Genomic DNA, 285960 nt, shown 5'->3' with positions numbered 1-285960 from the left:
TGGTAAATTAAAAAGCAAAGGTCTATGTCAAGAGAAGCAAGAAAGCAAAAAAAAGAAAAGTGTATAGGAGGCCTAAATCAAAAGTGCTCAGAAGGCCAATGTGAAGCATCTAATAATAAGTGGCCAGGCTCTCACACCTGAGGGAAACCCCCATGTAAGTGGCTATTGATATAAAAACAGCCTGAAAGCCTAAGCAAAGCAGGAGCTCCAGTGGATTAATCCCAAGGAAATGACTGCAGAATGGGGTATATGCTGTTTTCTATTGTAGCCTGTGGGAAATCCAGAGCCACAGTATCTCATGGTTAATCTAGGGAGAGCACTTAATTTATACTTAAGTATTAGTGCTTTCATTTTTCTTTAAAAATGTACACAAATATTAATAAGCCTTATTTTAAATTTTTTTAATGTTTATTTTTGAGAGAGAAAGAGTGTGAGTGGAGGAGGTGCAGAGAGAGGGAGACACAGAATCTGAAGCAGGCTCCAGGCTCTGAGCTGTCGTTAGGTACAGAGCCCGACACAGGGCTCAAACCCACAAGTGGGGAGATAATGACCTGAGTCAAAGTTGGATGTTTAACCAACTGGGCCCCCCAGGCACCCCAATAAGCATTATTTTAATATAGACTTTTTCCCCACTACGAAAGATTAACATGTTGGGATGGGCTCTGAGATTGGTTATACATGCCTACAGGAAACCTGGATAGTTCAAAGAGCTGTCTAGCAGTGAGGCACCCTTGCAGGCTGTTGCTAATACTCAAGTTATAAGAAGATATAGGGGTGCCTGGGTGGCTCAGTCAGTTGAGTGTCTGACTCTTGATTTTGGCTCAGGTCATGATCTTCTGGTTCGTGAGTTTGAGCCCCACATTGTGGGGCTCTGTGCTGATAGCATGGAGCTTTGCTTGGGATTCTCTCACTCTCCCTCTCTCTCTGCCCCTCCCCCGTTTGCTCTCTATCTCTCTCTCAAAATAAATAAAAACAAATTTAAAAAAAAAATTAAGAAGAAATAAGTCACCCCTGCATACACAGCTTTGCAAAACCACACACACTGAACGCCACTAATGACCGCCCATGCTGCTTGCTAAAGAGCCACATGGAAACTGCTGTTCCTACCTCTATTCATCTGGCCGGGGTGACCATAAATACTTACTGCTTGGGCATAGGCACTGAGGGCTTGCTGGGAGATCTTAGGGTTCTGGCCAGTATTGAAGTAAAGAGAAAGATATGCATTCCCCAGAATATCTGAAAGAGAAACAAAGGGTTTCCGGCTCCTTGTGTAAGGGGCTTGGAAGTTACCACTCCATCCTGACAGACTGAAAAACCCTCAACTCTTCTTGGATCCAGAAGACAGGGAACAACACAGGGCAAACCACTGCCCCTAAAACTGGAGAGAGTCAGGCGAACACAGGGAGTGACCAGGGCAGACACTCACGAGCTGCAGGACCCGGTGCTGAGGTAGGCACACCTGAACTGTAAATGACAAAGTGCTGGAGGTTCAGCGTGGACAAGTCTGGGAGCAAGAAACTCCAGGGGTCCCTGTGGGGCAATAAACTTAGAGATTCCCCGGGCTTACACCAATGGGTTAACAAGGCGTAAAGAATTACAAAGCCATAGGATGTTCACACCCAAGTTTCGGTAAACAAGATTAGATAAATAAGTATAGAGAGGGCGGGAAGAAGGCCCCAATACAGAACACAGGTATATGAAATAACCAAGATTAGATATTCAGGGCAGAAGGGCCCCCCAATTTAGTACTACAGCAGAAAGCTGCTTTCACAGGAGGGAAGGATCAAGTTAGATAAACAGGTAACTACAGCTATCGACTGCTGCCTGCCTGTGGGTGAAGCTGCCCAGAGCGGAGGTGATTAGCAAAAGAAAAAGGTGCCTTGTTAACCCTGAGGTTACTTGCTCTATCTGTCTCATCCCCTAGGCTACCTAAGATAAACAGAGGTGCTGCCTCCCGTCTGCTGTATACAACCTTCCATTCGGTGCCAGGATTTTGTTTTATATTAACCCAAACCCCTAACCCCGAATATCTTCAAGACCCCCTTTCCCTCACGTCCATGAGTTAATGTTCACACACAGACTGTCTCTTTGTGCACGTCCATCACCATGTTTGTAAGCCTTCTGATCCTAATAAAAACGGGGCAAAGACCCTTATACTGGGCTATTGTCTTTTCCCAGACATTAGCCATCTCTCACTTTTCATCCTGCGTCCCATTTTCTCGCCAGACAAAAAAGAATTTCAGACTTAAGAGTCTATGACAGGTCCAGGTCATAAGGAGGCCCCCACAATACTGTGAGATTTACCTCCAGAAGCTTCAACCAGCCAGATTCCCCCAGCAAGTATCAGAGAAAAATCCCCTCATACTTCCAGCAAGGGGAAGGGGAGAAAGACCTGTTCTGAACTACGCCAGAGATCCCTGTTCTTAACAAGGTCTGCCCTCGGCAGAAACTATCTAACCAGAGCCTAACTGATCTGAGGAAGGAAAATATCCACCTGGCTCTATCCTTGTACCTAGGAGAGGCGAAACACCCACTTCCAGCCCACCCCAGCCATCCTGCCCCTCCTAAGCAGAGAAAAAACTGAGATGCATAGTGATGAATCATCTCAGAGCCCAGGTTCAAGATATAACTTATTCTGGTCACCCTCAAGGGTCTATTTGAAAGGTCCCACATCTGACAAAATCCAGTGATAACACTATATTTAGTATACCCCAAATTCCACTGAGATAAAGAGGCAAACATAGACCCAAAGGAGAAACTTGAACAGACTGCACAAAAGTCCTGCCTTGCTTATGTGCAAATAAGCGTCCTCTCTTGGATGAAACGATCCAAGAGTTCCTAGAATAGTGGCTCATCAAAATACCTTTCCGGCTTCTTCAAAACAAAGACACTTAGAACCAGACTCAACAGTTGGGCTCCAGATGATTGTGGAGTGCAGCCATACTGAGAACCACTGCTCTAGAAAATTGGAGACCTTTTTCTTTTGAGAGCACTCACACCAGGAACGGCCATCATGGACATCCATCTGCACGGCCAACTTAGCCTGTCGGACACTGTCCATTACATGACGAGAATGTTCATCTCCAGTGTCAGTCCGCAGCTGGCGAAGCACCATGGACAGGTTTTGAAGGGAGACTTTGTTCTTGCACTGCAAATGGAGAAGACATATACTCACCCTTCCTGATTCTATTTCCCCTTTCTTATGCATCTTAATCTTCTAAATCTAATTTTTCATCTTAATTCTTACTGCGTCTATATCTTAGACCTCTATCTACAAGGATCAACTTGGTTGTTAATCTTTCTTCACCTCTCATCTATCCCTGAACCTGATCCCATCATCTTCTTCCTTTCTCAGTCCCTTGGCCCTATTTTCCTCATCCAGGTCTGCTCCGACTCTCCCTCCCCTCTGATTTCATTCTCCTAGTTCCAGTATAGTTCTATTCTGGTATTCATATCCTAGGGAAATTCATAGAACCAAAACAATCTCATCTTTCCCATCTGTGTTTTCCAAGAGTATAATAGACGGCTCACATGGGTGAGGGCTCCAGAGAAGCAGGTGTGGGCAGACGCAATATCCCCTTTTTTCCAGTACACCTCACCCAGCTGGTTCCAGGCTTCCACCAGCTTGGGCTCCAGCTTCACAGCCTTGGACAGAAGTTCCTCAGCCTTAGGGCTATAGTCAGGAGTCACATTCAGTGCCTTCCCAGTCAGCATCAGAACCTGGGCCTTGCCCTGGGCAGAACCTAGGTGGAAGGGGAAAAAGATAAAGGCAATTGGAAAAACTGAGGCAATCTTACAGATAAGACCAGGACACTTTCTCTCAAGAAATAACCTCAGGTCAGCCCTAGGAATGAAACAGTTGAAGAAAATCTGTATGAACAAACCACTTATTGAAAGCCTACCATATGCAGAGTACTGTGTTAGGTTATGGGGTAACAAAGAAAGCATTATCCCTACCCTGGAGGGGCTTATTGCCCCTCTGGTAGAGAGAGAGAACAAAGCATATTCGTGGAAAATTAAAACAACAATGAAAAGGGGCATATGGCATATCCCAATGAATAAGCTTTAAAAAGTGAAAAGGAGAAAACTATGTAAACCAAGACAGAGAGGCAGAAACCCCTGTGGCATGTTCAAGGAAGAATTGATAGTCCAACCCAAAAGAAACAGAAAGTTCCTCTGTAAGTAAGTAGGCAGAGAGAAGAGTAGAAGAAAACAAACAGAAATGGTCAGACAATAGAGACTTGAATACCATTTTAATTCATACCAAATTAAGGTGTTGAGACTTTAACCAGTCAGCAGCAGGAATCTTTGAATACACTTGAGCAAAGAGGCAAACAAAAGGGTAAGACTAAATGCAGGAAGAAATATTTAGAAAGATAATGGCATGATCATTATATAAAAAATTTGGAAGTAAAAAAAATTAGAAGCAGAAAGGTCAATTAAGAAGAACAGTCTCAGAAAAAAATATGTTCTTTTATTTTATGGCATTCGCTATAATCAAACTTTGGAAAACATTGTCTAGAGGACCGGTAGGCTGCCATCCTACACAGTGGCCCTTAGAAGAAATATTCTGTTGGGGCGCCTGGGTGGCTCAGTCGGTTAGGCATCCGACTTCGGCTCAAGTCATGATCTCATAGTTCATGGGTTTGAGCCCCGCCTTGGGCTCTGTGCTGACAGCTCAGAGCCTGGAGCCTGCTTCAGATTCTGTGTCTCCCCCTCTCTCTGCCCCTCACCTGCTTGCTCACTTGCTCTTTCTCTCAAAAAAAAAAATTTTTTTTGAAAAAAAAATTTTTTTAAAAAAGAAGAAATATTCTGTTGTACCATCCTGCAATGGCCACAAACAATATAGCAGAGTTTAGAAAGAGAGAGCAAAACTCTGCAGCACGTTAGTTAGCCTCCCGCAGGGGGCTCCATGCTCTTTTGCGACTCGTACCCACTACTTCCTCCATCTGCTGCAGGGTCTTCTCCATCTCTTCCCGCACATCCTGTTGCTTCCTTCCAGCATCCTCCACACCATGTGTCTCGAAATAGCACTCTCGAAACGAATAGAGCTGATCCACCAGTTCCTAAGAAGTGTAAAAAGGGTACCATTAAGAGGAGAGAACATCATACTCTGGTTTCTCTTCAGATCGTGTAAATCTTTCACCTTTTACTCAAGATTTCTGTGGAAAAGAGGAGCGAACGGCAGACAAGGAAATTTGAGACTGGCTGGCCATACCAGTTGGGGCCTAGAATTACTGATTCTCTATCTCACTAGGAATGACACAAGAGGCAGGCGGACAGGTCTACCAAAATGCACAGGTCATGAAGAAAAGTAGCCACTGTCCCAGGACCACTCTGGTGAAATTCCGTGCCAGTCTGTGCACCATGATGACAGCTGTCTCTGTCCCAGCCCCAGCAGGGCTTTCAGTATGGCTAAGCACTTCATATACCATAGTCAAGAGGAGGGAAACACTTTGAAACTTGAGATAAAACAAAAAGTTAATAAGATAATCCAATATGTGACTGCCCTCCAGAATATATAAAACTTTGAAATTTCCCCTGAAAACTGGACTTCCTGACAAAAATAACCTACTCTCTGATTTTTCCTATGCTGGTATCTGAAAATATATGACCTTTGTGAATATGATAAACATGTGAGAGCCACTGTTTTCCACAACAAACAGACCGATTTAAGTTTGAGAACCTTGGTGTTTTTCCAGGATTTTGTTTCTTCAAATACTCCTATTTTTGTTTGTTTGTTTTGTTCTGTTTTGTTTTTGTCAAGTCACCTTCTGGCTCTCTTGTATTCTTCCCAAGTAAATGTTCCCTTTCCTATTTTAAATACCTCTGTCTCTGAGTCTTCCTGGGACACCAAAGCTTTTCCATTACCTGTTCTTTCCTGAAAATGAACAGCAGCAGAAATATATAACACAACTCACAACACATCTGTCACATCTTAACTACCTCCACAACTAAATCCATCTACCTATCTCCATCCCACTAGTAATATCCTGGACTAAATCAGCACCATTACTTGCCTGGACTATTGCAATAGTTTCTTACCTGGTCATCTTGTTTCTATTCTCTCCTATTCTCCTCATTATAGTCGGAATGACCTTACAAATATATACATCATTTCACAAACTCTCAGTTTTCCACTGTAGAATAAAATCGAACTCCTAACCACAGCTGAGAAGACTGTACGATCTGACCTCACACTACTCACCCTGCTACAAACTTCACTTCTCACTCTCCCCTCTACAATACTCAAGCCACATTGGCTTTCATGGAGTTCTTCAGATTCAGCAAGCTCAGTCCCACGATGGGAGCCTTATACATGTTGTTCCCCCTGCCTGGACATTCTTCCACCATATCTCTGCGTGACTCATTCTTCATCATCATTTAGATCTCAGTTCAATATCAACTTCTCAGAGAGGCTTTCCATGACTCCCCAAACTAAAGTAACCACTTCCACTTTTGCCCACTGTTAAATCACACTCTTATTTTTCTCCATTGTACTTATCACTTGAAATTATGTGGCCTATACATTAGCGGTCTATGTCTGTCTCCACCACTAGAATGTAAGCTCCTGGGGCGCCTGGGTGGCGTAGTCGGTTAAGCGTCCGACTTCAGCCAGGTCACGATCTCGCGGTCCGTGAGTTCGAGCCCCGCGTCGGGCTCTGGGCTGATGGCTCGGAGCCTGGAGCCTGTTTCCGGTTCTGTGTCTCCCTCTCTCTCTGCCCCTCCCCCGTTCATGCTCTGTCTCTCTCTGTCCCAAAAATAAATAAATGTTAAAAAAAAAAAAAAAAAATTTAGAATGTAAGCTCCATGATGGGAGGGTCTTAATCTCCTGTCTCCCATGTTCAGAACTATACATAAGCACTACAACAGGATTTGGGACATGATAGGCCCTCATTAAAAATGTTGACTGAGGGGCGCCTGGGTGGCGCAGTCGGTTAAGCGTCCGACTTCAGCCAGGTCACGATCTCGCGGTCCGTGAGTTCGAGCCCCGCGTCAGGCTCTGGGCTGACGGCTCAGAGCCTGGAGCCTGTTTCCGATTCTGTGTCTCCCTCTCTCTCTGCCCCTCCCCCGTTCATGCTCTGTCTCTCTCTGTACCAAAAATAAATAAACGTTGAAAAAAAAAATTTTTTTTAAATAAAAAAAAAAAAATGTTGACTGAGGTGCGCCTGGGTGGCTCAGCTGGTTAAGTGTCTGATTTTGGCTCAGGTCATGATCTCATGGTTCATGAGTTCGAGCCCCATATTGGATTCTCTGCTGTCAGCACAGAGCGTGCTTCGAATCCTCTGTCCCCTTCTGTCTGCCCCTCTCCCACTTGTGCTCTCTCTCAAAAATAAACACTTTTAAAAAAAATGTTGACTTAATGGTTTAATGAATCATCCCTGTCTCTAACCAACAGGTTATGTGCTGTACTTAATTTAAAACCCCACCCAGAGCAAAGAGAATGGACAGTATCCTCTGTAGTAGCAATATTTTTCAAATTTTATTGTGTGCACTATTTTCAGGACACAGCCCACAGATTCTGGTTTTAGAAGTTTTCACAGAACTCAAATCACCTATTAACAAGCACTTTAGATGGCTGAAATGAAAATGGTCTATAAAACACACTTTGAAAAATATCCTTTTGTTACATTCCTTTTTCCCTTTTTAGGCAGAAATCAAAATGTACCACCATTCCCATAAATAGTAACATCACTATCTTTTTCCTCTCCTCTACTCCATTCCCCCCCATTCCATTCCTGCACCACTCCTGCCCACCTACCCCAAGGTACTCCCAGCATACATGCTTAGTCCATCTACGACAAATGAGCCCAGGAAAAGACAGTTCTCAGCAAAACTTACAATACAATTCCTTTTGTCCTGCAATCAGCATGGCTGCCAATTAGGAATTTTGATTAGAGAGGGTCTCATTGTCTCATTCTAGCTGTGAAAGCAAATATGCATGAAATTGTTTAGTTTTGTTGTTTTGTTTTGCTGCAGTAAACACTTTTTTAATGTTTATTTATTCATTTTGAGAGACAGAGAGCACATGCAAGCAGGGGAGGGGCAGAGAGAGGGAGACAGAGAGAATCCCAAGCAGGATCTGTGCTGTCAGCCCAGAGCTCAACGCGGGGCTCGATCTCACCAACTGTGAGATCATGACCTGAGCCAAAATCAAGAGTCGGTCGCTAAACCAACTAAGCCACTCAGCTGCCCCACTGCAGTGAACTTTTAATAACTTTTTGTCTCGTGGAAAAATCAATATATGTAAGGTGCTAAAATTCAAGTATGTACATGTAAAAAATACAAAGTAAGAAATTCCTCATAATCACTCCGAACAACCTCAGGGATAACTACTGTTTAGTATACCTCTTCAGACTTTTTTCTAGACGTATCCAAATACATATATACAACGTCTCTAATATGGAGCCAGTATTGATAATCTCTGATTTCAGCGAGTCACGACAGGAAATGAAAATAAATTAATCCAAGTCAACTGGAAGTAAAATAAAGCTCACACTCTAAAAAATGTTATTTTAATAGGCTCAAGAAACAAATAAATGTCACCAATGTTTAAACTTTTTTGCATTACAAGCCTTTAGTCAGGGTATAAGCCTGTCACAGGTCTAATGTTTAAATTTCAGGCTGTCTTAGAACACAAAGAACTGAGTTTCTGAGTTTTAAGGAAAATATTGGGTCATGGAAATAAGGTAAAGAAGTAACCAGTTAGCTCATACCTACCAAGTACAAAAGACTAGCCCTCCTCACAACTGCAGTCAACTGTGAACTGGGTGGAGTATGGGCCCTCTGCATCAGACCCCAAACTGGAACAGCAAGTGTGCAAAAGAATCAAAACCGTGCAGTCCTGAGAGGAGTAACCAGGATACAAGGGGTGCAAGCTATTACTGTGCTTGTTGCCAATTTCAAAGCAGAGAAGTAGTAAAGAAATGGCCTTTGTGGGAATGAAAACATTACATGATAATAGCTCCTGCAGATCTGCTACATACATGTGTATACTATCTGTTATGGGTGAATCGGAAAAACAAAACAAAACAAAACAAAACTCCGTAAGAACGTTGAAGAATAAATTTAGAAGCGCAAGAATAAACTTAGGAGCAACAAATCCTCTTCCAAACAGGAGTGAAGTTGAGTGCAGGCAGGTCAGCAGCAGAAGGTCCCAACACCCCGCTGCGCCCCTTCCGTAACAGGGGAGGCTCCCCTCTCCGCCAGCGGGCGAACCCTCAGGAGTTGTTATAGTAACCTCACTAACACATGCAGCGTCCTGCATGCGCCAAGTAATTCGCTGGTAATATATAGACTGGACTCCCCCCTTCTTCCCGAGTAACAAAAGCACATATAGATTTTAACCTATGACTCCCACCTGCAATTTCTGCAAGATCTGCTTGACTTCCTCGTCTTCATCAGCCATCATTTCCCAGCCAGTCTCGGCTTCTCCGCCCCCAACTTTGTAACCACAGAGACTCAGGCCCACCCCCATCGTGGAGCCAGAGCGACATCTAGGGCACTGGAGGCTTACCTGCACCTGAGTAGAGGAGCTGGTTGGTTTGGGTTTTACATGTATCCAAACATTATTTTTAATTTTAAAAAAAATGGACAAATTATACATTTGACAAATCACAATGGTAATTTACGATTTCAGGGAAAAACACAAAAATTCTCCAGTTTTCTTATGAGAATCACTATAAAGTTATAATGTAAACACATTTCTCAATGTGAAAAGGCATAAAATTTCCTTTATAGATAACGTGTCACTTATCTATCATGTAATATCAAATGCACGTGTAATGCCTTAAAGTAAATATGATTCTTTTGAGCAAAAGGAGCCAAATCAAAGACATCATTAAGGAAAAACATGCATACGAGACTGAATTCTATGGAGGACAGAGGCCATTATTTTTAATTTTTTTATGTTTATTTATCTTTGAGAGAGAGGTGGGGGAGGGGCAGAGAGACAGACAGAATCTGAAGCAGGCTCCAGGCTCTGAGCTGTGAGCACAGGGCCCCATGCGGGGCTGGAACTCACAAACCCCAAGATCATGCCCTGAGCCACCCAGGTGCCCCTATTTTACATATTTTTAAACTCGATAGTTCTGACAGAGCTCTCAGAACATAGTTTTTCAGTTAATGGGCAGCAAACTGACTTACAGGTTAAATTAGCAACCATGCAGCTGCCTGACAACAATTGGATAATTTAGGAGTAACTGGCTTCTGGACATTAATTTTAATTACTTTGAAAAGCCATAATTTAGTACCAAATGTTTAAACACCCACTATAATTGCTAAGCTGTGAAGTCAGCTTTATAACAGATCAGCTATACAAAAGTCATCAATTTTCTTCAAAAAAAAAAAAAAGCTAGTAGAAATCCCAAAGAATAAAGAAAAAATTACTAAAGGTCACATTTATTTTTTTTTTTATTTTTTTTTTCAACGTTTATTTATTTTTGGGACAGAGAGAGACAGAGCATGAATGGGGGAGGGGCAGAAAGAGAGGGAGACACAGAATCGGAAACAGGCTCCGAGCCATCGGCCCAGAGCCTGACGCGGGGCTCAAACTCACAGACCGCGAGATCGTGACCTGGCTGAAGTCGGACACTTAACCGACTGCGCCACCCAGGCGCCCCAAGGTCACATTTACTAATCTAGTACCATAAGTCCAGTCTTAGGCCATCCCAAGTGGCTGCAAGGAGGAATGGCAGAGGTGATGATGTTGGAAAAGGGTACTTCGTTTATTTATTTATTTATTTGTTTATTTATTTATTAGCTTTTAGGGCATGATCTCACCTCTCCTGAATTTGAGCCCTGCACCTGGGTGGCTTAGTAGGTTAAGGGTCCGACTTCAGCTTAGGGCATGATCTCACCTCTCCTGAGTTTGAGCCCTGCACAGGGACTCTGCTGACATACTGTGTCTCCCTCTCTCTCTGCTCCTCTCCCACTAACGCTCTCTCTGCCTCAAAAGTAAATAAACGTTAACGTTTATTTACTTTTGAGGCAGAGAGAGACAGAGCGTGAGTGGGGGAGGGTCAGAGACGGAGGGAGACACAGAATCCAAACCGAGCTCCAGGCTCCGAGCTGTCAACACAGAACCCAACGCAGGGCTCAAACCCACAGACCAAGAGATCAAGACCTGAGTCGAAGTCCGGTGCTTAACAGACTGAGCCACCCAGGTGCCCCAGAAAAGGGTACTTCTTAACCTGTGGGCCCTTTTGTGCTGTAAGGCAACACAGGATCTAGCAGAGAGGAAAATCGATGAGGCAGGAATTTTAAACAAAAGTTTTTGGTTCAGATGGTAAGGAGGCCCTCAAGAACAGCAGAAATCAGTATATCCAGGAGGCAGGGCTGGAGTCTACTTCGTGAACTAGAGGGTTTCTTCTTGGTATCCAAGTCCTTTTTAAATTTCTTCAAGTTTTTTAGCCAGGTTTGATATGTCATAATTCTGAGCCAGATACATTCCAAACACGTTGCCAAAAGTAAATCCAAGCAGGATCTGGAGCATGGGGTCTGCAAGGAGGGGGAGGAGGGTGCAAAGGGTGGCTAAGAGTTGGTTTTCAAGGAAGGGCACCACGGCAAACCAACTTAACCCAATACCTGTAGCTCAAGAGAGGCTCTATAAATCACTTTGAGTTCAAAAACTTGTTTCTTTCCCAAATCCTGGAAACATACTAGTCTCAACTTAATTGCATGTATATTTTTGTTCTGTATCTTTTTATTTTGGGGGGTAGGGGGGAGAGCACCAGCAGGGAAAGAGCAGAGAGTGGGGACAGAGGATCTGAAGCAGGCTCTGCGCTGACAGGCTGACAGCAACAGATGATGTGGGGCTCCAACTCACAAACCACAAAACCATGACCTTAGCTGATGTATGCCATTCAACCAACTGAGCCACCCAGCAACCTCTGTTCCGTATCTTTGTACTTATACCAAGATTGTATTACCACCTCCCCCTGCCAAAAAAGGACAGGTTAAGACAGTGTATGCCTGTGTTGTAAGTTTAAAATTTTGAAGGAAATTGGTTGAATATTTTCCAAACACTCAGGATGGTATCATGAAAGCCATAACTAATACACTGACAGTATATTGACACACTCTTAATGCCAATATATTGACTACATCTAGAATATATAAGAAACAATATTCTACATCTAGAATATATAAGAAACAATATATAAGAAACAATGACACTGTCTCTGTAAAGGGAAATGGGGACCAAGAGTTGTCAGTGGGCAAACAAAATTCTTTTGCTGTGTACACTTTTGAATTTATTATGTACATGTACTACCTATTCAAAACCAATTGTTTTAAGTTTTTTTTTTTAATGTTTATTTTTGAGGGAGGGGAGGGGCAGCAAGAGAGGGAGAGAGAATCCCAACCTATCAGCGCAGAGCCCAACATGGAGCCCGAACTGATGAACCACGAGATCGTGACCTGAGCCAAAATCAAGGGTCAGATGCTTAATTGACCGAACCACCCAGGCACCCCAGAAATAAATTTAATTTTTAAATAAAATATTAGTTGCTTCTACATAGCCTATCTCAGAGAGAGACACAAGACACTGACAACAGTTGCTTTCAGAAAAGTGAGGTGACTGGGGGACAGGGGTGAAAGGGATTTCACTCTATGCCTTTTTTGTACCCTTGTGCCATGTGAATATATTAAACTCTTCAATAAGAAACTTTTTTAAAAGTGGCATATAATAGTCCTAATAAAGGCTCTCTTTACTTTTTAATTATAGTTTATTTGTATTTCAAACTGATCCTGTGGGGTCTGGGGAAGAAAAAAAAAGAAAAAAACTGATCCTGTGAACCTAACAAAAGAAGCAAAGGTCCAAGGCAGAAATCATGAATATACATAAAATTATTTCCCCAAACCATTTTCCAGCAAAATTTAAAACTGCTTAAGGAAGAAAAATACTTTGCAACATAACCTATGAAATCTGTGTTAACAGCTATGAAATGGGGAGAGGGGTTTTAAAAGATTTTAACCTTTTTCTCAGACACCATTTTAACTTTGGAATACAGAAAAAAAAATTTTTTAAGTGAAGTTATATTCTATACTACTAACGAAGAAAACATTACTTCCTTTCTATCCAATTATATAAAGCAAGGGTATTTAGTATTTACTTGCCTTTCTACAACTAAATATAAAACCTCTTCAAATGCTTTCAGTATGACTTTATTACCCAAATAACAATGGGATTTGACATTTAGGGTAATCCCATTGTATTTCCTCCCAAACCAATAAAAATAAATAATAAAATTCAAGAGGTAAAGAAGGATTACAAGATAATTTAATTCAGTCCTTCATTTTACAGATGTAGAAGCAAATTCCCAGAAAGTTTAAATTCAAACTCACAACCAATAGGAAAAAAACATTAATTGGAACCCAGATGTCCTGCCTCTGCAATCAGTATGCTTTCAAGTCACGCCCCTAATAGGATGTAAGGTAACTGAAAGTGTCATTCAAATTTCTTTCCTGGCTCCACATTTTTCAAAATTTTTTTTTATTGTTTATTTATTTTTGAGAGACAGAGCATGAGCACAGTAAGGACAGAGAGAGAGGAAGACACAGAATCCGAAAGAGGCTCCAAGCTGAGCTGTCAGCACAAAGCCCCACGCGGGGCTCCGACCCATGAACTGTGAGATCGTGACCTGAGCCAAATGAAGTCGGATGTTTAACCAACTGAGCCACCCAGGGCACCCCTTAGCTCCACATTTTAATGTTTATTTATTTTGGGGACAGACAGAGACAGAGCGCGAGTAGGGGAGGGGCAGAGAGAGAGGGAGACACAGAATCTGAAGCGAGCTCCAGGTTCTGAGCTGTTAACACAGAGTCCGATGTGGGGCTCCAACCCACGAACCATGAGATCATGACCTGAGCAGAAGTCGGTAACTTAACCGACTGAGCCACCCAGGTGCCCCCATATTTTAAATAAGTAATCTGTGATAGTAGTCAGAAATGCTATTTAATAAAGGAAAACAAGGAACAAATCTTTAAAAGTATTTTAATTAATATAATCTCTTGAGATCAATAATATATTGTTTAAATTTTCTGCGTAAGTAGGCCCAAGGCAACTGCTGGCAAAGGGGTAAAGAAAAAGTAATTTTATTTTAAAATAAATGCCAAAAATCAACTTTACAAAATAACTTTATCAATATGAATCATTTTAAAAAAGAAATATAAGACTTCATATACATGCATCAAATTGTACTCTCATTCACTGACATGAACACACCTCCACAAACTAACACAAGGGCAAATAAATAAATATATACAAATAGATATACATAGCCAAATAACGAGCTACAGATTCACCTGCCATTTCCAGAGACCAAAATCTTCTTACAAATACACTGGCAAATACAGCAAAATACCAATATAAAGGAACACATATATACATAGATGCATAAATACCAGAACCCAAAGTGACATGTAGACATATACCACAGTGCTTATATATACATACATCATAAATAAGCATGTAATCCAGAAAGAAAACAAATGGTGATCTACAAAACAGTCAAAAATATTATACCCTTTTCATTGCTGGTGAAAACTTAACAGTTCACAAAATTGAGTTTAATATAATGCTCATGTCTTAAATAATGGAAACAGAAAAAGAAACTAGACTCTAAAGCCATTCCTACAGACACCGAGTCTCTCATAAAAATATAACAGCACAATGATGGGGACTCCTACCCTAACTAGAATAAAGGTAATTTGCTAAATGAGACCACTGAAAGTGATAAGAGAAACATTCTGTAAAATGAGCTAAATTCTTTTCACTTTAAAGGCCCTACTAGAGATTTGCTGCTGCTCTACTTCACGACCTGGGGAAGCAAAACTAAAAAAGCTGTTGCTGGGTTCAGGTGCTGTGGGAGAAGCCACAAAAAATGGTCTGAACTGAAAATCTCCATCTCCACCACCCCGATTTCGAACTGGTGTACTGTCCAAAGGAAACTTGGAGTTGTTCCCTAGGAAAAAAATAAGGGGAAAACTTAAGCATCCATTTGCTTACAGATTTTTAGGTACAAAAAGACAAAATTCATTTAATAAATATTTTAACAGAATCAATTCCTATGAGACAGTAAAATATAAACTTAATATTGGATAGAGAAAAGGGTTTTATGATGGCTCCTACTCCCTCCCCCAACCACAGTATATACTATACCTTCTGCTGTGATGCACTTTCCAGTAGCTATGAACTCATCACCAAAAGTAATTTTACAGTGAAATGTTTTTAGTATAGCCAGAATTTACAATTCATAATTTCATTCATTATCTATGTAATCTACTTCAAAGGAATATTGTGTGTGTGTGTGTGTGTGTGTGTGTGTGTGTGTGTGTACGTGTGTGTATAAAGCCTTTTGTCCCAGGTTCTTTAAGAATAATTTTATTTATTTACTTATTTTATTTTTGAGAGAGAGAGAGTGCACCTCGAGGGGGGGGGTGGGGAGTACATACAGAGGGAGAGAGAGAATCTTCAGCATGCTCATGTGGTGAGGAGCCCAATGCAGGGCTCAATCTCACAACCATGAGATCATGACCTGACCCAAAATCAAGAGTCCGACGCTTAACTGACTGAGCCACCAGGAGCCTCTAGAATAAAATTTTTTTAAAATACTGCCATAAACAGAAAATATATATCAACTATGAAAAACTGGCACATACTCGCAGTTCAAGATTAGAATAACATTAAAAAAAAAAATCAGACAATAGATCTGATTAAATAAACATTTAACAACTTCCACTGTACCATTCTTTGGCTTCTACAAGTTTTAAATGGAGTATGTAACTAAAAGAGAATGCTGACTATAAACATGCTTCAAGCCAACAGCTGTAACGAGATAAAAGTAAAAAGGTTAAGGGGCACCTGGGTGGCTCAGTCAGTGAAGCGTCCAACTTCGGCTCAGGTCATGATCTCACGGCTTGTGAGTTCAAGCCCCACATCGGGCCTGTGCTGACAGCTCAGAGCCTGGAGCCTGCTTCAGACTCTGTGTGTCCCTCTCTCTGCCCCTCCCCTGCTTGCACTCTGTCTCTCACTCTCTTTCTCTCAAAAATAAATTAGAAAAAAAAAAAAAGTTAAAAAAAAGGTTAAGTGTGCATAAAAAGTGGAACAGGAAAGAACTGATGAATATAAAGAAATCAACATAAATGTGGATTGTAACAAGGAAAAAATATCTATAATGTTAATATACAGTAACACTTTGACTATAATTGTGATTAACTGAAATTTAAGCAAAAACTTGTTTTTGCTTCAATTCTTATATCTAATATTCTTCACCTTATTACTTCCTGCCTTTTCTAGGACATCTCTTCCCCTACTAAATGTTTTTCCTCAGGCTGTAATTCAAAAAACATGTATTTAGGAAATTCAGCACATGAAACTTCACTTTTTTACATTCCAAAACTAATTTATACTAATAGCATAGTAAAAATCACTTGGATTCTATTATATCAAGAATAGTATAAAGAGAACTCAGGAAGAGACAGGAGTTTCATTGTATCTGTCAAGGCACCTAACAAGCAGAAAAGAACTGGTATCTTCCGAGATTGTGCACTTCCAGAAAGCAGGAATCCTATCTGCATAATCCTTATATTCTCATTGCCTAGGATTATGTCTAGCAGACTAGTACATGAAGTATGTTTGATAAACACTTGATGAATGAATAAACAAAAGTAAACCAACAATAACTTAAGTACTGTGCAATCAGTATTGCCATGTGAAAGAAAATGAAACATGGACTTCTTGAGGATAGGAAATGGTTGAGTGTGGGCTCTGAAGATAGTTCTGTAACTTGACTAATTTACTTAAACTTTCTGTGCCTCAGTTTTCTCATCTGTAAAATAAGGGTAATAACTACTTCACAAAGTTTTAAAAATAAAATGAATATATGTAATATTATAACAGTATCTAGTCCTTAGTAAGGAATCGAAAACTGGCAACTAATATTACTGCAAGGAAACAGCTTTTCACTTAAAGTATCAATTTGCAAACTATTTTGAAGAGATTTACTGTTTACAATGAAGATGTAACTTAACCACAAGCAAATAAAAATAAATAAAAGCAAAGATGTACATGTTTAGACCTGGATAAGGAATCTGGAACCTATCACCACTCTAGGCCTTTGGAGTCTCCATTGACTTTCTAGAACTGTGCCGAACACAATGTGAAAGATTTAAAGAACAGTTATTGGATATTATATGTCCTTTCTTACCTAATGGAAAGCCAAAAACACCAGATTGTGCAATCATGGATGGTTCCAGCATACTTTCTTGGTTAGCAATAGTGATGTTTCGCAGCCTAAGGCTATCATACAGGCCTTGGAGCTTTTGATACTGACGATTTCGCTCCATAAGTTTCTCAGAGATGTCACTGAACTTTTTCTTATATTCTTCTAGCACTTTCTTCATGGAGGTGACTTCCCCCTTCATAGAGGTCAATTCTACATCCTTACTCTGTATTTGCTGAGTGTATATCTTCTCCATCTGTTTCAGATGGCCCTCAGCCTTGCTGAAATTGTATTCTTGATAGAGACGCTCCTGATGTACCTGCCCCGAGAGAAAAAGAGATTTTTAAGGTAATAAGTACAAAGTTATATATCATAAAACTTTACACAAAAAGATTTACACCAGGACATTACTAATTTAACATTTAGAACCAGATTAAGAAGCAAACTAGATGTACAATTGGATGGTTACTATAGAAAATAATACACCATGTCACTAAACACATAAGAAAAAACTCTGGAGGAATATTCTCAAACTGCTACCATTATACCAACAAAAGTATCTATCTAACCCTGAAAAGTGACATGTAGTCTTAGTATTTTTAAAAAATATGAATGTCGTATTTCAAGTAATCCATAGTATGGAGAACAGATAAGACAGTCTCCAATTATCCCTGTCTCCTCGTACTTAGATTCTCTCCTACAATGTGGGCAGAAGCTGTGACAAGAATACAGGTAAAATGAAAGGATGCTGCTTGATATTACATAAGACTATAAAGTCGGCCTTAGCACACTCTCTTGCTGGCTTTGTAAAAGCAAGTAGCCATGTTGCAAAGGCCAAGGCAAGTAACTGAGTACAGCCTTTGAGCAACAGCCAGCACAATACTGAGGTCATAATGAATCTAAACATAAGACTGTACACAACCTTCACAAAAATTAACTCAAAATGGATCACAGAACTAATGTAAACACAAAACTCTAAGATTCCTATAAGATAACAGAGGAGAAAATCTAAATGATCTTGGGTTTAATGGTGACTTTTTAGATGCAACACAAAAAGGCACAATCTGTGAAAGAAAGAACTGATGAGCTAGATTTCATTAAAGTTGAAAATTTCTGCTCTGCAAAAGACAATGTCAAGAGAATGAAAAGACAAGCCATAGAATGAGAGAAAATATCTGGGGGCACCTAGGTGGCTTGGTCAGTTAAGCATCCAACTTCGGCTCAGGTCATGATCTCATGGTTTATAAGTTTGAGCCCCCTTCAGATCCTGTCTCCCTCTCTCTCTGTCCCCCCACGCTTTCTCTCTCCAAAAAAAAAAAAAAAAAAAAAAAAAAAAGACATGATAAGTCTGTTATCCAAAACATACAAAGAACTCTTAGAACTCAACAATAAATAACCCAACTTAAAAAATCAGTCACAGGGGCGGGCACTTGGGTGGCTCAGTCAGTTGAGCAGCTGACTTAAGTTCATGTCATGATCTTGCAGTTTGTGAGTTCGAGCCCTGCATCAGGCTTTGTGCTGACAGCTTGCAGCCTGGAGCCTGTTACTGATTCTTGTCTCCCTCTGCCCCTCCCCTGCTCACACTCTGTCTCTCTCTGTCTCAAAAATGCATAAACATTAAAAACTTAAAAAAAAAAAAATCAGTCACAAACCTTAATAGACATTTCACCAAAGAAAATAAACAGATGTGAAGTAAGCATATGAAAAGATATCCCGACAAAGCTGTAATCATCAAGACAGTATGGTACTGGCACAAGAACAGACACTCAGATCAATGGAACAGAACAGAGAACCCAGAAATGGACCCACAAACATATCGCCAACTCATCTTTGACAAAGCAGGAAAGAATGTCCAATGGAATAAAGACAGTCTCTTCAGCAAGTGGTGCTGGGAAAACTGGACAGCGACATGCAGAAGAATGAACCTGGATGGACCACTTTCTTACACCATACACAAAAATAAACTCAAAATGGATGAAAGACCTCAATGTAAGACAGGAAGCCATCAAAATCCTTGAGGAGAAAGCAGACACAAACCTCTTTGATCTTGGCCGCAGCAACTTCTTACTCAACACGTCTCCAGAAGCAAGGGAAACAAAAGCAAAAAGGACCTCATCAAAATAAAAAGCTTCTGCACAGTGAAGGAAACAATCAGCAAAACTAAATGACAACCGACAGAATGGGAGAAGCTTTTTGCAAATGACATATCAGATAAAGGGTTAATATCCAAAATCTATAAAGAACTGATCAAACTCAACACTCAAAAATCAAATAATCCAGTGAAGAAATAGGCAAAAGACATGAATAGACACTTCTCCAAGGAAGATATCCAGATGGCCAACCGACACATGAAAAAATGCTCAGCATCACTCATCATCAGGGAAATACAAATCAAAACCACAATGAGATACCACCTTACACCTGTCAGAATGGCTAACATGAACAACTCAGGCAACAACAGATGTTGGTGAGGATGTGGAGAAAGAGGATCTCTTTTGCATTGTTGGTGGCAATGCAAGCTGGTGCAGCCACTCTGGAAAACAGTATGGAGGTACCTCAAAAAACTAAAGGTAGAAATACCTACGACTCAGCAATTGCACTACTAGGCATGTATCCAAGGGATACAGGTGTGCTCTTTCAAAGGGACACATGCACCCCCATGTTTATAGCAGCACTATCAACAATAGCCAAAGTATGGAAAGGCCCAAATGTCCATCGATGGATGAATAAATAAAGAAGATGTGGTATATATATATATATATATATATATATATATATATATATACACAATGGAGTATTACTCAGCAATCAAAAAGAATGAAATCTTACCATTTGCAACTACGTGAATGGAACTGGAGGGTATTATGCTAAGTGAAATTAGTCAGGCAGAGAAAGACAAATATATGACTTCACTCATATGAGGACGCTAAGACACAAAACAGATGAACAGAAGGAAAGAGAAACAAAAATAATATAGAAACAGGGAGGGGGACAAAGCAGAAGAGACTCATAAATATGGAGAACAAACTGAGGGTTACTGGAGGGGTTGTGGGAGGGGGGATGGGCTAAATGGGTAATGGGCATTAAGGAATCTGCTCCTGAAATCATTGTTGCACTATATGCTAACTAATTTGGATGTAAATTTTAAAAAATAAAATTAAAAAAAAGAAAAGATATCCCATATCATGTCATCAGGTAAATGCAAATTAAAACAAGATACTACTACACACCTATTAGAATGGCCCAAATCCAGAACACTGATAACTAGCAAGGATGTGGAGCAAAAGGAACTCTCCTCCATTGATGGTAGGAATGCAAAGTTACAGCCATTTTGGAAGACAGATTTCTTGTAAGACAGATTCCTTATAAAACAGCAGTTTCTTATAAAACCAAACATAGTCTTACTATACAATCCAGAAATCATGCTCTTTGGTATTTATCCAAAGGAACTGAAAACATGTCTTGCACACAAATGTTTATAGCAGCTTTATTCATTATTACCAACACTTGTAAGCAACCAAATTGTCCTTCAGAGGTGAATGGATAAACTGTGTAAAATCTAACAACAGAATAGTATTAACATTAAAAGGATATGAACTATCAAGACATGAAAAAAGAGGAAATTTAAATGAGTATTACTAAGTCAAAGAAGCCAATGGAGTGCCTGGGTGGCTCAGTCGGTTAAGCGTCAGACTTCAGCTCAGGTCATGATCTCATGGTCTGTGAGTTCGAGCCCTGCGTTGGGCTCTGTGCCAACAGCTCAGAGCCCGGAGCCTGCTTCAGCTTCTGTGTCTCCCTCTCTGCCTCTCCCCCCTCACACTCTGCCTCTGTCAATCTATGAAAAATGAATAAACCTTTAAAAAATTAAAAAAAAAAAAGCCAATGAAAAAGACTACAAACTGTAGGATTCCAACTGTGTGACAGTCTGAAAAAGGCAAAACTATGGAAATAGTAAAAAGATCAGTGGTTGCCAGGGGTTAGGGGAAAGGAGGGATAAAGATGGTGCACAGATTTTTAGAGCAGTGAAACTACTGTGGATGATATTATCATGGTGCATATAAGTCATTATACATTTGTCCAAATTCACAGCATATATATACCACAGAGAGAACCCTAATGTAAACTATGGACTTTGTATGACAGTGACATGTCAATGTAGGTCCACCATTTAAAACATATGTACCATCGCGGTGGCAGATGTTGATAATGGAGGACTATACATGTATCGAAGACAACAAATATATGGGAAATCTCTCCATCTTCCTCTTAATTGTGCTATAAACCTAAAACTGCTTTAAAAATAAAGTCCCTTCGGGGCATCTGGGTGACTCAGTCAGGTAGGCGCCCGACTTCAGCTCAGGTCATGATCTCATGGTCTGTGAGTTCGAGCCCCATGTGCTGACAGCTCAGAGCCTGGGGCCTGCTTCAGATTCTGTGTCTCCCTCTCTTTGCCCTTCCCCGACTCAGACCTCTGTCTCTCTTTCTCTCAAAAGCAAATAAACATTAAAAAATTTAAAAAATAAAATAAAGAATAAAATCCTTTTAAAAAAGTAACAAAAAATATGGCCCTCAGTTTCACATTCCACTAGGAAGGGAATGCTGCCAGCATGAGCTTGGAAGCAGATCTTTCCTCAGTTGGCCATACTGTAGCCCCTGTCAACACCTTGATTATAGTTTTGAGAATCTGAGCAGTCTATGCCTGAACTCTTGACCTACACAAACTGAGATAATAAACACATGTTGTTCTAAGCCACTAAATTTGTTGATTAAGCCATTAAGTTTGTTACACATACACAACTACTATATACAGACACAAATTTTAGCTTATCTTTGGATTCACTATCCTTTATATATTGACAAGAATGAAATATGAGCACTCACCTCTAAATTTTTTTTTAATTTGCCCATTCAATATAGCGTGATGTAACTCCACCAAGTCTGGGTTACCAGTCCCTTCTATGTAGTCCCACAGCACTCTGTACTTTCCTTATAATGTACACATTACAAATATATTATAAATGTCTGGGGTTTTTTAATCTTTATCACCACTAAACCGTAGCCTTCTTGAAACTCATACATTTTGTTCATTACTGTATACTCAGTACCTAAGAAGTTGCATGAAATATAAATGTTTCCAGAAAATATTTGTTGAATAACTAAATAGGAAAAAATTATTTCTGACTACCTTACTCATTCACTGCTTTCTACCATATTTGAAAAGATGAAAACAGTAACACATTCATGTTCAATCAGTACTATCCCCCAAATAGGAATCCACTTTAAGATATAGTGTCTATTCATTCAGTCAATAAATATTTACTGAGACTTAAGACCAGTAACTATGATGGTCACTCAAGACCCAGAGATAAAGTATCAAAACTTGACATGAAGAACTCTCCCAACTAGAAGACATGAACAAGTATGCAGATAATTATAATACCATATAAATAATACAATAAAAGTACACATAAGATACAGGAGCATATAAGAGGGATGCCTTACCCAGAAAAATATAATGAAAGGATTAACTTGTTGACAAGCAAAATCTTTAAAAAGCATTATAAATGTATATGCAAGATATACAATATACTCAAGGACACGATTAAAGTTCTCCACAGAAAAGTCTTTCTAAGAAGGTACCAGAAATCATGAGTTAAGGATGTGAACTTGGTATTAAGATGCTCATCACAGTGGTTTTAATAAACTAGAAAAAAATTATGAGACATTTCTATTATATCAAAAAAAAGACTAATAAAAGATAAATAAAAAAAGAGATAATATCTTGCAATATCTGAGTTACGTACATATAAAGAATTCTTGGTAGTACCTGGGTGGCTCAGTCAGTTGGGCATCTGACTTCAGCTCAGGTCATGATCTCACAGTTTGTGAGTTCAAGCCCCACGATGGGCTCTGTGCTGACAGCCCAGAGACTGGAGCCTGCTTCAGATTGTGTCTCCCTCTCTCTGCTCCTACCCCACTCATGCTATGTCTCTCTTTCAAAAATGCATAAACATTAAAAAAGAGAGAGAATTCTACAAATCAATAGGGAAAAAACCTACAGCAAGTGAAATAAGCAAACTAAAACAGGCAATTCATAAAAATACATGAAAACATACAAGAAAATGTTTTCAGCTAACCGTCATCTAAGAAGTGCATATTTAAACAAGATTTTACTCTACTCATTATCTAATTGGTGAGTAGAAATATGAACAATCAGGTACCCTCATACATTTAAAGGACACAAAAGGTCCTAACTGGAAGACAATTTTAAAATACTGCAATTTGGGGAGCACTTGGCTGGTTCAATCGGTAAAGCATGCAACTCTTGACCTCAGGGTTGTGAGTTTAAGCCTCACATTGAGCAGAGAGATTACTTAAAAATAAAATCTTTTAAAAGTTAAATTAATTAACTGCAATTTTTAAAACTTTGAAATATGTATTCATCCACTTTCAGGAATTTAATATTAGCAAATAATTAAATACGTGAATTTGATAAGAATGCTCATCACATTTTTTTTATAACTTGGAAGTAATTTATGATACAACTATTAAAATTATGATTATAAAATAACTAATTTAAAAATACTAAAATATTCTAGTAATCATAATATATTGTCATCTGTAACTGATATTATCCTACTTTGGGACAAAAAAATATATATATGTAAAACATATTTATGTACAAAAAAAGTCCAGTAATACACAAAAATATCAACAATGATCTCCAAGTTATGGAATTATGGGTGATTTTTTTATTTTCTTCCCTTTGGATTTCCAAAAGTAAACATATGACCTTTTCAAATTTTTTTTTTAGTGTTTATTTATTTTTGGGAGAGAGACAGAGACAGAGCGTGAGCAGGGGTGGGGCAGAGAGAGAGGGAGACACAGAAACCCAAGCAGGCTCCAGGCTCCCAGCAGTCAGCACAGAGCTCACGTGAGACTCAAACCAACAAACCACAAAATCATGACCTGTGCCAAAGCTGGATGCTTAACCAACTGAGCCACTCAGGGACCCCTAAACATATTACTTTTGAAAAAAAAAATTATTAAAAAGTTTTCTATATATTCACAAAAAATAAATACAAACACAGTGAAGGAAAAACATTAGAAGCTTCCACATGCCTCCAATCATACTGTCCAGAAAAACTAGCCTAAGCACTAACCTGATACGTCCAGAAGGCCAGTGCACGGGAGCTAATGTCCAACACAATCTCTGGTCGAAGTCCTGCCAGTACCATGGCTTTATATTCCTCTGATGGACTGAGTTCTGTGCGGACAATGTCTAGCTTTCCAGAAAGGGTACTGTTGCAGGCAGGGCAGATAGCTGGTGAACGACTAAACTCACCACTGCCATGCTGATCACAGAAGATGTGAGAGCAGGCAGTGACCCACGCATAACCAGAGAGTTTGAGACGACACTTGCGATAATTACAAAGCAGCATGTCTTCACACAAAGACATAATAGAAAGTGAGGTCTCCAGATGCTGAAAAGAATCCTAATAAGGGGTAAATGAAAAGGCCAAATAAGTCAACTTTTAGTGAAAATGAAATAAATAGTAAATAAACAGACCATGTTTTCATTTAATTACGATAAAATAATGTATTTTATTGTTTTTGTAATTATTATCAATGTTACATTGATTTCACTCAATATTAACTGTGTTCTTTTGTGTAAACCGCTAGAAAGTCCATGAAAAAAAATTTTAAAGAAACAAATTAAAGACACTAGTGGTCCAAATCTTACTAAAGCCAAAAATAGTATGTACGTAGAAAATAAAGTTCAGGAACATTTTGCAAAGTACAAACAAATAAAAGTTAATCACGCCCTTTGCCATTCCTCAATACCTAAATAAAAAAGCCAAATTTATTACTGTCCATAGTTTGCTAGCATATTTTAGTATCAATTCTCACACTTGGCAGACTTAGGTCCAGGCACTGATTTCAACCATTCTTTAGTGCAAAGTGTCTTTTACGTTACATTTTTAGGTTTTTTCATAATACATGGACTTCTCAGATTCTTTACCTGCATTGCCTTAACTAAAAAGCCGGTAGTAATCTGCTAGTATTAAAATAATTTAATTCGTCCAAGCAAATGACTATTATGAAACCTGAACAACTGTATAAAAGCTGCTTTATCATCAAACAATTCCTTGCAAACAAATTGCAAGGATAGCATTCAATATTAACACAAATAATATTGAATGCTATCCTTGCAACTTTTTTTTAATGTAAAACTAAATAAATACTTTTAGGTTACTTTTCAATATAGCGTCCACTCTCACTGGAGTTTTACTAACCGAGACTGGATAGCAATATTGTGGATATATCAAAATCATATACTGTAAGAAATAATTGTGACACATCAATTATACACCCAGGAAAAATGTTCACATTTATCAACCGATAAATTCTGTCAAGAATGTTGCCTCAGTCACAGGGGTCGACGAGGACACTCTGACACCTTTGTCCCCAAAGTACACGCTGAGGTAGGCTCCAAAGGTAAATGGCACCTTGCAGCCAGAGTTATAAGGCTTATTTTACCTCCAGCAGGGTTAATAGGCATGGGGCGAGCAGAAAAGCTGGGACGTTTCGAACCAGAGCCTTCTCGGGCAAAGCGAGGGGAGCGGCTAATTCCCAATTTTCCCTGACTGGGGGAATAAAGCCAATTTAGTGAGCTGTCCAAGTTAACTGAGGGCCAAGTTTTTGAGAATTAGGACTCACAGAAACTTCACTCTGGAGTTGTTGGCCTGCTTCCTGCGGTCTACGGAGAAAATAATAATACAAATAAAATATCTAACCTGAGGCGCCCAGATAAAGCGCGGGAAAACACCGTTGCCGCCACAATTCCACAACTACTGTAGGGAGGGCTCGCCCTGCGGCTCTTACTACATCTGAGAGCGCATGCGCGGGGTTGCCCCGGAGCCTGCCGGGTACCGGGCACAGGGCTTCGTACCGCTCGGGATCCTGGGACCGGTCAGGCTGTGGCACCCAGACTTGGTTGGGTACGTATTCCCGGCGCAGGCGCATATCAGGCGCTGTGAGGGTGCGAGTCTCACGTAGTGTGGTCTAGGTTTCCCGCTTGGAAGCCCAATGGATACAGCCATTGAGTTCCCTTCACTGCCCTCGACTGGCAGAAGAGTTAACATCCTAGCCCTCCTGGATGTAACAGCTGAGGTCAGAGACTCCCGAGGTAACAGCAGGTAAGGGGGCGAGAGGCAGTTGAGAAGCTAACAGAACCTCTGAGTACACAGGTGTGTTTGTCCTAGAAACACTTGGGGAGGACAGGCTGGGCAGCACATACTTCCTAAGTAGGAAAAAGTCCCGGAAATGTGACGCCTGTAATTGGATAGCTATCACCTCCACATTCTAGTTCTGCCATTTTACTTTTTATCCATCTTGGTACAGGGATCTTTATAGCTTTCACATATCTTCTAGATGCATTTAAAAATAGAACTTTTCCTTAGTTTATGATGTTACCAACATTTATTACAGGGCCTGAAATGAAGGGAGAGGATCAGGGGTCACAGCTTTTTTGAGGTGATCTGCCTGTGTGCTCTCCTGGACCTACTTTTAATTGTTTAAATGTTTGTGCCTGTTTTACCCTAATGCTGTCACCTGCCAATTTCGTTTCTGTTCTGTGTAACCTGCGTGGTCTTCTGCTTAATCTATAGAAGCCTATTGGAATTCATATTAGAAACTCAGCTGAAGAGGGCTTGAGGGGTCCTCAGAATACAAGCCTTAATGCTGTCTTTTGCAGCCACCTCCACATAATGTGTAGTAACAGATACTACACAATGGACACCAAAGCCCTGTAAACCCCTTTATGGGTTGTAAATCTCTAATACTAACCCTTTCTTCTTCAAACAAAACCTATCCTAATTACACAACTTTTGGCTAGTTTTCTACTTCCAACTTGTCCACAGTAATTAGAAAGGGTCCTCTTGGCCTTTGTATACATTTCCTAAAATGTCGTCTGAGAGTTTACAGTGGTAACTTAATTCTGGTGGTACAAACTGGATTCAAACAAAAGTGGGTGTTCATGTGTAAACCCCTAACATCTCTTTTGCATATCTGAGCAGTTTATGCATTTCCTGATTTTAATTATGTCAAATATACTACAAAAGTGTAGAATCTAAAGTTAGAAAACAAAGCATTCAAATTCAACCAGTACCTAACTTTGTGATCTAACTTACCTTTGTACTGCAACATGATCTCTTCCTGCTTCTTCATCAAGACCATTGATTCCCCAAACCTTAGGGTTTCAAAACTAAGTCAGTTTCAAAGTCAGTCTCAAATTTCCTCTAGAGTCCGTTTCACATTTCCAACCCATTTGGCTAAAAGCCTGTAGGAATAATATACATATTATGTGGGTGTGTATGTGTGTGTATGTATACTTTTTTTTGCCAATATTTTGCCGGATAGAATAAAAAGGGGCAGGGGGCTACAAAGACTTAGTATCCCAGTTATCTGGAACACCAGGAACTGAACTAACCTCCTTCTTAGTGGCATTGTGTCCTCTTGTTATGGCAAACCTTTCACTGCCTTCACTGGCTCTTTTCTGGAGTGCTCCTGGGGATGAGATTACTAAAATCAATCAAGGCTGAGATACAGAGACCCATCCACCAAACAGAACTTTTTAAAATACTGGTTTTTGGGGTACCTGGATGGTTCAGTTAAGCATCAGACTTCAGCTCAGGTCATCATCTCCCGGTTTGAGTTTGAGCCCCAGATCAGACTCTCTGCTGACCTCTCAGAGCGTGGCGCCTGCTTTGGATTCTGTGTCCCCCTCTCTTTCTGCCTCTCCCCCACTCATACTCTGTCTCTCTCTCAAAAATAAACATTAAATTTTTTTTTAAATATTGGTTTTTATTATTAAATATCAAGCATACAAAAAATGTGACGAATGACCATCATGCAGCTTTAATAAACTGAAATCTTTCTCACACTTGATTTTCTTTTAAATGAAGTAACATATTATAAATATAACTGAAGCCTCCCCATTTTCTTCTACCTCTCCAGAGGTAAACAAGCCAGATTTTGGTATTTATCATTCTCATGCATGCTTTTATACTTTTAGTATATATGTATATATCAATCTTGTTTTGCATGTCCTTAAACTACTAAAATCTTATTTTGCGTGTCCTAAAACTACTTATCATAGTATGCATCACTTTGCTATTTTATTAACTGTTTTTGACATGTAGTCATGTTAATACACATACCTTGCACTAATTCATTTTAACAGCCAAATTCTAAAAATTTACCACAATGTATCCATTCTTCCAATGGACATTTCTTCCAGGTTTTTAAAATTAAAAACAATACTTCAATAAACTTTCTATACATGTCTTCTTGAATACACATGCCAAGAATTCCTATAGAACATAATACCCAGAGACTGGATTTGTGTATAATCAACTTCAAATAAATTTCACTACCACCAGCAAAAACGAGAGCACACTGCTTCAGACTCAGCAACATATGCAAGTGTCATTTTTCTGGTTTTGTTTTCATTTTTGCCCTTATGATGGCAGTAAAATGGCATCTCAATGTTTTAACATGCCAATTCTTTGATTATTAGTGAGATTAAGCATCTTTTCAGGTGACTGACTACTCAGAGATCCTCATCTGTGAATTACTCATTCATATCCTTTGATCATTTCTATATTTCTATGGAGTCCTTTGTTGATTACATGGTATGTAAACCTAAGTTTTAATTTTACTGTATACAAATTTATCAATCTTTCCTTTTGGTGCTTAAGTCTATTCCAATGTCATCATATTCCTTGTTTTTCTATAGGTTTAAAGTTTTGCTTTTCATTTATAGATGTTTGATCCATTCTTCCTAATATAAGGATCTGGATAAACTCTGTAATTTGTGCTTACGCATCATTTATACCATTTAATTACAGATTATCTTCACGTTTCAAAAATGATTTTTTTATCATAAAGTTTGATATTGATCTTGGGTAGATATTAAGTGTCTATCAGCTATAATGAGTATTTATATACCACATTGCTCTAAAAATTTCAAAATAGTAATTTCTCCTGTTATTATTGAATCTTAGAATGTTAGCATGATCTAAACTAATTTGATACTTATATTCATTTTAATGGAAGAATCTTAATCTAAAAATTAGATTTCAAATTCTAACAGAAGTTATTATAGTGACATACCATTTCTATAATTCTAGTATGAGTATTACATCTCATTTCAAATCACAGGGATAAGTACTAGACTTCCAATACCTGAATTTGTATGTTATATCCCTTGCAAGTAAAATATATCCTCAGGGATATAAATATACTATGTAGGGCAAAAAATTCTTTAAAGTATAATTTAGCCAAAACAATTATAAGTATTTCAACATTAACTATAAAGCAGAAATAATGACTTTTTAACCATACCTGAGTGCTCTGTAAAACTTAAATCAATGATAAATGTCCAATTAAGGCTATAAATAAAATGCTCATAATAAAAGATATCCTATTAAATATCAGTAAGCTTTTGTTGTGCCTGGGTGGCTCAGTCGGTTAAGACTTCAATCGACTTCAGCTCAGGTCATAATCTCATGGTTTGGGGCGCCTGGGTGGCGCAGTCGGTTAAGCATCTGACTTCAGCCAGGTCATGATCTCGCGGTCCGTGAGTTCGAGCCCCGCGTCAGGCTCTGGGCTGATGGCTCAGAGCCTGGAGCCTGTTTCCGATTCTGTGTCTCCCTCTCTCTCTGCCCCTCCCCCGTTCATGCTCTGTCTCTGTCTGTCCCATAAATAAATAAAAAAAAAAAAACGTTGAAAAAAAAATTAAAAAAAAAAAAATAATAATAATCTCATGGTTCATGAGTTCAGGCCCTGCACTGGACTCTACTGTCAGCACAGAGCCCACTTTGGACCTTCTGTCCCCCTCTCTCTGCCCCTTTGCTGCTGGTTCTCTCTCAGAAAAATAAGTAAACATACATACATACATAAATGTAAGCTTTTATATAATTATTCCTCAAACCCAGGTTGTTTTGGCAGCCATTCTTCATTGACCCTTAAAGGATCAAACATCATAATCAAAGTAATCTCTACACCCAGCTTGGGTCTTGAACTCACAACACTAAGATCAAGAGCAGCATGCTCTACCAATAAGCCAGCCAGGCACCCCAAGTATTAAGACTTTTAGGTAGACTCACTGGTACCCAGATGTACCTATATATACAATGTACCTATATATACATTTTTCATCAGAGTCAAAATTTAAGTTCCAATTATTACATGTAAATAAATGTCTTGCCAAAATGCCATTAAAAAGGGTGCCATTTTCCAGGAACTTAAAAAAATATCTAATGGAGGTTTCACTTCACATATTTTTGAGTATCTATTCTAGGCCAGGCATTACAGATAAGGAAGTTTTCCTGCTTTCATGGAGTTTACAATCTAGCAAAGAATCTAAGAATGATGAAAGAAAATATTTTACTCTTCCTGCCTCTTACATTTATGCAAGGTTTTTTTAACTAATTTTCTTGCATTTCTTTAAAAAAATTTTTGTTAATGTGTATTTTTTTTTTAATTTTTTTTTTCAACGTTTATTTATTTTTGGGACAGAGAGAGACAGAGCATGAACGGGGGAGGGGCAGAGAGAGAGGGAGACACAGAATCGGAAACAGGCTCCAGGCTCTGAGCCATCAGCCCAGAGCCTGACGCGGGGCTCGAACTCCCAGACCGCGAGATCGTGACCTGGCTGAAGTCGGACGTTTAACCGACTGCGCCACCCAGGCGCCCCAAGTTAATGTGTATTTTTGAGAGAGAGACAGAGCATGAGTGGGGGAGGGGCAGAGCGAGGGAGACACATAATCCGAAGCAGGTCTCAGGTTCTGAGCTGTTGGCACAGAGCCCAATGCAGGTCTCGAACTCACGGACCTCGAGCTCATGACCTGAGCTGAAATCGGATGCTTAACCAACTGAGCCACCAGACACCCTGCAGGTTGATTCTATAAACCCTTTCTGAGGAGAAAAGTCTGTTTCCATCTTTAATTTCCATCTACTTTCATGCTGTGAAGAAAAATACATTTTTTAAAAATGTTTATTTATTCTTTGAGAGAGAGAGCACAAGCAGGGGAGGAGCAGAGAAAGACACACAGAATCCAAAGCAGGCTCCAGCCTCTGAGCTATCAGCACAGAGCCCAATGCAGGGCTCATAAACCGTGAGATCATGACCTGAGGTGAAGTCGGACGCTTAACCGACTGAGCCACCCAGGCACCCCGAAAAATACATTTTTAATACTAACCTAAAATGTGTAAGCAACCACTCGGTAGAAAATTGATCAGTAGAAACTCATCAGTACAAAATGATTAAACAACTTAAAATGTAAACATGAATGACTTCAGAGTTATTGTTTCAGAAACTCTCAATTTACTAAACCACTTTCTTTCATAGCCCTAGGTCAGTGCTATTCAAATACTATTGCAGTCAAAGGATTGTCAATAAACTTATACATCCTTATATTTTAATGTTAGTTTTGTTTTATTTTTTCAATCACAGGTACATTGTCTTAACCTAGAATCACCACCTGCTTTGTAATTGTTTGACTCCACAAAAATCAGAAGACACTAACGGACGGCCAACCCATCCCCATGGTGCCCTGAGTGAAAACAAGTCAGCTTGGATATATGATGGACTAAAATCTCACTACCTAAGCTCTAAGCAGTGAGAGGAACAGCCATCAAAATTTATCTCCAACCATTTTAATAAATGTTTTAAGAATGTTTTAATGTTTAAGAATGTTTTAAGAAATGTTTTAAGAAACATTTATAAAAATAAAGATATTAAGTATTCTTTTTTTTTCAAGTCAGTCTTAATAGGAATCAATCACTACATCTAAATTTTTAAAAAGTCAATTAAGAGCTAAATGAACCATCAAGTATCATCTGCTCCAGCTAAAAGACAAAATGAGGAATAGGATGATAAATAACTCAGTGCCAAAACAAGATCAATCAACTAAAGAAATGTTATTGGAACAGTCACATAGAGATACACACTAGTCCTGATTATCATACTTATTACCATAATTCTAGAACTTTAAATTAGGTTTTATGTGCTGGAGATGAAGATGTCAGAAACCACCAGGTAGAATAGTTTAAGATAAATATGCACATGGACTTTGATGATAAAACAGCTAATATCTAGGGGCACCTGGGTGGCTCAGTCGGTTAAGTGCCCAGCTTCGGCTCAGGTCATGATCTCATGGTTCATGGGTTGGAGCCCCACATCGGGCTCTATGCTGACAACTCAGAGCCTAGAGCCTGCTTCAGATTATGTGTCTCCTTCCTTCTCTGCCCCTCCCCCACTTGCACTGTCTCTATCTGAATAATAAACATCAATAAAAAAAAAAAAACAGGTAATATCTATTGAACAATCACTATATGCTTAAGCAGTGTTCTAAGCCCACAAATTTATTATCTAATCTTCAAAGTGACGTACTATTCTTTTGAATCTGGCACTATCATTCTCATATTAAGACACTGAGATGTTAAGAAACTTGCCAAGGTTACATAGCTGTTAAGTGACAAAGGATTGGTTTGAACTCAGTCTCACTCCAGAATCTATGCATAATATACTATACTACCTCAACATCTTTGACCTTTTAAAATATTAAATCTGTAGCAACTTAGCAGCTGGCCATGAAGCCACAAAGTTGAATTTTCAAAGATTCATATGTATGTCAAAGCTTCTCAGCTTCAACATAAGCCTTACCACAAAAGAAAAATGTTGTCATCATCTGTTGTATATCCAGGACTTACAACACCCAAGAATTCCAAGCTGGGAAAGAAGTCAGACTCAGATCTAGTTTTGGTCTCCTGAAACGTCATTGCTGCAAAAAGACATAGCCAAAGCTGAAAGCTATTTCAAGTACTAATGTTACTTTGGATTATTTGCATTTCCTGTATTTCTCCCTCAGATGTACCCCATTCTCTGCTGAAGCATGCAGGCACAGATAAAAAGAATAGAAGCCTGTTCTGTGTAGGTTCAATTAATACAATACATGAATATAATAAAGTCAGAAAACACAGGGTAACAGGATCACCCTTAGAATCCAATTCTAGAAACAATAATCCCTAGTATTGAGTATATCCTTTCATAAAATTTCTGAAGTAAACATAAGTATATGAAAATATTTAAGCATAAAAGGGATTAGGCACACTGCTCTATAACTTGTTTTTAACTCAATGTATCTTGAATATCCTTCCATTTCAAAAAAGGTAAACCTGTATCAGAACTTTTAAGTGACTACATAGTGTTGCATTTTATGATCCTGACAAAATTGACTGAACCAACTCTGAAATCCTCTTAATCTTATATATAAATTAATAAAATAGTGATTAGTTAAAAACCGCCAAGTAAAGTGGGTGATAGAATTATACCAGTTATCAGTGCTTTTTCTGTAGTGTTTGAATGTTTACACTGAGGAAGATTCTTGACCCTGGTTCTATCTATCTCAAGAAGATATCACAAAAGGTCAAAGCACACCACAAAGTGTTGTAGTATCAGATCTGTAATTCAAAGATTTAAGATTTACCTGGGACTGGGGGGCTAGATCCCAGTAAGAATTCCAAGAACCAGAATTCAACTCCAGGTGTTTGCCCTAGCTTTAGTCTGCTCAGAGCATGTGTTTAATCAGGGTGATCAGCTGAAACACGGACTTAACATGCATTTCATCATGGCAAACTGTAGGTGACTGATGAAGGGCAAACCACCACAGGCTCCCCGTCTCTAAACTAGGAGGACACTCTTAAGGTTAGAACTAAGGCTTTTTCAAACTACCAAATTCCAGCCACTAAGGACACTGAGCCCCAAAACTTACTAGATGATTAGAAATCCAAATCAAGTAAAAAGACTTTTCTTTTACACTTACCTCTGGTATCAAATCCATCAGCTTCTATCTAGAAATTAGTTGAACCACACGATCTACCAACTACCTGCATATCATCTTTCCAAATGCATCATCTCTGAAAAATAAAGAGTAAATAATAAAGGTTATGTTTACAGGACTTGAATGCATACCAGCCTACTCCCAAGCCACATCTCTATAGCCTCAAGGAAAATTAACCTCAAGGAAAACCATTCTTTGTATCAACCTCCAACCAGTAATATAAATTGACCCATCTATTTGGAGAATGAATGGCATGAAATGCCCAAATGCCCAAACTCAGTGTCACATTAGGACAGGACTTCTTACACAAGCTCAGATTCTTGTATAAATTTAAAAGTTTGGGTAAAACTGTACAATAAGTTTAACCAAACTCCAAAAGTTACAAGTCCAGAGTCTCACAATAAGAGAACAGTATGGAAAAGGAAGGAGCCATGTGCTGGCTGCAACCAGAGCTTTGCAGTTATGGGAACAAATTCAGTGAGATGGGGCATAAATGACATGGGTTACTGCCAACCTTTCCAAGTCCATAGGGTGTTCAACTACAGAAAATACTTGTAACCAGTCATTAGATTCACAAAATCCTTTAAAAAAAAAAAAAAAAGAAAGAAAGAAAGAAAAAATAAGGAAAGGAAAAAAGGGCGCCTGAGTGGCTCAATTAGTTAAGTATCTGACTTCGGCTCAGGTCATGATCTCGTGGTTTGTGGGTTTGAGCCCCGTCAGGCTCTGTGCTGACAGCTCAGAGCCTAGAGCCTGCTTCGGATTCTGTGTCTCCCTCTTTCTCTGCCCTTCCCCTGCTCATGCTCTGTCTGTCTGTCTGTCTCTCTCTCTCTCTCTCTCTCTCTCAAAAATGAACAAATTTTTTTTAATAAAAAGAAAAAAGAAGGAAAGAGCCAGGAACTCATAAAATAAATAAGTAATCTTGGGCCCATGGCTTAGTCAGTAGAACATGGAACTTGATCTCAAGGTTTGAGTTCAAGCCCCACATTGGGCATGGAGCATACTCAAAGAGAGAGAGAGAGAGAGAGAGAGAGAGAGAGAGAAGGTAATCCAAAATAGTTAACTTTTTTTTCAAAGCATGTTTCAATTTCATGAGACAATGCTGATTGTATTTAACGTTTTACTTTTGGTAAAAATTTATCACAACAAACTAAAGAAAACTTTCCTGACGTAGCAAAATTGAATTAGCATCATTTAGAACCCAAGGCAGCCACAAGATGGCAATATAAGAAAGCATAATTTCCTCTTCCAAGGCTTCAGTGTAATCTAACTTTCAGGTGAAAGCCTAGACACAAAGCTCATCACTGCAGGCAATCTTCAGACTATTCCCTATTAACTAGAAAGTTTCTTGTATTATATTTAATGATAATCTAAAACTTACTAAAACTATTATATTTTTATCATGTTCCTTTTCATACAACAATGTGAAGATTTTAAAATCCATAACCTCAGATACAATCTAGTTAGAAATACAAGACTGATGCAGATTAATGTCCATGGGAAGTACCAAAAAGTGGTATAGCAAGGATTGTTAAAAATAAGAATCACTGGTCAGGGTGCCTGGGTGGCTCAGTCAATTGAACGTCTGGCTTCAGCTCAGGTCATGATCTTGCGGTCTGAGTTTGAGCCCTGAGTTGGGCTCTGTGCTGATAGCGCAGAGCCTGGAGTCTACTTTGGATTCTGTGTCTCCCTCTCTCTCTGCCCCTCCCCCACTCATGCTCTGTCTCTCTCTGGGTCAAAAATAAACATTTTAAAAAGTTAAAAAAAAATAAATAAGAATCATTGGTCATAGTAGTCTTCATGAAGAAAAAAGTTATGTATCTTGAATGAGCCTTAAAATAATACCATATTGTATATTTGGAAGTTGCTAAGAGAGATCTTAAAAGTTCTCATCATAGGGTGCCTGGGTGCCTCAGTTAATTAAGTGTCCAACTCTTGATTTGAGCTCAGGTCATGATCACAGTTTGTTGAGTTTGAGCCTAGCATTGGGCTCTGCATTGACAGCACAGACCCTTGCTTGTGAGTCTCCATCTCTCTGCCCCTCCCCCACTCACACTCTCTCTGCCTCTCTCAAAATAGATAAACTTAAAAAAAATTTAAGTCGGGCGCCTGGGTGGCTTAGTTGGTTAAGCACCTGACTTCAGCTCAGGTCATGATACCAAGGTTGGTGAGCTCAAGCCCCACATCAGGGCTCTGTGCTGACAGACAGCTCAGAGCCTGGAGCCTGCTTCAGATTCTGTGTCTCCCTCTCTCTCTCTGACCCTCCCCACGCTCATGTTCTGTCTCTCTCTCTCTCTGTCTCCCAAAAATAAAATAACATTAAAAAAAATTAAATAATTCTCATCACAAGAAAAAAAATTGCACTACCCCACAGATAACACCACATACTGCTGTTAAATTTTAAATTAAATTCCTCAGTCACATTTTAATTGCTCAATAACCACGTGTGGCTAATGGTTACCATGCAGAATACAAATATAGAACACTTCCATCACAGAAAATTCTGTTGGATAGCAGTGCCTTAAAGGATGGGTATGACTAAAATAAGCTGACGGAAAGGGAAGTAGTATCTAACATTCTTAAAAATTCCTATTGTCTGGGGTCACCTGGGTGGCTCAGTAGGTTAAGCATCCAACTCTTGATTTCAGCTCAGGTCTTGATCTGATGGTTCCTGGGTTCAAGACCCATGTGAGGTTCCACACTGATAGTGCAAAGCATGCTTGGCATTCTCACTCTCTACCTACCCATCCCCTTCCCCTCTTGTGCATACACGGGTACACTCTCTCTCTCAAAATAAATTTTTTTAATGTTTATTCATTTATTTTAAGAGAGAGAGAGTGAGAGAGCACAAGTGGGGGAGGGGCGGATGGTGAAAGGAGAGAGAAAATCCCAAGCAAGCTCCCCAATGTCAGCACAGACCCCAACAATGGGCTCGATCCCAAGAACCATGAGCGCATGACCTGAGCTGAAATCAAGAGCCAGATGCTTAACCCAGGCACCCCACAAAATAAGTAAGCTTAAAACAAATTACTATTCTGTCAGAAACTTTAAAAATCATTTCACTCAAACTTTATTATCCCATATTTATTGTTAAATTTGAGGCTTAGAGAAATTAAATTAACTAGCTATTAAGAGCTATTAAGACCTAAGATTTAGGGACACCTGGGTGGCTGTCAGTTAAGCCCCCAGACATTTGATTTCGGCTCCATTCATGATCTCAAGAGTTCTGAGATCGAGCCCCACATCAGGCTCTGCAAGATGATGTGGAGCCTGCTTGCAATTCTCTCTGACCCTCCCCCCCTAAAATAAGTACATAAACATTTTTTTTTTAAGAGGATTTAAATTCAGTTCTGTCCACTTCACCATGCTTCTTCCTACAAGAAATAGGAAGCAGAGTTACAGAAGATGGTTGGTTTTAGCATATAATGAGAATGACATACTGGCTCAGTAGGTCAGAAAGAAACTGAGGTGGTTTAAGTACCTGAGAGATATAATCAAAGTGTTATTTTACTCCCATCTGACAGTTGAATAACACTTTAATTATTTAAGGCTGTTTTCAGATGAGCAGCATATTAGATTAACTAAGGGAACATAAGTAATAAGACATGAAGTGCAAGGTTTCTACAGTTCTACCAATGGCATTCTACCAATGAAGGCCATTTCATAATTACTAAGCATTTAGGGAACTCAAGTAAATATTTTATAAATACCCCATAAACTACCAATGACCCACTCATTTTGTCCCCTGTGAGAAGTAAAAGCTTCTAAGTACTGGTATTCACGGCCAAAACATACATTTTATGTATGGGAACAGATGCTTCATGAAAACCTGATATAAACTACAAACTGATAATACCAAATCTGATGCTTCTAAGATGACAACTGCCTATTCAGTTCCATGCCAATTACTCAATGCCCACTATGTGCCTAGGATTATGGGATACAACAGTAATTTAAAGAACCTATCTTTCTGAGATAGAAAAGATACATATACATGGGACACAGAGAACACTTTAAGGCATTATCTTAGTCAAAGTTCAAGTACTTGCTTTATGGTCCCATCAGCCTTTAACCATTCCTACCGAGAATGTCCAAATCCAAGCCCACTTAATTGATGTTACAGATGCTTTCACAGTGCCACTTCTGGGCTAGCACATAGGCTTTTGAAGACCCAGGCCTGCGTTCCTCCATGGATTCCATCTTCAACCTGAAGCAAAAGGAAAACACAAAATTCTGCATAGGAATTAAATGCTACACTGTCACTTGGCATAGTTCTCTTTTAGAGATAGCTCTATAAGGCACTACTATCAGAAAAGATTGCAAGTTTTGTTTCTCACTCACTGTCAGCTATTTTAGCCCAAAATACCAATGGTTTTAACCTCAGTGCAAGCAGAATCCACTCAGAGTATATATAAAAGTGAGGAGCTCAGAAACACAGACGGGCCATGCAGCTCATACCAAAAGACAACTATTTCACCAGGGTCACAAATGAAATACTACCTGAGGGCTTTGGATCACAACAGCAGGAAAGAATAACTTGAAATCAGAATACAAGAGCCAGTAAAAGTCTACTCTGTTAACTTGATATTTTATCTATTTCATAATACTTTGCCTGTCTCAGAATTTACAAAGCCCTTTCTATATACTGCCTCATTTTGCAAATATAGGTCATCTCCATCTTATAGGTCTGTAAGCATGGTTTGGAGACTAATGGCAGGCACCTTAGTGGTTAACATAATGGATTTTGAAGTCAGACAAAACTGGAGCTTGACTCCCCCCACCTATTTGCAACTTTTCTAAGCCTTGGTTTCCCTTTCTGTAAAATGAGGACAAATACCACCCACCTCTTAGGACTGTTGTGAAGATTAAATGAGGTAAAATAAACATAAAATACTTTGCACAGTAGCTGACATGCAACTAAATTGTTTAACGTGTTGTTTCTATTATTAAGTGTCCAAGCTCAACCAGCTAATGAGTAGGAATGGGGATATTCTGCCTAAAAATTTCACTTTCACAATATCGTGAAGCCCAGAAAGTCACTCCCTAATGGGAGTGACACATCCCTAATAAGTCCACTTTCAAATCCAAGATACTCCTAACTGGAAAACTAGAGGTTTCACAAGACATGATCTTAGCCTTTTATGACTTAAAAAATAAATAAATAAAAAAGCTTTGGTGGAATTCCCAGAAGCTTTTGTTTTGCATATTTTCATCCCAAAAAAACATTTCTGTTTTCCCTAACTTAATGCTAAAATATGAGTTTACTCACTCAACACTGTTATTTCAGGAAGATATCCAGCATGCATTCTGCTAAGTAAACACTGGAAACATGCTCCTTCTGCCCATGTGGTTTCTCTGGTTCATGTTGCCATTCCTTCTCAACATTAAATGTGTTCACAGCAAAATAAACCATCCCTTAAACTGAAGTGGGCAAAGATCCATTCACATAAAAGCCATCAGCGTGGTTTTGCTTTTGATAAAAAATCCTTTATTGCTCAATCAGGACATTTATGGTGTTGGTTGGTTTCCAGTTATCACTGTGTACAAAATAAATATAAGTAACAGGAAGCAGTGCATGTTTAGAGTCCTTATAAACTATATCAAACCCAACTGAACTGTGGCATGTGACAACTGACTTATATACAAGGTTATTCATTTTGGGGTAAACAACAAGACTGTAAACTACCTAAATGTTCACCAATAAAGCTTAAATTATGGTATGCACATACATTAGATTACTGTGTAACCATCATAAAGAATATGGATGTTCTTTATTCATTTGGAAATCTCAAGTGGGAAAAGTAAGATACATGGTAGAGTATGTAAGAGGGGAGGGTAAAATACATATATTTGCCTATACTTACATAAAATATCTCAGAAAGTATACATAAGAAACTGTTAATGCTGTTACTGGGTAGAGAAATTAGGCGACGTAGGAGACTTCATGATACACGCTTTGATCTCTTTTTAATTTAACCATGTAACTATTACTTTCCAAAAAAATAACATTAATTTAACAATAAAGCATAAGAATTATAAGGATTTTGAGAAGTCTACAACATTCTATTACTACATTCCTTCCACTAGTTTATTTCTTTCACATCTTCTGCCTGGAAGAATAATGAACACATACATTGTATTCAAACTAATGTATATCAAGGAGGAAAAAAAATGGGAATCCATTTACACTCAAAGTCACCAGGCAAGACTTTTTATAAGAAAAAATATATCCAAAATAAATTTACTGCTTACTTCTAGAAGGTATATAACATTTATTATAATGCCTGGCCTTCGTATATTTTGATTTTCAACAGCGGGGCCTCATAGTGGTCCACTGAGTTACCCAAGGTCACTGGAGGAGTAAACTGTAGTGCTAGAATTTGATTTGGGCTTGTCCCGAGCTAAGGCCCCTGATTTTTTCTTTAGTAGTTCTTGGGCTTTTTAGGGCACCCTCACTACAGTGGCGACATTAAAATTGGGAGCTCCTCTGAGGGCTCACTAAAATCATCTAACTTCAGAGTTTGCTGCCTAGGCTCACTAAGAAAGCTATAATGAATGCTCTGAGCAAAGACCAGGGAAAAAACGTTCGCTACAGCTCCCACAAACCCAGGGAGGGCCTGGGCTCTACAGACACGAGAGAAAATGTACTAGTCTGAACCTCTTCCCAAGGTCTACCCTCCGGCCAGGGAGATCTAAGTCAAAACAGCATCAGAATAATAACAATACCTGCCCCTCCAAGCAAAAGGAATCCAGGTGTTTTCCAGGAACACGGGGACTCTGTATATGAAGCAGAGTCCGTTGTTTCTGGGTCACCAGGTCTCGGGGAAGGAAGGCAGACCCAGTGCTGCAGAGGCCCACGTGGAAATAAGCCAGGCAGAGCATTTCACTGCCTTCTCCCAATCTCCACACAGCCGAAATTAATCGCCTTGTGACTCACACACACTCTAATGTTTGCTTGAAAAAAAAGGCCTGCCATCAGGATACAGGGCTCAAATGGAAAAGAAATTCAGAATAATCAGGGAGCAAAATTAAGTGCATACTCACCAGCCCACCACCAAATCGGAGAGACTAAGTGGAGAGACAGGAAGTGGCTTTGAGAAGTGGCCTCAGAGTCTGATTGGCTAATGAGTTAAAAGCAGAGTCCCTCCTCCTTTACCTTAAAAGGTACCGAAATGATACAACCGCCCCCCCCCTTCACCTACTTGTGTCTTTATAGAACAGTGATGCTACTTGCACTATTTTTAGAATGACCTTTTTAAACCAAGTTTCCTTTTGAGTTCAAGTACTTAACACAAGCAAACATAGGCTAATTCAAGCTATTTATACACATGCTTGTTTAGATGGCCCTACTGTAAACAATTTTGTTCCTTTAGGATAATTTCCTAACCTTTGGACTTCAATAGGGTTAATTTATGCAAAGTAACAGGTTTCATTATAAACAGTCTAGATCCATTCAAATTAGAACTTACCTTCAGGGTAATATTCCAGTTAACAAGCCGAGTGACTAAAAGATGGGTGTGGTTAAGCGTTTAGGCTTTGAAAATGTAGTTGTATAAACCAACCTTATTAAACTAACCCTTATCTTGGTAGCTCTTTCTTCACCAGTTTCTACTACTAGTTCAAAGCCCTTTGTCTGTTGTCAATTCTTCACAAATTTGTCTCTTTGTCTAAAAGTTTTAAAGTTTCCTACTCTGGTCACTTCTTCATTCTGTGAAGGTTCCCACGTACGTACATGTGAAAATTCAATAAAACTTGTATGTTTTCCTCCTGTTAATTTTTGTCAGTTCAATTTTCAGATCCTGCCAGGGACTCTAAGAAGGTTAAGGAAAACTTTTTCCTCCTTTAGAGTAGCAAATGAAAATCTCTATTTCAAGGTGCGGAACAGGGATATTCTGAGACATTTCACATAAATTGTGATAGTTTCCAAGACATTTTCTAGCTGCACAATCTGGAATAAATTTCTTAAACTCTCTGAGACTCAATTTTCTCCTCTGTACCATGGGGAAAGTAATACCTCCCTCCCTAACATATATACAAATATATGAAAGAGTCTAACAAAATGACTGGTCATAGTACATGGTCAATTCATGTTCTCCTTCCTTCCTTGCTCATCCTTCATTCTTATATAGAGAGGAAATGAAAAAGTAAATAACTGCTTGCATGACTTTACTTATAAACTTCTATTTGTTTACACATCATACAATTCTTTCAAGATATAAGAAATCAATGGAAATTAGTTTTTGCTCCTAAATTCTGTGATTACAGACCTACACTCACTCATAATTTCCTGCTTCTTAAAGTAACAAGATTACATTGCTGATTTTCTTCTTCTCCAGTGAGTGATATTAGCGGATCATTTTGGAACCCCAGAAAGATGAGTATAAGGCTCTCTGAAATCACTGTGGAAAAAAAAAACTACTTTAGTAAAGAACTTTAGAATACCAAGATGACATATAAAGGCAGAGATGCACGGACCCTACGTGTTTCAAGGGTGGATAGTAAAGGCTGCCCAGTCTCTAAAGTGAATTCAGGAGAAGAGAATGCTCCTCCCTGAAGCCCTAAGTATTTTTAGAGAATTCTGGGGAAGAGAGAGGCTTGTTGTTCTTAGTAAGGCACTGGGAAACAACAATCTCCCCATCCTCCACACACACTCTAAATTTGTGGAAGAGTTCATGTCAGTTACATATCTATAGTTACCAAATGATATAAAGATTATACAGTATCACAGATTTAGCCCATTATCCCAATTCCTGCTGTACCATTATAAACAAAAACAAAAGCAAAAGAAAGCAAACAAGTTTCCCCCCAAATCACCCTTTTTCAGAAACCTCCTTTCTCAGCTCCCTCTGTAGTCACCTCTGTGGCAGCTACTCTGTTCATCTCTTTTGCTCCACTTAATATTTCTCTTCGTCTCTTCCCCACTTCCATTCTTCCATAGGATATATTTTACAAGAAGTCCTTGACCATGAGACACTCCCAGGTCCCTTTGCTGTAATCACAATCCTTCACCAGGCTTTTCAGCTGGTTCCTTCCTTCTTCTCTGGACCTATAATTCCTTCCCCTTCCCACTTTATCCCATCAGTAGCCCTGCTGATACGTCTTCTCTTTCTTCCGCATTGGTCAGGCTCTGCGGGTCTTCTGAAACCTTGCTACTATTTCATTTCCCAAAAGTTGAACAAATTTATGATGCCACAGCAATATGAATATTGCTGGCATGTCCATGGAAAGCATACAAAAAATATCTTAACGATTACAAGTCCGAGCAGTAAACTCACACTTACATTGTGCAAATACGACTGTTAAAATTTTTTATCCTTCTTTTTCCACTTTCTTTTCCTCCTTCTCTCTCTTCCTCTTCACTTTTCTTCTGCTCCTGCTATTTCTCCCTATATATTTTATAGATTCTGGGATTTCAGAAATTTTTTTTAGATACTACTTCTATACCTTCTCAGAACCCAAATAAAGAAAATAAAATCATACTTATTTCTAGATTGTTTCAGCCATTTGAGGTTTGCATGATCTTATGTATGAACTAAAAGATTCTTATCTGGACATGGGAACTAGTTACCCAGTCCAGTGGGATGCAAACCTAAACTAGTCATTAGGAAGAGTCCTTTTCTATTTTAAAGAAGTATCTGTTTAATCTTGGGTATCACAAATCCATTTTTCACGCACTTTACTTTTTGAAATATGTAGACTTCCCCCGAAATTATGTATCTTTTATGTCTAGCTTGATTAATCGAATTTTTCCTGTCATTATGACATGATAAAAAATGTAAATACATCTTAGGAATATCACATTATAATCAGTAATACTACCTAAAATATTCACTTACCAGGATATGAAGTCTTGATTTGCAGTTGGCTCTTCTCTTTAATTACAGTTGTCTTGACTAATTCATCCTTTTTTTCCATCATTTTTTCCTTAATGTATCTTCAATGTAATATGACAATTTTAAGTGCACAGAAAACTAGAGAAAAGAATATGATGGACATCTCTACATAGATTACCTACATTTAACAATTGTCTGTTAACAATTGTCTGTTTAACAATTGTACAATATTTGCTTCATTTGATTATTTTGGTTGAAGTATTTCAAAGCAAATCCAGATATCATGACATTTCACCCCTAATTCATTTTTTAAAGGAACTTTTTAAAAATCATAGCTACAATACCATTACCACATCTATATAAATAATCCCCTAAAATCATCTAATATTCAGTTCATATCTGCATACCCTCTTGCTCCCAAAAGGATTTTTATTGTTGGCTTGTTTAAACCAGCATCCAAATACCAAACACTGCCTTTGGTTGTTATGCCTGAAAAGTCTCTTTTAATTTAGAACAGTGCCAATTTTATTCTTTTTTTCTTATAACAATAACTTGAAGAGAACAGGCCGATTGTCCTGTAGAATACTAATACTAATACTTTGCATTTTTATGCCATGTGAGCCTGAAAAATTTTTCCATGTCCTTGCTTTTCATATTTGCAGTTTATTCATTTCTTTTGTTCAGTTATCCACAGAAAATTTTGTTTCTCTTACGACTATTAGATAGCTCTTTATGTGTTAAGTACATTGAATTCAAATTTTAAACACTGTAGCTTCCATTGGGCATTTTCTAAAATTCTTTCATTTTCTTTTTTAAGAATCAATAGGCAAATGTATTATTTTCCTCTGTTTTCTTGTTTTGTTTAAGACCTAAGAAAATTCTCATTCACCACACATTTGTTAAATAGTTTCTTCTAGTTATCAGTGACATGTTTTAATACTGTTTTGGTTATGTTTACTTTGTGTCTGACTATAAAAAGTTATATCTTCAGGGCATCTGGGTGGCTCATTCGGTTGGGCTTCTGACTTCGGCTCAGGTCATGATCTCATGGTTCATGGGTTCAAGCCCCGCAATGGGCTCTGGGCTGACAGCTTGGAGCCTGGAGACTGGGATTCTGTGTCTCTTTCTCTCTCTGTCCTTCCCCTATTCACGCTCTGTTTCTCTCTGTCTCTTAAAAATAAATAAACATTAAAAAAATTTTTTTAAGTTATATCTTCAAAATATATCTCAGTAATTCTCACTGACTACCATAAAAAATAACAACTAAGAGAAGAAAAAATAAAAATAAAAATAAATTTTTAAAAATGTGGGGGGTATGGTAATTACTACCAAGAAACTTGACAAATACAATAGTCTAGTAGATAAAAATAAACTTCGGAGTTACATAGATCTGACCTGCCTCTTATGAACTGGGTGTTACGGGCTGAATTGTGATCCTGCCTCCCAAATGCATATGTTTTAAACCCTCCCACGAGCTCAGAATGTGACTGTATTTGGAGATAGGACCTTTAAAGAAGTAATTAAGGTAAAACAGGTCATATGAGTGGGCCTTCATCCAGTATCACCAGTGTCCTTTTAAGAAGATGAGATTAGCACATAGACACAGAGGGAGGATAGTGATTGGGAAGACAGGGAAGAAAACAGCCATCTACAATCCAAGAAGAAAAGCCTTAGAAGAAACCTACACTGTAGACACCTTTATCTTGGATTTCTAGCTTTCAGAATTCAGAAAATAAATGTCTGTTGTTTGAGCCACCCAGTGTGTGAGCTAGCTATGGCAGCCCTAGCAAACAAATAGACTGTGTGAGCTTGAATAAATTACTTAAAATGTTCTAAAGCTCAAATTCTTTAGCCATAAAATGGGGACAAAAACAATACCTACCCTGTAGGGTTGTTGTAAGAATTAATGTATGTAAAGCTCATACCATAGTAAGCACCAAATAAATTCTAGCTTTTATTATTTTGAAGGTTAAATGAGATTATGCACGTTAAAGCACTTTACTCAGTGTCTAGTACACAAAGAAAGCTCTGCTGAGTATTAGCTAGTTTTAATAAATTTTCCATTTTTAGTACATTTTCCTATCTCCAAACTAATGCCTTTTAGACCAGTCTAGCTTATTTGTGCTATAATTAAGTTAGATGCAACAGATTTTGACCTACCAACGAAAGAAATTAACCAAACCAATCCCATCCAACAAGCATTTGTTGAGCATCTACATTTTGTTAGATTTATTCCCAAATACTTAATACACTTTGATGTTATATTAAATACTATCATTTCTTAAAAATTCTATTTTTATTTGTTTGAAGCTCTGTTATAAAAATGCAATTTATTCTTACAGGTTATTTTCTATCAGCCTTGTTAAACTTTCCTATTGAGTTAAAAATTTTATCCTGTAGTTTCTTCTGGATTGTTTATATTCACAATCAAACCACATGCAAACAATGAGAATTTTGTTTTCTTTTTTCTAAATTTTATGTGTTTTGATGAACAAAATTCTTTAATTTTAATATAATTAAATGCATTAATATTTTCTCTTATACTCAGTGACTTTTGTCTTAAGAAACCCCTTCCTTACCTCAAGATCTAAAAGATATTTGTGTGTATTTTCTGCCTAAGAGTTTTCAAGTTTTATTTTTGAATATTAGTCCTTAACCCATCTGTCGTTCATACACACACACACACACACACACACACACACACACGCAGTAGGACAAAATATAGTTTCTAGCCTAGCTTGCTGTGGAAACTAGCTGCCTCTCCGGCTGATCTCATACCACGCTTCCTTTTGCACTCATTGTTTCAGCCATTTTTCTCCCCTGTTCACTTTGTGATTCTCCAATACAGCTCAACTCCTGTCATGGCCTCAGTGATGAGTTCCGCAGTTTACTCTCCCATTAGAACTACCTTCCATTGTAGCTGTACTTTTGCTTCTGCTTGTGTGATTACTTGATTAATCTCTGCCCGCAGCTACACTGTGAACTCCATGAAGACATGAGTTCTATCTTGGCCAAAATATTCTCTATCTTGACCAAACTATTGTAACCCCCAAACCCAGTAAGGTCCCCAATAAATATTTGTTGAAGTAATGAATATATAAATATCTCTGTATCTATACATATAATGAAAATCACCAATACCAGGGTTGCCGGGTGTTATCGGTAAGAATGAAGACCCTCACATTCAGAGGGTCTGGGATAGGGGGCGGGGATCTGAAGTCTGTTATGCTTGTTAGGTGCACTGCCCTCACCCTCTGTGGGGCGGTGGCACCCAAATATCTGAGAACTCCTAATGTCATCACCAAGTACCTTTGTAAAAGCCAAATGACCAGGTTTCTCTGGTCTTCAAAGTCTCCCTAGATCATTAGCATTCCCATAGCTCCCCTGACCCTTGTATCCCATCCCACTTTCTTCCCCTAGCCAAACTCAACTTTCTGAAGCTTTCACTACTCAAACTTCCACTATTAGAGCTTTCTATTCTAGGATTTCCACTATTAGCTAGGATTTGTAATTGTAACTTTCTCCTTGTCCTGCTTTATTTTTTTCAAAAGGAGGACGGGGGAGAGTAGTCTGAATTGGGTTATGAGGCCCCCCCGTTGGGGGGTACCTCACCTCAGCCATTGAACTCACTTCGCTGGCCGTGAGTCTTTTCCAAGCTCCGGCTAAGGAGGCATCCGCCAGGCCCCTCCTAGAGGGCGGGGTCCATGGCATCTCCTGCCCAGTCTGCCCTCGCGCGGAGCCCCGTTCTCTGGGAACTCACCTCCCCGAAACTCAGGGAGGACCCTGTTAGGGCCGCTTTTGGCCCTAGTCTCAGACCTTCCCAGGGGACATGGGGTAGAGTGACTTAAGGCACTCAGCGCGTAGCCCCACCGATGAGCTTCCCTCCGCCCTATGGGAAAGGGTGGCCCCGCCGAGCATTTATAAGACTCCCATACCTAAAGACATTTCTCAGTTATGGTGATTTCCCACAACACACAGCAACATGCAAATATCGAGGGGTGTACCGCCCCTGTCCTTTGTAGACGTCTTCTCTCCAGGACGCACGCGCGCTGTATTCCCGCCTTGTGACTCTAGGCGGGCGATTCCTGGGAGAGGGTTGATGACGTCCGAGTTCTGGCTTCATGGCGGCCCGGCGGCGGGGGACTCGCAGCGGTAGAGCACGAGGTTCGGAGCACATTGGAGGGGGCTAATGCTGGAGGGGCGAGGAGTCTGAAGGGAACGGTGCCCTCTGCCCTAGCCCCTCCCCTTCCGTCGCCCTTTGACCCGCCCTTAGCTATCAAGCTAGTTTAGGTGTAAAACTTTTAAAATTTCGGTTCTCAGACCTTTTTGTATTACAGAATTATGAGAAGGGCTTGCTTGTAGACATCTAATAACTAACAGTGCCAGCACTATTTTAAACACCTAATGTCCAGTTAAAAAAAATTAATTGTAAGGTGCATCATTATGTATCACTAAGAAAGGAAAAATGCTTCCAACTAAAACGTGATTCATTGCTTATATGTCATCCACTGTAGGATGCATACCAGTTTCAGAGATAGTAAAATTCAGGTTTTAGGACTAATGAGCCATCATACTCTCTGTGTACTATGTTTTTAAGTGCATAAGTCCATCCTACAAATTATATACTATTTTTGTCATCCTCTGGATTTTACAGTGGGGGCAACTAAAGTACAAAGAGATGAAATAACTTCTACAGGGTTTCACAGCCAGAAGAGACAGGGCTAGGCTCTAAGCTAGAGACAAACTCCAGAGCACTCTACTAACCACAATCTCATACCACCTTAGTTTGAGGATAGATGTTGAGAACGTTTGGGGGCATGAGTAAATAGAGATAAGCAGGCTATGAGACTCTTGCCTTAGGCTATGAGCTCACAAGAGCCCGTGGGGCTCCATTTTAATTTAATTTAATTTAAGTTTAGTTTAGTTTATTATTTGGCTAGAATAGCAGTTTAGGAAGTGATTTCTCAGACTATTATCAAGAACAGTGGTATGCAGTTATTATTTGTAAATTTACAAAACCATCTTGAGCCATTTCTTTAAAAAGATGATGTTTTTTCAAAGTAGGATCGTGTTCAGTGGGTACTCATTCTTTCTTTTGGTTCTTTGCCCATTCTTTGTGCCCATAGCTTCTGTAGCATTAAACAAAGCTGGAAGAGTTAATAATAGCAACGTAGCTACAGAAGACTGGCCTCCTGCAAAGAAAACTCGAAGATGTGAAAGGCAGGGGGTAAAGAAGGAGCCTGTGACTGAAGGAAAGGCCAATAATGACAGGACAGAAGATAAGCAAGGTCAGCTTCAAGTGGTAGGCCAGGGAGGCTAGCAAGAATGTCTATGGGAGGCTGCGGGTGAGGGATGTCTTATTCTTTCAACTCTTCTTCCTTTCTCGAAGATATAATTAATATTCTATCCTTTGGGTGTAGTACTCATCTACTTTCTCGGAATCTTCAGTTTCATGTAGTTTAAACCGCTTGAGAACTGGGCAGATCAGGATTACTTGGGAAGGGCAAAGCTAATTATGACATGATAGCTATTTTTGATCCTCATATAAGTAGCTGTAGTCCATATCTGTCTTTCCGCAGAGTCTGTGAAGACTTTGCTGTTAAAGGGAAAAGCTCCTGTGGACCCGGAGTGCACAGCCAAGGTGGGGAAGGTGAGAGACTCCTCTGCCCATTGGTTTCTCAGAAAGCAGTTGTTCATTTGTTACTTGGATTCTTGTCCAGAACACTGCTAGGACTCATTTTAAGAGTCCTTTCCCAAATACTGCTTGTGATTAATTTTCTCCAAGGCTAAGAGATGGAAGTGGTGGAGTTTGGGGATAATAATCGGTATTTCTAACTTCTGGGGTTGTCATCAGCTTCCCACACCTCATTCTCTTTCTCAATTAGAAAATTATACCATTATGAAGGAAGAACCATCTCTGTTCTAATGAGAAACTGCCCTGGTATGGCGTGAGTTACTGATAAATGTGAAAAGGATGTGAAGAATACAGAAAAAAGGCTTCCTTTGGAGCAGGTTTTAACTGTCAGAATCATTTGTTTTTCTGTAATTACAAAAAAAGCAACGTGTTTTCATTATTGGAATAACAGGTTATGGGGAGAAGAACATACTTTGGCATTTCTTTCCTTGGAAGATGGCTGTTGGCAGTGCTGGAGAATGACACCTTGAGGCAGAAGAAAATTTAGTGTCACTTAGGATCTCATTAGGGCTGAGAATATACTGATGTCAATTTTTTCCTTCTCTCTCTAGGCCCATGTGTACTGTGAAGGGAAGGATGTCTATGATGTCATGCTAAATCAGGTAAAGGGAGGAGCCATTCTATTTATGGCAATTTCTTCTTGATAGTTACTGATGACAGTGTCCCAATGCCCAGATCTTTAATTCTGAAGTCCCTTATATTAGCCTTTTCCTTATAGCAATAACTGGTACCGCCGGTGACCAAGGAAGAGTCATTGGTTTATTGGCTTCCATTTGTAAACCTCTCTCTTATGTTCACATTTCTCTCATCATAGACTAATCTTCAGTTCAACAACAACAAGTACTATTTGATTCAGCTCTTAGAAGATGATGCCCAGAGGCACTTCAGTGTTTGGATGAGATGGGGCCGGGGTAATGACTTTTATTATGGATCTTCTGATTGGTCATTCAGAAAGCCTAAAGTGGCTTAGTGAGTAACCAAAAGATCCCCTGGGTTTCAGTTGGTAGAATGGAGGCTCTGTAACCTGGGAGGGGCTTGCAAATGGAATAGCAAGCATCCTCATTGGAAAAACCTAGGGCAGACTGTTGAGGCTGGGAGTGTCCTGCAGTTGGTCTGCTAATGCTGCTCAGGGACTGTGGCAGTTAGCAGGTAACTAGTATCAACAGGATCAGCTTCCTGGATCCATTCACCTTTCCTTCTCCCTTTCCTGCCCATTTGTCACATGCTAAGCAGGGAGACCTTAGAGAGCTGGCTTGTTTCGAGAGAGAACTCTTCTTGGATTGACAGGAAACCATCTTATGTGTGGCATTTACTTTGCAGTGGGGAAAATGGGGCAGCACAGCTTGGTGGCTTGTTCAGGGGACCTCAACAAAGCCAAGGAAATCTTTCAGAAGAAGTGAGTACCAAAAAAATACTATTCTTCTTGGATGTGTCTTCTTTAAGAATTTTATAGGAAGTGTGATTTGGCCTCACTGTTAATGTATTTCCACTGTGACATTCTGTGACTGAAACACCAAACTGCCTCCTTAAGTTAGTGATTATATCACCTAATGTTGAAATTGACTAAAAATAGAAGAATCTAATATAATTAGCACATGACCAACAATTTAGGAAACTTGGGAAACCCAAGTGGGTAGGATGAGAATATTGCAGCTAGAGTTTTAAAAATTCTTTCACTATGATGTGGATGCAGAGCTTTCTGGAGTCTCTGAGAATCTTTCAGAGACAGGGAGCAGATAGGGATCTTTTGTCTAAAATCTCAATGGCTTATGTGGTATTTGGGGCCTTTAAGAAGCTCAAGGACCCCTTTTTCCCATTTTTTTGTTCCCTTTGTCTCCAGAGCTTTTCTTTCTATTCAGGATCCTAATTTAGAGTCCAGATTTGTGGGAAGTTGGGTATAAAAGAGTTCTAAGAAGTTTGGGGGTTGGGGGGAGACATAGTTTGGAGATGTTCTAAGGAAACAATTATAAGCCCATTCCTAGTAGACCCTTATTTGTAAGATATTCTCACCATCATGGATTCTACAGATTCCTTGACAAAACAAAAAACAATTGGGAGGATCGTAAGAAGTTTAAGAAGGTGCCTGGAAAATATGATATGCTAGAAATGGACTATGCCACCAATGCACAGGTAAACTGACTACACATTTGGGGAGAAAACTGCTTCCTCTTAACCAAGGTGAAGTCTAAGAGAATGGCTTAGATCAGGTCCTAGACTAGAACAGACCAGGGTGTCTTGAGTCTTGCTGTTCACCACCTAACTGAAGATAACAGTTACCTCAGGGATAACTTTCACGGATCTTTGTAATCTTAAAGGGACTATAGAATGAAGATAGAAAATGCTGTCTAGTCTCTACTGTCTAGTATGGTTCTTATAAAATCTCAGATCCTGAAGTTTAATGTATGGATCCAGAGAGGAGTAATACATAGTCACAGTGAGGAAACTGCATTTAAAGTTGTCTTCACTTTTGGTTATATACTACCAGTATATACCATACCAATAAAGAAAATAATAATAATTTTGACAAATTGAGTTGCAACCAGGATGCTGAAAACTGTTACATACAGTATCTGAAAAATGTAAAAGTCTTAGTCATTTTAAGATGAGAAGATCTGAGACAGAATAGCTGTCTTTACATACTTACCAGCATATTAGGAGAGCCTTTTAGACTTATTCTGAGTGTTTAACTATGGGAGGCAGATGTAGGAGTCACACTGAGTACTCTAACTAGGTTAATAATGGAATGAACCTGTGGTTTGGCAGAGGCTGATTGATGTTCACCTGCCAGGAATATTGTAGAGCCATCCCTTGCAGGGACCTCAAAATAGATACTTTCATATTTTTCTTTTCTTTTTTTTTTGGCTGTAGAATGAAGAGAAAACAAAAAAGGAATCTCTTAAATCCCCCTTGAAACCAGAATCGCAGCTAGATCTCCGTGTACAGGAGCTGATAGAGTTGATCTGTAATGTCCAGGCCATGGAAGAGATGATGGTAGAAATGAAATATGATACCAAGAAAGCCCCTCTCGGTAGGACTTCAGATGCTATCCTACATTCCCTCTCTATATTTCCTAGTTCCTTTCATGGAATATTTAGTCACCTTCATGATTTAAAGCTTGCTGATAGTATGAATGAAGAACCGGAGATCTGGGGTAAGAGGTAGTATGAGGGGAGAGAAGCTGTTTTGAAAGTTGAGTGGTGAGAGTCTTTGTTGGGTAGGCATGTGAATACAGTTTACAGGGTAAGACTCCACGTGTGGGATCTGATGATCTTTGGCTGGGCCTACAGGGAAGCTGACAGCGGCACAAATCAAGGCAGGCTACCAGTCTCTTAAGAAGATTGAGGATTGTATTCGGGCTGGCCAGCATGGACGAGCTCTCCTGGAAGCATGCAATGAATTCTACACAAGGATCCCACATGACTTTGGGTAAAGCCTGTGCTGTTACTTCTCTTTGGTCTTCTACCTAACCATATCCCCTATATCACTCAGCAGCAACTATAATTTTTTTAATCTTTCATTTCTAATGAAATGATCATCTTGGATAAACACAGAGCCAAAATAATTTAGAGATAGCCTATTTAGTCGGCTTACAAGTTTGGAATGCAAACTCCTGACCTGATTACAACCATATTTTCTGACCAAATGGAAGTTACCCAAGAGAATATGGGTCTAGCTATCTAACCAACAAGTAAAATACCTTCAGACATATAACTCCCTAATTCAAATGATTGTAGGTATAATACATTTTATCTTTGTTGATTCTATATTCTGGTGTCGATTCTGTTTTTATTCCTTTCATTGCTTTTTAGAGCTCTGTGACCTAAAAATAACCCTAAGTGGTCAACAGGTCTACTTCTGCTCCTAGACAGGACTATATCCAAATTATTCTTTATGGATATTGATATAAAGATTCATCTATTATTTAAAAAAATACGGGAAATAACAAGTGTTGGAGAAGATGTGGAGAAAAGGGAATTCTCATACACTGTTGGTAGAATTGTAAATTAGCACAGCCACTATGGAAAACAGTATGGAGATTCCTCAAAATACTAAGAATAGAACTACTATATGGACCAGCTATTCCACCTCTGGATATTTATCTGAAGAGTATGAAAACATCAATTTGAAAAGATATGTGCATCCCTGTGTTCATTGCAGCATTATTTACAATAGCCAAGATATGGAAACAACCTAAGTATCTATTGACAGATAATGGATAACAATGTGGTATATTTATACAATGGAATACTACTCAGCCATAAAAAACAATGAAATCTTGCCATTTGCCACAACATGAATGGATGGATCTTGAGACTGTTATGCTAAGCAAAATAAGTCAACAGAGAAAGACAAATACCATATGATTTCACTTATGTGGAATCTAAAAAAAACAAAACAAAAACTAATTCACAGATACAGAGAACCAGACAGAGGAAGGTGGTTGGGGGTGGGCGAAATGGGTGAAGGAGGTCAACAGTATGGTGAGGGATGGTAACTGGACTTGGGATCACTTTGTAGTGTATACAGATATCAAGGTTATGTACATAACCTCTCTTCATATATTTATATATTTATATATTTGGAACCTCTCTTTATATAGATTCTCCCTCATGTGGAAAACCCCAGTTTTTTATACTTACTTTCTAAAGGACCTATCTTTAGTCTGTTACTTTCAGTCACGTGCCTTCGGTCACACATCAGAGAACTGATTATGAATTATATCTCTGTTCTTAGACTCCGTACCCCTCCATTAATCCGGACAGAAAAAGAGCTATCAGACAAAGTACAACTACTAGAGGTGAGACATGTGTGGATTGGGAAGCATTAATTCTGTTCCCAAGTTCCTACACATTGATCCTGCATCTCATCTTGCCAGGCTTTGGGAGACATTGAAATTGCCATTAAGCTTGTGAAGATGGAGCTGCAAAGCCCAGAACACCCATTGGACCAGCACTATAGGAAACTACATTGTGCCTTGCACCCTCTAGACCATGAAAGTTATGAGTTCAAAGTAAGAAAAACGGTCATATATTTTCCTGCCTTTAAGACCCATCCCCCTAACCCCACTGTTCTCTGAGTGCTTCTGGTTAAGAGCAAACTTTTACATAGAGCAGAGTTTCTGTGTACCAGGAACTGGGGAAAGTACAGCTCTCTCACTGCCTTGTGAGACCATTAGGGAGCAGGAAGTCTGCCAGTTTTTACCAGAAGCCCCAAGGTTCTTCAGCTCAGTCTGGTCTCTTGTACAGTCCGTATCAGCCATTTCTTTCATTTTTTTTCACAGGTGATTTCCCAGTACCTACAATCTACTCATGCTCCCACACACAGGGACTATACCATGACCTTGCTGGATGTTTTTGAAGTAGAGAAGGAGGGTGAAAAAGAAGCCTTCAGAGAGGACCTTCATAACAGGTCTGAGTTTAGCTTTGGGTTTGGGAAAACATTCCCTTGCCTGAAGTGTGGTTATGGGACTTCTGGAAAATGGCAGAAAATGGCTTTTTTGTGTTTATGGCCTATCCCTGCTGGAGAGCAATAGAGGGCAATAATAATAATGGCTTTTCCCTAGGATGCTGTTGTGGCATGGTTCCAGACTTACTAACTGGGTGGGAATCCTGAGCCATGGGCTTCGAATTGCCCCACCTGAGGCTCCCATCACAGGTTACATGGTGAGTAGAAATTGAATCCTGGAAGGAAGCCCAGGGTAAAGGATAACAATAATTTTCGCAGTCCTTTTTTTTTTCTCTTGTATTTCTCGATTAGGATTCTTCCCAAGAATTAAAACAGCTCACTAAAAACCCTAACATTTCTTACCTTTTCCCTCTTCCTTTAAATTCCTAAAGATATCCCATCTACCCCCTCAGAAAGCAGAGACTCACCAATACATCTGCCTTCTCTGGAACAGAACTGCAAGGAGAAACGGAGAAGGGTCTATATAGTGTTTAAGATAATGGAAACATAGGGTCACTGGTATAGGCCTCCTTTCTAACACAGTGAGTTAAGCAGCTGACCTTCATGGCTGTTGATATGTTTCAGTTTGGGAAAGGAATCTACTTTGCCGACATGTCTTCTAAGAGTGCCAATTACTGCTTTGCTTCTCGTGTGAAGGATACTGGACTGCTGCTTTTATCAGAGGTGAGATGAACATATTTATGATCTCTAGTTTGTTATGAGTTCCTATGTTTCCAAAGAGAACAGTTTGACTCCGGAACCAGGAGGTATACCTGGGAGAACCTGAGAGGGGACCAAGGGCAATTTTCATTCTGTTCCTCTGCAGGAGTAGGGGAAGAAAGTACTGATGGGATTTTCTGTTTGGCCTTAGAGCCATCCACTTCTCAGTAGGATGTGGGTGTTAAAAGATCTTTTGCTTTGCAGGTAGCTCTAGGTCAGTGTAATGAGCTACTAGAGGCCAATCCTGAGGCAGAAAGATTACTTCAGGGCAAACATAGCACCAAGGGACTGGGCAAGATGGCTCCCAGTCCTGCCTCCTTCATCACGCTGTAAGTATTCAGTCTAGAGGGCCAGAAGACTCCTTTTGGTCAGATAAGACTCTCTACTTTCTGTGTTCCAACTTTTGACACTGACGCCGATGTTGACACACTTTCTTCCACTTGGCAGGAATGGGAGTACAGTACCCTTAGGACCAGCAAGTGACACAGGAATTCTGAATCCAGAGGGTTATACCCTCAACTACAATGAATTCATTGTCTATAGTCCCAACCAGGTCCGCATGCGATACCTTCTAAAGGTACGGTTTAATTTCCTGCAGCTGTGGTGAATGTCAATAGTAAATAACCCGGGTAAGATGTGATCTTCAAACAAGAAAATGTGTAGTGTTGTACTTTTGACTTTTCTGATATTTTATGTAATAAAAATAGCACAAATCTACCATTGGCTTCTTTGGGCTCAACTTCTCCAAACACCTATTTCTTCTCACATTCGTACTTCTTCATTTTCAGGACAGAAAGTACCCATTGCTCTATGTATCCCACAGCTAGCTACAAATTACTCAGGATCCTGTTTCTTCACAGAAGAATAGCTTCTGTGCATTGACGATGCTAATGGAGAGTGATGTTTTTTCCCCCACTTAATTCAATTTTTATGCAAACTGAAGTTTGTTGGGTATTCTTACAAGAAGGGTAGAGACAACAGAGGCCGAATTGTTCCCTTGTTCCCATCCAAATCTTCTAACGTGACTTTTTCCCCCATTTACCAACTGCAGACCAGGTCTCCCACCACTTATCTTAGGATTCAGCAGATGTCCAAAAATCTGGAAGCACTTAGAGGACTTGTCACTAAGCCTAAATACATCTCAGGGAGGAAAGGAGAGAATAGAATGAATTTTGACGTACCCTGTTCCATTTAAGAAGTACCAAAGTCCAGGTCAGATCCAAAGACTTCCTGATTATTTGTAAACACATGCAACACAGACACACACAAACACAGACAAAACCATACTTCATTAGATAAAAGTGAAGGTTATTTAAATGAAAACAGTAGCCTGTAACTTTTTAGAGATCAGATTACCAATCAAAAAATGTACATACCCGGGGCGCCTGGGTGGCTCAGTCGGTTAAGCAGCCGACTTCGGCTCAGGTCATGATCTCACCGTCCGTGAGTTCGAGGCCCACGTCAGGCTCTGTGCTGACAGCTCAGAGCCTGGAGCCTATTTCAGATTCTGTGTCTCCCTCTCTCTGACCCTCCCCTGTTCATGCTCTGTCTCTCCCTGTCTCAAAAATAAATAAAACGTTAAAAAAAAAAAATGTACATACCCTTTGACCTAAAAACCAGATATGCATGTTTGTACAGATGATGTCAGTGTAGCATTGTTATATGTAAAAAAAGATCCCTAGTTAAATATATTCACTCATTGAAATACTGTGCTGCTATTAAAACTAGACTACACACTTCTCCAAAAAGTAAAAGAGAGTATTTCCCAACTCATTCTATGAGGTAACATGAAACCAAAACCAGATAAAGATATCACCAGGGAAGAAAACTATAGATCAACTTCCCTTAAGAATATAGATGCGCAATAAAATGCTACCAAGACTAAACCAGTAACAAAAAGGATGATACACCATGATGAAGTGAGATTTATCAAAGGAATGCAAGATTGGTTCAACATATGCAAATCTATCAGGGTAGGACAAAAGTCACATGACGATCTCATGAGATACAGAAAAGGCATTTGGCAAAATCCAACACCCTTTCATGATAAACATTCAGCAAAGACTGGAAAGGAATTTAAAAAAAAAATTTTTTTTAATGTTTATTTTTGAGAGAGAGGGAGAGACAGACCATGAGTGGGGGAGGGGCAGAGAGAGAGGGAGACACAGAATCTGAAGCAGGCTCCAGGCTGATCTGACAGCACAGAGCCCAATGTGCGGCTCGAATTCATGAACTGCAAGATCATGACCTGAGCCAGTTGGACACTTAACCAACTAAGCCACCCAGGCGCCCCCTCAAAAACATTTTTTTTTAAGTGATCAAAATTAACATCACCAGTAAGAAGTCATGTTGATAACATGTGCTTCAGATATGATATAACAAGAAGGACATATATCTTTTATTCTTCCCTTAAATCCACAATCTTAGTTCACTCATGAAAAAACATGAGACAAAGCCAAACTGAAAGACATTCTACAAAACACTGAACCAGTATTCTTCAAAAGTGTCAAGGTTATAGAAAGACTGAAAAACTCACAATTGGCGGAGACTAAGGAGACAGGATGAGTAAATGCAATGTATTCTGGACTATAGAAAATGGGAATCTAAATGTGGCTATGTAAGGTGTTAGTGTTAGAGGAAGCTTGGTGAAAAGTATATAGGAATACTCTTCTGGAAATCTTAAATGATTTAAAAAAAAAAAAGGATTAAGAGCCATTTTACTGGAAAAACACCATGCCAAAAACAAATGCCAAAAGGTTCTTTAGGGGTATAACTGTGTATCTGGTTCCTGGATCTCCCTCCCAGTACGAGATAGGATGATACCTCTCCCTTTTGACAGTGGGTAGGGCTATGTGACTTGCTTTGCTCATATTTACAAAATACGAGTGGAAGTGATGTGTTTTATTTCTAGACTGAAGACTTAGAGCCCACAGATTTTGTCTGGTTGGTTTTTGCCACATTTCCTTTTTCCTGCCTTTGCAGTCACTGAAAATGTTAAGCGTGAGCAAAGTAGAGCAGAATCGCTCATGAATCCTTGCTGTGGCATGAGTAAGAAATAAATCTTTGTTATTTTAAGCTGTTGATATTCTGGAGTTGTTACCATAGCATAACCTCACTATCCTAACTGACAGAAAACACATCCATTTTCCTGGATGGAAAGATAAGGTATTTGAAAGAATATCAGTTCCACATATATAAGTTTTTTGAAAACTGAAGAATTTAGCCCAGATTTCATCTGACCAATTAAATAAATACCAGTAATGAAGACATTTTTGAGGAAGAGTAACAAGGTAATACTTGCACTATTGGGTCAGTAAAAGAACAGTCAAGCTAGACTTACTGAACACTTAGCACATCAAATGTTTCACCCACCGCAACTCATCTAATTCTTACAATATCCCCAAGAAGTAGGTCCCATTATTGTTCCTATTTAATAGACAGGGAAAGGGAGGCATGGAGATTTGAACTCAGGCTTTTTCCAAGTTCATGCTTTTAGCCACTTGGTTACAGGGTTTCTCTTAAATAGTGTTTCTCAAACTTTCTGTGATGAAGGACCAATTGTTTGTTTCTTTGTTTTAATTTCTGGTCTGTCATGGAACAATACTTTCATAAAATTTAATAAAAATGAGGAACTAGGAAAATGAAGTCAAAAGCATACAAACTACAAGCTTCAGTTTTTATTATTAAATTTGTCAGATATATAAGATTACTGTTCAAATTTCTATAACAATTTCTAAATGCTTACTCTCAATTTCTGTACCTACTGTGAACCACTAATAATTTGTAGACTGGGGGGGCACCTGGGTGGCTCAGTCAGTTAAGCGCCGGACTTCAGCTCAGGTCATGATCTCATGGTTCGTGAGTTTGAGCCCTGTGTTGGGCTGAGCCTGGAGCCTGCTTCGGATTCTGTCTCTCTCTGCCCCTCCCCCACTCATTCTCTGTCTGTCTCTCTCAAATATAAAAAATAAAACAAAAACTAATAATAATAATTTGTGGACTGGCACTAGTTTACAAACTAAACTTTAAGGAGCTCTGCTCTCGATTTAAAAACAGATTGTGAATAGATAGGTAGAAACGTATAAAAATTTGGTATATGAAAAATATGTTTTTGTGGATGGGTAGGAGAAGACTGCTCTGATGTCCTATGATCCCACAATCCAATGGCTATAATTGTGGAACTCATCCAGATACTAGGAGACACTGAATTTCTTCTTAATGATAAGAACTCAGAAGATGTTTAAACTAAAACCTGAACTCCCTTGGGCACATAGTTACTTTTACCTAGAGTCTCTTCTTATTGTCACTCATAGCAATTATACTCTGACCTTGCCATACGTCTACAAGATAAAAAAGATAGAAAAACCCCTTCAAGGAGGCCTGGCCAACAAGGCTGAGTCTATTGAGCAAAGGTCAAGTTAGCCTTTTAATTTTATCTCCATTCCTCTAGCCTTCGGTGGGGTGCTTTTGTAGAATTTTTATGCATGGAAGACAGACATCTAGGGCTTCCTCCTGTCCTTGGCCCATGCTTTCAGAGGAGGAAAAGGCCAAAGATTGAAATCAGCAACTTTTAGGATGATGCCATGCCATGGATCTCTAGCGTTTCTAGGTAGTATTATAAATGATAAATTTCAAAAAACCTTCATTTGGACTTCTAGTCACAAGGTGTACGGAGGAGGTGGTCTTGAAAGTATTTTTAGAGTCCTTGCATGAGGCACATGAGAAAAGATAGAAGCATGACCTATGATTAAGACATCAGCTGATGGCATTTCTTATGTCTTTATCCTCTGGCTGAGGGAGACCATGAGGCATTGGTAGAGGTAAGGAAAAAGTCCCTCAGGTGATTTCTGCATGTAAAACCTAGAATCAAGGTAAAATGAGAACAAAACTCAGTACCCCTCAACTCCCCAAATCCACAAAACTCATTTCTAGGTCAGAGTGCAGTGGTATTTCTTTAAGAGAACCTTACCAACCAGGACAAAATCTTGGCTTCTCATATACAAGCCCTTGAATTCTTGGGACATAGATCTTTAACCTTTCCCTAACCCTTAGAAAGGGCCTCAGGGAACTTCCTCTCCCATAAGATAGAATTACAGGAAAATAAGGTTCTAGAGCTTAGAAGGATCACAGTCCCTGGTGAGTCCATTGGTATAATTATTCTACCTTTTCATTTGTTTTAATCTGTGTGAACTTCAATTTGAGAGATACACTTTTGTGATTTCTTCCAAGAATGCAAATTACTATATTGACAAATGTATACAAGTCAAATGGCTGCTGCTGCTCTGTCAGAGGGTGTGAAAACCAGAAGTCTCATAGTTTCAGTGCCCTGGCTTTTCATCTCTTAGCTGGGTAGGTAGTTCTGCATAGAAGACACCGTTTCTATGAGTGGAGCCTAATGTTCTCTCTAAATGCCCTAACTGGGCACTTTCAACTCACTCTTCCTTCTCTTATGCTTTCTTCTTTTAGTTTTTTTTAATGTTTTATTTATTTATTTATTTATTTATTTATTTATTTATTTATTTAGGGAGAGAGAGAGAATCCCAAGTACACCCCGCATTATCAGTGCAGAGCCTGACACAGGGCTCGATCTCATGAACCATGAGATCATGACCTCAGCTGAAATCAAGAGTCAGATGCTTACCCAACTGAGCCACTCAGGCACCCCTCTTATTCTTTGTTGACTAAGTGAGAGGTCTTCAGCTCTCTGTTCAAACTAAGTGCTGGCCAACATCACTCATCCCTCCTACTGGCAGGAATGGTATCTTAGGATCCTGGGGTCAGCAAATGATAGAAGATTTCTAAAGCCTCGTTTCAAAGAATGTCTACTATAGATTTGGTTCTTTTTCTTGCAGTTCTAATAAGAATTAATGTTAAATCAGAAAAAAAAAAAAACCATTAGAACTCCCATATTCTTGGTCCACATCCACTTCAGAGCATAGGCAAGACTGCACTTGAGGTTTTCTGACACTTTATTTTTAAAATTTAATCAAGAAAGTAACCACTGGTATCTTCAGGCTTTGCATCTCTAGCACAGTGGTGGTCTCTGCCTTCATTCCCAGGACAGAAAGTACACATTTCCCTGTGTGTCTCCCACTGCGAGCTCCAGGGTGGAGTTAGGGCCCAGCCAAGGTTCCAGGCAGCTCACAGCCCCTTCGCATTGGAACAGGCCCAGCTACAAAGGGGAACAGAAAAGGGGGAGATAAGGGCTACAAGCCTAGGGTCTCCTTACTAACTTGTTTATCTCTCACATTAATGCCTTAAAAAAATTTTTTTTTAATGTTTATTTTTGAGAGAGAGAGAGAGACAGAGTACAAGCAGGGTAGGGGCAGAGAGAGAGGAAGACACAGAATCCAAAGCAGGCTCCAGGCTCTGAGCTGTCAACACAGAGCCTGACGTGGGGCTCAAACTCACAAACAGTGAGATCATGACCTGAGCTGAAGTCAGATGCCTAACTGACTGAGCCACTCAGGTGCCCCTCACATTAATGCCTTTAATCTGGAAACAGGTCAGTTGCACATCATAGCAAAGACAGAAGAAACCAGATTTTTGATCTTTTGCACACTCTTTGCCTAAGTTTGCTCTCTTGTGACATCCTTTAGCCCTTCTTACACATATATGCACTTACCAGTTGCATACTGGGTCTCTCCCACAGCTTAACATCTCTGTCCTTTGAGGCTGTCACCAGCAGCCCCGGCAGCACATGGAGAGCCGTGACAGAGCCCGAGTGAATCTTGGAGGGAAAGGAGAAGCGGTATGGTGAGCTGTTAGGAAGCATCAGTCTGTCAGACATAGAGCCTCCTTCCCTCTATTTGTGATCCTTCCCTCAAACTCACCTTTCTACGCTGCTGCGTCTTTAGCTGTGGGGGCGGTGACCAGCTATCTATGCTGTCATTCATAGATGGCTCTGTCCCTGGAGTTGGAGTTTCAGGCATTTCTGCTTCTTTCTGCCAGATGTCACCTGTGTCCCATTCTCCTTCCTGGGTGCATTTGGCGAGTTTCAATAGCATCCCATCAGAACTGGCACACAAATATGACGACTCTGCCATTTCAAGGGCAGAGGTTAGAGCTAGGTTTCCAGCCTTGAAGGACCTACCATCCCCCACAAGGCATCTCCAGACTCCTTCAGTCCACTCATCACACTCACCAGATTCAGGTTTGGCCTGAGTTACTAACACTAGGGTCCCATTTGGATTCTCCAAGGTCAGATCAAAGTTCAGGCTCTGTTCAAACTCTCCTGATTCCTTTTGCCTCTGTGAAAGGATGGCTCATTTTGTTTAGCCTACTTGCACTTGACCCTATCCAGCCAAAGCAACTCTTTTCAGCTCTGGGCTGTTCAGAACTTTTCTTAACTGTAATTTAGATACAGTAAAGCATATGAATCTTACATGTATGTCTCAATGAACTTTTACACATGTACACATCCATGTAATCACTGCTCAGATCAAACTGCGGAACATTTCCATCACCCTGGAAACTTGCCTTCACGTCCCTTCCCTGTCAATGCCAGAGCACCCCCACCCCCTGTGCTAACAACATTCTGAGTTATCACTGTAAATTTCTTCTGCTTGTTCTTTAACTTCATTTGAATGAAATCATGGAGCATGTACCCTTCTGTGTCTGCCCTCTTTCGCCCCATGTACTGTCTATAAGATATGTCTGTTTTGTTCCAGATATTAGTACTTGCAGTGGCAAGGCAAGAGAGACATGAAAAAAATGCAATTAAGAAAACTCCTATGTTGATGGTTTCCCATGATCTTTTTAAAACTAGAATCCTTTTTTGTATCAAAAAAACCTCATAGGAAAGCCGAAACCCACTATAGAATGCTCCAGTTGAAGGAAGAGAAGGGAATTTAGAACCAATGCCTTTCCCTTCCTCTTATCCTCAAACATGGTCCCAAGGTTTTAAAAATATTGGTCCTGGGGGGCACCTGTTGAGCATCTGACTTTGGCTCAGGTCAGAATCTCGCAGTTCGTGAGTTCAAGCCCCACATCGGACCCTGTCAGCCTGTCAGGGCAGAGCCTGCTTCAGATCCTCTATCCCTCCTCTCTCTGCCCCTCCCTCACTTGCGCCCTCCCCAAAATAAATAAATATTAAAATATATAATATATGTATATATATATTGGCCCTGGACAAATGCTCATTTTAATACATACTCAAATAGGACTTACAATGAAATAAAGAACTCCAGAGTTCCCTAGCTGTAGGACAAACACACCATAGTCTTGATGGGTAGACAACATAATAGGATATTCTGTAAAGCCGCTCCTGGTTTACAAGAAAGAAAGAAGGCAAACCCATGAACATCTCTCTATAAGATCCCAGTATTTTGTTCTAAGTTAGACCAAACTTCAGGGTAACCACTAACCCACTTTTCCTCTTTCTGTAGCCTGAGAGGAAACAGCATTTTGGATCCTACCAGATTACAGAGGGAGCATCCCCTGGCTTCATGTGCAGCAACTCCAAATCTGCTTTGGCCAAGATGAGGGTGTGACCGTCTGGGGCCAGGGCCACACCTGTCAGGAACCCTAAGTCCTCCAGCAGAACTCGGTTCAGGTGAAGACTGGAGCGCAAAAAAGGTACATGAGACAGAAAGTTCCTATTTTAGTCCCCCTCTCTCAGGCTCCTCTGCTCCCCATGAATTCCTTAGGAGTGAAGTACAAACACAGTGCATTACCTTCTCTATGAATTCTCTTCCTCTTTCTGTTTTCCTTCTGTCAGTATTCATTATCACCATCTCCTTACCTGCCCAAACTAAGAATCTCTTACATGCCTGTCTTTTCCTTCCATCCTGATTGATAAGCACTGCGGATTCTACTTGTAACAGATGCCTAAACCTCTCTCCCCCCTTTGCATCCTACTGCCCAGCTCAGGGCCCACATTATTTCTTCCCTGGACTAGAACAACTAATGTAAAGGTGATCTCCCTGCCCTTCACATCTTTCTACAACTATCCATCCTCCATACTGCCACTAGAATCCTCTTCCTCAATTTCAGACCATTATTCTGTTCAAAATTCTTAGCACTGTGCTCTCCACAACCTGGCCCCAGTTTATCTTTTCAATCCAAATTCCCCGACACCCCCACCCCCACTCTCACCAAGAACCCAACACTTGGCTGTGCCCAGAATATACCATGCACTCTCATGCCTCCTTGCTTTCTGTTAATGCTACTTGCTCTTCCTGAAACATCATTCCCTTCCCTTATGGGTCTAGAAAACTCCTGCTCATCCTTTAAGCCCAACATCAAACAGCAACTCTTTTGTACACCATAAATTTCTCAAATTCTGCACCCCCAGGAGTTATATATCTCTCTCTTCATTATAGCACTAACCACTCTGCATGTTGCTGGTGGTTTACTTAAGTGCACATTCTTCCACTGTGCTTCCTTAATTAAAAGGTAATTTCAGGGGTGCCTGGGTGACTCAGTCAGTTAAGTGTCTAACTCTTGATTTCGGCTCAGGTCATGATCTCACGGTTCATGACTTCAAGCCCTGCATTTGGCTCTGCCTGACAGCGTGGAGCCTGCTTGGGATTCTGTCTCCCTCTCTCTTTGCCCCTCCCCTGCTCTCTCTCTCTCTCTCTCTCAAAATAAATAAAAATAAACAACAAAAAAAAAGGATTTTCAATCTGGTTCATACTACCTGGTTCAGAGCTTAGCATAAAGTAGGCACTTGGTAATTATTATTTAAATTGACATGATGAGGAACCAAAAACAATTTCCCAGGGTCTTTTCCCCACTTACTAACATCCTGTTAGTTCCTAGTTCAGAAGTAGAGGTGGAGTGATTTGCTCAAAATCCTGGGTGTGAGGAGACCACCATGGTATCACATTAACCCAACTGCCCCCTTTCACCTGAAATTTGTCTGTGTCGAACCCTTCTGCAATTCCACTTGCCACTCGCTGACCTTTTCATTAGCACTGAGAACAATCAAGGTGTGTGCTGAGTACCAGATCAGAGCACTGATGCTGCCTGGAGCCTTGAGAACACAACAGGTCCATTTCAGTATTCCTGAGGAGCCAGGACTAACCTTCCTTCCACTCCCAGACATCCCCTCTTACCCCAGCACGTGCCACTACATGCACAGCCAGGACAGAACTCACATACACAAGGAAACAAGGTTGCCCCAACACACCTGTGCTGTGGCCACAGCCTTAGCTCCATGCCACAAGGTTAGTTCCCCAGTTTGATTCCCAGACACTGCCATAGAACCATCTGGGGCCCAGGCCACAGCAGTGATGGCTGTAGGACTCCTGGGCATATACCTGTCATCTGGAGAAGGAAGGAAGTGATACATTAGAAGCTGAACCACTATTGAGATGAAAGACGAGATATCAGGCCACCCTGACCTTCATGGTCCCACGAACACACCCCTCTTTCATATGTTGCCTTGTTCCATGACTCACCTGCTTCCTTAGGTACCTGCCAGAGCCGAATGGAACCATCCTCTGAGGTAGTCAACAGGAGGCCTGAGGTCTCTGAAACAGCAGCTGCACTGATTGGACCACTGTGTCCCAGGAGGGTGTGTGTTTGAAACACCTAGGAGGGGGGTGCCTGGGTGGCTCAGTCAGTTAAGCGTCAGACTTCAGCTCAGGTCATGATCTTACAGTTCGTGGGTTCGAGCCCTGCACAGGCTCTGTGCTGACAGCTCAGAGCCTGGAGCCTGTTTTGGATTCTGTGTCTCCCTCTCTCTGCCCCTCCCCAACTCTCTCTCTCTCTCTCTCTCAAAAATAAATAAACATTAAAAAAAAAAAAAATGAAACACCTAGGAGGAAAGGATGGAGGTGGGCCCAGCGGTGGGGGGAGGGGGAGGCACAGGAATGTCAACACAACAAAAGGCTGTTCCACTATACCCCTCCACTCTGCCCACCCCAGTCCTTTCAGGGAACTCACCAAGAGTGGATGCCACAACCGTGTGGCCCCATCCAGTCCAACAGTCACCACTAGAAGCACTGACCCAGGCTGCCCAGCTGATAAGGCACAGACACTAAGTCAAAAGAAGGGAAGAAGCATGGGCGAAAGGGAGGGAAGGGGGCTGACAATCCCTTACCTGGCTGGGGCTCCAAGGCAGCTGCACAGTGGCTGATCGGTCCTGAGTGAGCAGGGATGCTAGTCAGCTCCACGCCCTGATGGTCCCACACTTTCAAGGTCCCATCTCGGCCCACAGACACCACATGTTCTTCCTGCCCCAGAGCACAGGATCAGTACAGAGTCCTATTGAGCAGGATATGGGGAGTGTGACTCCTACCAGGAGGTGAGGGCAGACCACTAAAGGCTTAGGCATTGTCAAAGAGTGAGGAAAACGCAGGGACAGAGTCTGGGTGGCTCAGGACTGCAATCCTGCATGAGGTCCAGATACTAAGCTGCCCTCTTCCTCCCATCACACCAACCCTCAGCCTCAATACCCTAGATCGGTTCTAATCCAGGCCCGAGTATCTCATTCTTTATACTTCTTTTACCTTTGAGATTAGATACCCAAGGCACCCAGTGTCCCAAAGCCTACTTAGCTTTCCTAGAGCCCCCACTGAGCTCTCCACTGCCTTCTCACCACGGCTACCACGGCGCTCACGGCACTCTGATGACCTAGGAACTGGCCAAGCTGCTGTTTCAGTTCTGGGTCCCACAGCCCCACAGAGCCATCACTGGAGCAGGAGACCTGCAGAGTCAGAGGTTGGAGGAATGGGATTATCAGCATGCTTCCAGCATTTTTGTGTGTTTATAATATTGGGGAGGAGCAGTAAGGCTTGTGATTAAGAACATGGGATGTCCTGGGTTCTAGCTCTGCCATACTTTACTTTGTGACCTGGGACAAGTTCATGTCTCTAAGCCTTAGAATTCTTATCTACTCAATAAGGATAATAACAGTGTATCCATCTCATATGGCTGCTGTGGGGCTAATGCACCTGCCTGGACTTAGGACTTAGCACACTGCCTAGCACATACTAAGCACTGAATAAATAGAGGCTATTGTCCTTGTTATTAATATAATGTCAGTCAACAAACCCAGACAAAGGTGAAAAGTCTGCAATGCCAAGAAAAGATCCAGCTGCCTAAAAGGCAAGGATAGGGCAGATATAACAAGTTTATTCAACTGATACTCCTTTCTCATCTCTTCTTGAGAATAATATAGGGACTCTGCATTGGAACACTAGGTTTTACCAACCTTGAGTGCATAATTTGAGTTGGTTTTTTTTGTTTTTTTGTTTTTTGCCTTAGGACTAAAGAAATCATAGCAGTAGCCTTTAACTGCAGGGACAGGGCGTACTAAATCCTTAGAGAGAAAGTGTGTGTTCTTGTTAACAGCATGGGCTTTCTTTTCTTCTTCTTCTTTTTTTTTAATGTTTATTTATTTTGATAGAAACAGAGAGCATGAGCAGGGGAGGGGCAGAGAGGGAGACAGAGAGAATCCCAACCAGGCTCTGCACTGTCAGCACGGAGCCCCACGTGGGGCTCAAACTCACGAACCATGAGATCATGACCTGAGCTGAAATCAAGTCAGATGCTTAACTGACAGAGCCACCCAGGTACCCCAAGTGCATGGGCCTTCTTATGTTTACTGGTTCAGTTCATAACTTACCTGACCTTAGAAATGTTCTTTAATCTATCTGAGCTCTATATCCTTGTCTGTGAAAGAGATAATAGTAGTATCTGTATCTGCCTTACAAGGAGTTGTAAAGAGTAAAAGAGGCAAGACATTCAAAGAGCTTAGTTCAATGCCTGGCACATACTAAGTGCTCAATAAATGTCAGCTATTACTATTATTATAAATGGGTGTTAGAAATAGGATGAGATGGACAGTGTTGTCCTCCCCCAGGAACCCTGCTGAGCTCTGCCCCACCCCCACCTCTTCCCTTACCAATAGGTTGTCTTTGGTCCAGGCACAGCCAGTGACCCAGTCACGGTGACAAGCAGAGAAGGAGTAAATCAGAACAGGGGCTTTGGGCATCCGCACATCCCAGCAGAAGAGACTCTGGATAGGTCCCAAGAGAGGGGGCAGTCAGGACCACAGGAGGGAGGTAGGAATACCAGGGCCATTTGGGGCAAGAAATTTTAAAGGGAAAGGGGATATCAAGGAAGGGATGGTGGGCAGATGTGGCAAAGGAGATATGGCAAAACAAAATGCCTTAGGGAGCAATGGGAAATGGGCTGTTGAGGAATCCAGGGACCAGAGGGGCTGTGGGGCCCAAGGCGGGAGGACCCCTGTGGCTCACCCGGTCCCTGCCCCCAGTGGCCAGCCTGCCTCCATCAGTGTTGAAGCTACAGCAGTTTACAGGCCCGTCGTGTCCCCGGAGCTCAGTGCCACAGGGAAAGTCTTCTGCCTTTTGGGGCAGTGTCAGCAACTGCTTTGGCCAGAGCCGCACTGTGAAATCTTCTGCATTGGAAATAGGCAGAAGGGAAGATTCTCTGAAAGAGGAAGTGTGACAGGACCCCAAAGACAAAGGCAATCATGTGGGGCGAGGGCGATGCCCCATGGCACAGCTCCAGGGAGAAAAGCAGTGAGTCATAGGCTGTGGAAAGCCTGAACAGGGGGTTAGTCATCATATGAGTTCACAGGACAGGAATATCAGGCACTCCCAGCTCTCGCTCTTCAGCTGTCTAACTCCCTGCTACACCTCCAGACCCTCCTCTTCTCAAGTGCCCACTATTACTTGGACCAAGCTTCCTACCTAGAGAGGACTAAGGCCTCTCTCCTCATTTTCACCTCAACATCTCTCCTCATAAGGGAATGTCATTCCTATACAAAGCAAAGTGTCCCACTGGGCAGAAACTCAAAGAATTATAGGGATTACAAAGAGGTCCCAGAATCAGGGCTAGGAAATACGAAGAAATAGTCTAGACTGCTTATGTAAGATAAATGCATTTAAAACCACTTTCAAAGTTGTAAAAAAAAAAAAAAAAAAAGTGTGCGTATTTTCTTGTATGCATACACATATAAATTGAGGGAAACTATTAGCATCTTTAAAAGAAAGCTGCCCACTGCCCACCCAGCAGTACCTGAGGCAGAAGCTAAGAGTTCGTTGGAGGTGGCCAGTCCCAACACGGGTTTCTGGTATCTGGACAAGAGCCAGAGGGACTGAAGGGAACTTTCCGTGAGATGCCAGCCTTGCAGGGACCCATCTTCTGCACCACTCACCAACACCTTAGGGCTGAGCCAGGCCAGTGCCGACACTGCCACATCTAGTGTTTGACACTGAGCCCCCTGGGAACCTAGAGAATGACCAGAAAACATAGAGTAAGACATTCCAAAAGGGAATTCAGGGTGGGGAGGTTCTTTCCAAAGGCCCAAACACCCCATCCTCTCTCTCTTCAGTACCTGAAGCAATTTTATAGATCCTAATGCCATCTGCTCGGTACCCAACAGCCACTCGATCGCCATCTGGGTTGAGAGCCACAGACAGGGCAGGAGAGAGGGGAAGGGAACCAAGGCATCCCCGGGGCCGACCCAGAGATCCGGACCACACCTGAACCTGAGGGCCAAGAACAGGACTTAAAGATACACCACTTCCACCCCCAGAGTGACAGCCACCCCCATGAAAGTCCTCCTTCCAAAGAGTCTTCTCTGGAGAGCTGCTCGCGCACACACCTGCACCCCTCTCCCTGTAGCTTGCACCAGCTAAGCTCCTCCCCTGTCTCCCCGACAAAGGCTCCACCCTTACCCAAATATTCCCTGCCTTTCGTACCCCCTCCTCAGAACCCACCACCAGCCCTCTGCAACCTGACCTTGCCATCCTCTCCGGCTGTCAATAACTGGCACCCAGCACGTAGGAAAAGGGCAGCGGCCACTGTGCCATGGTGGGCAGGGAAGGCAGCAAGCCGTGCCTCCTCATGCCAGGACCACAGCTCCATCATCCCGTCCAGCCGACCCACAGCCACAACCCGCCCAGACACATTGAAAGTCAAGGTACGGATGGAGGCTCCTGGGGCTCCCAGTTCCTACATGAGGGGGTAGAAATGGAAATGTCGGGACCTGCTCTCAACACAAGCCCAAAGTGAAACAGAATGTGGATGTCCGTCACTCCACATCTTCTGCTCCCACCCTCTTGAGCTTCCTCCCCCAGGGCTACACAGGACCATCTCACCTTGATAGCTTTCAGCCCGTCCACATGGAAGAAGCTGAAACTGCCAGCCCAGCTGCCTATGGCTATCACCTGCCCTTCTGGGTGGAAAGTAACGCAGTTCAGGGGCCTGGGACATGTATGTTCGAAGGCCAGCTGCCAGCGGACTGTGTCCCACAGCTGAAGGAGAGAAAAGGAGAGGAATCTAGATGCTGAGTACAGATGCCTGAGCATCACAGTCCCAGAAGCCACCTTATCCAGTCCCCTGCCCTCAGCAGGGAAGGCTTCCCCCAGCTAAGCAGTCAGCAGCTCTGCCTCACAAAGAAAACAACTTCACGGGGCTGACTTGGCAGTTAAGGCCACTTTGACTACCACAGCCCCTTGATCATTACCTTCAGACATCCTCCCAGGCACACAGTGGCCAGCAGTCGGCGGTCTGGGCTGAGGCAGCAGCCGGTGATTTGGTACTGGTGAGCCTTGGTCTGGAGCACCCTATCCCAGGGAGACAAAGTCAGTCTCCTGGGGCCCCTGGCCTCCCTCCTCTTTCTTCTCCCCTGGGGGCTCCCAACAAGCAGGGAAGGCCCTCACTCCCAGACATGAGGGAGGGACCCCTTACCGACAACCTTGCTTCAGGTCCCAGAGCTCCAAAAGCCCATCAAAGGCAGTGAGAAAGAGGGCACTGTCCGAGAGGAATGAGCAAGAGGATACCCCATCACAGCCACTCACCAAAGACTTCTCCTCCTGTGAGAACGAGCAGGAAAGCATGCTCAGGTCATTCCCTTGACCCCCCAATGTCCAGCACTCCAAGCCCCAATCAAAAAGGAGGCCAAGGCAAGAAGGGCTGGAGAAAGTGTGGCCCTCTGTCCCCACACCAGGAATGCTTGTTAAAAGTAAAAAGCGTTGGGCCCAACTCCAGATGTCGGCCAAGCTCAGGTTCAAGTGGGGCCACAAAGTCTCCCCTACTCCAAACCCCATAAGTATCCCCAAGTCACAGAATATTTTGATGGGTCTGAGGAGGGAATGGTGTTACACACATGCATGCTATGGGGGTGGGGGGGTGATATGGTTGGGAAGCAGAGAGAGGCTGTGGCTGTGGCTGTGGGACCCACCTCTGCAGCCTAATTTGCTGTTTCTATCCCTTAAGTACCCTCTACTCATTCCAGCAATTCCCAGGAAACATTCTCCCCTATGCCTTTCACTCAACTGGAATGCCTGCCCTTGTCTGTCCCTGTTCTCTGGTAAGTACCCAACTCATTCAGCTCTTGTCCATGTCACATGGCTATGTTTTGATTCCTTTTCCCCTTGTATGTCATATCTTTCAACAAAACTGACCACTTGGTGGGCAAAGACAATGTCCTACCCCTGTTTTCCTTGTGATGTTTAGTACAGTACAGCCTCAGTACAACCTTGAATGGAAGGTGTGACGCAAATATTTGGAAAGCATGATTGATTTTGTGACCAAGCCTTTGATCTGATGTGAGGAAATAAAAGTTGCTGAATCAAACAGGGTGAAAACAGGTGGGGATGGCTTGCCTAGTCTGTGAGGCTTTTTCTGGAGGCAAACTCTGCCCGCCTTGAGCATCATACCTCCCAGGTTTTCAGGTCCAACAGGTAAACCATCCCACTGGCTGTGCCCACAGCAGCTCTTTGTCCCCTGGGGCACAAGGCCACTGCAGTGGGGGATGAGGAAACTGTCAGAGACAGGCTGGAGCTAGAGAGAGTAGCAAGAAAGGGAGGAAACGAGGAATCAGGGAAGGAAGGCCAATGGAAACTCGTGTTTGCATTTCTGTCCCTGAATCCCCCTCTCCACAGTGACTTTGGTCTGTCCTTTTTTCTCCAGTTTCAGAAAGGACTGTAGCTTGCTCTCTGGTGGGCTTACCAGCATCTGGGGCCAAGGGCCTTACCTCTGCCGGCCCCCCATGGTGTGGGGTTTATTCAACCATCGTAGCATGTGCTGGAGGCGCCAACGCCGCTGGGAAAGCTGGGGTGCCTGGTGGCAAAGAGGCGAGTCCAGAGGCTGGTTGGCTGCCTGCTGGGGCAGAAGCAGGGGGTACTGGTTGAGGATTGGAGCCTGCTGCCTCAGGAATGTGTGAAACACAGCAGTGTCAGTCTCAGGAAGACTTGGTTCCTCTTCGGGGACTGAGGAAGCTGTGGAAAAGCAGCACTGTGTCACTGGGGGGGGCTAGCCTAGACCCCCATTAACCCCATTAGCCAAGTATGTCAGGCAGTGTCTAAAATGTTGTCTCACAAAACATAAGAGACTCTTAAATATAGAGAACAAACAGAGGGTTGCTGGAGGGGTTGTGGGAGTGGGGATGGGCTAAATGGGTAAGGGGCACTGAGGAATCTACTCCTAAAATCATTGTGGCACCATGTGCTAACTAACTTGGATGTAAATTATAAAAAATAAATAAATTTTAGAAAGTAAAAAAGAGAAAAATAAAATAAAATGTCGTCTCAAAGTCTTCTGACCCCACATCAGGAACACCCATTAGACATACAAAGCCATAGGCCCCACTCCAGACCTAGGGAAATGGAATCTGGGGACCTGGAGATCTGCAGTTTGAACAACAATCCTAGGTAATTTTATACCTATTAAATAATGTTTGGAAACCTCTGGTCTAAGAGATCTGGGCAGAAGGTCCCCTGAAAATTACTTGCTTACCCCCTTGGCATTTTTAACCTAGAAGAGAAATTTAACTGTCCTTTGCATTATACCTCCCCCGGAGCAGACCCCCCATGAACACACCCAGGAGGCCCAGATCTCAGAGAAGCCACCTCTCACCATAGAGGGCATGGGCCTCCAAGAGCCGAGAGACCAGACCCAGTTCCAGATGTGCAGCCACCACGTGGAGATTGGTGAGGAATTTTGCAAGAAGGTCACGGTTCCCGCTCTGGAGCTGGGAAGGTCATTGGATTCATTAGGATATGAAGAGGCAGGTGAGGAGGAATAGTCTAGTTTTAGACCTTGTCTGTGCAGCCAGGACCTCAACCTAGGAGCTGGGACAAAGGACCTCAAGGAAGAGGGCAGGAAAACTGAAAGGAGAAAGGTAGAGGGGCATCATGGTAGTGGTGATGGTGCGGTCAAGAGGGAGTGGGGTCTCAGAACAGTCAAAGCAGCTGCTTGGGAGAAGGTGTCTATGGGATCTTGAAACTAACCAGGTGGTGAGGCAAGTCTCCCAGAGCCTCAGGAAGGCAACTTCGGAAGATGCCCGAGGCATCGGGGTCACATGTCTTCCAGAGCTGAGCTGCAGGTGTGGATCACAGAACAGACGTTGAGATGGGCTCAGCCCTAAAGCATCTCCAAAGATCGTATTCCATAGGCTACCGCAAAAGCCATTCGCTCACTGGGGTGGCAGGTGAGGGGCCAGCTGATGGGGAGCACCAGTAGGTGGCCTCCGGGTATAGGCCCCACACTCAGTGCCCCGGGGTCACTTTGGGCTCCAATCACCTGCAATGAGGGTGTGTGCTGTCTTCTCCAGCCCTGGTCTCTTCCCGTATCGACATCTGGCTGCTGTCCTCAGGGGCCCAGCAGGGAGGCAGAGCCGGGCACCGGTGCGCTCCAGGGGGCCCTCCCCTAGCAAACTGTCCTCATGTGAGGGAAACAGAGCAGGAGATGAGGGGAGGGGGCCTGTCAGTGAGTACGTGGCACAGCTGTGGACTCCCGTTCCCAACCCATATAGTGGTAACTTGAGTGGCAACCTATTCAGGGCCTGTGTGTCAGGGCCCATACTGAGGGAAGGGTGGAATGAAGAAAGGACCACATGGGGTTCTGGCTCAAAGATGTGAAGGCACAGGAGGTTGGTGGGAGCTCAGCTGGGGGCAGCTGTACCTGCGCAGACTCTGGACGAGGTAGGCGAATGGGCCCATGGGGAAGGGGTCCCCGCTGTTACCAGCAGCCACTGCTTCGTCCCAGCTCTTGGTTCCCCTGGGAAGTATCCGCCATGCACTCAGCACTCCGTACAGCTGGTCCACAGTGAGACCTGCAAACCCCAGCTCTCTGAAGCCCTCACCAAACCACACAGCATACCCATCCCATGACACCTGGCTCCTCCTCACACTGCTCACGGAGACCCCAACTGAACCAAGGTCATCCAACGCCTGAACTCTCGGTCTCCCAGCCCATCCCAACCACTGACCACTGCGTGTGGCCTCAAGGGTGGCCAAAGCTTGGGGAAGGACATCAGGGCCATGCTCTTGCTCCAGGGTGCCCAGGATGTGCTGCAGCAGCAGGGGGACAGTGGCCGGCAGGGTCCGGAGTCTGTCAGACACCTGGGAGAGGACGGAGACCAGGCTTCAGCCAGTGAGGGGAGGAGGGGAGGAGAAGAGGTGGCTTTCGTTGTGGGGAGGGGAGTGGGCAGCTGGAGAAGTCGTGGGAAAGGATGAGAAAAGGAAGAGAAACAGTGGGAGAGAAGTGAGGGTAGGGGTGAGCCGAGATGGGGAACGGTGATTACAAGATGGCACAGGACACGGTACAAAAAGTAGAGGGATGGGGGTGGAAGAAGCTGAATGAAGAATGGGAAGTGGATTAGGACTTAGAAAATAAGTGGTGAGGGTTTACATCCTCAACCAACCTGCTCATAGAATGTATAGAGCCTCAGGTGATCCGTGACCAAGCGCAGGTAGAGTGGCAGGGATGATCCCCGCTTCACCAGCAGCAGCCGCATCTGACAAGATGAAGGGGACTCAGTGTGGGGAGCAGAGAGCCTGCCGCAGCCAGTCCTCAACCCCCCTGAGCTCCACCCCAAGCACCCAGCCCACTGCAGGGCAGTTCCTCCTCTGAGAGTCCCCAGCAGTGACCTGATGGCATCACCTCACAGCCATCCCTTTGCTACACTGCTCTGCCAGCCAGCCCTACTTTCTGGAAAGCCCCCGTGGCTCAGCCCACCCCACCCAAGAATCACAGCCTTACTCCTCCCCTCACTGGGATGGACCCTGGGAGGCTATTCTCTAGGGGGAAAAGGCTGGCTGGTGTTATAAGGAATCCCAGTTATCTTATTAACAGCATCCCCTGGCACAGAGTTCCTGCAGAAACAAAGCAGTAGGGCCGCACGGGGCAGCTGGCAGCCTCAGCACCCTGGGGCCTCACACACTCCAGCCCTGGCCCACATCCAACCTGGTTGTTAAAAGGTGACTCCTCCAGCCGCTTCCCATACAGGGCCAGCTCCTCTCTCACCAGCCGGGCCCGGGCAGATAGTTCCAGAGGCCCCAGGGCCACCACATGGGCACCTTGGCTCTGCTCCAGGGTCTCCCCCAGGCCGGCGTCAGTAGACACGCTCAGTACCAAGTGCACCCGCTGTGATATTTGGGCATAAAGAGAAGAAGGTAGAAGGAAAAAGAAGAGGAGAAGGCTCAAGAGCCCCCTGTCCCCACTACTGCATCCCACCCCCACCTCCTTCTCACACTCACCGGGGGAAGTGTCTTTGGGATCCAGTCTGAGACCAGCTGCCCATGCTGACCCACCAACCTGTCAGCCCCATCGATGATCAACACCAGGGTTTGGCCACTTTTCAGGGACTGAGCACACTTGGGCAGCAGTTCCTGCTGGAGCTCCCATACCAGGCCCCTGTAAGGACCAGGATCAGTGAGAGAGGGAGATACAGGGTGGCATCATGTGGAATCAACAAGGCTGGACTAATGGGGGATACACACCGGTAGGTGGTGGCGAGGGCACCTGGCTTTTGCAGTTGGCTATGCAGATAGGCACAGAGGCGTCTGAGCAGGGTGAGGGCAAGACCCTGGTCAGGGCGGGCCCCTGAAAAGTGGAAGAAGACTAAGGGGGCCACCTTGGCCACATCAGGAGCCTGCAGTGCTGACACAAGGGATGCCTGCATGGACAGCAAAGAGAAAACATGGTCACATTGTTACATGCACAACTCCCTGTGCCCTGCTTCCTTAGCCCACATGGCCCTCACTTCCTCCTGCCCGGGGCTCTGAGACTATGTACCAGGAAGGCCGTCTTGCCCTGTCCCGACTGCCCGGTCACCAGGCTCAGCCTCCCTCGGTGCAGCATTAGCTGCTTCACTGTGTCCTGAAGAAGGTGCAGTCGGGCAGGACTTGATGGATTCTGCAGCTGCTGGAAGGTGGCCTGGACCAAGTCATCATCTGGGATGGACACTGGCTGTTCCAGCTGGGCCCCAGACTGAGGACACATGGGACAGTGACTGATAATGTTTCCATGCCCCTCAGGAACCCCAGACCTGAAAACTCACAGAGCCCCCACCAAATTACTTCCCATCCAGGACTACCCAGACCACCCTACCTTCTCTCCACTACCCTGGCCATGGGCGCCCCTGCTGACCTGTAGGTAAAGCTTCTGGATCATATTCCACACATCCTGCAGGACCAACTTTCCAAACTCCTCCAGCCCCCCAGCATAGGGCCGGCCGGCTGCCACACCCCCCCATTCACAGGGGTATCTACAGGTGAACCATGCACAAGCAGAGTCAGAGTGGGCCTGGCCCCCCTCCATATATTCCTCCATGCAGGGGCTCTCTACCCACCCCACCCCCACCCCAGCTCACCTACGACAGGTAATCCCTTGCTGTCTGCTCAGGTAGCTCTTCAGTTCTGAGATTCGATGTGCGGCCTCTTCAGACTCAGAAGTAAAGTCAGATTTCCATGCATCTGGGACAGAGCTGACCACCAAAGATACCCCAAAAGTGAGGCTACACTCAGACCCCAGCCTCTCTTCAGCCCCAACCATCAGACCTGGCTGTGGTTCCCTAAAACTCCGCAAGCAGAGATCACCTGGCTTCAGTGGCAAGGCTTATTTGGTGCTGCAAGGCAAGCTTTCTGAGCCTTGTACTCTCTTCTAGCTCCCCCTTCTGTACTCTGAATGCTATGGAGAGAGAAGATCTGGCCCCTGAGTCTGCGAGGTCCAGAGGCAACAGCAGGTACCTGAGGAAGCCAGAATCCCGGAAGTAGATGAGAGCTTGTGCAGAGGGCTGCTGGCGAAGGCCCCGATTCAGGAACTGCATCACCTCCATCTCTGTCACAGAGCGACCTGGAGGGTACTGCTGGGCCTGCAGGGAGAGGGCAGAGAACAGGCTGGTTCAGTCCCAGGTCACACTGACCCCTCCCTTGAGACCTGCCAAGACCCTAGGGTTCCTGCATCTCAGCAATATTCCTCCCTCCCTCCAGACACAAGCCAACAAAACACAGCTAGTAGCTAACATGTACTGAATGCCTGTCACATGTTGAGCATTTTTAAAAATAGATTTCTAATCCTCATAGTAACCCTACAGTATAGACTCCACTGTTCCTCTTTAATACATGGGGAAGTTGAGGCTAGGTTAGGATAAGCTGTTTCCCACAAAGTCACACAATCTATAAATGATAGAAGGGAGATCAGAACCCAGATCCATCTGACAGCAAACCCTAAACAGACCTACCCTCTTACCTCTCACATCCCTTGGCCAACTGGGAGGTACTTGTCAAAGGAATTCCCTCATCTATGACTTGGCCGCTTGTAGAACCTTCTGCCTGGGTTTCACCTTCAAGTCTCAGATCTAGTCCCAAGGTTCCTGACACACTGTGGCTTCTCTCCACACTTGCCCCAACCTTTGTTTCCTCCCCAGACCCCACTCCAACCCCCAACCTGCCTTACCCAGCGGAAGTGAGGATGGTCAGGGAGGTTGTAGTTGGGGGGAACGTAGCCATAGCGGGAGCCCAGAATCCCCACAAACAGCTGCGAGTTCTCCACCTCCCCAAGGCACACTTCCAGTTGTCTGCAGACATGGTTATGGAGGCATCGGATCAGAGAATACAGGTATAAATAGGAAGATAGGGCCCTGGCTCAAAACTGAGCCAAGTAAAGGCAGACTGCTCTTGTTAGCATCCAAATAGCAGCCCCTGCCCTAGGCCCTCAACCTCCCTTGTAGCCTCAACCCTACCCACCTCAGTTCTACCACTCAAGCCCCTCATCTCTGTCCCAGCTCTTCTCTGTGGCCCCCTCACCTGTTCCTCCGGGTCTCCTCCTCAGTAACGCCCCAGCGCAGGTCAATGGCATGAAGGCTGATGTGGTGAGGGGCTGCTCGGGCCTGCAATGCTGGCAGCACAGACCTCAGCAGCAGGTCCCGCTCCCCGTGCATGTCCCGGAAAGTGGAGGAAATGAAAAGCCTGATGCTGCGCCATCTGGGGGTAAGCAGAGGCTTGGGCTCACTCTAGCAATCAGCCCCACAACCCAATTCCACAGATGCGGCTGAGCACATCCTTCAGCACAAGCCAGTACAAGTAAGGTATGACAGATACCAGGGGGAGGTCCAGCAGGCCTCCAGAGAATAACCTGCTTATAGCCTCTCCTGCAGAGCCCTGGAACTTAAACCCTACTTGCCATTTCTCACATATCCCTCTTTGTCAGCTAATTATTATGCACTTACTATTTGCCCATGCTGTGAGGTAAGCACCATCATTATTTCCATTTTACTAATAAAAAACTAAAGTTTTTAAGAAATTAAAAACAACTAGCCCAAGATTCAAGCTACTACTTGGCAAAGCTGTGATGAGAAAGCCAGAGCCTATTCTCCTAAGCCCTCTGCCTGAGCCCTGGCTGTATGTCCACGGTGCATGCTGCTCGCCTCACATCTGACCCCCTGCCCAGGTAGAGAAAGTAGTATGCTCACTATCTGACAACTTCCTCCGTCAGGGAAATCCCTACCTGGGAAAGAGATGAGTTCTACTTAGTGAGTAGAACAAACAGCATCTCCACAGCCAGAACTGCAGCCACCAGAATTTCTGCAGGTTTTGACCACAGTGTCTCCCGATTCACAAAGGCATAGAAACATAGACTAACCCATGCTGGGAAATCAGAGCCAAGGGGCTTAGAGTGACCTCTTCCAGTGGCCGGAGAGACAGGTCCCCAGTCTTTCCTGGGGGTGGTGGAATCTTGAATATTTTGTCCATTTGGCCCACGTGCTCTAGAAGACAGGAGACTCCACGCTCTGCAATGAACCTGACATAAATATAACAAAATAAGTAAGAGTGAATACCAGAGTCAGAATCAGGCAGGTCTTCCAAGGGGGCAGGGGACAAAGATATAGAGAGGTAGGTCACCCAGTTAACTGGAGCCCCTTAAGAAGACAACCACAAGCAGTGAATGTAGACTTAAAATAAACAGGGGTGCAGAACTACAGGGATGAAGGAACAGAGAAGACACCCAGCTCTAGCATGGTCATCATGGGCTTTCTGTTGGGCCAGGGGTAGTTAGGCTGGCAAAGGTTAAGATTAAAGATTAAAGACTAAGGCCATCCCATTCAGAGCTTGATCAGCTTTGTATCAGCTGTGAAAGCTCTCTGGAGGAGGAATGGGCCTGAGGCTTCCTACTAGCAGCTGGGGGGCGATGGAGGCATACAAAGGAAAAGGTAGGAGAGAGAAAACAAGTAAATGAGAAGGCTAAGCATGCAGACAGAGTTAAAAGATTTCTGTAAATTTGGCATCTATAAATAAATTTAGCATGAGATTTACTCTGGATCAAGAATGGAACAGAGGCGGCAAAGAATAGAAATGATATGAGCAACTCTTGCGTTGTTCCCTTAAAAGAGAACAGTGCAACCTTCCCTGTCCCCTTCTCCTCTTTCCTACTAGGTGTAATGCAAAAATGATGACTGGGGCTGGAGCAGCAGTCTTGAACCGTGAGATGAAAGCAGAGTATTTGAGGATGGTGGAACAATAAGATAGAAGGTGTCTGGGTCCCTGTAACATTCTGCTGCTGCTACATCTGGACAGCGGCAAAAGAGGAATAAACTTCTATCTTGCTTAAAAACAGAAGTAAGTGGAGTAGAAGCCACAGGCAATCTCAGAAAGATGTGCTAACAAAGCCCCCAACCCCTTGTGCGTCCATTCTGTACTCACTTCAGGATCCCGTCATTACAGCCTGAGAGTGTCACGTCATTGGGATTTGAATCTGATAATCTGGCAAAGGAAGAAGCAACCATCAAAAACAGTGCCAGGAACACAGAGTCCCTGCGCTCTAGGATGGACACCCCACCTCTGCATGTTTAATTAGGGTCATGTGCTAGGTTGGGGCTGGGATGGACCCCTACAAAGGGGTATGGAGCTAGGCTAAAGACTTCAGAGAAGGTTCTAGTATTTGAAGTGCAATCAAGGTAGGAGGCAGAGATGGAAGGCACCTGGTGAGTGGGAATGCCCCACGCTTCAGTGGGGGCAGAGAGGAAATATGGAAACCTATATTTTGGCACTGGACAAGGAGTTTGAGCGTCCTTACATGTCACATATCCTACTTAGGGGAACACAAACAAAGAGGCACTTGGAATTCACATGCTGCCAGAAACGCTGTTTGGCCTCATTTATCAGTTTCTCATACATATCATTGCCGAAGAGGATGACCCTGTCCACCTGTAAGATGAAAAGGGAGGAGCTGAGAACAGGGAGCACAGGGACAGAAGAGATGCTAATAAGCTTAGGACATCAAGAGAAGAGATCTCTGGGGCTGAGGGGATTAGGAGAGCTCTGAAGGGAATGGAAATTGCCTCTCATGAGAGCCCTTAGGATGGGGGAGCCACTACACCCTGACATGGAGGGGCGAGAAAGTGGGGGAGGGGCAGTGGTGTGCTGTAGCTGGCTCACTCAGGCTCACAAGAGCTAACTGTTACATTTTTAGGAATTTTGTGATCCAGTTGTTAAATACTGCCACTGCTAAACATTGAAGAGTATAAACTTGTAATTAAGTAAATTATATTAGAAACAAAGGTAATAAATACTTGAAACTCATCATTTCCTAGTAATTTTACTACATTTTACCATTATCTAGATCTTATTTACATACTCGATCTACGTTGTATAAATACCATATAATGGTGTGCTACTGAGCATCTCTTCTCACCTCTGTTCACTGATATCATGCTGGCAGCTTGAAATCAGCCATGATTGTAGAAATTTACACCTTAGAAATTAGCAAATGCTATTAACCAAGATTCATTTTTTTCCAGAGCACTGGTTGTTAAACAATTACCAGCACACCACACGGCAGAGGGCTGCAGCCAGCAGGAAGTGGGTGTGGGTACTGCCCCTCATTTGAAAGATGACCTTTGAGAAATTACACACATCAGTTGTGGAGGGAAGGGTGAGGGCGGGGAGGGTTTCTCAAAAACTGGGGACTACTCACAGGGACCCTTTGGGCAGCCAGAGACAACAGGTACTTCCCAAAAGTGTGCAGGGACCATTCATCCTGTCCATCTGGCTCCTGAAGGAAAGAGTCTCATGTTCCTTATTTGCATGGGAGACAATCGGTAAGCAACAAACACCAAATACTGCTTGGGAATCTTCAGCACTGTATATATCCAAGCCTTTCCTGATTTTCCAGCCTGTGTCCAGGGCTGTGACCATTCATGCATTTTTGCATGGTGGGGGCAGGTGTCTGACCTGGACTTGAGCCTGGAGTATGCCGGCCGTCTTCAGGATACCTTCTTCTGCCTTAACTGTGATAGTCTTCACAGTGCCTCCTCCGCACAGTAAGAGATCCACCTGCTCCGCCCGTGCAATTACCATCCCAATCAGCAGCAGCACATAGTTTAGGTGGGGCTGATTGGACAAACATCAGGGTGAAATAAGGATCTCCTATTTTTTTAAGTAGGCTCCATGCGCAACATGGGGCTTGAACTCACCACCCTGAGATCGAAAGTCACATGCTCTACTGACTGAGCTGGCCAAGCGCCCTGGCTCCCCTATTTTGAAACCCACCCTTGCCCATCCAGCCCTGAAGGCCAAACACCTCCATTAGTTGGGGGAAAAGGACAAAATCTCCAGTTAGGAAGGGACAGCTTCAGCAGCTTTCAGGAAGAGCTGGCCAGGGTGGAGAAGAGCCAGCAGTCCTGCCCAAATTCAACACTGGGACATAGGATGTAAAAACGAAACATACTTCGGTGACAGAAATTTAGAGAATTAAGCACCAGCCAAATGTGAAATAGAAGTATTGTAATCCATGAACAGGCTAGAGACCACATTCTAGGAACTGTCCTTAGGAACCAAGGTCTGATACCAAGAAGCAAATGTTTGCCATTTATTTCAGTTCTGAGTGCTTCCTTGGGAGAACCACGTCTGGGAACAGGATAGTTCTCGGGATCCCCAGCATCCTACCAACCCCCCACCTTTTAATTTTTTTTTACCCCTTCTGGGTTGCGCTTGGGACAGAACTGGTCTGCACCGCCATCTGTCAGATAGACCAAGATGGTGCGGCCCGGCAGCGGGGGCACGTTGTGTTTCACGGAGAGGTTCACAGCTGTCTCTAGGGCCTGACGATACCGAACCAGCATCTCACCATCATATTTCCACTGTCTGCAGGCAGAAAAGACACAGAAGGGCTCAGGGGCTTCTCTATTTGCCATTTCGAGACAGACGGGAAGATGAGAACTTGCCACCCCAGAATGAAGTGTTCACACCACTTCCGCAGCCTGCCTCCATTGCCAGTAGAGAAGACTGGGACAGATGTTCCCTTGCCGCCATCCTATAGGACTCTTCTAACCCAGTCTCATGGCTGGAGAGGAGAAGTCATCTCCTGATCCACTCTCTGAAATCGTTTGCCACACTTCCCATATCAATCCATACTTACTTCATAAGGCAAGATTTAACTTACTTTTAAATTGTATTTTAAAGAATATTAACTCCTTATTCCAAAAACTGGAAATTATTTTTTTAATTATTTTTTTTTCTTAACATTTATTTATCATTGAGAGACAAAGCATGAGCATGGGAGGGGCATAGAGAGGAGGAGACACAGAATCCGAAGCAGGCTCCAGGCTCTGAGCTGTCAGCACAGAGCCCGACGTGGGGCTCAAACCCACAAACCGCGAGATCATGACACTCAACCAACTGAGCCAACCAGGCGCCCCCGAAAACTGGCAATTAAAGGGGACAAAAAAAAGAACATTTGTCCCACGTTTCTAGTAGAATCTTTACTTCAGGGTAACTAAACAGCTTTAGTTGATAAGGCAAGTTCTTTTTAGAATTCCAGCTAATGAATACGGGAATGGAGAAAACTCCCATTCTAGAACTGTTAATGAAACAATTGGTTCAGGAAGAGTTCACCAATGGATGAACTATCAACTTCCAGTGAAGAGATCAGGCTATAACCATTTAAACACATGGGTCAATCTTAGTTAACATCACACTGAGTAGGACCACAGATCTTTGGCGCCTCATGATCCTTTATCCTATGAGGAGGTTAAAAAAAAAAAAAAGTCTGCTGGTCTCACTCATAGCATACAAAGGATCTCCTATGAAATATTCTTGCAAGGAAAAAAAAAAAGTGAAATCTGAATCTGTACAAGCCTTTGGAGTTAATGCCCTCAGTACATGAAACAGAAACAAGTTAGAAGACACCATGAGGAAGTTGACAAATCCAGAATGTGGGACATTCTGCAGAGCCCTTGAACCCAATGTCTACAGCAAGTCAATGCTATGAAGACAAAGAAAAGATTAAAAGAGATATGAGAGATTTAATAATCAAATATAATGTGTATGCCTTATTTGGATTCTGATTTGAATAAAATTGTAAAATCATACTTTTGAGATAATTGCGAAATTTGAATATGGACTAGATAATAAATGATAATACCAAGGAATTATTTTCAGTTCTATTAGGTATATTAATGACATTTTAGTTACATAAGACAATATCTGTTTTAATTTCTTTTTCTTAAGTACTTACTTAAGAATAAACAAATTTTGAGAAATTTTGAGAGAGAGCTAGCATGAGCAGGGGAGGGGCAGAGGGAGAGAGGAGAGAATCCCAAGCAGGCCCTGCACTCTCAGCACAGAGCCCAACTTGCGGCTCAAACTCACAAACTATGAGATCATGACCTGAGTCAAAATCAAGAAGCGTACACTCAATCAACTGAGCCACCCAGGAGCCTCAAAAATTCCTGCTTTAAAAGACACACATGAGCGGCGCCTGGGTGGCTCAGTCGCTTAAATGTCTGACTTTGGCTCAGGTCATGATCTCCCTCTCTCTCTGTCCCTCCCCTACTTGTGTTTTCTCTCTCTTTCTCTCAAATATAAACAAACGAAAAAAAATTTTTAAAGAGACACACATGAAATATGAAAGGATGAAATAAAATGTATCATATTATTCAGCATTTGTTCTTAAGAACATCTTCCCCCAAAAAAGAAGGGACCAAAAGAACTATAGTAAAATCTAGATAATCACTGAATATGGCTAATAGTTTTATGAGAGTCCGTTATACTATTCTCATTATTTGTGTTTAAAATTTTTTCATAATAATGTTTTTAATCTAGAAAATTCAATAGTCTCTACCAGTATTATCCAACAGAATTAAATTACAATTAATGGAATGAAATGAAATAAAAATTACACATGTAATTAAAAATTTTTAGTAGCCACATTAAAAAAGTAAAAATAGGAGAAATTAACTTAATATGACATTTGATTTAACATAATATGTTAAAATATTTTCACCTTAACACATAATTAATACAAAAGTTACGAAAGAGATATTTTACGTCCTTTTTCACACTGTCCTCAAAATCCAGCACATCTCAGGCCCAATTAGCCACATGTGGCTAGTGGCCACTATATTGGCCAGCAAAGGCACGTTGTCTGGACTGGATGCCAAGCTTGATTCTTTTTTCTTTTTTTTAAACGTTTATTTATTTTTGAGACAGAGAAAGAGCATGAACGGGGGAGGGTCAGAGAGAGAGGGAGACACAGAATCTGAATCAGGCTCCAGGCTCTGAGCTGTCAGCACAGAGCCCGATGCGGGGCTCGAACTCACGGACCACGAGATTATGACCTGAGCCGAAGTCAGATGCTTAACCAACTGAGCCACCCAGGCATCTCACAAGCGTGATTCTTTTTTTTTTTTTTTTTTCAACGTTTTTTTATTTATTTTTGGGACAGAGAGAGACAGAGCATGAACGGGGGAGGGGCAGAGAGAGAGGGAGACACAGAATCAGAAACAGGCTCCAGGCTCTGAGCCATCAGCCCAGAGCCTGACACAGGGCTCGAACTCATGGACCGCGAGATCGTGACCTGGCTGAAGTCGGACGCTTAACCGACTGTGCCACCCAGGTGCCCCACAAGCTTGATTCTTAAATGGCCCTGTGTTCGGCCACTGATTCACTGATTCAGGAGATAATCAGGCCACTGAGTGGCCAGGAACCTCCTAGTAGGTTAGATGAGCCCTGAGTTTGTCTTGAATGAAAATGAATGAAAATACTACTGAAGCATCTAAAGCAGAGTGCTGGGACTTCATCAAACTTACAGAACAGGGTTTATGTCTGAGTTTGAGCCTGCTTGATGTTAACTATCTTTATGTATATGTAAAGACTATATATCTATATATATATATAAATGAGAAAGTAAATGAGTCAGAAAATAAAGACAGAGAAAGAGAGAGAAACAAAAAGAACAAACAGATATCTTGGAGAAGAAAAAGAAACTGAACCAGAGCAGAAGCAGAGGACACTAGCATACACTAAGAGAAGGGAAATGTTACGCAGATTCACAGAACCCACAGAAACCAATAAAACAATCACATAATAAATAGGAGGCCCAGGGGTGCCTGGGTGGCTCAGTCAGTTGAGCATCCATCTTTGGCTCAGGTCATGATCACACAGTACCTGAGTTCAAGCCCCACATCAGGCTCTCTGCTGTCAGCATAGAGCCTGCTTGGGTTCCTCTCTTTCTCCCTCTTTCTCTGCCCCTCCCCCAACTCAAAAATAAAAAATAAACATTAAAAATAAAATAAATTGGAGTCCTAGGGGCGCCTGGGTGGCTCAGTCGGTTAAGAATCCGACTTCAGCTCATGTCATGATCTCACAGTCTGTGAGTTCAAGTCCCGCGTCGGGCTCTGTGCTGACAGCTCAGAGCCTGGAGCCTGCTTCAGATTCTGTGTCTCCCTCTCTCTCTGCCCCTCCCCTGCTCATGCTCTGTCTCTCTCTGTCTCAAAAATAACTAAAAACATTTTAAAAAAATTTAAAAAATAAAATAAAATAAAATAAATTGGAGGCCCACAGTTTTGGTTTTTTTCATGATCTCACCACAGGACAATGTTAAAGACAAGGTTTGCTATGCAAGAGACAATTGGAACCAGGCAAGTCTGAGCCACTGGGACAAGTATGTCTTACAGAAATAAATTTGGGGTTGTCAGATGACTCCGAAGCCCTGTAAGGGTGCCTCTTGTTGCCCACCCTTTGCTCCCAGATAGCACATGCACATATGCACATTTGTGTATGTGCGCACGCGCGCACACACACACACACACACACACACACACACACACACACACACCTGGCCTTTTGTATTTTCAGCTTTTCCCGCTTAAGCTGCTCATATATCACGGGTATCATCATTGTTGTCCGAAGTTCCCGACGACTTGGGTTGCGAGGATACCTCCGATAGGTCCAATTCTTGTTCTTTCTCGCATTTCTAATCATTATCGAATGTACCAGTTTTGTGTTGGAAGGAAGTGGCAATGCTGTGTGAAGACAGGTAAGCATCTGAGTCAAGCAGCTTCTAGTCCCCCCTCTTGCCCTCCCACCAATACCGGTCCTGAGCCTGGACCCTTGGACTGGCAAGTGTCTGACCTCTGCCCACCCTACACTCTGAGACTAGAAGGCAAGAGGCTGACACATACGAAGGCTCCTGTTTCACCTACTCTCAGACATGAGAAACAAACAGGATTCAGAAGAAGACAGATAATAAATACCTTTATTTCTGAGCTGAGTCTCAAGGTTATTGATGGAATCATGGGCATTAAGGAATCTGAATGGAAACTGCCGACTGTGGATCACCGATTTCTGGAAAGCAAAGGAGGGGTCATCACATTGGGCTCTGTGCTGACAGCTCAGAGCCTGGAGCCTGCTTCAGATTGTGTGCCCTCCCCCCGCCCTGCCCCCGCTCACGCTCTGTCTCGCTCTGTCTCTAAAAATAAATAAATGTGGAAACAAAACAAAACAAACAAACAAAAAAACAAACAAAGGAGGGGTCATGAGCAAAGTATCAGGGAGTATGGGGTGGGGAGGTAATCAGGGGCCTTAGGAGCCAGGAATCTGAGATAACTACTCTATTAGACTTGTGGGCAAGTGAGGAAGTATAAAATGGATATTACAGAAGAGATACACAGAAAGCTGGAGAAGAATAAAGAAAAAAGAAAGTTGTCAAGTGAGAAAATGAGAAGAGGTAAAGGAAAATGGAGAAGTAACAGAAGGAGCCTTGTTTCTTTTCTATCAGACGCCCTCTGAAGTCAGTTACATCACAAAAGTGCTTCTTCTTGGTAAATCAGTGATCCCAGAAAATAAAAAGGAAAAGTTTTTATACTTGAATCTCTGGGGGTTGTCTCCCTAGATCTGTCTCCCCATGTACCTGTATATAGCTCATGTGGAATTAGCTTGGTGGCCATGACCTTCCCCAGCCACAAGGAAGATGTGGCAGCATCTCCACACCCACTAGTCCTCCTGAGCCTCACACATACCTCATGCTGGAGTTTCTGGAGCACAAGCTCATGGTGGCGGGCACTGATTCCAACCCGCAGCAGGTTGCACAGATTCCGAAGCATGGCCATGAAGGGTAGCTTCCCATTCTCTGTGGAGGGTCAGCACAGGGTGAGGAAAGCAAACAAAGGACGAGTAAGAGAGCTCACAGACCAGAGCAAGAAGTCCTGTAGAAATTTCAGGATGGAGAGAGTGAGGTACTATAACATGTGATCTATCCTACTCAAAATGTTTTAGAGGTCTGGAAAGATAAAAACAGGATTGGCCTGAAGTGTGGAGCAAGATGTATACAATACTGTTTATGGAATGTCTGTTTGAATAAACAACGTCTATTATTACTTTGTCTGCTGGCTCCAGCCCTGAGATTGGACTTAACTGGCAAAACATATTCTTTAATCTAGAGTAATGATTTCCAAGGGCGCCTGGGTGACTCAGTCGGTTGAGCATCCATCTTCAGCTCAGGTCATGATCTCACAGTTCGTGAGTTCAACTCCGAGTGGGGCTCTGTGCTGACAGCTCAGATCCTGGAGCCTGTTTCAGACTCTGTGTCTCCCTCTCTCTCTCTGCCCCTCCCCTACTCGCACGCGCATGCACGCGCTCTCTCAAAAATAAACAAACATTAAAAAAATAAATTTGTTAATGATTTCTAAACAGTATAGATGGTGAAATGTGAAATTTCCTAGTGTAAGTTTATTAATAAATACATATGTACTGCAATCAGTAGTTAATATTTCTAGGCACAATATACACCTAAGGTAAGGTTCACCTTCAATTATAGTGAATGTAAATTCATATTTCAAATAATCTTCCTGCTTATTTCTAAGTTCTCTGGCAAACTTCTTATGAAATATGACTAAATAGTCATTGTTTTCATTTAAATGCAGGTGAAAAAGATTTGCACTGAAGCAGAATTTCGCCCCATCCCTTTCTTATCATCCGTTTGTTTTGTAATACTAGTATCATCTTCAAGTCATAGTTTCTTAATAATAATCTTTTTAAGGCTTATGTATATTCTATTTTATTTTAGTTTTGATGTTTATTTTTGAGAGAGATAGAGTGCAAGTAGGGGAGGGATGGAGAAAGAGGGGGACAGAGGAACCGAAGCCAGCTCTGCAGTGACAGCAGTGAGCCCTCATATGGGGCCTGAATTCACAGGAGATCATGACCTGAGCCAAAGTCAGATACTCAACTGACCGAGCCACCCACATGCCCCAAAGCTTATGTCAATTTTAGATGGTTAGTTTGGTTAAGGCTGAATAATAATTCTAAATCCACTTACAATTCAACGATAAATACTGATAAGTCATTATGCAGAAACCAAAAAAGAGTGAGGGGATTTCATGGATGCACATTGTGAAGCCCCTACTCTTCCTCAATAAACTTGAACTCTCATATGGGACATGTACCATAGAACACATGGACTGAGTGACGATAGGGGTTTGATCCATATGGTAAATAGTGGGAAAATTCTTTCTTTTAGATAAGGGTAAACATAAGGAGGAGGTGTGATAGTTCTCCTGGGTACCCCCAGAGGTGTATTCAGACCACTTTAGAGACATGACCTGTCAGCCCCTGCTCCCACCCCAGGCTCTTCCAGCAGCTTTCATCAAGAGAGTGGTGGTGCCTTTTTTTAAGGTGAAGTAAGTCTCCTTTGAATTATAGGGAGAAGCTTTCAGCCTTCTCGAAGTCCTGGGGTTCTCAAGTTCATAATTCTGGTTCACAAACTGTATAGAACAATTAGGTTGATATATACCATGTAAACTATGTGTGACAACTGGTAAACTATTACATCCTTCATCAACTCATAAAGTGTTCTCAACTATTGCTGTGTATGAAAGGCTTTCTAGATCACTTAGATAAGAAATTAAGTCAAATATCATATTTACGATACTAGAAAATAAATTGAACATTTATCCTTTACACTGAGAAATTTACCGATTGCATTCCAAAAAACTGTTAGTGAGTTATTAATGAGCCCTGTGTTCTCCAAAGAGGGGTCTGTCTATGTAATTACATTTAATCTTATATTTTATTCTTATTCTTATAATTATTTACATTTTTTGTATTTTATTTATTTATACTTTCAGATCTGTATTTACATAATTATATTTTATGGATTTCCTAAAGTACATAATTTATTCGAACATATATCAGACTGTTTTAATTATATATACATATATTCTGGTATATTCCAAAACTTTTTGTGTAATATAAGATCAAAAAACTCTGGAGAGAGAAAGAATGAAATATGGCCCTGTGTAGCAACATGGATAGAACTGGAGAGTGTGATGCTAAGTGAAATAAGCCATACAGAGAAAGACAGATACCATATGGTTTCACTCTTATGTGGATCCTGAGAAACTTAACAGAAACCCATGGGGGAGGGGAAGGAAAAAAAAAAAAAAAAAAAAGAGGTTAGAGTGGGAGAGAGCCAAAGCATAAGAAACTCTTAAAAACTGAGAACAAACTGAGGGTTGATGGGGGGTGGGAGGGAGGGGAGGGTGGGGGATGGGTATTGAGGAGGGCACCTTTTGGGATGAGCACTGGGTGTTGTATGGAAACCAATTTGACAATAAATTTCATATATTGAAAAAAAAAATAAATTTTGGTCAAACAGAAAAAAAAAAAAAACTCTGGAGACCACCAGATTAGACTATGGGCATTAGTCTCAGCCTAGATAAATGACAGTTTTAATTTTCAGGGGCAGAGGGAGGAAGTGGAGATGACACATACCAGAATCATCTACACATCCTGGATGCCATCCTTCAGGACAGACTTCATCCTATTCCACTCAAAGTATCAAATGTTGGGGAAGAGGCTATCAGGCATGTGTGTATGCATGTGTGTATTCAATTCCCATGTGATTCTGATGGCTACACCACCACAGTGAGAGCAGGGACAGATAAACAGCTAAGCAATTTGGGCTGCCGTGAGTATAATCTGTACTTGGCAGTTCACTGAGAAACAGGTAAAAACAAATGGGGCTTCTGTACCTCCAAAATATGAAGTCTCCAAAACTCAAGCAGTCAAAAGATCTACAGCAAGATATTTTTCAACAGATAGAAGCTGACTTGAAAATTTCAAAGATGAAAGAGGAAGTAAAAAAAGACAAAATCGCATAGAAAGAGCCTTCTATAGTTAAAAATAGGCTAAAAGAGACAAACAGAAGACTGAAAGTAACTTGGGCCTCACAATTTAAAATGTTTTTTTATCAGTATGGGCAAATGACCTAAATAGTCCATGTCCTAAATATGGGTTTCTGTGGAGATTCCAATATGCCGTGTGCCAGTCCTATCTTGTTTGGACGGCTTACCCAGTATGATGCAAGTGAAATCAGAGAGAAGGTACCACTTTTGTCATGTGTCGGTAGAGGCTGGTGCATCACCTAGCCACATCTGGAAGAATGATCTCCCTTATGATGCCAATGCTACTAAAAGCAGGTACCCCTGGTCCACTTTGGTGCGGTCAGTGGCAAACCTCATAAATCCGATCACTTTCAGTGATGAAACCACCAGGCAAGATAATAACTGTACCATGCCATGGAAATTAAGTCAGGGTCCAAAATGTAGAGGTATGCATGGGGAAGAGAGGAAGGGCATATAGGGTCAAAGTTACTCTACCAATGAGTTCCTCCCAGACAGAAGCTTTGTTTCCCCTCAAGCTCAGCTCCCGCTCCCAGGTCTCCGGCCGAGGGAGCTTCATCCGCTTCCCAGCTCTGCTAGAATCCCATGGCCCAGGGAGGCGACTTCGAGAAAACTTTTGTAGGGTGGATGGGTATCTGCAACAGAGGAAGAAAAGTTTATCATTTCCAGGCCAGCTGAAAATAACTCAGAAATGAAAATGTCAGTCAGTCAAAGTCACATTTACAGACCATATCTGCCTAAACTAATGTTGCCGGGGTCAGAACTACAGACGCTGGGACCATGGATGTTGAAAAAGCCATGGCGTTACCCAGGTGGAAGGTATGCTCAGGGTGTGTCTTCTCACCTGTAGCCCAGCAGAGCTTGGACATGCTGAGCAGGCTCCTGGATATGCAGTCGCCGTACTAACTTCTTCAGGGTGAATCTCGGCTGAATTTTCTTTGGCACTGCATTGTAGGTCTCCTCAAACTGTGGAAATATCCCTCAAGTCACACAGGGGTCATTTAATCTATGACCATAGTCACTTGCTTCAGAAATCAGAACCTCAGACCTCCTATAGCTATGAGGTCATTTCTTTCCCCAAAGTAGATCTAGGTAAAGAGTAGGAATGGGGGCAAAAATCTCCAGCAACAAGAGTTTCTGCAGAGAACACATGATAGTAGCTCTTTGGGGTCACTGTGTTTCATTTATACAAGATTGAGCTATCAGTAGTTACCGTGAAATAATTGCCTTGTGAAAAACAAGACTGGGATAAAATGAACAGAGAACATCTTATTCTTAGGAGGGAAAGGAAAAAAGCAGCTCTTATTTAAATCACTGAGACTTGGAGGAGGAGGTAAATGGAGGTATCAGCACAATGCAAGCTGTGAGGAATGAATAAACTGAAAGAAGTGGCTTCCAGAATCATCTATGGTAGAAAAGCCAAGTTTGGGATGTATTAGGATAAAGAGAAAAAATCAGTTGACCAACTGAAAATGTATTCTCTTATAACACTATCATACATTTTCCTAACAATCAATTTTAATGATGATTGGTGACAGCCAACATTTATTCAGTGCCACGTACTGTTAGTATGTATGTATGTATGTATGTATGTATGTATGTATGTATATATTTAGAGAGGGAGAAACTGCAAGCCGGGGAGAAGGGCATAGGGAAAAAGAATCCCAAGCAGGCTCCACACTCAGCACAAAGCATGATGCGGGACTCGATCTCAAGACCCTGGGATCACAATCTGAGCAGAAATCAAGAGTTGGATGCTCAACCGACGGAGCCACCCAGGTATCCCAGAAATACTTCAAATTCAGTAACTGATTTAATCTTCACAAAACTCCAATGAAGCACCCAATGAGGTGCTATTACTATCCCCATTTTATATCTGAGAAAACTGAGGGAATAGAGGGTAAGTCATTTGGCTAACGTCACATAGCCCACAAGTGGTGGTGGTGGTGGGATTGAAACCCAGGACTAAGTCCTGATTCTGTGATCTTAACCACTAAGTGCAGTGCCTTATTTGTCATTAACGCAAAAAGGTTTTGTTTGGTTTGTTTTTCAAACATCTCATGAAAGGTAGATGTTTCACACATTTTAAAGTCACTTATCCCGCTGGACATGCCACCTGTCAGTAAATACCAAGGGGGGCAAACTGAAAAATAAAAGGAGCCTTTCCCTGTGCTCTCAAAATCTGACCCTATTATCATGACTGAGAAGTGACCAGGTAGGAAATTGATATGTGCCTACCACACCATTAGTATTTCTAAACCAAATGGAATTCCATTTCAAAATATTACTTGAGAAAAAGTTGAACATGCACATATAGAACCCCGGAACAAGGCACTCACCTTCTTCTGTTCATCTTTAAGAGGATTAAGGTACCTTGGCAAACGTTGTGTCTCAGAAAATGGGCGCCCCGTCTTCTGCAGGGACAGAAAAGCAATTTCATTTTATTATTTATTATTTATTTTTTTAATGTTTATTTGAGAGAGAGAGAGAGAGAGAGAACGTGTGCGTGCACAAGTTGGAGAGGGGCAAAGAGAGAAGGACAGAGAAAATCCCAAGCAGGCTCCATGCTTAGTGCAGATCCTGACACGGGGCTTAATCTCACTACTGTGCGCAATCATGACCTAAGCCGATATCAAGAGTCAGATGCTTAACTGACTGAGCCACCCAGGGGCCCCAATTTTTATTTATTTTTTTAATTTGAGAGAAAGAGAGTGAGTGGGGGAGGGAGGAAGAGGGAGAGAGAGAATCTTAAGTAGGCTCCACACTCAGTGTGGAGCCCAATGTGGGGCCTGATCCCATGACCCTACGATCATGACTTGAGCCAAAACCAAGTCAGATGCTCAACTGACTGAACCACCAGGTGCCCCAGAAGAAGCAATTTCAAAAAGGGAAATGGAGCTTGTCCCTAGAGAGGTTCATTCCAATAGTTCCAAAAACCCCTCTACCAAAAAGAAAGCCACTCAGGAAAGAGGTAAGCCCTGCCCTCTCTGCCCCTGAGCTCTGCTCGGCTCCTCTGCCTTTCTCTGACTCCTTTTATTTCTGGTAGTAGGAACATCCCAGATGCTCAGTGTGGGACCTCCCAGAGTCAGCATGTTCCTTCGACCCCCCCACCCCCGCCACCTTCCAGAAAAAAGGGGCCTGGGCTGTGAATGACCAGGTTGACCAGGGACTGACTGGAGGAAGGGGGCGCCGGTGGGGGCGTCTCTTGGCCCGGTGCTTCCAAGGGTTGTACTTAGCCAGCTGGTACTCATCAAACTGGGCAAATTTGTCAGTCATAGCTGCACGCAGGCAGGCAGGCAGGGGCACCAGCTTGTCCTCCTCTCCTTTAGCCAGGTCCTATCAGAGAGGGAGGAGAGGCCATCAGAAGTGAGACACAAACCAACCCTCTAAAACAGGGCAAGACCACTTCATGGGGTTAAGTGAGAGCACATAATACGAAGGTGGTTCCGAGCCCCAGCTCTAAAGTGACAACTTCTATGATACTAGGCCAGTCATAAACACGAAGTCCAGAATGAGACCAATTTTTCTCAAACTGCGGTCCAGCCCTTCTCAATCATCTTCCCCCTGTTGGGCAACCCAACCCAGTCCAGGGAGAAGCTGTCCTGCCTGGGCTGTAGGGTTGAAGACAGCTAAGGGAAGGTAAAACTGGCTGAGAATTTTCTACAGGGATGCAATGAGCAAAGGAGAAGGAACCAGTAAGAGCCAAAGCTCAGGAAACTGAGTGCCATACCTGGTAGAACTCAGCTACCTGGATCCAATCAGAAGGCAGCTGGACAATGGCACAGAAATATCGTCGCAGGTGAGGGCGGCAGACGGGCAAGAAGGCAGCAATGGCTAACATTTTGTTGGCCACATCCCGGATGTTCAGCTGCTGCCTAGTGTACAGACATGCCTAGGGCACAGGGTGGGGAAGGCAGGCATCTTGGCCTCTTGTCCCACAATGTCATGCCCAAAACTAACTTGTGACCCTAATCTGCCTTCATAAAACCTTTCCTGAGCCCTTTACATGGTCTGTAAAATAGAAAGGCCAAGCCTCTGGGCTTGGCATTCTACATCTCCATAATCTAGACCTTACCCACCTTTGCAGCATGGCTTCTTTGGAGTCTACTGATCACCTCCCAAGTCAACCAGGCACTTAGAAGGCTTCCCACCATCAAGTTCTATGGAAATTTTACCCAGGGTTGAAACTGCTGATTAAACCTGATGTCTTCCAAAGCCTCATAGAAAAACACTTTTTCCCCCTCTCCTCTCCTTCTGAAGCATTCACTACCTATTACTCCATTTGCATTTATATAATACTTGGTAGTGTTCGGCTTCCCTAACAATATCATAAGCTCCTTAAGAGCCAGATTCAAGTTTAATTACATCTGTTAGAATGACCCTCAAGGCATAGCACTGTATACTTAGCCTGTGTACTTACTACACAAATGAACCCTAGTATACTCTTTCCCAATCTCATCCTCCCCTGCTCCTCAGAGAACCCCAGGGACTAGCCCGCAGACTCACCCAAAGATCATCTTCCCTTCCCAAGTGAACGTCCTCCTTTCCACCCCTGGTACCAAGCTGGCCACCGACCCATCACACACCACGGCCACAGTTCCCACCTCCCCGCTTCCCGCTCCCATCTTCTCCCTCACAGCACAGTACCTTGAGGATGAACTCAGGCTCCAAGGGGGCAAGTTCACTACAGATTTCGAAGAGGGACACCGAGGTAGGGTCATGTGCATCTTTTATGTTTACATTTGATGCCAGCGTGGAGCACAGCAAGCTCATGAGAACCATCTGAGAATCAGGAAAGAGAGGGGAGAAAGGAAAAAAGAGGGAATGAGGACCAACTCAAGCACCCACACAGGCTAACTTAGGAAATCTAGAACAGAGAAACAACTCCACATTCAGGAAGATGTTTGTCCAACTGAGAGGTTTGGAAAGGGGATTAGGGAGTGAGAAATAAGAGCTGGGCAATGCCCCCTCTCTTTCCCCTTCCATCTGTGGAGGGGATCTGGCTCGGCCTTTGGTCACCACCCCTCCCATGCCACCCCACACCTTCCCCTCCACCATCATCAACTTCTCTCCAGCTCTGGAACTGTTACCTTCTTTTCCTTAATGGCCTGGTCAGTGGGCTCAGAACAGGATCCAGAGTCCCCAGCAGTGAGCTTCAGGACCGGCTCCTCCACCTTCTCCTCCTCTCCCAAGCTTAGATTATAAAAAGGCATTTGAACCTCTGCCTGTTCCTTCTCTTCTGGCATTTTCTCTTCTGAAGAGGAACAATGATCCTGGGGATAGTGGCACTTGTTAATCACAGCATGCACCCACAGTCCCTCAAAGACTGATCTGAAGGCAGCTCCCAGGGACAGGAAGAGTCTACATCTATCTTCTATCATCTAAACTCCTCCCCCTCTCCCTTTACTCCCCAGCACAGATCTGTCTTGGCTGAGGTAGTGACCCCTCACTGTTACACACACCATCTTTCCTGACTCAAGCTTCTGATGCTTTGGGATCTCCCCCTGCTTTCTTCTCCTTGTTGATGCCACAGCTTAGGAGCCTGGGGCCCTTCACAACACACCTCCTAGGATACTATTAAGGTATTTTGCATTCAGAAGAAAAAGGGCCAAGTCCCAGATCAATCCCCCAGCAACCTTGAGCTGCTTGACCTCGGAGCCTCAGCTTTTTCATTCCCTACCACCACCTACCTGATGACGCCATTAGATTAAATGGGATAATATATGTACGGCTCTTTGCAAATTGCAAAGCCTCAAATAAATGTAAGATGGCAACAGTAATCCTGAAAATGACCCTATGAAGTAGATTTTCATTGACCGTATTTTTTAAATAAATTAAGTAATTAATTTTTTGGAGAGAGTGCGTGCAAATGGGGGAGAAGGACAGAGGGAGAGAGTGAGAGAATCCCAAGCAGGCTCCAAGCTCAGTGTGGATCTTCAGGTGGGGCTCTATCCCACGACCCCGATCTCACAACCCAAGCCAAAATCAAGTGTTGGATGCTCAGCTGACTGAGCCACCCAGGAACCCCTCATTGAACGCATTTTAAAGAGGAAGAAATTAAAGCTTCAAAAAGCTAAATCTTGGCCAAGGTTGTATGGCTTGTAATTGGCAGAGATAGTATAGCCTTTGCCTCAGTCTGAATCCCAAGTCCAAACAGAAGGAATATGTGTTTACCTACCGATTCTGCCCTGTATGTTAAATGTGCTTGTATAGACATGCACAAGTGGATGTACCTTTACACATATACATACAGGAAAGTGGACCCCGGTATAGCAGATGTGTCTCATGCCTGATGTAAAATCTCAAAAGCACTTAATTGACTGTTCTTACAATATCACTACCTCCTCCTGAGCAGAGGCTTTCTCAGGACTGAGCCTGTTTTGGCTCTGTTGTCTAGAATATCTGAACCAGATATGCAATAAAACTAATGATGCTGAATAACACAGCCCAAGGGTAAAGGTCACCTCAGGAAGAGGCTCTGAGGGCAGAAGGTACACAGGCACACAGCAGCACAGAGGGAAACTGGCATCAAAATCTAGGGACTGACTACAGCATCCAACAGACATGGGTGGATTCAACATGAGTGCCTAGAGCTATTACCAAAGCTGTTTCAGGAGATCTCTCTGTGGCAGAGATGGATTTAAAGGCCCCGGGACAGGTCAGATGGCCTAGCCCCTCAGAGAGGCACTGGGCCCTCCAGGTTGGAGGCTCAGAGAGCAGGCAGTTGCTGATGTTCAGGCTACGATCAGCTTTCACCAAATCAGCTCTCTGGAGACAGTGGAGCAAGGGGCTGGCATACACAGTACTTTTTAGAATGGGGAGTGTGGCCAGGCACTGATTCTCCAAGGAGAGGACGTCTGGGTGGGCAGACACATGCCCATGTGGTTTCTCCATGGTCTTCAGGTCAGGAAGTGTGGCCAGGCACCGGTTTTCTAAGGAGAGGATGTCTGGGTGGGCAGACACATGCCCACATGGTTTCTCCATGGTCTTCAGGTCAGGAAGTGTGGCCAGGCACCGGTTTTCTAAGGAGAGGATGTCTGGGTGGGCAGACACATGCCCATGTGGTTTCTCCATGGTCTTCAGGTCAGGAAGTGTGGCCAGGCACCGGTTTTCTAAGGAGAGGATGTCTGGGTGGGCAGACACATGCCCATGTGGTTTCTCCATGGGCTGCAGGTCAGGGAGTGTGGCCAGGCACCGGTTCTCCAAGGACAGAATGTCTAGGTGGGTAGACACATGTCGATGGAGTTTCTCCATAGCTGGAGCCCAACCAGTATATGCCTAGAAGGAAAGAAAGACAGGTGATGAGCTCCTAGCTGCACTGGAGTGCATCTGCACTGGGAGTATGTCTTTTCAATAGTCCTCCTGGTAATGCCAGTGATGTGCAGGCAGAGAACAACCAAGGACTGGGTTCATTCTAAGGATGCATTCAGAGAATATTATACAGAGAGAATACAAGGAGTACTCTGAGTGAGAAGAGTAGGAAAAAGGTAAGGCAGTAGCTTAAGAGCAAGGAAGTTTAAAAAAAAAAAATGTCTGGAGATGAAAAGGACGTGTCTTCTCATGAAAGAGCCCCTTACAGCTTGAGTGTGATCCCAGCTAAATATAGGGATCACACTCATAATCTGGACTCTAGATTCTTAGCTCTAGAGGAACAAACGTTTTGATCAAGATGTCTATATATTCACCAACCTCAACTTCCTTGCCTCCTACTCACTGTTCAACCAACTAAATGGGATCCTGTGGTCCCATTCCTCCAAAGCTATGCTATTGGTTAACCAATGGAATCCTTGTTACTACAAGAACAGACACATCTTGGCCCTTATCTTACTTCATCTCTCAAGCAGAATATGACCCTGTTGCTTACTCTGTCATTAAAACTCTCCTTTCCTCTGGCTGCCTTGGTGCTACTGTCCTGGTTGTCTTCTTACATCTCTGATCTCCTCCTTATGAAGATCCTTTCTCTGCCATCCCCTGAATGGTGAAGCTCCTTAGAATTCTATTCTAATCCTTCTATATATTTTCCGAGAGTAGTCTCACCTACTCTGGCTCCATATAACATTTTCATGCTGGCAACTCATAAATTCATTCCTTGATCTAGATCTCATCTGAGTTTCATATCCATTTATCCATTTGCCTGCTGGACATCTCCATTTGGATGACTCAAAGGTACCCAAAACTCCAGACCCCAAATGTATCACCTTTCTCCCACTCATCCCCATATCCAATCCCTCTCCTTTCCGCCCCTCTGCTTACAGGGGTATGGAGTGAAATAGACTTGAGTTTGAATCCTGATGGAACCCTGAATCTACTTGGGCTAGTTACTTAAACTCTCCGTGCCTCAGTCTCCTCATCTACAAAAACTGAGCTAAATGCCTACCTCACAGAGTTATTATGGCAATAAATAAAAAATATTAAGCATTTACAACAGTGTCTGGTAATTAGTAAGTGTTCAATAAATGGAAGCTTTTATTATTTGTTATTATCATCATCCAGTAAGCTACTAAATCCTATTGATTCTACTCCCTCAGTGTCTGTCAAATCTATCTAATTCTCTCCATTCTACCCACCACCACCTTTGCTGAAATCCTCCTAGCTACATGGCACACAATATGTAGATCTGTCTAAAGGAGCTCCTCAGTACATACCCCAGCCACTATTTACTACATCACCTTGTTTATTTTACCATGAATAAAAAGTGCTTTTGTTTGCTTACATGTCTACTTGTACACTGTTTCTCCTTACTAAAATAAAACTCCCTGAGGGTCAAGGAGCTCCTCTTTCTTGTTCACATCTGCATAGCCAGCATCGTACACATAACCTGGCTTCTGATGCTCTCCCAGCCTCATCTCTTACTGCTACTCACATCTAAGCTGCAACCATACAAACTCTTTTAAGCTTATGAATTGCCCAGGTATCTCTTGACCTTGGATCTTTACACAGGCAGACGCCTAAAACACTCTTCCTTGTGCCAAGACCACTCCCTTCCCCAGCCCCTCCTTTACCAGTCCAAATTCTACTTTCCTGTCACTCTGCAGGCCTCAATCTAATAGTTCTTCTAAGGAACCTTTGCTGACAGCCAGCGCCGTCTGATGTCGATAGCTCTATGTTCTCACAACAGCAAACTTTCTCTATCATAGACACATCCTTATATTGTAATTGCCTGTTTGTCTTCCCCCCTACTAGACTATAAGTTCCTGAGGACAGAGACCCCTTTAGCCTTGTTCACCATTGTTTCTACAAGGCCTACTCAGTGGGATTCAGAGGCTTTTGAGAATCTAGTGAAAGCTATGTAGATTTTTCACAGAAAAATATATAGAAAAGTATATTCTATTTTGCACTTAACTGTCAGGGAGACCATTCATGGATCTCCTAGAATCCCCATTAACAGCAATTTTAAAACCTCTGCCTGAGAAAATGCTTGAATTTATACCATTACGCATGTATTTACTTACTTATTTGGACAAGTGCTTATCTCCTATTTACATTTAAGTACTTTAGGAATAAGTATGCTGTTAAGTCTATCACTTAGATCTTAATATACAAGAGCTTAGGGACAGGAATACAGAATACTTCCAAGACTTGAAGGGATTGTCAAACCAGAACTAGAAAAGACAGTGATATCTCACCAGATACCAGTGTGAGCAAATCACATCAAGAATGTCGGCCTCTGTGCCCTGTACACTTCCCTCATGTCTGCATTATATAAGCCCCTAGGGAAAGGAGTGGGGGAATCTCGGAACTGACTCAAGATCCAAAACAAACAAACAAAAAACTTACAATAAAAAGTAAGTTAAAAGAAAAATAGAGTTAAATATTTTTTGCACCCTGGAGTTTGTGACGGGAATTCAGCTGGACTACCAATGAAAAGTAAAATCCCATCTCTAGCTCCGTTCTCCAGAGATCACCACGGCTAACAGTTTGCACGGTTTCAGACACTTTTCTATGCATATACAAATACATGTTTCTCCACCCCACCCCACCCCGCCCCTTTTCTTCTTCCTGTCCACAAACAGGAGCATTTTCCACACTTAGTGTGTCTTGGAGACCTTGCCATGTTAACACATGAATACCCACTTTTAAGTTGGCTGCCAGTCTCTCTTGTTCCAGCACACCTCCTTATTAGAGGCAGTGCTCGCACCACCTACGGTTCACTAGCGGCAGCTACTCTCTCTTCCGAGGAGCACTCGGGGCGGAGGAATGAAGACTCATCTCACCTGGTCTCTTCCCCGGGCCTTCCATCCCCTGCCCCTCCCTCCTCCTCACGGTCCCAGCCGGCTCTCCCACTTCCCTTTCACACCCACAACCCCTCCCCGAGTTCCGGGAGGGCGCGGCGGGCAGACTCCCCGCCCCCCCACCCCCCCCCGTCGGTGCAGGCCCTCCGCGCTCCCGGGCGCTTCCTAAGTGGCGGCGCTGGGCCCTTCCCGCCGGCTTCCGGCGGCCGAGCCCAGCCCCGGGTCCCAGGGCCCGGGCCGGCTTCTACCTGCGCCTGGACCGCCCCCGGAGCCAGTGGGGCCGGAGACCCTGCCTGTCGGACGCGGGGCCTCTCGGTTCTCGGCGGCCGGAAGCGGGAGCTGGGCTCTTGGCTCCACTGTTGGGAGGAGTGGAAGCCGGAGGAGGAGCTGGCGGGGAGCGGGGAGGGAAAGCGTCCGGGCGGGGTGTGGCCGCCCTGGCGCAGGCCTGCGAGCCCTGCGCCGCTGGGAAGTGAGGTGCCCGTAGGGGATCTGAACACGTGAAGGACCCTGCAGCCTCCTCTGGGACCCGCGTTTACCAACCCCACCCCCACCCCCATTTCCTGGTTCTTTTTCTCCTGACCAAATCCCAGTTTCGCTAAATTTCCTCTCCTTTCTCCTGTTACATCTTCAAACTCTGTTTCCTGGGAAGGATTTTGGCATGTTCTCTGCCTATCGGAACTCCTTTTCTCTTGGTATCAAAGAGAGTTGGACTCTTAATTCATCGTAAAGTTACTTGGTGAAAATGGAAATAAAAGGTGAGGGAAAGTCTAAAGGCAATGAATGACCTGTAACCAGATGTAGATATGGAATAATTAAGGCGGAGTGAACTGAGAGCGTGCCAATGTCCATCTGAGAGAGATCCGTGGATTACAAAGAATCTATTTGGAACCATCCTGAAAGGCTAAGCAGAACTCTTCCCAGAAGGTGGGGCCAGGGGGAGGAAAGAGACAGTGACCTCTAGGATGCTAATTCTAGGGCCATTTCATAAAGAGCAGAGCCAAACAGATAATAACAGAAGAAATATGTTTACATTGGGTAAGACAGATTATCTGTCTTCTGGAAGATATCCCCTTCTTTAGGGAGGTACCCTTCATTCTCAGATAAACACCTGAGCTTCAGCTCAGATTTGGGTGCCCCCAAATCCTATCTTCTCAATTTACTGAGCCAGATTCGTTTCTTTCCTTAGATGCTTCCCTTACTATCTACCCTAGCAGTCCCAACACTCCCTTCTTATAACAAATGTTTTTATGCCCCCTTTATAACTCTGAACTACAATTTATAAATAATGTATTATACCTACATAAACAATTTAAAAATTTATAAAATGTCTAAAGAGATATAAAAGGGTAAAAGGAAGATGATTTTTTATATAACACTATGTGTTTATGTATGTAAATGTTTGGGAGGGCCCTGCTTGGCTCAGTCCGTTGAGCATCTGACTCTTGATTTTGGCTCAGGTCATGATCTCGTGGTTCATGAGACAGAACCCTGTGGCAGGCTCTGCACTGTCAGCAAGGAGCCTACTTGGGATTCTCTCTCCCTCTTTCTCTGTCCCACCCCTGCTCATGTGCACACATTCTCTCTCTCTCTCTCTTTTTCTCTCTCAATAAATAAATAAACTTAAAAAATATGTTTGGGCACAATATTCAAGAAGACACAATATAGTCCTCAGATGCATGCAGCTCTATATAGAATCACCTTGAATGTAACAGCCACAACTCTAGCATGATATGGGGATGTTATGATGGTGATTCAAATCCCATGAATAGAGGTGCTGATGTGGCATGATTTTCCAAAATGACAAATGATCTCTGGCAAATTTTTGAACAAAACAAGGCGTGATCATCCCATGATATTTATAGCAGTGGCAGTCCCGGAAAGTTCAGGATATATTAAACCAAATATGAAATGCCTGTGTTTATATTTAAAATAAATTCAGGTCCTAATTTCAATGGCTTTTCAACTACACAAATGACCGGCAAGTCACTCAAAGTTGTCAGTGACGCAGGCATGTTCCTCATTATGTGGGAGGGCCCTGCACAGTTGCTGAATGTCTACCAATCTTGGCTAGATGTTAATCCTACTCATTAAATGTCTATGGATAACTCTAATGATTATGAGAGCAAAAAAAGTTTCCATGAATTCCTGAACCCACCCCCTAGGCACGTTACTGCCCATTGGAGGTCTGCCTATAGGGGAAGGGGAGGAGTTTGGTGAAAGAACACAGATCTAGGGAACCCCCGAGAAAGAGGCTCTGCAAAGAGACAGGAGTGGTGGCGTATCTAGAAGATGGAAGGAAGAAGAGTCTACCCAAGACTTCCTTCTGAAAGCCTAAATCTACAAGACCTCTTCCCCTTGGAATAAGGGAGGTACTGTAGGTAATTGTCCCAACCTCAAGGTGTCCTCCTCTGTAGCTCTCTGTAGGAAATGTCTGCCTGCCCTACCGGTGAAAGAACAGCACATGCAAGCCCTTCCAGCTTAGTCCAATGAGCACTGAAGCCTCAGATCTGAGGACACTAGGGATGCAGGAAGAATAGCAACTGGGGACTACCACTTCCTAATTTACTACAAAGATCTAGAGTTTACTTTCTGATTAGTTGCAGCAGCAAAGGAATTCAAGGCCAGCAAAGCCTAAACACTGGAACCACTGGAGATCTTTTAAAAATTCCCAATCCCAGGCCACACCCTAGACTAATTAAATCACAGTCTCCAGAGTAGGACCCGGGCATCAGTAGTTTTTGAAGCTCCCTCAATGATACTAATGTGCAGACAAGTTTGGGAACCTCTGCCCCAGGGTCTTGCTAATTTAACAGTGGGCTGTGGACCACCAGCAGCAGCAGCACCCTGTTAGAAATGCAAACTCTTGGCCTACATCCCTGATCTGTGAATCACAAACTATAATTTAACAAGATTCCCAGATTATTCCCACTCACATTGAACTTTGAGAAGCACTAATCTTAACAAGAGGAGTGCACCCTTAACAGCATTTCCAAATGCTGGGGACCAAGCCTAGCGACTGGTGTTTTAACAGGTTCTTTGGGCAATTTTGATATATGCTGGAGTTTAATAACCCCTGATTAAAACTAGGATTGTTGCTTACCATCCTCCATTACCCACCCCCCACCTTGAAAATTTCTGATTCAGTAGATCTGGGATAGGACCCCAGAATTTGTATTTCTAACAAGTATTGCTCAGGTAATATTGATTCTGATCTCTGATCCCAGGACCACATTTTGGAAACCACTGGTCTAGAGTGATTCCCCAAAGAGATAGTCACTACCTACCCCAGTGAAGCTTAATAAGGAATGCCTTTTGCCACATCTGAATTTCATATATATATATATATTTCATATATATTGGGCCCAATTTGATTCCATCTCAGTTAGAGAGCCACTGACTGATCCCTAAAGGATATTTCAGCTGGACTTCGAGGGAGCCAGATAAACTCTCTCTGCGTTGCAACAGAGAAAATTTCTCAACTGGCAAAAAGTTTACAAAGTCCAAGTTTAGCTTTTCTTTCAGATGGACAATGCTAAAGTCATCTTGCCAATATTTGTTCTTTTGAGTTCTGCTTTTCTAAATTAGCCACCCTCTTGAGGAGAAGCAACCTTTCTTCAGATTACTATCATTGATTAAAGCAGGGAGTGTTGCCAAACAAATAACTATACCAGAGCTGAGGAGGCATTGTGTTCTCCACTGTGTTAACTCTCATAGACTGATCTTATTTGCCTCATTTCCTAGTTCTTAGAGGATACCACTCCATTTTTCCTTTATATCCAGCCTACACCACTAATTGCTCATCAGTGGCACTGAGCTACATGTCTAAGTGATGAGTGTGGTGTCCAGGCTGATTCCTTTCTGGGGTAAAGGAGCACTATCCTCTCAGCCCTCAGAAGTCCCTTTATTTTTTTTAATGTTTATTTATTTTTGAGAGAGAGAGAGAGAGAGATGGGGGGTGGGGAGGGGCAGAGAGAGAGGAGGACAGAGGATCTGAAGCAGGCTCTGTGCTGACAGCAGTGAGTGGGGCTCAGATTCACAAACCATGGGATCACAACCTGAGCAGAAGTCTGACACTCAACTGACTGAGCCACCCAGGCACTCCTAGAAGCCCCTCTATTTAGGGCCTTACCACCTATGAATATTGCTCATCTCTTCTCATCAGTTTTATTGCACATTTCTTGTCCTCCCTCGTTTTGATTCAACAAACACCTGTTCACTAATATAACATAATAAAGTGTCAACTACACTTCAATTAAAAATATTGTTTAACCTGTTAAGCATCTATCAAGTGCAAATGATAGCATGTAAATTGTATAAAACATGAGTTCTTCTCAAGGCTTCATGGTCTCATGAAGGAGATAGATACATGCAGAAGTCACAAAAATACCAGGCAGATTATGAGAAATGCTATATTCCACTAAGAAACAAACTATAGGGTTATGTGGGGAAGGGACTTTGAGCAATTACCTGGAGGGATGGGACTTTGAACTGGGAAGGGCAGGCCTCCGATAAGAATGTAAAGGCCAGCCTGGGTAGCTCAGTCTGTTAAGTGCACAACTCTTGCTTTGGCTCAGGTCATGATCCACCGAGCCCCTGGTGGAGCCCCAGTCACACTCAGTGTGGAGCCTACTTGGGATTGTATCTCTCCCTCTCTTTCTCTGCCCCTCCCCCACATGTGTGCATGTGCACTTTTTCTCTCTCTCTCTCTCTCAAAATAAATAAACAAACCTTTAAAAAAAAGACTGTAAAGGCCACTGGTTTCAGTGGATTTTTCCTCATTTTAAATAATTGCCTTTAGATTTACAGCTGGTGTTTCTGTTCAGTCTAACCACTGCCAACTTTAAAATATCGCACAAGTTGTGATGTATGTGATATACTACTACAGTAGTACTTGGCATCCCAAAGGAGCCCTTCTGGGCCATCTGAAAGCCACAGAAGCCAATCAGTAGTTTACAAGAACTTCAGGGCCTTCTTCCTTCTGACTCCTCTGACTCAAAACAACCTTGCGACTGGTCTCCAGCCTGTTGACATTTGCCAACACCTCTCTTCATCCTCCTTCAATGAGCATTTCCCACTGTGAGCCCTCTTTCCCTGCCTAGTCTCCTTTACCAGGTATGGCAGATTAAAGTAGACCACATATTTTTGCTTCTCCTGCCACTGAGAAATGGAGTCTGATTTTTCTCTTCTTGATTCTGGGCTGACCTGGTGACTTGCTTGACCGAGATACATGGCAGAAGTGTCAGTCTGTGACTTCCGAGGCCAGGTCAAAGGAACTTCACACCTTCTACCCAGGACTCTTGGAATACTACCTCTGGGGGCTGCCACATAAGTTCAACCACCCTTAGACTGCCACATGGAAGAGCCACATACAGGTGCTTCAGTTAACAATCTCGGCTGAACCTAGTTTTCCAGACCTCATCACCAAACATGTGAACCAAGCTGGCTTGGGCACTCCAGACTAGTCCACTTGCAGCGAATACAACCAAGTAACTTCTATCAATGAAAATAGGACAGAAGAATCATCTAGCTAAACCCTGTCCAAATTTAAGTGAAACCAATGACACATAAAGTCATGAGAAATATAGTACAATAGTTTTTGTTTTAAGTCACTAAAAGTTTTGGGTAGTTTGTTATGTATCATTACATCATTGGAACACTAGACCTGCAACATTTAAGGTTAGTTTACATCAGATTACATTGTAGTGAACTCACTGTCCTAAAATCTTGTTTGTTTTTTTTTTTAAGTTTATTCACTTTGAAAGAGACAGAGAGCACAGGCAGGGGATGGGCAGAACGAGAGGGAGAGAGAGAGAATCCCAAGCAGGCTCCTCAAGATCAGTGTGCAGAGCCCAACGTGGGGCTCGAACTCACAAAACCATGAGATCATGACCTGTGCCGAAATCAAGAGTCGGATGCTCAACTCACTGACCCGCCCAGGAGTCCCTCCTTAAATCTTCTAAATCACTTAATTCCCCATACATTGGTTTGTGCAATAGTTCCTTGTAATAGAATTGCTTATCATGGAGGTAGGTTAGCTAAAGTAGATGCCAATCCATGTGGCAAGCAGATCTGCCTGGACAAGGAGCCTCATGTTTACAGAATAGGTTACACTCCCTCATCATTCATTCAACAAATATTTATTCATTGATATCAAATTAATCAACATTCAAACCAACCTCTGGGATGTATGCAGTGAAGTCATGTTTTTCTAATAGCTGTACGGCCCACAGTTAGAGTCAACAAGTACAAGGAGACACTGGATCTATCAGATCCAGCACTCCTTCCTACCCTTGATCTAGTCTTTGTAGTGAGGGAAGTGGCCCTGTTTCTCAGCTTACAGAGAGGTATTGGGAAGAGGTCTTGACAGAAGACAATGAATAGATTTAATATATTGTTCCCATATATTCTTCTGCCTTTTGCATAAAAATTTAGTATCAATTTCCATACCCTCTTGGGATACTGGTTTTTAAAGAGTATCAGCACTAAGTGATCCCTGTTGTCTAAAACCTAACAAACAGGTAACTTTGCCACCTGCTCCTTGCATATTAGCAAAACACGTGTTTAAACAGACTATGTAAGTAGTCAGAGGCCATTTGGGATAGCCACATTCTAGGTATGTACCACAATAAAAAACTTACCAAGGGGCGCCTGGGTGGCTCAGTCGGTTGAGCGTCCGACTTCGGCTCAGGTCACGATCTCACAGTCCGTGAGTTCGAGCCCCGCGTCGGGCTCTGGGCTGATGGCTCAGAGCCTGGAGCCTGCTTCCGATTCTGTGTCTCCATCTCTCTCTGCCCCTCCCCCGTTCATGCTCTGTCTCTCTCTGTCTCAAAAATAAATAAAATGTTAAAAAAAAAAATAAAAAAAAAAAATAAACTTACCAAAATTCACTTCAGAAGTTACCAGGGCCAGGTACTCTAGCACTTAGCATCATATCCCTTAGCACTACCTCTTGTAAGGACCTGGAAAGAGGAGTCCATGCTGTGGATTAGTGATCCTGGAGGCTGTAAACCGGGCTTGGAGAATCTTACCTCTTGCTTGCTAGCCACATTTTAACAGTTGGAGAAAAACAGCTCTTAACACTTTCCTAACTCTCACTTGACAGTCCAAAGGGTTCAAATGACTTGCCCAGGTTGAAATAGCTGGTCAGAGAAGGAGCTAGGACTAGAACACCAGTCCCTTGATTCACAGTCCAGCCCTTGGCCACAGTAGCACCTGCTTCCTTTGACATGTCTTTAGCATTATTGTTTACAGAAGACCACTGCTAAAATGAACCATTGCCCTGAAGGCCTTTTACATGAACACATTAAAAGAGTATATCAGGGAACAACTGGGTAGCTCAGTCAGGTAAACATCCGACTCTTGATTTCAGCTCAGGTCATGATGTCATGATTGTACCATCAAGCCCCATGTGGGGCTCTGCATTGAGCAGAGCCTGCTTAGGATTTTCTCTCTCACTCTCTCTCTGCCCCTCCCCTGCTCACTCTCACACTCTCCCTCTCTTTTCCAAAATAAATAAATAAATAAGTGTTTTTTTGTGGTTTTTTTTTTTTTTTTTTAAAGACTATGTCAGCAGTCCATAAGTCTTGGAAAATGGGACCTGCCTGAGAAGTACAGACTCATATCAAGAAAATAATCATATTGGGGGTGCCTGGGCGCTCAGTCTGTTGAGCGTCTGACTTCGGCTCAGGTCATGATCTCAAGATTCATGAGTTCGAGCCCCAAGCCAGGCTCTGTGCTACAGCTCACAGCCTGGAGCCTGCTTCAGATTCTGTGTCTCCCTCTCTCTCTGACCCTCTCCTGCTCATGTTCTGTTTCTCTCTCTCTCTCTCGCTCTCTCTCAAAAATAAATAAACACTAAAATTTTTATTAAAAATATTTTTTCAAAGTAATCATATTAAAAATATGATCAGGACACCTGATCTCATATAGGACTTGAATGCTGTTACTGGGTGGGCAGGGCATTTCAAAGTAAACTTTGTATGTTAAAATAGTGGACTTGGGGGCATCTTTTAATGGCTTATAGGAACAATGAAACAAAACATGGGAATTAGGATGGTCCCAGGAGGACTGGAATACTTGGCCACCATGTTAGAGTAATCTAAGATGGGTGGAAATGGTATAAAATTGTATACATTTGCACTCTGGAGTCCAACAGATCTGTTTTTAAATTCTGCTTTGCTATTGATGGGCTGTGTGACCTAGGCCACAGAAAAAAATAAGGTAAATAATCTCATAAACCCTGAATGGCATAAGAGACTGGCCCTTGAGTCTGCATAAGAGCAGATGATGCTGATAAGGTAACAGGGCCAGTCAGGGTCCTCTATTTGAAAATTTCACCCAGTATATTGTACTCATAACAATCCCTGACTCAACACATCTTAATAAATTAAACAAACTATTGGAAGAAGAGCCCCTTGCTCTAGCTGAGCTTTGAAATTCATAGCTAGTATGTGTTATAGTAGTTGGATGTCAGATTCCTCAAGATTACATCTCTAAGCTTCCAATACCATGTATACCCTTTAATTTCTCCCATTTATAGAGTCCAACGATGAGTTTCATGAATAAATCCTGCCCCTCCGTGGAGATGTATCTACATCGGAGAGATGGCACAATAAAGAAAGCAGGCTCGAAATCCTTCTACTTGAGTTTAAATACATGCTCTACACTTACAAACTGTGTAACCTTGGGTAAAAAAATTCACTGCTCTAAGCTTTAGTTGCCTTATCTGTAAAATGGGGGATAATAACAGCATCTACTTTTGATGGGTTGCATTGAAATTTAAATGAGATCATGTATATAAAGCATTTAGCACACCACCTGGTACAGAGCAAGCATTTGAACAATGTTAGCTATAATCTCCAACAAGTGGTTTTTACTTTGTTATGAGAGAGTTGGCTTTCATCAATGACAGTTTGCTTGAAAAGTATGTACTGGGGATCAAATTGCCTATCTGATGATTAGTCAAGCTGGTATATATTTAGAAGAACCTTAACCCCCAAAATGCTTTTGCCTTAGCTAGAGTCCCGATGAACCCACATCCTTATCTTGGGAGCAATGTTAGACCAGAGTAGCTGGGGATAAACTTTGTAACCCTTTGTGTGGCACTCATGGTCTCAGAGGCCTATTTTGTTTGACATCATCTAGCTCACTGATTTTAAAGGGATGTGACCTGGGAATGCAAGCTGGTACAGCCACTCTGGAAAACAGTATGGAGGTTCCTCAAAAAACTAAAAATAGAACTACCTTACAACCCAGCAATTGCACTACTAGGCATGTATCCAAGGGATACAGGTGTGCTGTTTCGAAGGGACACATGCTCCCCCATGTTCATAGCAGCACTGTCAACAATAGCCAAAGTATGGAAAGAGCCCAAATGTCCATCAATGGATGAATGAATAAAGAAGATGTGGTATATATATATATATATATATAATGGAGTATTACTTGGCAATCAAAAAGAATGAAATCTTGCCATTTGCAACTACGTGGATGGAACTGGAGGGTATTATGCTAAGTGAAATTAGTCAGCCAGAGAAAGACAAATATCATGACTTCACTCATATGAGGACTTTAAGAGACAAAACAGATGAATGTAAGGGAAGAGAAACAAAAATAATATAAAAACCAGGAGGGGGACAAAACAGAAGAGACTCATAAATATGGAGAACAAACTGAGGACTACTGGAGGGGTTGTGGGAGGGGGGATGGGCTAAATGGGTAAGGGGCACTAAAGAATCTCTTCCTGAAATCATTGTTGCACTGTATGCTAACTAATTTGGATGTAAATTAAAAAAAAATAAAATGTAAAAAAAATAAAAATGCAACAGATTTTTGTGTATTGAAAAAACAAAATAAAATAAAAAAATAAAAGGATGTGGCCTTGGAACTATCAAGGCACACTTAAGGACTACCAGAGCATACTTTTCTAAATGTGCCTAGAGTTCCTTAAGACTGTCCCAGGCTCCGGGGCTCACAACTATAACAGCACTCTGATGTTTATAGTACAGCTAGTCTTCCTGTTTTATGGATTAAGATACTGGCATTCAAAGTGATTAAGGGATTTACGATTACCAAAACAGTAATTGATTTGGGGCTCGAACCCAAGTTACTGATTCTAATTCAATATGCTTTCAAGCTGTACCTTTTTTCCATCATTCTAATCACAAATACAGATGATTATATCTTGAATCATCAACTATAACAATAATACCATGAACATCTATCTCTGAGGAAAAAAAGACTATAATCTCATGGCTAACGACATATACTATATCCCTGCATGTATGTATTTTTTTGTATTGCTAGGACCTGTGATAAATTCACACTTTTCCACTTATAGCCCCTTGATCCCAAGGGTTAGCCAGGATTTGGAATATAAATAGCCTGTGGCCCTGAAAGAGTGTTAGGACTTTCCTGACTATAGACTGAAACCATGATGCTTGTTCAAGCCAACCACTTGATTCTTAGGTAAAGATATGTCACCTGGAAACTGCTCTCACAAAAGACTTTCCTCTTCATTATCCAGACTGTGCCACATTCCTTGGCTCTTTGCACTTTACAAATAAGGGTTTGAATTACATGATTTCTAACATCTCTTCATTCCATGATTCTATTAAATAATCTTTCTGTGCAATATTTCACTCTTCTGGTTGGACACTGTTGCTTCTACAGTCCAGACCATCTGGGTAAATAAGGATACATGGTTTTGTAGCTAGTAGGATCTTTCACCCTCCCCCCCCCTTTTTTTTTTTCATTGTTAACCCTTTGCTGCCTTCAACTTTCCAGGTGTCCAAAGCATCATACATGTTGTGTATTTGACAGAGAAAATATTGGGACAAGAAACCAGTTACGTTTCTATTTCAGCAGTTCAAAATCACATATGAGTCAAGTGAAGAAGAAAGATAAGGGGAAAACAAGCCTAAATGACTTCAAAGCTTTGTGTCTAGGAAAAAGGGAAAATGAGAGTGTCAACGAAGCTTGATGAGTCTGAAGTCATGATAGTGGTACATCCAAGTAGAGGTGAGGAATGCTGAAAAAAGCAATCGTCTAGAACCCAGGTGAGTTATTACAACTTTAGATGGAGGTGAGCTGTCTGAAGAGGAACATAAAACAAGGTAAGAGAAGAACATGGGCAATCTATAATGAGGCACAGGAGACAAAGGACTCAGGTAGTCCAATGCATTTACTGGTACATCAGCCCACTTGCTCAATCCTATTCAGTTCCTGAGTCACTCTTGAAAAGATGTGAGCAATAGTAGAAATCCCTCCCTCACTCACAAAGGAGGTTGAAAGAAGAGCGTAGAGGGAACTAGTAGGGGGAATATCTAAAACACCTTGCCTCTGGGGCACCTGGGTGGCTCAGTTGGTTGAGCGTCAGATTTTGGATCAGGTTGGTTGTGATCTTGCAGTTTGTAGGTTCGAGCCCCGCGTTGGGCTCTGTGCTGAGAAGCTCAGAGCCTGGAGCTTGCTTCAGATTCTGCATCTCTCTCTCTGTCCCTTCCCCGCTTGTGCTCTGTCTCTCAAAAATAAAGAAACGTTAAAAAAATTAATAAAAAAAAACAAAACACCTTGCCTATCATCTGATGTACCAAAGGTAAGAATCCTGGGCCTCTATACGCTCACCAAACTGTAGCCTAATCCCTGGATTGCCATGATTGCCCACTCTGTGTGAATGTTTTCCAGCCTGATTCCTGTTTCTCCTTCCTCTTCTGTTCTGGGGTTGCAATACTACTTTGAATCTCAGACCACTTGGCTAGGGCCCCAACCTGTTACTTGCCCTATATCAGTCCTCTCTCACTGAAGAGTGGACTGTTGACTGGTGTCCTGCTACAAATCAGAGGCCTCCTTCTGTCTTCTCACTCTATCCCTACTTTAAAAACTAAATAATGAGGGGCACCTGAGTGGCTCAGTCGGTTGAGCATCTGGCTTTAGCTCAGGTCATGATCTCACATCCATGGGTTTAAGCCCTGCATCGGGCTCTGTGCTGACAGCTCAGAGTCTGGAGGCTGCTTTGGATTCTGCATCTCTCTCTCTCTCTCTCTCTGTCCCTCCTCTGCTCATGCTCTGTCTCTGTCTCTCAAAAATTTTTTTAAAAAGTTAAAAAATAAACCCTAAAAACTAAATAAGGAGAGCTAGAGACTTCTATAACTAATTACCCCCATCTGTATACTTTTGGACCCTCAAGCTGTCACCTCCACCTGGGATGGAGCCATTCCTTTGGACAATATTATTTGGTTTTTTTGATACCCGTTTGGATTGGTGAAATAAGAGAAGGCCCAGGAGAGTGTGCTCTCTGGAGCCAGGGGAGGAGAAATTTTTTAGGGTAAGAGTCAGTTTTCAAGCCAGTTGATACCTGCAGAAAGATGAAGGAGAATGAGGATGGCCTTAGATTATTTGGTGAGAAGTAGGTCATGGTGACGACGAGGCAGGGTAGTTTCAGTACTGTGGTGGAGATAGGAACCAAATTACAGGGGATTTTAAAGAACTTTTTATATTAGAGAAACTCAGACGAGAATCATTCAACAATGATGAAACCTTTATTTAAGGCTGTTTTTGCCTCCAAACCACAAAGAACATGTTCATAGAAGTTAATCTTAAAGACTGCATATTCATAGTGTCTCAGTACCTTCAATTTCCTTCTTTCCTGGTTCTTCAATTTTTCTTCCCTTTTCTCAAATACATCCTATATATCCCTCCTCATTTTCATCTATGCTCCGAAACAGAGATATAGGGGAAAAAAGAACTCAATAATGAAATCTCAAAAAAATAAAGCATGTGAACACCTCTAGGCCAGGATGAAGAAATGTAGAAAGGAGTCTCCTTTATCTCACCCTTAGGAATATGAGAATCTTAACAAACAATGGTAATAGAAAATTGACCTATACAAAGAACTGGCCCTTCTTTGCCCTGAGCTGCTCAGGGGTCAGAAATGGAAATACCAGGCAGGAAAGACTTAGAGGAGTTGTGGAGGGAGGGAATATACAATTAAGCGAAAGCTATTGTCTTCAGAAAAGCTCCAGAGTAAAAGATGGGCTGGTAACAGCAGCAGAATTCTCTAAAGAATCCTCTGGAATACTGACTTCCCCTTTGCTATAGAGACACAGGGCACGACATGACTTCTTTTCTCTGACTGGAGTGCCTTCCTTCTGCTCTGACTGGTGAGTTTCCAAGTAGTCTTCAAAATCCAACCCCAACTATACCCATTTGATGATGCCTTCCTTAACAGGAGCCTTCCCTGGGCAGAGTTCACTCCTCCAGTGTCTGGGCTGTCATACCTCTAAGTGCCTGGTGTGAGAGCGACGAGGTAAGTGTCCATACCCCTAAGTCCACTACAAAACCTGCATTAGTTTACAAGTCTACCCGCTGGTTGGGACCTCTCTGATCTTTGTATCCTTAGAGCCTCATTTAGTGCTGGCACCTAGTAGGTGATTGATCACTGTGTGGGAGAAGGGAGAAAAGAAAGAAGGGGGGAAAGAAAAGGAAGGAAGAGCAGGGTGGAAGAAGGAAGAGAGGAAGCGTCTGATTTAACTTCGCCTGGCCAAAAAAAAAAGGGGGGGGGGAATGGATTTTTAAAACTCTAGAGAAAAGGGAAAGAAAGGGGGAAAACCACTTTTCTGAGTCTTCTCTGCCTCTCACTTTTCTTCTCTGCCACTTCCTCTCACAACTTAGCAGCTCACACCATAGCTGTCCTATTGTCATTCCTGATCCTTGACTACACCCCAAAGGGAAGGAAAGAAGCCAGTCAGGCTTCTGGCTTCTTCCACCCCACCCCTCAAACCTCATGCCATCCCTTCCCCACTCCAGGTGCCTGGCTCCTTCACCTCCGCCCTCCTCATCTTCCCCACACACAGCACTCGCGCCTCATCAGCTGGCACCCTGTGCAGCGCCAGGTCCAGGCAAGGACTTCCGCCTCAGAATGAAAACCCAGAGGCTCTTAGGGGCTGCAGGCTGAGGCAATGCTGGACTGAGCCTGCAAGTTACCTGAGAAAGAATATAGTTCATGGTTGGCCTTTCCACATTTTTCATCTTGATCCATGGGTCAGAATCATCATTTTTCTGACTCTCCTCTCTTGGCCCCTACACATTGGCTACTGGAGCGTCTTGACTGTCTTCCCAGCCAAATGCACTTTCCCCAGCAAGAATGGTGTCAGGGTCCCTAAACCTTGTGGAGTTGTTCCTGGGCCTCCTCTCCTTCCCTTCTCCAACAGCGTTTTCCAGGAATTCTGGAGCCACCTTTTCCTCAATGAAGACCATATATACAAAAGCGGTTTGTGAGTTGTAAAACACTGTGCTGGAATAAGATGCTATCATGAATCAAGCCTTCTCTTTCTCCCCCCATAATCTCTGTCCTTCTCTCATGACGTTTCTCATCCCTTCCTCCTTCCATGCACCGCCGCTCCCCACTCACCCAGCAGGTTTGGTTTGGTGCCGTGTGGGAACCAAAGCTATGTGCTGCACAGTGGGCAGGGTCAGGATGCAGGCAGGCATCTCAGCCCGAGGCCTTGGCAGAGTTCCCAGGCAGAGCCATCGGCCCAGGCCGGGAGAATATGCATGGATAAGGTGGGAGAGGGCGTAAGTACGGTGGCTGTAGCCCCCCAGCACCAGAAGCTCTCCCTGCAGCGCAGCCCCTGCGGCCCCCACATGGGGGGAGGGCAAGGGTGCCAGGTGAGTCCAGCTATCAGTCCTTGGTTCATAGGCCTCGAAGCTCAGCAGGTCCCCAGTCTCACCTAGCCCACCCGCGACATACAACCGTCCACCCAGAGCGGCCATGACGTGGCCAGCCCGAGGTACCCCCATAGCGCTCAGAAGCACCCCTGGCTTCTCAAGTTTGGGGTCATAGTGCAGCAATGAGGCCAGGTATTGGCCAGCCCCGCTGCAGCCACCGCTCACGTACAATCGGCCCTCCAGAACCGCAGCTGCGTGGGCAAAGCGTGGTGCTGGAAGAGCAGGTGCCGGCCTAAGGGAGAACAGGGCACACGATCAGGCAAAAATCCTCTTCAACTCTCCTCCTCCGAGTCCTCTAGGCTTTCCCTGATGTCTAGAAACAGCCCCTTCCCTGCTCACCTCCAGACATTCAGCTCGGGGTGATAGGTCTCCACAGAGTTGAGGGCGACGCCACCGTTTCGGCCGCCCAGGGCATAAAGTAGTCCGTCCAGCGCCACCAGGGGAAAAAAGCTCCGAGCCTGGCACAAAGGCGCCATCTCCTCCCAGTCCTCTTGACTGGGGCCCCACCTGGACACAGCGGGACCAAAGAAGAGTGACCCCGGGGCCCCGTGGCTGGCTGGGCCAACAATTCCCCCTCAGCTGCCCACCTCGGGGCCTGCTATTCCGTGGGGCCCCTACCTGAGAGTCGAAGCCAGGGTGTTGGAGTGGCTGTAGAAATCCTGTCCCCCACACACGTAGAGCTCACTTCCTGCGAGGCTCGCAGCCCCGTGCCGGAAGCGCCCCGGGGCAGGCAGGGCAGGCAGCCGCCCCCACTCCACGGTTCGCACCAGTCCCGTGCCGCAGCAGAAGGCGCGCGCCCACCACACTCCTCGCGACGGCTGTCTTATGGCCATGTCTGCTCTGAGCCCGTCCCCGCCAATCACTACCAGTGCCTGGTCAGGCTCCCTGCGCCGCTCTTGATCTGGAACGGCAGCCTCTACCAGGAGCTGATGCAGCAAGTCCGCGGTCAGGGGTGGAGGCAGCCCCGCGGCCCGCACCCTCCGCAGCTCTCTGGTGGACATGCGGCCGAAGCGAACACATCGAAGCAGGGCCTTGGCCTCTGACTCCTGGGTCTCAGGGTTGGCAGCTAACCAACGCCACGCAGCCATGAAGGCCTCGAACTCCTCTTGCACGTGTAGTTCGTCGCTATCCAGGAGCTCAGCCAGGCAGGCAGCCGGTAGAGAAGGGAAAGTGGGGCACAAAGCCACAGCAGGCAGGTGGGTGAGGAGGTAGTGACGGGCTTTGCTCCAGAGCCTCTCTAAGCCCGGGGCTTCCGCTATGGGGAACAGGGCCAGGCAACGTGCGGGGCTGAGGCCCCGAGCCAAGGCTCTCTGGCACAGAGCAAGGCAGGAAGAGCTCTGGTACTGGAGAGCAGCCTGGGCAGCTCTCAGCAGTCCTGGCCACCTTGCCCGCACAACCCCGGAGTAGGCGAAGGAGACGAGGAGTCGCAGGTCCTGGGCAGAGATAGTGTGCAGAGACACCTCTGTGCCCTGGGATTCCCTCATCCCGCTCAGGAGCATGGCACCAAAGAACTCGCTGCCACAGGCCAGGGCTGCTCGGTGCACTGCAAGGAGAAGCAGAGGGGAATCCAGAGTGTTGCTGATTGCCAGGCACCCTGCTGACTTCACATCCCCGACTTTGGGCCAACCACCCAAGGCCACAGGCTAAACCATGGTGTGCATCAGAATACCGTGCGGTGCTTGTTAAGCTGCGGGTTTCAGGGACCCACCCCCAGAGATTCTGATTCAGTAGGTCTGGATGGAGACCCTAGGAATTTGTATTTCAACATTTTCAAGCACCCTGCTTGATTTTCATGTTAGTGGCCTGAAGACACTGTGATAAACATTGCTTTAGTTTTTTGATCCAGGTCAATTAGAAAAAGAGTCTTGATTGATCAAGTTGAGTAGATGCTATAGACAGCTTTTGCTAAAAGGGGGCACAAAATAAACTGCAAAGACCAATGGTGCAAATTACATAGGTCTCTATCATGCACACACAAAAAAGTTATTTACAATTGTAAGAGCCACTGACATCGGCCAGGATTTTACTTAGAAAATGGTACCACACGGGGTGTTTGGGTGGCTCAGTCAGTTAAGCGCCCCACTTTGGCTCAGGTCATGATCTCACAGTTCATGGGTTCGAGCCCTGCATCAGGCTCTGTGCTGACAGCTCAGAGCTTGAAGTCTGCTTCAGATTCTGGGTCTCCCTCTCTCTCTGGCTCTCCCCTACTCATGCTCTGTCTCTGTCTCTCAAAAATAAATAAATGTTAAAAATTTTGCTTAAAAAAAAATGGTACCACACTTACGAATCTCTGTGACCTAACCTAATCTAACTGCCATCTCCTGCTTAAGATTTCCCATGTGCAGCTTTTCTCTGCACACCCCATCTTCATCTCAGTACATTTCAGGTAATTGTGACATTTTAAGCTGGAAACCTTCAAAATCATCCAGTTCGATTGCTCCTTTTAACAGAAGGAAACTGAAAGAGAGGAAGTGATTTATTTTCTATTCCATGTAATGGCTGCCCGAGCAGATCTTCACCCCCCAACGCCACTGATGTCAGGCTGCAGTGAGCATACTTGTGTATCGGTACCCTTCTTACCTGCATGGCCCTCACGCCACTGAAACTATTCTGTTACCGGATGCTATTAAATATAAATGTAAATAAATGCTTTCTAATGTAATGCAATTTGAGATACTTGGCATCAGGTATGGAGTATTCTGACTAAACTGTTGAACCTCAATCTAATTGAACCCTTAGATCTAAATTCAAATTTATAGGAAATTGAGAAGCTAAAGGAACAAGCTAAACAAAACCATAATGGAAAACACACACAAATCTAGAAAATGGAGCATTCTATAAGATAACTAATCTTATTTCTTCAGTAAGTCAAGTCATAAAAAAGGAGAGGACTGTACAAGAGTAAAGGAAGCTTAAAAGACATGTATCTGAGTACAGCATAGTCCTTGATTGACTCCTGGGTTGGATAAGCCAGCTCTACAAGACATTTTTTGGACAAGTGGGAAAATTTCAACTTGGAGGAGGTGATACTAAGGAATTATTGTTAATTTTGTTAGACATGAGTAAGGTATTGTGGTTATATGTCCTCTTTTAAAGAGACATGTACCCAAGTATTTGTAAGGGAAATGTCACAGATTTACTTTAAACTTCAGTGATAAGTAAAGAGATGAGACAAATATAATAAAATGTTAATTGTTAAGTCTGAGATATGGGTGTTTGAGTGTTCATGTTAATATTTTCTTGGGGTGCCTGGGTGGCTCAGTCAGTGAAGCATCCGACTCTTGATTTCAGCTCAGGTCATGATCTCACAGTTTGTGGGTTTGAGCCTTGCGTTGCAGAGTCTGCTTGGGATTTTCTCTCTCTCTCCCTCTCTCTCTCTCTCTCTGCTACTCCTCTGCTTGTGTTCTCTCTCGCTCTCTCAAAATAAATAAACTTAAAAAATATTTTCTTAATTTGCTATGTGTTTTAAATGCTTCATAATAAAAAAGGGAGAAAATGCTGCCAGAAGTCCTCTTAGGCAGGTACCAGGGCCAAACACCCAGTGAAGCTATGAACAAAGGACATGTGATGTTAATGTGGCTTTCCATTGTCTTTTTTAAAAACATCTTAAATGTTTATTTATTTTTGAGAGAGAGAGAGAGAGAGAGCAGGGGAGGGGCAGAGAAAGAGGGAGACAGAGTATCTGAAGCAGGTTTTGTGTTGAGAGCAGAAAGCCCAATGTAGGGCTTGAACTGACAAACCATGAGATCATGACCTGAGCTGAAGTCAGATGCTTAACCCCCTGAGTCATCCAGGTGCTCCTCCATTGTCGTTTTAAGCAGCAGGTAGTGCCTACATGCTTCCCAAATAGTAACTATCAGTGACAGTTTTCAGATACATATTGCCTGAGAAAACCTGCATTCCTTGAAGCAGGTAAGCCATTTCATTTTCCATGTAATCAACCAACCTATAGCTCAGAGTCACTGTGAAAGGGTCACAACTACTTACATTCTCCCTCCTCCTCATCATTATTCCCTAGAATTTTAAGTGACAGGTTTCCACCATTACGTTGGAATGTTTCTTAGGAAAATGAAAGCAAGGATAGAAGTATGTTTAAATTTGAAACCCTAGTGAGAATTTTATAACTATGAAATTTTATTTTATCTATTTTTTAAATAATTTATTATTGTTTATTTTTGAGACGGACAGAGTGTGAGCAGGGGAGGGGCAGAGAGAGAGGGAGACATAGAATCCGAAGCAGGCTCCAGGCTTGGAGCTGTCAGCACAGAGCTTGATGTGGGGCTCGAACTCACCACGAGATCATGACTTGAGCCAAAGTCGGATGCTTAACCGACTGAGCCACCCAAGTGCCCCATAACTATGAAATTCTAAATCCCCCCTCCATCTACTACTATCAGAAATAATAACAAACACTTTAGAGACCTGCTATGGATTGAATGTTTATGTCTTCCTCCCTCCTTCCTGTGTTGAAGCCCTACTCCCCAGTGTGGTGATATTTGCAGGTGGAGCCTTTGGGAGGTAATTAGGTATGAGAGTAGAACCCTCCTGAATGGAATTACTGCCCTATATAAGAGATATGACTGAGATAATCTCTCCCTCCACCAAGTGAAGAGGATACAGTGAGAAGGTGGCCCTCTGCAAGCCAGGAAGAGAGTCCTAATCATAACCTGACCATACCAGAACCCTGATCTTGGACTTCCAGGCTTCAGAACTGTAAGAAATAAATTTCATCAATGGGTTCTACTCCTGAAACCAATACTACACTGTATGTTAACTAACTTGAATTTAAATAAATACATTTTTCTAAAAAAGAAATAAATTTCTGTTGTCAAGCCACCCAGTCTATGGTATTTTTGTTAATGCAGTTCAAGTTAAGACAGGATGCTTTTTCATCTGGGGGTCCCAGAAACACTGTGGGTTCCAGTCATTCTAATGAGCAATAGCTATGTGACTTTGGACATGTCTTGAAGTCTGATTTCTTTGTCAATAAAGTATAAAAGCTGAACTAGATACTCTCTAAAGCAATATCTTTTAATTTAACATTTTTGTGTGCCTGCATTCCAACTCCATTTGTCAGATCCTGTGTCTTTGGTTTGGTTGCACAGGAGGCAATGCATGGCCTAGTGAAAACAGACTGGGCTAGTGAATACTGGGCTTATATCCTGGTTCTCACCAGTTAACATTTCTGAGTTTAATGTTCTTTCCTTACACCTAGGGATAGTGGTATCCACCTCACTAGTTTTCAGCGAGAATGAAAAGACATGGCATGTGTAAAAATTCCTGGACCCCAGTACCTCACTCAGTACTGATAGAATCTGAATAACACTCAACTTATTCAACCCTCCTTAGCTTTCCTAGTGATGAGCCTAGTTAACTTCAAAGTGCCAGGTCCTGGTAGCTTTAAGATTATGGCAAAACGAAACCAGACCTTGCTCGTTAGCTGTAGAACCCGTATCTACCATGGAGTCAAGGACAATTAGGTGAGAGGACACACTGTGAGTTATTCCACCATATTCATCTGGCTTTCCTGTGTCCTAAATAGAAGATGCCAAGAAGGGCTTTTGGTTAATTCCTGTTTAAGTCAATCACTTTCTACTTGTTCCCCTGGCTCAGACTGTACTCATGACACCAGCCAACTGGCTGGAAATTCTTTGGTACTGGCCACAGGGAAAGCCACAGGTTGAAGGGTCAGCTTAAGTCTGCCTGGTGCTCCTGGGTAAACAACTCAACTGCTCATGCCTTGCTCTCAGTGGGTCAGGAAAGGCACCAAAGGCCAACCCCAAGGATATTCTGCCTGCAGCTGGGATCAAAACCACAATGGAAGGGATCAAACCACCTGCAGCTTGCACACACATAAATGAACCTGCAGTAATGTAATGCCAAAAGGCCCTCACCCCGCAGCCTGCAGCCGCCTGCCTCCAGCTCCAGGTCACACCCGATGCCCTCTTGGTATAGGAGCTCAATGCTCCGCAGGTTCTCCCTCAGCTCCTCTGCCTGGCTGGGCTGCTTTTCATCTTCCCTGGCGCTTCCAGCCCCTTTGCATCTCCACTGGGCCACGGCCTTCACCCGGGGCGCTCCCAGGGCCTCTGCCACGACCAGCACATCTCCCAGCCGTGCAGGGCCCAGCAACCCCTCATAGGCAAATGTCAGTACGGCCTCCCAGGCCCCGGCGGCCACGTCCAGGCTGAGGGGGGGTCGTGGACCTCTGCCACCCAGCAGCCTGTCACGGAAGAGGCTGCTAATTGCAGCCAAGATTACCCGATGCACCCCGTATACTCGCCCCTCAACTGACACCTCTTCGTCCAACAACAACCTCTGCTCCCGCAGCCGCTGTGCCTCCGCGAAAAACTGGCTGGGATGTTCCTCGCTGCGCAGCTCCTCGGGCTCTGCCGCGTCTTGTTCATCTTGGTCGTCTTCCTCCTCTTCTTCCTCAAGGGACAAGACTGGAGAGGGAAGGCTCCCTGGGGCCATGGGCCTGGGGACAGGCTCTTCCAAAGGAAAGGGGGGCAAACTGGGATCCTCATCTGGGGAAGGTGGCCAGGAGGGGGTTCTCGGGTCGGGCAAAGGTAGGTCAAGGCGGTCCTTCTGGGCGGGAGCAGAGACGCTCCCAGGGTCCGAAGGACGATGTGAGGAGTCCGAGACGCTCATCGTCCAGGTTCGCTGTTTTGCTACAGGTGAACAGAGGGAAGGGGTGGGGGGTTCAGAGCTGGACCCACAGAGGCCGGAGGAACCCCTATCTCCAGCCCGGCGACATGGCAGTCCCTCTCCCTACTTCAAAGCCCACTCCCCACCCCCTTCCCAAGGCTCGAGCAGCTAGGCTATACTGCCCAACACTGGGGTTCACGAAGAGCACCGAAGCGTGCCAGAAGCATGTGTACCGATCCAGTACCCGGGACCGTATGCCACCCGGCCTGCCCCCGTCCCACCCGGATAGTCACCCTCCCTAGACACCAGCGTTCCTCCTGGCTCTCCCTTGAACCTTCTCCGCTTCGCTTTGGACCCTGTGACAGAGGAAACTTGCCCCTCAATCGGGTCAGCGGCCCCACCCGACTAATTATAGCCGGCGCTGACCGGCTAGGGGGCTGGGCTCCGGGAGCCCAGACTCTGACACCCAATCCCCCGGGCTCCGTCCCGAGATGACCTCCTCCCCCCTTCCACCTGTAGGTCACGTCCTTGTGCTGAGCGAGGCAAATTCAGAAGCCAGGGAGGATGTGGGGATCGGGTGGAGTGCGCCAGGCCGGAAAGGCTGCGTTCACAAGACGGGTCTGGGGGAGCGGCGGGGAGGGAGAAGAGAGTCTGGACTGCGCAGACCCTCCGGAACGTAGGGCCAGAAGAGGGAAGGGTGTGTTTGGAGTCAGTTCTAGGCTTTGACTGTTGGTTTTTCTGTGCACGATAAAGTTGCCGACCCTGGAGCGAACAATACCTACATGAAATGCACACATAACGCAGTTGAGTCCACCGAGGGCGAGCGGGAAGGGGAAGGGATCAGGGCTACGTACCGTAGGTAAACCACCCCCGGCTCGGAATTTCCTCCCTGTCCCCAGGTGGGGTCGGTGGTGAGCTAGAAAGGCCCAACCCTGTGTGTTCAGGAATTCTGGAGGAGTCTAACCCTCACCTAGATCTCTGGGATGAGGACGGATCAGTGGAAAGTGGGGTGACCAAGGCTGCGGGGACCAAAATCCTGGACTGGATGGGCCGGGGCGGGGGTGTGTGGGGGGGCGAGTAAGCACTCTCACTTAGGTAGGACACCAACAGCCACTCCCTCTGCCCAGGATAACACCTCTTTCCTATCCTGAGACACACCCCGCCCCAAATCCGGGCATTTTTCGCTGCCTTTCTAGGTATTCTCGTGGGGGAAGAAAGGGAATGGGACAGCGATGCCACTTCCCTCCCCTCTCCTGGTAAGGTGGGACAGGCCCAGGGGGCTGCTGGGGGTGGATTCTCTGGCCTATAAAAAGATTGGTCCAGTCTGGATGGATTGGCCCGACAAGCTGACTTAACCGGGGAGCAAACGATTATTCCTTAGGACTCTGTGAGAGGGTGGTGTTCACGTGAGGGAGGGGTGAGACTTGACCGGCTCCTCTTTCCTCTCCCCTCAGGTGGCACGCACTTCCTTATTTCGCGCAGCCTGAGTCCAAAGCTTGGCGTTTCCATCAGGATCATCTTCACTTTCGCCAATGCCTTAGTCATGGCTGTGCACACGGTGGGCTTCACAGAAGTCCTTTCAAACCTGCTCAGGACAATGCCCATCCCCTCCCTTGATATGCCCTTTTCCCAAGTTGGCTCACCACCAGCCTGCACTTTTTGTGACTCCAGCCTGGGCAAGTCATTTTACTGAGGGCTGATGCGGGGGTGGGAGGGAGGGGAGTGTGGGTGATGGGTATTGAAGAGTGCATCTTTTGGGATGAGCACTGGGTGTTGTATGGAAACCAATTTGACAATAAATTTCATATATTAAAAAAAAAAAAAATGAATCAGATGGGGGAGCCTGGGTGGTTCAGTCGGTTGAGTGTCCCACTTCGGCTCAGGTCATGAGCTCACACTCCTGAGTTTCCGCCCGGTATTGGCTCTGTGCTGATAGCTCAGAGCCTGGAGCCTGCTTCAGATTCTGTGTCTCCCTCTCTCTCTGCCCTCCCCTTGCTCAAGCTCTCTGTAAAATGAATAAATGTTAATAGTTGTTTGTTTTTTTTTTAATCAGATGGAAGCATCAAATCAGTCAATAAAGTCTCTGACCCACTACCTCTATGTTCTGCCCTTCCAGGAGCATGGGTGCAGCTGCCTAAGGTGGATCCAGAAAATGAGTTGTTTGGTGGGCATGGTGACCATGACCGTCCCTCTGTGCCTGGCAATGGCTAGTGTGGAATGGATGTCTAAGGCAGGGGGCAGGGAGTCAAGGTAGGGGTAAGAACTTTGGGGATGGGGGAGAGAGCTGGACATATCTGGAAGAGGCCAGCGTGGGGAGATGTGGAAGTGTGTGTGTGTGTGTGTGCGCGCGCGTGCATGTGCGTGCACACACGCTCCTGCTGGCAGAGCAGATTCTCAGGGACCCAACCTGAAACTGGACAAATTTGCTGGAACAGACTCCATATACCAACTCTTTAAGGGAAAAACAAGGACGTATTCTAGGGATCTGTTGGGACAAGCACTAGACAAGACTACCAGATGAGAAATGCCATTTCCTCCTCCCAGATAGTTACAATCTTGAGAGCCATCCCTCTGGCAAGGGAAGGGACACTTTGTAGTTTGTGGCAAGAAGGAAAAGGACACCGATTTACCCTTTTAGCTAGACTCTGTTATGGGAAGAGGCTCATGGGAAAGGGAACTGGAGGATGGGAAAGGAGAGTGAGGAGGAGGAGGAGTTATTCCTCCCCTTACATTTATACTTCTCCTCCCCCTCTCCCCCATAGTATTCCCAGCCCAAATGATCTTAATGGTCTTCCTGATCCTCTCTTTTATCAACTATCTGCCACAAACCCCCCATTCCTCCCCAGAAACCCCAGCCTACAAGCCACTTGTTTCTTTAGGTGAACTCAATGGGAAGCTGGCTGAGAAATGTATTAAGGGGAAGGCATGCCTCTGAATGTCACCTCCCCTTGGAGCAGGGTATGTCATTAGCCCAAGCCTCCTCAGAAAAGACATACATTCTGTATGACATTTGCAAGTTGACCATCACACTCAGAAACCTATAAGTCCCTGGGCTGGCCAGTTTACAATCTTGCCTTATTTGTCCCAGCCTAACCTAAGTCATTGACACTAAACTGGGTAAAGGGGTAATGATCTTGGCTGAATGAAGGCAAGCTAGGAGGTGCCCCTCAAAAACTTAATTTTTCTCTGTTCTTTTACATAAATAGTATTTTCTTTGAAAATATGGTCCCATGGCGGTGAGGTCCAGAGGGTAGTTGCTTTGGCATGTTTTCCACCTTCTCCTCAGCCACTGGGGTACTCCGAGACCAGGATCTCTGGAGACCTCAAGGTGAGAACCATGTTCAGGCACGGAGCACACTTGTTATCTCCCCACCTTGTCTTGCCACTAATGGTTCAACTTCTGTTTCCGGGACCCTGCTACAGCTATCCTTGCCTTCCTGTGGACATACTTTCCTACCTGTGCATTTCTGCCACAATTGGCAAGGCCCTCTACTCCAGCCTTCTGTGCAGAATGACCTAGAGCGCTGGTTTCTGCCTGAGGGCCTAGGGCATAGGTAATGAAATGGCAAGAGGCTTTACCAATCACATCAAGAGTAGATTACACATAGGTAATCTCACATCTCACCTTCCTTCACCATTTCTCCCCATCCCTCATTTCACTGACAAATTGTATGATGTTCTTTGGTTATCAAATTTGGTATTTCCACCCCCGCTCCCCCAACTTACACACAAACTTCCATTCCCCTCTTTGGCACTGGTGGTACCTAGATAGTCCTACTGCTTTGGGATGGGGTTCTCTCCCCACGAAGAATGTGTGTTCCCAATCTCATTTCCAGGCTCCTGTATGACTGGAGATGCTCCAGGAAATAGGACTGGCATGGGTGTGCGGAATGGGAGCTGCCTGGGGCCAGAGTGTCAATATGGCTAGGATTTCTGCAGTTGTCAAGGGCAAGGGTCTTGCCTGTATGGGCTCCCTAATCACTACTAGGTGAGTGAACAGAGGGGCAAGATCAGTGAGATAAACTTTACCTAGCCCATTGTCTGGCATAGAGGAGATGCTCAAAAACCAATAATGACTTAAGGGGATTCATGTGGGTGGGGTAAAATCTTCAAAGAATAGGATAAAACTTAATATGCCCAGCAACCTCTAGGAAAGGTAGGTGAAAATATGAGTGGAATGCATTGCTTCTGAAATGCATTGATTTCTGCCTCTGCCTGCTCTTCTCCTCAAGCCATGAGCATGGTTTCTGCCTTCATCCCCCTGAAGTCTATTGGAATCTTCGGTGCCATTCTGTCCTCTGCCCTTTCCTGTTTTGTTTCAACCCCCAAAGTCTTCTAGGTTAGTTGGTATCTTACCAAGAGGCTTGGGGGAAAAGGAGAAAATGTAATAGAGTCTAGGGCCATCCTAAGAGTATATTTTTGAGGAGGAGTACAAGAGGGCTCCGTCTCAGCAACCAGGAGTTAGATGATGATTTAGGGAGGTGGAGAGGACTGTGGTTAGTTGGTGTTTAGGAGACAATCCAAGCTCACATAGCAAAATTCAAAGTCTGCCTGTATATCAAGGCAAAGTTTAGGGAGGGTATCAATCTTCCATCTGCCTCCTGTTTTCCCTCCCCACATTACCAGGAATCTCACCACACTCTACTCTCATCCTTTCTTCATGTTAAGACCTGTAAGCTCCCTCAACTCTTTCCTCTGTGCTCCTCACTTGCTCCTGCCTCCCTGTAGGAGTAGGGGCTATCATTCCCCCTCTTCCTGGAACCATCCCCCAATGACCACCATGCCTTCTTATAGTGGTTGTGCCAGAATAAACTGTACCCAGTAGTTGGCTTTTTTAGGAAAAGCTATGGCAGGAGCCATGAACCTATGTGAGGCTATCTGCTCACGTTCTGTATTGCTATAGCTTTCATCCTTACTGGTGAGTACTTCTTCTCCACCCTCACACAGGGCTTCATTAATCACCTTTCCCCTCATGGCCCTCACTGCCCTACCTCTGACTTTTAGGGCTTGACCCTAAAGCCTCTTTTCTAGATCTCTAGTCCTGAAAGTGGAAGTCTGTTAACTTGGTGATGGTATGCATGGAAGTTGGAGGGGGGAGTAGGGAATAGGGAGCATGGGGGAAGGAAGCCAGAATATGATGATGTCCTTGTCTCTCTAGACCTCAATCCCATGACTCATTTGGAGACCAACCTCCTGACCTTGCATCTCTTCCAAAGCTGATGTGAACACCACCCTATCATCTCCAACTTTTTCCTTTGCTCCTATCCCCTTGTCAACTTTGGTAGTTTTCATGCCTCCCTTAACTGGGTGCCTGGTTAGTATGGGCACGTATTAGTATGCAGTTATACTAACAGGGTTGGGAGGACCTGAGAGAGAGGAGCATCCTTGGGGTGCAAGAGTGGGTGGTACTGAGGCTAGGACAAAGGATTGGCTGCATTTACTCTCCCCTGCAGTCTAGTGCTCTTCTTTTCACAAGTACAGCCCCTGGCTCACCCTCCTGAGCTTTCTGCTCTGCCTATCACATTCCTTCTCACCTGGTGGGCAGCAGTCACTGCTATGTTGCTTATCCTTTGGCTACTGCTCTTTATATTCTACAAGAAACCTGGTGGGTAAGGGAGTGAGGGAGTGTGATATGGCACGAGGTTGACGCCCATAAGAAGCCCAGAACTACCAACAATAACTCATTTCCTTTCCTACCTGAGAAATGAGGCCCCACCTCTAATCATTCTGCACCACCCCTTCCGCAGCAGATGTGAACTGGAGCTTTTCAGTCCAGGTGAGCATCAATCACATGGCACTATCCTATTCAGTGAACTTGACCAACGTGCAGGACCATGTCAAGAACTTCTGGTGAGATTGAACACTGGTGTCCTCCGGAATGGATCTTACCTGCGTGAGTTCAGATGGTACAGCGTTTATAATTTTTAAAATTAATTGCCAATATTTAACATGCATCTGGGAATTTGGGGCCTCCATCCCACATGACACATTCTGCTGGAGCTGAGTAGCTGCTCTCCCATGGGATAGGGCACTGATTCTTCAGTTTGCCACAGTTCCCACCTGGTCCACTTTATTCTTTGATACTATATAATGACTGGTTCTTAAAGGCTTCTGAGATTTCAATCCCTGCTCTAGCCATAAAAGGAAACCAGCTTCCCAAAATCTAGGAGGGGCCGTGAGGAAAAGGAAGGAAACAGAATTCTAGCAGGGTAGATGGAGCAAGCCTCCCTGAGGAAGGATGCTCCATGGCAGAGCAGATGCCACAGGAATCACAGTTACCAGCTTCCCTTGTGCTCTGAGATGGAAAAGTCTAATACTCTTGGTTTCTCTCTAAAATCCCCCAGCAGGTGGGGAAGAGCTGATCTCTATTCCTTGCTGAAACTGGAATTCTTTTTTCTACAGCTAAAAGGCTTTTGAAGACTTAGTAGCCTTATACCAGCTACAACAGCTACCACCAAAGGGGGAACCTGAAATGTACTTTTCTCAACACTCCTGTTCCTTCAGGCTACACTTCTGAGCAGGACTTACAGGCAAATAAAAAGCAGGTATATAGGAAAAGGGCCAGCAAATGGGGAAATAGTCTCAGAGTAGGAACTGACCATGGTGCTCTCCTGTCCTCTGCTCATTCTTCCTAATCATGTAGTCAGAGTGGCACATATCTTCGTGAAGTCCTGTGGCAATATTCCCAGGATGCTGCCCTCATAGACATGTGAGTCTGGGGAAATTCCAAACCACAGAGCAAAGGCCCCAAGGGTAGGGCTGATCTGATGATTAGGTAAACTGAGGAACAGGTTCCCTTCCTCACACTGCCTTTTGTTAACAGGAGCCTACCTTTGATCCCTCAGTCACCCTGCCTTGGGGCCCTATACATGACTTGATTGGATGCTATCCAGTGGCCTGACAACCCCCCACTGCCTTCATCTGTGGAAATCAGCAGGACACAATGATCTTGTATACTGTCAATAAGAGACTCAGGAGAGACTGAGCTAGGAAGAGGACTTCAAAAGTTAGGACCCAAGCAGCCATGATTTTAGTCTCTTGGTTCTATAAACTGTGAGGCTATCTTGGGAAGCCTCAGCCAAGATCCCAAAGCTCCCTAAGGAAAGAAGTCTCCTAATAAGCAGTACCAGCTGGGTCTACAGTGCTAAATGTCTTCCCTCTAGGATCCACTCCATCCTATAACAGTAATAAAAACTTATAAATAAATACCCAAGGCTACTGTATAACATACTTGATGCCTATTTATAAAATTAACTCCCCAAGCCTAGAGGGCACAGATCATTCCTGTACTCAAATATATTCAAGGAGAGGAATTTATCTTTCTACTTGTGTCCCACTTTATTTTCCACTCTCGAATTTCTGATTTTAAATGTCCATGTTTTAGTGTATTTTCAACCCTCTATGGGTCTTTGTCCATGAAAATGTCTTTATCAGCACTTTCTACTTAGTAAGTAACTGAAAACGTATTCTTTTCCTAAGCGCATATAATCCCAATTCTTTTTATCTTTTGGCCCAAGTCTTACATTTATAGTCTTTGATTATCTCTTTGGTTTACCTCTGCATCAATTTATTCATTCATTCAGCAAATGCTGAGTGTCCACCCTATTCTAAGTACTGGGAGATGACATGGCAATGAATCAAACAAGATAAAAATCCCTTCCGCTCAGGGAATTTGTATTCTAACAGGAGGAGTCAAACAACAAACATAAATAAAACTATTAGATTAGAAGGTGGTAAGTGCTAATAATAAAGCAGAAAAAAGGAGGGAAACAAAGGCAAAACATCATAATGCAAGACTTAGAGAACTCAGTGACTTATAAAAAGGAATAAAATTGGAATCATAGGAGTCCCAGAAGATGAAGAGAGAGAAAAGGGGCAGAAGGTTTATGTGAGCAAATTACAGCAGAAAACTTTCCTAATCTGGGGAAGGACACAGACATCAAAATCCAAGAAGCACAGAGAACTCTCAGTAGATTCAATGAAAACCAACCATCACCAAGGCATACTGTAGTCAAATTCACAAAATACACAGATGATGAAAGAATTATGAAAGCAACAAGGGTAAAAAGTCCTTAACCTATAAGGGAAGACAGATCAGGTTTGCAGCAGACCTATCCACAGAAACTTGGCAGGCCAGAAAGGAGTGGCAGGATATTTTCAATGTGCTGAATCAGAAAAATATGCAGCCAAGAATTCTTTATCCAGCAAGGCTGCCATTCAAAATAGAAGGAGAGATAAAGCATTTTCCAGACAAATGAAAATTAACCATCCCTGCAAGAAATTTTAAGGGGAACCCTTTGAGTGGAGAAGACAAAACAAAACAAAAAAGACCAAAACCAACAAAGACTAAGGATGAGTACTCACTCTAAATGTCAATAGACTAAACACTTCAATCAAAAGATATATGATATCAGAATGGATAAGAAAACAAGACCCATCTATATGCTGCTTACAAGAGATTCATTTTAGACACAAAGACACCAGCAGATTGAAAGTAAGGGGATGGAGAACCATCTATCATGCTATTGGTGGTCAAAAGAAAGCTGAAGTAGCCATACTTAGACAAACTAGATTTTAAAATAAAGACTATGACAAGAGATGAATAAGGGCATTATATTGTAATTAAGGGGTCCATCCCCCAAGAAGATCTAACAATTATAAATATATATGCTCCCAACGTGGAAGAACCCAAATATATAAATCAATTAACCACAAACATAAAGAAACTCATTGATAATAATACCGTAACAGTAGGGGACAGATGGACAGATCATCCAAGCAGATATCTACAAGGAAACAATAGTTCTGAATGACACACTCGACCAGATGGACTTAACAGATATATTCATAACATTTCATCCTAAAGCAGCAGAATACACATTCTTCTTGAGTGTACATGGAACATTCTTCAGAACAGATCAGATACTGGGTCACAAATCAGTCTTCGACAGGTACAAAAAGATCAAGATCATACCTTGCATATTTTCAGACCACAACGCTATGACTCGAGAAACCAACCACAAGAAAAGTTTGGAAAGACCATGAATACTTGGAGATTAAAGAACATCCTACTAAAGAATGAATGGGTGAACCAAGAAATTAAAGAGGAAATTAAAAAGTACATGGAAACCAATGAAAATAAAAACACGATCAAGGGGTGCCTGGGTGGCGCAGTCGGTTAAAGCATCCGACTTCAGCCAGGTCACGATCTCGCGGTCCGTGAGTTCGAGCCCCGCGTCAGGCTCTGGGCTGATGGCTTGGAGCCTGGAGCCTGTTTCCGATTCTGTGTCTCCTTCTCTCTCTGCCCCTCCCCCGTTCATGCTCTGTCTCTCTCTGTCTCAAAAATAAATAAAAAACGTTGAAAAAAAAATTTAAAAAAAATAAAATAAAATAAAAAAAAAACAACAATCTTTAAAAAAAAAAACACGATCAAAACTAAGAGGCAACTGACAGAATGGGAGAAGATATTTGCAAACAACATACCAGATGAAGGGTTAGTATCCAAAATCTATAAAGAACTGATCAAACTCAACACCCAAAAAATAATCCAGTGAAGAAATGGGCAAAAGACATGAATAGACACTTCTCCAAGGAAGACATCCAGATGGCCAACTGACACGTGAAAAAATGCTCAACATCACTCATCATCAGGGAAATACAAATCAAAACCACAATGAGATACCATTTCACACCTGTCAGAATGGCTAACATTAACAACTCAGGCAACAACAGATGTTGGCAAGGATGTGGAGAAAGAGGAACCCTTTTGCACTGAATGCAGACTGGTGCAGCCACTCTAGAAAACAGTATGGAGGTTCTTCAAAAAATTAAAAATACAACTACCCTACGACCCAGCAATTGCACTACTAAATATATATCTAAGGATACAGGTATGCTGTTTCAGAGGCGCACATGCACCCCAGTGTTTATAGCAGCACTATCAACAATAGCCAAAGTATGGAAAGAGCCCAAATATCCATCAATGGATGAATGGGTAAATAAGACGTGGTATACATATACAATGGAGTATTACTCGGCAATCAAAAAGAATGAAATCTTGCAACTACGTGGATGGAACCAGAGGGTGTTATGCTAAGCAAAATTATTCAGAGAAAGACAAATATCATGACTTCACTCATATGAGGACTTTAAAATATAAAACAGATGAACATAAGGAAAGGGAAGCAAAAATAATATAGAAACTGGGAGGGGGAAAAAACATAAGAGACTTTTAAATATGCAGAACAGAGAGTTACTGGAGAGGTTGTGGGAGAGGGGATAGGCGAAATGGATAAGGGGCATTAAGGAATCTACTCCTGAAATCATTGTTGCAATATATGCTAACTAACTTGGATGTAAATTAAAAAATAAATTAAAAAAACTTAGGGAAAAAAAAAAAGAAAAACACAACAACCAAAAACCTCTGGGATGCAGCAAAGCAGTCATAAGAGAGGAGTATGTAGCAATCCAGACCTTCCTAAAGAAAGAAGAAAGGTCACAAATATACAACCTAACCTTACACCTAGAAGAGCTGGAAAAAGAACAGCAAATAAGGCCCAAAACTAGCAAATAAGGGAAATAATAAAGATTAGAACAGAAACCAATGCTATTGAAATAAAAAAAAAAAACAAAAAACAAATAAGCAAAAACAAACAAACAAACAGTAGAGCAGATCAATGAAACCAGGAGCTGATTCTTTGAAAGAATTAACAAAATTGATAAACCCCTAGCCAGACTGATCAAAAAGAAAATGGAAAGGACCCAAATAAATAAAATGATGAATGAAAGAGGAGAGATCACAGCCAACACCACAGAAATACAAATAATGAGAGAATATTATGAACAATTATATGCCAACAAATTGGGCAATCTGGTAGAAATGGACAAATTCCTAGAAACATATAAACTACCAAAACTAAAACAGGAAGAAACAGAATTTGGAACAAACCCATAACTAGTAAAGAAATTGAATCACCAATCAAAAATCTCCTAACAAACAAGAGTCCAGGGCCAGATGGCTTTCCAGGGGAATTGTACCAAACACTTAAAGAAGGATTAACTCCTATTCTTTTGAAGCTATTCCAAAAAATAGAAATGGAAGGAAAACTTCTAAAGTCATTCTACAAGGCTAGCATTACCTTGAGTCCAAATCAGACAAAGACTCCACTAAAAAGGAGAATTACAGACCAATTTCCCTGATGAACATGGATGCAAAAATCTCAATAAGGCACTAGCAAACCAGATCCAACAATACATTAAAAGAATTATTCACCACGATCAAGTGGGATTTATTCCTGGGATACAGGGCTGATTCAATATCTGCAAACCAATCAATGTGATACATCACATAATAAAAGAAAGGACAAGAATCACATGATCCTCTCAATAGATGCAGAGAAAGCATTTGACAAAATACAGCATCCTTTCTTGATAAAAAACCTCAAGAAAGTAGGGATAGAAGGATCATACCTCAAGATCATACAGGCCATATATTAAAGACCCACTGCTAATATCATCCTCAATGGGGAAAAACTGAGAGCTTTCCCCCCAAGGTCAGTAACACGACAAGGATGTCCACTCTCACCACTGTTATTCAACATAGAATTGAAGTCCTAGCCTCAGCAATCAGACAATGCAAAGAAATAAAAGCCATCCAAATCAGCCAGGAGGAGGTCAAATTTTCACTCTTTGCAGACAACGCAATACTCTGTGGAAAACCAAAAAGACTCCCCTAAAAAGCTGCTAGAACTGATACATTCAGCAAAGTTTCAGGATATAAAACCAATGTACAGAAATTGGTTGCATTTCTATATACCAATAATAAAGCAGCAGGAAGAGAAATCAAGGAATCGATCCCGTTTACAATTTCATTGAAAACCATAAAATACCTAGGAATAAACCAAACCAGAAAGGTGAGAAGTCTATACACTGAAAACTATTGAAAGTTTATGAAAGAAATTGAAGAAGACACACTAAAAAAATGGAAATAAACATTCCATCCTCATGGATTAGAGGAACAACTATTGTTAAAATGCCGATACCACCCAAAGCAATCTACATATTCAATACAATTCCTATCAAAACAACACCAGCATTTTTCACAGAGCTAGAACAAACAATCCTAAAATTTGTGAAACCAGAAAAGACCCCAAATAGCCAAAGCAATCCTGAAAAAGAAAACCAAAGCTGGAGGCATCACAATTCCAGACTGCAAGCTGTATTATAAAGTTGTCATCATCAAGACAGTATGGTACTAGCACAAGAACAGACACATAGATCAATGGAACAGAAAAGAGAACCCAGAAATGGACCCACAAACGTATGGCCAACTAATCTTTGACAAAGCAGGAAAGAATATCCAATGGAAAAAAGACAGTCTCTTCAGCAAACGGTGTTGGGAAAACTGGACAGAGACATGAAGAATGAACCTGAACCACTCTCTTAAACCATACACAAAAATAAACTCAAAATGGATGAAAGACCTAAATGTAACACAGGATGTAAGACATCATAATCCTGGAGGAGAAAACAGGCAACAACCTCTTTGATCTTTGGTGCAGCAATTTTTTACTTGACACAAGGGAAACAAAAGCAAAAGTGAACTATTGGGACATCATCAAAATAAAAAGCTTCTGCACAGTGAAGGAAACAATGAGTAAAACTAAAAGGCAACCAACAGCATGGGAGAAGATATTTGTAAATGACATAGCAGATAAAGAGTTAGTATCCAAAATCTATAAAGAACTTATCAAACTCAACACCCAAAAAAGAAATAATCCAGTGAAAAAATGGGCAAAAGACATGAATAGACACCTCCAAAGACATCCAGATGGCTAACAGACACATGAAAAAATGCTCAACATCACTCCTCATTCGGGAAATACAAATCAAAACCACAATGAGATACCACTTCACACCTGTTAGAATGGGTAAAATTAACTCAGGCAACAAGGATGTTGGCAAGGATGTGGAGAAAGAGGAACCGTTTTGCACTGTTGGTGGGAATGCAAACTGGTGGAGCCACTCTGGAAAACAGTATGGAGGTCCCTCAAAAAATTAAAAATACAGGGGCACCTGGGTGGCGCAGTCGGTTAAGCGTCCGACTTCAGCCAGGTCACGATCTCGCGGTCTGTGAGTTCGAGCCCCGCGTCGGGCTCTGGGCTGATGGCTCAGAGCCTGGAGCCTGTTTCCGATTCTCTGTCTCCCTCTCTCTCTGCCCTTCCCCCGTTCATGCTCTGTCTCTCTCTGTCCCAAAAATAAATAAACGTTGAAAAAAAAATTTAAAAAAAAAATTAAAAAAAAAAAAAAAAATAAAAAATACAACTACCCTATGACCCAGCAATTGTACTACTAGGTAATTATCCAAAGGATACAGGAATGCTGATTCAAAGGGGCACATGCACCCCAATGTTTATAGCAGCACTATCAACAATAGCCTAAGTATGGAAAGAGCCCAAATGTCCATCAATAGATGAATGGATAAAGAAGATATTACTCGGATAATATATATGGAATGGAATATTACTTGGCAATCAAAAAGAATGAAACCTTGCCATTTGCAACAACGTGGACAGAACTAGAGTGCAGTACATTAAAGGAAACAAGTCAGAGAAAGTCAAATACGAGATGATTTCACTCAAATATGGAATTTAAGATACAAAACAGATGAACATAGGGAAGGGAAGCAAAAATAAAACAAGGAGGGAGACAAACCATAAGAGACTCTTAAATACATGTAACAAACTGAGGGCTGCTGGTGGGGTTTTGAGTGGGCGGCTGGGCTAAAGGGCAAGGGGCATTAAGGAGGAGACTTGGGATAAGCACTGGGTGTTATATGTAAGTGATGAATCACTAAATTCTATTCCTGAAATTAAAATAAAGAAATAAAAAGGGGCGCCTGGGTGGCGCAGTCGGTTAAGCGTCCGACTTCAGCCAGGTCACGATCTCGCGGTCCGTGAGTTCGAGCCCCGCGTCAGGCTCTGGGCTGATGGCTCAGAGCCTGGAGCCTGTTTCCGATTCTGTGTCTCCCTCTGTCTCTGACCCTCCCCCGTTCATGCTCTGTCTCTCTCTATCCCAAAAATAAATAAACGTTGAAAAAAAATTTAAAAAAAATAAAATAAAATAAAGAAATAAAAAATAAAAAATAAAGAAGGTAGTTAAGTACTATGAAGATAAATAACAGGGAAGGGGGATAGAAAGTGCTGGAGGGGTGCAATTTTAAGTAGGGTGGTCAGAAAGACCTCACTAAAAGAAGAAAAGTTGACCAAAGACGTAAGATTATGGGACTGATGGAGCAAGCTATAGCTGAGGGAAGAGCTTTCTAGGCAGAGAAAGCAACAAGTATGAAGACCTTGAGGGACTGGTACACCTTCAGTGTTGAAGGAAAAATAAAAAGGCCAATGTTGCTGGAGCAGGGTGAACAAGGTGAGTAGCAGGAAATGAGGTCAAAGCAGTAAGCGGGGAGAGGAGGGCAGATCCTGGAGGGTCTCACTTGCCCTTAAAGGACTCTAGTTTTTACTCCAATATAGGAAGACACAGAGGGTTTTGAGCAAAAGAGTCACATAACCTGGCTTCTATGTTAACACTATTCAGTCTGGCTGCTGTGTTAAAAATGGACTGTAAGTGGGCAGTTGTGGAAGCAGATACACCAGCTACTGCAGAAGTCTTGGAGATAGAGAATTCTGGCTTGCTCTAGGGTGGAAGCAGTGGAAGTAAGAAGAAACAGGATTCTGGATATATTCTGAAGTTAAAGTCTATGTGATTTGATGAACCAGAGATGAAAAAGAGGTGTCAGGTAACATCAGGGTGCTTTGACATGGACAATTATTAGGACGGGGTTGTCATTCACTGAAATAGGGAAGACGGCAGCGGTTAAAGGGGAGCAAAAAAGTCCAGCGTTTTGTATGTTAAATTTGAAATATCTATTAGGTATCCAAGTTGAAATGCCAATTGGCAGCTAGATATTCAGAACAGACTTCCAGTTTGGAACTAAAAATTGGGAGTCATCCACACTGAAATGGTTTTAATGTGTAAGACTGGATGAGCTCACCGCAAGTGTGTGTGTAAATAAATACAGAAGCAGTCCAAGGACTGGATTCTAGAGTTACTAGGTTGTAGAAATGAGGAGAAACCAGCAAAGGAAACAAAGGGCAGTCAGTAAACTAGAAGGCAAACCAGAGAACATGTCCTAAAGCCAAGTAAAGAAGGGCTTTCAAAGAGGGAGTGTCAAATGTTGCTATGCGGATGAAGGTGAATACGCCATTAGATATGTGAAGTCATTGGTGACCTTGATAATAACAGCCTTGCTGGAGCGAACTTAACAAGGAATTGATTGGGAGGGAGTAGAAACAACTCTTTTAAGATGTTTTGCTATAAAACGGAACAGAAAAACGGGAAGCAACTAAAAGGTGAAATGGGGTCAAGAGGCGTTCATGTTTGTAAGATGAGGAAAATGACAGCATATTTGTGTGCTGAGAGGAAGATCTAGGAAAGAAAGGCAAATATTGACTCTAAAAAAATGAGAGAGGCGACTGGGTGGCTCAGTCAGTTAGGCCTCCAACTGTGGCCCTGGTCATGATCTCATAGTCAGTGGGTTTGAGCCCCACATAGGGCTCTGTGCTGACAGTTCAGAGCCTGGAGCCTGCTTTGGATTCTGTGTCTCCCTCTCTCTCTGCCCCTCCTTGCTCGCGCTCTGTCTCTCTCTCAAAAATAAACAAATATTAAAAAAATTTAAATAAATAAATAAAAACGAGAGGGAACTGCTGAGAGATGTCCTGAAAGGTTAGAGGATGGAATCTACCATTTAAGTAGTTGGACAGGAGCATGGATAGTTTGTTCATAGCAGTTTCTCAACCTTGAAACCAATGACATTTTAGCCTAGACAATTCTTTGTGTGGGGAGCTGTTCTGTGCACTGCAGGATATTTTGCAGCATCCCTGGTTTCTACCCAGTAGTCCTGCATTCCAGTTGTGACAACCAAACCTCTGGGGAGCAAATTCAATCCCAGCTGAGTATACAGTAACAGTTATTAACAGTATACTGGTATATACTAGCAGGAGAGAAAGCGGAGTACATGGGTATAAATACTGGAAGGTGATTAGATGTAGTGGTGGGAGCTTGTGAACATTTTCTAATTGCTTTTTTTTTCTAATTTTTTTAATGTTTACTTATTTTTGAGAGAGAGAGAGAGCAAGACAGCACGAGCAGGGAAGGCGCAGAGAGAGACAGAGACACAGAATCCAAAGCAGATTCCAGGCTCTGAGCTGTCAGTACAGACAGAGCCTGACGTGGGCTTGAACTCACAAACCGTGAGATCATGACCTGAGTCAAAGTCGGATGCTCAACCGACTGAGCTACCCAGGCACCCATACATTTTCTGATTGCTTCTATTTTCTCACTAACATAGCAGCCAACATAAGAGTGAGAATGGGTGGGGGAAGATATGGGAGATTTGAGGTGTCAGCAGGCATAATAAAAGTTACCAGAAACAAGGCAATCGAAAGGACTAGGGAACATAAAGGACCCGCTTGAGTGTCAGGGTTGAATTTAAAGTAAGACAGGTCAACCTGGCTGTTTTTTGCTGGCCTGTTTAGCTGCATGGGTCTAGAAATCAAGTAGGTGAAGAGTTGAGGCTGATGAAAGCCAGAGAGGTGAGGGAGGCGAGGTGTTTGCAGTGAAGTGCTCATGACTGGAGTTTAGCTGGAGGGAAATGAATACTTGTAGGGGATGAGGTCAGTGGAAAGGAAGAGCAACAGATTGTAGGGCCTGATGAAGAGATGAATTGTTGGATTCAGTGCACTAAAGGGAATGAGCTACAAAAGTAGGAGGGATGTCTCAGAATGAAATATGGAGGAGCTGTAGGCCTCCACTAGGACCAAGGGAATGAGTGGCTGAAGTGGGGGTGGAGGACACGATCACGGGAAGAGCACAGAGCTGAGGCCAGAGCATTAGAATGATCACCTACACGGGTACTAAAATCATCAGGATTTGACAGGAGTGGTTGCGGCACGGTATAGTTAACAGATGACATGTGTTTCAAAGCTCAGATGTGTTAGGGATGAGAGGGAATAGATCGAACACAGTATGAGGAGAAAAGAGGTCACCCACACCACCCTCTCCAGGGCCAATGGATGTGGGTGAGAAAATACCATCATTAGACACAGTAGGAGAAGCAGAGTTCTCAGGGGGAAACCAGGGTCCTGAACAGGAACGTAAAGAGAACACTCAGAAAACAGGATGAGGATATAGGTAATTTTACTACTAATCAGTTTAGTTCCAGAGAGCACAAAAGAATTTCAGGAGGAACAAATAAATAAGGGGTGGAGAGTAACAGTTATTAGAGTGCAAAGCTGAGAGGAGACTTGCTGGTTTGGGTCTCCTCGTGGTGCTGGACAAACACGATAAAGGGCAGGATGTTAGTTCCAGAGGGCTGTGGTAGGGAGGGAGGTGGATCTGGGGCAACCCTTCAAATCCACCAGGGGAAGTATATGTAGGAGCATGTGGGAGTAAGTGCAAGGAGGAGGGACAGCTTTGCTCTTGAGTTACAAATTCGTACAAAATTAGACCTGGCCCCAGGCTATTCTGAGACAAGTCCTGAGTACCTACTCCAAAGAATTTAAATGGGGTGACGAACACAAAGCACTCAGCATAGAGCCTGACACTGAAATAGTATTAGTTATGACAATGCTGTTATTAAGGAGATGTCAGAAGAGGAGCTGTGATATCCCCTCAATCTCAGCTCCACAGCAGCAGCCCTGCAGTCAGCCAAGGCACTGCTCTGACCCCTGCCTCCTTATCCATTCACCCCATCAACAAGAATTTATCCAGTGCCAACTCTGTATTGTTCCTGATTAACACAAGCCAATTACCAACATACAAAACCAACAATATTTTATTGCTGAATCAACTTGAGGTTCAAATTATGGGAGACAGGAGTCCATAGCCTCACCAGGGTGCCCAGATCAGACAGAGATTAAGGTCCAAGTTCCTGTAGGCTCTACGTAGGGCACTATCTACTCTGATCATGTTAAAGTTGTTAGTCCCTCCAGGTCACTTCTACTTCATCTGTCCGATACCTGTGAAAAAACAGGAAAAACTTGATGGATAGCTATCCCTTAGAATCTTCCATTCTTCCCTGCCTTCATGATCCTGGACCCTCTTCCCTGCTGATTTTTGCCTACTTTCCATATAATCCTATCTACCCTCCAAGAGGTACACACCTCTGTGTGATTCCAGAATCACTGAGGGGGGTCCTATGCCCGGCCCGAAACATCTCCCAACCAGCCTGGGCTATCATGGCTCCATTGTCAATGCAGAATCTGGGAAGGAAAAGATATATGAAATTTGGAATCTAAAGGTGAAAAATCACAGTAATTAAAGAAAAAAAGAAATCAAGAAAGAGAAAGGGCCTTTACCTCTCATCTGTGGCAAAAAGCCGGGCTCCACGTTCCTGGCACATTGTCTCCATCATTTCCTGTAGCCTCAAATTACCTATGAAGGGGCAGGGGGTAGGGCTGGCTTAGTTTCAGCCATTTCTGCATGGTCCAGCTGTACACCTCATGTGTATTTACTTACAAAAATGAAGTAGGGGTTTAGAGGGCAGGCATTGGGAAGCGGAAACTAGCAATTTCCCCAAACTCTTAGGGATTAAGACTATCAGGAGGAAGATGTAAATGCCCAAGAACAGCAAAGAGGGGCACAGTTCAATGATACATACACCCCACACCTCCCACGATGAGGGCCTCCTGGGAGCCACAATGTGCCATGGCTCGCTCCGTGATCTCTACCAGCATTGCAAACACGGTTTCCTGTGGGGGACAAATAAGGTGTCAACACCAGAGGGGATCCCAGCTTAGTTCTGCTGTACTATATAAAAGGTCTTCCAGTCCCAATGTTCAGTCCCAGCTTTTTATCCCATTACCTGCAGAGAGAAGCATAAATCCTCAGGAGTACACTCGCCTGTAGCCAGCATCCGTTGGGCTACATCCTATCATTAAAAAAAATACATAAAATAATGAATTGTGGTTTGGGGATGACAGGAGAGCAAAAATTAGTGCACTTGGAGGACCATGTTTCATGACAATTCATCTCGCCAGCGTTATCTACAGCATGCTTTTGCCTTTCACTGGCATTAAGCTACAGAACAGGCGACACTGATTCAGGATTCAATAATTACAAATGCCTGCCCTGGCACCCCCAACCTCCCCCCCGACCCCTTACTCTGCTTAACTTTTCTCCATAAGGCTTATCATCATCTGGCTCTTTTTATTATCTGCCCCTTCTTTGTTTCTTCATCTTGTTGCCCCCCTCCCCCATTACAATGTAAGCTCCAAGTAGGCAGGGACTTTGATTTTGTTCCATCCTGTGTTGCTATTGCCTAGAAGAGTGCCTGGCACACAGAAGATGCTTAATACATATTTGCTAAATGAATTTATTCAGCATCTAACATGGCCCAGAACTATGCTACAGGCACAAAATACAATGGTGAGCAAAACAGATATGCCTCATATAAAAGCATGAAAGTGATCTCTCCTCACCTGTCCCACACTCACCTCAATGAAAGACAGGATCCCTGAGAATGAGACGTCCATCCCCTTTACAGTATACGGCAGCTCAACTAGTTTCCTGCCTCTGTGTGGGAGGGAGTATACGATGTCCTCAACCTGTAGTTAGTTGGCTGCTTACCCTCCAAAGCCCCTCCAAAGCCTTCTTAATGTACATACAGGGAAATCACTGAAGCCCCGCCAGGCAGCCTCCTCCCACCTCATGTCCCCTTACCGCTTTGCCATCTGTTCGATGTTGTAGCCCGGACTTGGGTCATTGGAAATCTAGCAGAAGGAAAAAGAGGATAGAGACAGATATCTAGGAGGCATAAGAAACTAATTTATGACCTTCTCCCTCCATTTCTAATTCATCCATATCTCATGTTTTCTCCAGCCCCAGTGGCTTACCTTTAGCACTCGAGCAAAACGATCCAGACAATTACCCACAGCAATATCGATGGTTTCCCCAAAGATGCGGTAACGATGTTCTGAATATGCAATCACCTAAGGGTGATGAGGATGTCCATGAAACCTCAAGTCTGTAAAGAGGAGTATTTGGCTTTGGGGAAGAGCATAAGAGAGGATCAACATGGCCACTGCAGCTTCCAATGACAAACAGAACAAAAGAACTTACCCAAACCTTGAATAGGTACTTTCTCATAGCTCTTATCTCAGAAGCCTATATGTACCCTGAGGATTCCTAGAGCAGATTTCTCATCTACAGAAGGTAGCCTAGGTCAGGCAGAAGCAATTCTCGTTTTGAATACATTTTTCTAGATTGGAGGTTCCTAATATATCCTTTAAATGCAGTCTTGACAATATGGATTAGGAACAGGCTTTCCTGCTTGGAAGCAGGGAACCAGAGTCCTTCTAGATTATCCCACCAGCATAGTGTTATTTGGAAACAAAACAAGAGGTAGAGTTGAAAAACTCAAAAATCCCATATTGGGTCACACTAATGACCCACCCAACTCAACACTGGCAATCAACTTATGTCCATTCTTCACATATGACTAGCTTCTAGCACAGAGAATATTTATCACCCACTCACACATATACTCCTGACAATGAGTGCTTCATTAAGACTATAAGAAGTCCTTCTCCCTTTTCGATGCTACTAAAGATTTCTTTCCATTCTGATGTAGATCATACTCTGCTGTTAAAAGGCTGGCCACAAAAGGGGAAGGAAAAAAAATCCTGTCTTTCTACTTCTGTTATCTACTCCTCTCTACCAATCATCTTCCCTGTTTTTCCCACCTAACCAAGTTTCAAGAGGGAAGAGAAAAACTATCACTGCTCCTCTTCGTTAACTCTTGCAAGCCTCCATTGCTACTTTCCACACCCTGAGTCCCTAATTTTGTATGTCATCCTTCAGGCCCCAACCTGCTACTTGCCCTCTACCTGTAAAAGTTCCCATGTCATTTTCATGGGAATGTGTACTTCATTTTAAATGACTATTTCACAAAATGAAGTTTTAAGCCGTTCATAAGCTGGGGACAATGACTTTTTCTGACAATAACCCCATCAGGTGCTCTGTGGGATAGGAAGGCTAGAGTTCTCCAATCCCAACCTAAAAAGGTCTCATAAGGTACCCCAAACAACTCTGGTTTAGCTTATAAACTTAAAATACCTTCTACCGTATAAAATGTTTTAAAAATTACTTATATTTTCACTCTTAGAATAACAACTTCTATTTACTGCCAGTAACATAAAACAAAATATGAAATTACTGTAAAGAAACAAATTACATGGTATCCCTCGGTTTTAGTTGCTAAGGTACAGGGGAAAAAAAGCTTCAAAATAATAAAAGTAAAAACACTTTCATTATTTTGAAGACCTCAATCCTTACCCTTCTTTCCTTTTCTAAATGGAAATTTTTTATCTTTATAACCACGTATACGAAAGCCATCTAATGTTCTGATCATGCTGTCTAAACCTACAATGTTGTAAACTTTCTTGTGGGTTTTCTAGCATGTCTTAGCCCAGCTTTGTTCTTGAGTTGCTGCCATTCAGGTACAACAAGAAAGTTGCTGATACACTGCCTTAGAAATTATGAAGCAATGATGGAATACTCCAAATACCTGTGTATTTCCTCCACTGACATACAGCACGGTAGGGCTGGTGGCTCCAGTAATGAGGCGGCCCATCTCAATGTGGCCTATGCAGTGGTTCACGCCCAGCAAAGGCTTATTCCACAGTTGGGCCACAGTACGGGCCACAACAGCCACAGAAACCAATGGGGCACCCATGCCAGGGCCTAGGGGGATAGAAATGGGAGTTAGAATCCTACAGACACTGGGAAAAACCGAGCTGGGGAAAGTAAGGGATGTGAAAGGTGGGGTAGGAGTAGTGGTGTAGTGGTGGTAGCAGAGAGCAGCAGGCCATTCTGACCTAGCCAGGCTCCAGGTATGTTCTTCTATCGTCAGTCTCCCAGCTATACCTTTGGTGTAGGCAATGCAATCAATATCCTGGGAGGTTAATCCAGCCTCTGTTAGTGCCTCCTGTAGCAGGTCCAGGATAACAGCTCGGTGATGCCTGGCAGTATCACCTGGAAGGAATCCTAGGAGATGGACACAGGTCAGAGATCATAGGGTTTTTCTACAGCAAAGGTAGGAAGAAGTCATAAACGGGTGTTTTAGTTGTTGTGAAACAGAATGAAAGAAATCTCACTTAAAACAGAGTCAGGAGGCTGTAAGGGGAAGCCTTCACACCCCAACACTCCTTCTCAATTGCAGACCCTGATGAGAAAAGAACATACCTTGCATTCCCAACAGGAAGAAGCCTATCATTTACCACCCCATCAAGAGGAAGAGATTTTCCAGCCAATGAAAGCCACTACACTTGGATCTCTCAGTTTACTTCAATGGACTAATTTAAAATTAAGAGTCCCTCCCAACTACCCCCACTTCCCTATAAAAGATTAATCCTTTCATTTGGTCTCTAGATTTGCCTATGGTTTTGCCAAAGCTTCCCTGATCTGAATCACAATTCTCTACTATTCCTAAATGAGCCCATTTTACTGGTAAAACAACTGGTTGTTTTATTTTTAAGGTTTACACAGTGTAGGAAGAGTCTCTTTCACTCTCCTCAAGTATCTTATCTTCCAGGTTTTCAGATATACTCTTTCTGGCCTGTTCAGCTAGGCTGACCAGCTCTCAGAAATGCCTTTCTTCATACTCAACTCCTACTCAGCCTCAGGACTTAATTCAAGGGATAACTAACTCAAACCGTTTAGTGATCTTCTCTGTGACCCTACCAGCCCTGTGCACGATCATATCATTGTACTTTACACACTGTGTCGTATATCAATTATAGCATTATAATCATCTGTAGTTTTCCCCAATTTAACCATAAGCATCCCAAAGCATTGGCTATTTTATTTATCCTTGCATTCCTGGTGCCAAAATGCCTAGAAGAGTGAGTGCTAAACACAGATATGTATTTTCTAACGAAAGAGCTGTCACAACATCACCTGTTCAGGGAGGCTTTTCAGGTATATACAAGTCAGTGGTCCTCTCCTACATATGCAGAAGTTTTAGGGGTGGGCAGACAAAATACAACACAGTAACAAATAACATACAAATAACATTCATTAAAAGTAATACGTCTAGGGGCGCCTGGGTGGCGCAGTCGGTTAAGCGTCCGACTTCAGCCAGGTCATGATCTCGCGGTCCGTGAGTTCGAGCCCCGCGTCAGGCTCTGGGCTGATGGCTCGGAGCCTGGAGCCTGTTTCCGATTCTGTGTCTCCCTCTCTCTCTGCCCCTCCCCCGTTCATGGTCTGTCTCTCTCTGTCCCAAAAATAAATAAAAAACGTTGAAAAAAATTAAAAAAAAAAAAAAAAGTAATACGTCTAACAATTTATTTCTTTCTCAAGACTCAATAATGCAGGTATGACTATTCCCATTTTAAGAGTAAGGAACGGGGCGCCTGGGTGGCGCAGTCGGTTAAGCGTCCGACTTCAGCCAGGTCACGATCCCGCGCGGTCCGTGAGTTCGAGCCCCGCGTCAGGCTCTGGGCTGATGGCTCGGAGCCTGGAGCCTGTTTCCGATTCTGTGTCTCCCTCTCTCTCTGCCCCTCCCCCGTTCATGCTTTGTCTCTCTCTGTCCCAAAAATAAATTAAAAAAAAAAAAAAACGTTGAAAGAGTAAGGAACATAAATCCAAAAACAAATACTGAAAATGAATATTGCTGTTCCTAACCCCCAAGCTGCAACTCTACACTCCTTCTCATTCTAGGAAGTTCTGACTGCATCTGCGTTACACTCATTGTTCATCTTACCATAAACTTTTGTTTATATGTCCGACTCCACAGAAGCTCAAAACATCTATTTTTTGCTTCCGGCTGACGATAAGCACATAAAAAGCGCTCGACGATAAGCACATAAAAAGCGCTCAACGAAAGCTAAACGAACCCAGAAGATCCAGGTCCAAGTGTCTGTCACTCTTCTATCAGCCTAGTGAGGTTAATCCTGCCCCACGAATCTCAGAGACTCGGATCAACAGCTCTGTGAGGGGACAACGCGCTCCACGCCCTACTTTGCTAGCGTTTGGGCGGATGGAAGGCGCTGCCGCGCGAGAAGGGCGCTGTGAACTGTCAATCCCGCACACACGCACCTGTGCCGGGAGGCGTGACGTAAGTCCGCCGCGGGTTCGCCAGCACCGCGCCATCCCGCACCACTCCCACACCAATCTTGTTAGCGCTGCCTTCAAACCCCAGCACCGCCGGCATGGTCGAGCCTGGGAGAAAACGCCAGCAAGGCTAGCTACCACCGCAACCGTGTAGCCCTCAGCAGGCCGTGCTGGGCCGCGGATTCCGCAGCGCACGGGAAGACTACGTACCCAGGGGCCGGGTACCAGCGTGCACCAAGAGATGCCAAAGAACTCCCGCGGAGGGCGCCCCCGCGGCAGCCCCGCCCCCGTCATCACAGCGGCCCATCAAGGCCCCTTCAAGGACCTGTCCTCCTAACTGCCAGGGACGCTGAGCCGGCATCTGCTCCTTACATTCCTATCCATCTCTTTACTTCTCTCCCGTTGTCCAGCCAGCCTTCTCCACTGACTTTTTTCCCTCTCTTGCACAGCCCTGGGATCTTCGGTCAGGGTGATAGAATGAATCCTGCATCTGGCACGCCGATAAACAGCCCAAGAAATGGAAGGCCGGGGCCTTCAGTCCCCTGGAGAGTTGCAGAAGGGGGTGGGGGGGGTGGGGGGAGTAGGGCGAGCCTTCCCGTCACGTGGTTCCAGACAGACCAATCACGCGCATGCCCCCGCCTCAGGCTGCACATCTCAGATCACCTGACCACTCCAGATACCCACGTGGGGGCACGGCGTGCACGAATTCTTTGTGCTCGGGTAAGGAGGAGCCAGGCTGGGAGCCGAGCAGGTCAGATGCAGGGTTGCTCTTATTTTGCCCAGCGGTGGGGTTTCTTGATCGTCTGATCTGCAAGCTAAGTCGGGACCCTTAATTAAGGCCCTCGATCGGCTGGAGGGCAGATCTCGCGAGCACGGCACAAAGCATAATGAAATGATCTAGTTTGGTGGGTGAGGGGCTGAAGGGCCTAGGTTGCATGGAGGCGGGGAAAGAATTCAGAGATAGTTTGATTTGAAAGGCGGTACCTAGTGCGGGGGCGCCCGAGGAAGTCGTTTTTTCCCCAGCTTTAGCTGGTTTCACGACATCTCGTCTGCAGGTAACGCGGTAAAAATACTGCTTCAGTGGGCGACGTGGTACAGGTTCAGAAGGGCGTTCGCTACAGTGATGCCGAAGCGTGGGAAAAAGGGAGCTGTGGCAGAAGACGGGGAAGAGCCCAAGATTGGTAAGAGAATGAAATGAGGCCCTCTCCCTAGGGGCTGCCGTGAGGGGGTTTCTAACCCCGGTGAACAGGAAGTGCGGACCTGCTGACTGCGTTTTTGCAGGCTGAAGAAGTCGCAGCAACTGCAAGCTCACAATGGGGGGTCTGTAGTCCAATCCGGATCAGAGTTGGATACTGCCAACTTTATCATTGTATATTGCTTATTTTATAGAGCCAGAAGCCAAGAAGAGTAAGGTTGGAGCAAAGAAAAACGAAAAAGAGGCAGCAGGAGAGGGGCCGGTCCTGTATGAGGACCCCCCAGATCAGAAAACCTCGCCCAGTGGTAAATCGGCCACACTCAAGATCTGCTCCTGGAATGTGGATGGGCTTCGAGCCTGGATTAAAAAGAAAGGTTTAGATGTGAGTGGAATTCAAGGAGGGTTCCAGAAGAGACATTCTTCAGTATTGAATGATTTGGGGATTTAATCACCTTTCCCTAATCTGTAGGTTTTTTCCCCTTGTCTAGTTTTTTTGTGCAAGAGTTAAAAGGAGGGGCTTCACCAACTCTTAACCTTTTTATTTCCAAATGTCTTTTTCAACTTATTTCCATTGTTTTAATGGCTTCATCCCTTCCCCTGCATGTTGCAAAAACCTTGTTACTGGACTTGCTCCATTTCATTTCCAGTTTATCCTCCGTTTAAATACTACTGCTTAGGGGTGCTTGGCTGGCTCAGTCCACCAGTTGGTGAACTTAAGCTGCTCCATGTGTGGCAGAGCGTAGAGTTTACTTAAAATTAAATGATCACTGCTTAAAAATCTTAGATGGCTATCCTCTGCCTGTGGAAGAAATGTAATCTCTTCAGTGTTGCATGTAACACTCTTTTTACCTCTCAGTTGCCAGTTCTATAATTTAGAAGTGTTAAAATCTCGTGCGACTCTCTAAGCAGTGTATCTCTAGTACTTGGCACAGTCTTTAGTAAATGTTTGATTGATAATCAAACGTTGCTGTCTGAATTGATAGTATTTTTCTTATCTTTCATTTCGCTCACAGTGGGTAAAGGAAGAAGCCCCAGATATCCTGTGCCTCCAAGAGACCAAATGTTCAGAGAACAAACTACCAGCTGAACTTCAAGAGTTGCCTGGACTATCCCATCAATACTGGTCAGCTCCTTCAGACAAGGAAGGGTACAGTGGTGTGGGCCTGCTCTCCCGCCAGTGCCCACTCAAAGTCTCCTATGGCATTGGTGAGACCCTGTTAATTCCTAATCCCTGAGGTCTTTCAAACCAATTGCTAATTCCCGTTCCAGCTCCTAATGGGAGTTACTTTCTTTGCTTTCCCATTCTGTATACTTTTTTATGCTGATCTTGTTTCATTGTTTCTGTAGGTGAGGAGGAACACGATCAGGAAGGCCGGGTGATTGTGGCTGAATTTGACTCATTTGTGCTGGTAACAGCCTATGTACCTAACGCAGGCCGAGGTCTGGTCCGCTTGGAGTACCGGCAGCGCTGGGATGAGGCCTTCCGCAAGTTCCTAAAGGGCTTGGCTTCCCGCAAGCCCCTTGTGCTCTGTGGGGACCTCAATGTGGCCCATGAAGAAATTGACCTTCGCAACCCCAAGGGAAACAAAAAGAATGCTGGCTTCACTCCACAAGAGCGTCAAGGCTTTGGGGAATTACTAGAGGCTGTGCCTCTGGCTGACAGCTTCCGGCACCTCTACCCCAACACGGCCTATGCATATACCTTTTGGACCTACATGATGAATGCTCGATCCAAAAATGTTGGTTGGCGCCTTGATTACTTTTTGTTGTCACACTCTCTGTTACCCGCGTTGTGTGACAGCAAGATCCGTTCCAAGGCCCTGGGCAGTGACCACTGTCCCATCACCCTGTACCTAGCACTGTGACACCTCCCTTAAATTACTTTATGCTGGGGAAATAAGCCCCCCAAGCTAGCTTTAAAACTTAACCTCCCCAAACTTCTTTAAAAACTGCTCTCTAAAGAAATCTGCACTGTTACTTCCCTTCTAAAAATACGAGTCCTTCAACCAGGCTCCTAGTGACACTTAGGTTTCCTTTAAACCCCGATTTTTTTGTGCTTTTTTTTTTTTTTTACATTAAACAAAAGCTACTGATGACTTTCTCTGAACTGTCCACATGAAAATAAAGAGCCATAGTTTCAGCCTTGCTGTCTTTGTATTCTACCCCTTTGTGGGGCTACAAATTCTCCTTATCTTTTCATATATAAAGATAAACAACTTGGAAAAGGATAGTCATGACCTTATTTATTTACAAGCACAGGATGAATCCCTAGCTTCCCCCAAGACAGAGCAACCTTATCCAGCTCAGTTAAATACTGCAACTGGGGGGTAAGGTTGGAAGGAGGAGTTAAGGGAAATTCAGGACTAGGGGAACATACCCCACATTAAATAGTTATATACACATCAGTTCCTGTGGTCTGTACAGAGCAGCGGCTGACCCCATCCCCACCCCCCGGGACACAGAATGGGGGGACAGGAGACTGAGGGGACAGGCCAGCGCCAGCCCCTGGTGAAGTGCAATAGCAGCAGCAAGGTCCTAATGGTGCACAAAAGGGAGGGAACCCCCAGGGCTACCCACCCCCACCCTGCCCTGGAATGTTTAAGGGACAGGAATGGCTCTCAGGGAGTATATAGGAAGGACAAGGCTAGAACCCTCTTTTAGGACCCAGGTTTAGGGGCAACATTTTGCCTATTTCACCCTAAACACAGCAGCCCTTGGAGGAAAGCAGATGGCCAGCAGTGGTCTTATCTACCCCTCCAAACCTAAGTGAGGGTCTGGTTCCTTCCTACCTCTCCCCAGGGAAAAGGAAGGCAGCTGCTTGGCTCCCCTTACAGAAGCCAAGGGAGCCTTTTACCACGGTTCCCTTTGTAGTGTCACTGTCCCCACCAGGAAGGGGCCAGGCACAGTCTGTGTGTCGTTGTGGAGCTCAGGAGAAGTTCTGGACAGGGTGGCTGACCTTCATACAAGCCCAGTAGAGGGCCCGGCCCAAACACAGCACAGCCAACAGGATGACAAATGCCCAGGCTGCGTAGATGCCTCCATATCGCCGAGCGTGCTTCCATGTCCCAAACTGATGAAGAAGAAGGAAGATGGGGTTACTGTTGATCTCTCACCACTTTCTAAAAGCCCTAGTAACAGCAACACAGAATGGAAGCTTCAGTGCCTGGTTGCCTAACCACGTGTATCCACCTTCAGGGACCTTCTTAAAGGCCCAATTGTGCTCTCTTCCCCTAGGCAGGTACATAACTTGTACAATCCCAGACATCTGTCAGTGTTTCTTAGTGTTGGACAAGGGAGCCAATTCTAACAGCAACTCTTAATTTAAGCCACTTCTTCATTGCCCTGTCTTTTGTATAAAGAAGATGGCTGTTTTTCACTCCCATAATAACAATGGAGATTGTTTATCAGTTACCTTCAACTTCAGCTCATGTGTACATTAAAACAAGGCAAAACAAACAAAAACCCCTCGGTTTCTTTCACTTTTTTTAGGTTAGCCATTTCCCAAATTGTAGGCTATGGAGATGAGGCTGAAGAACGAAGGGCCGGATCAAGGTTACTCACGGCAAGGCCAGTGGCAGTGACTGCCAAGAGTAAGCCAAGCAAGAAACAGCAGATACATCTCTTTCGTGGATATCTGCGCCCAATAGATGACCTGTGGGGAGGCAAACAAATTGATGCTTGCAATGGCCCTGCAGGTTTTACTGTACATGTTACAAAATTACCAGTTCAACAATGCCACTCTCCAGTCACTTACACTTTCCTGCAGTGAGGGCAACGGGCCAAGGTTCGGTCTGTGAACTCTGTCCACTATGGAGAACAAAAAAGGGAGAACCCAATTAATACAAGCAGGGTCATGTCCAGTGAAGGCTCTGGGGCAGGGGAGGGTGGGAAAAGGAACAGAAGGGAAATTAAAACAGACCTTCTCAGTATTCATTATCATAACTCAGAAATATATTCATGATTACTTCTGTTTTTCCCGCTTCCTCCCAAGGCTTCCCAATGCTCCTCCTCACCAGGAAAGTATTCTTGCAATGTCCACAGATGACCCTGACACCTACAGGCTGTGGTTCTGGACTCAGAGGTCCTGGATGCACAGGCCCCAGGTTGATGATTCTTTTGCTGTAATGGAGAAAAAGACTACGTTTAAATCATTTTTAATCCTAAAATGCCCACACTAGCCTTCCTTCATAGCTCCCAATCCCTGCCTTTCTAAATTCCTCTACTTTTCTGTACACGGCATATACTCTGCCCCACCCAACCCTAGCCCGAGGGAAGGTTGAGAAATAGCACTACTTAAACTTCAGGTCTCTAACTTCCATTTTACCTGAGGATAATTCACCCAGTCCCCTAGACTCTCTATTTCCCTAACGGACATAAATTTCATCCCAGTCTTTTTACTGAGATTTGAACAAGATGGCTGTAAAATTCTAACGGTACAACAGTCCTTAACTTTTTCTCCTTCTAAATAAACACCTTTACATGCTCTGCAAACATTCATCCTTTTTAGGGCTTTCCAATTATTCCCACTGATGCCCTTCCCCACCTTATGCCTCTTACCAGTAGGGCCGAGGGCAGGCAATCCTCTGGGAAGTCACTTTGCAGATAAGGAGACAGTTACAGGGGCACCGAACATATTTTTTCCCTGGAGGTGCATTCTTGATTGGCTAGAGAACAATGAGGACATCGGTAAGCAAACCTTTAATTCCAATCCCTTCCATTTCCTCCAAAAACACCTTCTGAGAAGAGATCAGAGAGATAAGGTCTTAGCCAGATAAGGTCTTAGCCAGGTCAGAGAAATGAAAGAAAAACATATAGCAGAAGATTTGCAAATAAAGACTAGGCTTAAGTATCCAGAATAGAAATGAAGGTGCAGGATGGTAAACATCAGCTCTGGTGAGTGGCTGCTGGGGAAATGGTGATGTGAGACTCCTGGAACTGAAACCTGGGTTTCAGGATTACCATTCGGCTAACACCTGAACATCAAGGTCTAGAATCAAGAGATCAGAAAGAGGATCCAGGAAACAGGGCCCATTTCATAGATGTGTGTAACTCACAGTGGCTTCATTGCAGACGCCACATTTGACTACATGCTGATGCATCTTGCCTTCCACGTTGATGAGAGACTGGCAGACTCGGCAGGTGATCATGGGGGCACTCCCACTGTCCGGGCTGGTCAGGGGTGAGTAGGGGGGTGGGTCCTCCCCAGGCAACACGGCTGGGTGTCCCTCAGGGAACGGGGGAAACGCTGGAGAGGAAAGTAAAAAGAAGGGTGGCATCACTTGTAGACACCCCTACTGATGCTCCACGGGGTCAAGGAACTCTTTTTGGTCCTCAACCCTTCTGATCTAGCTCGGCGGGCTTCTTATAATCCGTGCTTCAGTCAGCTTCCTCAGACCCCCCTTCGGTTCCCAAGTTCCGGTAACAATTGCGGAAAGAAGAGAGCTTCACCCAGTCACAGGTGCAACTGCTCCGCACCTGGCGCCTGGGCCCCGCCTCCGCCCTCGGCCCCGCCCCCTCCCGCCTCTCAGCGTACCCCCCCGGGAACATCTTGGACCCACCCCGGCTTACCCTGGGGCGGGGCATGTTTACCGGCTCCGTACGGTGGTGCGGAGGGGGTCAGGCCTCCCCCGGGCCCAGCCCCACTCCCGCCCGGCCCCACTAATCCGTTGCCGCCGGCGCCACCGTCGATGGGCTCGGAGAGCAGCGGGGATCGCTCTCCGTCTGCCGCCATGGCCGCCACCACCGCCTACTGCTTCGGCCAAGGACCCGGCTCTATTCGCCGCCGCCGTCTCCGCAGCCACCGCCGCCGCCGCTACCGGGTCCCCAGAGCGCCTGCGCGCCGCGCGCCCAGCTCGCCCCGCAACCAGTGGCCTGCCCCGCCCGATTCCGTCCCGCAAGCACGTGATAGGCTGTCCCCGCCCCCGCCGTGCTATTATTCGTGGAGATAAATCAATTCTTGGTCCTGCGAAGGCAGCTCTTTTTTTCCATTGGGAGAGTCGCGGCAACGTCAACTGTCACATGACCTCCCGGAGGCCGCTGGGCCCGCAAAAACTGCACGTGACGAGAGGTTCTGCGAGCCATTGGAAGCGTGGCCCATCGCGTTACCTCCAGACCAGGAGGTGGGACTAGGCTGCTTCAGCTCACTGGTCACCTGTTTCAGGAAGCCTGGCTTCCTCTGTTACGCGCGCAGAGCGAGTGCATAATCATTGCTCCTCATTGGTCCAAAGATACCACTAAAAGACATCTCCTCTTTGGCTGGCCTCTCGGTCTTGTGACTCGTGAGGTGCAACTGTATTGGTCCGAACTTAGGTCCAGAACTCGGGGGCGTGGCTCTAGTGAAAGTGCTGGAGCTTGGGCTGAGTAGCCAGAGGAGGAAAGGCTGGCGAGAGTTAGCCGCTCTGCTCAATGAAATAACCTGTAGAAAGTCGGAATAAAGATGTACCAGTAGGAAATGCATTAAAATGTTAAGATAATCATCCACCCTTTCCCGCTGGAGTTACTTCTGGGACAGAACACAAGACTGGCTTCTCCAGGGACCAGCCCTGCAGACCCCACCCTCTCACTCCGCATCCCTGATTATGAAACTACCTTTTATGAATCTGGATCTATCACTACAGGGATATTTCATATTTCACTCAGTTTCATGACCCCTGCCAGTCCTAAATACATATGCATCATAAGTGTTTTTTGGCCGAGTTAACCAATTAAGTACAAGGATGTTTTAGTAACCTTGCTGACAAAATGAGACAGTCTTGAGACTAGTCTCAACTTAGTCCCAGCGAGGAGACTGCCAATGGAGGTTATTCTGACAAGTACTGGAGAATCTCGTGAGCCCCTCAGACGTTTCAACATACAGCCAATCCTACTCACTCTCCTGTTCATCCCTATACATCCTCCATACTCAACTTGCAAAGCAGATGACACAAGTTTACCCAGCCATATCCGAAAGTAGAGTCCTATGAAACCTTTCCTCAGCTCAAGTGAAAAAAACGAAGACAATTACCATGATTATGGAAAAAAATTTGAGTAGTCCCGAATCCCCAAAATAATCTCTTAGGGTTTTCAGATACCTTAGGACACATCTTGCTAACGGATGCACAAAATATATGGAGAAAATACAGATGCTCAAAGACAATTCAAATCTATGGCGGCTTAATGCTGAGTGTAGTTCCCAGGGAAGGAGCTTGGTGGTGCCACTTTTCCTTCTGTGCGAACGGCCTCCACCACAGCTAGCTGCAAAACAGTGAAAGCTATTTTGCTTTTCTGGTAAAAGTGAAAATCCTCTTTTGGATTTCTTAAGCTTAGGGAAACCAGGTGCAGTCATACCACATTTCGGTGCACTTCGCTTTAATGCTCCTCGCAGATATTGTGGGTTTTGTTTTGTTTTGTTTTTTTAAACAAACTGAATGCTGTGGCAACCCTGTGTCAAGTAAATTTATCAGTGCCATTTTTCCAACAGCATCTGTTCACTTTGTGTCTCCGAGTCTCATTTTGGTAATTCTTGAAGTACTTCAAACTTTTTCATTATTATTAGTATATTGGTTATAGTGATCTGTGATCAGTGATTACAACTTGTTGAAAGCTCAGATGATTGGTTAGCCTTTTCTTCACCAGTGAAATTTTATTTAATAATCAGATGCCTCATGCAATCTATCCTTCCAAAAAGCAACACTAATAAATTATAAGATTCTGAAATTTTCAAAGATATGAGTTACTTGCTAACAAATGTGAGTAAGCTTCATTACAGAAATTTCTTGGGTCAGTATACCAAGGGCTTTTCCCTTCTCAGATACCTGTTAAGTGAAAACAGATTCAAGAATATTGAATTATTTCTTTAGACCCCTTCTTGAATGCACATCTGAGTTGGTTTCACCTCCTTTGAATTATATCCTCCTAGCTCCAACTAGGCCGTATTTTCCAGAAATTTTTCACATTAAAATTTTTATGTCCATCTGTATTTTCTTTTGTGGGTTATGATGACAAGGTGTATATCTTTGGGTTTTTTTTAATTTATTTTTAATTAATGGTTAACATTTTTTAGCACTAAAATATTAAGATACATACTTTTTTCAAACATAATGCTATTGCACACTTAATAGACTACAGCATTGTGTAAACATAACTTTTATATGCATTGGGAAACCAAAAAAAATTTATTTGAATTCCTTTATTGTGATATTGGCATTGTTTCAGTGGTCTGGAACCGAGCACGCAATATTTCTGAGGTATACCTGTACTAATGAAACTCTTTCATACAAGCAAAGTGGCATAACTTGAACTTATAAAAAGTAGGGAATACCTGCAATTTTCAAACCTATTGAAGGGCTCTACTAAATGGGTACCTAGACAGAGATAACATATGTAGGATTCCCCCCACCCTTAGGGAACTTTTTACTTTGTTCTTTCAACTTTGTTGGGAGTTTCAAGATAGAGCAGGGGCAAAAGTCAAGGTGAGCAGCCCCTCGTTATGTAAAGAATAATAGGTTAGGGGCGCCTGGGTGGCGCAGTCGGTTAAGCGTCCGACTTCAGCCAGGTCACGATCTAGCGGTCCGTGAGTTCGAGCCCCGCATCAGGCTCTGGGCTGATGGCTCAGAGCCTGGAGCCTGTTTCTGATTCTGTGTCTCCCTCTCTCTCTGCCCCTCCCCCGTTCATGCTCTGTCTCTCTCTGTCCCAAAAAAATAAATAAACGTTTAAAAAAAAAAAATTAAAAAAAAAAAAAAAAAGAATAATAGGTTAAACTTCCGGCTCTCGCTCAGGTCGTAATCTCCAGATTTGTGAGTTCCGGCTCTGTGTCGGGCTCTGGGCTGACAGCGCAGAGGAGCCTGCTTGGAATCCTCTCTCTCTCTCTCTGCCTCTACCCCATTTATGCTCTCTCTCTCTCTCTCTCCAAATAAATAAATGTTTAAAAAAAAAGAATAGGGGCGCCGGGGTGGCTCAGTTAAGCGGCCGACTTCTGCTCAGGTCATGATCTCGTGGTCCGTGAGTTCGAGCCCCGCGTTGGGCTCTGTGCTGACAGCTCAGAGTCTGGAGCCTGTTTCAGATTCTGTGTCTCCCTCTCTCTGACCCTCCCCCGTTCATGCTCTGTCTCCCTCTGTCTCAAAAATAAATAAACGTTAAAAAAAAAAAAAAGAATAATTTAGGAGAATTTCCTTAATCATATAAGTGTAGGGTGAATATACCATTATTTTGGGATTAATGATGGATGATAGACTAAAAGTGAGTCACCTTAAAGAGATCTTCCTTGTTTTAGGTGTTACTGACATAATTTCCTCTAATTAAGCAAGTGCAAATGGAAAGGACCCCATTGTCATAGGAGAAGGAAATACTAGGAGGTCAAGGGAGATGGTTCCAGTTCATGGTCATGGTAAAAATCTGATTGGTACAGATGTGACATTTTAGCTCAGGTCTATTTAATGTAGAGGCTCCTTAACTGAAAATAATGCTAGCATGGCTGCCTTTTCCTGAAGAACCCTTTAGCTGAGGGTTCTACCTCACCCTTCCCAGAAACCAAAGGAGAACTCTGAGGTCTATTAGTATCCACTGGACCCAACCGTTGGGGATAGTGCCCCCACCAGCCTCCTCCTCCAACCTCATGTGGTCTCTATGGGAGCCCGAATGGCACCTGGGTTTTCCCCTTGTCATAGCTCAAATTGTAACTGCCTTACAACTGGGAAGCAACAACGAATTGAAAAAATAACTCTAAGGACCATGGCCAGTTTGGCCAGAAGCCTCTCCACTGACCCTAACACTGAAGGGAGTACAACCTACCCCACATATTTAATGATAAAGGAACTGCTGCTGTCCCAGCATTTGTGATTGCTACAGGAGCTGGAGACTTTACTTGGGTTCTGATTTTTAGACACAACTTTCCCAGGTTGTGGATACCAGCTTCTACTTAGACACTGGTATCCATCCACCAGTTGGGTCCCACAGGCGTTTAATGAACTAAGGAAACTCTGGATACAAAAGAGGAAGGGTTTGTGGCTCTACAGGGGGACAGGCAAGTTTACTGCTCTTTCTGGTGTTTCTGGCACGGAAGTTCAAGTGTTCACTCTAGAATGGAGCAGCGCTCATTATTTGTACATTGCTTATACATATATTCCCAAATCTGTCCTTTTATGACTCTCCACCGTCGACAAAGCCATATTTGGTGCCTTTTTAAATCTAGTTTTATCTTTATAAAAAAAGTGGGAGAGAGGGATGATTGGATACATTACCAAGGATCTTAAAGGGATGGAATAGTAAAATGGCTTATTCATTTAGAAGTTTGGGCTCCTGGTGATGTTTTCATTATAGGTTAAATATAGGGGTGTATGGCTAGAGAAGCAAAAGGAGAAGAAAATGTTAACCAATATAAAGCATGTTCTGACAGGTATAGGGGGCACTGAAGGAAGGTGTGATGGAATAATCCCTGAATAATGTCCTGTTAAAGCTCTCTTTCCATGCCATACTAACCTCTACCCACACACTAACCACCCCTATTAGGCTGTGGGACAGAGTTAAGACAGTGGCTCTCTAAGTGCTCTCATAATGAAAACTACTTTATAATAAACTCCTCTGGGACTTGAATTTCAAGACTCCCTTGGAAGGAGCCATTACTTATTCTGCAAATGGACTCATCACCTACTACCTACAGTTCTGGGTATAGTATTTTAGGAGAAATCTAAAACCAATAAGTTGTTTCACCCTCAATGACATTACAATCTGGTAGTGGTCAGAAGGTAATTACCCAGAAAGCAAGGTTGTAATTTGTGAGAAAGGCCATAAAAGAGATAGAGAAAAATCCTACCTACCCGGAGGGAAGAAATACTTCTTCTGCTCTTCAGCTGTCTGTTGCTGCACAACAAACAGCGCCAAACAAAGTGATGTATGTTTTTAACTTCTGATTCTGCATGTTGGCTGGATGGTTCTTTCATTGGTTTCACCCAGGTTCATTCATGAGTGTGCAGTGGTGACTGGTAACAACTGAATGGTCCAAGATGGCCTTACTTACATGTCTGGCAACTGAATGTGCTGGCCTGATGGGGCTTCTTTATGGCATGGCGGTGCTTAGGGCAATGGTCCAACAGAGTGAAAGGAGAAGCTCTAAGACATCTTTATGCCTAGCTCCAGCATTAGCACAACTTCATCCCTACTACGTCTAATGGTTAGAGCAAGTCATAAGGCTGCCCAGGTTCAAGGCATGGGGAAATGGACTTCACACCTTGATGGGAGGAGCTGCAAAATATGGTGGCCATGCTTTTTGACCTACTACAGATGGTAAAATTGAAGCGATTGGTACATCTACGCATATTTGTTAAATATCTACTCTTTGTGAAAGACACTCCTTAAGAAACGCACACTCTTGTTAGGGAGACATAATGTGAAAAGTCACCGTACAAAATATCAACATGAGTATCTTTTATTACGTGGAAAAATATGAATAAGAGAAATTCATGATGCAAAATGTGCTCCACACCAAATGAGTTAAACAGTATCATCCAAGTTCAGGGAAAGAAGAAATCACTTCCAGCCAGAGCAGCCAGAGAAAACTTTAGAACTATAAAGAGGGATTATTATATTATTGTGCATGGATAACTTGGATCTGAGCTCTGTCTCGAGTAGATCAACAGGCAGAGAATTACAAAAAGTAATGATAATATTTGTAACTTGCTCCCAGTTAATAAAGCACTTTTATATTTTGATTTCAAAACCCACTACAAGATGGACAGGGAAGGCAAGACTAATTTTGTAGATATAGAAACGGAGGTTCTGTAAGCTATAGTTACTTAAACTAAGTGGGAGATTGAAACGGGACTAAAAGTCCAGTTCTTCTGACCTACAGTTTAATGCTTCTGCACTCACATCATTTGCCAGCCAGATTGAAAAAGGAAGAAGCACAGAGGTGGCAGAATACACGGTATTTGGGATGGAGTCTTTTTTTTTATGCTCAATGCCTGGCACATGGAGGTTGCTATATAAATGGCTATTAAATTAATGAATGAACAAACTTAAGCACCATCTTGAGGTGAATTTGTGTACTGAGTAATACTGTCTCCTGCGGTCCCATCCAGGGTGAATATCCAGCTGAGGTACTCCAGTGTGGCTGGCATCAGGTGTTTATGGCTGGTGTTGGCTGCTTGCTTGATTCCTGTGCGATCCAGGTGAATAGTGTCAATATTATCCCTGGTATGTGCCATCTTACTTGTGGGGTGGGGTCTTCTCACTTACATTGGAGAGGTGTATTAGTTTGCCAGGGCTGCCATAACAAAATACAACAGACCAGTGGCTTAAACAACAGAAATTTATTTTCTTACAGTTCTGGAGGCTTGAAGTCCAAGATATAGGTGTCTACAGGCCTCTCTCCTTGGCTTGCAAATAGCTGCCTTGTCCACTGTGTCCTCACATGGCCTTTTGTCTGTGCACACATATACCTGGTGTCTCTTCCTTTTTTTATGACACCAGTCATACTGGATTAGGGTCCCTTATGACCTTATTTAACCTTAATTACCTCTTTAAAGTCCCTATCCCCAAATAGTCACATTGGGATTACAAGGTAAAAGCTTTAACGTAATGAATTTTGAGGGGAATATTTCATAAAAGTCTATGACCCAAGGATATAAAGAAACTGTAAAGATTTGGAAGCATTTTTTCTTCAGGCTTTCAGCCAAGTAATAACCTTCCAACCTTCCAAGTTGTTGCTAAATAGATGGTGGAGAATAGGGTGAGAAACATCGGCCTAGCTTCTGTGACCCACAGTGTCCCAATTTGATTTCTCTTCTTCATATACCCTGTTTCTTCTTTCCCCTTTCCTGAAGTGGTAATTTATACCTGTGTGAAAACAGCACAGTCCCTGACTCCATTTCCAGGGCAAAGAATGTTTTCAGTTATACCCAGAGTGAGTGAGTTAATCAAGATGCAGGGTAGTATGGGAGTTTGGGTGAGGTGGGAGAGGGTATAGTCTAGTTGTTTATCGTTGTTCTTGTTTAAGTAGGCTCTGTGCTGGGAGCCCAATGCAGGACTTGAACTCATGAACTCATGGACATAGTTCTAGCTTCTTTTAGGTACATACAGGGTAGCAGTGTCTAGAAAAGATAAGAACAATGCTGTGCAATAAAAATTTCTGTGATGATGGAAATGTTTCTCTACCATGGATAATGGTAGCCACTAGCCTCATCTGGCTGTTGAGCAGTTGCAGTGTGGCTAGTATAACTAAGGAACTGAATTTTTGTTTTTATTTCATGTTAATGTTCTTACATTTACATAGCCACATTTGGCTAGTGGTTACTGTTTTGAACAGTGCACAATAAGAGTTGATGTTGATGGGCTGGGTGCACCTCTGGTTGTTCTTCTTACCCAATTTATGGTTAGGCGGACCTAGAGAAACCAGAAAGAAAAAGAGACAATGGGGAATAATAATAATAATAGCCAACATTTACTATAATTTACTATAATTATAATTACTATAATTCCAGGCACTTATCTAAACACTTAACAAGCATTTTCTACACTTCTTGCAACAACAGTAAATACTATTATTATCACTACCTTACAGATGAGAATACTGAGGCAGAATGAGACTTTCACTTGCCTCAGATCACACAGCCAGTAAGTGAGGGGTGGAGAAGGAATTCATACACAGGTAGTTTGATTGCAGAGTCTACTCATCTATACTACATAAACTTGGGAATGGAGGTGGCATGGAGTGACTGGAGCCATAGTTTCCAAACTCTGTGTCCTGGTATAAATTCTCAGGGGTACCATGGGATATTTAAAGATTTTAAGGGAAACACAGCCATATTCAATATCTCTGTATACTCTGCAAACTACCAGTTCAAAGTAACTCATAATATGAACATTAGATTGTTGCAACATTCCTTTTGATGACAAAATATCTTTGTGAAGTTGGGTTTTAGGAGGTCCCTCTGATAAAAAAAAATAAGTACTGCATGAAAATCATCCCAGAACAGGAAATGAGGGTAGCAGTATTGGATTCCAAGGTTTGAGAAGTTGTTCAATGCCCAACAGGCACACACATCCCCTTAGGGATTATTTGCAGTTATCTAAGAAATATAAACAAATATTTTTTTTCGTTCAGTGTGTGTGTATTATTTTTTCTAAATGGTTGCTAAGTTGTTAGGAACCAACTACTTAAAAAGTAAATGTGTTAAGTATTTATTTTGAACTAAGGGGGCTATAAAAAATTGCTGAGATACTAAGTGCACTATAAACTGAGAAACTGGGAACCTCTTGACTGGGATGTTGAAAACAGATCAAAATGGTCATAAATGAATAGAGTATGGGGACTTGGCTTGAGGTGGCTTAAAGAGAAATAATAAACATTTCATATATTTGACCGTTAAGTATCTGCTGTATACAGTGTTCACAGTGCAGCAGATATACACACTCAAAATGCCTGAGTCTGTGCCCTTTAGAGGTCAAAAACTTGTGAGGTAGGCAGTAAGAGATGTAAACTAGCCAAGGTTAGGGGTAGGATGGGATTCAAGGTAGGGTCTGATGTGACCTGGACCCTGAGCCCTCTTGTTGGATAGGCCACAAGATAAAGATGTGGTCTGAGGAGGCCTGCTGAGTCTCATAGGGTAGACTCTTCTCTGGGTCATGGGTGAAACCAATGAGATTCGGGGTCTAAGTGATTGTGCTGGAGGCGGGTTGCTGAACTTGAATTCAGAATAAAGTATGTTGTGAAGTTCTAAAGGTAATGTCACCCTGGCCAAGGAGCAGTCTGGTAAACTGTCTTTGCCTGTCACATAACAGTACATTTCTTTGGTGGCCAGAATGTTTATGTCTCTCTTTCTCTCTCTCTCTCTCTCTCTCTCTCTCTCTCTCTCTCTCTATATATATATATATATATATATATATATATATATATATTAAACATTATATATATATATACACACACCCTTCCCCACGTGATGCTGTGGAAACATTACAGAAGACTGAGGCTGGTCCCCCATTTTTCTTTTTGTAGATTTATCATAGATCATCTTCTTTTGGTTTATATACACTTACTTTAGACAGTCCATAAAATTAATTGACTAAGTTTGCACTTTCTTAAATATAATTATGTCATACTCTTGTCTTTTGTGTAAACTGGATTGGATTTGGGCAATTAAAAAAAACTTTCGCCAATCAAATATAGATGAATATTTCCTGGGGATGATTTTTACTTAGGACTGATCTCATCCATCATTTAAAATTGTGCTTTCAGGGATGCCTGGGTGGCTCAGTCGGTTAAGTGTCTGACTTCAGCTCAGGTCATGATCTCCTGGTTTGTGAATTTGAGTCCCACATCCAGCTGTCTGCTGTCAGCGCAGAGCCTACTTCAGATCCTTTGTCCCCACGACCCCCGCCCCTTCCCTGCTCGTTCTCTCTCTTTCTCTCAAAATAAATAAATAAATAAACTTTAAAAAATTGTGCTTTCAATGTTTCAATTGTTCATGTTCATTACGAAGGTGAACTTTACTTTTAGATTACCCTGTTGTTACCTTTGCTAAAATTACTCAATGAATAAGGATAATAATAATAATAGCATAACAACAATAACGATGATAGAATATACCCTTCATTTGGTACTGGACTCAGTTTTATGAATGAGACAGAAACAGGGCTGGGAAACAGTGGCTTGGACCATAGCAGTGGGTAAGGTGGGTAAAATGGCAAACAGGAAAAATTGTGTTCAGGAAACTGGAAACAGATGGGGGATTCTGATAGCTAAGCAAGGGCCATTGATTTGTAATTTTATGTAAGCTTAATTAAACTTGCAAAAGAGGGGAGAGGAATAGCTGAGCTCTTACAAAGGTGCTATATTGTATAGTTCTATTATGAGGAGTTCCTTAGTTATCTGAATTGCTTGGAACCAGTATTGTGTCAATGAATGGATGGTCTGCATTTGCCGGTCACATCCCTATACCATCCCCACCCCAGTCCCACCCTTTCTCTTTTTGTTTTAAAGATCCAGGAATTCTTTCCCTGACAACTTTTTCTTCTCCCCATATGGGTCCTGGACTTAGAGTTGATACGTTTTCCCAAATTCTGTAACCTCCAGTTCAGCACAGTTTCTAAGGTTTACCCTATTTGTTTTCTCCAGGATGTGACTCACAAGGGAAAAAACCTGAAATAAAGTCAATCCTATTAAGAAAGCACATCTAAATGGAGCTATGAGTCCACTAGAGAAGTGGGGCTTATGCGAGGCCATCTGGGCACAGAACATTAACGTTAAATATAGTTCATTCCTGGGGCACCTGGGTAGCTTAGACGGTTAAGTGTCTGACTTTCGCTCAGTTCATGATCTCACAGTTGGTGAGTTTGAGCCCTGCATCGCGCTCTGTGCTGACAGCTCAGAGCCTGGAGCCTGTTTTGGATTCTGTGTCTTCTCTGCCCCTCTTCCACTTGCACTTTGTCTCTCTCTCTCAAAAATAAATAAATAAAAAAAAATTTTTTTAATAATAAATATAGTTCATTGCCAAACTGCAATATACTGCTTCTTGCAGCCCCAGATGGAAAGCTGCAATTCAACAGGAATTAGACTCTTTTAGCCAATTATAATTTTGCAAAACAATTTATGTAAGCCATCTTGGAATGCTCTTTTTTGCCATTAGAGACCCACTGCTTTTACCCATCAGCAGAGCACAGTTTGGATTTTCTCCCAATATGTGTCTCCCAAATTGCAATTCTTAAGTCCCCAAATAAATTTTTGTTTGCCTTGCAGCTTCACTGCAAATTTTGTTTGACATTACAAATGTTTGACATTACAAAGTGGGACCGGAGAGCATCTCATCTCCCTCCTCTGGCTCTCTCATAGATTCAAATGAGGTACTTACAAGGGTCCGTTGTGCCCTGTCATCTCCCCAGTGGTCCCAGTCAGAGTCTGATAAGTCTTCTTGTAATCCAAATTTCCCAGTCTGAGGTTCTGCTTTGAGTGTCCTCTGTTGCCACTTTTGTTCTCAGGACTTCACTTCCTGTCTGTTGCCCTGGTGAGTACTTAGTTCCTCTTGAAAATGCAGTTTGCTTTTTGAGAGATAGGCTGCTGGGCAGCCTTCTTCTGGAAATCCTACTAGTTTTATATATAAGAATTATGGGTCCTCATCTTGCAAATTCCTGTCTCTCTGGACAATGATTACCTGGGATGATTTAAAATTTAATTGGCCAACCTGGGGCTCTTTCAAAATTCCTATGTTAGTTTATATGTGCAATCAATTAGAGAAAGAATAGAAGACTAAATAATCCATATGAGGAATTTGTTTGTGAAAGAGAGAGAGTGAGCAGGGGAGAGGGGCAGAGGAAGAGAGAGAGAGAGAGAGAGAGGGAGAGAGAATCAGAAGCAGGTTCCACACTCAGCGAGGAACCTGATGTGGAACTTGATCCCATGACCCTGGGATCATGACCTGAGCTGAAACCAAGAGTCGGGTGCTCAACCGAATGGAGCCACCAAGGTGCCCCATGGGAAGCTTATTTTAATTATCATTTCAAGTCTTCAAAATGTGTTCATGACTCAAAAATTGCTTCCTTCCAGGATACTAATTCTAAACTAAGGTAAATTCTGAATTGTCTCAGAGACTTACTAAACTCGAAGAGTCTTCTGCTGCTCCATCACTTCCTCCATTTGCTCCCCACTGCCTATCTGTCCACCATCCCTCTCTCATTTTCTTGCTGAACTTCCTTTCTATGATTATCTGGAGACTTCTCAGGACCCACCCCTACCTGTAGCATCTTTTATAGTTAAGCCAGGAGATGATATTTTAGGATCCCAGTTCTCTCGTTCTCCTTGGAGTAAAGCTGAACTATGAGCTATTACCAAGGAGTTTCCTAACCCTAGAGAAAACCCTATTGGGTTTGCTAGACAATTCTTGATTGTAGTCCAAATTTATAAGCCAGGATTCTCTGATCTTTATCAGCTCATTCTCATGTTAGTAGATGAAAGACTTGCTAGAGAATGGATGCAAAAAGGAGTATGGACAGATCTTTTATTGGATTTCCCCACAAAAAGGCTGTAGACATGAAAGAAGCCTCAAAATTAGCTAAAAGACTCCACAAAGAGATTCTTGATGGTTTTCCCCATTCTATTGACCTGGAAAAAAATCCAAAAAATGTGTCCAAAGATCTGATGAATGGGTTTTGTATGATTTTGAAAGATGTGAGAAAAATTTTAAGCAATTATCTGGCATTGAAAAAGTTGACCATCACACCTCCACCTTGTTAAATTGTGCTTTTATTGAAGGTTTGCAAGAGGCACCTGCAACTCAGATTTAAAAATTTTTAATTAATTAATTAATTTTTCAAAACCTGCAACTTAAACCAAACAAAAACAAAAACCACCCCTGCAACTTAACTGGGCTACTATGAAATTCCATGACCTAGTTAATTACTGCTGGGCAGCTCTCCAAAGCTATTCAAAAAGATACAAAAAAGAAACCCACACAAGCCCTAAATACTCAAGTATAAGCAACCCAAATTAGGAACATGCAATTACAACAATTGACACACATCTTTTTTCCAAAAAAAGGAAATATTTTTAAATTTTAACCTGATGAAAAATCTCAAGATGATTTCTTGGTTACTGTCCCTGTGTTCTTTATCTTTTTTTTTTTTTTAAGATTTTTTTTTTTTAAATGTTTAGGTAATCTCTACACTCAACGTGGGGCTCAAACTCACAACCCTGAGATCAAGAGTTGCATGCTCCATGGACTGAGTCAGCCAGGTATCCCCTGTCCCTGTGTTCTTTAATAACATAGCTCATACACCCATCTCTCTCCAAGATTCTATCCATGAGAAACTTTGGGCAAAAAAATGCCACTGATAGAGGCCACATCCACTCTGCACCACCTATAAAAATTCTAGTGGATGAAAGAAAGCCTCTGACAAATATTTACCAACATCCATTTTTAAAAATGTTTTTATTTATTTATTTTTGAAGGAGAGACAGACAGAGCATGAGCGGGGGAGGAGCAGAGAGAGAGGAAGACACAGAATCCAAAGCAGGCTCCAGGCTCTAAGCTGTCAGTACAGAGCCTGATGCGGGGCTCAAACGCACAAACTGTGAGATCATGACCCGAGCTGAAGTCAGACATTTAACCGACTGAGCCACCCAGGTGCCCCTGCCAACATCCATTATATACAGAGGCTGTTCAAGGAATCAAGCCCATAATTGAGGAATATATTAAATAAGGCCAAAAAAATTTTTTTAAAACACACACAAAGCCTAACTCTTCAATATACAAGCCCTTGTAATATCCCCTTCCTTCCTGTACAAAAATCCCATGGAAGAGAATGGAGGTTTGTTCAGAAGTTAAGAGTTATCAACAATATCCTTATTCTTCAGCACCCAGTTGTGCCAAATCTTCATACTCTACTTTCAGTCTTATCTCCAGAAAGCACAACCTTCACTGTCATAGATCTTTGTACCGACCCTGAAAGCCAATACCTGTTTGCCTTTACATGGGAAAATCAACAATTTACCTGGACTGTTATGTCTCAGGGCTATACCAAAAGCCCTACCTATTTTTCTCAAATTCTGAAGGCTGATTTGCTGATGTCATTTTTTTTTTTTTTCAGAATTCTTCCTTTTTGCAATATGTGTATGATCTCCTCCTCTGTTCCCCCTCAGAAGAGACATCCTTGGAAGACACTGTCCATCTCCTCTGAGAATTAGCAAAAAAAAAAAAAAAAAAAAAAAGGACATAAAATGTCAAAAGAGAAACTCCAGAGTTGCAAATTCAAGTTAAATACTGGGGCATCTAATTATTGATCATGGCCTCCATCTAGATCCAGACAGGAGTCAGGGCATTTTACCCTTCCCTTGCCATAGCACAAAAAGCTCACAGGATCGGGGGGACTAGCAGTGTAGTGTAGGAACTGGATTTCACTGTTTTTGTTTTTGTTTTTTTTTGCCATAGCCCAGTGTTTATACTCTTCCTAAAGCTGATCAGACTAAACTTCTCATCTGGTCAAAAAGGCTCAAGATTCCTCATTAAAGACAGCCTTCATGACTTACCTGCACTGGGTCATCTTAATTACAAGTTGCTTTTTTCCTTTTTTTCCACAAAATTATGGGAAATGCCATATGTGTACTTACTCAATGCCATGGGGATCAACATAGGCCCATAGGTTATTAGAGCCAACAATTAGATCTAGTAGCTAAGGGCCTCCCTCCTCATATGAGGCCAACAGCAGCTACTGCCAACTTGCCACAACGCATAAAAGAAAGAGTGATGGGTTCTCTACTTACCATCCACTCAGTAGAAGCTTTGCTTCACTCTCCTCACACTCAGCTCTTATCTACCAGCAGGCTAACCTCCATTGAAGGACTTTTGCTCCCCGCCCCCTCACCATGACCATTGCTTCCTGTAACACCTTAAACCCGGCCACACTTCTTCCTCTGCCAACTGATGAAACCTCTCATGACTGTTTAAAGCTGACTAATCAACTTTTAACCCCTTGGATTGATTTACAGGAAATTTATCTCAAGAATGCTGAATTAATCTGGCTTACTGACAGATCCTATTTAAAGGATAAAACCGGTCTCTATCTAGATGGTTATGCTATAATATCTAACTGAAACCACTGAAGCTAAACCCATACCAACGGCCACTTCTGTTCAGCAGGCAGAACTCTTTGCCTTAACTAGAGCCTATTTTCTAGGTAAAGATAAAGCTGCTAACATCTATTCCAATAGTACATACGCCTTTGGTGTTGCTCGTGATTTTGGTATGCTCTGGAAACAAAGAGGTTTCTTGACTTCTTCTAAACAGAAAATAAAAAATAGTTCTTATGTATTAGATCTATTAAATGGTATCTGGGGTGCTTGGTGGCTCAGCCGGCTGAGTGTCCAACTTCAGCTCAGGTTATAATTTCACAGCTCATGAGTTTGAGCCCCACGTTGGGCTCTGTGCTGACAGCTCAGAGCCTGGAGCCTACTTCGGATTCTGTGTCTCCCTCTCTCTCTGCCTCCTCCCCCCAAAATAAATAAACATTACAAATTTTTTAAATGTTATTCAACTACCCAAATTTGGTGATAATTAAAATTTTAGGACACTCTATGGCAAACAGAGAAAAGCAGAGGAAGTCGTTTGCCTGATGCAGTTACTAACTCAGCAGCTTTAAGTCAGCCCTCACCTTTAATAAAGGCACCTGCAACTTCCATGTCTCCTGAATTCGCTGACAATCAAAAACGTAAAATAACAGAAGCCCAACAGTTAACTGTTTGGCAAAATAGAAAGAAATGGACAGAACAAGGTTATAAATCTGACCTCAGATAAAATCAGTGGATAGATCCTATCAACCCATCCCCCGACATGTCCCACAATATATACATGATTTGACACATTAGAATACTGATAAGATGGTCTCACTGGGAAGACAATATTACTAGAAGCCATCACCAAAAATCATCTCACAGGTATACCCTAGTTGTCAGATTTACCCAAAACAGAATTCTGGAAAGCCTATTCATACTTGTATGGGACATTCCCCTTTGCCTTCTGGACCTTTCATGCTATGGCAAATGGATTTCATCCTGTTGCCTCCCTCCCAAGGATATAAATATATACTAGCAATGATTTATATGTTTTCTCAGTAGGTAGGTTGAGTTCATTTCCATGTTGGAAACCCACCACCAGAGCAGCAGGCAAGACATTGTTAGAAAAGATTATTCCTACCTGGGGAGTTCCCTCTGAACTTCATAGCAATTTGGGATCTCATTTTACTAGCTGAGTAATCCAATCTATCTGCAAAATGTGGCCCATTCTGCAGCATTTCCATTGTGCTTGTCAATCCCAATCTTTAGGATTGATAGAATGTATTAGTGGAACCATTAAATTAGCTAAACTAATAGAGTCTTTTAAACTGCCTTGGCCTAAAGTTCTGCAACTGGTCTTGCTTAACTAGTCCTGGAAAGAACAGATAATCTCTTATTGAACTTACTACTTGCAGGCTTATGAGATTAGATAAAAGCATGTATCAACTAGTTTTGCTTAAAGGAAATTCCTAATGTATTGCAAGGAACTTGTTAAAGCTTTAAAGGCTAACACCCAGCTTCTTGGGGTGCCTGGGTGGCTCAGTCAGTTAAGCCTCTGACTTCTGCTCAGGTCATGATCTCACAGTTCATAGGTTGGAGCCACACGTCGGGCTCTGTGCTGACAGCTTGGAGCCTGGAGCCTGCTTGGGATTCTGTGTCTCCCTCTCTCTCTGCCCCTCCCCTGCTAGCACTCTGTCTCTCTCTCTCAAAAATAAATACACATTAAAAACTTTTTTTAGAAAATAAAGGCTAACTCCCAGCTTCTAGAACAATCTTTACATAGCTTGCCCTGGGGAAACAAAGACATACACCATCATGACCTCCAACCTGGAGATTATGTTCGCTGAAAAAGACACCTTCATAAGGATGCTCTAAGCCCTGATGGAAGGGGACATACCAGGTATTAATTAACCAGTCCTTATGCTGCCAAGCTGAGGAAGCACTGACTCATGGATTCATATTTCTCATTTAGAAAAGGCTCCTCCTCCTAAATGGTCTTCTCTACCTACCAGAGGCAGCCAACTAACAATTTCCAGAAAACTTAAACTTATTCCAGGTGACTCCTTGAGTCCTGGACTGGAAGCCACCAGCATCTGATGTAAACTGCTTTTGCAAGAGTCAGGACCAGACCAGTGTATCAATCCTTTGTCATAGTTATTACCCACTGTTTAGCTCTTTGATTTCCCTTTACTGCTGAAAGCTCTTTGATTAAGTTATTCTAATTACATTATTGTTTGCCACTTCCCAAAACAAAACAAAACAAAATCCAGAGATGCCAGTTATTGCAATGATATATGAAGACAATTAAGCTGGTTGAAATTCTTAGATTATTGTTCCTTCTAAGAATCCTTGTGATCTTTGCTCTTTCACACAAAGTTGGGATTCTCCACTGGTGGTAAAATCCCTCCTTTGGTTAAAAACCCATTCTACTACTATAGTATCTTCTTACTCTTAAATTGGTGCTGCTATTATCCTCCTTTAGTTTCTTTTCCTTTATTTCATTTAAAGAAATTATTTTCCTGACTTGATGCCTCCTCCCTGTTTTGTCACAGAGGAAAAACAGTCACACAAATATCCCAGAGTTTAGCACAGGCAGGAAATCTTTCTGACTGTTGGATCTGCCACCATCAGGCCACTATAGGCTATGGAGGATACAGTGCCCCTTTGGTCATCCCTGTTTACAACCTCTCTTTTCTCTCCAATGTCACCATAAATCAGACAGCCCCTTTTGACCTTACTTACCATGTTAAAATAGCCTTACCTCCTTCGAAAGGGAAACTCTCCTTGCTTTACCTACCCTAATCCCTGCCCAAGAACTGACCTGGGCAACATCTCCCATGGATAGTCACCCTCCAATCTCATTCTAAACTTCATCAAGAATTACCTGCCAGGGGTGCCTGGGTGGAACGGTCGGTTAAGCAACTGACTCTTGACCAAGTCATGATCTCACGGTTTGGTTTGTGAGTTTGAGCTCCAGTCCAGCTTCGTGCTGATGGCAAGGAGCCAGCTTGGGATTCTGTCTCTCCTTATCTCTGCCCTCCCCCGCTTGTGCTCTCTTTCTCTTTCTCAAAATAAATAAATAAACTTTAAAAAAAAGATTAAAAAAAGAAAAGAATTATCTGCCACTAGCCCTTGCCTCATAAAAACACATTGGAGCCTGACTAGTTTTCCAACAGACTCTTCTGGCTGTAAGACCCTCTTTTGTACAAGGTTCTTTCAATTACGCTATGATATCAAAAGAAGCATTTATCTGGCTGCTTGAATAAAACAGACCCCTGGTTTTCTCCTGTCTTACCCTCCATACCTACAAATGAGTCTGTTGATAATCAGACTTAAAAAGGAATATTTTGCACTCCCACAGAATATATTTTTGCCTGTGCCTATAAGTGACAACCTTGGGCATTTACCTGCCTAGACAGTCAGAAAAGAACGGGACAATATCTCCTAGGTTATTCAATTTCTCCCTTCACTATACTTCAATTGGTCACAGGGATCTTTCCTGCCCTAAACACTTACCATAGAAACAAGAGAGTTCTATCCATTATAAATGACTACCCAGATGACAACTCCTCCAAATAGGAAGACAATGGCTACACACATTCTCAGGACTGTGACCTCCCACAGGGTACAACCCTAATGAAAGAATGGATTTGGGGATCCATTTTGGGATCCTTTTTTGGAATCCTTTTTCCTGGCGGGATCTGCTGCAAATGAGGCCATGGTTAAGAATCTGCCCTAGGCTGTTAATAGAATAACCAGATCTGGCAGGGTGGGGGGTGCTGGGTGGCTCAGTTGGTTAAGCATCCGACTCTTGATCTCAGCTCAGGTCTTGATCTAGGGTTGTGACCCCGCTGGGCTTGGAGCCTACTTTAAAAAGAAAAAAAAAAAAGAATAGCCTGATCCACTGCTAGGGCCATTAGAGCTCAGTGGTCTCTAGATTCCCTTGCCTGAGTTGTACAAGACAACAGAAGAGATTTGGATTACTTCCTGGCTGTTGACTGAGTCTGTGCCATCGCTAATACTTCCTGCTGCGCAACTAGATTAACACCTCATAGCAGGCTGAATTGGAAACTTAAACTGGCCATCATTAAAAGGAGTTTCTTTCAGCCCTCTAACTCAGTTTAATTTTAAGTTTTCAGACCTTTTCAGTTGACTCCCCACAGGACTCCCCTTCTAAGATCTGGATTACAAATAATCATACTTATTATTGTTCTTATGTGTTCCTTTTTAATTATAATTACATTACTGATGCTTTGTATGTCTCACTGTTGTTTGACCATCTAAAATGTCAAAATTATGGACACACTAAGGCTTAAAATAAAATGATCAACCATGGCTATCCATAGGCAACCCCTGAAGACAAGTCAACTATCAACTTCATGGACGTTTAAGATGAGGACAATGCCTAAGACTTGCTTCCTGAAAACCTCTTTGTTGCTGTGACTGTATGGTCTTAGTGACATTCTTTATAACATTTCATTTTCCCTCCTCTGTGGGACATGACCTTCTAGGAATAAACCTTCCTAGATAGGTAGACAACAGATGATCCAATGGTTGATCATTAATGCTTTCCAAGGAAAGATCTTGGTCAAAAGGGGAAAACATGAAAAGAAAAAATTGAAATGGAATCACTGCTGTTAGGAAAAACGGAGCCAGAAGGCCATTAGGGAAGTGGGGCTTATGCAAGTCCACCTCTGCAGGGAACATGAACTTTAAGTATAGTTCACTGCCAAACTGCAACATCTTGGCTTCCTGCAGTCCCAGAAAGCAAGCTGGAAATTTAACAGAAATTAGACTGTTTTAGCTAATCATTGTAAGTTACATCATATGTAAGTCTTCTTGGAATCCCCCCTCTGCACCCCCCCCTTTTTTTTTTTTTTTTTTGCCTTTAAAGACCCTCTGCTTTTTCCCCCCGTCAGTGGAGCACTATTTGGTTTTCCTCCCAAATCTAAGTCTTCCAAATTGCAGTTCCTAGGACTGCAAAAAAAATTTGCCGCCTCGATGCAAATTTTGTTTGACACATCTCAGACACAGGCTCATTTAATTTTATTCTGGAGTTGCAGGATACAAGGTTTAAATTTTTCTCTTTTCAAATCCCTCATGGTTTGCTCTAGACACAATCGGGAATGAGATTCCAGATAAAAGGTTTTCGGGGCTCTCTTCCGGCTTCCAGCCCTCATGTCGAATAGGCTTCCTTGAGGGAAACTTCGGCCCTGAGGACGAAAGAGGGTGCAGGGATGCTTTGGTAGACTTCCCCAGGGAGTAGGGTGCGGCGCGAATCAGGTTCCAGCTCTGCAAAGAATGCAGATTAAGTTGTTAGCCTAGCCTCGGGCAATTGAATCTGGGTGTGTCGCCATGGAGATGGGGGCCGGCCTGCGTGTTCGGCTGCTATTGGCTGGGGACTCCAGGCTGGGATATAAGCCAGCTGCGAGTAACAGTACACTCACTGTATACACCGCACCCGCCGAGGACAGCTCAGCGCAGGGCGGCGCAGCTCAGCAGACCGGATCCGAGCGGAGAAGGGCGGGCTCCTCGAGAGGGCGGCAGTGGCACCATGGAGAACGGGTGAGACGAGCACCAGGCCCGGGGAACCCGGGAAGGGGAATGGCTGTCACTGAGACCTGGAAGCCCGGCACCTGGGCCCCGAGAGGGCCAGGAGAGAGAGCGAATGCTCTGGAGATGTAGAGACCCCTGGCGGGGGAGCCCGTGTCGCGGCAGGGCGGCAGAGCAGTGAGGCGGCCAGCGACAGCCGGGGCGCACGCGGGAATCGGGTAGTGATGGCCCCACCGGAGCAGGAAGGGGACACGGTGTGGTACCGTGCACTCTACTTGGGAAAGGGGGCGGGTGTGTTTATGTGCGTGTGCGCCGTCACTGAGGTGCAAGTTGTAGGGGAAGCGTACTCTCTCTCCCCCAGCCACCCCGACCGGCATACCGGGAAGAGGTCAACCCACGCCTTGTGCTTTTCACTCCCTTTGCAGAGTCTAGGTAAAGCTGCGAGGTTCTTTTGGTGCCCGTATCTGGAGTTCCTCCTTCAGAGGAGAGATGTCTGAAGTTCTCTCAACACCTTTCTTCCCACCAAATTGGAGATCCAGTTAAAATAAGTTGGGGACTGGGCGGCTGTCTGATTCTTGATCTCAGAGTATGTGACTCTTGATCTCAGAGTCGTGAGTTCAAGCCTCACGTTGGGCGTGGAGCCTACTTACAATCTAAAAGAAAAATTTATTTTTTTTATTTAGGAAAAAATTTTTAATGTTTATTTTTGAGAGAAACGTAACGTGAGCGGGGGAGGGGCAGAAAGAGGGAGACACAGAATCCGAAGCAGGCTCCAGGATCGGAGCTCAGAGCTATCAGCACAGAGCCCCACGCGGAGGAGGGGCAGAGAGAGGGAGCCACAGACTCCCAAGCAGGCTCCAGGCTCTGAGCTGTCAGCACAGAGACCAACACGGGGCTCGAACTCATGAACCGCGAGATCATGACCTGTGCGGAAGTCCCACGCTTAACCGACTGAGCCACCCAGGCGCCCCTAAAAGAAAAGTTTTAGGGGCACCTGGATGGGCTCAGTTGGTTGGGTGTCCGACTTCGGCTGAGGTCATGATCTCACAGTTCGTAGGTTGGAGCCACACGTCGGGATCTGTGCTGACAGCTCAGAGCCTGGAGCCTGCTTGGGATTCTGTGTCTCCTCTTTCTCTGCCCCTCCCCTGCTCACGCTCTGTCTCTCTCTCTTTCAAAAATAAATAAGCATTAAAAAAAAATTAAAAAAAAAAAAAAGAAAAAACATTTTAAATAAGTTGGGGATGAAGTCTCCAAGGAGAGAAGGAAATCCTTATTAATTGGACCGAACAATAGACTCTGCCCTTTCCTCCTACCTCCCACCTCTGAAAATTCTTCTGTCTGCTTTGGCCCCAGAAATCCCAGTCCAAGTCACCAGAATCAGGGACCACAGTGGCTTTTGGATGCACAGGGATCCAGGGTGTTCTTGGGGAACTGATGGCCCATTGAAGAAGTCCTATAAGTCGTTGCTAGATATGCTAGGTGGCCAGGGCTTCATACTTCTTTCATTTTTTTTTTTTTTTTTTTTGCACCTCTTGGGGATGCTATTTGATTAACTTTTAATCATTTCATTGCTTCTCTCTCCATCATCCTGTGGCTCCATTTCCCCTGTCCCTTACCCAGCTACTTCCCTGAGGGTAGCCTGTTGTAGAGTCATCTGGTTTCAAAGGCTCTGCTTTTGAAGAGAAGGATTTCCTTTGGAGGCTTGGTTAGCTGTGTTCAGCTCTGTCATACCTCAGTTCCACTTGTCCCCCACTTCAACATTTCATTTTTCCAGATAGGGGTTTGAGAATTGGACTGGTATTGTGAGAAAAATTCTGGGTTGGTTCTTGGGGATGTATGGGCACGGTAAGTGTATGTGGTTAAGATGTATGGGTATGGCAAGTGTATGTGGTTAGGTCTCTGAAGGGCTAAGAACCTTGGTGAAGAGAAGGGAGATGGGAGAGGGCAGGGAGGAGAACAAAGGCAGGGAGGAAGATTCAAGTGCTTTGGACTCAAACCCTGACATAATGGAGTCTTAACTGGTAAGGTTTTGGAACTTACTGATAAGTTTTTAATTAATTTTAAAACTGTACCTATAAGACAGGTGGGGTCAAGACAGGTGCTGCCAATTACTTCCTTTTTACCCGAGGAAAGAATTTGAAACACACTTAGTTGCTTAAAAAGACAGAATTGAGACTAGAACCCAGGTTGAGTTCTGCCTTCCTCTTGACCAGAAATAACTAAGCCTGGTTTTTTTTTTTTTTTTTAATTTTTTTTTTCAACGTTTATTTATTTTTGGGACAGAGAGAGACAGAGCATGAACGGGGGAGGGGCAGAGAGAGAGGGAGACACAGAATCTGAAACAGGCTCCAGGCTCTGAGCCATCAGCCCAGAGCCCGAGGCGGGGCTCGAACTCACAGACCGCGAGATCGTGACCTGGCTGAAGTCGGACGCCCAACCGACTGCGCCACCCAGGCGCCCCTTAAGCCTGGTTTTTGAATGAGAATTACCTAGGACACTATTGTGGATCCCCAGAATTATGGATCTCTAGGGTTGGGCTCCAGAATTTGTATTTTCTTTCTTTCTTTAAAAAAAAATTTTTTTTTAATGTTTATTTTTGACAGAGAGAGAGACAGAGACAGAACATGAGTGGGGGAGGGACAGAGAGTGAGGGAGACACAGAATCTGAAACAGGCTCCAGGCTCTGAGCTGTCAGCATAGAGCCCAACGGGGGCTGGAACTCACAGACCATGAGATCATGACATGAGCTGAAGTCGGATGCTCAACCGACTGAACCACCCGGGCGCCCCTAGAATTTGTATTTTCAAGCAGATGCTGAAATAGTTCTGTTTCAGCCACTGACCACCAAAGTTGTGGACTACTCCATCTGCTTTTTTGTGCTTGTCTAGTCACTGGTCTTGAATTACTGCTTGCAATTTCATTTGACAGGGATCTGTATTTTATTGGTCTGGGTATCCCAGAATAGGGATCTGGGGGAACTAACTGGCACATAGATTTCAACTCTGGAGTGTTCCCATTGCCTTTTTTTTTTTTTTTGTCAACCAATAAAAGTGTCTGAGGGAGGAATTGGAGGGCAAGGGTCCAAAAGGAAATTGGGTTTATCCCTGCCCTCAGGGTAGTGTTAATTACATTTTGAGTGTCCTTACTGATAAGTAGGGTAGAAGGATTATATTGGGTTTGTCACTGCCCTAAGGAAGGTCTTAATACCATTTTGAATATACTCTTTAGCCTTCATCCTCAAATCCAGCCCTTTTATTTCTTTGATTCGATTATTTCCCTGTACTTCTATGTAGACTTATCATCCCTTCCTCTCTAAATCTTTGTCATAAAGAGAGATAATTAAACCTGCTAGTGGTAGCAAAACTGAAGTTGGGATTGGGGGTGGAAACATAGGCACCATTAACTTTTGCCAGGCTATAGAATGAGGAGGGACTTTCCCATCAGACTTTCAGTGGGTCTGATTCAGAAAGGGGGTCTGATTCAGAAAGAGGAGTGGGTGGGTGGATGAGCTTAGTGTGGACCCTGCTGAGAGAGGATCCTCCCTTCTGGGGCAGCTCTTTGGCCCCTTCTGTGTCCCTTCCCACCCCAGCACTCCTAGCAGCCTTTCTGCACTGAAGGTCATTAGTCTATGATGCCCTTGGGAGGGGAGCAAAACTTAACTTTCATTTTCCTTTTTCCTAGATTTACATATGAAGATTATCAGAACACTGCAAAATGGCTTCTGTGCCGCACCAAGCACCGACCTCAAGTGGCAGTAATCTGTGGTTCTGGGTTAGGAAATCTGGTCAATAAATTAACTGAGGCCGAGAGCTTTGACTACAGTGAGATACCAAACTTTTCCCAAAGTACAGGTACTGGCAAAGGGGAGTTGAGGGATTGAACTGAGGGATACTGATGGGATTCTGATGAGAAGGTCTGCTTTCACCAGGCCTGCACCTGATTATCCTGTATAGCATTTGACTAAAGACAACTTGTTTAAGAGAGGGAAAAAGACCACTATGAATCAGAATGACTTTAGAAGGAAACTCCCCCAGTAGAAATTTCATAATAGATTGGGCATGTGTGTGGCAGTGATACCATATGATGACATATTTCCTATGCTGTGATGATCCAGAGCCCCTTAAAGCTTTACAGCACCTCACTCACACTCTCCTCCCCCATCCACACCAGGGTACCCACCACTTGCACATATCCCTCCAATTTCTTTCAGTCTGCAGGTTAAATGGATAAAGTAGTGCCTATAACTTCCCGGGACAAAGTCAGGCGACCCCTGTCCTATGTCTTCCTGCCATTCCCAATCTCCCCAGCTCTAGCTCTTGTCCCAGGATAAGGCACTCACTGGTGCGCAGCAACAAATGAACACTGCCATGTTCTTGCAGACAAAATACACAGATAACACATGAACACACAAGACCTGATTCATACTGACCCTTTGAAGGAGGGGAGGAAGCAGGTGTTACCTGTGCACTGTGGAGCAATAATGGATCTGAGGGTAGCATACCCAGCATCCTAATAGCTGCCAGAAAACTCTAAAGCTGTGGTTTAGAAAAGGGCCAAGTGTGGGGTACCTGGCTGGCTCAGTGGGTAAAGCATGCAACTCTTGGTCTCAGGTCATGAGTTCAAGTCCCATTTTGGGGGTAGCCTTTATTTAAAAAAAAAAAGGGAAAGGCCATGCCTTAAACTTCATGAGTAAGGAAAATAACAATTCAGGGTGACACCCAAATCCTCCCAGCTAATGTGAGATGAATTTTTGAGCAAGTAAATGTTGCCCCTAATGTGACTCACCTACTTTGTGAGATGCTTGAGAGTCACGATCTGTCCATCCCCTTTTAATACTGAAAGAGTAGACTGGTATGAAAGAAAAATGAGGTTGAGAAGGTGCTTATTTCCTATAAGTGATAAGTTGGATTAACCCTGAGGGTTTATGGGTCCACTGTGGGCAACTCCTGGAGTGGCCCTGCACTTTCCTTCACTACTCTCCACTTCCCTTCACTATTAGCCATGTTGGCTGAATCTTTTTTTTATATATAATTTTTTTAATGTTTATTATTTTTGAGAGAGAGAGAGACAAAGCACAAGTGGGGGAAGGGCAGTGAGGGGGGAGACCCAGAATCCCCAGCAAGCTCCAGGCTCTGAGCTGTCAGCACAGAGTCCTTGTGGGGCTTGAGCCCACAAACTGAGATCATATCCTGAGCCGAAGTCGGGCTTAACCCCGCTTAACTGAGACCCCCAGGCATCCCCTTCTTTTTTTTTTTTTAAGTTATTTTGAGAGAGCAGGGGAGGGGTAGAGAGGGAGAGAGACTCTCAAGGGGGCACTGATACACTCAGCGAGGAGCCTGACTCAGGGCTGGATCCCAGGACCTGTGACATCATGACCTGAGCCAAAATCAAGAGTCAGATGCCTAACTCACTGAGCCACCCAGGCACCTCTGCCGCTGCCCCCCACCCCTCTCTTGTTGGCTAAATCTTCTAAATTTACTGACATTTTCTAACGGCCTGTGAAACTGTTTTCATCTATGATTCATGAACATTAGGTTAACAACCTTAGCCAGTTCTCTGGAAAAAAAGGGTGGGAGGGACCAAGTAAATTAAGGACAAGGGTAGTTTATTTGGTTTACTTATTAATTCTCAGATAACTAACTTCCCATGATTTATTAATTTTATAAATTTCTACCTTCTGTCCTCTTTTCCCCAGAGAGTTAAGGCTTTGCACATATATTTTTTCAAACCCGTTGGAGCAAGATTGGAAGACCAAAGCAGGGATGTGGGGGTGGGGGTGGGTAAAGAAATATTAAAACGAGAGGGAGGGCAAAGGGCAAAAAGTTTTCTAAGGGAAAGGGCAATGACATTGACCCCACCTGCCACTCCTTCCCACTGAGAAGGGCACTGCAGTAAGTGATTAGTGGATTAATTTTTAAACTTTATTAGCCTCTTTTTTATACTCAGGTTTTCCTAACTCTGCCACCTCTGCTCTATTACTGGAATTTTTTTAATAAGCTCTTTTGTCTCTGACTCTCCCTGAACTCTTCCTCTTGATTTTGGTCCCTCTCTCTCGGACCACCCATTCCCTAGGGGATAGGTTGGCTGCCTCCATTAGAGGAGAAATGCCAGATAAGGGAAATGGTAATAATGGTTATTATGTCTGTGTGGGGAGTTATTTTTGCATTCCCACACCCCTGCAGGGCCCATTTGGGGTATGTATTACCACAGGACTGTTTTGTGGGTCATAATGGAGAAGCCTTGTAGGGGTCCAAACTCAGCCCCTCCTCCTGTTGTTCAGTAACCTCTTCAGGACCCTCATACACTATGAACTCCCTTTCAAGAGTGAGGAGGCACATGGTTTAGTTAGGGTAATAAATATGGAGACATATTTGGAGAATTTTAAAATTTTTGGAAAAGTCTTTAAGGACTGCATTTGCTACATTTATTATTACCCACTTTTTCTTTTCTTTCTTTCTTTTTTTTTTTTTTTTTTTGCTCACTTTTATTCTCTTACAATATGGCTTTCTCATTCTTTTGAAGTTTCTTAAAAAAAAAAAAAAAAAACCTTTCCCTAAGGCACCTGGGTAGTTCAGTTGAGCCAACTTGATATTGGCTCAGGTCATGATCCCAGGGCTGTGGGATCGACCCCCGTGTCAGGCTCCATGCTTAGCATGGAGAATCTTTAGTTTAAGCTTAAGAGAATTTTCACTTAAGATTCTCTCTCTCCCTCTGTTCCCCTCCCCCACTCACATACTTTCTCTCTGTAAAAACAATTAAGGGGTGCCTGGGTGGCTCAGTTGGTTAAACATCTGACTTCAGCTTAGGTCATGATCTCACAGTTTGTGAGTTCGAGCCCCGCATTGGGCTTGGCACTGATAGCTCCGATCCTGGAGCCTGCTTCAGAGTCTGTGTCTCCTCTCTCTACCCTTCCCCTGCTATGCTCTCTCTCTCTCTCAAAAATAAATAAACATTAAAAAAATAATAAAATAAAATAACAAAAAATCCTTCTTTTGATATGTGGTTCACATTGAGTATCCTTATCCCTTAGCTCTAATCTCAGGATGTACTTATATACTCATTTGTAAGCTTATGATTTGTTCCTGTCTCCACCAGACTTCAGCTTTCTGAAAGTGGAGTTAGTAATGTCATCCTTTGCTTAATTATACCCTCTCATGTTGAGCACCATGAGTTGGCTTGTACTAGGTGCTCAGTGGGTATGTGTTGTATGAAAACATCATCCTGTTCTTCTTTCTTTCTATTTTGTACACAGTGCCAGGTCATGTTGGTCGACTGGTGTTTGGGTTCCTGAATGGCAGAGCCTGTGTGATGATGCAGGGCAGGTTCCACATGTATGAAGGCTACCCACTCTCAAAGGTAATTCAGGGGCATAAGCCTGGTCCGGAAGAAGGGGGAGAGAGTTCTCAGTCTCATTTTATGACCTATGTACCTGGGCTAGGTTGACTTTGGTCCCCTCCTTTCTCTTTCGTGGTGTGTATCATGCATGTCTGTGGGTAGATTGGTGACATTTTAAAGAACTCTTTCTGATCTTTTATGTTTTGTTTGTAAGGTGACATTCCCAGTGAGGGTTTTCTGCCTTCTGGGTGTGGACACCCTAGTGGTCACCAATGCAGCTGGAGGACTCAACCCCAAATTTGAGGTTGGAGATATCATGCTGATCCGCGACCACATCAACCTACCTGGTTTCTGTGGTTTGAACCCTCTCAGAGGGCCCAATGAGGATAGGTATGTATCTTGCAATTTTTTTTTTTAATAGCTGGGTACAGTTTAAGGACTTGTCTGGGGGTCAGAACTCCTTATGTTCCAGTAATCTGAGATTCCAACCTGTGCCCTAGGTTCGGAGTTCGTTTCCCTGCCATGTCTGATGCCTATGACCGGGATATGAGACAGAAGGCTCACAGTGTCTGGAAACAAATGGGGGAGCAGAGAGAGCTTCAGGAAGGCACCTATGTGATGTTGGCAGGCCCCTCCTTTGAGACTGTGGCTGAGTGTCGGCTGCTGCAGAAGCTGGGGGCAGATGCTGTTGGTGAGAAGGGGAACTGACTGGAGGCTTGAACAGGGAGGGATCTGGTAAAATAGGGATGGAAAGGTGTAAGATTGTAGACCTAGACTGTAAAGTGAGAGATCTGACTTAAGGGAAGATTGAGTTAAACTGACTTTAAAGGTGTTGGGGTTTGGTGTGTTGTAGCATTAAACCTCCCTACCCAGCACCTAGGGCTTTAACAGCTATAATGCTAACGACCCATCCATGATTTGATGTTTCTGAAGATTGTTCTAAAAATATAGCCGCTTTCTGTACCTCTGGCTGGAAGATGGAACCGCATCATTAGAACTGACTTCAAAATGACCACAAACAGAAATAAAGCATTGCAGTGGTAATACTTATAAGAAATGTGTAAGGTCCTCTGAGGCCCCACTCTTTTAAGCAATACAGAATAACCTAAGTTAGACAAGAAATCAGCTGTTTCTTTGGATGTTTTTTTGAGATGTTGAATTGTCAATGAGGTAATGAATGGGGATGAGGGCAGAGGGTAAAGAAAAGAGTCATTTGAGGGTCCTGACAGTTGTTTTCCCTCTCTCTCCTCATCAGGCATGAGCACAGTACCAGAAGTTATAGTTGCAAGGCACTGTGGACTTCGAGTCTTTGGCTTCTCCCTCATCACTAACAAAGTCATCCAGGATTATGAAACCAAGGAGAAGGCCAATCATGAGGAAGTATTAGAGTCCGGGAAAAAAGCTGCACAGAAATTGGAACAGTTCGTATCTATTCTTATGGCTAGTATTCCACTGCCTGGCAAAGGCAATTAACCAGCCCTGGAGTGGTCTGGCCTCTCCCTAATAGGATCCAAGTAGCTACTACCTACTTTGGCCCCTTGCTGGGGTTATGTGCCTCTGCCCTTAAGTAGTAGGAGAAAGGAGAGGAAGATCCACCATTTCTCCCACCAGACCCTTCTGTGCTGGCTCCTCTTTTTTTGCTCAGTTGTCTCAACAGTTTCCACCCCTGTTCTTCCTCAAGAGCTGGGGCCCAAGCCCTATCACACAGCCATGTATATGCCCTAGGTGTGATTTGGGCTGTTGAACTTGGCACAGGTACCTACTGCTATCTTTCTGAGATAAGATGATTTCACATTCCTGAAGACTCAGTCTGCCTCGCACAAGTCCAATACCTCTTGGACTCGAATACTATTCATATTTTGAGAATAAAAAAGATGAAATAATTTAATGTTTAGTGTATTTTGGGATAAGGCTTGGAGCACAGGCCAAGTTTGGCATGAAAGACTGAGATCACATGTCCAGTGTGACTATCTGCTTCTGAGACGAGCCACTAAAAACTGAGATGAGGTGGTGTGTAAATGCAGGAAAGGATGAAGGAAAGCCAAAGATGAGAGATAAAGATGTCAGAAGATGAAGAAGGAAGAGCTAACACCTGGCACAAGACGGCAGCTTTCCTCAGACCAGTCTTGCCTCTGACCTTAGCCTTCTGATTGTGCTGCTCCCTGTCTATGCCCTCATGAATATCTGAACCGTCTCACTGGTCTCACTGTTCCACAGTGGCTACTTCTTAAGCCCTAACTGTTTCCTGTTGTTTTCTTTCTCCTCCCTACCCTAACTTCTGCCATAATTAAGGACAACCCAACATTCCTTCTCTGCATTCTGACAATGCTGTAGCGAATACTGAATACTAGAATACTACCTCTTTCTCTGCCAGCAGCCACTCCATGAAGATTAGAGTCCTGCCAGCCCCAGGCAAACCTGTGAAGTTGACTCATACTTCACTTCTTAGAGCACTTCCTTTCCTTCCCTCCTCATTTCCTTTCTGGGTTCTAGTCTTTTGACTTTTGCTCAGTCAGAACCTCCCTGTCACACAGCATCTAGGTGTTGCCCTTTGTTGGTTCACTGCACTATTTTTCACTTACCAGTTTGCATTCAGCTGACTGGATGGCATGTTTCAAAACCACACTACCGTCCCAGGCCTCTTTACCTTTTGATAAAAGATCTAGCTGGATGAGCATCTAGTAGTAATGGCATTTCAATAGAAATTTACAATAGAAAGCTTTTAAAACCTCTTTTAAATCCTTTGGTAACTAACCAACTTACCTGAGCCCAACACAAAAAGCATTCTGGAGTGGCCCTGTCACCACCCCCACCAGCTCTAAAACCCTACCTGGACCTTGAGACAATCTGCTAGCATCTGCCATTTGTCCATAAGCAAGCTGGTTTAGAGGGAAGTACTGTGTGTCCTTTAGATATATATGCAACTTGTTCATCTAATGAGATGGTTTATAAACATTTCTTTTAATCAAGTTATTGAATTACCTCTATAACACTCAGCTAAGAATGTTAAATTGAGAATATAACAAAGGTTCTCTTTAACTGCCCTTTAATCTTTTTTTTTTTTTTAAATTTTTTTTTTTAACGTTTATTTATTTTTGAGACCGAGAGAGACAGAGCATGAACCGGGGAGGGTCAGAGAGAGAGGGAGACACAGAATCTGAAACAGGCTCCAGGCTCTGAGCTGTCAGCACAGAGCCCGACGCGGGGCTCGAACTCACGGACCGCGAGATCGTGACCCGAGCCGAAGTCGGACCCTTAACCGACTGAGCCACCCAGGCGCCCCAAACTGCCCTTTAATCTTAAGAGATATATTTGTGAAACCATTAACTGTCACTATAAGACAGTATAGAATATTCTACACATTACATACAATGGGAGCCCAAAGGATAGACCAGTTGTATACACTGGACCTTGAGAATTGGGTTGGGTAAGGGAAGTTTCATAGAAAACTTTTGAGTTCAGTCCTAAAGGACGGAAGGCAGGAAAAGGATTTCACACCAGGTGAGTGAAAGCACAGAGCTATAAAATGTAGTCATGTTCCGTGGGTAATTATCACAACAGGTGTGATTAGAACAGAGGACATGCAGGGCTCTAATGAGACATGGGCAAATACTTGGAAGTTACAAGAGAGTGCATGTGGTGCTCAGCTTTCTCACCCTGATCTGGCTCTTGGTGAGATGGCTCAGGAATGAGAATGGTGCCATCTGAAAAACATGTCTCAGAGAGACTCAGGTGGAATATTTAAGCACATCTTTGGTGTTTAGACTTAGTAGATGGGTTTGCCCATTTACCCTGTAAAGGGCATCATAAATTTTGTGACAGAATACTAGATTCAAGAAGAATATTCATTTGTTGTCCTCATGCAAGAGTCTAATTTTTTAGTTCTAAGTATGAAGAATAAGGTTTACTGACTTTACAGAAGTGTTTATTATTATACTCACATTAGGACATTGAATATCTCCTGTAGTAACAAAATTGTACATTCTTTATAGGAAAACTAAGATATGACAAGGAAAGTAGCTACAGGCAAGTACTATTTAATTATAGGTACTGAGTATCCTAAATGCACTGGAATACTAGGTTCAAGGGCATATGGGCTGGAGAAAGAAAACACAAACACATTGTCTTTGATTTCTTTTTTAAAGTTTATTTTGAGAGAGAGAGCACAAACGGGGGGCGGGGGGGGGGGAGGGCAGAGAGAAGGGGGAAATCCCAAGCAGGCTTCTTACCATCAGCACAGAGCCAGGTCAGGTGTGGGACTTAAACTCATGAACTTGAGATTATGACCTGAGCCAAGATCAAGAGTAGGACGCTTAATTGACTGAGCCACCCAGGCACCCCTTTAATTTCTATTTTGAAGGCTTATTTAATGAGCTAATTTACATACAATAAAATTCACACATTTAAAGTGTGCAGCTCAATGGCTTTTAGTATTTTCACACATAAGTGCAATCATCCTCACAGTCCATTTTGGAACATTTTCATCAACTCAAAAGAAAACCTTGTACCTTTTAGTTATTCTGCTCCCAACCCTCCTGAAAACCACTAATCTACTCTCTGCTCTGTAAGATAGAACTATTTTGGGCCTTCATATGAAGGGAATTGTAAATAGGATCATATGGACTTTAACTGGCTTCTTTCTCTTAGTATAATGTTTTCAAGGTTCATCCAAGTTGTAGCATGTATCAGTACTTCATTTATTTTCATAATTGAGTACTATTCCACTGTATGGATACACTACATTTTGCTTATCAAGCGTCTTCAAAGTGCCAACCAACTCAACCAAAATGAATGTACCAGTTTAGATGAGCAAGAAAATAAAAGCAAAAGTCAAGGGAGATGGGTCTGGGAGGAGGACCCAGAAAAGGGTAGTTCTTGAAAACAACTGGTGATGACACTATTGCTCTCTAGAGGGGCCTACAAAATGGACATTTTCCTGCATCTCAGGATAGGTGGCAAAAAACACACACACTTCAAGTTAGGGCTTTCTACCCTGGCCCTGTCATGGTCATCTTTATCAATACCAATAATGTTTATTAATCATATACATTGCATACAACATTGTCTTAAAGCCATAAAATAAACTGCTAATAAGACAAAGAGCTTCCAATCTGAGGGGGAGACAGGATATATGCATTAAAAGCTGAATTAGTTGTGCCTTCTATGCCTACTTTTAGTCTTTTCCTATGTTATATTAACATTTGGAAAATTTTTGAAAAAGGAATAATGTGTGAGAAGTAGCACATGCTAAATGCCAATGATAAAATATGCTATGGGTATTCAAAGGGAACCAACCTGGGATGGGGAGTAGGAAGGACTGGTGAGACTGAGTTAGACCTTACAGAAAACATTGGTGAAGAGGACATGGCAGAAGTTACTGCATGCAGGCAAATTCGAGAATGTTTGATCATTGAACAGAACAAAATGGTGAAATTAAAGACATTGTGAATAGGAGCACTGGGAAATAAGGTGGACAAGGCTAGATTGTTCAGGGGTCTCTTTTCAGGCTGAGGAGTAAGAACCTTCTCTAGGCAATATGACAAGCCATTTAAGGCTTTTTAAGTAGGAATTGATGGGTGAAAATCCTGTTACTATTTTGATGGATTGAAGCCTAACGAGAAGCAGAAAGAGTTGTTCTAATGGTAGAAATACTTTCACCCCAAACTAGCCGTATAGAATAACAGAACCGGTGGTGTTTAGAATTTTTTAATCAGGTTGGAGGCTTTTGCAGTATTTAAAAGAATAGGCTGTTATAAAGCAAAATGTAAAGGCAAAAGCGCAAGCAATTTGGAAATGAAAAATACATACACTTAAGTCAAATTAGTAGTTTTCTCCTTTTTCAGATTAAAATTTTGAACACATACTTAAAAACTTACTCAACATAAAATGTGTAAAGTTTTACCTCCATCCTGTCCTTCATCTGCCTTTCCTTCCCCACCCCACTGGTAACGACTTAATAGTTTCTCACACATTCTTCCAGTATCTATAAAAATATTAACAAATACAAATACACGTTATTTTTTTCTCTTCCTCTTATTGTCCACAGAAGTTAATACATTATATGTGTTGTTCTGCATCATGCTATTTTCTTTAATGTCTTAGAGATGTTTTTGCATCATAATTAGTGTGTTTTCTTATTGACTTAGGTAAGTGCTCTCAAGGACACATGTCCATCACCTCAACATTTTTAGAAGCAAAGGAAGAATATGGCTTTAATGTTTTTTGCTTTTAGCCAATTCCCAGTCCATTTGTTGGTTGCCTTTAGGAATAGAGACAAAGAGGGGTACCTGGGTGGCTCAGTAGTTGGTTGAGTGTCCAATTCTTAATTTCAACTCAGGTCATGATCTCTGGGTTTGTGAGACAGAGCCCCACACTGGACTCTGAGCTGAGTGTGGAGCCTGCTTAAGAACCTCTCTCTTCCCCCGCCTCTTTCTACCCCTCCTCCCCACTCTCTTTCTCTGTCTCTCTCTCTTTCTTCCCCTCCCCCATAAATAAGTAAATAAGTAAGTAAGTAAGTAAATAAATAAATAAAAGTGTATGGTAGGGATAGATGTTAGGACTTTAAAAAAATAAAGGAATAGAGATAATACCATTGCTGGACATTAGGACTTTGAAAAAATAAAGGAATAGAGACAAAGAGATAATACCACTGCTGTCCCTTTAAAAGAAGAAGGTGGGAGAGACCACAGTTGTTCTTCCTCTGCTGTGCCCTCTGGTCTCAATCTGATTTGGCTTAGATTTGCATTCATTTTTCCTTTGTAAACATGCATCTGCTTTTCATAACTACTTTGTGTTTCTAAAGGACATCTTTTGAACAAACACTGGCTCTCTGCCTGGTTTTTCTGTTATTGTAAACTTGGACTTTAATGAAAATGGAAAATTTCCAATCCTTAATCTTTTTTGTCAGAATTTAGGTTTGGAAGAAATCAGATCTGATATTGCTTGGAGTGAATCCTTAGTCTCTGGTTTTCAGGTCAAAACCCCCTACTCTTCTATTTGTTTTTCATTTTCACTTCCGTTCTGAGTTTTTTCATTTTAGGAAATTTATGATCTCTCTTGCCAATCTCTCTTTTTTTCTTGTTTTCTTTCTTTTCTCTCTGTTATTCGTGTTTTTTTTTTTTTTTAATGTTTATTTTTGAGAGAGAGAGAGCTTGAGCAGGGTGGGAGGGGTAGAGAGAGAGGGACACACAATCTGTAGCAGGCTCCAGGCTGAGAGCTCTGGGCTGACAGCCCAGAGGCCCTTGTGGGGCTCTAACTCACAAACCCTGAGATCATGACCTGAGCCAAAGTCGGACACTTAAGCAACTGAGACACTCAGGCACCCCTCATATTTTTTAAAATGCCATTTTGCTTGTTGGCTATTTGATTTTTGGCCTTAGTCTTCCTTTTTCCTATTTTATTTGGAACTATTTCTACCTGAGCTCCTGCTATAAAAGATTAGTAGGAATATAGTACTACACTATGTGTAGCCTGATCTGCTCTAGTTCTATCAATGCAAACCATCAAAGGTTGCCTAAGGTCAATTCCAGCTCTCAATATCTCACTGCTCCCCTCCCCCCAATCATAATATACAGTTACCATCATTGTTAGTATCCCACTCAGTCCATCAAACAAAGTATGAAAACAATTTGATTGCTGTCAGGGGATAAAGTTGATACTTGGCACAGTGTTGTTAATATACTTGTTTTGGAGTGGAAAGGTTCTCACTCTGGACCCATGGATAGGATGTAAGGGAGCCTGTGAAGCTCCTGAAATGCAAAATTATGTGACTCTGAATTTGGGGCCCATGAGAGGGTCATTTCCTTGGATGCTTACTCTGCCAACTCTTCCTCCTCTTTCATACATGGATAGGAACCACTAGTGCTTAAAAAAACTAGGATAGAGTTATGGTACAAGTAATTTCAGATATTTTCTGCTACTCTGTCATTCTTTTTGACTGTCTGTCTTCTAGAATATTTCCTACCTACTGACACTTCATTTCAAGATAGCTCTATGGCTGGTCTAAAGACTTGCTGGCAGGATTCCCAAGATCTAGGAAACTGATCCCTGTTATGGTTCCAAAATACTCAATTCAGGAATGTTCTCAGACCAGGATCTACTAGCTTGGAGAGTCCAAGAGAGATGCCTTAAAGAACCAAACTGCATTCTGCAGTAGTATTATGTATCGTATGACCCTTAGCCACATGAAGTGCCTCCAGCCAAGGAGGGGCTTTGGGCATATTCACACTCACTTATGAGTACAACTAGGCTGGACTGAGAGATACTGCTATATTTTCCATAGAGTCTAATGTGGCCTTCATTTACTTAGAGTTTCAGTGATAATACACCCTTCTGGTAAAGGTATTGGAGTCAAGATGTTTGTAGTCCTGTCTGAGTTGGAAAATATGTTCATCTCTCTGAGTTATTTTGCAACCTTTAGATAAATAATCCTGCTCAGTTTTTATTCGGAGTATGTCTGTGTCAGGTCTCGTCATCAATCTGCACCTAGTATTGACATTTAGCAACATAATGGCCACTCAGATAACCATAGCTTTTACCTGACCACCCTGTATTGCTTTTGTCCATTTTTTCCCCTCCATTTATTTTGAACTTTGTCTTTTTGATAATCAGATGTATTATGCCATACACAGAAATACTGGTATGTGTGTGTGTGCATGTGCATGTATGCACGTGTATGCAAAAACCAAAATTATTAACTTATAAACTGTTGCCTGCCCATTGAAGCCTTGAAGAAGCTTGAAGCTTTTCAGTGTCTCAGACAGGCATTCATCAAGTGTATTTTTCTGGGCTGCTTGGCAAGAAAAAGAGGAACACATGAGGAGGGTATGTTTATTCACTAACTTAATAAATGTCCCAGGGATTAGAGAACAGAGAAGAACAAGAAAATACTCCTGCCTTCATGGAGTTTACCTTAAATTGGGGGAGTCAATTTGCAAATAAATACAAATGTAAAAAAATCTAAGGTAATGGTAAATGTTAAGAAAAAATAATCAAAGTGAAGGAATGGATAGTAATAGAGGAAGGAAAGGCAAGTTAAAACTACAATCAGATGCCATTTCAAGTCACCAGATGTCTATAATAGATAAGGCAGACATCGAAAATGTTGGCAAACGGGGCGCCTGGGTGGCGCAGTCGGTTAAGCGGCCGACTTCAGCCAGGTCATGATCTCGCGGTCCGTGAGTTCGAGCCCCGCGTCAGGCTCTGGGCCGATGGCTCGGAGCCTGGAGCCTGTTTCCGATTCTGTGTCTCCCTCTCTCTCTGCCCCTCCCCCGTTCATGCTCTGTCTCTCTCTGTCCCAAAAATAAATAAATAAACGTTGAAAAAAAAATTAAAAAAAAAAATGTTGGCAAGGATACAGAGAAACAAGAACCCTCATGCATCGCTCATGGGAATGTAAAATAGTATTGCCACTTTAATATTTGGCAGTTTCTCAAAAAGTTAAGCATAATCCTACCATACGACCCAGCGATTTCACTTCTAGGTATCTACCAAAGAGAAATAAAAACATATCCACATAGAGGCGCCCTGGCTGGCTCAGTCAGTAGAGCATGTGACTCATAATCTTGGGATTGTGAGTTTGAGCTCTATGTTGAGTGTAGAGATTACTTAAAAATAAAATCTTTAAAATAATAAAAAAACATAAGCACATAAAGACTTACACACAAATGTTCACAGCAACATTACTCAAAATAACCAGAAAACAAAAAACTGGTGAACAAAATATATGGAATATGTTCAGCAATAAAAGGAAACAAACTACTGACACATGTTATGTTATGGATGAATCTCAAAACATGCTGACTAAAATAATTCAGATACAAAAAAAAAAAAAGAACCTTTACTCTTATTCTACTTATACGAAATGTCCAAAAGAGACAGACTTATAGAGTCTGAAAGTAGATTAGTAGTTTCTTGGGGCTCAGGGTGGAAATGAAAATTAAATGGGCATAAAGGATCTTATTCAGGGGTGAAAATGTTCTGAAACTAATTTATGGTGATGGTTGCATCACTGAGTAAAGTTACGAAAAGTCATTGAATTACACACTTGAAAAGGGTGAATTTTATGATATGTAAAATATGCCTCAGTAAGGTTATTAAAAAAAAAAAGTAATAAAGGGGAGAACAATTTCAAGTGGATTAGTGCAGGGAAGTCCTCCCTGAAGAGCTGTAATGTGACCAGAGGCCTGAATAAATGAGGGGATGAGCAATGCAATGATTAGGGAAGAGTGTAGACGCAGAAGGTACAGTTAGCATCAAGGTTCTAGGAAGACTTAGCAATTTAGGAGCAGCAAGAAGGCCATGGCATTAGAGTGGAGTGAACAATGGGATTGTGGGAGATAAGGCTGAAGATGTAGGCAGGTGCTCCTGCTGCAATGATTGTATATCCATGTGCGTCCATTTCTGCTTGACCTGCTGTAGGATGGGAGCTGAGGAGCTGGGGTGCTAGGTCAGGAAGACTAGGGAGCTGTGACTGATCTCAGACAAAAGTGGAAGCAATTGGCTGCTTCATCCGGCAGGGAAGGGCAACCTTTTGTGTCAGCAATTGAGAAATCTTCAGCAGCATACCAGGAGAAATTCATCAGGGACTGACTCAGAGGCATAGGTGGTGAAAGCGTTATACAGGAACTTTGGGGAAGGACTGGTTTATGGATGGAAGCTTTGCACAGAGGTGTAGTCAGTGGTGAAAGAAGCCATTTGTTCCAGGAGAGAAATTTAGATGGAGTATGTTTTGTGTGGGCAGTAGCTTATGAGGGAAGTGTTTGTGGGGAGGAAGGTTATGGAGCTAGTGATATGCATGGGAGCACAGGCAAGAAATATGGTATGCAGGGAGCTTGCTTGGCTGGCTCTGGGTTTGGGGCAACAGAGCAGGGAGTTTGGTGAGAGAGGCCACTGGGGCAGAAGGAAGAGTCCTTGCTGTGGCCTTTAAAAATAGATATGTAGCTTTAAAATAAATTTATTTTATTGTTTTAATCTTTATTTTATTAAAAATAAATTTTAAATAAGAATAAATAGAATAAAAGTCTTACATGATTACAAAAACAATACATATTAATGTAGACTAGTTGGACGATACAAAAAAACCACAACAAGAAAAAGGGCAAAAAAGAATGCCTCAGTCAAGATAGGCACTATTATGGGTTTGGTGTACAAAGGATTTGACATATTTTTTGGAAATTTTAACGTCCACTTTGTCCCCAACCTTTTACTTTGAAAATCTTGAAGACTGTAGAGAAGTCAAAAGAATAATGTGATAAACACTAGCGTGCCTTCCACCATCAATTTTTAGTATTGTACCACATACACACTTCTTTTTTTTCCTGAGCCATTTGAAAGTAAGATGTTGCAGATATCACATCAGTTCACTTCTTCCCCCCCCCCCCCCCGAAGTTTATTTTTGAAAGAGAGAGAGAGCTTGTGCAAGTCAGGGAGGGGAAGAGAGAGAGGGAGACAGAGGATCTGAAGAGGGCTCTGTGCTGACAGCAGCAAGCCCAGTGCGGAACTTGAATTCACAAACTGTGAGATCATGACCTGAGCCAAAGTTGAACGCTTAACTGACTGAGCCACCCAGGCGCCCTCCATCAGTTCATTTTTAAATACCTTGGCATGAGTTTCTTCCTTCTTTCTTTCTTTCTTTCTTTCTTTCTTTCTTTCTTTCTTTCTTTCATGTGTAATTTATTTTTGAGAGAGAGAGGGAGAGAGAGAGAGAGAGAGAGAGAGAGAGCACGAGTGGGGGAGGGGCAGAGAGAGACAGAGTCACAGAATCCAAAGCAGGTTCCAGGCTCTAAGCTGTCAGCACAGAGTCTGACGCTGGGCTCAAACTCAAGGACCATGAGATCATGACCTGAGCTGAAGTCTGGCACTAAGCCACCCAGGCACCCATTCTCCTACATAATAACAGTATCTCAGCTGAGAAGATCAATATGAATTCAGGAAGATCTGAATGTCTTACTTATCAATATATCTTACTACAGATTGTAAATGTTTTCCCTTTTCTTACTTGTCTTATCTTTGAAGGCAGAACTTCAATCACTTACCTGGCTGGCTAAGCCAAAGCAACCGTATGCTAGGGGAGGAAAGAAAGAGACTCTCTAAGAGCATAGAAACTGGGAAGACTGTCAGAAGTCCAGGAGTCTAGGATGCTTCCTTTCCCCCGAGCTCATCTTCCAGGCTGTGGGCTAGAGCTTTGCTTTGGGATCTCTCCCTCTTTTTCTCATTCTCTCTTCCCTCATTTCATCTCTGCTTCACCAAATCTTACTGAGTACCTCTTCTATGCTAATTCTGCACCAATGTCTGCCGACCCAAGTGAACTTGATCTCTAATTTCAAGAAAGTACAGAAAAGGCAGAGTTTCTCTTTGGTGCATGGTTTCTGTCCTGGGCTTTGTAATTTGCCATATAACAGCATCATGCCTATAGGACTGGCTTGTCCATCTGGGGACCTTACCAGGGTGTAGGGGCTTCCCATGGAAAAAGCCTCTGCTCCTTGGACCACTAGTTGCCCCAACAATCATTATTACTTGACCAGGGCACCAGAGACAGTTTCATGCAGAGAAAGCAAGCCCCTTTACTCTGAAGTTTTAGTTTTATTGTTTTCCCATGGGATGATTCTTTGCACTGGGAAAGTATCTCATTTGCAGATTGAGGGGCACCTGTGTTTACTTTCTTGACCTAGGATCCTTCTTTTCTTTCTTTCTCTTTCTTCTTCCTTTCTTTCCTTCTTTCATACCGTTGTTGACTGTCTTTTGTCCTTTCAAGATTGTTTTCTTACATGAAAGATTGTAAATATTGAGGTCTGTGAGCTAATTTTAACATTTTAGAAATCTTTATGAAAACCACAAGTTTACTGTAAATAAGCCTATGACATGCTAACTAAAACTAAGTTTATTTGAATTGTATCAACCCATTGAGACAACCCTGGTTATCTCCTTCTTATTAAAAACTCTGGTAAGTTTTTTTCATTAATATAAATTAGAAAATTAAATTGTGATTCATAAATATAATAGCAAAATCTCAAAACTAAAAATGTTTGGTACTGTCTGTGAATTACATCATGTCAGATCAGCATTTGGTAAATAGTAACCACCATTTGTAAAATCAAACTCCTAATCTACCCAAACTCCTAATCTGTCAATGGGATGGACTAAGAACCCACGGATTCCAGCTTTTGGGGACCAAAATGCAGGCTTAGGCAAGTATAGTGACTTTAGCATCCTCACAACTAAAGTTTAATCCATAAAGCTGTATTCTTCCTCTTTCCTTTTCCCTAAATTTGAGTTGTGTTATCATTCATTGTAGATAGTTTTGCAAGCTGTCTTTAATCTTTTCTTGGAGCAAGGTAAAGTATAAAAGGATACAAACCAACAAGCGTGCAGATATATTGTAAGAAGGAGATTGGGGGGAGCTTGGAGATTAGAAAGAGAAATTCTACATTTGGGGAATTGCTTCTCTATAAGCCACATCTCAGGGTTAAGATGCTGGTTTAGTGCTTAATTTGGAGTCAGAAATGTTTCCTTATCCTCATCCTGGCCTGACTGAACCCCAAAACTGCTCACCACTCCTGCTTACTCAGCAAATATCCGTTCACTATTTGATCTCTCTCTTAAGTCATCGGTGGTTTATTTCCCACTGTATGTATTTTTCAGTGCAGCTCTTGTTTATAGTTTTATTTTGGGAGTGGTTCGTATGAGTCAATCCTGTGAGATGGAAAAGCCCCAGACGTACAGACAAAATCATGTGTGGATGTGTGAGTTGAGGACAGGACCCAAGGGGGCTCGGGTAATTGTACTGCTTCCACCTCCGGAAGTCCTTTCTGGTGGCCATCCAGCCTTTCCGGTGGCCATCCAGCCTTTCCGGATGCCTTTGTTATCTAATCTCGGTCTAAGCAGGAGAAATAATTGCAATTTAATGTTACAATGCTACATGTTATAATATTACTTGTAGGGACTCAAAACGGCTGGGAATAATAAATTGTCCTTGTGATTAAAAGATTAGAAGCCCTATGACCCAGCAATAGCACTGCTAGGAATTTATCCAAGGGACACAGGAGTACTGATGCATAGGGGCACTTGTACCCCAATGTTCATAGCAGCACTCTCAACAATAGCCAAATTATGGAAAGAGCCTAAATGTCCATCAACTGATGAATGGATAAAGAAATTGTGGTTTATATACACAATGGAGTACTACGTGGCAATGAGAAAAAATGAAATATGGCCTTTTGTAGCAACGTGGATGGAACTGGAGAGTGTGATGCTAAGTGAAATAAGCCATACAGAGAAAGACAGATACCATATGGTTTCACTCTTATGTGGATCCTGAGAAACTTAAGAGAAACCCATGGGGGAGGGGAACAAAAAAAAAAAAAAAAAAGAGGTTAGAGTGGGAGAGAGCCAAAGCATAAGAGACTGTTGAGAACTGAGAACAAACTAAGGTTTGATGGGGGGTGGGAGGGAGGAGAGGGTGGGTGATGGGTACTGAGGAGGGCACCTTTTGGGATGAGCACTGGGTGTTGTATGGAAACCAATTTGACAATAAATTTCATATATAAATAAAAAAAAAAATAAAAACAAAACAAAAAAAAAAAAAAAAAAAAAAAGATTAGAAGCCACCAGTTTAGCTGGTATGTCTTCTTTTGACTTCAGAGGCTTTTTGCTAATTGAGTTAAATGGGGTTCCACTAAAGCTTGTTTGACAACTACCTCAGGTTGAAATATCACATGATGACAATTGTTTGAAAGTTTGGTTCTTTCTCTGTGAAGTTCATTCTTTCAGTATTTTGTGGACATGCTAAAAGAGTTGAGTTGTTATTACCTATCAACCATTTCACAAGTGGTTAATTTCCACTCCAGAAGACACACACACACACACACACACACACACACACTCACACATTTCTTTATTAGTGCTCTTTCCTTCTCACTCCCAGTGTCTAGTACCATCATGCACCTGAGGGATTGTCAAGAATCCCCCCAACCTGACAGTCTATTTCCATACTTGGCTTCCTAGAGCAGAGATTTTTAATTTTTTTAAATGTTTATTTATTTTTGAGAAAGAGAGAGAGAGAGACAGAGCACGAGCAAGGAAGGAGCAGAGAGAGGGGGAGACACAGAATCCAAAGCAGGCTCTAGGCTCTGAGCTGTCAGTACAGAGCCTGACGTGGGGTTTGAATTCATGACCTGTGAGATCATGACCTGAGCCAAAGTTGGACACTCAACTGACTAAGCCACCCAGGTGCCCTAAGAACAGAGATTTTTAGTCATACTGGTCTGAGTTCAAATGCTGCCCTTGTCACTTAGTCATTTTACTGAAAGTTCCTAAAGCCTTCTCTCCACATTTATAAAATGGAGCTATAGTATCATTTACCTCACAGTGCTAGATGAGAAAATGTAAATAGAGCGCTTGACACAATTCTCTGGTACTTAGCACCTTATATGCTAGCTATTATTTCTCAGAGACAACGCATTTTGTTACAAGGAATCACACTAAGTTGATATTGACTGCAAGCCCAATTGAATGTGTCAAGCATTTTGGGAGTAATTTTGTTTAAAAAAAAAAAGGCAGGGGAAGGAGATGAATGTTAAAGAAATGAATCTCAAACAGTGGAATCTTACACAGTATGACAAGCTAGTAGGAGAGAATTTTGTTGGAATGTAATGGAAAGAAATCTCAAGAGTCATAAGGTGTCATGAGGTGAGTTTTACCCTGTGTTTCCCAATAACTGGCCCCACATGCAGTCATGTTGACCTGAAGATAATCTGAAAGAGCATTTGTAGTCTAACACAAATGAACAATGCTCATTTTTTTGTCCAGCTTCCTCTCTCCTGGGGCCAGATTGACTACATTTGATCCTGATTTCCTCCAGTGTCACTGTTGGGGGAGGGAATGACAAACAGAGGGCACAGTGCTTCCCACTTTCTTGGTGTCTCTTCTCTGGTCTCCAGCATTGATTCAGACATATATACCCCCCTCTCCTGCCCCCTTTTAAGCCCTGAGAACATTCCATTCCCATTCTACTCATGGCAATATCTGGCTGCTGCCCAGTCTCAGATCTGGCATGGCTCAGCTGAAAGACCAGTGTGTGGGTGAGGTTTGCCAGCATTCAGTGCTGAAATAATCTACTTGAGCACTTCCCTCCCTATGCTCACTCTTCCAGGAAACCTCTGGTGTTCTGCAAATGTCCCAGGAGTGGATAGCCAGAAGAGGAAGGCAAAAGTGGGTCAGGGAGTGGTTTGAATTAGTGGATGCAAAAATCCAAAAACAAAACCAAGAAACTGCCCGAACTCACTCATCCCTCATTTCCATTTCTCACAGAGCCCTCAGACTTACTTTGTGTAATTTTCTTCTCCTCCAAGGCGATTTTTAAAAACTTTTTAGTGTGGAAAACTTCAAACCTGCATTGAAGTGGGAGAGAAGGGTATAATTAATCCCCAAGTGCCCACCACCTGCAACTCAATGATAATCAACATTTTGCCCATCTTGTTTCATCTCTCCTCCCTATTTTATTATTTTTACTTATGTGTTCATTCATTCCGGGAGTATTTTTGAAGCTAATTATGAGTTTATTTTTAATGGATGCTACCCCTCCCCCAAGTTACAGCTGGAAGTGGGCAGAGGACACCATACTTGGTGGGCTCAGGCCCCTGCCCTACCTCCCCAACCCTCCATCACTGCCTCGTGGGCGGAATCAGGCACAAATACAATTCCATAACCTGATTTTTATTCTTCCAATAAATAATGTTGACTACCTTCTTCATGCCAAACACTGTGCTAGGCACTGAGGGTAAGAGAGAAGTTAAGAAACTCTCAGTTCAGTGGGAAAGAAAAAAAGTAAGGGGCAATACTGTTGGTTTCGTCTGATTATTTATACACTTGCAGAAAGAGTGTTCATTTACCACATAGGTCTTCTTAATCTGCTTTGTAAATCTAGAGCCATATTATTATTGACTAGGCCACAAAATTTACTTTTTTCTGGAAGTTTCCTTCAGAATCTCAGATTGGACTTTTAAAAGCCTCTACTGTTTGCTACCTTCGGTTTAGAAAAACCAAGCCCAAGAAACCCTTTCCACTAGGTTTCACCCATTGTACCCATAAATTTGGGTGAATTCCTTTCTTCTCAAGGTCCCCACAATTTCCTAAAGTTCCTGGCCTGACAAGAAGAGATCTTCCTCATCTACTGCAAAGCTGGGACCCTGTAAAGCAGGTACTACACAAGTTTTCCTGAGATGACTTTGTAGACATTAGTTCATCATACTGGATTAAACAGGGATCATTCTCAAAAATGACATCTGGGCAAGAACTTGGTTGCATAACTGATTTTTCTATTATATTTTGGTAAAAAGGAGGACAAATTCTTAAAAAAATTTTTTTTTAATGTTTACTTATTTTTGAGAGAGAGAGAGAGAGAGAGAGAGAGAGAGTGTGTACAAGTGGGAGACAGGCAGAGAGAGAGGGAGACACAGAATCCAAAGCAGGCTTCAGGCTCTAAGCTGTCAACACAGAGCCCTACCTGGGGCTTGAACACATGAACTGTGAGTTCATGACCTGAGCTGAAGTAGGATGCTTACCCAACTGAGTCCCAGAAAAGGAGGACAAATTTTTACTGGACTTATGCAAATAACTATACTGCCATGAGAAGTAAGGAGACCTGGTAAAATACTTACGTACTAAAAAAAGGTAAGGAGACTTCCTGAATTCTTGGCAGTGGTGCGTGAGTCAGTAAGAATCAGATATCATTTAAGAATGTTTGTTTCAGTTTTAAAAAGTAGAATCTAGTAACTTGTTATAGATTATAGAGAGTTTAAGAAGAAAGAAAAAAGCCTTATTTTGATATTCAAAATAGAACATCAAAACAACATCAACACTGAAGTAGAACATTAAGACAGTATTCTGAACAGGGCTGCTTGGGTGGCTCAAGTTGGTTAAGCGTCTGACTTCGGCACAGGTCATGATCTCACAGTTTGTGAGTTTGAGTCCCGCATCAGGCTCTGGCTGGCGGTGCAGAGTCTGTTTGGGATTCTCTGTTTCCCTCTCTCCCTCTCCCCCTTCCTTGTGTGCATTCTCTCTTTCTCCTTCTCAAAAATAAACAACAACAAAAAAGCTTTAAAACAATATTTTGCTATCAAACTCAACACCCCAAAAACAATCCAGTGAAGAAATGGGCAAAAGACATGAATAGACACATCTCCAAAGAGGACAACCAGATGGCCAACCGACACATGAAAAAATGCTCACTATCACTCATCATCTGGGAAATACAAATCAAAACCACAATGAGATACCATCTCATACCTGTTAAAATGGCTAACATCAGCAACTCAGGCAACAACAGATGTTGGTGAGGATGTGGAGAAAGAGGATCTCTTTTGCACTGCTGGTGGGAATGCAAACTGGTGCAGGCATTCTGGAAAACAGTATGGAAGTTCCTCAAAAAATTAAAAATAGAACAACCCTACGACCCAGCAATTGCACTACTAGGCATTTATCCACAGGATACAGGTGTGTTGCTTCGAAGGGACACATGCACCCCAATGTTTATAGCAGCACTATCAACAATAGCCAATGTATGGAAAGAGCCCAAATGTCCATCTTGGATGAATGAATAAAGAAGATGTGGTATATATATACAATGGAGTATTACTCGGCAATCAAAAAGAATGAAATCTTGCCATTTGCAACTACGTGGATGGAACTAGAGGGTATTATGCTAAGTGAAATTAATCAGTCAGAGAAAGACAAATACCATATGACTTCACTCATATGAGGAATTTAAAAAACAAAACAGATGAACATAAGGGAAGGGAAGTAAAAATAATATAAAAACAGGGAGGGGGACAAAACACAAGAGACTCATAAATATGGAGAACAAACAGAGGTTTGCTGGGGGGGTTGTGGGAGGTGGGATGGGCTAAATGGGTAAGTGGCTTAAGGAATCTACTCCTGAAATCACTGTTGTACTATATGCTAACTAACTTGGATGTAAATTAAAAAATAAAATAAAATAAAATAAAACAATATTCCATACAAACAACTACAAATTTTTTCTTCTTTCTTCTTTTTTTTTTTTTTTCTGCAAACTTTCCTTATCAGTTCATTCAGTCCCATACAACTAATTCTTGTTCTGCTGGATCCTGAGATCTTGAGTAAGCAGTCTCATGAAGTTGTCTGCTTATTGACTAAAAGGAGTTTTGGAAATCTTGGGTCAGTCCACAGGCTTGGTATGAAAGTTGACTAAGTGGTGTTAACTCAAAAGCCTGTTCTTAAGAATCTATGCTTTAAAGTGTCAACAGGGGCACCTGGATGACTCAGTCGGTTAAATGTCTTACTCTTAATTCCAGCTCAGGCCTTGATCAGGGTTTTGAGTTCAAGCCCTGTGTTGGGCTTAACACGGGGGATGAAGCCTACTTGAAATAAATAAACAAACAAACAAACAAACAAATAAATAAATAGTCAATAGCTTTAAGTATCTGGTACAAATCCTTTTTCATGAGGCTCTGACACTGTCCTTTATTAAAGGCACAATTTCAGTCTGTAGTTTATAACAGAGCCTCCAGGCAAGCAATAGAGTAAAATAAAAACTATCTGTAGGTGACAGAGCTTCAAAATGCCTGTGGTTAGTTTACAGCTGATAATTTTCAAATGTGAAACCTTACGAAGTTTCATACTAAGAATAATCCAACTCACAAGGACATTTGGTTGTTTCTGTGGCATGTAAATCAGATAATAAAGCCATTTCAAAAAAAATTTTAGACAATATGTCTTTAACGATAATTAAGTCTATTTTAAAGAAGTCAGTGAATGTTTCTTATGCTGATTGATAAAAATGGATAACATAATTTTTATTGCAAATGCAACCCATCATGTTGGTGAGCTGGCATCTTTCCCAGTAGAGGTGTAGAATGTTAGGTGTGATTTGGGGGAGCTCTTTCTGTAGACTTTGTTGGTTCTGGAAGTTCCTGTTGCACCAGAATAGGGTGGTTGTGGTCTGTTTTATTGGTCATATATTATTAACAAAATTCCCCCAACATTAGAGAAACTGCCAAAACCACTCAGTTAGAAAGAATAAGACATAGTACTGTAACTCCCCCAGAGGATCATCTACCAAATGAAACCAGGACTACACAGGGACTGAACAAGACTAGCCCAAACCAGGGGAACTGCAGCAATTCGAGGGGATGAAAAGATTATAAGAATGAAAGATTTGGCAGAGGTTAGAGGGGTTGATTTCTGTAGACAGTGAGCAGCTTTATGTGAGTTCATTTTACAAATGTGAATTGTAATTTTTAATAAGAATTTGATAACAATTTTAATACAATTTTTAATAAGTGTAATAACTGATTTTTAATAACGGAAAATGTCCATCTTATATTAGATGGATGTTTATAAGATTGTTTTGGGCATCAATGGTAGCCAGTTATTCTCTAGTTCCATGAGGAAAGGACCTCAACTGGAACAGACCATCAGGGGCGAGACAGATGGTATGAGAGAAGGAACAACAGGTGGGAGACTGTAGATCAGAGTCCTGCTCCTGTTCTGGTACCTGCTACCTACGTGGCCTTACGTGAGTCACTTAACATCTTAAGGCCTCAATGTTATTATAAAACAGGAGAAATAATTCTAGCTCTTCTTACTTGTTGGGGAAGTTGTAAGGGTCATATAAGGTCATTTAGGTGAAAATGAACCAAAATGAAAAGCCCTCGATTTAGATCCCTAGAAAGCCTTAAAAAACACCTTTGTATGAGCTGGAAGAAAAGCCAGTTCCTCTGGGTGAAGTCAGCTCTGTGCCCATTTGTACGGTGTGTTGAGCAGAGCTCAGTTAAGGTTCAGTCTCTACTTACCTCCGTGGCTGGCCACCCTTGAGTAGAGCAGAACCTTCAGAACTGTTTCTGTAAGAAAAATTACATTACATGATATCGTAAGGAAGTGTTTACTCTCAAGATGTTTGCCGCATATCCTTAATAGTCTAGAGCCCTTTGTGTTTGGTGGGTCAGGCTAAACTGATGGAGCACACTGGAGTCCTAACAGATGCCAGAATTTAAACACTGGGTCATCTCAAATAACATGTCCATCTCTGAAAAATGCCTCCCCACCCCACTGTCCCCACTCTGGACTTTTGTATGTCTGCTGGACAAGTGCATGACCAAAACCTGGGGATAAAAGCCAATGGTTTATCTGGGATCCACAACAGAGTCGAATTCCTTATTAGTGAAATGTTGTTCCCTTTCCCTTTTGTGTCTCATCTTAAGAAACTCCTCATAGCTGGAGAGCATCCAGCCCAGAGCTGAGCGGCACTATCCATCCAGTCAGCTGTCACTGGGCAGTAGCAGCTGCAACCACAGAATGAAGAAAAAGCTCCCAAGTGCACAGTGTAGCAAGATCCCTGACCATTACTAATTCTTGTGTAAACCAGTGGTTCTCAACTATGTCTCCAGATCCAAGCTTTTAAAGAAAATATGTTGTATGTCCCTTTCACTCTCCTGAAGTGTGATTCACAGATACAATAACACATGTTTACGCATAAACCCAGGCAATTCGTCTTCAGTCTGAGCACTCAAACACCACTGCTCCAACAAATCTTGCCTTTTGCTCCTGCATTATTGGTTTTCCTCTCTGCTTAGTCTTTATTATCAATAAACAAGCTGTTGTTTTTCTTTTCTTAAAAACAAAACAAAATAGAAAACCAAACTTCTCTTGATACTTATGCTCATTCAGTCTCATACTTCAGGTACCTGGTCATAAGCTGATGTCTCCCAAATGTGTATCTCCACATCAGACTCGCCTGCTAATACAGGCTCCTATATTCACTATACTTAACTACCATCTGACATCGCAACTTGTAATTAAAAAAAAAATGTTTACTTGTTTTGAGAGAGAGAGAGAGAGAGAAAGACAGCACATGAGTGGGGGAGGGGCAGAGAGAGAGAGGGAGAGAGAGAATCCCAAACAGGCTTCACACTGTCAGCACAGAGCCTGATGTGGGGCCCGATCCCATGAACTGCAAGATCATGACCTGAGCTAAAATCAAGAGCTGGGGGCTCAATATACTGAGCCAGCCAGGCACTCCTCAACTTGTAATTTTTATGGACATGTTGAACTTAACATCAACACAGGGCTGAGTGGGGTGGGAGAAGACCACAGGATATACACCAAGTGTAAATAACTGTCTAGATGGGGGTCTGGTGTTTGCATGCGTGTGTTTCTCTATACTATTATGTAAAACATCTATAATGAGCCTTAACACTTAAAATAAGTTTTTATTCTGAAAAAAAATATTGATTCACAGGGAGCTGCAAAGATAGTACAGGTCTAACGTACCTTTCACCTGTCTCCTCTGGTGATTACATCTTACACATTAGCATGATGTGTAAAATTGACATTAGCATAATGTGTGTGAGTATAGTTCTGTGTCATTTTATTTTATGTGTAGATTCATGCAATCACCACTGCAATCAAGATACAAAACTATTTCATCACCACAAAGGTCTCCCTGTGGGGGCGCCTGGCTGGCTCATTCCGTACAGCATGCAACTCTTGATCTCAGGGTTGTGAGTTTGAGCCCCACACTCATAGGCATAGACAGTAGTTAAAAAAAAAAACTTACAAAAAGATCTCCCTGGTGGTACCTCTGTATAGTCACATCTGTGTCCTTATTCCCACCATTCTAAACCCCTGATGAACACTACCATGTTCTCCATATTATATGATCTCATCTAAATGGAGTCATACGGTACATGACCATGTGATATATTTTTTTTTTTTTTCGCTCAGCATAATGCCTTTGAAATTCATCCAGGTTGTTGTATAAGCAGATCGTCCCTCTTTATTGCTGAGTGGTATTCCATGGTACACATGTACTACAGTTTGTTTAGCCCTTCACTTGGTGGAGGATATTTGGGCTGCTTCCAGTTTTTGGCTGATGCAAATGAAACTGCTGTTAATATTTGTGTACAGGTTTTTGTGTGGACATATGTTTTCATTTCTCTGGGGTAAACACCCCAGAGTGTGATTACCAAGTTGTATTATAATATATAGTTAGTATTTTAAGAACCTTCCAAACTGTTTTCCAGGGTAATTGTACCATTTATATTCCCATCAGCAATGTATGACAGATACAGTTTTTCTGGATCTCTCCAGGCTTTTGCAGTCTCACTATTTTTTCATTATAGCAATTCTGATAGATGTGTAGTGTTACCTTCCTCATTGCAGGTCACTGGAGTTCTTTCTCCGCAGTCTTGTGCCCCCTGGTATTCTGCCCCATGAACCCTAGTTGCCTGGGCCTCCTTGGACTCTCAATTCTATCGCCTCAACTCAGGGAGACTGACAGACTCTGCCTGGGTCCCCCCTCTGTACCACCTGGCCTAGAAACTCTCCCCAGGGGGGAGGCTGGGGGAGTAAGCTCATCTCGTTTGGTGGCCCCTCTCTCAATGATCACTGTACTTCATTGTCTCTTGTCAATGCCTTGAAAATCTATCATTTCATATAATTCATTTTTTTTAGCAGTTTCAGGCAAAATCCAATCGCTGTTCCTCTATCCTGACTACAAGTGGAAGTCCATATTTTAGATTGATTTATGAGAAATAGCACTTATACTTAGAATCTAAGTCTTAGATGGATTCATTGTCAATTTTCTTATCAGAGCATCTATTCTATCTGTATCTCTCTATATCTATCTACCTGCCTTTTATCTATCTATCTATGTATCTATCTATCATCTATCTATCTACCTATCTAATCTATCTACCTTCCTGCTTGCCAATCATTGGTCTATCATAAATTTTGCTTAGCTAGAAGTCAAAGTTCTAATATCAGAACTGCCAATACTTACCTGTAGCATCTGAGACACTAACCTCTTCAAGTCACTTTATTTGTTTTTTTTTAAACATTTTATTTATTTATTTATTTATTTGAGAGAGAGAGAGCACAAGCAGGGGAGGGGCAGAGAGAGAGGGAGACACAGAATCCAAGGCAGGCTCCAGGCTCCGAGCTGTCAGCACAGAGCCTGATGTGGGGCCCGAACCCATGAACCATGAGATCATGGCCTGAGCTGAAGTCGAATGCTCAATGAACTGAGCCACTCAGTCGCCCCTTGAGTCACTTTATTTGTAAAAGTGTTGGTCTATATGAGCCATAATTCCTTCTCTGAGATTCTAGATGTTGTTTGCCTTCTCGGAGAAGCAGTGAGCACTGTTGTTAGCGGCAGCTCTAGGATGTGTTATTTCTGATAGGAAAATGTATTGAGCAGGTAATGAGCATGTATTGATAATTGCTATGTAATAATAACTACAATAGCTAATATATTGATCCTTTTACATGCAGTGTCTTGTGTAATCTTGACAACATCTCTGTGGGGTAAAAGCTACTATTAGTCAAATTTAGAAGATGAGAAAGCTCAGGGCACCTTCTGGCTCAGTAGGTAGAGCCTGTGACTCTTGACCTCAGGGTTGTGAGCTAGAGTCCCACATTGGGGGTGGAGATTGCTTAAAAATAAAATTAAAAACAAATTCTTTAGAAGATGAGAAAACCATGGCCTAGAAAAGGGAAAAACAAAACCAAAACGCTGTCAGTCTAAACGTTATACTTAGACCACAGACGTATGTCCTTTTTTCCTTTAATCGAGGCTTAATTTCAGACAATTGCTAATAGTAACCAAAACATCTGATTATAAAGAAGAAGGTGATGAGTGTGGTTGAATATATTATCTTTGCTGACTCTAGACAGCTACTGGGTTCAGCGGAGGATTCCTTATGGCCTCTTCATGTTCCAAATAGACCTTACCAGAACAGATGGGCAGAATGGACACCAGAGAAGGATAGCACAGGCAAAAAGAGGGTGAAATGTAATAAACACCTGGAGTGAAGTAGATGCTCAGTGTTGGTTAGTTGTTATTATACTTATTGTAAATGATCATCCTCAGCACTGCAGAAGGTCAGCGAGACATACCTTGCCAATCACAGAGGCAGCTCCCAGAGACAATTTGAAAACCCCTGCCTGAATGACAAAGCAAAAGATCCTCCTGAAGAGCCTTGTTTGCATCCAGAGAAGGTTTGCATAGTGTTTTCACAATCTCCAGAGTGTTTTAAAAACTATTATCTCATGATGGCACTTTTAGCTAAGGAAGAGAAGATAATCAACATTGTAACCCTCCGGGTTTTACTCACTCAGGCTGCAGGAACTGACAGAGGTAGTGCTGCTTTGGATACGGTCTTATCTAGGGCTAAATTGTCAGGTTCGCAAAATCTGTCTGTTCTTATGGGAATGTGGTTTTTGGCTGGGTTGCAAATAGGGAGCAGGGAGTGGAGGACAGGGATAGGCTTCATAAGTTAAGTTATGTGCAAATTATGACTGACACAAATATTCCAAGTGTTCAAATTAAGTCATGACACAATTCTGTAATGTAAAAAGCAAAATAGCCATGTGGGTCCATATAAAGGCCAAAGATCTCGATGTTCCAGAAATGACAGGAAAGGGTTAAAGGAAGTACATGCAGAGAATATTAAAAAATGACTTGATCTGAAATTCATGACAAAATAAGACTGCTATAAACCTCAGGATAGTGGGTGTAACTCAGGAGTTGGACAATTGACCAAATGAAACTGTCTGATTTTCCTAGGCTGGAGACGTTTCCTGCCTTGGACGTCTGGGTCTGTCTCAATGTCCAAATAGCCTTACTTCAAAGTGTTTGTGGGAGCAGAGAGAATTGGGTGAGTGTGTTTATTCAGTGCTGGTGGGAGGAATGGAAGGAGGTTGGGCTTGGGAATTAAGTCTGGGTTTAAGAGCACATGGACCAGCAGGAGCTAACCATTTTTCTACAGACGAGCATCCAGGGCACTTTTCAGGAAGAAGGAAACCCTGGGAGGGAAGAACCTGGGGAACAGGAGAACACAAAAATCTTTGAGGCTACTTAGGTGTGGAGGTAAGTCACAGTGGTGTTGAGTGCCCTAGGGAACAACATGGGAAGTTCTTTCACTTTAAAAAATTTTTTAAAATATTGACATATTTTTTACTTTAAAGTTAGAACAATATTACAAAGAACTCCTGAATGCTATCTATTCAGATACATAATTTTAAAAGCTTTCCCCCTGGGGCACCTGGTTAGCTCAGTCGGTTAAACATCAGACTCTTGATTTCCGTTCAGGTCATTATCTCACAGTTCATAAGTTCCAGCCGCAAGTCAGGCTCTGTGCTGACAGAATGGAGTTTGTTTGAGATTCTCTCTCTCCCTTTCTCTCTGCCCCTCCCTCACTCTCCCTATCTCTCTCTCAAAATAAATAATTAAACTTTAAAAATAAATAAACAAAAACTTGCCCCCTATACTAAAAAATCATTTTCTTTCTTTCTCTGTAAAGGCATGTATATACATACATATAACCTATATTTTGAACCATATGAGGGTAAGTTGCAAACATTGTACCCCTTTATTCCTTAATATTTCAGGTTTCATTTTTTAAGAAGATACTCTTTTAAATAATCATAGTATACTATTTCAACTTCAGTATATCAAAGATTGATAGAACACTCCTATCTACTCCACAGACTATATTATAATTTTATCAATTGTCTCAATGCTCTTTACAGCAATTTTCTTTTCTAGTAGGGAAGGTCTCTCTCTCTCTTTAAGTTTATTTATTTGTTTTGAGAGACAGAGATAGTGTGAGTGGGGGAAGGGCAGACAAAGAGGGAGAGAGAGAATCCCAAGCAGGCTATTTGCTGCCAGTGCAGAACCTGACATGGGGCTTAAACTCATGAAACTGCAAGGTCATGACCTGAGCCAAAACCAAGAGCCAGATGCTTAACCGATTGGGCCACCCAGGTGCCCCAGAAAGATCTCTCTTTGACTGGGGGATGAAATTGGCCTAGCAGGACAAAAATACATGTTCCTACTCTCAGCACTCATTGGGATCTTTATTAGTTGGGGAACCCCAGAAGATCAGTTGTTTGGTTGTTTTGGGGTTTTTTTTGTTTGTTTCATTCTTACTCCATTTCCTCTCTGAGAGTACAAAACTAATCAGCAGGAAATATCCAAGTGCTAAAGAATATATATAGGGGCAGGAGGGGCAGAGAGAGAGAGGGAGACACAGAATCTGAAGCAGGCTCCAGGCTCTGAGCTGTCAGCACAGAGTCCGAGCCAGGGTTCAAACCCACAAGCCGTGAGATCATGACCTGAGTTGAAGTTGGATGCTCAACCGACTGAGCCACCCAGGTGCCCCAAGAGATCTTTAGTAGTAGAAGTTTTCTGGCATGACATCATGTGGTTTTAACAGGGTCCTGGGATGCGAAATTGGGCATAGCCTCCCTGCCAACACCCCACCTGTCCCTACCACACAGTCTAAGCTTAGGAGTAAGAATGGACCATTGTACTTCTTCTATTTCTTTTTATCTTTTGAGGGGAGGGGTGGGTAGAAAGGAGAGTAATAGATGTTTGAAGGAGCAAAAATTGACTTGGGGTAAAAATAGAGAGATCGTCTCCTATGACAATTCTAGTCCTTTACTGAGAATAAGGCTTTCTCTAGGAATTTCTCTCAAGGAAAGTGTGACACTGTACTTATTTGTCTTCTCAACCATTCTCGGGTTATTTGGAACTAATTTCTGTTTAAGAGTCACTGGACGTCAACTTTCCCCACTGACTCCCCATATGTGAACCAATTTTAGGGCTGCTTCTCCCCACCATCTTCCTGTTCTGCAGGATAAGCTGTGGCTTATCACACAGCAACAGGAATGTTGTGGGGAGTGACCAGAGAAATGGGAAAAGAACAAGCAAGAATCTCTCCCTTGAGGGGATTGGGTAGTGCGGAGAAAGGAGAGGAGACCCCAAAGACCAAGTTGTCAGGGTTTAGGGAGTCTGGGGTCCCCAATGGAGCCAAGTTTCATCTCAAAGCCAGTCCTTCTGTTTCATTTCTCCCTCCAGGAAAGATGAAGCTGACTCTGATACAGATCTTCTTTATGATGTTGCTGCTGTTACTGGGCCTGGGGGTGGGTCTGGGGTTGGGACTTCAGATGGCTGCCGCAGTCCTCGAGGATAGTGATGAGCCCCTGAGTGAGTTTTTGTCTAGCGATTCAGAGGACAAGACCAAAGCCACTAAAGGAGAGGGCATCCGAACTACAGAAACCATGCTGGTTAGCAACAAAGGAATAGTGCAACCTGGCTGGCCAGAAGAGACAATCCTTGGTGAAGACGAAGTTGGAGGGAACCAGATGCTCAGAGCTGAAGCTCCCTTGCAGAGCAACAAAGACTATCTCAGGTTTGACCTGATGGCCAGGGAATGCAATGCCCTGATGGCACACAAGGTGAAGGAACACAACCACACATGCATAGCCCAGTACACATTCATCCACGAGGATCTAGATACAGTCAGAGCTGTCTGTAATAATCCTGTTGTTGCCTGTGAACTCAAGGGAGGCAAATGCCACAAAAGCTCCCGTCCTTTTGATTTGACATTCTGCAAGTTATCCAAACCAGGCCAAGTCACTCCTCACTGTAATTACCTCACTTTCATTTTTGAAAAGTTTATTATTATATCCTGTAATGACATGAAGGTCCAGGTGATGTCTGGACAATGAAGCAACTTCCCTTCTTCTTCCCCTTCCCCTTCTCCTCTTTCCCCTCCTTCCCACTTCTTTCTCATACCCTTTTCCTCCTGTTAGGTGTTCTGCAAAAAAGGTTCTGGGAAGAGAGGCTGACCTGTTCCTTACCACTGTCCCCTGAAAACACAATTCTTCATTGTCCTAGGTTTCACCCACCCTACATCTCTTTTTGCTGGGGTTACAGGTGGCAAAATAGGGTAATGATATATGGTCTCTCCAGGTCCTCCATCACTCCTGCCCTGGAAAGGGATCAGTGAAGAGATTCTCTAGTATCTGCTGTGATCCTTGCCACCAGTCTGTTCCCTGGTATGTTTGCCTTTGGATATGGACTACAGGAGCTCACTGTAGTCCCATGTCCTTCCCTGTGATCCATGAGCCTCTAGGACAATCACGTGAGCCCCTTGGGCTTTCCACACAGCACCCCTGCACTGCAGAAGCAAATCAGTGACTGTATCTAGGACTGTAGGACTGCATCTGGTGAACCATGTGGATAAGGTTTTTTTTCTTGAGTTACCCAAAATAGAAGTTTCAGGTAAAGAATTGTGGACCTGTATACATGATTTAATTAGCCTTTAATTAATTTGAGTATACAATATATGACCCTATGAAGTCATAAGCATCTTTGTAGAAGCAACTATATTATAAGTTTCTCCTATATTCTTCTTTGGCACATTTATTGATTATCTGCTTGTTGATTATCTGGGACCTTTTCAGGAGTTATAAAAATTGTATGAAACATAGAATCATTCAAGAGGAGCAAGTTTTCTGACCCCTGTCAAACACTATGCAGTCAATAAAAACTGCTGAGTAGCCTGATTCACATTTCAGAGGGCTCAATGTGTTCTTTTCTCTTCCAGACAAGCAGGAAGGAAGCTATCCTTCTATGTGGACACTCTACTAGATGCTGTCACGTACTTGGTTTTACATAATCCCTATAAAGAGGGACAGTAGATAAGCTCCACTTTACAGATGACAACTAACAGGCTCAGAGAGGCCAATTTCACCTTGACCAAGATCACCCCACTTATAAATGGTTGATCTATAATTCAAATGGGGTGTTCCTGCCCTTCCCTTCATTTGCTGCTTCCCGATTTGCAGCACCCTTCAGTTTGCTCTCCTGAACCCCAAAGAGTAACATTCAACTCACTAGAGGTTAGGGCCTGGATTCTGGATTCTTTGTCTTGTGATAAGTACATATGTACTATATACTATAGGAAAATGAGAGAGAGAGAGAGAGAGAGAGAGAGAGAGAGAGAGAGAGAGAGACACGATGTTCAGAAGAGAATCTCTAGGTTTTGAGTCCTTCTCTCAGGACATGAACACAGAGCCAGACTGTGACTTTAGAGGCCCAACATCCTGGATAATTATGGATTCTACCCAAAATACTTAAAAAACAAAAACAAAAACAAAAACAAAAAAAAAAACAGAGAGAGATAGAGAGAGAGACCTGGGGCACCTGGGTGGCTCAGTTGGTTGAGCGTCCTACTCTTGATTTTTGCTTAGGTCATGTTCCCAGAGTCATGGGTTTGAGCCCCATGTCAGACTCTGCACTGAACATGGAGACTGATTAGAATTCTCCCTCTCTCTCTCTCTTTCTCTACCTCTTCCCCTCTTCCCTGCTTGTGTACTCTCTCTCCATCTCAAGAAAAAAAGAAAGAAAGAAAGAGAGAGAGAAAGAAAAAAAGAAACCCAACTAAAACATAGTACATTTATATGAAAGTTCAACAAAGTTTGGATTTTTACCCAAATTACTACACAAATCCTTTTGAAAAAAATATAAATACATTTTTTTCAAAATCAATCTCCTTGCTCTCACTAATATTCTCTTTTTCTTTTTGGCCCCTATTTTGCTAGTGATCTTACTCTGCCTGTTGGGTAACATAGCACTGAACATAATAAGTTGCTGGAAGGGAGGGACTAAGGCCAAAAAAATCACTTTATGATCTGCAAGGCATTGAAACATCATCTTCAGAACACCCTGTACAAGTTTCTCTCAACCTTGGCTGTTCATTAGAATCTCCTTGTTAAAAATACAACGCATATAATCCCAATAAGTATAATTCCAGGGATATCGATCCAATTAGTCTGAGTTTGGGTCTGCACACCAAGTGGAATCCAAGCATTTTGAGGCTTCTGTTACAATTCCTCTTACAGCAGTTTTTCTGTGAATTGTTTTCAAAGACTGTTAATAGACATGTGAAAATGATTTGGGAGATGCTGGGTGAAACAGAGTTAAGTTTGTTTTATGCAGATCTCACAACCTTTACTATTAGCATGGCTGTGAATCTCTAATAGGCAGAGTTAAGATCATACTCAGTATTGCTAAATTGATTTTACCATGAAATCCACCCTTCCCTTAATCATTTAATAACATCTTCTAGAACTTATGTTTCTAGTTGGGAAAAGTTGTCCTAGAATTTTCTAAGCCTTTCTCCTGGCTTTGTTCATTTAATATAGCTATCACTGGGCCTACCTTAAAGACTAACAACTAGATAAGATTATAAAGTAATCTGTGTTTAGACTATAAGTCAATCTCATGTGATATGCTGCTGTAGGAGAAAGGAGCCAGTTCTTGAGAATCATATAATCATGGCATGAAATTGAAGCTCTGCCATTTAAAAGCAGTTGTGATCATGGATAATAGTTCTTAGGTCTCAGAACTTCAGTCCCTTGTTTGTAAAATGAGATAATAGTACCTACTTCAGTACCTAGCTATGAGAATTATATGAGGTTAAATGGCCCATAATAGGGTTCAGTAAGTGGCAGCTGCATTTGGTGGTGATGTTGCTGGGCTCGGTGCTCATTGAGCACCTAACCATTTCTTTAAAAAAATTTTTAATGTTTATTTTTGAGAGAGACAGAGGAGCATGAGCAGGGGGAGGGGCAGAGAGAGGGAGACACAGAATCCTAAGAAGGCTCTAAGCTGTTAGCCCAGAGTCCAACACAGGACTCAAACTCAAGAACCGCAAGATCATGACCTGAGCCGAACGCTTGATCAACTGAGACACCCAGGTGCCCCAAGCACCTAAGCATTTTGACAGGCTCCATCTGGAAGCAGTACTATAATACAAAATGCAATACCATTGGCACGTCTTACAATTTTGGGCATGTTGGCTACTATGTGGATATGTGGGGTCCTGTAAAACTCCTCAAATTCCATCCCTTGGATATCCACAAAATTTATATACTTGGGGCTAGTGCAGTCCTTAGAACTCAGCAAACAGGGCCTCTGCTCTGGGCCCAACCCCTCAGAACTACCCTACACTTTTGGAGTGCCTTTCACATAGGAAGTCCTCCTCTTGTGTCTGGTACTGACTGGGACCAACAGTACCATCTAGATCAGGTGCTCCGAGCTTGAACTGGGACCTGTGTAGGCTTGAGTCCCATTTATCCCCTTGAGGGCACTGCTCCCCTATCCCATGTGTAGGGCCAACCAGCTGCCCCTCCAAGAGTTCTGAGACTTGCACATACACAGTCATCCTAGAGGCCTAAAGCCAAGCCCTGGTTCTAGGAGGGTGGCCTGGAAAGTGGATCACTCCCTCTGGCTGGCATGGTATTTCTTTTGTGGGATCACATGAAAGTGGGTCACCAGAATGATGCTCACATATGAATTTGGCTTAAAACACATCCCAGACACAGTATGAATTTAGCATTCTGAGTCACCAGTGGTCACTACTGACTCTTGGAGTTGATGCATTGTGGGAGGCTTTTACCCATTCATGTTCTTACTGCTCTGCTACTTCTAGCCTATAACACTTGAGGGGGGCAGGGATAGCAGCACCTGTTCCTTGCCCTGTGAGCCCCCCACTGCTGGCACCCAGGGTGGTTACTCCACTGTTTGCAAGCTCCACACCATGTGGAGATAGGGAATAGCTACTCCTGTCTCCTGTAAGGGCTTTGAGGCCATTGCTTTGTAGGACCCATGGGGTACTTCTAATCAATGTCTTCTCTCACCTCTGATCGATAGGTGATGATGTACTCTCTTGGGTTGGTCTTGATAAAGATAAATAATTGTCGTTCCTTATGTAAACAGTACTGCTCTTCTTACTCTGCCCATGGGCCCCTTGCCTATTCTCCTTGCTGGTGGCTATGTACAGAAGGCAGGAGTGTAGTGTTGTTAGTTATACAAGAGGTCACATCCTAGAAATGCAGTGATTATGATCCACAGAGTTCAAGAGAAGATATGGTTGGAAGATATATTGTTTTATGTTTATATTATAAAATTACCAATGACAAATTCCATATGACCAGAAAATGAATTATCATTCTCATTTTCCTGCATACTCTGGGTGCCATGGTCTGAATATGTGTCACTCCTAAATTCCCAAAATGTAATCCTAATGCCGAATGTGATAGTATTAGAAGGTAGGCCCTATCAGGGCACCTGGTTGACTTGGTTAAGCATCAACTTTGGCTCAGGTCATGATCTTGCAGTTTGTGGGTTTGAGCCCCACATCAAGCTCTCCACTGTCAGTGCAGAGACCACTTGGGATCTCCTGTTTCTCTCTCTCTCTCTACCCCTCTGCATTCATGTGTGCTCGTGCTCTTTCCCTCTCAAAAGTGAATAAACATTTAAAAAATATATTAAAACAAAAAAAGAAGGTAGGGTCTATCCCGGGGGATTAGGTCATGGAGCACTTATGAATGGGATTAGTGCTGTTATAAAAGAGATCCCCCAGAGCTCTCTAGCCCCTTCTGCCATGTGAGGATACTATGAGAGGTATACAACCCAGAAGAAGGCCCTAACGGACCATGCTGGCACTCTGACCTTGGACTTTCAGCATCCAGCACTGTAAGAAATAAATTTCTGTTGCTTGTAAGACACCTTATCTGTAGTACTTGTTATAGCAGCCTGAATGGACTAAGTCACTGGGTAAGACTTGCATTTGTGGTTATTGACAACAATGTAAGGTAACAAAATAAACTTCCAGAGAAAGTCATTAGAAGCTGGTGCTTACAGGCAGCTCAGTGGATGATACAGTGTCATGAATCATGATATAGCCAGCACTAAATAAACAGTCTTAGGAAACTGCAGAGGCAGGAAGATCTCCATTGTTTAAATTCAGGCAAGTTTTGAAAGGTCATGAAATTTTACTTCCTTTTTCTTATGGTGGGAGATGTAAAATTATCCAAGAACGATAACATTTGTCGGTAAAGAACACAAAAAAATGGTTCCTAGGTCTATCAGGAAGATATGGTGCCCAGATACCACAAAGAATCTGCATGTGCACTGATTGGACAATAAACATATATATAATCTTTTCTCTATAATTCTACATCTTCAGCAATAAATCACTATACTTCTGACATGGAGACTCTTCCTCAGTGCTCAGTCTTGGCAGGCAGAGTAAAATGAGCTGGCCCTCTTCAACCCTTCTCCTTCCCAAGGTGATAAAGTTATAACATCTGGCAGAGACTCATTCTTGGTGGGATGTGAAGGGAGTCCAAGGGACAGACTTATCATTATGTTCAGTAATCCTTTGCTTTAGCATGTAATTTGCTGATGCTCTTGCCTCTGTACCCTGCACCTTACCCATAGGTCCACCATTTCTTCTTCATGTGTGCAGACTTGACTTCCGTTAGTTTCCAGGAAGTGACTTAAATCAGAGATGCCGCCTCTAAGAGCAACTGGGCTGTCTCTTTATTAGACTTATGACTCAAAGACCAAGTAAAATATGGATTTAGGGGAAGAATAAAAGAGACGAGGAATATGGTGGAAATAAGGCTAAGCAGAAGGCATGATGAGGGAAATTGTGAGAGCTCATAGGGCATGATAGCTCTTCACCTATTTGTACAGGATACAGGATTTTAGGAGGCAGTGGGTGCCCCACTGTTTGAAAGTGTCAGATCTCCATCACTGATGTGAGACTAGTGTCTGGAATTATACCCTTATGAACTTATTGTGCATTCCTATATATAAGGATATAAAATTTTTAGCTTCAAAGAATGAGTGGGATTTTCAGTACCTTTGTAAGATGACAAGAAAAGCAACAAGAAAACAGTACTTACTATGAATTCTTTTTTTAAAGATATATTGTTTTTTTAATGTTTATTTACTTTTGAGAGGGGGGAAGGGGCAGAGAGAGAGGGACAGAGGAAAAATGGGCTCCACGTCAATAACAACGAGCTCAATGTGGGGCTCAAACTTGTGTCCGAAGTCGGACACTCAATTGGACACTCAATGGACCAGGTGCCTCTACTTTATGAACTCTTTTACAAGGGTTCAGCAGTGTGCTGGTTACTGGTTATGCATTCTTTTTTTTTAATAAAAGCAAAAAACTAAAACCAGTTATTGTGTCTGCCATTATAGCATATCCACAAATGAGACCCATAGGGAAAAATTGTGAAAGGAAGAGGGGAGATGTTGTGAATTGATCCAGTACGTGGCACTGCTCTGGAAAGCTAGTCTGTCTAAGGACCAACGTACGTTAAACAACTCCATTAGGAGACTGGGGTTACAAGAATGTATTTCCAAAGCAAAGGAAAGGGATTCCAAAGGGTCAGATGATAAAGACAGATATCCTTTGCCCCAGCTGCTGAGTGTTACCTGCCACGAATTCCCAGTTGCACCCTTCTCTGGAGAATCACCTCCAAAGAGGGCAAGGGTGAGGGGGGCTTCCTCATTGGTGATGCCTAAGAGTTATGTCCTTCCACCAGGGTAGCTCATAGCCAATGACTGATTGATACAGATGAACAAGAACCTGGACCTCTTGCCTTAATTTTTTTTCCTCTTGCCTTAATTTTATGTCAGTTATGTTCCAGAGCTCTCCATGGGGTCAGGTTTGAGGCTGGACTTTAGCTAAAATCACATCTTTGTTCAACTTCTTCTTCTGCCCTATCCTGCTTCAGTTATTTCCTTACAGGTATCTCCTGAGAGTATGCTCTCAATGAATTACTAACTCAAGAATTTCCATCATAGGATCTGCTTTTTGGCCACCTGGCCTAATACTTTTGCAAAGAGCAAGCCTTGAAAGAAGCTGATTCTTTAGGACCTACGTATTCTAGGAAAGAATAAAGAACTCATTTTACTTGAAAGTCTCTAAGGAGCTGAAGGCCAAGGGCCCAGGTTGAAAATTACTTCAGGCAAACAAGCAGGCAGGGTAGACTCTAGAATGTCAGTGTGGCATCATGGTTAGTTAGGCACAGAGAATATGGAACTTCACAGCCTGTGTTCAAATCCAAGTTCAAACATTTACTATCTGATCTTGGGCAAGTAACCTCTCTGGTTCTTGTTTATCAGCAAGTGAGGAATATCTTCAGCAGAACTAACAATACCTCGTACATTTTTAGGTGCTCAATGTATATGTATTAAATTGAACTCATATTTTTTTGCATGGCCCATTCTCAAACATTGCCTGATATGTCCTGATCCTCCTTTTATAACTAGTCAATACCACTTAAGAGAAAGATGGTCTAGATCTCCTGATCCTTAAATCAACAGTGTTACCACTATACCATGTTTCCAATTTTCTTGATCTGGGGATAGTCAGGCACTTGTCATCAATATCTGAAACTTTCCAGAGATGCCTTGATAAGAGCTTCATGGTTTCTAGTCACTGTGGTGATTTAATGTCTACATATTCACTGAACTTAATTCCCCTGTCTTGAAGTATGGGCTGAACTTAGTGATTTCTTTCTTTTTTTTTTTTTTAATGTTTATTTATTTTTGAGAGAAAGAGAGGGGGGGCAAGGCTGAGAGAGAGAGGGAGACACAGAATCTGAAGCAGGCTCCAAGTTGTCATCACTGAGCCCTATGAGGGGCTCGAACTCACGAACTGTGAGATCATGACCTGGAGCCAAAGTCGGACCCTTAACCAACTGAGCCACCTAGGCACCCCAGTGATTCATTTCTAGTTGATCGAATGTGACACCTTGTGATCAAAGCGATAGCATACTACTTCTAAGATAAGCTGAAAAAATAAAAAATAAAAAATAAAAACCAAGGCTTCCTCCTTATTCTTGCTCTTGAATCACTTGTTCTGGGGTAAGCTAGCTGCCATGTCTTATGAGGACACTCAAACAGCCCTTGTGGTGAGGAACTGAGGTCTCCTGGTAATATTAGTAAGGAACAAGGCTTCTTCCAAAAGCCAGGTGAATGAGCTCTCTTGGAAGTGGATTCTCCAGCCCCAACAAAGCTTCTCGATGTCTGTAACCCAGGCTAAAATCTTGATGGCAACTTCATGAGAAATCCTGAACCAGAAACACCCAGCTAACCTGCTTTCAAACTCCTGACCCTTAGAAACTGTGACATAATAAATATTTGTTGCGTTAAGCTGCTAAGTTTTAGGGTAATTTGTTACACAGCAATAAGTGATGAATACAGTTAGGAAATGAAAGATTTCTGTTCTGGAATGGCTCATTGTGGTGTTTTACATTTCTCTATTTATGATCATTATTTTCTTTTCTTTATCTGGGACCTAAAGAATGATTATACTCCCTCAACTTCACGACTAATAATTGACCTATCAACTGAGTTAAAAACCACAGGTTATCTATCACTTCCAGGACATTTATAAACTTTTGAAATGCATCTGTATATCAAGATGTCTCCAGAAATGTTAAAGATTATTATTTATTTGGACTATATAAGTTCTTCACAAAGAAAAAAAAATGACAATATCCAATGATGTCCTGGCCTGTAAGAATGTAAACTGATACATAGTTCCAGAGGGTAATTGTACTTCCTTTTTCTTGTGGTGGGAGATGTGAAATTATCCAAGAATGATGTGCAATAAAAGCTCCTAAATTTTTTTTCATACTTTTTGACCCATGGACTCTACTTTTCATAATTTATCCTAAGGACTTAATTTGGCAAGTGCATAAAATTATATGAACAAGGATGCAGTATGGTTTATAATAGTAAAAAGTGGAAAATCCTAAATGTCCAATAACAGGGATCATTAAATAAGTAATAGTAATGCCACAGTAAAATACTACTTAGCACCTTAAAGTGATAATAAACACCTACATTTATTAACATGGAAGAATGCAGATAAGTTCAATGAAAAAAAGTTTATAGTGTGTTTATTAAGATTCCACTATATGTGTGTGTATATATATATAATATATATATATAATATATATATATATGTGTGTGTGTATGTGTGTGTGTGTTTATTTATATATATGTGTTTGTTTATATATGTGTGTTTATTAAGATTCCACTATATATATATATGTAAAAAATCTTGGAAGGACATATGTCAAAATATCATCAGTGGTTAACTTTCAGTGATGAGATTTAGGTCAATTTTAATTGATTGATTATTTTTTTTGTTTGTACATCTGTATTTTCTACTTTTTCTTATAGCGATTTAATGAATCAAGAAAAAAGGTAATAAAATTCATCATAGATAATTAGAAAAATACAGAACAAAGGAAAGTCATAGTCAAATGTACTTATACTATTCAAAGTTAATCACTCAATGTTTTGGGACAGATACTTTTATCTTTTGTATGTGCAAATACACATACAAACATATATATCTTTAAAAGCATGATTGAAATGAAATATTATTGCAGTTTTCTATTATATTTTAAAAATATTTTTGAGGTGTCTGAAATAATAACAAACTCAGAGAGAAGTTTCAAGTACAGTACAAAGAATGTTTTTTCCTAAACCATTTGCTTCTTCACCTCTGAATACATTAGTGTATCTTTCGTACAAACAAGAATATTTGCTTACATAACCACAACGCAACTGTCCACACCAGGACATTAATACTAATATTATGCTACCATCTAGTTCAGACTCTATTCACATTTTTTTCTTAATTTAAGTTTTAGTTAATTAACATACAGTGCAATATTGGTGTCAGGAGTAGAATTCAGTGATTCATCACTTACATACAGCAGCCCGTGCTCATCACAACAAGTGCCCTCCTTGATACCCATCACCCATTTAGCCCACCTCCTACACACCTACCTCACTCCATCAATGCTCAGTTTGTTCTCTATTTTTAAGAGTATCTTGTGGTTTGTTTCCCTCTCTTCTCTTTCCCCCCTTTCCATATGTTTATCTGTTTTCTTTCTTAAATTCCATATATGAGTGAAGTCATACGGCATTTGTCTTTCTGTGGTTGACTTCTTTCACTTAGCATAGTACACTCTAGCTCCATCCACGTAGATGCAAATGGCAAGATTTCATTCTTGATGGCTGAGTAATATTCCATTATATAAATACCACATCTTCTTTATTCATTCATCAGTTGATGGACATTTGGGCTCTCTCCATAGTTTGGCTATGGTTGATAATGAGACTCTATTCCAATTTTACCATTTGTCCCAAAAACGTCCTTTTTTAGCAAAAATAATCTAATTCAGAATCGTGTATTTCTTTTAGCTGTCATGTCTCTTTATTCTCCTTGGCTCTGATCTAGATCTTCAGGCTTTCTTTGATTCGTTACTGACTCCTTGGAAGCTTATTTTGTACCTATTTTTTTTTTCCTAAGTAGGCGTCTCCCACAGTGTGGAGCCCAACATGGGGTTGGGGTTCAAACTCACAACGGTGAGATCAAGACCTGAACTGAGATCAAGAGTTAGATGCTTAACCAGCTGAACCACCCAAGAGCCCCAGCCAGCTGTTTTGTAGAAATCCCTCACTGTGGGTTTGTCCTGATTAGAGTCAGATTGTACACAGAAGTGATGTGTGTTTTTCCCACTGCAATCAGTGAAGTGATGTTTACTTTATTCACTTGATTAAGGCAGAATTTGCCAGGTTTCTCTACTAAAGTTACCATTATTTTTCTCTTGTAATTAACAATAAGTAATAAATATTTTGTGGTGATGTACTTTGAAACTGGAAGTATTTAATTCCTTTTCACATTTTAAATTATTTATTTATTTATTTATATCAGTAGGAACTCATGGTTTCTTGTTTTGTTCAAGGAGTTATATAATCTGTCCCCAAACTGGTCAGTGAAATCCTTTAAATCTGGCTTCTGGATACTGTTGCCATGCCCCCATTATTCTTTAGGCACTTCCTTGCTTTGAGAAACAACATAATGGTCCAAGCTCACCTTATATTTCCCTTGTCCTTGAACCAGCCATTTCTCCAAAGACACCTGGTTGTTTCAGTGGAGAACAGTGTTTTGTATTTATGGTTGTTCGAGTGAGAGAGCTCCAAGAGAGTTCCAACACTGACAGAGCTTGGGAATATAGCAAAAAGATCCAATTATACACACACACACACACACACACACACACACACACACGTATTTTATTTGTTTACACTAAAAACCATGAGTTCACACCAATACCTCCAATTCCAGTCTAACCTGAGAGCTCATATTAGTTTTCTCCCCTTCCATATTTATATCTCCATTTCCATAGTTATAACACCCTTCTTCCTTATTTTCTTTAATATATTGACTTATTTGATCAATCTCCATGTATGCAACCAATCTTCCATTGCTGCCACTGTCCCCCTTCCATATGGATGCTCTTTGCCTACTCTGATTCTGACACTCTGCAAGGCTGCCTCCTGCCATGGATGCTCCCCATCTCAGTTTCCAAACCCCATACCAGGTCACCCTCTGAGTGGTCACCTCCTCTAGCTACTCAAGCTCTAACTCTCCATGCTTCATCCCCCCCCTCATACCTCACCCCAACTCCATCTCACCCCCTATATGAATGCTCCACTCACCTGTTTCAGGCTCTGACTTCCTATTCTCCATGCCAGCCCAACCCTCCTTGTGGATGCCTACCTTGCTCTACTGCATCTAATGGCTTCAGGACAAAATTGTATACGAAGGGAAGAAAGGGGAAATAAAGGGAGGAAAGCAAAGAGAAAGGAAGGGAAGTGAAAATAAGCAAATGAAAGGGAAGAAGTGTATTTTTTGAAAGTTAAAATTATGCATTAGCATTTTATAAATAAAAAAATTACTAGCTGTATATTATTTTATTAATGAAATATGATTTATTTAACTCTTTCCCTACTTCTGGACATTGAAGTGACTTCCAATGATAAATAATTTGCACTGATGCTTTTCCTTAAAACAAATTCTTCTGAGTGTAATTATTAGGTCAGAGTATAAATAATCTTAAAGTTTAGGTACTTTTAGGTTTTCACACATTCCCTTTTAGTAAAGTTGTACTTATAACCCCATTACCAGTATACAGACTGGATCTGTGCCCTCTATATCCTTTGCATAATTTGGTATTATCTTTTATTTTAATCTCTGACAGTTTGATAGGCAAAATATAACTTCTCATTATTACATAACTTTGCATACCTTTTACTGAACAGGCCATTTCTCTCTCTCTCTCTGTCTGTCTTTTGAATGGGCCATTTCTAAACAAATTCTTAATGATTCAGTGTCTCCTCTCCCCTGAGACTCTCTCCACTTCCTGACACAAAGCTTCATGAATCTGATTTTCACACACACACTCTTTTATACCCTGTAAACACAAATTTAAAACTCTTTAAATCTGAGTGGATTATTCATGATGGCTGCACCGTATCTTCGGTCGGTCATGCCCTCCGCACGTTGAATTTGGAATCATTTAGGGAGATATCCAGAGAAGATACGGTTCAGGAATTTCTCTTGGAGGAAATTTTCCTCGAGGGAAATTATATCATAGTGCTCAGTTTGTGTAAGCACCATGAATGTCTCCTTATTCACCCATGTTTAGTCTTGCCACACACCCTTCTGTGGGTAATGTCAGCATCAGTGTTTACTGTTCCTGAGATTATCTATACCAGCCTGGACAGGCTGCTCCCACACCCAGGCTTCTCCTCACTGCCTCTTCTCTTAGAATCTATTTGTTTTGCCCAGATTAGTCACTTCAACCACTTTTGAAGTGACTTTTTTAATGTTAATCCTAGGATGGAAAAAGATTTAGTTAAAATCCCAAGACTAGATTTAAAAAAAAAAAAAAAAGACAAGCCATTTGTAAAATCGGAACTTTTCCCCTTGGAAGCCCCTGTTTAATGGTGACTCATGTTTTTTATTCTGAACAGGCAGCATCACATCCAGAAATAAGCAAATATCCTCATTGGGATCACTGCAATTCCCCACTTCCATAGTTCTTTAATTCTTCATAGCTGTGGTCACTTCAATCCATTTTGTGGAATCCTGGACTCGGCATTTCCCTAAGCGCGGGTGTTGTTAGGACACAGACTTGGCAGAAGACGAATCTTATCTCTGCTCATGCTTTTTTTTTTTTTTTAATTGTGGTAAACCATATGTAAACATAAAAATTGCCATTTTAAAGTATACACTTCAGTGGCATTAACTACATTCACAATGCTGTGAAACCATCACTACCATCTATTTCCAAAACTTTTTCATCATCCTAAACAAAAACTCTGTCACTCAGGTCACATCTTGTATTTATCAAAGGAACACACACACAGAGTTAAAAGCTACAGTCTCTTTCCTCACCACTTTTTGACTCCAGTCCAAGTCCTAAGAGGCACCACTTCCAGCTCTGGGTAATTTGCTTAACCTTATCTTTTGATCCAGACACTGATTCTTTTGTTCCCCATGACATTTCTATATTTATTTTGCAAGTGTTTGTCCTTTTTCTATTGTTACTTTTTCATAGCAATTTGTTTTTGTTTTATGAAAGCAATAGCTCCTCTGATAACTCAGAATCCACTAACTTGAGGTCTAATTATTAATTATTATGATTTTATCCCATAGTTCCTGCCTCGTGATGTTTGCTTTTACTTCATGTTTTTTTTTTAACTGCAATTTTAAAGAGATATGGAAACCATTCAATATGTGAAGAAAATTGACTTTGCAAACAAATAGGACTAATTTTGTAGCCCTTGGAAAAGTAAATTTCTCTTTAAAATAAAGGGAGCTCAGGGGTGCCTAGGTAGCTCAGGCAGTTAAGTGTCTGACTCTTGGTTTTGACTCAGGTCATGATCTCATGATTCGTGAGTTCCAACCTTACATCGGGCTCCATGCGGACAATGCAGAGCCTACTTGGATTATATGTACATATATATTAATATATGTATATAAGTATATACATATGTGTGCAGATGTGTGTGTGTGTGCATGTCTGTGCAACACAAGGGAAATGGTAGATGCTGAATTTATGGTGAGTCTAATTTTTTTTTTATGTGTTCAATTCTCAAAAATAACCCCACAGCATCTACAATGTGTATGAGGTGTGCCAGCAGATGGCACCAGTGCACAAGTCTCATGATTGGAACTATGAAAACGGGTCCCAAGCTTTCTTTAAAAATTTGAGTACATGGGCACTTATTTTACTGAATAAGATTAACCAATAAGTTAATCATAATTTTCTCTGGATGACAGAATTATCTGTGAAGATTAACCAATAAGTTAATCATAATTTTCTCTGGATGATAGAATATGGTTAATTGTTTCAATAGTATCTTAGTCTTCAACAATTAATATGCATTACTCAAGAGATTAAAATCAAAATGATATACCTCTGTAAAACAGTTCAGTTTCAAAATCAGATGTTACAATACAGCTCTTAACATTTGGAAGGGAAAGAAACTAACATAAAGGTACAAATTGCTGACTCATTAATTATTTCCTTGTCACTATTTTAAATTATTACTCCAAAGCTAATCTCATGAACAGATTCATCAGAATGTTCTTTTTCACATAATTCTATTTAAAAAAATTAAAGGCACTTCCATCTCCTCTGCCTCCTATCTCCACATTTAAGGACTCTATAATTAAGTCTCTTTGATCTCTTTCAAAAAACGATAATATAAATCAACGATATAGAAAAGAATAAAAATAATACTAGAACACATACACTTCCATCAATACTTTTAAAATGTGAATGATTGGCCATATGTGGTTCAGATCTTTTTATTTTATTTTATTTTATTTTATTTTACTATTTTACTTTTAGAGAGAGAGTGTGAGTGGGGGAGAGGGGCAGAGGGAGAGAGAGAATCCCAAGCAGTCTCCATGCTCAGCATGGAGCTGGACTCAGGGCTCCATCCCACTGAGCCTGGGATCATGACCTGAGTGGAAATCAAGAGTCTGACTCTCAACTGACTGAGCCACCCAGGCGCCCCTTACTATTTTTTAAAAGAATTAAGAGAATACAGATGCAGCTAATGTTATTCCCCCATTGTTTTCTCTTCATTTTCCAGCAGTAACTACTCCAGAGACGTTAGTACTATTTTCCCTGTGGATATTTTTATGCTTTGACTAGCTTTGCATATACCACAAACTATATATATATATATATATATATATATATATATATATATATATATAGTATAACACTTTGTGTTTTTAAAATGTACATAACTTAATTCATGTTGTGCATATCCTTTTGCCACTTGCAATTAACAACCAACATTGTTACTGGGATTATCAACACTACTGTATGTAGATCCCATTTGTTGATTTTTTTTATTAGTGTATTCTAAAAGTATACTGGATTATGTATTTGTTCCTTTATAAATGGGCATTTAAGCTTCCAAATAGTAATTATATAAATAGCGCTTTAATGAACTTTCTTGTGCATCTTCCTTTGCCTGTATGTGTGTTTCTCTTGGGTATATACTTGGAAGAATTCCAAATTATAATATGTATGCAATTATATCTCATTATCATAATAGTTTACATTTCCCACATTGCCAGTGGGATTGAACATCCCCTCAAGTGCTTAATGACCATACATATTACTGCTTCTGCTACTCTGAGAATTGTTAGTTCATATCAGACTTAGAGAAAATTTGTAAAAATACTAAAAAAAAAAAATCATAATTTTCTATACATCTTTAACCCCGTTTCCCTAATTGTTAACATTTCACATTTGATTTCAGAATTCTGTCTATAATTTTGGGGGCAACCATTTGAAAGTGAGTTTCAACATGATGCCTTTCTATAACATTGTTTTTTGTTGCTGCCAAAATTCTTAGTCTTACTGTATTTGTCATTTTACTGCTGTATAACAAATTACCGCAAATTCAGTGGCTTGAAACAATACCTATTTATTATTTCACAATTCAGTAGGTCTGAATTTTGGCTCAACTGGGTTCTACGCCCAGCATCTCACATTCCAGGAGTTTCAGCCAGAAGCTGAAACTAGTGAAAACATGTTGGAGTATTTCTTAAACATCAGTACAATTGGGTTTCTATCTTGCAACGTACACTAAAAAAGATTTAATATGAATTAAAAATTTAAGACATTGAAAAATTACATTATAAAAGCAAAGCAGAAGATAAAGGAAAATGTATTTATAATGTTAAAGGATATGCAAATCATTAGTTGTAATTCACTGCATAAATTTTAAGACCTCTGGATGATGAAAGATACCATAAACATATTTGTAAAAGAAACATCTAAACAGAAAAACTATTTGCAGCATACACTAGAAGGATTGATACCCATTGTATGTAAAGTGCTCCTAAGATCAATCAATAAATATAAACAACCCAGTAGAAAAACATGCAAAGTGTATGAATAGGGAATTCACAAAAGAAAAGAATAAACTGTCAGTAAACATTTGAGATATTTAACCTCACTAATAACCATAACCAAAAAACAGATTTTTTCTATCAGAATGGAATATGATACCTTTGATAGCAATGTTAGAAGGATTTAAATAGACTCTCTATGAGTATGCATTGACATTGCTTTTTTGGGAGAAAATATGTGAATATACATTAGGCTTAAAAATGTAATTTTTGGGGGCGCCTGGGTGGCGCAGTCGGTTAAGCGTCCGACTTCAGCCAGGTCACGATCTTGCGGTCCGTGAGTTCGAGCCCCGCGTCGGGCTCTGGGCTGATGGCTCAGAGCCTGGAGCCTGTTTCCGATTCTGTGTCTCCCTCTCTCTCTGCCCCTCCCCCGTTCATGCTCTGTCTCTCTCTGTCCCAAAAATAAATAAACGTTGAAAAAAAAAATTAAAAAAAAAATGTAATTTTTCTTTGATCCAGAAACAAATGTAAGACCCATTAAAGTTGAAGTATAACACAGTTATAGAAAAGCATGTAAAATATGTGTACATTTCGGTGACAATCACAAATCATATACTCACATAACCAGTAAAGTTTACTTCTAGGACTCTACCTCTTGGAAATATCTCCAAAGACAAAGAGGTTTATTTAAGGATGCTGACTGCCACATAGTTTATTGCTGTTTGAATTTTTTTTTTTATTTTTTTTTTCAACGTTTATTTATTTTTGGGACAGAGAGAGACAGAGCATGAACAGGGAAGGGGCAGAGAGAGAGGGAAACACAGAATCGGAAACAGGCTCCAGGCTCTGAGCCATCAGCCCAAAGCCCGACGCGGGGCTCGAACTCACGGACCGCGAGATCGTGACCTGGCTGAAGTCGGACGTTTAACCGACTGCGCCACCCAGGCGCCCCTGAATTTTTTTTTTAATTCCAATTATCTTAACATTTAATTTTTAAAGCTGTCTCTGTCTAATCACAGCTCTGCTTTGGATAAGTAGGGGAATGAAATAGTAGATCTTAGGGCCTAGGAGTCAAGGGGAAGCTGTGTTTTCTCCCTTGAAGCCAAGGCAGCGCTGGAAGCAGAAGCACCAGTGTGGAGGCAAGCTTGCAACATCCTCTGACAGAACAGTCAGTGGACATGACCCCTGAACAGAGAGAAGGACCTGAAGGATCTGTGAGATTGCAAGAAGTCAGCAACCCCAGGAGATTCAGAAGTTCCCCAAATACAGTAAAGGGAGATTACATGCCTGTCTGGGGAAATGAGCACTTAAAAGTCTTTAAAATCAGCTTTTGTATTGGAAGTGTAGCTTTATTTTATACTTACAGGCTATTGAAGCCTGGAAATTTAGCTTTCATGATTTTTATCATTACTATTTGAAATTGGAAGGAAATCAGTACCTGTTCCCATGTAGGGAGAACACCTGACCTCTGATACCTCCTGAATAATGAGGCAAATGAGGTCAGTGTGTGCATGGACTACACATATCAGAATGTTCCTAATTTCCTACATTATTTTTTTTAACCCATCAACTCTGTCCTTTGATCATGCCCAAGCTCTGCCCCAGGGGTTTCCCAAGGTCTCCAGTAAGGTCCAGAATCATCATTCTACTTGTCTTGGCCCTCAGCTAGAAACAGAAGTCCCAGGGCAGGCGCTAGTCCCTAGCATCATTAGGATTTTTCTGTATGCTTGGCACTGAGCAGTAACTGAGGGCATGCAGACAGTACAGACTGTTAAGGAGCAGGGCTGTGATCGTGGATGTGAGGTTTTTTGTTGCACTCAAGGCAGTTTTTCCAGAATGCCTATTAAGAATTTTATTTTGGGAAGGACCAAGATGGGGGAACAGCATGGAAGGTTTTTTTGCATATCTTGTCCCTGAAACACAGCCAGATTAACACTAAACCATCCTGCACACCTTGAAAACTGATTTGAGGATTAACACAACAATCTGCACAACCTGAACCAGAGAACTCAGCAGGTACACGGAACGGAGAGGTGAACTGGGGGAGAGAAGCCACAGAGGGCAGGGACCTGTTTTTGCATGTGGAGAGAGGATGGAGCCGGCAGGGGGAGAGGGGGAGTATGGAAAGCATCCCGCCGCCTGAAAGCAGCTGGAGAGAAAAGAAAGAATATGCAAGGGACTGAACAAAAAAGGGATAAAGGAGAAAGGAAAGGATTTAAATTCCATTAAGACTTCATACACACGGGCAGTGCAGAGTCTAAAACTCCGCAGCTTGATACCTGGTGGTGCTCTTGTAAGAAGGGCGAATCTCCAGGAACAGAGTGAAGTCCGAAGTTCTTTGGGCCAAACAGGGAGAGGCAGTTCCCCTGCTGGAAGGACTCCCCATAGGCAAAGGCCCCAGTGGACCCCAGAGAACAACTACATTCACTGGTGCTGGAACAAGGATGTTAAGGGTGAAGCCTGCAGCCAGATGCGTGTTGTGATTTGCCATAATCCCTGAAATGCTGCTGCTACACGATCATGTGAACTTTTTCTGGAGCAGGGCACCCAGACTCAGTCTCTGGGCATCAGCAGCAGCGTGGTCTCCAGAACGTTCCTGGGGGCGGGCTGGTCCCTGGCCTTGCTCAGTGAGACCCTCCCCCAGAAGGTCTGAGCAGGTCAAAGCCGCAGTCCCACAGAAATAAGGGGGTCAGGAAATAGCCACATCTGAGATAAAACTCAGGAGGGAGGTGCCGCCTGGCAACCTGACGGCTTCGTTACAGACAAAGCAGTGATGACTTGGTGACGGTGTAAAAGCAGGAGTGGACGGAGGCTGGAAGCAAAGGAGGGGTGCACGACTGCTGGTTGGGGAGAGTACAGAGTTCTGATACAAGAGACTGGGTAGCTGGGTGATGCCATTTTCACCCCTCCTGCGCATGCGTATACACACCTACAGGCACCACAACAATCCACCCGAGTAAGCTAAGCAGCGCCATCTATTGGAGAATGGAGCCATTACACTAAGCTCCGCCCAACTGGGCCAACCTCGCTCTTCAGGAACAACACACATCTCTCTGCACATTTAGTTTATGGACTATAAAGTGCCTCATAGTTTAATTTATAGGGGAAACCAATGTAATTTCAATCATACTTCAGTCGGTTTGCTGGACCATCTATTCGATTTTTTTTCTTTTCTTATTCTTGAATACAGAAAGAGAAAAAAAATTATCTTTTTTTAATATTTCGATTAAAAATATTTTTCTTTGGGGCACCTGGGTGGCTCAGTCGGTTAAGCATCTGACTTCAGCTCAGGTCATGATCTCACAGTCTGCAAGTTTGAGCCCCATGTCAGGATCTGTTCTGACAGCTCAGAGTTTAGAGCCTGCTTCAGATTCTGTGTCTCCCTCTCTCTCTGCCCCTCCCCTGCTCATGCTCTGTCTCTCTCTGTCTCAAAAATAAATAAAAACATTTAAAAAATTTTTTAAATATTTATCTTTAATTTTCTCCACTATATTTTTTACTTTTTTGTAAGTTTTTATTTTTTTTAAATTTTTTTTTTCAACGTTTATTTATTTTTGGGACAGAGAGAGACAGAGCATGAACGGGGGAGGGGCAGAGAGAGAGGGAGACACAGAATCGGAAACAGGCTCCAGGCTCTGAGCCATCAGCCCAGAGCCTGACGCGGGGCTCGAACTCACGGACCACGAGATCGTGACCTGGCTGAAGTCGGACGCTTAACCGACTGCGCCACCCAGGCGCCCCACTTTTTTGTAAGTTTTTAAATCTATTTTTTTACTTCCATCATTTCATTTTATTCCATTTCATTGATTCATTTTTTCAAATTTTCAAATGCTTTCCTTTTTTGTCTTTTCTTATCTATCCCTTTTTTCTCTAATCTATCAACCTCCTTTCAACAACCACCAGAACACACCTAGGATCTAGCAACCTTATTTAATTTTTTATGTTGTTTTGAATTTTTTAATTTTAATTTTTTTACCTTATTAATTCCTTTTCTTCCTTCAAAATGACAAATGGGAGGGGCGCCTGGGTGGCACAGTCGGTTAAGCGTCCGACTTCAGCCAGGTCACGATCTCGCGGTCCGGGAGTTCGAGCCCCGCATCAGGCTCTGGGCTGATGGCTCAGAGCCTGGAGCCTGTTTCCGATTCTGTGTCTCCCTCTCTCTCTGCCCCTCCCCCGTTCATGCTCTGTCTCTCTCTGTCGCAAAAATAAATAAATGTTGAAAAAAAAATTTAAAAAAAAAATGACAAATGGGAGAAATTCACCCCAAAAGAACAACAGGAAGAAATGACAGCCAGGGACTTCATCAATGCAGATACAAGCAAGATGTCTGAACCAGAATTTAGAATCACAATAATAAGAATACCAGCTGGGTTGAAAACAGATTAGAATCCCTTTCTGTGGAGATAAAAACTATTCATGATGAAATAAAAAATGCTATAACTGAACTGCAATCTCTAATGATTGTCACAGCAGCAAGGATGGATGAGACAGAAAAGAGAATCAATGATATAGAGGACAGACTTATGGAGAACAATGAAGCAGAAACAAAGAAGTAGACTAAGGAAAAAAAGCATGATTTAAGAATTAGAGAAATCAGTGACTCATTAAAAAGGAACAACATCAGAATCATAGGGGTCCCAGAAGATGAAGAGAGAGAAGAGGGGGTAGAAGGGTTATGTGAGCAAATCATAGTGGAAAACTTTCCTAACCTGGGGAAAGACACAGACATCAAAACCCAGGAAGCACAGACGACCCCCATTAGAGTTACAAAAACTAACCGTCAACAAGTCATATCAAGTCAAATTCACAAAATACTCAGGCAGGGAAAGAATCATGCAAGCAGCAAGGGAACAAAAGTCCTTAAGCTACAAGGAAAGACAGATCACGTGTGCAGCAGACCTATCCACAGAAACTTGGCAGGCCAGAAAGGAGTGGCAGGATATATTCAATGAGCTGAATCAGGAAAACATACAGTCAAGAATTCTTTATCCAGAAAGGCTGTCATTCAAAACAGAAGGAGAGATAAAAAATTAAAGGAGTTTGTGACCACTAAACCAGCCCTGCAAGAAATTTTAAGAGGGACTCTCTGAGGGGAGAAAAGACGGAGGAAAAAAAAAAAAAAAGACCAAAAGCAACTAAGACTAGAAAGGACCAGAGAACACCACGAGAAACTCCAACTCTACAAGCAACATAATGGCAATAAGTTCATATCTTTCAGTACTCTAAACGTCAATGGACTAAATACTCCACTCAAAAGACATAGGGTAACAGAATGGATAAGAAAACAAGATGCTGTTTACAAGAGATGCACGTTAGACCTAAAGACAGCTTAAGATTGAAAGTAAGGGGATGGAGAACCATCTATCTTGCTAATGGTCACTGAAACAATGCCAGAGTAGCCATACTTATATCAGACAATCTAGACTTTAAAATAAAGACTGTAACAAGAGATGAAGAAGGGCATTATATCATAATTAACGGGTCTATCTACCAAGAAGATCTAACAATTGTAAACATTTATGCTTCAAATGTGGAACCACCCAAATATACAAGTCAATTAATCACAAACATAAAGAAACTCATTGATAATAATACCATAATAGTAGGGGACTTCAACACCCCACTTACAATAATGGATAGATCATCTAAACAGATAATCAACAAGGAAACAATGGCTTTGAATGACACACTGGACTGGATGGACTTAAAAGGTATATTCAGAACATTTCATCCTAAAGCAGTGGAATACACATTCTTCTCCAGTGCACATAGAACGTTCTCCAGAATGGATCACGTACTGGGCCACAAATCAGCCCTCAGCAAGTATGAAAAGATCAAGATTATATCGTGCATATTTTCAGACCACAAGGCTATGAAACTCAAAATCAATCACAAGAAAAAATTTGGAAAGGTAACAAATACTGGGAGACTAAAGACCGTCCTACTAAAAAATGAATGGGATAACCAAGAAGTTAAAGAGGAAATTAAAAAGTACACAGAAGTCAATGAAAATGATAACACCACAGCCTGAAACCTTTGAAACACACCAAAGGTAGTCTTAAGAGGGAAGTATATAGCAATCCAGGCCTTCCTAAAGAAGGAAGAAAGGTCATAGATACACAACATAACCTTACAACTTAAAGAGCTGGAAAAAGAACAGCAAATAAAACCCAAAACCAGCAAAAGACAGGAAATAATAAAGATTAAGGCAGAAATTAATGCTACCAAAACCAAACCAAACCAAACCAAACAAAACAAAAAAACAGTAGAACAGATCAATGAAACCAGACGCTGGTTCTTTGAAAGAATTAACAAAATTGATAAACCACTAGCCAGTTTGATCAAAAAGAAAAAGGAAAGGACCCAAATAAATAAAATCAAGAATGAAAGAGGAGATATCACCACCAACACAACAGAAATACAAGAGAATGTTACGAGCAATTATATGCCAATAAAATGGGCAATCTGGAAGAAATGGACAAATTCCTAGAAATATATAAACTACCAAAACTGAAACAGGAAGAAATGGAAAATTTTAACAGACCCATAACCAGTAAAGAAATCAAACTGGGAATCGAAAATCTCCCAAAAAACAAGAGTCTAGGGCCTGATGGCTTTCCAGGGGAATTCTAGCAAACATTTAAGGAAGAGTTAACATCTATTCTCTTGAAGCTGTTCCAAAAAAATAGAAAATGGAAGGAAAACTTCCAAACTCTTTCTATGAAGCCAGCATTACCCTGATTCCAAAACCAGACGAAACCACACTCAAAAGGAGAACTATAGACCAATTTCCCTGATTAACATGGATGCAAAAATCCTCAACAAGATACTAGCCAACCAGATCCAACAATACATTAAAAGAAATATTCACCAAGACCAAGTGGGATTTATATCTGGGATGTAGGGCTGGTTCAATATCTGCAAAACAATCAATGTGATTCATCACATCAATAAAAGAAAGGACAAGAACCACATGATCCTCTCAACAGATGCAGAGAAAGCATTTGACAAAACACATCATCCTTTCTTGATAAAAACCCTCAAGAAAGTAGTGATAGAAGGATCATACCTTGAGATCATAAAAGCCATATATGAAAGACCCAACACTAATATCATCCTCAATGGGGGAAAACTGAGAGCTTTCCCCCTAAGGTCAGGAATACGACAGGATATCCACTCTCGCCACTGTTATTCATATTGTATTGGAAATCTTAGCCTCAGCAATCAGACAACACAAAGAAATAAAAGGCGTACAAGTCATCCAGGAGGAGGTCCAACTTTCACTCTTCACAGATGATATGATACTCTATATGGAAAACCCAAAACATTCCACCAAAAAACTGCTAGAACTGATTCATGAATTCAGCAAAGTCACAGGATATAAAATCAATGCACAGAAATCAGTTGCATTCCTATAAACCAACAATGAAGCAACAGAAAGAGAAATCAAGGAATTTATCCCATTTACAATTGCACCAAAAACCATAAAATACCTAGGACTAAATCTAACCAAAGAGGTGAAAAATCTATACACTGAAAACTATAGGAAGTTTATGAAAGAAATGGAAGAAGACACACAAAAATGGAAAAATATTTCATGCTCCTTGATAGGAAGAACAAACATTGTTAAAATGTCAATACTACCCATAGCAATCTGCATATTCAATGCAATCCCTATCAAAATAACACCAGCATTCTTCACAGAGCTAGAACAAACAATCCTAAAATTTGTATGGAACCAGAAAAGACCCTGAATAGCCAAAGCATTCTTGAAAAAGGAAACCAAAGCTGGAGGCATCACAATCCCAGACTTTAAGATGTATTACCAAAGCTGTAATCACTAAGACAGTATGGTACTGGCACAAAAACAGACACTCAGATCAATGGAACAGAACAGAGAAATGGACCCAGAAACATATGGCCAACTCATCTTTGACAAAGCAGGAAAGAATATCCAATGGAAAAAAGATAGTCTCTTCAGCAAATTGTGCTGGGAAAACTGGACAGCGACATGCAGAAAAATGAACCTGGACCACTTTCTTACACCATACACAAAAATAAACTCAAAATGGGTGAAAGACCTCAATGTAAGACAGGAAGCCATCAAAATCCTCGAGGAGAAGGCAGGCAAAAACCTCTCTGATTTTGGAGGCAGCAACTTCTTACTCAATAGGTTTCCAGAGGCAAAGGAAACCAAAGCAAGACTGAACTATCGGGACCTCATAAAAATAAAATGCTTCTGCTCAGTAAAGGAAACGATCAGCAAAACTAAAAGGCAACCGACAGAATGGGAGAAGATATTTATAAATTACATATCAGATGAAGGGATAGTATCCAAAATCTATAGAGAACTTACCAAACTCAACACCCAAAAAACAAATAATCCAGTGAAGAAATGGGCAAAAGACATTTCTCCAAAGAAGACATCCAGATGGCCAACCGACACATGAAAAAATGTTCAATATCACTCATCATCTGGGAAATACAAATCAAAACCACACTGACATATCACTTCACACCTGTCAGAAAGGCTAACATTAACAACTCAGGCAACAACAGATGTTGGCGAGGATGTGGAGAAAGAGGATCACTTTTGCACTGCTGGTGGGAATGCAAACTGGTGCAGACATTCTGGGAAACAGTATGGAGGTTCCTAAAAAAATTAAAAAAAGAACTGCCCTGGGGCGCATGGGTGGCTCAGTAATTTAAGTGTCCGACTTCGGCTCAGGTCATGATCTCGTGGTTTGTGGGTTTGAGCCCCGTGTCAGGCTCTGTGCTGACAGCTCAGAGCCTGGAGCCTGCTTCGGATTCTGTGTCTCCCTCTTTCTCTGCCCTTCCACTTCTCATGCTCTGTCTCTGTCTCTCTCTCTCAAAAATAAATAAACATTAAAAAAATAAAAAAATAAAAAAATAACTACCCTACGACCCAGCAAATGCACTACTAGATATTTATCCAAGGGATACAGGTATGCTGTTTCAAAGGGCCACATGCTCCTCAATGTTTATAGCAGCACTATCAACAATAGCCAACATATGGAAAGAGTCCAAATGTCCATCTATGGATGAATGGATAAAGAAGATGTCATAAATATATATATATATGTATGTATATATATATATATATACACATATATATGTATACACACACACACACACACACACACACACACACACACATATATATATATATATATATGGAGTATTACTCGGAATCAAAAAGAATGAAATCTTGCCATTTGCAACTATGTGGATGGAACTAGAGGGTAGTATGCCAAGGGAAATTAGTCAGTCAGACAAAGACAAATATCGTATGACTTCATTCATATGAGGACTTTAAGATACAAAACAAATGAACATAGGTAATGGAAGCAAAAATAATATAAAAACAGGGAGGGGGACAAAACATAAGAGACTCTTAAATATGGAGAACAAACAGAGGGTTGCTGGAGGGGTTGTGGGAGATGGGATGGGCTAAATGGGTAAGGGGCTTAAGGAAACTACTCCTGAAATCATTGTTGCACCATGTGCTAACTAACTTGGATGTAAATTATAAAAAATAAATAAATTATAGAAAAAAAATAAAAATAAAAGCAAAAAAAAAAAAAGAACTTCATTTTGGTTTTAACAGTGGGAATTAAATTGGTTAAAATTCAAAATGAAAACCCAGGGACACCTAGGTGGCTCAGTCAGTTAAGCATCCGACTTCGGCTCAGATCATGATCTCGTGAATTCTCGTGAGTTCAAGCCCCGCATAGGGCTCTGTGCTGACAGCTCAGAGCCTGGAATTTGCTTTGGGTTCTGTGTCTCCACCTCTGTCTTCCCTTCCCCTGCTCATGCTCTGTCTCTCTCTCTCAAAATAAACATTAAAAAAAATTTTTTTTAAAAACAAACAAAATGAAAAGCCATAGTTCTTCCTCAGTCTTTTAAGTTTAAATCGCAAATGTTATTATTTAAGTCAGTAGATACCTTATTGAGTTTTGAATATCTCACAAAGCTGTCTTTTGAGTATGGTCATAAATCATGAGATGGATATGGAGGGATCTCAGTCTGGGTCTTGGCTGGCTCTTACAGAGCCAAAAGGTTGATCAAAGAGCCTCACTTCTGCCTGCAATTGTCTTCGAATTAAGAAGATTCATCTCTGGCTAGCTAATGAAACACAAAGAATTTCTGTGGTCCTCCAGGCTCATAAATAAGTCAGTGATCGGGCGCCTGGGTGGCGCAGTCGGTTGAGCGTCCGACTTCAGCCAGGTCACGATCTCGCAGTCCGTGAGTTCGAGCCCCGCGTCAGGCTCTGGGCTGATGGCTCAGAGCCTGGAGCCTGTTTCCGATTCTGTGTCTCCCTCTCTCTCTGCCCCTCCCCCGTTCATGCTCTGTCTCTCTCTGTCTCAAAAATAAATAAATGTTGAAAAAAAAATTAAAAAAAAATAAGTCAGTGATCCAGCTAAATATGTAATTCCCAATCTAAGAGTTGTTTCTGCTAATCCTTATATTTGAATGTTCTTTTGTTGTTCTCCCATGCCAGCATATTTGAGGTAAAGCATGGGGATTGAGCAGTAGTTAAGAGGGTTGACACTTCTCTAACATAGCATAGCTATTGTGCTTCTATTTTTCCAATTGTATCATTACATGTAATTCTTAAAATTAACACCAGGCATATACTTTGGACAACCTAGATCTCAAGCCTCACCAGCCGGTGGTTATTGATGTAATTGTTTTAATAGTAACCACCTACATCTCACGTGATTATGTTCCCTCCTCCCCAAATCCTGCATGTATCAATTGGAATTATTGTGCAGGAGACAGAAACTTCAAATAACAATGGTTGAAACCAGATAGGTGTTTATTTCTCTCACATTTCTTTTTCTAAAGTCTAGGAACAGACAGTTTAGGTCTATTATGGTGCTCCATGGTGTAAGATATCCAGGTTCTTTCTATTTTGTTGTTCAGTTTTATTTTGCTCAAACCAGGCATGTGGCTTCCATGTCAGGGTCTAAGATGGCTACTCTATACCTTCAGCCATCGTGTCCATGTTCCAACCATTAGGAATAAGAAAAGGAAAATAGGGGCATTCCCCTCCCCTTCAAGAATATGTCTCAGAAGTTACACTCATTTCAGTTATTTTCCATAGACATCCCCTGTCTAGAAATTAGTCAGATGGCCAATTTTACTTGCAAAGAAAACTGAAAACTACCTCTTTTATTTTGGGTGACTGACTATGTGCTCAGGTAAAATTTGAGGTTCCTATTACGAACCCCAGTAGAAGAAAGGAATTACCAATATTAAGGGACAACAGATAGTGTTTCCTCTACTATACACTCTGCAGAGGCTCTTAAAATCTCACTTGTGTCATGTCTGTCATATCTTGGATTCTCCAGGGGAGAGGATGGGTAGAGGGTTTTGGAGTTGGATACTTTCTTTCCCCCAGGTCAGTTAGACTCTGATAATTCCCCAGCAGATTAGCCTCGGTTTAACTAGTTTCTCCAGAGGGCAAGACTCATTAAGAAGAACAGGGTGCTTCTGTTAAGAAAACAGAACGTTAAGAACAGAGAAAAATGTTTCCTTTCCCCCTCTCCCTGCCAGAAGCACTAGGAGATTTTTTTTGTGATACAGGAAACCTGTTCAGGGGACCTGCTCAAGCATGGGGAGGTAAATCTCACAAAACTTGGGACCTCCTCATGAAAAATTTCTCCTGAAATTTTTAACTCTCAGAGTTGTCCATACAACATTGCCTCCAGCAATGTATCAGTGACAGTTCTGATTTTCCTACCCCTGCACTGGTTCCCACAGTGGTTTCCCCTGTTAAAGATAAATTGAGGCACATTGAATTTTTCAGTTTATTTGATCAAAAACCAATTCAAATCATGTGCCCAGTTAGAAGTGGTTAGAAGCGCTTCACCAAAAGGAGCTAAGGGAAAGACTTTTATAGAGAAGAGGTAAGAAGCAAAGCAGGGAAATTATTTATTTATTTTTTAAAATGTTTTTATTTATTTTTTGAGAGAGAGACACACACACACAGAGCACGAACAGGGGAGGAGCAGAGAGTGAGGGAGACACAGAATCTGAAGCAGGCTCCAGGCTCTGAGCTGTCAGCACAGAGCCAGATGGAACTCACAGACCGGGAGATCATGACCTGAGCAGAAGCCAGATGCTTACCTGACTGAGCCACCCAGCCGCCCCAGGAGGGAAATTATTTAATTGGCTATATCCCATGCGGTCACCTTCTTTGGGAAAGCCAAGTTGGCTGCTTATGATCGATTGTCCTTAGGCTTTAATTTTTTCACCTTGAGGCATTTCAGTCTTAGGTTTTGTAGTGCTTACTAGGGTACTCAGGAATTAAAGCCACTTCAGTCTAATGGCCTCCTTGTCTAGTTAATTTAACACTTCATGAGCCTCTCCTCCATTAAGTTGTTATTCTCTGTATTTGCCTGTCAATCTCTCCAATCTTGGGGGCAGTGGTTTGTCCTCTCCTCAACTCTTTTACAGATCCTAAAAGAGTTGCTGATTTTTTTAGTCTGTTCAGCTTTTTACTTGTTGTTAGGGAGCACTGGCAGCTTCCAACCTCTTTACACGTGGAAGGAACTCCTTGCGTCCAGAAACAGGAGCTACACCGCCATTCTACTTTGTCTCTATGAATTTGATTCTAGGTTCCTTGTATAAGTGGAACCATACATTATTTGTTCTTTTGAGTCTGGCTTATTTACTTAACATAACATTTCAAGATCCATCCATGTTGTAGCCTGTATCAGAATTTCATTCCTTTTCAAAGTGAAATAATATTCTACCATGTGTATGTGCCACATTTTGTTGATCCATTCATTCACAGATAGGCATTTGAGGTTTTTTCCATCTTTGGGTTATTGTGAATAATGCTGCTATGAATATTGGTGTACAAATATCTGCTCCAGTCTTTGCCTTCTCTCCTGCCACGGTGCAGAAACAGAAACTCCTCTCTCCTCACATAGTTCCTTTCCACAGAGAAGTGGAAAAGGAAGGGAGACCCAACCAAATTCCCCATGAGTGGTGTCTCGTGAGAACGGCAGATTAGTTATCCACAAAATGAAGACTTTGCCTTCTTTTCTACACATCTGAGTTGTAGCAAAAGGTTAATTTTGAGATCGTTCTCTATGATGATTATTGCACTTAGGTTAGAGATGTGACAAAAATGTCCCTAATTGAGGCTGACTACAATTACCTTGGTAAAACTGCTACAAGTGAGCATCTGTTCTTAGCTTTGCTTTCCAGACACTTAATTTTATTAACACACCCCAAATTAAGCAAATTGAGATTTATTGTTAGGCGTCATTCATATATTAACTTATAATGAAACCATACAAATTTATAATGAGAACCAGAACTGCCAGAAAGACTAATTCTCTTCCCTTGGTCATTGGTCCCATATTATTTTTCAATGGGTTGCTTCCTTCCACCAACCAGAGCAAGGAGACTTAGGTGTAGGATGTTAGTGAATTTTCTCAGCCATCCGTGATAGCCTGATGCACACACCTCTAGTAAAAGGAATCTCCTATCTTCGGTATAATCATCTTGCCGGTTTGTTTCAATAGTTAGACTTTTGGCATGGACGCTATTTTCAGTTATCCTGAACTCTGGCTGAATCTTAGAATTGCCTGTGGAGGTTGTGAAAGATACATATGGCTAGGTCTCATCCATACCTAGTGAATCAAATAAATCTCCAGGAGCTTCAGCAATTTTGTTAAAGTTTTACTAAAGATTCTGGTTCATGAGTGAGAGTTGAAAATCAATGGACCAAACCTTTGCTGGTGGGTTTTAGCAATCACTTTAGGCTGACATTACTGGTCATTGATTCTGTACTGTTCCAGGTTGACTGAAATAAGATTCTGCACAAGGAGCCAACACTCTATTCCTCAATAATAATCCTACCTAGAAATGCTCATACTTGAAGGCCAGTAAGTAGTGAGTACATTCCCTGAATTCTTATAGAGGTCTGCAGTTGGTCAAGGCAGATGTGTAAAGACTGAATAATAGCAACAATGATGATCAACTGCATTGAGAAAAACATTTCCTTAGGTCAGATCAGATGTTTGACAGACCAATAATTGCTTCCCTAGATACATTTTTCTATTCTTCCTTTTAGTATCAAACCACATTCTGCAGATTTCTCACCTTAAGTGTGCCCTTGACACTAAGTTCTGGCCAGTGTGATATGAGCTGAAGAAATATGAGCAAATTCTTAGCCATGTCCCCTTCAGAGAAAGCTGGCTCCCCTCTATCTGTTCCCATTCCTGTGCACTGGAGTACAGATCTGTGGTGAGTTGGCTGCAGCCAACTGGACAAAGACAACACCTCGGAGCTGGGGAAATGATCATGTGGATCATGTGGCAGGAACCCCAGTCCTTCAGTGATCACATAGAGCACCGTCACCTTCCCACCCTGGACAAATTGCCTCCCCTGGATTGTCATAGAAAGGAGAAATAAACTTTTATCTGTTTGAGGTACTGTATTTTAGAATCTTTGTTGCATCGGATTCATCTATACCATAATTATAACAGAAGGTCACAGGACCAGTAGTCTAAGATATTTACTCACTTGTTGAATTCTTGTCACTATCCCCTTCTCCAAAATGCCGGGGTCAGAATGTCAACAAATGAGACACTAAAAAACTTACCACCTATTTGTCTAAATGTGCAACCTAACATCTTTAAGTGGCAATGGATTATGGCAACTCCATCTCTTAGTGAGTGTTCAACACCCTGTTGAAGATCAGCAAGGGAATGTGTGCTATTAGAAATGAGGCCTTGGTCTGTCTCCCTCTGCCTTCTCTAGAAATATTCCTTCAGACCTCCAGGCTGTCAGCACATAAAGGCACAGAAAGTGTGAAGATACAGACACTGGATAACGTTCACTAATGACTTCCCATGTGCTAACAGTGCCCCTTAAAATTGCCCTTTATTGACATAACCTTTATTCCTGGTATGAAGGCCTCCTCGTGACCAGGACTTGCTTTCATCTTCCCTCTCTACCTCTTTCTCTTACTCTTGCTTCCTCCTCGACATTTCTCCCTTCCATATTCTTAATGTCTACTCTTTCTTAGAAGTGCTCCCTCCATTTTGACGTTTGTTTCACAAGCTTCTAGCCCAATATCCATAAAATGTTTTGCTTCCTGAAATCCTCAAAACCTGCTGCTCTTCCCTCTGCTCTGGCACTACTGTTAGAGCATATATTAAAGTGGTGAATTGCTTATACTTACTTATAATGAAGATTTTTTTCATTTTTTAAAAAGTTTATTTATTTTGAGAGAGAGAGAGCTTGCACACATGTGGGAGGGGCAGAGAAAGGGGGAGAGAGAGAATCCAAGCAGGCTCCACACTGTCTGTGCAGAATCCAAGGCGGGGCTTGAACACATGAACCACAAGGTCATTACCTGAGCTGAAACCAATAGTCAGACACTTAACGGATTGAACCACCCAGGCACCCCAGAATATATTTTAATAAGAGAAGGAAAACAATCTTCAACAACTGAATAATGTCAAATATTGACATTTTGAAATGTCAATTTGTATATATACTCATATCACTGTGAATGTCCTTGTTCTCCTGAAGTTTATATTCTAGTAGTTGGAAAACATAGTCTCAGAGTCCAGTCTTACAGAAAAGGTGTTCCTGAGTTCAAAATCTCATTTGGATAAAGTATCTTCTACTTTTTGTTTTGATAGATTAGAGTCATGCCTGGAGAGGCTCTATGTCACTGGAGGTATCTCCTTTGATCTCTTAGAGAAGAACTTGATAATATTTACTAGCTTTTGTAATCTTCTGACTATGAAAACTGGGGTGGAATATTTATCTCATACTCAATGCAAATCATAGAATGCACCAAATGTAATAAGGGACAAACCGTTTCTTTCTTGTGTTTCAAAAAATATGATAGCTCATAGATATCAAGATCTTTATATTTCACACATGTGAAAGATATCCATCTTAAAGAAAGAAAGAAAAGAAAGGTTTGGATAAAGTGTGTGATCTCATTGCTGATCCTAAGTTTTGTGTGATCAGGACAAGTGACCAAGCATATTTCTGAGCAAACAGTGGACAGAGAATATGACTCCTTCATTTGTGACACAGGGTTATGGTGACCAACAATGAACAAGTACATGGAAGCACTTTGAAATCTTTATATTATAGAGCATATACAGTGTGAGTTATTATGACTGCTATGTGCATTATAATTGAAAAACCATTCTTGTATGCTTCAAGTCAACCAGAAATACGAATTCAACTTCGCACAAAAGTACACAGGGGCAAATGAATAGGGTTCAACTAGGCATCATCAGTTTTCTTCAGTAAGGAGCAGGATAGGGATAGCGACAAGCTTTGGTTTTATACTCCCCCTAATGTTGTTGGAGAATGTTGTGCTAAAATAGCAGATATGGAACCACCGTGCTCTCTGCTTATTGGATTCTACTCTTCCACTCTTATTTGATAACATTATGTGCATCATAAATTTTCTAAAGACAATACCAATTAGGGTTTATTTTGGTTAGGAAACAAACACAATTTTTTTTTCTTACTGTTACAAATGTGGTGGCCTACATTCCTTCACTGAATAATTAAAATTTAAAATTAATGTTGTATCACCACTTCACACCCATTAGGATTGCTATTATTAAAAAAAAGAAAGAAAGAAACTGACAAGTTTTGGTGAAGATAAGATTGGAGAAACTGAAAACTTAGTGCGCTGCTAGTGGGATGTCAAATGGTGTAGCTGCTACGGAAAAGAGTGTGGTGGTTTCTCAAAAAATTAAAAATAGAATTACTATATTATCCAGCAATTTCATTTCCAGTCATAGACCCAAAAGAATAGAAAGCAAAGGCTCAAACAGATATTTGTACATGCTTGCTCAAAACAGCATTGTTCACAATAGCCATAAAGTAGAAGCAACCCAAGTAAGTGTTCATTGATGGATGAATGGATAAACAACCTGTAGTGTATACATTCAATGGAATACTATTCAACCTTAAAAAGGAAGCAACTTCTGACACATGCTAAAATATAGATGAATCCTGAAGACATTACACCAAGTGGAATGAGACAGTCTCAGAAGGACAAATACTGTATGGTTCTACTCATATGGGGTATCTAGAATAGTCAAATTCATAAGAGACAAAGTGGAATGGGGTTGCCTGTGGCTGAGAGGAGGGGTAAATAGGGGAGTCATTGTTTAACGTACACAGAGTTTTGCTTTGCAAGATGAAAATTTTCTGGAGCTGGCTGGTGTGATGGTTGCACAACAGTGTGAATGCACTTACTGCCACTGAAGTATACACTTAAAAATGGCTAAAGTAGGGGCGCCTGTGTGGCTCGGTTGGTTAAGTGTCCGACTTTGGCTCAGGTCATGATCTCACGGTTCATGAGTTTAAGCCCTGCATGGAGCTCTTCGCTCCCAGCACAGAGCCCGCTTCAAATCCTCTGTGTCTTCTCTCTCTGCCCCTCTGCTGCTCATGATCTCTCTCTCAAAAATAAGTACTTTTTTAAAAAGTGGCTTAAGTAGTAAATTTTGTGCTATGTATATTTTATAACAATTAAAAAATTAATGTTGCATCAACTCAAGGGATTCTAACATAAAGAATAAATTGTGATATGAGTCAAGGTTATGGACAATATTCATCTTATTAATTTGGTATTAAGGAAGAGAGAATGCTAATGGAGACAGGATGATAATCTTTTGAAATCATACAATGGGTAAAGCTAAAAATTATAGTTTTGATATATCTTAAAGAATCTCATGGATTGAGGACAGGACCTGGATTTTTTTATGCATTATTAGATAAAAAGAACAATCTGTATAAATAATCTTTGTTTTATTTCCATGACTCTAATGTGTATGGATCAGATCATTTATCTGGAGAGAAGGAGATATGTTATGGTCATTTCCTGCCTTATTTACTGTACTATACCATACTCTCACAAATATATGTTGGATAATCCCAAGATAGGCGAAATGAGCATGTCCCAGATGAGATGGTCCATAGCACGTACTCATGCTAGCCTATATGCAGAACTTCTTCAGCTGAAGGTTGACTTTTAGAGTGCACCATGGAGATTTCTAAAGTTTGATGGGATCCTCATTCACTCAGACATTACGATTAAAAGCCACAAGTCTCCATGTGAACAGTGGTTCCCCCTTAGTCACTGAAATGGGATCTGAATCTTTGTCCCTACACCCTTATTTTCATCAACTAATTGATAAAGTAGGATCTTAGCTCTGAGTCTGAATACAAGAATAAGGACTGGGGAAGAAATAAGTGGATTGGATTTCAGTTTGATGTGCAAAAGTAACAGACACTCTCCCTACCATCTCTCTTCACTCCTTCTTATCCCATTTGCCTTAAGTTATTGAAAATAATAATGAAAAGATATTAAGGGGGGGCTGGGTGGTTCAGTCAATTAAGCATCCAACATTTGATTTTGGCTCAGGTCAGAATCTCATAGTTTGTGAGATTGAGCCCCGCCTCGGGTTCCACACTTACAGCTCGGAGCCTGCTTGGGATTCTCTCTCTCCCTGTCTCTCTGCCCCTCTCCCATTCTCTCTCTCTCTCTCTCTCTCTCAAAATAAATAAACAAACTTTAAAAAAGATGTTAAGAGATTTCACAAAGGGAGAGAAATTATTACCTGAACTGGACAAATAGATTTCCTTCATCATACAGATTCTCCAGCCTTTTTTGGAAGTGGTGTATTCTCAAATGAAGCCACATCTACTGGCAAGCCAGGAAAGGGATTGTGAATAAATGTGACTGCCAGAAAGTGAGGAATTTTTTGTAGTTTTGTGAACAGTGTTGCTGCCTAAGCTAAAGCAAAGGTGTGGGAATCTACAAAAATACTATTGGACACTTGAAAAGTACCTCGGGGAGCTTGCCATCCTGAATATTTCAGTATTTATCCTGAGATGTCTCTATTAGAATCTACACCTTTATGTTTTCGTTGAGTATTCTGTTGTGTGGAAAGAACAGAATGGGTGAAATATCTACAAATATGGCACTGGAAAGTTTAATTGCACAATTTCTTGAGAAGCTTTAGGTTCTTTTTCTTTCAAATTACATCACAGAGAAAAGTAATTCCCAACCCAGAAACCCCACATAACCATACCAGAGACACTTCACTAGGTCAATGCACTTTATTATTTCTACTGAGCTAGAGATGTACATGAACAACATAGGAGCACACTCCAGATAACCATTTCCTGTCCCTCTTGGAGCCAGCCACCCTTTCCCTTCAGGCATTCACCCTCCAAACACATCCAAAACGTGCTAAATGACGTGACCTGTTTGAAGCCACATCTCAGAGCACCGTCTGTGAACTTAGCCCACATTGTTTGCATGGTGTCAGGAGAAGAAGGGAAGAAGGTGGATGATTAAAATTGATAGGATCAACGTTACCGTTCTCAATTTTGAACTGTAAGGATCCATATGGCGAGCGATGTGTCCTATTCTTGACGTCTTAGAGGATACTTTTTTAGAAGGGTCACTGGAAGTAACCGTGGAGGACATGTTTCTCCTTGATAGTATCATTTATCTCCATAATATCATTTATGTAAGCAGGGATAACTTCTTGAATATCATTTTGCCATCGACAAGTCATAAGGACCTGTCCCTGCCTGTAAGAAGATTCATAGACACAGTCTGTCATTACCACTCCTTTGATTAAATTACAGTACACTCCTTTTATTGATTGCCTGCTCCTGTGACATCTCTTCACACCATTCTTACAAGACACAAACAGGTTGTTACAGATGTCTTGCAGTTCCTCAAATGATATCTGGAGGAAGAAATGTTCTTTTACACAACGGAATCTGTTGTGGACATTTTTCATCTTTATTTCATCAGTGCAGTAGTTGGAATCAGTTAAGGGTCTTCCCGGATCAATAATGGTGCGCCTTTTGAAAACATCCTTAGGGGTTGGTAGGGTAGGTCCTGTGCTGCGCATTTCCTCCAAATAATCTTCAAATTGCTCTATCTCTTCTGCTGACAACGGAACATATTTGTGCAAGATTTTCAACTGCAGTGGCTACAGTAGCAAGAGCAGCAGGAGCAGCAGAGTGAGGGGCCTCAGGGTGATCAGAGTCCACATGCTTTCCAGGGGGGACTACGAGAGATAAGGGGATGTGAGCCATTTCCATACTGTGCCCGCTTCTATTCCTGTGCTGGGCAACATTCCTTTCTGCCAATTACCGCCGTTCTGAGCTCGAAGACTTTGGGCAGTATTCAAATTGACAATTCAGAATATATTTAACCATTTCTGAAGTATGGACTAAAAAGTAACCTTCCTAGGCCTGTACTCAGTCGGGAAGACTGTTGATATGAGAGGAAAAGGTGAAGGAAGGAGGGAGAGAAAAGGAGAGAGAGCAGTGAGCAAACAAGGAAGGATGAGGAAGAGAGAAAAGGAGAGATGGAGGGCAGGAGGGAAGGAGAGAGGAGGTCAAGACAGCAGTGGGGAGAGGGGAGAGAGAGAGACAGACAGACAGACAGATAGACAGACAGGCAGAGAAGAGGCTCCCACCATCCGGAACAAATGCATCTGTTCTCTTCTTAGGAGTTGTGAACTCACACCGTAGAGAGCTATAAGTGATCCTCCCTCCCCTCTGCCTGCTGCTATGAGGAAAATTCTTCATCTTATGACTTCTCCTCTTGCTCATCTCAGACCATAGACGCCCTGGGAGAAGGGATCAAGCAAGGTACATGGGGTCGGGTGAACACCATCTGCTTTTCTTTGTGAATATGCTTTCAGCACGACCTCCTTGCCTGGAGCTGCTCGGTCCATTTTGTAGCCTCCTCTGCCTCCTGTTACCACTCAGAATGGCTCTGCCACCAAGGGGCATCGCTTACCTTGTGGGGGTGTTTTTTTATCCTATTTTTTTCTTCTCTTAGGTAGACTTCATGGTTTCTGCTGTGATCAGGTTTCGCATCCCTAAACTCTCTCCACCCTGTGAGCCTGTCTGCAGAGTTACGGTAACCTCATCAGGAGCTATTTCAGTCCTTACTTTCCTCGATGTCAGTGCATCCGCCTGTCTATTCACCCCACAGCAGGCTGCACCAAAATCCCCCAGTACTTTATTTATTTATTTATTTATTTATTTATTTTAAGTTTATTTATTTTTGAGAGAGAGAGTGTGAGCAGGGGAGGGGCAGAGAGAAAGGGAGAGTGAGAGAATCCCAAGCAGGCTCCTCACTGTCAGTGCAGAGCCTGATGCAGGGCTAGAATTCACAAACCCTGAGATCAAGACTGGAGCTGAAATCACGACTTGGATGCTTAACCAACTGAGGCATCCAGGCACCCCAATACCCCCCAGTACTTTAAATACACATGAGCAAGTGTCTCTGCAACACAAATGTGTAAAACTGAGATGAATTACATTATTTAAAAAATTGTCCTATCTTAAAAAGAAATGAAAATGTTTAATTTGGTACATACTAATGAAGCACATTATTACTAAGCTTTGTGGTCGTTATGTTAAATAATTATTTTAAAACTTTCCTTGCAAGAGCCTGAACAGTAGTAACATGTGTTACAGGAATTGTGCCCAACAGCTAGATACCAGGGGACAGACTACCCTTTAGTACAAAGTGTCATCTCTCACAGAGAACTCCTGGGCCTATCTATCATTTTCCATTTCTACTCCAAATCTGGCTGTTAATCAATTCTCCAAGGAGACTTCCCAGACAAAGGCAAGTGCTTTAGGTACACTGGAGAACAGGCTTCCAGGCCTACCTGTGCCTGGAGTCTCTTGACCTTGTTCAGTCCTTGTGGTGTCTATGCTTCAGAGAATGGATGCCTCAGGGCTGGGCTGTAGAGATCCTGATATTGGGGGAATTGGCCTCCCCTTAGAGCACAGGAGCTTGGAATAGAAAGGGAGAAAAACAACTGTGAGCAGCTGAAATAAATACATAAGTAATATGTATAAATAATATTTATTTGTACATAAATATATATACAAATAATGAACAATAATGGCTAACACAACAAGCAATGATGTACAAAGCACTATCTATACATTACCATCTTCATCATCCAAACAGCCTTATGATAGACATGTTGTTTTTTAGTATTGTTTTTGTCTTCATTGTAATCAGCATCTCTTTGTGAAAGGAGGTTGCTTAAAATCTTACATTGGGCCTGGCAAAACCCTGGTTCATGCTCAGGTCACAAGTCTGTCTGACATCTACAATTCAGTTCTTCACTGCTATTCTGTGGCCCTTATCAGTCTAGTTTCCCTTCCTGAGGCTAACCTGTGCTTCCTTCTCTAGGCTGTCTTTGTAACTCTGTCAGAAGAAACTAACAGAAACACAGAGATCACAAAATTGGCAAGAACCAGGGGCGCCTGAGTGGCTCCGTCAGTTGAGCGTCTGACTCTGGTTCTCAGGTCTTCATCTCAGGGTCGTGAGTTCAAGCCCCACATTGGGCTCTGTGATGGGTGTGGAGCCTACTAAAAAAAAAATAAGTGGGGAGGACTAGAATTGTGTTTGAACCACTGGAGTGCTGTAAGAAATTGGCCCACGTGCTGGCTCATGTGCCATGAAGCCTAGCTGAGCCGCTGCAGGAGAGTTTCCTGGGTTTTCTTACTCCACTGTGGCCTTGGCATAAGAGAAGTCTTCCCTTAAGGCAACCTGAGTGATTCTCCAATACTCATAACCCAGAGACTCTGAGCTACGTGGAGATGGAAACAGGTTGGATCTAACCTTTGTATATGTGAGTAGAAAAAGTCAGAGAATGGAGGAGTTAGAGACAGGCAGATGTTGGGGGTGCCTGAGTGGCTCAGTTGGTTAAGCATCTTACTTCAGCTCAGGTCATGATCTCAAGGTTTGTGAGTTCAAACCCGTCATCTGGCTCTTTGCTGTCAGTGCAGAGCCCGCTTCAGATCCTCTGTCTCTCTCTCTCTCTCCCCCTCCTACTTGCTCTCTCTCTCAAAAATAAATAAACATTTTTTTTTAAAAAGGCAGATGTGGGGGGCACATATGAGAAAGTAGAGAGAACAGGAGGATTGAAGGCAGGAGAGCAGAGAATGGGACTGGAAAGAAAAACTGGCCTGCAGTGGTGACGTGAGACTGGGCAGTCTTGGTGTGGCCATAAGCATGAACCCTTCCTCCCATCCCTGCTTCTACACTCTTATCAGACTCCCCTGGGGAGTCTCTTCAGGAGAGTGAGACCATTGTGAAAGTGCAGGGAGCTCAGCACACATTCCCATAAATGAGAACCTGGAGTGTCTGCAGCATCTTGGGCTGCAGAAAACAGAACAGCAGGGGCATGGAGAGCAGAGTTCAGGCTCCTGCTGAGGACATGCCTCAGGGCCTGCCCAGGATACCTCCTTGACTTTTGTACCCTAAACTTCTTAATTTTTTTATTTATGAATTCAGATTGTAGTTTCATACTTGTCAAAATCCTTTCTGACCCCAAAGTATATGCATTTTTGCTTCTATTCTAATGTATTACTTTTATGGATTTTTGAAAAATGTTAAGTCTTTTACCCATCTGGAATTTATTTTGAAGTATAGTGAGAGGTGGGTTTTGTTTTTACATGATTTTTCCATAATCCCGGTACCAATGATTTGGGGTCCCTCATCACTAATTTAAAAGTTAGCTTAAGGGGCGCCTGGGTGGCGCAGTCGGTTAAGCGTCCGACTTCAGCCAGGTCACGATCTCGCGGTCTGTGGGTTCGAGCCCCGCGTCAGGCTCTGGGCTGATGGCTCAGAGCCTGGAGCCTGTTTCCGATTCTGTGTCTCCCTCTCTCTCTGCCCCTCCCCCGTTCATGCTCTGTCTCTCTCTGTCCCACAAATAAATAAACGTTGAAAAAAAATTAAAAAAAAAAAGTTAGCTTATATATTAAACAATTCTATTTCTGAACTATCTGTTGTGTTTTGATGATGGTTTTATCTATTCACTTGCCAGTGATATGCTTTTACTTATTCTAATTTTATAAAATATTTTAATATCTAATAAAGCAACTCACATTCATTCTTCTACTTGTTCAAAAGTTAGTACTGAGACAGAACAGAAAGTAGATTAGTGGTTGCTTGGGGCACAGGGTAGGAATGGGAATTTGCAGTAAATGGGCAAGACAGATAGACAGACAGAGACAGAAACAGAGAACAGAGAACAGACGGATTGAAACATGCTCATGCAATGCTTCTTAAGTTTTTGCCTGGCAACCTCACACAGCAGAACCACCTGGACGCCCTGTGGATTGCAGATTCCCTGGGTTTTCCTCAAACCTCATTAATCAGAACCTCTGTGAATGGGCCCATATATCTGCACTATAAACAAGTTCACAAGGTGAGTCTTAGCCCACTAAAGTTTGAGAAGCACTGCCTTTGTATACATAAAAATGTAATTTATGACATAGAAAACATCCCAAAATAGTGGGGGAAGTTTTAGGCCTTTTCAGTAAATGTTTTTGGGAAAAAAGTGAGATGAATTGCTTTCACTGTTTGGCTATAGTGAATAATGCTTCTTTGAACATGGGTGTGCACATATCTGATTCAGTCCCGCTTTTCTTCTCCGCTTTTAAACGTGCTTGGGAGGGTTAGGGTAACTTATAGGTGTATAGGCAGGGAAGGGCCTGAGAGAGGTTGTCTCTCCCGGGCCTTTTCTATTATGCAGGTCTTGAGTCCCTGGTCACAATTTAAAAAAATAAAATAAAAGAGTAAGATGGGTCAAAGTCTCCCCAGGGAGACAAATACATATTTCAGAGAGATGATTAGGTTGTATTTTAAAAGTGAATCATTTTTAAAATGCAAGACTTTTAACAGATCTTACAATAAGGCATCAAAGGATTATGATTGTGTAATAGTTATATAGCTTCAATCACAAAAGGAAAAATTAAAATTGTATCTTACAAATTGGTAACAGTTACAATACCTCATAAACTCAATGCTGGTGAGTGCGATAAGGTGGGCAATCACTCATTTGTGATCACAATGAAAAAGTTGGCAAATATAATAAAAAGCTTTGAAAAGCTGATAATATCCCTCCACTTGTAATAGCTAAGATTCTAAGCAGCAATAGTTTATATAGAAATATGGACAGTAAGCTTTACTTAATAAAGACAAAAATTTGAAATTTGAAAACATAAATATCCAAAAATTTGAGGAAAGGTTAAATTGAGTCTGATATGTTCATAAATATGGTAAAAACAATAATAACCACTGTAGTAAAAGCTAATATTTGAGATAGTATTCTGTAGTCAGAGAATTATATATTATAGAATAGATTGTTTTCCAGAATTTACAAATGAATTAACCAATGAAAATTTTAAAATATGAAATATATTTAATATTATAGTAGTAGGATTATCTGGTCACAAGTGATAGAAGTACCAAACAAATTAACTTAAACACAAGAGGAACTATATTGACTCACAGAAAACAAGTCCAAGAGGCACAGCAGGATGAAGAAATTAAATCTTTCACTGCACTCTTATTTTCTCTCTCTTCCACCACTGTTTTCTATGCTAACTTCATTCTCATGCAGGGTCTCTCAATGTAATGGCAGAGAAAATCATTGTTACCTTTATAGCCTATATTTAAGGTCACAGAAGGAAGTGTCATCCTCTCCCACTTTCATCCAATATAGAAAATAACTTTACCGATTGGCCTTGTTTCTGTCACGTGCGTAAATCCAGGATTGTGAGGTCTTCTGATTGGTCAACCTGTAACACATGTCCTCCTCGGGTCAGTAAAGGCAAAACCACACCATTAAAATTCCAGCAGAATTCCAGTTGCTGACCGAAGGAAGGGTTGTTATCTACAAAACAAGAAAGGGATGGAGACCAGTGGCAAATGTCCATTACAAATGGCTGGGGAAAAAATTGAACTATATCTACAACATGATCCCAATTAATGGAAATATAGATTACATGGTGGGGGCGGAGGAACCAAAACAAAACCTCAATAAACTGTTATTTCTGAATGGTTGATTTTTTATTGTTGTCTTTAAAGCTATCTATTTTTCAAATTTAAAATAAGTTAGTTCTAAGAAATGTCACTTACGAAATGGATTTTTAAGATCTGGCTTTGGACGTGTTCTTAAATATGAAGTGCCAATTTCTCAGACTGACACATTTGGTATCAGTTAACTTCCACTTTTGCTCAGTAGCAGGAAGAGTCAGTTCCTTAGTTTGAGTGGTTAAGCAAAGATAAAAACTCAGTCTTTAGAGTTAGACTTACCTTTATGAGTAAATCCCAGAATATCTCTTCGTTGAATTCCAAAAGAAAAATCTAGGTTTTAGCTAACCTCAAATTTAGACTCTGCTTAAACATTTTGAGGCAATATTTATCCTTCTGACCTTTACACCCCTAGCAAAACTGAGAATGGTGTCAGGTTGAGAAAATCTAGAGGAAAATGTGATTTTTGTAGGTCCTAAGAGGATCAGTGACTTCCCTGAAATGCACATCTTTTGTTCAAGACATTTACTAGGGCCCAGGCCCTAGTAAAGACCTGAATATTTGAGCTCACAGAGACAGAATACAGAAAGGAACTGACTTTTCCTGATGCAAAAGTGGAAGTTAACTGATATCAAATGTGACAGTTTGAGATACTGGCACTTCATATTTAAGAACATGTGTCCAAAACCAGATCTTAATAGACGTACGCAAAATAAGAGTTACTCAATAATTGAAAATCAATCTTCAGAGCACAAATATAGTGTAATTTTGACATCTTATATTGCAAAAATGGAGTCAAGCCAGCTCCGGGATGACAAAAATCTCTTCATATTTGTTTGCAGTTTCCTGCAAGTTTATATTTATGTATGCCTTAATTAGCTTTTTTATTGTATGATTCTATATAAAAAATTTTTTTTGAGATTTGTTACATTGATATCTGCTATTTTTTTTTTTCTGTAATGTCAGTGTGAGTTTAGCAGGTACAGACTAAGATATCACCACTGATATGGCTTGATCTCATAATTTGGTCCTTCTCAGTGATCAGAAATAACAGGAAAATAGAAGCATAGAATATATTAGGATAGACTATTTCATAGATTTTGCCAGGGAAAAGGAAAATAAAGCCCAGTGAGACAGTGGGTTCTATATCAAGAAAAAATAGGGGAACCTGTCTGGCTCAGTCAGTGGAGCATGTGACTCTTGACCTTGGGGTTATGGGTTTGAGCCCTGCATTGGGTGTAGAGATTATAAGAAAGAAAGAAAGAAAGAAAGAAAGAAAGAAAGAAAGAAAGAAAGAAAGAAAGAAAGAAAGAAAGAAAAACAGATTTCAGTGTTCACACCCACCCACCCACACACACACACACATTCCTCCATGTATGATGGACTAGAGGTCAAAGTAATATTTTAAAAACAACATTAAGGATATTATAATGATACAAGTATATATAGTAGAATATTTTTCACAATTTCGGAGCTAGTGATGTCTTTCTTAAACCAAACAAGAGCACAGCCACAAAGAAAATTATTGAATTATTGAAAAGCTTGATTACACATGCATAGACTGAATTACATACCTGTATACATGAGTACAAAGAAAATCTGACCCCAAAACAAATAACATGACAATGATCTCTAATAGCAGAAGACACCAAAAAAATAAACTTCAAAAACCAGCAACAGCTTGGGGAAAAAAAAATGCTTTGGGGGTGCCTGGGTGGCTCTGGTTAAGTGTCCAACTTCAGCTCAGGTCATGATCTCACGGTTGGTTACTGGGTTCCAGCCCCACGTTGGGCTCTGTGCTGACAGCTCAGAGCCTGGAGCTTGCTTCAGATTCTGTGTCTCCATCTCTCTCTTTGCTCATCCCCTGCTAGTGCTCTGTCTCTCTCTCTGCCTCTCAAAAATAGATTAAAAATGTTCAAAAAAATTTTAAGTGCTTTGAAAATGTGATCAGTGTGAAAGTGCTTCTCAAACTCAGGTGTAAGAAAAGTATGAATTTCTTTTCTCAATCCATTGTATCTGCACCAAAACCCTAGCTCTTAAGGGTGGCAGCACAATTTACCTCTGTTACAATTTTAGGTGTCTTCTGCCTTTCCTACATAGTTAGGAAAATCAAAGTATCTGCATTTGCCCTAGTAAAACAGAAAGTTACAATTTTGTACATGAGTGTTGATCATCATAGTTTCATAGTTTCATAGTTTCTTTCTGTTATCAATTGTCTTAATATGGAACATAGGGTTGTTTTTCCTCCCCTTTTAAACAACTAACATTTTTGAAACTTAACACAAAAGCCATTGACATCCCTTTGAGCTACCAAAGAATTTGGTAAAGAATTTCTTGTGCTGTAAAGAATTTCTCTCTTTCCCAATATTCTACGGCAGTAAAAGCAAAATGCTCATCTATGCCTTCACAAAGTATTCTTATTTCCTGTGAGATCTTCATCAAACTCCTATATTTCTTAGCTTTTGCATCATTAACTCATTATGAGTGCAACTCTGCCATGATAGATCTACCTTCTCACTAGAAAAGCAAGGAGAGGTGGTTTATCTCCAAAAATTTTAAGGAGCTTGTTTAGACAAAAACACTTTAAACTTGTTTTTTTTTTTTTTTTAAGATTTTATTTTCAAGCAATCTCCACACCCAACGTGGGGCCCAAACCTACAAACCTGAGATTAAGAGTTGCAGGATCCACCGACTGAGCCAGCCAGGCTCCCCTAGACTTGGTTTTATTTATTTATTTATTTTTATTTTAAATTTTTTTTAATGTTTATTTATTTTTGATAGAGACAGAGCACAAGTGTTGGAGGGGCAAAGAGAGATGGAAATGGAAACCGAAGCAGGCTCCAGGCTCTGAGCTGTCAGCACAGAGCCCAACGCAGGACTAGAACTCACCAGCTGTGAGATCATGACCTGAGCTGAAGTCAGATGGTTAACTGACTGAGCGACCCAGGCACCCCTAATTTTTGTGTTTTTTTTTTAACATATAGGTTTTTAAAATTTTTTTAAATTTATTAACTTAGAGAGACAGAGAGAGTGAGAGGGAGAGGAGCAGAGAGAGAGGGAAAGACAGAATCCCAAACCAACTCCACGCTGTCAGCACAGAGTCCAACATGGGACTTGAACTTATGAACCATGAGATCATGACCTGAGCTAAAACCAAGAATCAGACACTTAACTGATTGAGCCACCCAGACACCCCCAGATTTGGTTTTAAAATGAAAGTATACATAAGGATGAATATAATCTTCTAGTCAAGATGGAGTAACACGGACCTGATTTACCCTCCCACCTGAAACAATTTTTAAAACTGATAAAATGCTGGAAAAATTAGTTTGTTTGTTTTTTTTTAAATTTTTTTTCAACGTTTTTATTTATTTTTGGGACAGAGAGAGACAGAGCATGAACGGGGGAGGGGCAGAGAGAGAGGGAGACACAGAATCGGAAACAGGCTCCAGGCTCCGAGCCATCAGCCCAGAGCCTGACGTGGGGCTCGAACTCCCGGACCGCGAGATCGTGACCTGGCTGAAGCCGGACGCTTAACCGACTGCGCCACCCAGGCGCCCCTGGAAAAATTAGTTTTAAGACACTAACATGAGACAACCAAACACACTGATCTTTGAGATACAGGAAACTAACAAGGTGAGTCCTACAATTTGCCTGGCTTACTGCCTGGAGAGAGATTTCAGGCACAAGTGAAGGGTTGGCAAACAGGAAGAGCCTGAAAACTACAGGAGATGAGGAGGAGGAACTGAGGAAACAAGGAGGCCAAGAAACTTGAGTCCACAGGACACAGTACTAGAAAGGAGAGAACTGCCTTGAACAGAAATGTGGAGATCTGCACAGGGTTCCTCTCAAGTATGCAGCAGAGTACTAGTTTATCATGAGTGTGGGAGAAAACCACCTGAGGCTGGGGAAAGAATTATCTAAAAGGATCAGAGAAGATAGTGCCTAACCCCACTAACCAGGCTGGAAAAAGTCAAGATGCATGGGATATTAGGTAGAGTACTCAGGAGGTCTTGCCTCAGTAATGGGCAATAATTAGCCTTAGGCTGCAACTGCTCTGTACCCGCCTAACAAATCAAAAGGATCGAGTGGTTCCGAATAGCTTATGTGCATCCCAGAAAATAGTTCAAGAAAATTCATAGGAATGCAAAAATATCCTTACCTGGTAAACCAACAAGGTAAAATTCACAACATCTGGCATCCAATCAAAAATAGCTAAGCCTGGGGGCACCTGGGTGACTCAGTAGGTTAGGCGTCCGACTCCTGGTTTCCGCTCAGGTCATGATCTCACAGTTCATGGGATTGAGCCCTGAGTCAGGCTCCATGCTGATGGAATAGAGCCTGCTTGGGATTCTCTCTCTCCCTCTCTCTGCCCCTTCCCCACTCACACACACTATCTCTCAAAATAAATCAATAAAAACTTTTAGAAAATTACTAAAAAAGGAAGCAGATAAACAAAAACCATACTGAGGAGAATAATCATTCAATTGCATTTGGCCATAAGAAGGCATAGAATAAAGACATTAAAACTGTTATTATAAGGGGTGGCTCAGTTAGTTAAGCATCTGAGTCTTGAATTCGGCTCAGGTCATGACCTGATGGTTCACAGGTTTGAGCCCCTGTGTTGGGCTCTGTGCTGACAGCTCAGAGCCTGGAGTCTGCTTTGGATTCTGTGTCTCCCACTTTTTGCCCCTCCCCTCCTCATGCTCTGTCTCTCAAAAAATAAATAAACATTAAAAAAATTTTTTAAATTATTATTATAACTGGATTTCTTCTGTGCAAAAAATTAAGTAGATTCATAGACCATAGAAAAAAACAAATCAAACTTTGAAACTTTTAAGATAAAAACTAAAATGTGTGAGATGAAAAATACACTGGATGAGATTAATGGCCGATTAGATATTGCAGAACAAAGATTAGTGAATCTGAAGGTTATAGAAATGATCCAAATGAAACATCAAACAAGAAAACAAAACAAAGAGTGAAAAGAGCATCAGCAAGCTGTAGAGTGAATTCAAGTGACTTCAGATGAGTAATTAGAGTCTCTGAAAAGGAGAAGCAGGGGGATAGAAAAAAAATTAGAAGCAGTAATAGCCAAACACTTTCAAAAGTTGATGGAAAGTACAAATTCACAAATCAAAAAAAGCTCAATGAACTCCAAGCACAAAACCATACCAAGAATGGTTTGGTATGAAGAAAACCATACCAAGGCACATCATAACCAAATTGGGAAGAAAACAACCCTGACCTAGTCATGAAAAGAAAACCTTAGAAGTAGCCTCAGAAAAATGGCATGCTAGGATTGGAGAAGCAAAGAGAGGGGTGATGTTAGATTTCTTTTCTGAAATAATGTAAGTAAGAAGAGAGCAGGAAAATATTAAAGTACTCAAAGTAAGAAAGTTGTCAAGGTAGAAATTCTATACCTGGTAAAAATATCTTTAAAAAACAAAGGCAAAATAAAAGCATTCTTAGATTGCAGAGCTTACAAAAAGTCATCACCAGCAAACAGGGAAGGTAAACTGGCAAAGAGAAAATTATACCAATTGGAAATGTGAATCTCCACAAAGGAATGAAGAACATTGTAAATGGTAATTAATTAAATGGGCAAATACATATGATTTTTTTGTTATTATTTTTTAATATTTATTTATTTTTGAATGAAGAACATTATAAATGGTAATTAACTGGGCAAATACATATGATTTTTTTGTTATTATTTTTTAATGTTTATTTATTTTTGAGAGAGAGAGAGAAAGTGTGAGTGGGGGAAGGGCAGAGAGAGAGGGAGACACAGAATTCGAAAGCAGGCTCCAGGCTCTGAGCTGTTAGCACAGAGCCCGACGTGGGGTTTGAACTCACGAACTATGAGATCATGACCTGAGCCTAAGTCAGACGCTCAACCGACTGAGCCACCCAGGTGCCCTGCTTTTTTTTTTTTAATTTAAATTTATTTAAAATAAAACAGACTAACCAAAACTAGTACCAATGTATAATGGGATTTATACCATATTCCAAAGTAAAATGCATGAAAATAGCATAGAATCTGAGAGGAATCCAAGTATACTAGCATAAGGTTTTTATACTGAGTGAAGTAGTACAGTATCGGTTGAAAGTAAGCTATAAGTTATAGATATATACTGTATATCCTAATGCAACCACTGAATTAAAACAAAGAGCTGTAGTTAAAAAGTCAACAAAGGAGATAAAAGTGGAATCATAAAAAAATTCATAAATCAAGTGAAGGCCCCAAAATCAGAAAAAGGGAGGAAAAAATGGAAGGGACAAATAGAACAAATAGCAGGAGTTAGACTCCAACTAACTGTATCAATAATCTCATTAAATGTAAATGGTCTTAGCATACCAATTAAAAGCTAATGATAGACTGGGATTTTAAAAAACAAACAAGATTCAGTATATACTGTCTACAAGAAATACACTTTATATGAAGACACATAAAGAAGGTAACAATAAAGGATGTAGAAACATATACCATGCTAGTGTTCATCAAAAGAAAGCTGGAGTGCTATAGTAATATCAGATAAAGCAGATTTCAAAACAAAGAATATTACCAAGGCTAATGAGGGTCATTTCCAAATATGAGGTTCGATTAATCAACAGGACGTAACAATCCTAAATTTTTATGCCCCTAAAAATTGGGCTTCAAATTACAAGATGCAAATACAGAAAGAACTATAAGGAGAAGTGAAATCCATATATTACAGTTTGAGCTTCCATATCCATTTCTCAATAGCTGATATGTCAAGTAGGCAGGAAATCAGCAAGAATATTGAGGACTTGAACCAAATTAACAACCAATTTACCCCCAGTTACATTTATAGAACATTCCATACAACAAAAGCAAATACATATTTTTTCAAGCTCCTGCAGAACACTTACCAGGATACACCAAATTTTCTGCCGTGAAACAAGTCTTAATAACCTCAAAAGGATCCAAGTTAAACAAAATATATTCTCTGACATTGGAATGAAATTATAAATGAATAAGAGAAAGACCTCTAAAAAATCTCAAAATATATGGAAACTAAACAAACCAATTCTAAATAATCGATGGGACAAACATAAAATCAAAATGGAAATTAGAAAATATTTTGATCTGACTACTGTTGAAAAGAATCACATAGCATAGCAAAATTTGTGGGATGCTGTTAAAGCAGTATTGAAGAGAAAACTGATAAACACTACACATCCATACTAGATGCAATGCATATATATATATGCATTATAATATATATGAATGCACATATATGCATTATAATATATATGAATGCACATATATGTATATTATAATATATATGCATTGTAATATATATGAATCCATATATATGTGCATTGTATACAAATGCACACATATATGCATTATAATATATATACAAATGTACATATATATGCATTATAATATATATGAATGCATATGTATTTGCATTATACACACACACACACACACACACACACACATATATATATAAAGGACTTGTATCCAGAATATGCAACAATGAAAATGCAAATAATCCAATAAAAAAATAGGAAAATGTTTTAACAGGCACTTCAGAAAAGAAGATATATGGATGGCAAACAAATAAGCACATGAAAAAGTTGTTCAATATCCTTAATGTTCAACGAAATGCTACTTAAAACCACAATGAGATACCACCAGACACCTACTAGAATGGTTACAATGAAATTGGGGCGCCTGGGTGGCACAGTCGGTTAAGCGTCCGACTTCAGCCAGGTCACGATCTCGCGGTCCGGGAGTTTGAGCCCCACGTCAGGCTCGGGGCTGATGGCTCGGAGCCTGGAGCCTGTTTCCGATTCTGTGTCTCCCTCTCTCTCTGCCCCTCCCCCGTTCATGCTCTGTCTCTCTCTGTCCCAAAAATAAAATAAAAAAACGTTGAAAAAAAAAAATAGAAAATGACTGACTTTACCAAGTGTCAGTAAGAATGTCGGTGAACTGGATTTCTCCTAATAGTGCTGGTGACAATATAAAATGATACAAACAAATTTGGAAACAGCTCAGTAGGTTTTTAGAAAGGTAAATACACATCCACCATTTGACCCAGCCATTCCCCTAGTAGGTTTTACTCCAGAGAAAAAGAAATGTATGGTCACACAAAGACTTTTACATGAACGTTCACAGCAGCTTTATTTGCAATCACCAAAAACTAGAACCAACTCAAATTTCTACCATTAGGTAAATGGATAAATGAATTGTAGTATATCCATTTAATGAAATGCCACCCAGCAAGAAAAAGGAATGAGCTATTGATACACACAACAGCATAGATGAATCTCAAAATAATTAAATTGAGTTAAAGAAGCCAAACAAAAGATAGTACATAGTGTATGATTCCATTTCTATAAAACTCTAGAAAATGGAAATTAATCTGTAGTGAAAAGAAAGCAGATCAGTGGTTGCTTGGGGATTGGGGGTAGGGAAGGTGAGAAGAAGGAATAACTAAAGGGCATGAAATTTGGTAAATGTTGGATATGATTTAATGGGCATAGACATATGTCAAAACTTACGAAATTAGACAATTCAAATATGTGCAGTTTATCATATGTCAATTACATCTCAATAAAACTGTGTTAAAAAAGTTAAAATGTGGGGCACCTGGGTGGCTCAGTCGGTTAAGCATCCGACTTTGGCTCGTGTCATGATCTCCCAGTTTGTGGGTTTGGCCCCGCATGGGGCTCTGTGCTGACAGCTCAGAGCCTGGAGTCTGCTTCAGATTCTGTGTCTCCCTCTCTCTCTGCCCCTCCCCTTCTCACGCTCTGTCTCTCTCTCTCTCTCTCAAAAATAAAAACATTAAAAAATTTAAAAAAATAAAAAGTTAAAATGTGAAGAAATATAACAAGTCTTAGTGGCGATTGGCTTACCACTTGCCACACCCTTAGAATTCCGTCGCCAGGGAGAAAAAAAACAAAGTCTTGGGCAGAGGCTGTGGTGTTGGAACAAGGATCACCGCATGAAGATGAGAACTATAGTCTGAGGAATCTGGGGACTGATGAAAGAAAAAGATATGACCACAGTGTGGCAGTAGCACACAAGCTTTATCTGGGTGCCGCTTGGCAAGTGGGTGTGTGGGTGAGGTCCCTCGCAGCAGGAGACCACCCAGAGACCACCATCACCATGTGGTGGTTGTGAGGCACCATCCTTAAGGCCAGGGCAGGGAAGCCGGCTTGGTGGGGGGGGGGGGGGGGGGGCGCCAAGAAAACTCCCAGGGGAGAGGGAATTAAGAGGGGGGCTTATGTGTCTAAAAGATGGCGCTCTGCAGAATGAAGGGGAGTCTTTGAGCTCCAAAGGGCAGCAGCAGCTTGTGCGTTGTTGTTGTTGTTGTTGTTGCTGCTGTTGTTTTATAGCTAGAGGGCTTATTTTACCCTGTGGCTTGCAGATGTTGGGTGTAGTTTTATTGGTATGCAAAGCATACATGCTCTAAAAGGCAAAAAATATGCTTACCAAGGTGACATTTAAGACAACCAGATGGGTAAAAATTTGAATTTGACACTGGTGACCTTTTAAGCCTATGAATCCCACTTGCTATAAAGAAGTAAACATAGGGCCTATATACAGTGGCTATGTTTGGTTCATTTATATAATAAGAATCCTCCTGAGAGTGCACAAGAAAAAAAAAATCCACACGCCACCTCTGAACTTAGAATCCAGCCAACTCACATCTCCTCATATGGGGGCTGTATGAATACTGGGTCACTACTTTCTTCCAGTTGCAGGAAATACACCATCCCCAAAGATAATTCTCCTTTCTATCCACTTTCAAGGAAATGTACTCTCTTCTTTCACTCTTGGCCATACTTTCTTCAGGGGGCCTAACACTCAAATTAATCTCTGGGAGACTAGCACACTCTTCATTACTATTCACTGCTGTTACCTGGCCTGAAATACAAAAGATGTTAATAACCCACAAGGTTTATTTACAAAAACTTGCCTTTTTTGGTAATGGAAAAGAGAAAAGTGATTATATTGGTTTTGTCTCATAGAGAAGGACTAAAAAAAAAAAAAAAAGTAAACAAATAAGTGTCTTAATAAATTATCCTGCCATGTCTGTAATATATAAAGAAAATTACTTCCTATTTGTTTAAAAGAAAAAAAGCAGCCACCCAACAGAAAATAAGTAGAGTGTTTGTAAATGGCCAGATGTCATCTGAAAAGAATCCCAACTTAAGTAGACATGAACAGATTTATATTTTTAGCAGAAAATTGTGTTTGCACACTAGAGAACGGCTAGGCAGGCACAAGGGTGTGCCAGAAGAAATCAGATAGGCAATTATTGGGAATATCTTAAACAAAAACTGGGCAGAACAGGGGCACCTGTGTGGCTCAGTCGGTTAAGCACCCAACTCTCGATATTGGCTCAGGTCATGATCTCATAGACGTGAGATCAAGCCCTGTTGTCAGCACAGAGCCTGCTTGGGATTCTCTCTCTCCCTCTCTCTCTACCCCTCCTCTGCATGCACACATGCTCTCTCTCTCAAAATAAGTAAAGAAAATCTAAAAAATATTGGGCAGAACAAAATGGAGGTAAATGATAGATTTAAGTTATTTAGGACATAAAAATCACAGGACTTGCTGTTAGGATGGATGAAGGAGATCAGGAAAATGTGTCAACAATAAATTCCTTGGGTTTTTCCTTAGCAGTTTTATTGAAGTATAGTTCACATAACATAAAAGTCACTCCTTTAAAATGCATGATTCTGTGATTTTTAGTAAACTTAGAGGTGTGCCATTGTCTCATAATCCACTCTCAGGACATTCCCATCACCCTCAAAGATCCCTCGTGTGCACCTCCATCACTCCCCATTCTCCCGCCAGTCCTAGACAACTATTCATCTATTTTGTGTCTTTACTTGTGATGGTTTGGCTTCATGATTTTTTTGACTTTGTGATGATGTGAAAGCAATACATATTCAGTAGAAACTACTTTGAATTTTGAATTTGGACCTTTTCCTGGGCTGCCTAGCGATATGCCATATACTCTCGTGATGCTGGGCATTCTGTACCCATCCAAGCATTCTGTTTTCACTTTCAGTACAGTATTCAATAAATTTCATGAGATATTCAACATTTTCTTATAAAATAGGCTTTGTGTTAGATGACTTTCCCAACTGCAAGCTCATGTAAGTGCTCTGCAATTGTCCTGCTTCAGTCAAATTGCCTTCATCTGATGTAGTCAAATCTCCACAGGCTCCTCTTACAGGGGCACTTAAAACTGTACTCAGGAGCAACCCAGATAATCCACATCTCAAGATCCTTAACTTAATCACATCTGCAAAGTCTCTTTTGCTATATAAAGTAACACTCACCAGTTCTAGGGATTAGGACCTGGACATCTTTGGGAACCATTATTCAGCAACCACAATCTTGTAGGTAAAAAATATACAAATTATTTATTCTAATACTCCTCTGTCTATAACAATCTTTCCACCTACTTGTACTTATGTGTTACTTCCCATTCCTAGTACTTTTTTTTCTCCTATCCAAATCTTAGCTATTTGAATGGATCATCCATCAAGTTCAAAATTTTAGTTCTTTTACAGGTCCCTGCACTAATCACCCTAGACAAAAGAGATATGTCTCCCTCTTAAGATATTATTCTACTGTCCTGTATTCAATACCTTGTGCAGTAAGGGTACATTTATTTATGCTTTTTCCCCCACAACAGCTGGTATGGACAGCCTTACATATGGAAATTTCTCAATTGCTTGCCTATAAATATCTTCTGCTCATTAACTGCTCTAATTACTCTGCCCCCGTAATGGACCACGTCACTGTAATCTCACTACATTTCTCTCCCCAAGGTCCAAATGCCTATTCAACCAGTCTGGGCCTACATAGACATGCCTTTAAACTTTTATAGTTTATGGACAGGTGACTGCCTGACATGAGAAATAAAACTACAAAAAAAAATTATGGACAGATTGTTGAAGTGTGATAAAAACAAATTTACATCAATATAATTTGCACACACTGAGCGATGTTCACAACCATGACTGTATTGTCTGGCAGTTAGGCACAAAAATATGTCGTTTATTAAAATGATTACAATGAGTTTTATAAATATAGTTGAGAAATTCCAGTGTTTTCTAAAGGAAGACAAAGGGGAATTTAGTAGACTGGGAGGTTGCTAGAAGACTAGCTGAGGCACCCACTAAAAAGGCTCGATGTGTACCCAGGGTGAGTTCATCAATTCACGCGGTTCTTGTCCTTTTCCACCTGGGCAACTCAGAGCCACGTGCTCCATGAGCCCCAGATTCACAGGGGCTGGAACCATGACAGATTGAATAGTGGCCTAAGTCTTATGGGTGACTTGATTCCAGAACCCTTGTCACTCTACACCTGATGGGTGAGTATGAATGCAGGACACACGGAGAACACATAAAGTCAAGTGGGGCAAAGCCTAAAAGGAAACTAGAAAGCAAAAGGCCACGACAGGGTGCGAAAAGGAGATGTGTGTTGCAGGCACAGTCTGGGCAAGAGAAGAGAATACGGATGTAGGATGAGGAAGGGATGGCTGGGGGGGTGAGTGTCAGAAGGGGAAAAGTAAAGGTAGGTCACTCTTTGTGTGGGCATCTCCCAAGAGATCAGCCTCCCAACCTTGCTCTCATGCTCCTACCCCTGCTGATTCCTCCTCTGACAGGCCCTGCTTCCTGAGGCCGTGAGAGCTCTCAGAAGGCGTGTTTAATGGGATGGGTCTGAAAGCTCAGCCCATGTTCCTGGAAAGAACATGGAGTTCTCAGAACAGCCTGAGCTGGGGAGAGCAAGGAAAGTGAACCAAGCAGCATAGCCTGGAGCTTTCATGCCTGGAGTTCTGCCCTGTTCTTTGACCATCTGTAGGACAAGCCCCAGGGCCACTCAGGCGCCTGGGGAGATCCCCAACTCAAAGTCCTAAGGGCCAGAATTAACTGAGTTGAGTCTCTTACCTAAAGGATGTATAAGAGGAAGGAGGATTGTCATCAGTGAACTAAATAAACCAAATGTGCAGAGAGTCTGAAAACTAGAATAGGGCTTAGTTCTATCTGTTCTCCAGAGGATGGCAAATGTACTAATTTGTTTTCCCAGGAGGAGTGCCCGAGAATTGTCCCTTTTCCTGTACCTATGCCACCACTATGTTATTATTTTAAGTTATTTCTGTTGATTGGGCAGGTAAACAATGATATCACACCGCTTTTATCTATATTACCTTTAGAAGAAAGGGGAAAAAAGATCTCCAAATGTTTAATGACTATTTATTTCTTTTGTTAATTTTCTGTGTCCCTGGTTTATTTTTCTTCAGGTATGTTCATCTTTAACTTATTAAATAGACAGAACTCTTCACATATTGAAGACAGAAACCCTTTCTCAGCAATAGTAAATGCTTTTCTTCAGTTGTACGTTTAACACCATGCCCTGATCTAATCATAATGAAAATAATAATGGCAGATACCATTTAATTATTGGAGCACCTGGGTGGCTCAGTCAGTTAAGCTTCCAACTTCAGCTCAGGTCATGATCTCTTGGTTCATGAGTTTGAGCCCCACTCCAGGCTCTGTGCTGACAGCTCAGATCCTGGAGCCAGCTTCCGATTCTGTGTCTCACTCTCTCTACCCCATCCCTGCTTGTGCTCTCTCTCTTTCTCAAAAATAAATAAATAAACATTAAAAACCTGATTTATGATCAGGAGACTATAGATGCTGGAGAGGATGTGGAGAAACGGGAACCCTCTTGCACTGTTGGTGGGAATGCAAATTGGTGCAGCCACTCTGGAAAGCAGTGTGGAGGTTCCTCAGAAAATTAAAAATAGACCTACTTTATGACCCAGCAATAGCACTGCTAGGAATTTACCCAAGGGATACAGGAATACTGATGCATAGGGGCACTTGTACCCCAATGTTTATAGCAGCACTCTCAACAATAGCCAAATTATGGAAAGAGCCTAAATGTCCATCAACTGATGAATGGATAAAGAAATTTTGGTTTATATACACAATGGAGTACTACATGGCAATGAGAAAGAACGAAATATGGCCCTTTGTAGCAACGTGGATGGAACTGGAGAGTGTGATGCTAAGTGAAATAAGCCATACAGAGAAAGACAGATACCATATGTTTTCACTCTTATGTGGATCCTGAGAAACTTAACAGAAACCCATGGGGGAGGGGAAGAAAAAAAAAAAAAGGTTAGAGTGGGAGAGAGCCAAAGCATAAGAGACTCTTAAAAACTGAGAACAAACTGAGGGTTGATAGGGGGTGGGAGGGTGGGTAAGGGTGGGTGATGGGCATTGAGGAGGGCACCTTTTGGGATGCGCACTGGGTGTTGTATGGAAACCAATTTGACAATAAATTTCATATATTGGAAAAAAATAAATAAAAACTAAAAAAAAAAAACCTGATTTATGGAAGCAGACCATCCTTGTTTGTTCCTGGGGGACCACTTATTATGTGTGTGACTTTGTATATTTCCTGAAGTCTTTATGCTTCAGTTTCTTCATCATTGAAGCAGGGATAATAATAATCTACCTCATGGAGGTTGCTCTGAAAATAAAGAAACCATATGTACATTTTAGACAAACGCCTGGCACATTATAAGATCTCAGTTGGTAATTAAATATTGCTATTACCTATTAACCATCCCTGTAGTAATTATCATATGTGATCTTGAAAAAGTTTAACATATTAATAAACATGAAGGTCTGCCAGTTCTCTAGTTGCCGGAGTAAAAAGGATGCATTCCATGTGTGTGACGCCTCTTCTAACATCTCAGCCACTCTCGTGTTTTTGGAAACATGAGTCCCTCTTGCAGTGTGTTTACTTCCAGGGAGTTTGAAGACAACAATGCCGCCTTGCTAGTTTGGGACACTGCGAACGAAGTTCAGAGTCAGTCGGAGTTAAACTGACTTGTTTTGGGGCGCCTGGGTGGCGCAGTCGGTTAAGCGTCCGACTTCAGCCAGGTCACGATCTCGCGGTCCGTGAGTTTGAGCCCCGCGTCAGGCTCTGGGCTGATGGCTCAGAGCCTGGAGCCTGTTTCTGATTCTGTGTCTCCCTCTCTCTCTGCCCCTCCCCCGTTCATGCTCTGTCTCTCTCTGTCCCAAAAAAAATAAATAAACGTTAAAAAAAAAATTTTTTTTTTAAATAAACTGACTTGTTTTGCCCCAGTGCTGTCTGCAAAAGCTCTGAACACATACGCAGCAACCTTTTTTCCCCTCACTGGGACTAGAATTAGAATGTTCTATAACTAGAAGGAAAGATTTTAGGCCATCTAATCTAGTGGTGTTCAAACTTCAAACCACATCAGCAAACCTAATGCTTGTAAAAGTCCTGTATGCTGTAGACGTATCCCAGATCTATAGAACCCAAATCTCCTGGACCAGGGCCCAGGGATTCGTATTTGATAACAGCTCCTACGGCTAGTAAATTTGTTAGGGTAAGGCTAGGCTAATGGAACAAAATATGGTGAATTTAAAAATATACATATTGGGGCACCTGGGTGGCTCAGTCAGTCAGTTAAGCATCTGACTCTTGATTTCAGCTCAGGTCATGATCTCACAGTTCGTGAGTTCGAGCCCTGCGTCAGGCTCTGCCCTGACAGTGGTGAGCCTGCTTGGGATTCTCTCTCTTTCCCTCTCTCTCTCTCCAAACTAAATAAATAAAAATGTAAAAAATGTATATACATATGTATTTCTCTCTCATATAATTAAGCAGTCCAGATTGGTGAGATATCTCTGCTTCACACAGTTATTCAGGTACATGCCTTCCTTCCCTTTTGGTGTTCAGCTCATTCCTAGAACATTCCTAGAACACTATTATCATCTAAGGGATGAAAGATGAGTCACACCCATGTCCATTTTGGGGATCTGGCAGTTGGGAAGAAAAAAAAAAGCACAGAAGAGGCCAGTTCCATGTCACAAAATCTGGATGTAGAAGTGGCACACATCACTCCTGCTCAGAGATCCTGGGAAAAGAAGTCTGGCTGGGCAGCTCCGTGCCTCACTGTACCTCCTCGGCTTGAGGCCGAGCGGGTAGTTTGGGGCAGGCAACCAGAGAACACCACCACACTGATCCTGATGACTATCCAAGTCAGAGAGCCCCGAGATCTAATCCAGCCTCCTCATCATGTCGATAAGGACATTGATGGGAAGTGACTTGGGGGTGGGGGAGCATGATGAGGCAGTAAAACATATGAGGACTTATCTGTGATGTCACAAAGTCTCCCCTTACTTCAGCATCACCCTGGGCCTTGGGAGCCAGGACTTGTTTCGCTTCAGAATTGTTTATTAAAGGGAATTTAGTGTCCTTCATGTTGGGAAAGCAGAGGGAATGGCTAAAGGCAAGATGGGTATTACTTTTGTGCTACATACCCCCCTTAGTATCCCTTTCTCAAAACTCTCTATCATTACATTCCCAGCTTCCTTTCTCTATCCAACTCTCCCTTCTGTGGCCCTTGGGATTGGATCTGTCTCCTTTATTCCCTTATTTCATTCCCTCTAATGTCTCTCTGTAGCTGCAGAGAAATGACACATATCTACCCTCGGTTATCTTTCTAGGAAGTCCAAGAGACACTTGTTTGGCCCTTTGTAGTCAGGCAGGCTTGTGCAGTTGAAGGGGCTGAGGGGACAGAATGAGACCATGAAGAGGAAGCCTATCAGGACCAGCCCGCCAACGGAGTGAAGACAAGGAGGTGAGTTCTGGGGACTGTGAAGACAGCAGCCTTAAAGCAACAGAAGATGGACAGTGCTGGGGTCAGGCTAGGTGAGATGAAAATGGGGCATTAGTAGCCTTGGAAGCCAGGCCGAGAAATTTAGGTATAAAGCTACAAGAAAAATGAAAGGGAAAAAAAAAAAAAGATCTCTGTGGTTTGGGAACAGAGAAGGGACATTACAAAGACTCAATGTTTTAAAATGTGAAATCCCTTGCCTATCATCATCATGAGGGACCTCAGGCTGCACATTATGTCAAAGGGGTGACAGGCTTTGAGGGTGGGAAATGCCAGTAGTTAGGAGTCTCAACTCTCGATGACATCTCCACATTTGACATCTTTTCAGACATTCACAGTATGATGATTAGATACGCCCTGGGAGCTCCCGATTCCTTCAGAGAAGTGGAAAGATTTGGTCTTAAGACTCTTTGGAAGATGGTCCTGGCCTAGAAAGAGGTATCTATTATGGCTCTTTGCTCTTCTCTTCTGGTGAAGGAAGAAGTCTGTACTAAATTCTGAACAAGGCTGGATTTGCGTTTTCTTTGCATATTACCAAAAAACTTTGCCAGAGTTTGAATAGTTATTGTCTCTGGGGCTGACATGCCCATCACCCAGAGCTTGACTCTACAGTAGGACTGTACTGTAGGGAAGAAGTGACTCAAATGGAACCAAGTTGGAACCAAGAAGAGACCCGATGGACCACTCTGCTCTGGAGAACCTGTCCCACGTGTGATGAGTGGCTGGTAGCACCAGCCTTGCCACATAGAACTATCCCCAGAATGGACCCCAGGGAGCATACCTCTCCTCCAGGGCTCCAGGTTCTCCTCCTATGGAGAAGAAAACTCTGGGTCCCAGGCATTTCCCTCCATCACCTTCTCCTCTGGCTGCCAAGAGAAAATTGAGTGCTAACTACACCCCTATTTGGCCAAGCTCATAGTGACTATTTAAGCAGGCACCATACTGACAAGGAAAACCCAGCTGAAAGATATAAAACTATCTGCCCTAATGCTGCATATTGGTTGATTGTCAGAGTCTTGCAGTTTTAATAAAATGAGAATCCTGCACATGATGTGAAAAGCATTAGGAAAATTGATATATTAAGAGTGCTGTACAGTAAGAAAAGTGTTACAGTGATGTAACATTTGCTATACATGTATTTATTTAAAATCAGGACATTAAAAGAGTGGTCTCAGGATGGAGAGAACAGGAACACAAAAGCACCCACTAAGGAACAAGATAATTGCCCATACTTTGTGTAGAGTGTTGAACCCTAAAACTTACAAATAAACAATTGGTAGTGAAAAAAAACAATACAACATCAAAAACAAGATCGAAGACTAACCCTGCCTAGTACTTGGCAGAGATGTCCTGTTTCCCATCTTTCTACCTGCTCTATTTCTCCATGGCTTGCATCCCTCTCCCACAGTCCCAGGGAATCAAGACCATGCTGAGTAAAAATTGCAATAAGAGCTTTATCATTCCATCTGTAGCAACTTGTGACATAGATAGGGACAAGGATGGAGGAATGGAGCTTGCATAGGGCTGGAGCTGTTGACTGAGTGCAACAGCTAAGCCAAAAAGCATCTTTTTCTTCTGGCATCTTCTGGAGGACAGGCAGCACCTGGTTGCATGGGTGGGTGCTCACATTTGTGAGCATGGATGCACACACTTATTTGAAAAACGGAGATAATAGTATCCCCTATGCTCATTCATTATTTCTCTGAATAGTCTCAGAGGCAGTACAATTAACTTTCAATTATCAGTATTTGTTTTGGGCCTTTTCTCTTAATTTTGTCAGGTTGGATGGACTCTGCTTCTTGGCTTAATAGCTGAGCTAGGATAGAATTTGGTCTGGTTCCAAGAAAGTGTGTGTGTGTGTGTGTGTGTGTGTGTGTGTGTGTGTGTGTGAGAGAGAGAGAGAGAGAGAGAGAGAGAGAGAGAGAGAGAGAGAGAGAGAAGTGGGGCGGAGAGAGGGGGAGAGAAAGAATCTGTACTCCAGGATCAGTTACAAATTTTAATTGAATTCACAATTTTGCATTTTTCATTCCTCCAGTTAGTATAGATAACCAAGAGTTTGCTATATTGCTGAAATGGTAGATACGGATAATAGAAGGAAATAAACAATAATGAGAATAAGGATGTCTTTCTTTAGAGAGACTCCGGTCTCAAAGCCCTGTGGGATTTACAACTTGGAGCCACTAACTAACCAGCTCATCAGAGAATGACCTGTCAGCATTGCCAATATTTTCTTTAATGAGGTATCACTGTGGTATTGGCACCTGGCGAACTGTTTGTCCATAGTAAGCTGGCACATAGTGGTCTCCAGACGTGGGCTCCTAGAGCAGTTGATGCCAAGATTCTGTCCACACTTGCAGCTGGAGGCCTTGGGGACCCCGTGCATCACTTCCATGGAGCCATGGATGAAGTTATTGCTCAACCTGCATGACCCATTAGCTTCGGAAACTTTTCTCCAGACCACCACATCATTGCAATACTCTTTGTCGTTACCTGGGCTGTCTCCTCCGTGGAAGCTATAATGTAATCTTCTGAATGTCAATAACGAGGAAGACAGACTATCCTTGGACGTACTGGCACTAGTATTTTTATGTAACAGAGTCAAGTTCATTAATACCCCGCTAGTCCGTTTTTCTTGGTCCCTGTTTGCCACATCATAGTACATCTCTTCCCCCGATAATTCTTCGTTAATTATCTCCATTATGCTTTCTGGAGCTCCTGCAAGAACCAAACCCAGGCCGAGGAGCAGCAGAAAGAAAGAATCCATCTCAGATCTGGGGTACTCTCTTCTGCAGTAAAAATAAAAAAGTAGAAGATGAAAATAAGGAGAATATTAATGAGATAGTTCTCTTTTCCTCAGGGCAGTTGTTCCCAGGATTGACTCCTGCATGTAAGTTCAGGCTCCTTCCATGGAAGGATGATGGCATGAAAAGATACTCAGCTGTGGAATCTGAGGACCTAGCTCAAATCCCCGCTTACCCGCTCATACGCAATTTACTCGAACTCCTTTAAGCTCAGTTTCCCCCATGCAGAAAAAACAAAGGGGGGGGGGGAATGTGAGAATTGTACAAGATAGTATGTTTAAAGTGCCCCAAACCAAGTAGTTATTTCTCTCTCTTTTCTCTTTGTCTATAATCTCTTTGGGAGGGACTGTCATCTACATAGTGGTCACAGTAATCTCACCCAACACATTCCTTACTACTTCTGAGTTTCCTATGGCCTCAAAACATGTTATTTCCCCCATCTCTCATTTCTTTCCCCACCCACTCGCAGTCATAGAATTTCTCTTTACCAGTTCCTCTGGCAAGTTGGTCCTGCAGAGAAAGAATCCAGCTGGTTACAGGGCTGAGAAGTGAAACTCTATTTGTTTCCTGGGAGTTTCTGTTATTGGTCTAGCTGAATGAGGAAGGAGGGGCAAGAAAGGGGTAGGTAGAATTGTATGGGGTAGAAGGAGGAGACAACGGGAACCAAGGATGCTCAGAGAACTTAATAAAGTGGGCATTTGGCAATGCCCAGTGGTGGTATCATTGTTGCTTCTTTGAAGAAATCATCCCTGTTTATATTTTAACCCACAGTGATTTGTTTTCAGCTTTTTTGAAACCCCATAGCATAGATTACATTGCACTTCATTTTATATGTTCTTTTTTTACTTTTCAAGTTAGATGATGTATGTAATTCTTTTCTCCCTCTTTTTAGGGTTGAAAATTCCTTGAGCCTGGAACTTTGTTTCTGCTCCTTTTTATTTGGTACAGAATCAACCACTGAACTGTATATGTGCTAGTTTCTCAACATTTGTTAACAACATAACATGTAGAAAATCCTCTACTTGAGCTCAATACTGGAAAATTCATCATGAGAATCTCAGAAAAAAATGCTTATTCAGGGTGATAATTCCTTCTCTTGCTCTAGAAAGAATTTTTTTCCCTCCCACCACTGAGAGATTCATCCCCTTATATCTCCTGCATTATCACTCTAACCTCCTAACCACTGCTCCTGGCCCCTCCGATTCCTTCAATACACTGCTTTTCTAAAAATACCCCTTGCAATGACACTATTTCAAAAACCTTGAAATATTCCTCATTGCCTACTCAAGGCAATCTAATCCCCTGAGGCCATGTAGTCAAGGCTTTCTTGATCTAATCTCAACCAGCTTCTCAAGGTTTATCTCCCATTATTTTGGTACATGAACCAAATCAGCACTATCCACCCTTCTCCAAATGCACCCTATTCTGTCTCTCCATTTTTGGTCCTTTCTTGAGTGCCTACTCTTTTCCGCCTCTTGAAATCCTTCAAAGCCCAATTCAGATCACATTCTTTCTTTAACACATTTTTCACAACTTATGTCTACCAACTCTATTGTTCACTTCCTTAATCTTCTTATCACTCATTTCCTTTTTTATTATTATTGAAGTATAATTGACATGCAATGTTATATTAGTTTCAGGTGTACAACATATTGATTTGATAATTCTATATAATCATTCCCTTCTTATACCACTCATTTGACATTAACACACATGGACTTGTGGTTTTTATTATAGGTAATTTAAAAATGTTCTGTGTGTGAAGTTAGAGCAAAGACTCAGCACTAAGAATATATAAGCCTCAGTAACTGGGTTGATTATTGATAAACGATTAGGAATTAAGTGGATGTGTTTGTGTGTGTGGCTTAAACATAGACTTGCTGCAGATTGAAGGTAGAAGGGAAGAAGGATTTAGATTTTTTTTCTAAATATCCTCTACTGTCAACATCAATAATGAGGTGATAACAGGAAAACAGAAAGATACTGGGGAGAAAAATAAAAAGGAAGAGCAAGGCAGAGATTCTTGACTGAAATCATTTTTCTGAAACATCCATTTCAAGTGGATAGAATTCACAGCTACTTGGGTTTGATTGGGGCTGCTAGGTGCCCATTAAAAAAAAAAAAAAAACCCTCCCAAACTACAAATGTCTAAAACATCACAATTCATTTGAATTGGGTTTTGATCCCTATTGAATGAAAATATTCTGAGAATAGATTCCACTGGACAGTCTCAGTTACTAGCACCTTAATGAGAATGCATTTATCTGCAAAATTCTGTTTCTACTTAGAAGGAGGGGACTTACGGGAGGAAGGGAAGGAAAAATAGTGAGAAGGAAAAAAAAAAAGGACAATAAATCCTGGGGAGAGGGGCAGGAAAAGGAATCAGAATTCAGAATATAAAAACAGGGTCTTTAAAGACACATTTCTGTGACTTTAAAATTTTGCCCAAGAAATGATGCTGCTACTTAGACTCTAATAAGTCATCTGCCAGGGACCACCTGTTCCTACTCAGCATCTGAGGGCTCTGCTTCCTTGGTGACATCCAAACTTCCACGAAGACGACGGTGACAGTGGGACTCCCATGGAGAAATGGGTAATGAGTAAGCCTTGTCTACTTCCCAGGCTGCAAAGTGTCCTTCATTCACAAGTGTAGATGTCCTCCCTCCCTCAATCAAATCAATCAGTTAGAACTTGACGCTTGCAAAAGACAGAGTTAACAACTAGCACAGGTGTACCTCCTTTTTGGATCTGACCCTGAACTAAGTTCAAATAAATAATGCAATAGTTAAAATCTCTCAACTGAAAAGATGAGAACAGAAAGGGCCCTCTAAAGCTTGTGCATAGCCTGTGCCAGCTCTAGCTCACTGTATTTCTGGCTCTCACAGGATGGAAATGTCATAACTCAGAATTAGTGACCCCGTAACCTGGCACTCAGCTGCCAATTACCCCTTATTTCTCACTACTCCTCGGTACTAACCCTTTCATCCAACAAAGAGAAACACAATTGTGGAGTAATAGGCCTGGAAACCTCAAAGACTAGCTGGTCCCCCCCTCCCCCAGGGACCACCTGGACCACCTGGCTGGTCCCCCCCAGGTGAGGGGGCTAATGCTCAGAGAAGAACAGGACTTAATCAAATCCCCAGAATGAGGAACCTCTCCTCTGCATTCTTTGGGCTCACACTCTAACTCAAAAGACACCCTGCCCATAGCTGGATGTGGGGGAGTTAAACAATCAGTTCCACTGTAAGATCTATAAGGGGAAAAGAGTCAGGAGTTAGGATGCAAATTCTCTATTTCCTCTGTGGATGCAAGCGTCCAGGTACTGAGCTCTGAGAGTCTCAATCTCTTCCTGGGAAATCTGGATTCATTTCTCACCACAGTCTTTAAGGGAAATGGTTTCTGACCCATCAGGCAATCCTTCCACTCTCCCTTTCCCCTTCTTTCAAGGCACAGAGGCAGCTGCTAAATGTAAACAGATGCAGCTTGAATTATATATGCCCTCGTCAGAGGAGACCCTCATCAATGACTCCAAATGCCTCCACACCTAGGATCAAGTCTGGGAGCATTGTGAAACAAAAGGAGGCACTCACTCTGGGTACAAAATTTAAGGGGGTACCCAAAAGCCCAGTAATCAAGATAAATACTATTTTAATACAACACTTAAAAAATATTAATTTAATGCAAAGTAATCTCTGATGACAAATACCAAAATGTCAAATAATAGGATCTGACCCTGTACTGGCTAACTCACTAATTCATATCACCTTAAGTCCAACCCTGTCAGATTGGGTCTTGATTTAAAACTCAGATATTTTATTCATCAGAAAATTTTTGCATTAATTTTGATTTTTTTAAATGTTATTTATCCAGGTTACTGGGATTTGGGGCGCCTTTAAACTGTGTACATGAAGTGAGCACCTTGCTCACTTTACCTGAATCCCAGCTCTGCCTCGGATTCACTCTTGGCTCTCAACACGTGACCCAGAGAAAAGGGACAAGAAATTAAAACACATGAAGAGTTTATGATTCAATTCAGTCGAGTTTTTATTATTATTATTATTATTATTAAACCAGAATGAAATTATTCCAGCTTAGCCGTACCAGCAGGACAGATGAATTACTAGTGGCTACCCAATTCACACAAAGCATTACCCCATGTCCACAGTTGAGGTGTGCTCCAGGGCGAACCAGTTACTGGTACCCCTGAGAGAGGAACCAATATACCAGTACCCCATACAGAAGTTTGCAAGAGAGGAGAGTACCAGTACCCCTCAGACCCAGGCAGTGGTCTCAACTTATTTAACATATCTCTGGAAAGTAACTGGCCCCACGTCATCACAAGTGACAACAATAAACCCCTCCACAGAGGAAATGTGGTACCTGCAGGCAGGGTATCTGGTGCCTCCAATGAGCTGACACACTGTCATTTTGAACTTTGTCAAACTCTGGAAACACAAAGTGGAAGAATGGTTCTCACAAGTCATTTTCTTGGGAGAGGTGCAAACACTGTTGATATTTCGAGGCCTCTCATGGATGAAAACATGCTCCTTTTTGCAGGTATTGTCAGGTCCCCTGATGACTCTTTGTAAGACCATGTGGTTGCAGTACCTTACAAGAGAGTCACTCTGAGGGTAGTCCACATGCAGATGCTCTATGGTGGACTCCTCTCCTTCCTCATTCTGCTCGTTTTCCCAGAACAAAAGCATCAGGTAAATTATCACCATTAGTATCATCATGGGTGAGATTCCCTTCACATCTGCTGCAAGCCCTACAGAGTAAGAAGAGACAGGACATAGCAGAAGGTGATCAGATTCCTCCAGCCCCATCCCCTGACTTTGCTCCCCCACCCTTGGGATGTTTTACTTCCTTCTCTCTGCTAATTAAAATCTCAGGCTCCAGCTGGAGGAACAGTTCCCCAAGCAAGCCCTTTTGATCTATTTCAGCTCTCAGCGTTTGGCATTGAACTGTTCTCTGGTCATTCCCATTGTGTCGTATTTGTTTTGCTTCTGCAAGCTCCTTGAGATCTTCTGTTTCTCCTGAATCCATCAGAGTGCTTAACACAGAGCTGGACATGTAGAAGGATGCTCAAAAGTACCCATGGCTGATTGTTTTCTTCCTACTGCTGAATGACTTCCTTTATCCTAATTGTCTCAACACTAATTCCATCCAGTTCCACATGTTTTCAGCACTATTAATCTCTTCTTCCCAGTTCTTCCAATCTCTCCTACCAAGCTAACTCCTCTCACCTTGTGTTTTTGCTGTAGTTCTCACAGGTAACATGTCCTTCTGACCATAGATCTGAAAAAGTCCTTTGTGTCTAGCTGTTCCTTGGCAATAACTGATAGGGAGCCAGGTGAGTGTGGGGAGGGCCAAAGTGAAAAGAGCAGAAAGGGAGGAGCCTGTGAAGAGTGTGCTTGGGTGTCATTGGGAAGGACGAGAAGTTATCTTCAGAGGGAGAGTTACATAAGGCAGGTCCTGAATGTGTCCTCATTAAACAAACGTGGATTTTCCAAAGCATTTATTAAAGTCCTGCTGTGTGTCAGACACACTATCATCTATTTCCCAGATTTGCAGTCAGTCTTTCCTGCAAACCTAGGAAGTAGCTATTATCCCCATTTCATTCAAGAAGAAATGTTGCAGATAGATTACTGTGGAGATAGAAGAGGGCAAGAGGAACAAGAGTCTCACCCTCTTGACACTTAACACTTGAACATCGAGTCCTAGCAAGCCTCATTCCCACGTGGTGTGCAGGACAGAAACAACTCCCTGACATTAACATTAGCCTTGATCAAGCCCTGGGTTCCTGGGGAAGTATGGCAATGGTTCCCAAACCCATTGTTGAACGCTGGAATCACCTGGGCATTTTTAAAGGCCACCTTGAGACATTTGGCTTTAACTGGTGTTGGCTGTGACCTGAGTCTGAGATATTTAAAGCCCCCCCAATGATTCTAATGTGGAACAAAATTTGGGAACCACTGGCCTATGGTATTCTTGGGAAACTGACATAGGGAACCAGTGGACGAGGGTTTGATTTAAAAGACCGCGGTATAAGACACTGAGAAAATAAGAGCTTTTTTGTTGCTATCATCTCCTGGTCATTTGATATAGAAATGGGAAAATGGACTTAATTTTACTACTTCTTGCCCTGAAGTGATTTCTTTTTTGGAGAGACAGCTACATAGTCTCCTCTTTCTAACTGGTAAGAAGAAAGTGATTTTGGGGATGGAAAATGGTCTGCAATACTGGAAAAGTCTTCAAAGTCTTTCTATACATCAACAACCAAAGCGAAATCCCAGACCATGGAAATGAATGACTAAGGGGTTATTATTTACTTTCCCAAATTTTGTAGAATGGGCGTTCTTTTGGAACTCAAACTGTCCTTTTTGGGATATGTGTTGCACAGTGCCACAAAGATGTAAATGTAAATAATTAATTACCTCTAGTGACTAAATTTTGCTTTGCACACTATCTGCAGAAACATTTTCATCTTATAAAGAGAAATATATATACACATTATAACATGTTCATTATTTCCTGCCAGGACTTCCAAGTACCTGAACTATAGATGCTATATTAAGTTTACAGAAGGGGGAGGCAACATTTGTTACAAAACTTATCCTCACCTGAGGCAGCTAGACCTGTCTGTACATTTCAGAGTATTACCCTGCAGAAATTGAACAGAGACTGGGTTCACATGTTAAATAATGCTGGCAGTCTGGGAGAAAACACTTGTAATACCTAAAACCAATAAGAGTTAACATCTAGATGTAAAGGACTCCCTCGTGTCAGCAATAAAAAGACAGGAAACTTACAAGGAGAAAAAAATGCCAAACATTATGAAAAGCCAATTTGAGAAGAGAAAGTCAACATGGGTGATGAACAATGCTCAACCTCACTTGTAATCAAATAAACAGAAATTCAGATAACCAAGAGATAACAGTTTATAACCATCAAGTTTTCAAAAATTAGAAAATCTTATATTTTGGGCTGCCGGCTGGCTAAGTCAATGAAGGATGTGACTCTTGGCTTCAGGGTTGTGAGTTAGAGCCCTAGGTTGGGTGTAGAGATTACTTAAAAAAAAATGAAATATTCAGGGCGCCTGGGTAGTTCAGTTGGTTATGCAACCAACTCTTGATTTCATCTCAGGTCATGGTTTCAGGGTCGAGAGATCGAACCCCAGGTTGGGCTCCATGCACTGAGCATGGAGCCTGCTTAAGTTTCTCTCTCTCTCCCTCTCTCTCTGCCCCCTACCCCACATAGACTCTGTGTCTCTAAAAAATAAATAAATTAAAATATATATATATTTTTTAAGAAAATCTTTTACAAGTGCTGGCAAAAATATTAGTGGGCATGAAAATTGGTGTGGTGATACTGGAAAGTAACCTGGAAGTGTTTAGTGAAATTAAGAATGGGTAGGGAGAGAGGGAAGATGGCGGCGTAGGAGGACGCTGGGCTCACCGCGCGTCCTGCTGATCACTTAGATTCCACCTACACCTGCCTAAATAACCCAGAAAACCACCAGAGGATTAGCAGAACGGAGTCGCCGGAGCCAAGCGCAGACGAGAGGCCCACGGAAGAGGGTAGGAAGGGCGGCGAGGCGGTGCGCGCTCCACAGACTGGCGGGAGGGAGCCGGGGCGGAGGGGTGGCTCGCCGGCCAAGCAGAGCCCCCGAGTCTGGCTTGCAAAAAGCGGAGGGGCCTGACGGACTGTGTTCCGACAGCAAGCGCGACTTAGCGTCTAGGAGGTCATAAGTTAACAGCTCTGCTCAGAAAGCGGAAAGGCTGGAGGACAAAGGGAAGGAGAGCTGCTGAGCCCCCGGACGACAGAGCTCAGTTTGGTGGGGAACAAAGGCGCTCGCCAGCGCCATCTCCCCCGCCCATCCCCCAGCCAAAATCCCAAAGAGAACCAGTTCCTGCCAGGGAACTTGCTCGCTCCGCGCAAACACCCAACTCTGCGCTTCCGCGGAGCCCTCTGGCAGCGGATCTGACTCCCTCCTGCTGCCACAGGGCCCCTCCTGAAGTGGATCACCTAAGGAGAAGCAAGCTAAGCCTGCCCCTCCTGCCCCCGTGCACCTTGCCTACCCACCCCAGCTAAGACGCCAGATCCCCAGCATCACAAGCCTGGCAGTGTGCAAGTAGCCCAGACAGGCCACCCCACCCCACAGTGAATCCCGCCCCTAGGAGAGGGGAAGAGAAGGCACGCACCAGTCTGACTGTGGCCCCAGCGGTGGGCTGGGGGCAGACATCAGGTCTGACTGCGGCTCCGCCCACCAACTCCAGTTATACACCACAGCACAGGGGAAGTGCCCTGCAGGTCCTCACCACGCCAGGGACTATCCAAAATGACCAAGCGGAAGAATTCCCCTCAGAAGAATCTCCAGGAAATAACAACAGCTCATGAGCTGATCAAAAAGGATTTAAATAATATAACAGAAAGTGAATTTAGAATAATAGTCATAAAATTAATCGCTGGGCTTCAAAACAGTATAGCTGACAGCAGAGAATCTCTTGCTACAGGGATCAAGGGACTAAGGAACAGTCACGAGGAGCTGAAAAATGCTTTAAACGAAATGCATAACAAAATGGAAACCACCACGGCTCGGATTGAAGAGGCAGAGGAGAGAATAGGTGAACTAGAAGATAAAGTTATGGAAAAAGAGGAAGCTGAGAAAAAGAGAGATAAAAAAATCCAGGAGTATGAGGGGAAAATTAGAGAACTAAGTGATACACTAAAAAGAATATACGCATAATTGGTATCCCAGAGGAGGAAGAGAGAGGGAAAGGTGCTGAAGGGGTACTTGAAGAAATAATAGCTGAGAACTTCCCTGAACTGGGGAAGGAAAAAGGCATTGAAATCCAAGAGACACAGAGAACTCCCTTCAGACGTAACTTGAATCGATCTTCTGCACGACATATCATAGTGAAACTGGCAAAATACAAGGATAAAGAGAAAATTCTGAAAGCAGCAAGGGGTAAACGTGCCCTCACAGATAAAGGGAGACCTATAAGACTCGTGACTGATCTCTCTTTTGAAACTTGGCAGGCCAGAAAGAATTGGCACGAGATTTTCATTATGCTAGACAGAAAAAATATGCAGCCGAGAATCCTTTATCCAGCAAGTCTGTCATTTAGAATAGAAGGAGAGATAAAGGTCTTCCCAAACAAACAAAAACTGAAGGAATTTGTCACCACTAAACCAGCCCTACCAGAGATCCTAAGGGGGACCCTGTGAGACAAAGTACCAGAGACATCACTACAAGCATAAAACATACAGACATCACAATGACTCTAAACCCACATCTTTCTATAATAACACTGAATGTAAATGGATTAAATGCGCCAACCAAAAGACATAGGGTATCAGAATGGATAAAAAAACAAGACCCATCTATTTGCTGTCTACAAGAGACTCATTTTAGACCTGAGGACACCTTTAGATTGAGAGTGAGGGGATGGAGAACTATTTATCATGCGACTGGAAGCCAAAAGAAAGCTGGAGTAGCCATACTTCTATCAGACAAACTAGACTTTAAATTAAAGGCTGTAACAAGAGATGAAGAAGGACATTATATAATAGTGACAGGGTCTATCCATCAGGAAGAGCTAACAATTATAAATGTCTATGCGCCGAATACCGGAGCGCCCAAATATATAAAACAATTACTCATAAACATAAGCAACCTTATTGAGAAGAATGTGGTAATTGCAGGGGACTTTAACACCCCACTTACAGAAATGGATAGATCATCTAGACACACGGTCAATAAAGAAACAAGGGCCCTGAATGAGACATTGGATCAGATGGACTTGACAGATCTATTTAGAACTCTGCATCCCAAAGCAACAGAATATACTTTCTTCTCGAGTGCACATGGAACATTCTCCAAGATAGATCATATACTGGGTCACAAAACAGCCCTTCATAAGTTTACAAGAATTGAAATCATACCATGCATACTTTCAGACCACAATGCTATGAAGCTTGAAATCAACCACAGAAAAAAGTCTGGAAAACCTCCAAAAGCATGGAGGTTAAAGAACACCCTACTAACGAATGAGTGGGTCAACCAGGCAATTCGAGAAGAAATTAAAAAATATATGGAAACAAATGAAAATGAAAATACAACAATCCAAACGCTTTGGGACGCAGTGAAGGCAGTCCTGAGAGGAAAATACATTGCAATCCAGGCCTATCTCAAGAAACAAGAAAAATCCCAAATACAAAATCTAACAGCACACCTAAAGGAAATAGAAGCAGAACAGCAAAGGCAGCCTAAACCCAGCAGAAGAAGAGAAATAATAAAGATCAGAGCAGAAATAAACAATATAGAATCTAAAAAAACTGTAGAGCAGATCAACGAAACCAAGAGTTGGTTTTTTGAAAAAATAAACAAAATTGACAAACCTCTAGCCAGGCTTCTCAAAAAGAAAAGGGAGATGACCCAAATAGATAAAATCATGAATGAAAATGGAATGATTACAACCAATCCCTCAGAGATACAAACAATTATCAGGGAATACTATGAAAAATTATATGCCAACAAATTGGACAACCTGGAAGAAATGGACAAATTCCTGAACACCCACACTCTTCCAAAACTCAATCAGGAGGAAATAGAAAGCTTGAACAGACCCATCACCAGCGAAGAAATTGAATCGGTTATCAAAAATCTCCCAACAAATAAGAGTCCAGGACCAGATGGCTTCCCAGGGGAGTTCTACCAGACGTTTAAAGCAGAGATAATACCTATCCTTCTCAAGCTATTCCAAGAAATAGAAAGGGAAGGAAAACTTCCAGACTCATTCTATGAAGCCAGTATTACTTTGATTCCTAAACCAGACAGAGACCCAGTAAAAAAAGAGAACTACAGGCCAATATCCCTGATGAATATGGATGCAAAAATTCTCAACAAGATACTAGCAAATCGAATTCAACGGCATATAAAAAGAATTATTCACCATGATCAAGTGGGATTCATTCCTGGGATGCAGGGCTGGTTCAACATTCGCAAATCAATCAACGTGATACATCACATTAACAAAAAAAAAGAGAAGAACCATATGATCCTGTCAATCGATGCAGAAAAGGCCTTTGACAAAATCCAGCACCCTTTCTTAATAAAAACCCTTGAGAAAGTCGGGATAGAAGGAACATACTTAAAGATCATAAAAGCCATTTATGAAAAGCCCACAGCTAACATCATCCTCAACGGGGAAAAACTGAGAGCTTTTTCCCTGAGATCAGGAACACGTCAGGGATGCCCACTCTCACCGCTGTTGTTTAACATAGTGCTGGAAGTTCTAGCATCAGCAATCAGACAACAACAGGAAATCAAAGGCATCAAAATTGGCAAAGATGAAGTCAAGCTTTCGCTTTTTGCAGATGACATGATATTATACATGGAAAATCCGATAGACTCCACCAAAAGTCTGCTAGAACTGATCCATGAATTCAGCAAAGTTGCAGGATACAAAATCAATGTACAGAAATCAGTTGCATTCTTATACACTAACAATGAAGCAACAGAAAGACAAATAAAGAAACTGATCCCATTCACAATTGCACCAAGAAGCATAAAATACCTAGGAATAAATCTAACCAAAGATGTAAAGGATCTGTATGCTGAAAACTATAGAAAGCTTATGAAGGTAATTGAAGAAGATTTAAAGAAATGGAAAGACATTCCCTGCTCATGGATTGGAAGAATAAATATTGTCAAAATGTCAATACTACCCAAAGCTATCTACACATTCAATGCAATCCCAATCAAAATGGCACCAGCATTCTTCTCGAAACTAGAACAAGCAATCCGAAAATTCATATGGAACCACAAAAGGCCCCGAATAGCCAAAGTAATTTTAAGGAAGAAGACCAAAGCAGGAGGCATCACAATCCCAGACTTTAGCCTCTACTACAAAGCTGTCATCATCAAGACAGCATGGTATTGGCACAAAAACAGACACATAGACCAATGGAATAGAATAGAAACCCCAGAACTAGACCCCCAAACGTATGGCCAACTCATCTTTGACAAAGCAGGAAAGAACATCCAATGGAAAAAAGACAGTCTCTTTAACAAATGGTGCTGGGAGAACTGGACAGCAACATGCAGAAGGTTGAAACTAGACCACTTTCTCACACCATTCACAAAAAGAAACTCAAAATGGATAAAGGACCTGAATGTGAGACAGGAAACCATCAAAACCTTAGAGGAGAAAGCAGGAAAAGACCTCTCTGACCTCAGCCGTAGCAATCTCTTACTCGACACATCCCCAAAGGCAAGGGAATTAAAAGCAAAAGTGAATTACTGGGACCTTATGAAGATAAAAAGCTTCTGCACAGCAAAGGAAACAACCAACAAAACTAAAAGGCAACCAACGGAATGGGAAAAGATATTTGCAAATGACATATCGGACAAAAGGCTAGTATCAAAAATCTATAAAGGGCTCACCAAACTCCACACCCGAAAAGCAAATAACCCAGTGAAGAAATGGGCAGAAAACATGAATAGACACTTCTCTAAAGAAGACATCCGGATGGCCAACAGGCACATGAAAAGATGTTCAGCGTCGGTCCTTATCAGGGAAATACAAATCAAAACCACACTCAGGTGTCACCTCACGCCAGTCAGAGTGGCCAAAATGAACAAATCAGGAGACTATAGATGCTGGAGAGGATGTGGAGAAACGGGAACCCTCTTGCACTGTTGGTGGGAATGCAAATTGGTGCAGCCGCTCTGGAAAGCAGTGTGGAGGTTCCTCAGAAAATTAAAAATAGACCTACCCTATGACCCAGCAATAGCACTGCTAGGAATTTATCCAAGGGACACAGGAGTACTGATGCATAGGGGCATTTGTACCCCAATGTTCATAGCAGCACTCTCAACAATAGCCAAATTATGGAAAGAGCCTAAATCTCCATCAACTGATGAATGGATAAAGAAATTGTGGTTTATATACACAATGGAATACTACGTGGCAATGAGAAAAAATGAAATATGGCCTTTTGTAGCAACGTGGATGGAACTGGAGAGTGTGATGCTAAGTGAAATAAGCCATACAGAGAAAGACAGATACCATATGGTTTCACTCTTATGTGGATCCTGAGAAACTTAACAGGAACCCATGGGGGAGGGGAAGGAAAAAAAAAAAAAAAAAGAGGTTAGAGTGGGAGAGATCCAAAGCATAAGAGACTGTTGAGAACTGAGAACAAACTAAGGGTTGATGGGGGGTGGGAGGGAGGAGAGGGTGGGTGATGGGTATTGAGGAGGGCACCTTTTGGGATGAGCACTGGGTGTTGTATGGAAACCAATTTGACAATAAATTTCATATATAAATAAAAAAAAAAAAAAAAAAAGAATGGGTATACCTGGGGCACCTGGGTGGCTCAGTCGGTTGAATGACTGACTCATGATCCCAGGCTGGTAGGATTGAGCCCCATAACAGGCTCTGTGATGAGCGTGGAGCCTGCTTGATTGAGATTCTCTCTCTCTCTCTCTCTCTCTGACCCTCTTCCCCACTCATGCTCTTTCAAATTAATTAATTAATTAATTAATTAATTAATTTAGAATGAATGTGTATATGCTGAGCCCTTGTGACCCCATCCTGGGCACAGACTCCACCAGAATTTTTCCAGGTGGAGCACATGTATGGTTGCTCATGGCATGACTAGTAGCAGAGCAGGCCTGGAGGCAACTTATGTGTCCCTCTTGAGGGGAATGGATGAGCGAA

General features: G+C 42.2%; 13 protein-coding genes, 2 long non-coding RNA genes, 4 other non-coding genes and 2 pseudogenes across 45 annotated transcripts in view; 7 read left to right on the top strand and 14 right to left on the bottom strand.

Moving 5' to 3' along the window:
* The window catches only part of TTC5 (tetratricopeptide repeat domain 5), a 21266-nt gene extending 11819 nt beyond the window's left edge, over positions 1 to 9447 (bottom strand). Inside the window, exons 1-5 of the mRNA XM_025920031.2 lie at positions 9362 to 9447; positions 4934 to 5066; positions 3532 to 3743; positions 2998 to 3148; positions 1145 to 1236 (exon numbers count right to left, since the gene is read on the bottom strand). Coding sequence (XP_025775816.1) covers positions 1145 to 1236; positions 2998 to 3148; positions 3532 to 3743; positions 4934 to 5066; positions 9362 to 9412 — 639 coding nt within the window. The 5' untranslated portion in view covers positions 9413 to 9447. The remainder of the gene's footprint in view (positions 1 to 1144; positions 1237 to 2997; positions 3149 to 3531; positions 3744 to 4933; positions 5067 to 9361) is intronic.
* A 1797-nt stretch (positions 9448 to 11244) lies between these two features.
* Positions 11245 to 11700, bottom strand: LOC112855662 (short transmembrane mitochondrial protein 1 pseudogene; annotated as a pseudogene).
* A 2279-nt stretch (positions 11701 to 13979) lies between these two features.
* On the bottom strand, positions 13980 to 33051 carry CCNB1IP1 (cyclin B1 interacting protein 1). 3 transcript variants are annotated; one of them, XM_086710275.1, is made up of 5 exons: positions 27718 to 29620; positions 27419 to 27567; positions 24389 to 24721; positions 17211 to 17544; positions 13980 to 14966 (listed from the first exon to the last, which is right to left on the bottom strand). In XM_086710275.1, the coding sequence occupies exons 3-5, from the start codon at positions 24683 to 24685 to the stop codon at positions 14764 to 14766; spliced, it is 834 nt and encodes a 277-aa protein (XP_086566401.1). In that variant the 5' UTR covers positions 24686 to 24721; positions 27419 to 27567; positions 27718 to 29620; the 3' UTR covers positions 13980 to 14763. The 3 variants fall into 3 exon arrangements, with proteins under 3 accessions (XP_086566401.1, XP_086566402.1, XP_025775824.1); XM_086710276.1 differs by lacking the exons at positions 27419 to 27567; positions 27718 to 29620 and adding an exon at positions 32959 to 33051; XM_025920039.2 differs by lacking the exons at positions 27419 to 27567; positions 27718 to 29620 and adding an exon at positions 26024 to 27408.
* LOC112856731 (small nucleolar RNA SNORA79) lies at positions 31784 to 31930 on the bottom strand. The gene has a single exon (XR_003223274.1). It is a non-coding gene; the product is annotated as a small nucleolar RNA SNORA79 (small nucleolar RNA).
* Positions 33052 to 33082: 31 nt separating the features above from the next.
* LOC147580127 (uncharacterized) lies at positions 33083 to 41248 on the bottom strand. The gene is made up of 3 exons (XR_015252552.1): positions 41177 to 41248; positions 38215 to 38339; positions 33083 to 34211 (listed from the first exon to the last, which is right to left on the bottom strand). It is a non-coding gene; the product is annotated as an uncharacterized LOC147580127 (long non-coding RNA).
* On the bottom strand, positions 33856 to 33932 carry LOC112856738 (small nucleolar RNA SNORD126). Its single transcript, XR_003223279.1, has one exon. It is a non-coding gene; the product is annotated as a small nucleolar RNA SNORD126 (small nucleolar RNA).
* Positions 41249 to 47519: 6271 nt separating the features above from the next.
* LOC147580126 (Nuclear RNase P) lies at positions 47520 to 47854 on the bottom strand. The gene has a single exon (XR_015253045.1).
* A 123-nt stretch (positions 47855 to 47977) lies between these two features.
* Positions 47978 to 56542, top strand: PARP2 (poly(ADP-ribose) polymerase 2). 3 transcript variants are annotated; one of them, XM_086710273.1, is made up of 16 exons: positions 47978 to 48117; positions 49092 to 49253; positions 49545 to 49615; positions 50212 to 50262; positions 50475 to 50571; positions 50981 to 51056; positions 51688 to 51790; positions 52529 to 52688; positions 52948 to 53086; positions 54395 to 54458; positions 54537 to 54671; positions 54942 to 55069; positions 55224 to 55323; positions 55691 to 55789; positions 56030 to 56154; positions 56273 to 56542. In XM_086710273.1, the coding sequence occupies exons 1-16, from the start codon at positions 48087 to 48089 to the stop codon at positions 56430 to 56432; spliced, it is 1701 nt and encodes a 566-aa protein (XP_086566399.1). In that variant the 5' UTR covers positions 47978 to 48086; the 3' UTR covers positions 56433 to 56542. The 3 variants fall into 3 exon arrangements, with proteins under 3 accessions (XP_086566399.1, XP_086566398.1, XP_025775815.1); XM_086710272.1 differs by having other exon boundaries at positions 47979 to 48129; positions 49545 to 49606; XM_025920030.2 differs by having other exon boundaries at positions 47979 to 48129.
* A 26-nt stretch (positions 56543 to 56568) lies between these two features.
* Positions 56569 to 102125, bottom strand: TEP1 (telomerase associated protein 1). 13 transcript variants are annotated; one of them, XM_086710264.1, is made up of 55 exons: positions 101968 to 102125; positions 98088 to 98765; positions 96578 to 96760; positions 96135 to 96269; positions 95218 to 95379; positions 94662 to 94823; positions 93827 to 93901; positions 92332 to 92453; positions 91965 to 92122; positions 88326 to 88435; positions 87561 to 87651; positions 87143 to 87329; positions 83001 to 83169; positions 82258 to 82416; positions 82001 to 82078; positions 81101 to 81231; positions 80728 to 80787; positions 79670 to 79828; positions 78835 to 79011; positions 78485 to 78605; positions 77776 to 77900; positions 77400 to 77513; positions 77177 to 77294; positions 76823 to 77017; positions 76528 to 76703; positions 76285 to 76441; positions 75992 to 76171; positions 75450 to 75542; positions 75015 to 75147; positions 74708 to 74858; positions 74327 to 74460; positions 74035 to 74123; positions 73661 to 73775; positions 72780 to 73023; positions 72463 to 72586; positions 71492 to 71616; positions 71268 to 71367; positions 70900 to 71055; positions 70541 to 70753; positions 70134 to 70287; positions 69815 to 70027; positions 69031 to 69191; positions 68676 to 68789; positions 67368 to 67475; positions 66870 to 67002; positions 66713 to 66789; positions 66226 to 66358; positions 65955 to 66091; positions 65674 to 65798; positions 64240 to 64383; positions 63992 to 64088; positions 62967 to 63072; positions 62656 to 62861; positions 62448 to 62583; positions 56569 to 56965 (listed from the first exon to the last, which is right to left on the bottom strand). In XM_086710264.1, the coding sequence occupies exons 2-54, from the start codon at positions 98739 to 98741 to the stop codon at positions 62476 to 62478; spliced, it is 7851 nt and encodes a 2616-aa protein (XP_086566390.1). In that variant the 5' UTR covers positions 98742 to 98765; positions 101968 to 102125; the 3' UTR covers positions 56569 to 56965; positions 62448 to 62475. The 13 variants fall into 13 exon arrangements, 11 of the variants coding, with proteins under 11 accessions (XP_086566390.1, XP_086566387.1, XP_086566391.1 ...); XM_086710261.1 differs by having other exon boundaries at positions 62448 to 62552; XM_086710265.1 differs by lacking the exon at positions 56569 to 56965 and adding an exon at positions 59488 to 60682.
* A 12111-nt stretch (positions 102126 to 114236) lies between these two features.
* KLHL33 (kelch like family member 33) lies at positions 114237 to 123533 on the bottom strand. 3 transcript variants are annotated; one of them, XM_086710259.1, is made up of 5 exons: positions 123423 to 123533; positions 122338 to 123111; positions 117062 to 117986; positions 116783 to 116950; positions 114237 to 116675 (listed from the first exon to the last, which is right to left on the bottom strand). In XM_086710259.1, the coding sequence occupies exons 2-5, from the start codon at positions 123089 to 123091 to the stop codon at positions 116123 to 116125; spliced, it is 2400 nt and encodes a 799-aa protein (XP_086566385.1). In that variant the 5' UTR covers positions 123092 to 123111; positions 123423 to 123533; the 3' UTR covers positions 114237 to 116122. The 3 variants fall into 3 exon arrangements, with proteins under 3 accessions (XP_086566385.1, XP_086566384.1, XP_025775814.2); XM_086710258.1 differs by having other exon boundaries at positions 123395 to 123524; XM_025920029.2 differs by having other exon boundaries at positions 123382 to 123513.
* Positions 123196 to 130073, top strand: LOC147580125 (solute carrier family 12 member 3-like; annotated as a pseudogene).
* A 10887-nt stretch (positions 130074 to 140960) lies between these two features.
* Positions 140961 to 147559, bottom strand: OSGEP (O-sialoglycoprotein endopeptidase). The gene is made up of 11 exons (XM_086710255.1): positions 147242 to 147559; positions 145070 to 145189; positions 144711 to 144886; positions 143038 to 143133; positions 142865 to 142914; positions 142639 to 142717; positions 142008 to 142073; positions 141804 to 141894; positions 141502 to 141577; positions 141307 to 141405; positions 140961 to 141162 (listed from the first exon to the last, which is right to left on the bottom strand). Exons 1-11 carry the CDS (start codon positions 147354 to 147356, stop codon positions 141123 to 141125), a joined length of 1008 nt encoding a protein of 335 aa, XP_086566381.1. The 5' UTR covers positions 147357 to 147559; the 3' UTR covers positions 140961 to 141122.
* A 315-nt stretch (positions 147560 to 147874) lies between these two features.
* APEX1 (apurinic/apyrimidinic endodeoxyribonuclease 1) lies at positions 147875 to 150591 on the top strand. 3 transcript variants are annotated; one of them, XM_025920032.2, is made up of 5 exons: positions 147875 to 147976; positions 148312 to 148437; positions 148646 to 148833; positions 149465 to 149657; positions 149799 to 150591. In XM_025920032.2, exons 1-5 carry the CDS (start codon positions 147886 to 147888, stop codon positions 150314 to 150316), a joined length of 1116 nt encoding a protein of 371 aa, XP_025775817.2. In that variant the 5' UTR covers positions 147875 to 147885; the 3' UTR covers positions 150317 to 150591. The 3 variants fall into 3 exon arrangements, with proteins under 3 accessions (XP_025775817.2, XP_086566379.1, XP_086566380.1); XM_086710253.1 differs by having other exon boundaries at positions 147925 to 148007; XM_086710254.1 differs by lacking the exon at positions 147875 to 147976 and adding an exon at positions 148014 to 148161.
* Positions 150592 to 150679: 88 nt separating this feature from the next.
* PIP4P1 (phosphatidylinositol-4,5-bisphosphate 4-phosphatase 1) lies at positions 150680 to 154550 on the bottom strand. 2 transcript variants are annotated; one of them, XM_025920038.2, is made up of 7 exons: positions 154041 to 154550; positions 153506 to 153696; positions 153009 to 153115; positions 152465 to 152570; positions 152206 to 152258; positions 152013 to 152103; positions 150680 to 151521 (listed from the first exon to the last, which is right to left on the bottom strand). In XM_025920038.2, exons 1-7 carry the CDS (start codon positions 154180 to 154182, stop codon positions 151378 to 151380), a joined length of 834 nt encoding a protein of 277 aa, XP_025775823.2. In that variant the 5' UTR covers positions 154183 to 154550; the 3' UTR covers positions 150680 to 151377. The 2 variants fall into 2 exon arrangements, with proteins under 2 accessions (XP_025775823.2, XP_025775821.2); XM_025920036.2 differs by having other exon boundaries at positions 154020 to 154547.
* A 7093-nt stretch (positions 154551 to 161643) lies between these two features.
* RNASE9 (ribonuclease A family member 9 (inactive)) lies at positions 161644 to 268872 on the bottom strand. Of its 6 annotated transcripts, none has more exons than XM_086710248.1 (4): positions 268712 to 268872; positions 252408 to 252565; positions 248537 to 248663; positions 245931 to 246913 (listed from the first exon to the last, which is right to left on the bottom strand). In XM_086710248.1, the coding sequence occupies exon 4, from the start codon at positions 246752 to 246754 to the stop codon at positions 246293 to 246295; it is 462 nt and encodes a 153-aa protein (XP_086566374.1). In that variant the 5' UTR covers positions 246755 to 246913; positions 248537 to 248663; positions 252408 to 252565; positions 268712 to 268872; the 3' UTR covers positions 245931 to 246292. The 6 variants fall into 6 exon arrangements, 5 of the variants coding, with proteins under 5 accessions (XP_086566374.1, XP_086566375.1, XP_086566376.1 ...); XM_086710249.1 differs by lacking the exon at positions 268712 to 268872 and adding an exon at positions 252811 to 252890; XM_086710250.1 differs by lacking the exon at positions 268712 to 268872 and having other exon boundaries at positions 252330 to 252409.
* Positions 174373 to 183734, top strand: PNP (purine nucleoside phosphorylase). The gene is made up of 6 exons (XM_025920035.2): positions 174373 to 174528; positions 178198 to 178367; positions 181769 to 181872; positions 182066 to 182241; positions 182352 to 182542; positions 183107 to 183734. The coding sequence occupies exons 1-6, from the start codon at positions 174518 to 174520 to the stop codon at positions 183322 to 183324; spliced, it is 870 nt and encodes a 289-aa protein (XP_025775820.1). The 5' UTR covers positions 174373 to 174517; the 3' UTR covers positions 183325 to 183734.
* LOC112856759 (U12 minor spliceosomal RNA) lies at positions 179188 to 179338 on the top strand. The gene has a single exon (XR_003223286.2). It is a non-coding gene; the product is annotated as a U12 minor spliceosomal RNA (small nuclear RNA).
* Positions 207502 to 211253, top strand: RNASE10 (ribonuclease A family member 10 (inactive)). Its single transcript, XM_025920040.2, has 2 exons — positions 207502 to 207757; positions 209750 to 211253. The coding sequence occupies exon 2, from the start codon at positions 209755 to 209757 to the stop codon at positions 210400 to 210402; it is 648 nt and encodes a 215-aa protein (XP_025775825.1). The 5' UTR covers positions 207502 to 207757; positions 209750 to 209754; the 3' UTR covers positions 210403 to 211253.
* LOC147580124 (uncharacterized) lies at positions 268754 to 270480 on the top strand. The gene is made up of 3 exons (XR_015252549.1): positions 268754 to 269051; positions 269260 to 269393; positions 269907 to 270480. It is a non-coding gene; the product is annotated as an uncharacterized LOC147580124 (long non-coding RNA).
* An 801-nt stretch (positions 270481 to 271281) lies between these two features.
* Positions 271282 to 272290, bottom strand: RNASE11 (ribonuclease A family member 11 (inactive)). The gene has a single exon (XM_025920041.2). It carries the CDS (start codon positions 272191 to 272193, stop codon positions 271594 to 271596), a length of 600 nt encoding a protein of 199 aa, XP_025775826.1. The 5' UTR covers positions 272194 to 272290; the 3' UTR covers positions 271282 to 271593.
* A 3679-nt stretch (positions 272291 to 275969) lies between these two features.
* Positions 275970 to 277009, bottom strand: RNASE12 (ribonuclease A family member 12 (inactive)). Its single transcript, XM_086708477.1, has one exon. It carries the CDS (start codon positions 276964 to 276966, stop codon positions 276526 to 276528), a length of 441 nt encoding a protein of 146 aa, XP_086564603.1. The 5' UTR covers positions 276967 to 277009; the 3' UTR covers positions 275970 to 276525.
* Positions 277010 to 285960: the final 8951 nt, after the last annotated feature.

The sequence above is a fragment of the Puma concolor genome, chromosome B3, assembly GCF_028749965.1.
Source record: "Puma concolor isolate L17-30 chromosome B3, mPumCon1.1.hap2, whole genome shotgun sequence".
NCBI classification, from domain to species: domain Eukaryota; kingdom Metazoa; phylum Chordata; class Mammalia; order Carnivora; family Felidae; genus Puma; species Puma concolor.
Note: the sequence above shows the minus strand (reverse complement) of the source record. Positions and strands in the feature narration are given on the sequence as shown.

Coding starts and splice junctions, on each gene's coding strand:
- CCNB1IP1 (XM_086710276.1), bottom strand. CDS start 24,685: ATGTCTTTGTGTGAAGACATGCTGCTTTGTAATTATCGCAAGTGTCGT. Junction 17,545..24,388: donor TGGCCTTCTGGACGTATCAG/GTTAGTGCTTAG, acceptor CTCTCGGGGCAG/GTACATCAGGAGCGTCTCTA. Junction 14,967..17,210: donor TGTTTTTGGCTTTCCATTAG/GTAAGAAAGGAC, acceptor TTTTTTTCCTAG/GGAACAACTCCAAGTTTCCT.
- PARP2 (XM_025920030.2), top strand. CDS start 48,087: ATGGCGGCCCGGCGGCGGGGGACTCGCAGCGGTAGAGCACGAG. Junction 54,672..54,941: donor ATGAAAGTTATGAGTTCAAA/GTAAGAAAAACG, acceptor TTTTTTTCACAG/GTGATTTCCCAGTACCTACA. Junction 56,155..56,272: donor CCTGCCTCCTTCATCACGCT/GTAAGTATTCAG, acceptor TCCACTTGGCAG/GAATGGGAGTACAGTACCCT.
- TEP1 (XM_086710260.1), bottom strand. CDS start 98,741: ATGGAGAAACTCCATCGACATGTGTCTACCCACCTAGACATTCTGTCC. Junction 67,003..67,367: donor TGAGCGCCGTGGTAGCCGTG/GTGAGAAGGCAG, acceptor GCTCTGGGGCAG/GAAGAACATGTGGTGTCTGT. Junction 64,384..65,673: donor TCGACACAGACAAATTTCAG/GTGAAAGGGGGC, acceptor TTTGCGCTCCAG/TCTTCACCTGAACCGAGTTC.
- KLHL33 (XM_086710259.1), bottom strand. CDS start 123,091: ATGAGCGTCTCGGACTCCTCACATCGTCCTTCGGACCCTGGGAGCGTC. Junction 116,951..117,061: donor ACCCTGGCTTCGACTCTCAG/GTAGGGGCCCCA, acceptor CGCTGTGTCCAG/GTGGGGCCCCAGTCAAGAGG. Junction 116,676..116,782: donor CCCGAGCTGAATGTCTGGAG/GTGAGCAGGGAA, acceptor GTTCTCCCTTAG/GCCGGCACCTGCTCTTCCAG.
- OSGEP (XM_086710255.1), bottom strand. CDS start 147,356: ATGCCGGCGGTGCTGGGGTTTGAAGGCAGCGCTAACAAGATTGGTGTG. Junction 144,887..145,069: donor TTGCATTGCCTACACCAAAG/GTATAGCTGGGA, acceptor CTATCCCCCTAG/GCCCTGGCATGGGTGCCCCA. Junction 142,074..142,638: donor GGATCCTGTCTTTCATTGAG/GTGAGTGTGGGA, acceptor TTTTAATGATAG/GATGTAGCCCAACGGATGCT.
- APEX1 (XM_025920032.2), top strand. CDS start 147,886: ATGCCCCCGCCTCAGGCTGCACATCTCAGATCACCTGACCACTCCAGA. Junction 147,977..148,311: donor CACGAATTCTTTGTGCTCGG/GTAAGGAGGAGC, acceptor TCTCGTCTGCAG/GTAACGCGGTAAAAATACTG. Junction 149,658..149,798: donor CAAAGTCTCCTATGGCATTG/GTGAGACCCTGT, acceptor TTGTTTCTGTAG/GTGAGGAGGAACACGATCAG.
- PIP4P1 (XM_025920036.2), bottom strand. CDS start 154,182: ATGGCGGCAGACGGAGAGCGATCCCCGCTGCTCTCCGAGCCCATCGAC. Junction 152,259..152,464: donor ATTGCAAGAATACTTTCCTG/GTGAGGAGGAGC, acceptor TGTTCTCCATAG/TGGACAGAGTTCACAGACCG. Junction 152,104..152,205: donor TGCCCTCACTGCAGGAAAGT/GTAAGTGACTGG, acceptor GCCTCCCCACAG/GTCATCTATTGGGCGCAGAT.
- PNP (XM_025920035.2), top strand. Junction 181,873..182,065: donor AAGGCTACCCACTCTCAAAG/GTAATTCAGGGG, acceptor TTTGTTTGTAAG/GTGACATTCCCAGTGAGGGT. Junction 182,543..183,106: donor GCTGGGGGCAGATGCTGTTG/GTGAGAAGGGGA, acceptor TCTCCTCATCAG/GCATGAGCACAGTACCAGAA.
- RNASE10 (XM_025920040.2), top strand. CDS start 209,755: ATGAAGCTGACTCTGATACAGATCTTCTTTATGATGTTGCTGCTGTTA.
- RNASE9 (XM_086710248.1), bottom strand. CDS start 246,754: ATGCGCAGCACAGGACCTACCCTACCAACCCCTAAGGATGTTTTCAAA.
- RNASE11 (XM_025920041.2), bottom strand. CDS start 272,193: ATGGATTCTTTCTTTCTGCTGCTCCTCGGCCTGGGTTTGGTTCTTGCA.
- RNASE12 (XM_086708477.1), bottom strand. CDS start 276,966: ATGATGATACTAATGGTGATAATTTACCTGATGCTTTTGTTCTGGGAA.